Below are 212,157 nucleotides of genomic sequence, written 5' to 3'. Positions count from 1 at the left end.
TTTTAAAATAAATTAAAAACTTTAATATTACTACATAATTCAATACAAATGTGTAATTAAAAAATGACTCAATTACTAAACATAAACAAAATTCTAAAAAATCCGAGTAAAACTTCAGCGATTAAACAATAATAAAAGAGTGGGGGAATTCTTCTCAAACTAAACAAAAATTTACATAAAATCAATAGCCTGAAATTACATAGGAGGTCAGAACAATTTTTCCAATACGTCAATTGAATAAGTTAAAATAATAATGCATAGATTCTACATTGGAGAAAACCAAGTGAGTCCAGTGTCCGTATAAGATTTTCTAAAAAATATATTTATTTAGTTATAGTACTTATGTATATATATTATATGTTAAGGTATTAGGTAATTGTACAATATGTAATTAAATTATTATTATAATGTATGTGTATTGTGTATTTAATAAACTATTTATCCATACATTTATATAATTATCGTACAATATGGATAATATGCAAATTTGAATAAACATAAGCCAAATTTAAACTTATTAGAATATTTTTATTTACTTTTTAATATCTTTAACTTATATTATGGTTACACCTACCTACTTATTTTATAGATTGTAAGGAGATTATTATTTATTTTTTTTCGCTCTCAATAAAAATAATATAATAATATACGAAAACTTGGTATACAGCTGTATTATAGTTCGTATACATATTTTACGTGTACACAGATTTTTTAAATAGCAGAAAAAATAATTATTATTTGTTGCTTTAATGAAACTAGCTATAAAGGATAAATATCGTTTAGAAGTATATTGAAATACATCTAATTTTGTTCATTCTACTTGGCTGAGTGGAGGCTAGCAAATAGTAATATTAATAGTATATAATGAACATTGGCGGTACACCAATATATAACAATATTATAATAAAAAATTTGTTTCGTCAAAATGTTAATATTAAATGGTGGTTGAAGTCAGGTTAATGAAAAACATAAACTCAGGTTGGTTCAACTTTATGTAAAACTTTAGTTAAACTTTTCTAATATAAATATTTCGCATTGAAAATACGAGATTTAAATTTAGGGATCAGTCATAACACAAATAATAACGCTAAACTATAATATTCCAATCAATTTCACTTGTATTGCGAACCGCATATTTTGCTCTTTGGAACATAAGTAATGAGTCATTATGCGAGATCTTTAGAAGCATTTAGGTACGCGCTGAGGAACTTACAAATTACAAATATTTACCACTAATAATTTCCTACGCAAATAATCATCACTTGATTCATTGTTGATGCATATTATAATATTACCAAAAAAAAAAATATGTATCAAAAAAAACCTTTGTTTCTTATATAATATTATATTGGGTTGATTAGCTCATATATATATATATTATAAATATAAGGTACATGATTATTGATAAAAAATATTTAAATAAAGTATTTATATTATCGACGTTTGTTTCACTATTATCGTTACCAGATTGCACAATTCGAATAACTCATTAACCATTTTAATGGAACCCTATATATTAAAACGCTATAGGACTTTTTTTAAAGTAATTAAAAAACACTCATAATTAGAAATAAAATCCTATAACACATAATATAACAATACGAATTTTAAAATTAAAAACATTCTTGAGATGTAACTTATGCTTTTATTTTTAATGCGTACATAATTTTTCCATATGAAAGTTTAGTATATATTTTAATGTTAATAAATAATGGAAATTTAATTTCCCAGCATGAATTGTAATTTCAGTACGAGTATGTACATAAAAAAAATCTAATCCTGTTTAAACAGTTAATTAAAAATGTACTTTGTTTTATAATATTTTAAATTTAAATACTATACAAAAAATAATTATAAAATATTAATATTATGAGTTAAAATCATAATGAATAATTTGCACGATGCTTACAAAGGCAATTTAATTACTTTTAATAAAGTATGAATCATCTATTTGTTGTATACATTTTTACAACTGATGGACTAGGTAACTTATAGAAAACGAGAGAATAATGATAAAAATACATAACAATGTAAGGGGACAAATTATCACTTATAAAATATATTATTATATAAAACAAAGTGAAAGGAATAATTTAATTATTAAAGACTATTGACCGCATATGCATCCAAACTCTGATAGAAATTAAACTTTAACTTAGGAACATTCAAAACTAGTTTAGTTCAAAGTCAAAGTAATAATAATTTATAAATTTGCTTACTACTTGGATGGTTCCATAAAATGTTATGATTATGGTAAATAGAGATTTATGCGATATAATCCATTAAGATTATGGTCTAGAAATATATTATAAATTGAATTTCAAATGCAAAACTTTTAAACGCACAAGTTACTATTGTTAGTAAGTTGTTATAACTTATAATTCAAAACGAATATATTACACAATAGAATTTTTATTTTAAATATAACATTTTAAGTCCCAGTTAATTTTTCTTGGCCGAAGAACATATTTTTATTTATTTTACATACCTCATTGTATTATTTTTTAAATTTAAATTTATTTATATAGGCATTTATAATAATTGTTTGATTGTTGTTTTACGCTAAGCCAAATCGTTATCGGTTAATTTTGAAAGATGCAATGCATATTGGCATATTGCAGCCAATTTAATCACAGACAATGCTGTCTGAATATTTTTACATTTTCATTATTTCAATGTTCAATTAATCGATTTTTACTAAAACACGAATTTTTCCGGTTATACCATGGATGTGATATTTAAAAATATATTCGTTTAATATAATTTCAAGACCTCTTTATGCCATTCACATAGGTAGATAATGCTATATTATTTTCTAATCCTAAGTTTACCTGCACTACGATCAGCTGTAATATTATCTTTAACGATGGGGTATCAATCTGGGATTGATAATTTTATTTTTTGCAACCAATAAAATTAGTGTGGTTCACAATGTTATAATATTATTACTGTTATATTTTGTGTTTATATAAATGGAATTTCGTAGTACACATTAATACCACTATGTACTGTTACTTTTTCGGTAACAAATTTTTGACCATTGTCCAAATATACCTATTTATATAAAATATAATATTTGGTATATCTTATAAGGCGATTGCAGCCGGGACTGTAGCCCTGGGGCCCGGGACTCAGAAAGGGCCTGCAGCTCGGCCAAGTCCAACAGGTTTTATTTTTAATACGACCAGGATTAGTTTGTGGCCCTTGATTTCTCTTCACGGCCCTGTGTGTGACTTTTCGTAAATAAAATTTCGGAGCGCACGTACCATAGGCCACCGCCTTGACGTTGCGCGCGTAAACGGTAAACGATTTATGCTCATTTTTATGCCCTTTTTGTCAATACCTACTGTAGGACCTTATAACGCGATAGGACTTCTAAAAACTGATTTGAAATCGTTCAAATTACGTAGTGTACTTGAGATCCATCAGGCCGCATTTTAAGATATTTAATTTAGTTTCCGTATAACCAGCATTTCAAATTTCATAAATTTTAAATATTCAAACAAAATGTATAGGAGCTTAGGAACAACATTTAAAAAAAAGTAGCATGATCGATCTCAAGTAGACATTTAACGAATTCAAATCAATTTTCAGAAGTCTTACCGCGTTATCAGGTCCATCGGTATGATTGACAATAGTGATAACAGATTGGTATATTTTGGTTGAAATAATTGTCCGTTTGCAATCCTCTTAATAATTAAATAGTTGAAAAAACATATAATTTAAATATTATAAGCTAAAAATCATTTTAGGAGGTCCAATTTCACTCAGCCCCTTTAATAACTACAATTTATTATCCAACAAAAATTAACACAAAAAAAAGAAACATATATTTGCTAAAACTAAAAATCAATTTACTATAATTATTTGCAATTGATTTGGTAAGCATAGGCGCATTTTTTGAATCTATCGGATAATGATAACTGTCCGTATTATATTATCACAATCATCCATGGATGTGCAGTGTGCACACTTCTGCTGTAGTGGCAAGTATTGTTTAGTTTGTGTTTTTAATTTCTTATAGGAAGGTATAATTTAAATACTTTAACGCTTAATTATTAGCCTTATACATTTGCTACAAGTTACTCTTAACTCTTTCGGTTGCTCGCGAGTAATCTCGTAAGCTGTGGCATGGCATAAGCGGCATTTGGGATTTGGAGGGGAGGGCTTAGGCGCCTAACTTCCCCTCCCCACCGCTGGATGCCTGTGACAAATAAAAAGTTTATATCATCACATTTTATATTTTCCTAGTAGGTAACTACTTTTTAAAAATAATTGTCAAAAACTAAGTAAAAACCAGCGGAAAAACATAGGGATACTTACGCAGCACAAGTTTCCAACAATATCGATTTGGTTTTTTTTTGTTTCAATTCAAAAGGAATATTAACCTTATAGAGACTTGAGAATTTCATAAAATATTTATATTGGAATTTTACAGACATGATACCATTCTAAATATTTAGACTTATTATACCAAGAATCTATTCAATGCATTCTACCTGTTTGGTATATTTACAAAGTTAGATAAATTCTGTGTTTTTGACAAAAGTCAGTTTAGACGACCGAGTTCGGAAAATAAAAATTATAATATAAGTATAACAGTATCTACCTACAGTAGTTACCTACAGTATCCGTCGTTCAGAATTGTTTTTTCTTTAGATGCAATGATTAATCATTGAATTATAATTTAACACATCCATTATTGCTCGTGACTAACTCAATGGTGAGAGGTACACTTGTAACCTACTATATAGCATACTAAGTTCCCCGGTTTTTAATATTAAAATGTTATTATTATTAAAGTAAAATATAGAAACTTTACATCATAACAATTACACGTCAAAAAGAAAAGTAATAATAATAAATTTCCATTTACTACTAATATAGAATGATAATCTTCATAAAATAATTACCCATATGGATAATAATATGTTGTGTATTTCTCGGAAATTGGAATAATTAATTATTAAGATATTTTTATTATTCATTAAATATTTTAATTAGAAATTTAAAAATGATGATAAAGATTAATCTGTATATGAAAATAAAAATAAACTCATAATACCACTGCCAGCTATCAAGTGATTTATCTAACGGAGTACACTGTTTCAGTTAAAATAGAAATAAAAATTTAATTACTTGCTCAACTACCGAAATAAAAAAGATACACCGAATGTCGTTTGTCATTAAAAATATTAATTTAGTGCTTTTTAAAATACAACAATTTATTAAGAATTAGAGTGCATCGTGTTAATGTTTAATGTTGTATCCTGTTTTATAACTTTTAACTACTGCAATAACACTATAGAAATGGTTTGATTTTTTTTGTTTAAGAAACTTTTTAATGGAAACTTATGGTATAATTCTAGACTTTTTTACGATATTTGGTCAAACATTCAAACAACGTATATAAAAGTAATCAACAGAAAAACCTAGAGAATTAGATTTTTTGAAATACACTTTTTGTCAGATCCACATTGTATTGTTAAAGGACTCATTTTTGTTTAAGGATAATGTATAGACAAGTTATTGGTTTTATAACAATGGACACAATATGAATTATTATTATTGTTTTTGTTACTATTAAATATTATTGTTATTTAATGATATATTGATTTTAAACTTTATTAGTTTGGTCTAGCTTACTGATTCATTAAATGACACCACTTCAAAAGGTTTGTACACATACCAATTTATACCGTTGACTATTCAAACTTCAAAAACAGAATATCCATAATATAATCATCAACAATAATCATTGCACAATACACAAATACCAAATGCAATAACAATTAATTATAAATATCCTTCTAGGCATACTTTTTGACAAATGATTGGTCTAGGGACCCCTTTATAATATTAGAACATCACAATAGAATTTCGCTAAGCAACGGAAAAGGCTGTTCCTCTATCTTTCGTTCGGGTATCAAAATTCGATATTGTCACCAAACTAAACGCTTGTATAATTATTTTCAAACATTTATACACGGAATTAATTGATTTAAGTATCCAAATATAGAATTCGACAACAAAACCAAAACTTCCGCGTGGGTATCTAAAAGTTTTTCGATCTAAAATTTAACATCTTACCTCGACGACCAACGTCACAAACCGAAAAACACATTTCAATTGAATCGACACAATAATATCGCAATATTCGCAACTGTCAATAATTAATATAGTCGCCCACGCACACCGCATCACAAGCATCGTTATCATACTTGAATTCGAAACCTTCCATTCTTCTTCTCCTGCCCGGGTTGTTTAGCACAGGAGGCCTTGCAAAGGACTGTTTTGTATAATATGAAGATGAAAACACTTTTTAGCTTTCGAAGGATCGGTTGTCGTGGTTGACAACGTCGCGTCGTTGCGGGGAGGCGTCTACGATGGTTACTCATAATATAATGTAGTCATAATATAAAGTCGCGATATTCGCAGAGGCTTTTGCTACCTCCATACCATAATAATATTATGCACGATAGTAATAAATAAACGTGATACAAAGACCGTGTCCAGGCGCATGATTTCAGTCGTCGTTGTCAAAATGCTTGCAGAGTTGCAGGCCATTTTCAAATCATTACTTAGGCCTAATAGTTAGGTAGCTGTAGATTATAGCAGGGTCCGTATATTATTATACCTAGTGTATTGTACATGCCGAAGGCATGTGATAAGATTGAAAATAATATAAACAATTATTAGGAGTGCAATTGTCAGACTTTCCTTTTCTTTTTGACATTTTGATGGGAAATTATCAGTTTGCTAACTACATATAATTGGCAAAATATTGATTTCTTATAAGTTTCAACTCACGATTTAACGATTATAGAGCTCTTAGTTCAGGTCCCGAGATACGAGAACATTGTGAATTTGTGGCATGTAAAAATGTATTGTTATATTACTATCGGTTTTTTATAATATAAAATATATTACCGTTATCAATTTACTATCGGTAATTGTAGGATCACAGCAAAAATGTATTTGAAAAGTAAAAAATACAAAATTCAAAATCCAAAATATTGACTCAATATCATATTTAATTAAATGATTTAATACACATATCGGCTCTAAACAATTGGTGGTAGACCGCATATTAGTGAATATGTAGCCTAATTGCGTATTATATTAATTTGATGCGCCTACACTAAATTTAATCTATTATACATTTATACATAATATAAAAGTATAAATATCATGAATTTCTCGTTGAATATTCTCAAAAAATGTGTTATTATTAAAAACAGATTATAAACCTTATAGTTTTTTAGTTTATAATGGTTCATTAATTATTATCACTTTCTGATTTTTTAAAGCACATACCTAAGCAAACTTTGCTGCACATCACTATATTTTTTTTATTAAAGAAGTTTGAATCTTTTTTAGATTGTACAGTACCTATGCCAATCCCGTTTATAATTGAGTTTTTGTTAGATAATTTCTGTACATTGTTATTTAATAATACAATTTAAGTTTTATTTGTCCAATTAGAAATAAAGGATATCTTATAAAAAATTACTATTGTCACGAAATGGTCATAAAATGTGCAAGAAGATAAAAAGGGACATGTACTTAAAACTTTTTGCTTGAAAACATTTTACGAGCTTACTTGGATTTCTCACAGGAGGTTTATTTAATATCAGACTGACCTTAAAATACGAATCAGGATATAATACAAAATATGAGTAATCTTATTTAGTTTGGAACATTTTTTTTTTTTTTTTTTTGACATTTATTATTATATTACACATTATATTATTATACTCGGTGTATACAGGGTGTAACAGGAAGACCTGAAAGATGAAATACCTTTTTTTCTAATCAATATTTAAATTTTTTTTCTATACATATATAATTTATAGTACATTGCGCTATACACGTATAATATAAAAAAAAATATTTTTATTTTTTAATACTGAAAATAAAAAAAATTAAATTAAATTTATTGGGAAAAATTCAAAATTGCCAATTTGTAAATCTGATTAAACTAAGTCAAGTAGATTTTTTTTTGATTTTCTTAAAATATCAACATTTTTTCATTTTTTTTTTTTTAGTAAATTAATTTAGAATGTAATACCTTTTATCAAAATATTATTTTTGTGTATATTTCTTAAGCTATTTACTGGTCATATAATTTTCACAATTTTTGGCATACGTTCAAGTAGCATAATTTTTTCTTTTGTCGTGTATTATTGTTTCATACTGTATACATTAAGTGTAAGACGTAAGTGTTAGGAATATAACTGGCCAGATAAGCCATAATTACTACGTTGATAATAGCTACCATCCAATTATTTTAGTGCAAATTGTAATTTTTATTATTACTTGTTACTATTTTTACTCTTACTTGGTATTGAGAATAGAGATAGATATGTACTAAAAGGCAAAACAATAAATTAATAATCGCACTATGATTATTCAAATGTAATTAATTACAGACAGTTTGATAAATTAAAAAAAGTAAAATTTATATCACAAGATTTACTATAAGTTTAAAAATATTAATTTTTTTTTAAAATATTATTTTCGATTATAAATTAATATACAACATAAAATGTGTTTAATTTATTTAAATTATACACAATTGTATATATTATAAACTAAACATGCATTCTAAAGTTATAAATAAATGTATACCAAAAAAGTTGTTTAAATTCATAATAATAATATATAACTCTCAACAGTCAAAGTTTTGTTGATTTTGATTTCATTCCTTTAAATAATTTGTATATGAAATAATAAGCTTTTGAATTTAAACTGCACGGGAAAATAAAATTATTCTATGAAAAGAAAGTTTAAATTAAATTATTTTAAACTGATGTATAGAATGAGTGCAGTCCACATTGGACAATCTTATTTTCGTGGTGGAGTTATATAGAATTTATACATTACTTAATTAAAAATAGTCAGATTTTAGATGTACTGAATTTAATCAGAATCACTCTCTAAGTATGCGTAATATTTTTGGTTTTTTTAATATAATATGATAAGAATAAGGCGGTTCAAAATTTTATTAAAATCTTCAAAACGGATATTATTATGTATATTATAAATTATTTGTTTTTGTTTAGTTTATTGATATAAAATACTTCAATTCTTTCAACTATGACTGGATATTATTTTTAATTGAAGTAATCTATAAACATTTTTAATTGATTTAATATTATAATTAAACAAACTAGAAATGATTAATTATAACTGAATCAGTTGAGTCGATATGATTTTTATACTTCAACATATCGTTAAAAGTGTTATTTATTTATTTTATTCAATAAAGCATACAACAGTAGCCCGTGTGCGACAGATAATTTAACAAAGGAACCGTCGAACGGTTAACTTGAACAACATCACTCCAAGCATTAAAAAAATAATAATAATAATACAACTTTACTAACAGGTCAATGCACTAAATAAGTTTAGAGCAACTATTTTATACAATATTATTAATCAATAAAATGACAGTATTTTAGATTTTGAGTGGAGCGATAAATATAATAGTTTCACAATGATTTATAATTTTTAATTTTTTTGTCTCACGTCACATTTAGTAGCTTTAGGAGCAGTAATATTGCATCTATCTTCAACTTTGAGGGTAATTGCAGGTTACTAAAATGGATCTAGTTCATAGGCGTGCGCACAGGAGGTGCGGGGGTCCCCGGGCACCCCCAGACCCTTCACCAAAAACGACAAAGGCCCTAATTGTTAATGAAGTGTAAATTAAATTAATGAAATTATTTACGAATTCAAAAATGTTGATCCTTTGAAACGTTGATTATCATTATAAGGTTGTACATCTATATATTGTTATGTATATAATATTTATTAGAATGAATAAAATAAAATAAATATTTTTAGTGTATTTGATATCTTTAAAACATTTGTCTGTATCGACTGTATCTATAACTGTTTTCAAAATTATTGTGGCCCTAATTTTTAGTGTACACCCCTGGAACCAAAAGTCTGCGCGTGCCTATGATCTATTTGGTATTTTAGTGAGGCAAAAGTAAAATATGCCCATTGTTTTTAAAAATAATCAAGGGAAAAAGAATATACGGAAAACTAGTTTTGACAAAATGTTTGTATTGAAATTAAAAAAAAAAAAAGGTGGATAAGTGGATGTCGCTCTGCTGTACAGTAGGTTACAAGTGGGTCACTGTAATGGATGGTGTTAAATTTGAATTCAATGATATAATATCATTGTATAAGAAAAACGATTCTGAGCGAAAACGGTCAGTCAGCCTATGATTTTACCAAGTATATTTGATGATATTATTGTGAATAAAGTAATTTATATATAACCTATTTACGTGGAGCCTTGTTCTAAATTTTCAATCCTTAGCCATAAAAGTTAAAAATTTATAAATTTATAAATTTTTAACCACAAAATAATTAATAAATTATAAATTTGATAAATGTTGTCAAAATTTTAACTTTAAATGCTTATAAAAAAAAATTGTGCCTATGTATTTTTAATATTTTTCAACTGATATTAGAACGATATATCAGGAGCCTTATATTAAATTTTCACGCTTTTTTACCCAACAAATAAAAATTTATTGATATTTATAGAAAAAAAAACTAAAAAAATCGAAAACTGACAATGTCCGTAAACAGCTCAAAAAGAGTCAAAATATTTTCAACATTTTATGGTGTATAGAAAATGCTAATATAAACATTCAGTCAAAATTTCATGTCCCTACGGTCATTTGTTTTAGAGTTATACCAAAAACCAAAATCGATTTTCTCGAAAACAAATTTTGCGTAAAAATTCCCGTTTTTCCTTAATTTTTCTTTTGTTTTTCACGTCGGTTTTGATAATTACTGGAAAATTTTTACTTTTGACCCCCAAAGTACCAACTAGATTCACTTTCCTATCAGAAAAGTTACTGTTGAAGAAAATCCAAGCACTTTTACTGTCCTAAAAGGTGACGACAGACACAAAAATAAAAAAAAATTAAAAAAATTAAAAAAAAAACACACATCATTGTAAAATCAATACATTCATCGTTTCGCTCAGAATCTAAAATATTGTTGAAACTTGATTTTTTCTTAAAAAATATTTATATTAGTATATTCTGGACATGACATAATTTTTAAAATATTTAAGCTTTTTTTGTGTTCTTAATAGACGTTTACAACTTTTGAATTTTTCGTTTTTTTTCTTCGAATAATAAATGATAACATTTTTGTTTATTTCTTGAAAATTTAATGTAGGGTTATTATATAATAAGGTTGAAAACCACTGGCCTAACCTAACCTAATCGTAATCCTCTTTTAAAATTCTTGCAGTCCCCACAGTTCCCGGTAATTCTCAAAGACGTAAAATACTCAAACGTAAGTGGCGTCGTAGATCCGCTGTAAGTAGTAATTCCAGTTGACAATTTCTAACTAAAAATATACTCGTATTATATGTGAGTTTATGTGGCTTCTTTCTTCAAAGTTTCTCCACTTATTTATGTAGGTATGTGTATTTTTTATGTTTAATGTATCTTACCTGTATTTTCCCACATAGGGGTAACTATGGACTATCCTCCATATACTGATGTCTTAGGGTACATAATATTGTGTATTTCTTGTAAAAAATAAAAATAAAATAATATATCCACGATGAAAATTTTGAATTAACTTCTCAATAAGAAATATTATAATGACCAGAAAGAAAACTATGTTTGTATAATACAATAAGTATTCTGATTAAAATATATCACCCTTTTGAAATTTATTGTATTTTTAATAAAAAAAAATTAATAACCCACTCATCTACTCTTATAAGCAACATTTTATCATCACGAGAAAAATATGTGTGAATGATTGCTTACAAAGTACAGTTAAACTACTTATACTTTATATAAACCGAGTTCAAAATTAAATTATTAGGTACTTATCTCGGAGATATATATATTATATACTTTAAAATGAACAAATTTACATTTATAAATTATATAATATCACATATAATATAGCATGATAAATAATTTCACTCTGTAACTTAATATATTTAGGAATATTATGGTAGGTGCCTAACTGACAACGATATAAATCGTTCCTTTATAAATGATATTAATAATTGTAACTAGGTACCTAATATTAAGTCAAACAATAGATTTTCTAAAACACTACAGATTAAAATATAGGTAATATAATACCAAATAAATATTGCGATTTTCATATCGGATAATATTATTTAATAGGTAATAGGTATATAAGTATTTTAGTACTAACACACTTGTATGTATTTGAAATACGAATCGTCGTTTTGGTATGACTGTGAAAGCAAAAGAGGACTTAATATTCAATCACGTTCCCTTAAAGGATAAGTAAAAATTCAATACCTATAATATCAACTATAAAAAGATAAATAATTTTTATAATACCAATATGATTTTCAGCGACGCTGAAATTTATTCAAACAATATAAAATAGAGCGGATTCTCGGAATGATGAAAAAACAGTGAAAAAATAAACCAAAAATTAATGAAAACCTTTTTTATACGGACATTTCCAAACATAATATAGCTGCGGGATTCAATTAATCCACATTCTCTAAGTTATTTTTTCATTTATATCACAAAACGAATTTAATAATTATCAAAAACAAAATAGGTAGGAACTATCTCATACATTGCGTTCATAGGAACACTGCAGCACTTATCGGTAGATGGTAATTTTAATTAATTTAATTTAGAATATAATTGTTTTATAATATTAACAGAATATACAAAAGTATATGAATCATATTTTTTATTTTATGATTGACATTGTAAAAGATAGTGGCAAACAGTAAAACAAAATACAGAAAGCAACCAAAAAGCAAGACAAAATTATAATGTTTGACGCTTAGGGTTTTTTGAATTTATATTATGAAAAGATTTAAACTTGTGCAAATTTAAATACCTACCTATATATTTTGATTTGGTTTTAAAAAGTATATACCTGATTTTAATATGCACCCATTTGTTCTATTCTTGATATCATCAATCAAGAAATATATTTATAATAATATTGTCAAAAACAATAATAATGACAATTATTATTTATCGATGCCTAAAAAAAATGAGAATTTTTTTCTTTATAATTTTCTTTTTTTTTTTATTCAATTATGTTCAATGTCTTTTAATATTTAACGTATATTAAATGATAATTATAACTAATTGTAAAACCCAATGAGATTTTTTACTCGTGGAGTTAAAACAACAATTATTTTAAGGTTATCCAAAGATGATATAGGTACCTAGAACAAAATAATTATAAAATCAATTTTAAATTCATAAGTTAAAATTTAATTAATATTATAAAAACTATGTTGTGTATGAAACATAAATTTCTCTAAGGAATAATTTTTGATAAAAATAACTTTGGATTAACGTTTATAAAATTAATCGTAATTTAATATTACATTTTAAATTATATTTACTGTTCATAATACGTCCTAACAATCAAAACTTTCTATCCAGATATTAAGTAATAATAAAATAAAATATACCATTCAGATTGCAGACATAAAGCATGATAATATAGTATTATACAAAGCACATGCCTTTACGGATATTATTAAATCAATGGTTAATATATAGTGTTGTAATATCAATTATTAATATTACAGATAATTCACATAATTATGCTGGCTATAGTCGCTTCATTATTTTCAAGACATATTATGCCGATTAATATCAATTTTTTTTAAAAGTAACAATTTATATTATTGGCGTTTGAAGTTTTGAACAATAGTAATCATTCAATTATTTATAAATGGGACTTACGGTTGTTTTTTTTTTTTTGCTATTCAATATTTGTATTCTTTTTCATTATATTTTTTACTGCCTTTCATGTGGTTAGTATACGTCTTTATTAGAAGTAATAACAGCCAATAGGACTATACCTACCTATATCTAATAAAAACAATAATATATCACAATCGTAAAATCGTTGTTATTGCTTTCGTCTTTAAACTATTTTTCCTGGTCGGCTATCCAGACTTTAATATTAAATCAAATTTAATTTAATAAACTATTTTATATAGGTAAACGGAATATACCTAAATCCAAATAAAATCTTAGAGCCCATATTAAGCAAGTTATTAAGTTTGTAGATACGTATACAATAATGTATGAATAGACATAATATTTTCATAATATAATATTTATAAATAAATTTCAGTGTGTAATTGATTTTATTAAAGTTGACACAAACATGTTTGCGTTGCTATTTTATTGTAGCCATATGCATTTTGCAGTGTACACTATACAAATATACGAAATCCTAAGGGAATCGTATACAGTACAAAATACTAAAATTGATTGAGCCTTCTAATAATATTTGATGAACTTTAATAATATTATTATAAATTATTACGGAAAATATGTGCATCGTGTAAGCTATTTTACAATAACTATATGAGAAATTAATAATTATTAAATATTTATTGTTTTTAAGTACCTACCAATTAAACTATATAATATAGAACGCTTTATAACTAATAATTTAATTTGTTTCCTCTAAGAATCGTTTTTCGTATGTAATGATTTATCATTGAATTCAAACTTAACATATCCATTACATACTTACAGTGACCTATCTACTCTATGATGAGGTGCATTCGAAATCTATACTATACACCTAATTATTGACTTCTCCAGTGCTATAAATTAAAATAAAAAACTAACTGTGAAATGTAATAATTTAAAAATATAGTTAAGTACCATCTCATATACATTAAGAGTACTATGACGTCGTATAAAATGTAGTGTAAATTTGATTAAAAAAATTCCTTTAGAAGACACTGTTCCTGGGATGGGAAAGGTTGTTTTAGTAAAATGTAACAAATGCATTTTTCAATTATACATTTTGTAGAAAAATTATTTTATTACTGTATAGAGGTGATGTACACTGATGAATATATTAAAAAAAAAAACTTGTGATCTGGGTTCAATGAGTCATATAAATTGAAATAATTTTAAATACCCACCATTGCAGTTATTTATCAAATTACTTTCAACTAGAATCGATTCCAAACAAGTTAAAGACTTTTAGGAAAGTACGGTAGTTTACTGGGAGGTATAAATTAAATAAAACGTTGCATTACTTGCATTTATAGTAATAAAACGTTTTACAAAAAAAGTCGAACGAAATGATAAAACGCAGTAGCTAGGTGCGTGAACAGTACAATAATAATTATGCTAAAAACGTACACGTTGTTTTATTACCCTGTAATTAAATTTAGTTTTAAATCCATTAATTCCGTTTCAGCATTTCAACAATATTACTGGGGCAGCCGATCGACTTTTCGGTACGATTCGGGGAAAAATCATCGAACGGTCACCTCGTATCGCAGGTATAGAATATAATAAATATAATAAGATGGGGTGTAAATGGGTACCTAAATGTGCAAATGTGTAATTGCGTAAAACGCATTTATATTGTAAATGGACGCAACCCCTTTCGCCAAATAATTGGCTTTTTTTTCCTTTTGCCTACGTCCTCTTTCCGACCAAATGTGATTAAACTGTAGATTCCTCTTTTTGCGAAAAAAAAAAATAATTGCATTCTTTTCGTCCACGGTTCGTCACGTTCAACATTTTAGGAAGCATTGTCTCTAAAATTAGTTTAATAAAGCCATTAAGCACGATCTCTGGAATATAGAACAATTTCTTTGAATATAATGTTTTGTCGGTCTTGGATTGAGAACTTCTAAAGATTTTCGTTTACATTCTGTGTTTACTATCTGTCGGTTAATATTTGATTTATAATAATATTAATTGTGATTATGTTCTCAAACTGCTCAAGTAAATGCATTATTATTTTTATCTTTGTATAATTATTAATTTTCTTCAACGGGTAGAGTTGTCTCTTTGTTAGTCGATTGAAAATTGTACTTGGAATTATTATAAATAACCATACGTACGTTTACCCCTACCGCTTTTTAAGAAATCCAATTTTTTTTTTTATATAAAATGTCACTAGTCACCCTCTTTAGTAAAATTAAACTGATTAGCACAATGAAACAACGTAAAGAAAAATCGCAAGAATGTTATTTGACATGACAAAGTGAACGACATATTAAAATTAATACAACTACTGATAATATTATTAGGTATTTCATATAATATTGATGAGCAGTGACAGTGTAATGACACATTAATGCTAATTTTATATAATAATATTATTTTTACCTATATTATAATAATTGCACTGTCCGGTCCGTCGCATGAAAAAATAAATAATTTTGAGACAGTGCTTCCCAAAACGTGGGCGAGTATAATTCAATTATTATTAGGCGAAAAAAAGTCATTTTTGAACGAAAGGAGTACCCCCCATTATAAAGTGTTTCGATAGTGCCTAAGCGGTCCGTCCAATGGTGATGTCGTTTTCGATAGAAATAATATTGCGTAGGTATGTGGTGTTATTTTCCGCGTACGGAGTACGGACAACAGCAACAACAACAATAGAGCTTCACACTTATCGTGCGAGTTAATTTCGTTCGCGTGTAGGCAAGTGGTAATGACACAATTTATTGTTGTACCTATATAATATTATAGTATTATACTGTCGCTCTAACGTAATCGGGTAGGGTTCGGGATTTACGGGCGCTGTTCGAAGAGGATGGGTGGGCGGCGGTGCACTCACCGATAATAATATTGTACGTTCTGCGTGGTAAATAGAATAAGGGTTGTGGCGGCGAAGCCTGTTGGACACTGTACGGTCGCGGTGTGTCCGACAAGCGTTTGCAGCGTCCAAAACGGTTGCGGGGTGGCGGTCGTCCTCGTCACGTGGGCGGTGGGGTTGGGGAGGTGGTGAGTTTCGAGAGCTTGGCCGTCGGAGGGTGAGGATTGGCGGAGGACGTACAATGAGTCCGCTCGATACTTCTAATTACGGTCGGTATATAGACGAAAGATAACGAGGTAGGCGACGACGGAAGAAGAGAAAAATAACAATATAATAACGATGATGACGGTAATAATAATGATAACGCCACGGCACGATGGCACACGTCCACCGCCACGCTCCAATTTCCCACGTGCTGTGGGATTTGAATTCAGTGGTGAAAATCTTCGGGAGCAGGGGGGCACTTTCACCCCTACGCAAAAAAAAAATTGTCGGTAAGTATATTATGTGTGCATACAGTGGATCCAATAGTAACTGGTAGTTGTTATAATAAAAACTGTATAATTATATTGTTAATGTTATGATATTGTATGATTAACTATAGGTACTCATATAAAGCGCAGTAAATGTTGATAGACATGTTCGGAATATTATTGTAGACGATTAACTACGGAGGGAGGGCGGGTGCATGCCGGTCGGTAAATTATGTCTAGGCTTGCCCCTCCCCCCCACAGTTAACGGTTTTGCGCCACCTGCGTTAATAAAACTATTATGATATTATAATACAATTATACCGAAGCCCCGGAAGCACGACGAGCTGTCGATGACTTGTCACAGGTCCCGTAATGGTCGACGATCTGATAAACCTGCGAATCCTGGCCGACGACGACCAGCGTCTATTTTAATAAAAATATTTCGGTTCGGCCGCGGTCATTTTGGAGGAGGGAATGGTGAGCGGAGGAGGGCTTATACTGCTTACAGTCGGATAAACGAAACCGATTTTCTCATCCGATCTCGGCGCCACTGCCGGACTTGTGCCTAATTTTACTACTACGACCACTGTCCGCCACCACCACCGCCACCACCACCACCACCAACACCACCACCACCACCACCACCACTTACTGGGTACTCGGTATAATAGGTATAATAGGCATTACATACAGACCGCAAGACGTGTATAACAATATAATAATAATTTATAAATCGCCAAACAGTGACTGCCACAGTCGTGTCTCGTCGCGGCGCGGCGGCACACATATTGCACACAAGGCGGTCGCGATGGTGGCGTCGGCGTCGGCGTCGGCGGCGGCTGCCGATTTTCCCTGGGAGCACGACGGCGGCGCCGTGGCCGTAGTAGTAGACGTGAGTATCGCGACCGGCCGGAGGGACGTCCCCCAGCCGTTTACACATCGTCCGTGTTCTCCGCGGCCACCGCGTACGTATACGACCCGTGTTTCGCGCGCGCTCGTCCGCCGTTTCAGACATCAACAAGTGTCGTCGCGCGCGCGACCGTCGCGTCAACGGCTGCTGCAGGAAAACAAGGAAAATCCAAAATAAACGACGAAAACTATTACTATTGCGGAACGCGAAAAATCTTCGTCGTCGTAGATAATATCGTTCATTTATCGTGAGTACATTATTAACGGTTTTTCCACAATAATATATTATAATTTATTGTCGAGGTACATAATAATATAGTAGTAATCATATCGTCGTATATTATTTTATAATAATAAGTAATAACATAATGATGTGTAGCCATATTTAACGCTGTTCATCAGTTGTTGTTTGCCTAGAGCAGCCACGATTTTCTTCAGCATTCGTCAGACAATATTTTGTTTAAGATTTTTCTTCTCGAATATCATGCAATACATATTCGAGAAGAAAAATCCGATACCTATTCGGAGTATAGTTACGCACTGAACTAAAACAACACGGAACGCGTGTACCAACCGAATTCCCGATAGGAAGTCGCCATATGCGTTCCGAGTCATGGCAAATGTTATGTTAGTTATGAAAATCGTACATTTTTACACATTGTATGAGAACTGTACACCACAATATGGATTCAATGTATAATTGTATTCGGTGGTTACTGGTTATACGTCGGCCGAAGTCTGCCGGGTCCGGTCTAGCGTTTCACTGCAGACATGGTATGTAATAATATAATACCGCACGATATGAAACTTCTCGAACGCGCTCGACATGCCCGCACCGATACGCATCGATACACTCCGATTATAATAATAATATTATGACGTTCTTCGTTGAAAATCTTGACGCATCGCGCGCGGTGAATAGGTAGGTATTATGCTTACGTGCGGAATTGATTTCATTCACTGCATTCGGCTGCATAACAATACTATCGCATATGATAATAAGCATATTACATTTTGCCGAGATATCGCGCGTGGCGTTTTCGACAAAGCCACCGTCCCCGTATGACCTGTGGGACCCGCGGTAGATAAAGTCTCTCGGATTTGCATATTATAATATATGTGCAAGGTGCACCTATATACCTATATCGACGACGATGCCTAGGAAACTGCTCGTTATAGGTACGCCAGTATCGCCGATGGCATCGAGCGCACACTATATTAATATTTATTATTAAAATAATAATATTTTTTATTATAAAGTACGACGTGTGCTGTGGGGCTGTAAATGATATGTTGTGTTGCGCGCACCGTCTCGCCGTGTAAATAAAAATATATATTGGTATTATATTTTATATCAATAATGGTAATAATATATTATGTATAGGTAACAGGGGCGTATACAAGGGAGGACGAGGGGGTCAGATCCCCCCCACCCAACAATTGGCTTATCATAACCTTGGTAAAAAGTTTTGAGAGAGTAGGGGATTTTCCGATTTTCCCCTCCCATTTAGGTATTACCTATGTCATTTTTTTTTGATCCCCCCCATTTCAGAAATCATGTCTACGCCACTGGTAGGTAAGTATCCGCTGAAACGGCGTATAACGTCCATACCGATGCCTCGTATATCGCGCGATATTATATAGTAGACATTATAAAGTGTAGATTTCACTCCTACCTCCCCCGATCGCCACACGTAACTTCATGATTTCAATAAGATAGAAAATCTACTTGCTGTTTAGTCGATGTAATTTGCACTGGGTACCTGCACCACCTGTATACATTATATATTTGGTACATAGTACATTATTATAATAATTTAATTACTATGTAGGCACATTATGCATTTTTATTTTTAATATTATAAAAAAAGGACGAATGGGATATCGATCAATGCAAATTTACCTAAATCAAGAGTTGCGAAAAATCTTTTAAAAAGGGATTTTTGAATTTAAAGTCCTAAACCAAAGTTTTTAGAGTCCATACTCAACTCTGTATAAAATATTAAAATATGATAAATAATAAATATGAATGCGAATATATACTGCATATTATATTATTTTATTTGCATATAAATTAACTACGAAACATATACCTACCTAATACCTATCGATATCTACAAGTTATATGGGACCTATTTATTAAGCTAGTATTACCATTATTTTTGTATACAACGTACAATCAATGCTCCTTATTTTTAGTATTTTTACTTTACACTGACAGTTACAAATTGTTACATTGATTTATCGACATTTTAATAAACAGAATATATAATATTATAATATACTCGCTTAAATGATAATATTATACCATACCACCCCATTATGGCATTATCTATTCCCAAAGTGTATTATATTTATTATTATATAACGCAGTACGCCTGTGCCTATGTAATAAGCTAATGCAGTAATACCTAATAATATTAATATTAGGGAGCCAATAGTTGTATTTCAAAGAAAAACGGTTTCCTTTCCAGAGTAGGTATACCTATACATACTATTATAAATTATAATAATTTATGGTCTAATGTCCTGTGAATCGAATATTTTTTTTATTCGTTTCGATTTTATTCTATCTAAAACAAGTAATCCACACTGCATATAATTAATATAATTATATATTTTTTTTATTAACCAATCAATTGTTTCTGGTTAACGGTTTATCAGAATTCGTACTTCAATATAATTGCTTAGTCAAACCAACTACCTACTTATATTGTTGTAGAAATGTAGACTGCAGTATATATAAATAATAAATATATTAATAGGTACTATGGGTACCTATGGGCTATGGCGATTGGTTTTAGTAATTATAATTAAATATTGAACTTTAATAAATATAACAATATACCTACTGTATAGTTTTGTAGAATATTCTTAAACTCTCACGTATTATCAAAGACGACTTCAACGAAGATGAAAACCACAAAAATGATCACCTTTATTTCCAAATGTAATTTACTTAATAAACTTACATTGTAAATATTATTAATTTGTAAAGTTAAATATCTGTAATAGACATCGTTGGCTAATAATCTTAGCTTTCGAAGCCTGTAAATTTATTAATTATTAAAAAAAAAGTAGTCTCATAGATTTTTTTATGGAAATCAAATATTTTTACATTACTTCCTATAGGTATGTAATGTATTATAATATAATATTAATTATACAAACTTATCTTTTTTTTTTATTCTAGAAATTGCACAATCTGTAAAGCAAAAATGTTTACAATAAGCACAAATTATGTTGTGGATTTATAAAAATATTAGTAAATAAAAAATTTTATTTAGGTACAACAATTTAGACAGAGGTCTTGTGTGAATGTACAAACTTTTCCAATTTAATAATATAAACAAGCCATTCATTATACACATTTTTATTAATTTACAGAAATCTTCAAACAACATAAAATACACTTGACTACTTCCAATTTAAAGTAATTAAAAACATTATGAATTCAGAATTATTGAATATACATTATACACAATTTTAATATTAATTCACACCACGGAAACATTTTCCATGAGAACTTGCTCGAACAAAATGCATTTTTATTAATAAAACACTATAATATAATACTTCACTGATATGTTATTTAAATTTTAAAATGTATTGCTGAATATTCTGTACTATCAGAAATTTTGTTGTTACTAATTATTTTTGTTATTGAGTAGAGGTAGGTAACTATTCGAAAAGTATCGAGTTTTATTTATTCATCGTTATTTTGACGAATATTATAGTTAGTAGTATAGAAAATAGTAAGTCTGAAGAGCTATAATATTAGTTGGTTGATAATAGAAAAACAAATCAAATTTTCATTTATCAATATTTTTAATTAATATTAATATATAAATTATTATTATTATTAATTTTATTAATAATACAATCATTAGTATTAATTTCATTAATAATATTACATACATTCATTGGTTGCTGTCAGGTGGTCAATTTGGAATTTGGTATACTCCCATTGATAGGTTTTAGGAATTTGGTATACTCCCATTGACCTATCAAATATTATTATATCAGTCTTCATAAAAAAAATATAAATATAATTTAATATGTTATAAAATATGAGGTTCTGTTAAAGAATGGTCTCCTTCCCAGACAGCAATTTTTGATTAATAATATTATTATAACATTGTAATAACGAATAATATTAGTATAACGTTATTATAATACTATTATAATATTATCATTACAAAATGCTGTCTGGGATTTTAACGTGATTCATGTTTGTATATACTTTTCTATGTTTTCCTTATTACTAGTTGTTTTTATTTTGTAACAGATTTAATATATTTAAATAAATAAAAAAAATATGTGGACAAGTATTATAGTGTTGTAGTAAATAATTGTTAATATTTTAACACATTGTACTTCAACATTGATGGACATAGTACTTAAACGGCTAAGCCATCAATATAGCCCATTAAATGCATTGAGTTACCTATTGAAACTGTTCTAGTCTGTTCAATAGAATAAAGTACAATATAAGCGTTGAACAATAACAATACTAAATAATTAAATAAAGCAACTAGGTACTATTACTAAAAGATTATGTATAATAACTTTATTTGCTAATATTTTTTAAAAGTTGTTGTCATAATATTTTAGTTAGGTATTGAAGTTCTATGAAAAATTAAATTATTTTGTTTCAAAATCAATGTTTGGTCCTAAACTGATCTTTTTTTTTTACCCAAATCACACAGGTACCTGTTTCACCCCGAATAGCCAGTATATAATCAGCTTATTCTTTTTATCGTGGCATATTTTTGATAATTTTAAAACAACAGTTGACAATAGTTAATATTTATACATTTTAGAGTATTATATTTATAGAGTTACCTAGAAAACCACTACAGGAAAGTGAATAATATTTTTAAATTGTAATTAAATTTTTTCGTGATTTTTTTGTGATTATAATTATAATTTCGTGTTATATGTACATTATAATATACGATAAGCGCCAATGGTATTTTTCTGTTTTCTTCACTAAACGACATTTTTTTTTTTTATAAAAGTGACAGTTAAAATTTAATTACGCGTACAATTACTATGTTTTAATCAGCTTTTATAGAAAATTGCAATTTAAAATTTACATTTTTACACAATATTTAGGAACAAAAATTATTACCTTTTATAATTTATTATAAGCACATACTATGTCATATCGTAACAATATAACCCATGAATTGCATGCCCGTAGATGAGCAGATAAACACGTGGATGATAATGGTGAATTCGATGATCAATAAAACTATTAAAGTTTACTAATCGAGTGGTTTATTACATTAAACACGAGTAGGTCCATCTGATAGTCATTTATAAGTAATAATAATAGGAATTCAGTTCAGCAGGAAGGACTAATAATTATTTAATTGTTGCCAAGGCTGTTATCTTAGAGTCTTAGACCCATAATTTTTCTGCAAATATTATCAATAATATGTGTTTTTGGGCGTAATTTCACCAATAGGTGACATGTTGAAATTTATATTTTCACTTCAATTTAAATTTGATTGTTTTCGAATAATATTTTATTTAAAATAATGGATGTGTTTTCAAAGAGTACTGAACTGGATAAAGATATTGATTCGGAGTAAATATAAAAAAATACCATTTTGGTTCAAATAAATACAAGTGATACTCGTTGCTGATGTATGAAACGTAGGTACGTGTTTCACGTTCAGTGCTGTGGTTAGTAGAATGGAAAACTGAAGAAAATACTTTAAATTCCGACTTGCTTTGACATAATCATAAAATTATTATATTCATATTACGTATTAATATAGCGGTTTAGATATTAACAGAAATATGAGATACGTATCAAGCTAACGCAATAGATTCCAATGATCTTAATAATAATATTCACAACTAAAACAAATTATTTTTAAATATCCTAACTTATAAAATATTATTAACGAATAACGATGGTCTAACTTCAAACAATTTCCAGAAAGAATTTAAGAATTTATAAAGATTATCTTGTTATTACAAAATATAAAATATAAAGCCTGAAGCGCATAATATAACTCTAAAGTCCAAATATATTTGAGAGTACCTAATGCTTCAAACAAATAATATAAATATAAAACTGAATAATTAAATATTTTATTCTTTTCATCTTTGGACGAATCACAATTTATTGATTTTAAACAAAGTACAGACCGGTACAAACGTTTTAAATTGGACTAATTTTACAAAACTATTAATAATTAAAAAATTCTAAATATTTTTAAATTATCATTGTATTATAAAATATACCATTAATTATTTAAATTCCCGATAAAAGAATACAATCTTGTTATAATTTTAATACACAAATAAATGTATTATACTTACACTTATTTTAAAAACAATTCAACCTAAATGATAATGACCAGTCAATGAAACTTGATTACAAAATATTTATAAGTAGGTAATATAGGCAAGAGACAAGAGTGTTTATGACAGCCTGAAAAAATAATTCAAGTATTTATAAATTAGTGTATTAAACTTTTCACTTTTGGCTTATCGTTCGAAGACGTATTTGGTGTTTCAATATTTAATGTTAGTATAGTGGCTAAGAATTGTGAATATTTTTCGGTAAGAAAAACTATAAATTTCTGAGGATAGTGCTTTTACTCTCATTCTACGAGCATGCAATTTAATGGGTATTATAACGTTAGGTGCAAAAAATGTGTATACATTTTTAAAATTTTATTTTAAGAAATATTTTTTAGTATATGTTATACTATATTTTGTATGCTTTTATTCATTTTAAACTTATTATTTACCAAGTTACTTAAAAAGTATGCTAGGTAACTTACTCAATCAAAAATTAAAATTAATAAATGTAAAAACTAAAATCATCAAAATATATATGAATAAAATACAAAAGTATAAAACGATAACAAGGGCATTTATAAGTCAATATCTTTAAAATTGATATGAATTATAACTTTTTACAAAAAATTTTATTTAAATATAATTATATTATTATGTAAAATAAGATACCAGGTAAAATAGAAAATTACTGATTAAATAACCTGTGAAAAATAATAGATTGAAAATTGATTCAATACAAAAAAAAATGGCTTAATATATAGTTAATACAGAGCATAAAACACCTAAACAGATATATATTATAAAATCCATCCTTTAAATTCTAATAACTAATATACAAATTAAATCAAACCATTTATGGAGTTATACTGTGTATAGTAAAAAAAAACTACGTAATTTCAAAAAAAAAAAACGTTTTTAAAAGTTTATTGACAACAGGAAAAAAACATATATAAACATTTGCCCATTTAATATTATAATTTAATTTTTAGTTATTTATGTTAAATATAATATTTACTTTTATACTCAGCGTACTTTACTGATTTTTAATTTTAATTTTTCTTTGTGGCTTAAAATATATTAAGCTTAAGATACGAATATTTTCGTAATATAGGTAACATATTTTGTAACTATATCAAACAATATTATTTCTTAAAAACAATACATTTCTGTGACGGGGAAGTGGATTATGTGATGAAAATATTACAAAAATGTCAATAAATTATTTAAATAATTAACATAATAATTATCATTAAACTTCGGTACAAATAATTTTGACACAGTTAAATCATGAGCCCACAACCCCCTGCCAGCGTCACTGTACTTGGTTAATTTTCAATTAACTATTTCTTCAGCCACATTTTCAATTGGATTAATTTTCTCTAGCTATTCTTTATTGAATTAGTTTTTAATGGACTATTTTACTCTGACCATATTTATATGTGTCATTAGCCATTTTTTTCTATTGAATTAATTTTCAACTGGGTAATTTTATTTGGTATTAATTTTTTTTTGTTTATTTTTACCGATCACCGTAAAATATATAGTGTAAAAACGAATGTGAAGTAAATAAATATTACCGACATTATTTAAATTAAATTTAAATTTGAAAACAAATAACGTATAACGTTTGTAAAAAAAAAAAAAAAACAACAAACGTTTGGAGAACAAAGAGTATCGCCTCCCCGTGGTGTTCTCTGGGTTACGCTAAATGATACTCAAATATGTATAACCATTATCAACTGATTTTTAAAATTACCACAAATCCATTACGTTTAGATTCACCGGTTCCATCTTATTTGGGTGAAATGTTGGTATTATGTGTATTTTGTATCGATGTGGGTATACGCGAAGCAAACATTTAGAAGAAATAAAATTGTGAATTTTTGTGAATTTGCATTTATATTTGAAATAAATACATTTTGACAAATAAAGCATTAAAAAGGCAATAGAACGCCTTTCCAATATAAACAATACAATTGTTTTTAATAATAAACCTTTTACTGTGTGTAACTGCATAGAATCATCAGAATGAGATACATAAAGAATCATACACCACATTGACTGTGTACCTATGTCTTACATAACATATTATATATAATAGTAGGTATACTGTACATAGTAGACATTTTTCAATGTAGATAAGTGCCCGAATACGAGTACATACATATTATATAAATGATACATAGACATCTAGTACTATATCTTCGTATGAATATAATATTATGTACAACGAATCTTAGTATAAAAATTGGTAACATATTATAATATAGACAACAAAGTATGGCTTATATTTTAATTGAATGTATTTAAGTTAAGTCTGTTTAAACACCACAATTTAATTGAAAACGGATAACAATTAGAAAAAAAAATATTATAGTTGTTATTAATTATAGATAGGTACCTATAGATTTTAATGCGAAATATATTTAAATTATAAACAAATTTCTAATTGAAATTTGGTTTCAATTAAATGTAATTGATTCATAAATTATATTTAAATTGTATGTATATATTATTATATGGATTCAACTGTTTTAAAAGACAAATTAAATAAATACAAGTTATAAAAGTTTATACAGCGGTTTATATTTTCTTATGTTTTTATATAGATGTTATTATGTATGAATACAAAAAACAGTAACTTCTATTTTCTATAAAAGAAACTGCCGGAGACTAAATTTCTACTTTCTTTTGAATATTTCATTATCTAGTAAATACACAAATCTCGTCAAGAGTTTATAACATTTATACAGAAAATATAATATTATAATATTATTTTAAAAAACTGAATTTTTTGAGAAGAAAAAGTTTTTCCATCAAACAATTATGTAAATTATCTTGAGGACTCCAATATTAAATTTAATTATTTTATAGTACATTGTTAACGATAGTGCGTGATACATACGGAGATGGCAGAAGAACGGATACTGTTTTTATATAAGAAACGTTTTCTATTGAAAGTTTGAAAATGATTCTAAAAAAATAGTAATAACTGTAACCTGGAGTCTTCTAAAAATATTGTTTTATCATACATAATGTAACAGCACCGGCAGTAGGTATTATATGGTTTGTTTAAACTAATAAACATATTATTACTGTTTTTATTAATTTGGAACGGATATTTAAAACGTTCAAGTAAATTAGTTTATACTAATCTATTTGAGTATACCCTCCGTTGGATTCGTTTATCATTACAAACTATATAAGAGATAACTAGTGTTTGTACTACGTAGTCATTAACTATGAATTATTTACTCTATTGTTTTTGTAATGGCAATGGAAACGTCCAGGTACTTCTGACATATGGTCAATGGTCATGTACGCAAGCATTGTTAAACGTAATTAAAAGAATGTCATCTCAAATTAATTGTGTTGAATGAGAGAACACTACACGCTGTTATGACATACTTCCGACTAGGTAAGCACTTGGGTTTTTCTTGAAATTCATTTTTTCTGTTACGTAATTAACCGAGTAAATATTTGTTAAAAAATGTTAAGTACCTAAATGTATACTAATGAGTAGTGTATAGAAATTTGTATATTTCATTATATTTCATTGTATTTTAATATTACAAAATTATATGGTACGTTAAGTTATAAAACGTAATTATAATTCAATATATTATTAGAATATTATATACAACCCCAACATTTATAATACTACTCTATTTGGGTCATTCTACAGCCTAAATATATATTACATAATATTATGTTAATTTATAAGTCATAGCTTAATTTTTCAATAAATGATTTAATCTATTTTATACATTGTAAGATTTTTTCAAAATATGTTTTATTTGTTTTAAGATTCAAAACAATAAAATATAATAGCTCTCATCCGGAATTCACTGAAAACACTATTGTGGATTCCCGATTTCAATATATTTATTAATTGATTTAGGTGTTGTGTAATAATTTTGTCATGTATATATTTTAAATATTTAGTATAAATTATAATTTGCAAACGGTTTTATAGTGACTTCTTCTTTATTTTTGAGTAGGAGAGGTCACACATTTTTGCATAACCTACCGGCTACACTTTATCTAAGCATTTTTTTTAGGTCGTATAAAATGTACACTATTATCTAAAGACAAGCCATTCAATATTCGTGGCGTTTTTGTTTTTAAATTGTATACTAGCAAATTAGCAACTTTTCGCGATTCGCAATATACCTACCTACCAACGGTCGGACATATAATAATAATTTTGTAATAACGGTGCATATACTTTTATTATCTAGTATAATACGGTACACGGTGATCTATATTATTGTATTGTATAATAATAATACGAAGCAACGAAAATGAACAATAGACCTTTTACTGCGGAGTATATAAATGGGAAGCTGACTCGGGTGGCGCGGTCACGATATACAGCCAGTTTTTATCATTAAAATTAAAAATTCCAGCTTGTATTGTATCATCAAGACATCTAGTGCACATGCGCTGTTCGGGTGCACTCGTGTCTGAATGTATCCGATCACTGAAACTCTACACACTCCGACAATAATAATTGTTAGTATAAGTCTTCGTACTTTAGTGAACCTACCTGTTAATTATGCTATAAAGTCAATAAATAATATTTATTATTCATATCATACTGCGAGGTGATATAATAATATTACCTACGTCGTACATAATATTACTGTATACATTACTACACAATAACTGTATATTGTACCTAGCTGGTTTTATTTTGATTTTCCAAATCTATACAACATTGAATACACAGGCGTGCGCACGGGTGCAGCGAATGCTGCTTTCGCTGCACCTGACAATTTATTTTGGATTTAGTGGGCTGGTAGATATTTATTTGAAAGGTATACATAATATGAATAATTTTAAACAAATTGAGTTCAAAATTAAATTAAATTATAAAATATGTTCAATGTTATTGCAATGAAAAATGATAATACTATTTTATCAATACAAGTCTAAAAATAGATGTGTATTATTGGATAAATTCGACGTACACACTAGATTACAGTCTACAGATACACACATATAGCACATTAACCATTTGTGTTTATATACATATATAGTTTATAATGATTAAATGAACTTAAAAAATATTAAATGTTTACACAGTGATGCTAAACAGGGGGGGGGGGAGGCTATATAAAGGAAATAAGTAGGCTGCTTATTGTTCTTTAGGGCCGGTTAAAAATGTATGCTGCACCCGACACAAAACCCTGCGCACGCCTATGATTGAATATATATATCTATAATCATTGGTGCCCCAGGGCAATTATATTTGGCACCCCTAATAAACATACATACTAAAACATTTGCCGCCCTTTAAAATGTTACAAATTTGGCCGCCCTAGGGTTAGGGATGGCAAAAATTTTCCAGACCTCGATATATCGATATATCGTTGCCATCCCTACCTAGGGTACTTGCCCCATTTGCATCCCCCTTAGCACGGCTCTGGTTGGAGCTCTATAAAGATGATATAAATTATGCCATCCCATCGATCCCGCTAACAATTTCCAGATTCCTAATGTGGACCTTCAAAAATATTGATCGTTGACACCTATATATTATATTATATTATGTACTAACTACTTAACACTTAAAACTTCTGGTTCGATTGGCATTTTTTTGATTCCATAGACCATAGGTATAATAAGTTACTGTAGGCATTGTTTAAATATATATTGTATATATTTTAATCAATAGCTATACTAAGGTGATATTATATTATGAAGGATCGTTCAATGATTGTTTAACCTAAAATCACGATGCACAACACTATACCTACATGATATTGTAATATAGTACCAACCATAGATATCGTGTTAACCTGGTAAATCACCGGCGGTAAGCCCGATTGAGCATAATGCGACGTTGCCACGACGTTCAAACCGAAACTTTGAACAGAAACTCGGACTGAAATTAATTCAATCGAACATAATTCCATGAAACAACAAACTGCAGCTAAAGAAATTGAAAAAATAAGATTAAATATAAAAGCTTTCAAAGTTTTAACCAATAGGTAATTCAAATTGTAAAAATATCGAATCTTTACTGTTATATGTTTAAAACGAAATATATACTTAAGTTTAGCAATTTAACAATGTCAATGCCATATGACCACGAAGATCGTGTTATTTTTTAACTCATACTTATATATTTACTCGTATTATTGTAATAATTATTTAAATAAATAATTGAGAATCGCATGGTAAATGGCAACATTGCATTTTTTTTTTAAATGCTCTGTCGAGAAGGTTTTTTTTTTATATTTCTACATCTTTGATGCACCGACAGATTTGCTCAATCGCTATCGCCGGAGCAACTCGTCGCTTTATAGATATTAGTAAGAGCATCCGATATTATGGATGAATAAAAGTATCATAAATGGCATAAACATGAGAGCATGACTACCCATAGATAATGAATTAAACTGTACTAATATTATAATGGTTATTTGAACAGCTGTATATAAATGTAATTATATGTTTTTTAATGAAAATAAAGAAGGCATTATTTCATTTTCACGGGTAACGCCGTGCAGGATCAGCTATAATTAATAAATATTATAATATTATATTATTCATAGAATATTTGTAATACGTATTTATTCCGTTATTATTATAATTATAGGTAAAATCAAAGTCCAAGGACCATTACACAAATCTACAGCTTTTGACAGATTTTCATAACATTTTCGTACATTCAGCTATATCCGTATAGTGTCACAGGTTACTATTTGTCGGTATAGGTACATTGTTTTCCGATAGGTTTTTCTCGGGTTCACTATTTATAATTCTAATTTGGTTGATCTCCAAAAGTTGATTTTAGTAATAGTTGACGACTGTCGTATTTAGAGTAATTTATTGTTTCAATGCTTGCAGTTGTGAATCATTTTACCACGGAAACATCCATTTTAACATTACGACGGCTTAAAATCGGGTTGAGTACACACAAGGCTGTAACTGAAAAAATTTCGTGAGCCTAACATTTATTTAATATGGATACTGGACGCTTATCATTTTTACGTCTCGTTTTGGTCTCGCTCTCGGGCATATCCATCGGGACATTTAGTAATAATATATCAAATCACAAATAATAATAATTTAAATTTAGATTTTGTGTATTTATTGTTATGTAGTTATTCATCTTTTGACTTTTGTATATTCCGTACACTAATTCCTTTTAAAACTTAAACACTTGTAGGCTTAATAAAAAATAATGTTTAGTTTGATCGATGCTCTATAGTTAATAATTTCGTATATATTATTATATTTTTATAATTGTCACATTAAGCAATAATTAATATTAATGGCTAATGTGGCCAAAGGCCAGGCCATGTGGATTAATTATATATGGTATATATGGTACTGATTTTGAACCTTTTGAATATATTTCAATATCACAGGTACTTTATCATCAAATATCAAAAAAATAATTATGTGATATATTCATGCCACCCATCACAAAAAAAAAAATCAAACCCTAGAGCCGCCACAGATATTTTATATTTACAATTTATTTTCAACACATAAATGTCGACTCACGAAAAAATATTATCTTTTTATTTATTTTATATTGTTGTCATTGGTTAAAGAAAATAAAATAGTTAATATTCTTGTGATTGGATTTAATTTTAAGCCCATACTTTTGAAACCGATCAAATCAATCCAAATATCCGTGTTAAAAATCTGTGCAGGGTACATTTAACGGAATTTAAGATGGTGTCAAAGGGTATTCAAGGGCATTTAATTTGTCACGGGAAACGCCGTGCTGGATTGGCTAGTTAACAATACATTTGTTTTTTAATAAAAATAAACGCGCAGCTAGTGCCATAATGGAATTTTTTTTAAGAGGCCCCGAAATATGCTTTTGATCCCAGTGTTCAACTTCCGGCCGATGTTGAATATTATATTATTATGGCTATCATTTGGTTCGTAGCTGTAACTGCCCAGCCGATACGAACGTTGTCGGCGAATACTGACCAACATCTAATTATCGTTACTCAAGTGTGTCCATCTCAAACGAACGTAGCCTAAGAAAATACCACAACCCGCACAGCGCCAAATGGACTATTTAATAATAGTTAATTAATAAAAAAATAAAAAAAATGATATATTTATTTATTAAATATTATATTATATTTAATACAGCTTACCGCCTAAACTATGTCCTATAGTAAACATACATTATAATATGCCTACTATGGCCTAAAAAATACCACAGCGCCAAATAGACGATTTAACAATAATTATTTAATAATAAAAAACAAAAAATGATATTTTTATTTATTAAATATATTATATTTTATTACAGCTTACCACCTAACCTATATTATACATACGTATTATAATATACCTACTATGGGTGACCCGGCATCCAACGTTGTGTTGCCCGCAATATTTATTTTTTTTTTAAATTTTTTGCGGCACTTAAATAATACTAAAACCATTGGGAGCGCAAACTTAACCTAATAATATGTGAAGATGCCTTGAACAGCTTTTGCGTTATCCCGATATTAACGACTACTGAAAAACGTACAGTCATTCTTAAACATTGTATGGATATTATTCATTTTTACCTATAATCTAATAATAATTATACAAAATATGATTCAGATACTTATAACGTATAACCTATTTCCAAGCAAACATTTTTTTAAATATATTATATTTTCAGGTGCGAAGCAATAGCGATAAAATTTCATCATGATTATTCGAATTGTCGAAATGTTATTATAATCATTGGGTTCACGGATTCAAATATACCTACATAACAATGGAATAGTCGTGTCGTATTATAATTCGGTACCTATAAATATTTTCTGATTGACTCGTATCAATTACTTAAATAATAATCTGCAGGCTTAATATCTACAATATAAATTGATTCTCGTCGCTATTTGAAATTAAGTTTTTAGTTGCCTATATATGTAAGTTATTTCCTTAATGTTATCATCTAAATTCTAAACCATTAATACTGTAAATTTATTCGTATTATAATTATTCGAACTTCATTATTAGGTTTTAAAATTAGATTTTTGTGATTAGTGCATCGGGGAATTGGCAAATTATATTATAATATAATAATATTCCATTTATGACATTATGATTGTAGTCACGTAGCGAAAATCTTCTATTAATGACGTTTTCAGTTTAATTATTGGAGTGTATAATAGTGTGTGATTGTACATGAAAGGTTTTACTATTTATTTGTTGTTCTAGAACCATTTATTATAACTCGCTTAACATCCAGACTTAGAGTATTTGTATTAATATTCCATTACTTGTTGAAAGCAGCAAATGCGATTACCATTGCGATAATACAATTATTTATGATCGAAAATACGCTCGCTGTTAGACTTAACTCATTTCTTCTTTTTTAGTTAATTTTAACAATATAACCCTAATTGCTTTTACATACGAAAATAGTATTTTAGACAATTATTTTTAATTATTATAATTTATTTATTATTATGTGTTTTTAATTTTTATATTACATTATGTTGGTTTTTTGTCTTAATTTCTTATTTTTTTTTTTTGTTTATTAAAGAGTATTAAAATATTTTATATTTTGTATACGAAAACATTCTTGAAATTCTCTTTGACCTGGATTTAAGACCTCGTTAGTTTCTTAATTAAAAACAAAATTAATAAACTATAACAAAGAATATATATTTTGAATTAGGTATTGGTAAATGTATTATTATACACAATAATGTATTTTTTACGCAAATAATAATATGTAAAGTACTTTTTAGATTTGATAATTTGTTTTGATTTATAAAATCTGACTGTTAACAGTGAAATTAATTATTATATGAAATTACTATGAATTTGATTTCGTTAAAAATTATTATAATCATATAAACACGGGCTGGGTACCTACCGGGTGTTAGTCATTCATTTCACTCATCACTCATCTCGATATAGTCGGGTATTATTATTGTTGTTATGCATTTGAAATAAATGTTAAATCATCGCATTTATGAAACAATTTTGAGCAAAGATCGGTTTATTATAGTTTTTATAATGTACTCATAAAAATAATTGATTAATATACAATTAAAAATTTACCAACTTAAACATTGATATGAGCTTGTTCAATGCAGTATTCTTTCCAATAAAATAAGTACCGGTAGCTAAGGAAATAAAATTGTCCTACGAGAAATTTCACAAAAGACCGTCCAATCACTACAGCGACCATTATTTAGTTCGTAACTAATTGCTTGTCAGGTTAGGCCTTAGAACCTTTGAAAATACTCGCAGATGATTAAAATGCATCCGGTATAATATAAAATAGTATATTGGTATACAATTATAATTCTTTAAAAATTAAGTCAAGTCGAGTCTTGTGCTTGCAGTGTATTTTTCCTCAGATGATTCGCAAAGTGAAACTTACTTCACAATCTCATGAATTGTTATTTATTTAAATTTAAATATCAGACGCATCAACAACGAGCTGCACGTTATTAGCGTTTTTAATGCGCAATGACCGACTCAAACCTGCAGATTACATAATTTAAATATTATAAAGCAACAGAACTTTTACAGTTTATAATAATACGTCGTTGGTTCAAACATAATGATATATTATATTATAATCAAACGAACGTTGCGATTCCGATAAAAACAGGAACCGATTTCACGAGTTGAGTATTATAGTGGTTTCCGGATCGGGTGCTTGAAGTTCACATTGATTATGAGGAAAGTCGAGCTCCCCTTTGTGTGCTCCTTATGTAGCTTGTCGTGAACGTTCTGTGAGTAGATAATGAATAGGATTTTAACCCTCTACGTGTTAGTGCCGGATGTAATATAGAAGCCACATGTATTTGTACGGTATAAGACTGGCGGAATAATATATAAACGAATCGGAACACTATGTCAACCGTGCAAACATCTATGGAAGCCACTGGTAAAATTACGGTAAATGGGCAGAGCTATTTTTTTTTTTTACCTAAATACGTAAAGTTCAGTAGTCGATTTCTATTCTTCTACTTATTTATAACATTTTTGTTTGCATAACCAAGAAGTATATTCGAACCGTGCGTCGCGGCTCCCGGGGGGCGTCGCGAGAGTTGGCGAGAGAAACCGCGTCAAAGCGCCGGAAACCAAAATTAATGTAGGTCATGACGTATAATAATTAATATAAATATTATTTATAATCATTAAAGCGATTATGGAAACGATAACAAAATACGTCACGCGACCATATTTTCCAGTTTTCTTTCTAGCACTAAAGTCACTGTTATAATCACCGGAACCCATTGGCCATATTGTATCCGTATTGTTTCAATTTCTTCATTATAATGTGGGAGTCTTTAAAATATTGTGAAAACACAAAGGATGAACAAGTTTGAATACCTCTGCACTATAAACAGTAACCATCATTGTAATATCGAAACGATTCAGGCTGAAATATATGCCACCAAACTATAAAGGGTCGTGTGTTTTTACCAACTTAGAATACATTTAAGAATAAATACTACCTTTATATATGTGATTAGAAAATTTAATAACTACAAAACGTTTTCATCAGCAGTTAACTTAGACATATTTTGTTCGGAAACCGTTACAAAAATTGTGTTTATAAAAATTAGAAGGAGTTACAATAATGTATTAGGTATAGGTATAAAGTATAATATAGTTTTCAGTCAATAGTTCTCGAAAATTATCTTTGCACTTATAATGTTAATAAAAATTATATATCATTTAAAACTACATTATGGTTGTATTATAAATGTATCAAATGTTAAAGACATTTAATTTAAAAGTATAAAAATTAACACTTAAAAAAAGATTATTTCTTAGAAAAAATTCTAATACACATTAATTTTGTGAAATACACTTTTTAAAACAATTCTATTGGTTGAGAGTGTTACAAAATATACGTACAATTATGTAAGAGTTTAAATTATGCATTTACTTGATGATAATATCGATGCTAAAATTTCGACAAAAAAAAAAACATGAACATGTCGAATTTCTTGGTAGTTTTATCAAGCAGTTGCCCATATGCCAATACACGCCACTTTACATAAAACAATTATGTTGTTTTACTGCTATAACTTTGTTTTCTAAACAATATAATCACAGAATAGATGAAATCTATTTCTATTCATCATATTTTGTGGTATTACGCTTAGATTCACATGCATTGGTCATATCTAAGGTATAATGTCAACAATATTGTCCCAGAGACATTGTAAGATCGATATAAATAATCATAATCAATACACTGGAATACCCTTAATAAGTACCTGGATAAAAACCCAATTCAAAAACTTCCATGCTAAGTTAAAAGAATCGGACAGCGGCCGTCACTACCAACTAGGAAACAAAACCCAAAATAGGCGGCTAAAACGTCGACTGCCTCAAGACATACCCCCAACGGATAACGAAGAGCCCTCATCAGAAGATGAAGAATAAGCCAATACTGTTAATATTATTATATTATATTGTATAAATTATTATTATTACTATTATTATCACATTAACATAAACTCAAACTTATTACCATGAACTAATATGTTATATCATTACTATCATCAATTTAAATGTAAAGACTAAATTATAATTGTAAATATATTTGTAATAGCACCTGGTGTGCTGAAAAATTTGCAATAAACAAATAAAAAAAAAAAAAATTTAAGTCTGCGTGTTAAAATATTGAAAAGATAAGCCAAAATATATTGTTTGTTAATATATTACAATATTGTATTTGACATTTTAAAAATATGAAGTCTACCTATATAATTTATTTGCTTCAACAGACCAATATAATACTAATTCATAATTTATTATATTAACACATTATGTTTATCTGAAGCCAATATTATTACGACTCACGAATCATGATATATTGTTTAATCAATAATCATCCATTATATGAATTTAGTAGTTATATATTATAAAACAAATCGTAATTTAATAAATTATGTATACTCATCAATATCAATAAATAATAAATAGTCAATTGATCTATATAAACATTACAGTTATTTGAATATTGAATGTAATATTATATTTAGTATAAAATAAATAAGAACTGTCTAATACAGTGGCCCTAAACTTTTTTATGTCACAGAAGACTAATAGAATATTTTCCATGCAAATTTGTGTCACATTAAAAGTTTTTTATTTATTTTATATTCATAGAAGACTTTTTTCAGTACAATTGAAAATATTATAAAATACATGAACTCTGATTTATAGTATGGTTTAAAGGTCTCTTGTATTATTTTTGCTTTATATTTAACTTTGTTATCAGAATTATAACGTCGAATAGGTATCTTTAAATATTTAACTATAAAATTTAATTTTTCTGCTCAATGAAAATAAATTTACTTTTTCAAATCATATTAAAATAACTTGTTTAATATTTTGATCGATCATACATTTTTATTTTCAAATCATCATAATTTTCCAAAGAATTATAATTCTTAATTCCTTGTTTAAATTTGTCCATGTTTTTTAATTAATATTTATGTAGAAGATAAGTTTAAAGTGATATTAAACATATCTGTAAACCTTTGATTGTAATCCATAAAATACACATAGGTAGAAATAAATCTTTATTCTTTTTTTTGTTTTAGTTAAAAAACTATTTTAGTTTTTAAGTTGGAAGTTTTTGAACGATTTCAAATAACAATATACTTATTTTTTATTTCAAACATTTCAAAAATTTCTTTTATTTATAATATATTTAATGGTGAAAAGTTACAAGTCCCTAAAGTTAATTGTTTATTGAATTCCTATGAATAACCTAAAACCATCAGAAGAAAAATCATTTTTTTTTTTATAAATATCCAATTTTGTCGAAGTTTTTGACTACAAACGACCACAATAAAAATTCTGCGTATTTGTAAGTACTATTTATGAGGGATACATTTTCAAGTTTTATGACTTACAAACAAAAATTATGTTATCGTATTATTCATAAATCGAATAAAGACTAAAAAAAGTCAAATATTTTAAATGTAAATAAATAGCAAAATATAGCCATAATATTTTGAAACGTCTATTACGTCTAGAAAATGTGAATCTACACATTTGGTGAAAACTATAAATATCATATAATTTAGTAAAGGTATTCATTTTTATTTACAACAAAATAAAGAAATTAATTTTAAGCCGAAGTTGCCTAAATATTCCCCTTTTTCCCAATTATTTTTAAAAGCACTTGGAAAATGAGGAATCCAAGTTACTTTTTAGCTTGAAAACTGAACCAATAATTTAGAGCCGTTATTTAAGTGTATTTAAATGTAGACCTACCACTACTAAATGGCTTAACATTTTACTCATTAATTAAGATTTAAGTACGATTACGAGTTAAGACCAAAATAAATAAACAAGCATTTGTTTTGTTAAGAATTAGTGTGTAAATACAGTAGTCGTCGATCATCATGAAGAATGAGTTTAACGAAGGGTATCGTTTATCTTCAACTTCTCTTATATAAGTATATAATGTTTTGATTATGTTATTATACCCATTTTTTACTGTTCCTAAATACCCATAATACACCCACTCACAAAACTACTTACAAACTTTTTCTAAAATTTGTTCAGTAGGTTCGTGCGTGCTAAGTATTTAATTCAATTTGTATAGTATATATTGTTAGAAAATACATATTTTGAATTGGGTCTGACCCATCATTTTCCAATAAATAAACAATGAATATAATAGTTGTGTGTGTATTATTGTTATCAATATTATCCACTGCATAGTGCAGGCGGTAAGAACGTATTTGTGTAGACAGTTTTAATTCGAATTGAAGTATTCTATACATTTTCACTCAATACTTATAAAGTTATAAATATATTATAGTCTCGTTGTGTAGTCTGAACTTAGTCTCAAATGAAAATTTAGTTATTATTATAATTTTAACTTGTGTTCATTTGTTTTGTCTCTCGGTTTTTATTCTGTGCCCATAACTGTAACAAATCTTATTTTATTTTACAACTTTCAATTTGTAATTATCGAGTGATTGATTAATATACTTACCCCACATTGGTCCCGTTACTGACGTGGCCGTTGTTTATACGCATATCCAATATCTCACCCAGCGGATATTTTATTATATAAAATACCAATGGGCAGTGGTATTATACGTAAAATATAAATATATTATGATTTTAGTAACAATTCCCATGATAATTTTGCATAGTAATACAATCGTCGGTACAATTGCACCAAACCAAGGCATAGATAATATATAAAATATACAACTGTAAAAATAATCTCAGTTGCGTCTTTCAGCTGTACAGGTATTTATTCACCAATAATTTATATATTTTAGATTCTGAGCAAAGCGATGAATGTATTGATTTTACAATGATGTGTGTGTTTTTTTTTAAATTTTTTTTTGTGTCTGTCATCACCTTTTAGGACTGTAAAAGTGCTTGGATTTTCTTCCAGTAACTTTTCTGATAGGAAAGTGAATCTAGTTGGTACTTTGGGGGGGGGGGGGGGGGGGGGGGGGGTCAAAAGTAAAATTTTCCAGTCATTTTCAAAAGCGATTTGAAAAACAAAAGAAAAATTAAGGAAAAACGGGAATTTTTACGCTAAATCTGTTTTTGAGAAAATCGATTTTGGTTTTTGGTGCAACTCTAAAACAAATGACCGTAGGTACATATTACACAGTAGGTGAATATTTATTTTAGCATTTACTATACACCATAACATTTTCCAAATATTTTGACTTATTTTGAGCTGTTTACGGACATATTCAGTTTCCATTTTTTTTAGTTTTTTTTTCTATAAATATCAATAACATTTTATTTGTTAAAAAGGCTATAGAAGGCTCTTAGGTTATTGTTTCAAAGGCAGATGAAAAAAATTAAAAATCCTTAGTTACAGTTTTTATTTATAAGCATTTAAAGTTCAAATCTTGACAAAATACGGAAAAATCACGAAAATTAACAAATTATTTTGAGTAGAGAATTCATAAAAAATTTTCTTTTTAAATCTAAGATTTGAAAATGTAATACAAGATTATTCATAAGTTTGTATACCTTTATAAAAAAAAAATGTCTACAAGAAAATCAAATTTGATTTTTATGAGCGTTTGAAATCCATATTTTTACAACATTTGATATTTTCTCGATATTTCATGCAACGATTTTCTTATTTTGTAGTAATTAAAAACGTATGACTGTAGATACTTGAAAATTTCACTGAATTTTTATATTAGCATTTTCTATACTCGACTCTTTTTGAGCTGTTTACGGACATTGTCAGTTTTCAATTTTTTTAGTTTTTTTTTCTATAAATATCAATAAAATTTTATTTGTTGAGTAAAAAAGCGTGAAAAATTAATATAAGGCTCCTGATACATCGTTCTAATAGCAGTTGAAAAATATTAAAAATACATAGGCACAATTTTTTTTTTATGAGCATTTAAAGTTCAAATTTTGACAAAATTTATCAAATTTATAATTTAATTATTATTTTGTAGTTAAAAATGTATAAAATGTTCAACTTTTATAGCTAAGGTTTGAAAATTGAAATCAAGGCTCCACGTAAATAGGTTATATATAAATTACTTTATTCACAATAATATCATCAAATATACTTGGTAATATCATAGGCTGACTGACTGTTTTCGCTTAGAATCGTTTTACTTATACAATGATATTATATCATTGAATTCAAATTTAACACCATCCATTACAGTGACCCACTTGTAACCTACTGTACAGCAGAGCGACATCCACTTATCCACCTTTTTTTTTTTTTTAATTTCAATACAAACATTTTGTCAAAACTAGTTTTGCGTTTATTCTTTTTCCCTTGATTATTTTTAAAAACAATGGGCATATTTTACTTTTGCCTCACTAAAATACCAAATAGATCATAGGCACGCGCAGACTTTTGGTATCCCACCAAAAATTGTAAAGTATAATTGACACAATATAATGTACATGTATGGTTAGTATTTGGTTGATATTATGATTAAAGTTGTATTGGTCTGGGTGGATCTAAATCTTGGTGCTGAGGTTATTTTTGGTTGATATATTTTCTGATATTTTCCAAATGGCGAGGTAATTATTCTGTTTTTAAAAATGAGCGAATATTTCTTTCTGAATGGAAAGAATTTTTGAAAAATTCTGAATCGTTGAATTGCTAACGAACCTGTCACTAAATCAACAATTCGTCTTAAAACCCTGGTCTGTATATAGTTCCTAATTATTTCCCATTTGTATTAGAAATGTTGGATGCCCAGATAAGTGTTCCATATTATAGCTGAATTGGTCGAGTATAAAATATTTCGTATTTTAGTCTGTAAGGAAAAAGTTCTTTTGAAATTACTTTTGAAGATTGTACGGCTTTTGATTGTTTGTGATAAATTGATTATGATATGAAAAATGTAGGTTTCTATCTATCTAAAAACCTGTTGGTCCAGAATTCTTCCTAAATATACAACCTGTCCAATGCCTAAGAGGCACCGGATCGTTCCCGGATGTCCATCATGTCAACCATTAACCACATGTTATTGCTATCGTTTGGTATGTTTTACCTCGTCGTTAATGATTTATCAGAAGAACGCCTGTGATGGAATTACGTCATCGTAAATAGGCATCTTGCCCGGTTACAACATCTAAACATTTATAATTTAAAATCCATAAAAAATATTGACCTCCTTGAGTAACTCCAAAGTACCAAGTAAATCGCATTTTCTATCAGAAACCACACTCAATGTTTAATATTGAAGATGTCTTACTATCCCATTGGTGACTTTAGGCACACAAAACAAAAACCATATTATTGTAAAACCATTACATTTATCCCTCCACTCAGAATATAAAATGTATAGGTGATAAGTTATCATTTAAAAATCTATAAAATAATAGTAGTTTCCCCCAAAAAAAATTCGAGTGAAGAAAATAAGAAGAATTCAAATTAATACGATTGCGTGTATTTTAAATGTCTCAATAAGAATATTTTGTAAAACCATGTTTTCCGAAATATTACGGGTGTATATTTTATAAAATAATCCGGACTACGTGGATAAATATTATTCATTAGTTGATTTTTTAAAACGAAAAGTGAAAGCTAAATGCCTATGCTAATATTATACCATCACTTTGATAAATTTGAATATTATTTGATAATAATTTAAAAAGGTAAATAAAATAAGAATATCATTAGCAAACGAAATAACGTTTTGTTATGTTGACTGAATAGTTTAATTTAGTTAAGTGATATAAACGTGTATTTAGACATAATTTACGATCTACTTAGACTTTTGCGCTGAATTATATACATTAAACACTTACGATAAACTATTCCGTCCCTGTGAAGAAAATATTGATGCGATTAAAGGCATTACTCTTCTTTATATAGCCAAAGAAAATAATTTGGAAAATTTGTGTCGTTATTATTATGTATTGTACTATTTTCATCATACGAGAGACAAACCCATTGCATCCATTGTCTGATTGTCGTACTGTTTGTGTATACAACGCCGGTATGCAATTATTAATATCAATGCTCAAAAGGGTTACTATCAGTGTTAGGACTTATCTAGATAAATTATCCAGATAATTATTTTTTTATCTTTTATCTTATCTAGATAAATAAATATAAGTTTTCTAAGTATTTATTTTAGCTAAAAATTTAACTTATCTAGATAAATTTACAAGATAAATTTTTTGGCGAAAATTAGCAAGATCTGTTCGAAAATGTTTCATTTTTATTCTCATTATCTGAGGCACTACTTGTACGAAAATAACATCTAGGGCTAATAATATATGACATTATTCTGAAAAGACTATAAATTATTCCTATTAGGTACTTATTACTTATTAATATTCTGTATTCGGTTAATAATATATAATATAATATACTATTTAATTTATGTAATTAGCCTATATTAGTATATTACTGTTGCAAAAAATATGTCAAATTCCCGGAATTTTATAAATATTTTTAAACTATAATTAAAATACGAATAATAGAACAGATGGCAAGTTATAACCACCGCCGTCCCAAACAAAATTCCATAGAATACATATAATATTATTCATTGAGAAATAAAGATAAACCAGCCGTCTATTCTTTCCGTATTTGCAATGCGTCTGAAATTAATGACAATTGATAAGTCTGACGAGCAATACATGAGATGCTATTTATATATTTCAGGTTTTAGGTTTTATATTATAAATCTATGGACTATAAACAATCTCTAAACCAATTTTAATTGCACATGACGTATAATAATAATCAACATTATTTCGTATACACAAATACACAATACTCGTAAATATCTTTTCAATGTTGTTAATTAATAATAGTACGTGACACGAAAAGTGGCCGGTGACCCCACCACCCACCCGGAAAAAACGGCCGTTAGCCATGGGTTCTCTTGTGGGTGCATTATTTTGTGTACTTGCATGACGGTATATATATTTTTTTAAATTAGTATTTTTAATTTTAATTTCTAAAATTATGTGTTATTTAAATATTTAGATAATTATCTAGATAAAATATTTTTATCTTTTATCTTTTTGTTAGATGAATTTGATTTGTTTATCTTTTATCTGTATCTTAGATAAAATTTAGTGTTGTTATCTTTATCTTTATCTAGATGATTTTTTTGTTATCTGTTCCTAACACTGGTTACTATATATACCTTTTATGTGGGTATATAATAATAGGTATATGGTATTTATATGGACATTTATCTCCTTCTATAAAAGTATTTATTTTTTTTTATTTTTGCCAATTCCTCTTCGATTTATCTCATTCGGGAATGTTTTTATTTTCACACAGTTGACATTTAAGGAACACGAGACTCCTATAAAAGTTTTAAGGTTTGATAAAATATTGTTATATTTATATGTGGGTACATCAAAATAAAAATACGTGATGAATAATTTTATTGAAAATATTTAAATTACATTTTACAACGTTCCGGCTTTTTATTTAAAAAAAAAATTATGTACATTTCTCTGAAAAAAAAATATTAATCTGTGAACATGATATAAGTTTGTTATGTTTGATATGAGTGATTTAAATTTCAGCTCCAATATTTTATAATCATAGGAACATCGGATATGTTTGTTTATAATTTATATCGGGCATGTATCACAATCGTTTGCGTGTTGTTTTTTTATTTTACAACGGTAATACGATAATATAATAATTAAATCTAATCAATATATTGTAATAGGGTGTATCAATTTATTTAAACTCAAACAGCAGTACACTTTACTACCTATTGCTTTTAAGTTTATAAGCATTTTTGCAATACCTTGATGTGATGTGATTGAAAATGTAATATTAATAATTGATTGATAGTCTTGATTTATCAAAAATGATTTGATAATATGATGTAAATTAAACAAAAAGTCCACATAGTAAAAAACGTATGTACATGTAAATTTGTGTACGTGAGAACAACGTCGTTTAAGCGCTAATATCTAAGGTAATATGAAAAACATACCATTTTAATTGTTATTTTGTAAATGTTTTTTTTTTTCAAAAACAATGCGTATAATATAATAAGTGATAACTGATAGAATGACACATGCCTAATAAAACATGTTTTCTTCTCTCATTAACAAAAACGTTTAGTAGCACTAAATAATAATATATTGTGTTAATTTAATGACTAAGACGTCTGAATAAATAATGTGTAATTTTGTATGGTAGATGGAACTTAGTCTTAATTATTGTTAATGTTAATTGATTGAATAATTTAAAATAACGCCTTTTCCAGAATAACACAACCCTAAGTGCGGTAATACAGTGACCGAAACGACAAGCATAAAATATTTAACTAACACAGTAGGTAAGAATCGTAAAACGCTACCAGAGGGATTTATAAAAATGTTTTAAACGCCGTGGATAGTTTCTGGACCATTTATTAGACCATATTTTAAGGATAACATATTATATGGTAGGTATATATACTAATGTGTAAGCCATATAATCCCTCTGCTGTTTTTCTTATTTTCCGGTGTGCCAGTGTTTTAAATTTATATAATAAATCGTAAAATATAAGTAATTTCAAATAAATATGTTTGTTGATGATTTTTAATCCAACCAATTTAGTTTTAAATTAAAGCTATATATATACATAGTTTGTCATTAACTCGTTTTGTTATTTACTACCTTTTGTATTTATTTGTGTATCTGGATATATTATATCATATTGTTGAGACAAAATGTAATATATATTTTGTATTTATAATAGTTAACTCAGATTTAATTGGCCTAATTTTTTCAAAATTATCTTAAAAAATGCGTTTTAAAAACTACAACAAAATATCCTAGAAAAATACACTTGGAGTATATTTATTTATGATTTACTTTTTTTTAAATCGTACAATAATTGTTATTTAATTAATATTAAATAAAAAAAAATAAGGGAGTTCTTATAGTTGGATTAAACATTGGCTTTTAGCATTTTAATTTAGTTTTTTTAATATTTTCAATATTTTATTTAAGTGGGATGAACACGAAACGTATAAAATAATATAAGCGTGCATAAAAATCACAATTTTTGACGAATAAAAGCCACAGAATGACAAAAACAATGTGATCGGTCGATAATTGAAAACTATGTAATCAGTCAGTATGACTAGTATGACAATCCTGTAGTCCTTAAGATAAACTCGTGTTATTTTAAAACAAGATTACGATATGTTTTACTACAAAATTAAAAAAAATATTATATACAGAAGGTTCTAAGCTGAGCATTGTATTGGTTTAACAACGATGATTATAATACAATTACAATGATGAATGTGTGGTTTTTTTTTGTCCGTCATCAGTCATAATTTTTTGGCAATTTTAGATATTTTGAAAAAAATTTAATTTATATAGCTTAAACTTGAACATTTATACGAGGTTTTTCATAAGCCGAACATACAGCGTACTAAAAATATAAAAAGACAATCGCACAATTTTGATGAAACTTGAAAATTAATAATTATTAAAAAGAAAACCGCTAACGATTTTGGCTATTTTGTTGTATTTAAATCGTAGAAACTTGAAACATTCTACTACTTTTAGATAATTAAATTAAAGTTTTCTACACACAATGTAATTTTTAAATTAATCCAGAAAGGAATAACGGCAGAGAATTGAAAATGTCATCAATTATTTAGTTTAGCTTTTTCTATAACACAATTCAATTTTTCAAATATTTAGAATATTCTTAAGGTATTTAATATATTTATACTACGAACCTATTCACACGGTTATACTCAGAATTGACTAAAAAGATTGATGCTGATATTGATCATTAATATAATATCATAAATTGATATAATACGTATTATAATAATTAATAATATAAAATAATATGCGATATAATTTTATTTTGGTTTTGGTTTTTAGCTCTACATACCACCTTTCTAATGGAAAATAAATCACTAGTAATAATATAAATAAAAAGGTACCCAATATAATATCCTTAGAAATATAGGTCGACTAATCGTCTCCGCCCAGAATCGTTGTTTGTGTGCAATGATTTATCATTGAATTCGAGTTTGTTTAACACATCCATTACAGTGATCTACTCAATAACGATGTTACACTCTTAACCTACTAACAGCAGAGTGACTTCCCCAGGTTTATACATTAATCTAAAGTGGTTTATTCTTCGTATTCCTAGAAATAAGTCAAAAATGCCCCATAAAAATTCTTTGTTAGAATAATATGCACGTAAACCCACATCTGTTGGTTGTGTCGAACAATTAAAAAAAAAAATGATGCAAAAACATTGAAATCCGAGCTCTAATACGCATGTACATATAAATAATATCTTTGATAATAGTATATTTATTCTTATTACTGGTATATCACTGAACTGCTGAAGTTTTTGTTCCAATATGAAATAGCTGACCAAACGTTAAATTATTCAATTAACATTAAAGCAATTAAATAAATTCGTTTTATTGATTAATTATACCTACTCGATGAGTCCACTGACAATATTATAATATGTGTATATATATATATATATTAAAAGAAAATCGAGTTCATGTGAACTGTGAAGTGCAATTGTTTTTATACACCAATTAATATTTTCTGTCAAAAAAACGTAATACTCTGTTCTACGGAATTTTGTTTGAGAGAGGATAATCAAAGTTTTTATATAAATTTAAACCACCCGTATGAGCTTTATAATATGCGCTACTGTATGATTTTTATTCTGTAGGAGCTTGCGTCTTTTAGAACTTTGTACATAAAAAAACAAAAATAAATTATATAATTACTATTAACAGTGTTATTAAAGTTGTTATGTAGGTACTTCTTGGAGACTATGCAAAAAACTGGTACAACTGCAAAAACTGGCGAAAAAAATAAAAATGTATTTTGTTTACGGGTCATGTCTTATTTAAAAAAATAAAACGTTTATTTTTTTTTTCAGCGTAAGGTGGTTTTATATAAATCTCCGAGTTATATTATATTAACCGTGTTATATACGAAAACGTAAAATATACTAAAAGGTAACCCACATTATACTTTTGGCCGACCGCAGCATAACATCATCAGCACTCGTATCAGTCTCGTGATACATTCAATTTGTCTATCAAAGTATGATATTTATGTGGGATTTACAATTAACCCTAGTTTAATGTAAATGTAATTTATTTTTTACACGTTACGAGTTTAGTCTTAACGATTACGCGTCACATATTATAATTACTGATATAATATAGCAACGGTGTGAATACAACTCAAGGGGATCAAACATGCTTATAAAAGATTGCTCGTATGAATTATCGTAGAAATAACTCACGGCTGTGGACTTTGAAACAGCCGTCACTATAATATAAGTCCAGCTTTTCCCTATACCACTGGAACAATCATCTGATAAGAAACGGGGCCCGACACAAAGCAAAAAGATAGATGGGTGTTGTAGTTATGGGTGTAGTAGCGTACTTTTAGGAGAAAAAAAGGGTGTATATAGTTTCCATGAACAACATTTTAGAGGGGTGGTTGATTTTAAAGACCATCTACAGTTGGATATTATACCGCTATTAGTGTAATAAATATATGATTGTGTGCGAAGGGTTGGAGTTTTTTCCATGGGGTGAAAACGTCTAAATGTTTCTGGTTGAGATTACTTAGCTATAATGTATTAGGGTTGATGTATACATGCGTGGTTATAAATGTTGAACATTGGTAGAATGTATGTTAACATTATTTAACAATGTTGTACGATGGATGATTTTATACAAAACGGTATATTTCAGAATCTACCAATTAATTATTTTGTATAAGTGAAGTTTGAGATATTTCTAGTTTCTATACTGATATAATTTATATTGTCTATTTGTGTACCGTTATATTGTGGAATATTAAAATAATATTAGATTTATCCTACAAAAACAGAGCTGATATATTTAGATTGTCTATTTTTTCATTATATATTCCAATACTAAGAAAACTCAGTTTTTTTATAGTATTTAGCTATAGGTATCTAGGTACCACGAAAATACAAAATACAAAAATAATTGCTCTCGTCATTTTACTTAGTATGACCTGAATTTGTATGGATTTTTTTTATTTATCTATAATTATCGTTTTTAGGTTCTTCGTTATTATTTGGAATATTAAATATCTATTTCCAAAGGTACCGAGTAAGCTGTGTGGTAATTTTCTAGTTATAGCCCGCATATATTATTGAATGATTTTTTTTAAATATATTATAATATTATAATTTATTAAAATTTCATCACCTCTAAACCTCTTATACCGTTGAAATATTATAATTTTCATTGCATTTAATATAATATGATTTCACCGTTTTCCCCATCAACACTCTGGCTGCCGACTACTCGAACAAAATATTATTACTCGGCTCCTCTAATATTCTCCCAGTATTTACCTCTCAACTTGTTGCCTGTGCCTGGTATCCCATTACCGTATTGTTGTCAGGGAATTTCTCTCAACTTCGTCGCATAATATATTATAACATCCATTGTATGCGACCGCGCATATATTACGTTTGAACGTTTTCAACTACACTACCGTTCCTCCTTCACCGCTCGTTGAACTCGATTCAAAAAGTATTTAAATAAACTATTTTGCTTGTGATTTCCTTTTTAGAATCAGGTAACTCTGTGCGTACGACTCGGTTATTAAAACCCTTGTTGTGAACTATGTGATTAATAAAATGTTAATTGTAATATATATGATACGTTATATTCTAACGTTTAACAATGCGGTAGTTTATTATAAGCTCTCTTGGTAACGCAGTTTCACCATAACATCGCGTAATTCTCAAATATTGATCACCATTCCAGCTGGTTTTATATTTGATTTGTGATATTAATATCCAGCAATTATTGTGTTCATTAGTTTATATCGAAATCATTTAAATTGAATACTTACATTAGTGTGGAGGAATAAATGCATAATTTTTGCTTGTATAATGGTATTGTTGTAGAACGTCTGTTCATTAAGTTAAGTGTGGCCATGTTTGAACTTAATTTTTTTTCTTGGAAAATAATGTTTTCGATAATTTCACATTTTCCCGCGAAAAATTCAAGTTTTCCCGTTTACTTTAGGCTCAGACAGACGTAATATTGATTAAAACCCGTCAAAACAAACGATAAAAATATTTCGTTAATTCTTGACAATCTAGTTTAAACCAGAGTAGGTAGGTACTACACTTTATTATCTGGCCGTTTTCTATTATTATTATTTGTAAGTTATAGCTCGAGTTATATAACTTTACGTCTGACGATTCAATTAGCAATATCATAGTTTTCGTACAAGAAAACGAACGAGGGCGACGGCGGTGGGAGAAAGGGAGTAGGAGTGGAGACGAAAAAGACACAAAAACAATTCATTGCACAGCAGCATCTTCGAAACGATATTTATTTGAAGGGTAGATTGGAAGCTTATACAACTGCTATAAGATCGATCTTTCGACGGAAATACTTATTGCTTCCTGTTATTAGAGTTTTTCTTCCCCAGCCACCATTTTAGTTCTCGTTGTCGTTGTCGTTTTTTTTTTTTTTTTTATCTCGCTTACGCAGAAATTGAAAGCATTGTGAGTGGCAGACTGGGTATTATTTATTGATTTCCTATTTTCATATGTTGTTCGGTTGGTCCATACATCCGATTTTACGACGTGCAAATAAAAAAATCTTCACGATTTTAAATCAAACTCCTTTTTTCGTGTTTTATTTTTTAATTGCGTATCACGAATACAAAGATGATTTAATCGCATTTTAAAAACACTCAAAATAGTTGTTCTTTTGAGAATCGAGGTTTGCTTTGCATAAATGGGGAGTAAAAGCGGAAATGTATTTGGTTAAATGCCTTTTTTTTTATTATTTCTACCTACGGGTTGTTTTTGCACGATTGTCCTCATAAAGATACATCAATGAACCTTTTTTCCTACCTAGGTAACTAACTTTTTTAAAAAAAAAGGTCTTAGAAAGTCAGAATTAGGTAATAAACTATTATTATTACCATTGTTTTTTAGGGTGTGGATTTAAGTGTGAATCGCATTTTTTCTGAATGTCCTAAACATTGTTTTCCAAACACACAATTTGTTTTCTTTTATTTTCTTTTATTTGGAATTTTTTGAATTTTTATGTTTTGAAGACATTTTTAGTACGTTTTCTATGAATGGATAACATTTGGTAAAATATACCATAGACTATTATACAACCAAAACGGAATAGATAGGTTTTATTTATTTTGCTTTTTCATATTATTTTTATAATGTATTTTGTTTTTACCTGTATTGTACCAGACAAAAGCGGCGGTGGATGCACAACGGTCAGGTGAACTATTTATAACGTAAATATTTAAATAATACAAACAGATTTTTTATCTTTTTATTTAACATTACGTTGCATATTATAATTTTAAGGGAATTTTTTTAATTTTGTACTATTATTAGAGCATTAAATCGTATTTTTTAAAGGCATATTTCTACTTTTTTTAGCAAAAATCTGTGCCCTAGTTATATTAATTAATTGAATGTTTAATTTAAAACGTTCACTGTGGATCATAATGTTTTTTAATGAACGATACTGCATGGTTCACCTAATTTTTTTTTATGCATAATAACGCCAATTGGCAAATACATTTGGAGACCGTTAAAAGTTAAAAAAGTTCCTAGCTTAGTGAATACTTTAATGGGAAATATTTGAAAATTCGTTTGTTTATATCTATGTTCATTTAAAACTTTATTTTTGTATCCAACTTGATATACCTAGAAAAAACAAAAGTTTGAATCTTTTTTTTAAAATTATAATTGATTTAATTTTTATTCATTGGTATGAATTATCATTTTTATAATTTATATGGAATAACTCGTATCATTTAAATCTTTATTTTAGTTTTCGATTTTATATTGAAAAAATAAAATAAAATATTCATAGGTACCTAATACAGAATGTCGATTGTGTTCCATATAATTTTAAAATCGGTGCAAATATAAAGCGCATGCCTATTCAAACACAAAAGTAAATGTTAATTCTTCATAAAATTGTTCTGCAGTTAATCACATGGTTTATCAAACATAGGGTAAGCTATAAATGATGTTTGTCTAGATGTATGTTGCTATAGTAAGGCAAATGTTTAATTAAACTTATTTCAGTTAACTCATTAAAAAATGAATACTTTATTTCTAAAGTTTAATTACTGATTGGTGGTTACTTATTTATTAAAAAAAGTACTTTTACTGAAAATAAATACAAGATAGCAAAATTATGTTGAGTAAAATCACAATTTACAATTATAATATTTTAAGCAAACATATTATAAAGTGATGAAATAACATGCAAAGCCAAATAATATCTATTATTTTAGAGTTAAAGCTATATTTATTTAATGTAATAAAAATATAAAAATAATATAATTCAAAACAATTAGGTAAAATAGTTTAATATAATTAATATTGTGTGAAAGCCAAAGCACCAATATATTTACTATGGTTTAGTTCCATTAGTGTTGGATTTAAAACATAGTACTAGCAAAATTTAACTGTTGACGATTATACATGTATACAAATATGTTTTTACCAGTATTTTGATACACCAAAAAATAATTCTTTTCGGGTGCTATTTCTCACTATTGAAATTTAATTTAAACTTTGGAAATGTATAATGTTTTTGAAATAATATGATAATGAGTAGGTAGGAATAAAGTGTAATTAGAATTAGAATTTATAATAATGTATTGTGATGTTTGTGTTGCAAACTAAAATAATTCGTCTTTTGTCCTTTACGATAATTTACATGTTATTTAGTATATGTGTGTGGCATATATTTAAAATAATATTGCATAGGTATTTGTAAGCCTTTAGAATTGTGCACTTTTGAAAAAGCTTCGAAAATGAATGTAAACTTGTGTTTGTTTGTGATGGATATATTATTATATACCTAGAGACATGACTCGTATATGTCGAAGGGTTATTGTTAAGGCGTTTTACTTGTCTGTTGAACAAATTCCCATTGAGTTAATTTTGAATGAAATAACTTAGTATAAGGCTTTCGTGTAGTGTTTTGTAACAATGGATTCAAGCACATATTATAATGTTGAGTTAAACTGATATTATTATTTAGTGATTGTTATTAATTTTTTATGCACATTTTTTTTTATAATTTATTTTGATATTAAAAATGTACAAAACAAAACATAATAATTGGCCAACTTTGACCGATATAGTATTCAAAATCCACAATAGGCTTAATAATTTCGTTGAAATATAAATTAACATATAAACTTGAATAAATTAAAATCATATACGTTTTTGGTTTTAAGCATTTTGAGAAAAAAAATTATTTGTACAGTAAAATAATTGAAAGTATTTTATATCACTAAATACTATATCATTATTAATTTAGGCTTCCAACATAAAGCAATTATTGAACAATTACGGTTATTAAATTTAAATTTATATTTTAGACCTTTGAAGGGAGCTTATATTTAGTTTGCAGTTAAATGCCATGCTAGACTAGCCAACGATCAGTTATTTGAGTTAAGGTCGTTTGAACTTGCTTTGGACGTTGAATTATTTCTTTTATCGTTAAAAACAATATCAAAGAATTTATTATTTTGACATTTGAATCCTGTTTCTTGTTTGGGAATTAATAACTCTCATTAAAAACCCTATTCATAACTCCGAGTATTATAAATAAATGTTTTATCTTTCAACTGACATACTAAGTAGTATATTTTTAGTTTATTTTACATTTCCAGTATTAATAATTTAGAGTTGCAATTTTCATTGTATTATGTAATTTGGATTATTATTCAAAGTTGTAGCTATTAACTATTATACATACCTAGTGATGTTAACATCAACAAATTCCTCATGGTTGGTATCAAATATGTATTTATAAGACCACATCCTTCGTCTATGATACTTTCCAAATAATGTATGATGTTCCATTTAATCTCAAAGTTTACTACATAACTAAAAGGAGTAAAACGTCCATAAATTAGTATAATTATTTATAAGCCAATATTGAAATAGACGTCACGTTGTGTTATGGAAATTCAACATTTCGGTACATTAATAATTTATTGAAATAATTATAATTAATATTTCACGACTTTCTTTTGTATACATATAATAGTTAAATAATAAGAATTTGAAGAGTATAAAGTCATATCAGCCATAAATTTGTTTGTATATTTAAAAAGATAATATTATACACCTGATCGACATTTTTGGAAATATAACATGAGGCGATCTCTTCGTAAAGCATATTTTATGTTGTTTATTTAATTTTTTTCGGTAAATACAAAATTGTGGCTGTAAAAACGTCAAAGCCCTCAACAAGTGTTGTAAAAACAATGTAATTATATAGGTCTGCTATGAGATAATACTGATGAATGCATTTTCCCTCAACAATATTTTATTCATTTGTTTTATGCGTATTATTAATATTCCCCTCATATCACGTCATACAGTTGATTTATTGTTGTAATGCTGTTAACATAAAAATATGTCAATTTCTTATATTCTTGATTTAATATAAGTGTAGGTACTAAACAACAAATTGAAATTATTAGTTGTCTTAACTTTCAAAATTACAATTTATATTAAATATAATTAAAACTGCGGTTCACTAATTAGTGTAATCTACATCTTTGCGAGGTCATAAAATTAATTCAACTTAGTTATTCCTTTGTAACGCTTTGTTGGTTATTGTTGTTAAGAGTGACAAAAATTTGAATTATATAAGTTTATTTTTTAGTTTCCGAGTTTTAGCATAGTTGAAAAATTAGGCTACTGCAGTTGCAGTACAGGCATAAAACTATAATATTATGATCAAAATTCGTAAAGCTGATTTTGTATTTATTGTCATCAATAAATCAAAAAGTCAAAGTACAGTGATTAGATTGGGTCAGTATAGAACTTTGTAATATAATAATCCAATTTTGTTCCGGTGTGACCTAACACTATACATATTACATACTATATATATAGTATACGATTTAAAGTTTTAAGTTTACCATTTAAAGTTTTTTGAGTGAATGACGCCAAGAGTGAACAATCTTTTAAACGTTTAGAAATATCTCAAATTAAATTATTTTATTATTTCAATAATATGGCTAAACGGAAACTCATGGTAGTTAGAGATACCTACTGATCTTCACGGGAAAAAATATCAAATAGATCTATACGCCCAACGAAACTGTTATTACAAATGTTCGGATACTTACTCGTCTGATTTAGCATCAGATGAAATGTATAATTTAAATTGTGTTTTAGTTGCCATGAAGCAATGAGGTGACCAACATCTCTCTAGTAAATAAGTAAATAAATAATGAGTAATTGTAAGCGTCGAATGTTATTTTTTTTTATACCTATATATATTTCTAAAATCGATTAATTGTTGCATCCTAAAAAATTGTGTGGACATAGTAAAGTGGCGTGTATAGTTTTTCACGAAAACCTTCTAAGTTTTTGAAGTTTTCTTTCTTCTTATTGAAAACTAATTACAATTTTGCAATTAAATATCCGGATAGGTAATTTTGAATTTTCGTTTAATTTTACATTATTCTGCGTGAATAAATACAAAGAAGTTCTTCACTATACAAACGTTTCCAAAGATAACTATTAATAATTAACTACTTAATAAAAAAACATACATGTGTTTATAAATTAACCAGGTATACCGTGCTCCATTTATAATCCAAGTATAAAAATATATTTATTGTTATATATGTTCGAGAATTTACATTTTTAATAGAAGTTCACTCATCACTTAATTAAAAAAAAAAATATTGAACATTTTTAATTCATAATACATTAAAGTTGAAAATTATTTTGTTATCGTTTAATGAAGTTGGAACAATAGGTACTTCTTGGGCTCCGTTCAGAATCGTTTTATGAATGCGATAATGTTTTGTTTTTTTTTTTCAATTTAATATAACAACAGGTCCAATAATACTGATTTACATCGAGGTAAGCGAGCGATATAAATACCCTATACTCGGTATCTCTATCTTGTCCATGTTCTATACTTTGTAGAATTTTATAGCTTTTAGTGAAATTAACTTTGATACAGATGAAGCTTTAACTCAAAGCAATATTATTATGTTAGCATTCAGTATAAACCGAGTGAACTACTCGGTTGGTATGCTATAAAACCGGAAACTGCGTAGAATAAGTATACATGTGCAACCGGCTTTGAAGTAAATAAAACAATAATAATGCAGAAAGCTTAAATACACACCGTGAATTCAATAATGCAAACTTTATTTATTTTCTTTGTTATTATTGCCTGAAATAATGAGTCTTTGTAACAATAATAATATAATGTGAGACGGATATTTAATAATGTTTTTTTTTTTTTGCTTTTTTAAACAGGTATTTGAAAGCTGTAATTAAATAATGGGCAAATGATTTTCTTAAAATCAACTATATCGTGACGACTTTTTCTATAAAATATAAGCGCTCATATAACGCATTTCACCGTGTCCAATGAATAGATAACGCCGATGGTCCCATAAAAGCACCCGAAGGCCTTTCCAAGACGTCTTTTTCGCGAACAACGCAGACCCTAAGTCTCGACCGCAACCGTTTCGTGAATATAATATGTAGACGCATAATCACGTCTAATGTCCTTAAAATATGTCGCCCGAAAAAGATAAAAAATGAAATAATAAAATATAATTATTATTGTAATTTGTTTTCGTCGTTTAACGTTCGCTCGCCGTCTGTCTCGTCATCGGACGACATACCGCATAATTTTACTCTTAAACTCCAAAGTTCAACGAAGCTGGCACTCGTTTTGTTTTATTTTGTCGGCTGTCAAATTACCATAACGGAAAAGTTTCAGAATTATAATATTTTGTCAGTGCGTCTTGAAGACGGCGCGGCGGCGTCACACAGCGTACTACAACTATCGGAATATCGGATTGTATAATATAAATTCGTGTGTCTACATTCGTATATTATACTCGTTAATATTAAAACCTTGGCTGGTAGCAATTGGTATATTATTTTTCCATGGTATCGTTCTATTTTCTCCACACGAACGATAGAGGGCGGTGGATGTTATATTTGTATTAATTTTTTTTTTATGCATATCGACGGCTGATGGCTGCAAGCCGTAAATTAAACCGATGTAATATATTAATATTATTATGTCATAATAAACGTGATCCATACAATATGCGGTCAATCGAATGTGTCCGATAAAAAGTTAACGCCGATGGGTCCATAAAAGCACACACTCACGCACACACTTGCCCTTGCCACGACTTTCGGCGAACAATCCAGAACGTTATGTCACGAACCGTTTCGTGTTCTTATATAATACAATAAGGTAGACGCATAATATTATAATAATGTCCTTTTAAATGCCGTCCGATAAAAATAAAATATTATTATTATTATTATTATTATTATTATTATTATTATTGTTACTGTATAATTTGTTTTCGTCTGACGTTCGCCGTCTGTCTCGTCATCGGACAACATACCGCATACTTTTACTCTTAAAAGTTCAACGTCACTGGAACTCGAATTATTTTCCTTTTCCGTCTGTCAAATTATGATATATTTTACCATAACGGAGAAGTTTCAGAATTATTATTTGTCGGCGCGTCTTCAAGACGGCGGCGCCACATATAGTGCTCTACGCTATAAGATTGTATGAACTCGTGCTTTTACGTATATAATATATACACTTATTAATATTAAAACCTTGTCTGGTAGTTTGTGTATTATTTTTCCATGTTATCTGTATCGCGCTATTTTCCGTGCACGAACGAGGGCAGTGGATATTATATTTTTATGAATTTTATAAATCGACGGCTAATGGCTGTAAACCGTAATTAAATCGATATAATCGTATATGATAAACGTAATTAGATTATGTTATGTTGAACGTGACCTATGTGGCTACATTCTGTGCCAATGCCCCGTCCAATCCCTTCACGAAGTTACCAGTATTAATCGTAGATATATAAATACCTAATGTATTATTTTATTGTATTTTAAATCCTCACTAGAAATGCTTTTATGTCGTTATTACGATTTTCTCTCGAGTTTAACTAAAATGATTTTCATTTTATGCACAATATATTATTACATACCCAGTAGGTACCTATATACATATATTGTGTAATTAACAACAATAACACATGCTTTCATTACTACTGCAATTCTCATTTCCACCGTTATCCTAATAATCATTTGACATTTAATAATAGTACAGAATACGGTGAGCTCGGACTTCAAGAGCTGACTTCCGAGACTTGGAGTCCTGTGGAAATTGCACAGAACTCTGTTGTTAAAAATATGTGAAATGTTATTTATTATTATTCTAATAAAAAATATCAAACTATAATATAAATATAGCATCGAAGAATAAGTACACTTTTTGTTATCATTTTAAATATTGATTTTTGTCATTCTTAGAAAATTAGAAATAAAATAAAAGCATAATATCGGTGATATTTAGCTAAAATAATATACAAAATATACATTTATATAAACGCCGTTGTATAATAATATTCAATGCATAAAAATTATCAACACTTAACTTTTAGCAAATATTTATTTAAAACTGATTAAATTAAAATATACCTAGGTAGGTATACCTAATAATAAAAGAATATGTATTTTGTAAAGTTTTTAGATAATTTGTATAAATGCTCAAGACATTTTAACGTTTTAATGGAAAATGTATCCAATCTTGAGGTGTGTTCAAAACCCTTCGCAGTCTTTTTTAAAAAAAAACTTCTTAGGTTATGCAAAAATTATTAGTCTGAAGTAGGTACCACCTGTGTCCATCATTTTCAATCGATTTATGAAAGTTTTAGAGGTATTGTAGACTGTTGTGCTTCATAATGTTTTTATACGATATAAAATCTTCATCGCCACAGTTTTAGATATTAACTTAAAGGGTATTAATTAGGTATTGAAAATAAAGTAATCATAATTTACAATAGTTTTGAATTGAAATTTGGTTTAAAAACATACTTATTATTAAAATCTATTTGAAATTCAATCTGTGACTTAACGGTTGTATTGAAACAAAATGTTGAAATACTTAGTAATCATAATATTTTTTAGGTTTATTGATTCTAAATGAAATTTATGTATTAGTGATATTATTATTATTTTGTTTATAAAACAAAGTTTGATTTGCTCCAAGAATAAATGTTCAAAATATTTGAACAGCATTTTTGGGATTTATGTTATTCATAAACATTATTTTATGTTCTGTTGTAAATATGAGAATACTAAAACGTTTATTTAGGATAAAGATATATTTATCGTACCTACGAAGTAATATTCGTATCCCATAATAATATTTGCTTTGTACTAATAATATAATATGATTATTCACATAATACTCTGTATATGCTTAGTGCCTTTATGCATTTTTGAATATTTGAAACATTTATAAAAGACCATTTTATTTAGAATATTAATATACCATTACGGAGCACTGTGCCTTACCGATAAAGCTCATGTGTAGGCTTTATTTCGTAAACGATGCTACGCAAAATTAGCAGTAACGGGTAACCATCTACTTATGACAATAATCGGTTTACTATTTCACGATGATCGTACAATAACATGGTTTGCCTGCTATAATTTATATTGCACACAACTTCAGCCGACCCACAATATTGTTATAAGTGCTGAAAATCGGCTGTTAAGTATTGATTTATATGTCATAATAATTGTGAAAATAAATTAATTGTGTAAAATAAACTTCAGTATACCACAAGGTGCGTTTCCCAATATATATCCGAAATATTTCCACCTATGAAATTGTTTATTAGTGACCACAATAAAATAATAACCGGTTCCTGTAATATTATTAAAGTATAGGTTAAGTCTAAAGTATAAATACTTCAAAATAATTTTACTTCTTTGTCGAGCTTTTGTAACCACAATATTTTTGGCCGCCATAGTTAATCATTATTTCCCTTCATATCTTCCTATCCTGGAATTATCCATTCGTGTAGGTACTTTATAGTTTTTCCAAAATAATTTATAACATGAAATATTGAAATATCATCAATACAACTCTAACTCAATAAACGAATGTAATAACTGTGATAGTATTTATAATGTTAATATGTAAGTACATTTTTTTAATTGATTCATTGTGCCTACTTTTGAACAAACAATTTATGAATTTACAAGTCACAACGTATTTTAATTAATTTTAGTTTAATTAAATACTCAATTTCAATACAAACAGTATAATATTATACAGAATATACCACAATTATTAACTTTTATGTTAAATGTACCCGATTTAGTCTTATTACATAGAAGTTTTAATTAAACTCGATAATATATATTACATTTAGCGATTATCATTTTATGAGATGAGCATATCATATGGTATAACATATTATTCATTAAAAATGTAATAATAAATAAAATTCACCAAATTGCAATGTCCTTAAGAACCATAGCTAGTATAGATAAAATAAATTCAATAATTTAATAAACTAATACTAGTTTATGGTAATCAATACAACAAATACAATTTTAATTCTACTTTTCTTTTGAATTTTTGAAGTGCATTGTATATTAATTGGATAATTTAAATTAGTAAAATAATATGAAATACAATACCTATATCAGTACAATAAAAATTATTTGTAATTCACAATTATTAATCAATTAAAAAAAGTGAAAACTGAAAACAATGAATATTTTAATAAATAGTATTTGTAAGAAAATTATGCAATCTATTTTGAACAAAATAACCAACATGATAATATTATATATTAATTAACTATGTTTTACGTTTATATTCTTTTTTCCTATACTATACACAATCAGACTTCATGCAACCTGTGATTTTTATCCATCATATTATTATATTCAGAGCTAAGTGAGGAATGTATAAATTGGCTGTAAGCACAGCATAGTGACTTTGTTATTTATCTGTGACTACTTTTTTGTGTTAAATAAAGGCTCGACAACTTTTATACGACACCTTTATGGACAGAAAATTAAGCCTTTGTAGCGCTTTTTCAATTTTTTCCAACAGTGTTTCCAATCGTAATGAAAATCTACAGATTATCGTCGAAAATGTTTTTAAAAAAAATTGACTGCAAGGCTGGATTAACCGGGTAGGTATCGATCAGAATTTTCATTCAATCACATCAATACTCTAAAATTAAATTTCATAATGTCCAATTATTTATTGATATTTTAAGGAAGTTTGCACCTTCCAAAGGTTTCAACGAGTTAGCTTGTACAGCTATGCAAAAGTTCACGCTTTTGAAATAGATCCCAGAATTGTGTTTTAATTTAATTCAGTAATTTGCATTAAAGTGTTGTGTTTAAATATTGTTTCAATTGTTTCAATTATTATAATTTTGAATATATTTTCGTTCATTCTCGACTACAATAAAAAATTTAATTCAAAATAAATAATAACATTTGATTTAAATTGAATAATTTCAAGCCAATGTAGCCAGCTGGCACTGTGTTTTTAACCAAACACAAATATTTATAAGATAAACTCATTTTATCCTAAGGTTTTAAAAATTCAACTAAATTCAACTTGTCAAATAGTTTATATTTTATATTTTGAAACGTAATACAAAAGGCATAAGCAATGATCAATACATATATAATATCTGCTACGACCATAAATTGTAGTATATCATTTTTATAAATTCCAAGTATGCTGAGTAAGAGTTTTTTAAAATGTATATATTATAAGTTTATATTATTATATATACATATATCACCCGTTATTATATTATGATGATTTTTAAAAAGCAAAGACAGTTATCCTAATATTTCAAAAATATATACAGGTAAACTACCCAGGTACGCTAACTCCCTTATTTAGTAATGATTTTGATTTTCAGGATTTTTAAGGTAATATACTTAGTAGTTCAAATTTTGATTCGAATGAATTGACGTTATCGAAAAATTACAGTAAAAAAAGGGAAGTCATCATTTGAAAAACAAAGTTTCTCAAGATACTACTTAAATGGTATAAAAAATATAAATCTGTGAATATATGCCCTTTTAGTCCATATATAAAATAATTCAAAACTCAGAATTTGAATAGTTGCATTATAAAAGCATAAAAGGGGGTGGCATGATTGGTGAATAACACTGTATAATAATATATAATAATATAATATTTTAAAAAACCATTTAAAGTATAAACAAATTTTCTTTCTTTAAAGTCGTTTTCCTTTTTCAACAGTAAATAGTTCATGGAAGGTGGTTCCAAGATAACCGGTAGTTGCTTGAATATTTGCTTGTAAATTTATAAGAAGCCTAAAAAAATAAATACAATAATTATTAATTTACATGAATTTGTAAAATCATATTTTCATGATGAATTATTGTTTTTGATGTATACACAGATAATAAGATGGGATAGGTAAACTACTACCTACCGATTGTATTATATTATATACAAAGAAATAAAAATGCTTCACAGTAATCATTATATTTGATTAGTAAACAGCAGTCAATTCCATGAAAATTCAGAATGTTTTATTTATTTTTATTTGTGTTATATGGCTTAAAAGTTTTAAACTAAAATTTGTAATACAATTATTTCAGTTTACTAGACTTGACATTTTGTTGAATATTATTTTATTTTTCTCATGCTTTATGAACTGTATACGCTTTATAGATTAAAACAAATTATCATAACACAATATTCTCCTTGCACGCCTCAAGGTAACATAATTAAATTCATGAAAATTAACTATACACAGGGTGGTTTTTTTATCGTTATCCAGGTATTTGGTATTTTTTCATATATTTAGATGTTCATACATTTGGAGCATGGAAAAAAATATAAAATAGTTTGTCCGAAAAAGTAATATCATTTTATACCCGGGCAAGATATTGTCTGGTAGACGATAAAAATTACCTCCCGCAGTAAGTTAGCGTAGTTAGTCATACAATGTAAATACAATTAATAATAATTTAATATAAAGAATGTTATGTTACATTAAACTGGATAATAAGAATATTGCAAACGAATAGATGAACTACGATGTCGATACATGGTTGCCATGTTTTGAAAATTTCATTAAGGGGGGGCTGAGGTATGATCCACTCTTTATTTATCTAATTTTTGAATTAAATAGCTTTACTTAATGACATATATTATTTTGAATGCAAAAGAAACCATCTCTTTGGCGAATCTTACCTCTCTTTCGGAATTCCAAGAGTTTGATGCATATAGTCAGTTATAACTTCCATGTGTTTGGGATTCTCTTCTGGTCCCAAACTCCCAATGCTTGTTATTTGAATAAATCCACAGGGATCATTGGACCCACCAAGTGTCATTTTTACACCCGGGTTCACCGTTGCTACGCAATACTATAAATAAGAAATAGTTAATTATTAATTTTATACTTCAACATTTTTAATAAATACATTTATAAACGACTATTGTTACATAACTAATGAAGTAATTATAACATTTTAAAAATAAAATATTAGGAAATTATTATTTTTTTAGTATTGTTTTTTTGTCCAAAGTACAAAAAATCACCAAATATAATTTATTTTCTTCCAAATTATATTGACTTAGTTAAATTAAATCTAATTAGAGACTATTAATTTTAAGTCTATGATAAGATAACTCAATACGTACAACTATTGTCGTGTACTAAAAAATAATCAAAATTTAAAAGGCGGGTAAGTGGATTTTGCTCTGCAGTACAGTAGGTTACAAGTGGTTATAATGGTTGGCTTTAAATTTGAATTCAATGATATAATATCATTGTATAAGAAAAACGATTCTGAGCGGAGACGGATTGTCAGTGTGAATATTGAACATTAAATTTATATTGTCATTACCAATTATTAATATGGTAGCCGGTAAGTAACAAAATAAGAACATCGCTACTTGAGAAATCGAGTGAATATCCAATGTTGTAAAAATTTAAACTTCAAACGCTCATTAAAACTTAATTTGACTTTCTTATAGACTTTTTTAAAGGTATGTAAATTTATAAGGAATCTTGTATTACTATTTAAAATCTTAGATTTAAAAATAACATTTTTTAGGAATTTCTAACTTAAATATTTTGCACATTTTCGTGATTTTTACGTATATTGTCAAAATCCGAACTTTAAATGCTTATAAAAAAAAATTACAACTATGTATTTTTATTATTTTTCAACTGCCATTGTAACATTATATATTATAAGTCTTGTATTAAATGTGCAAACTTTTAGACCCAACGAATAACATTTTATTGATATATTTAGAAAAAACCCTAAGAAAATTGGAAACGGAAAATTGAAAATGCAAATATAAACGATCAGTGAAAATTACATCTATCTACGGACATTTGTGTTACACAAAAAACCAAAATCGATTTTGTCAAAAACTGATGTAAAAATTCCCGTTTTGCTTAATTTTTATTTTGTTTTTCCCTTCGCTTTGATACTGTTGAATAAAATCGAAGCAGTTTTACTACCACAAATGGTGATAATAGACACACACACAAAACAAACATCATTGTAAAATCAATACATTCGATGCTCCGCTCAGAATCTAAAAAGAATTGATTACATTATACTTACTGATTGTCTTTTCCCTAGATTTTTAGAAAGAAGACTAGTGCATGTGCCCAAAAAATCCTCTGGAATTTTTGAGGCTGGTAAATTTGTGTCTAAGCTTAAACGTGGCATTTTGTTATTTTACAGAACGTATATTACTTCACTAACAATTAAAACAAGAATAGATCGTAGTTGGACGGAACGTTCATATTTATGTTATATACCAAAACATTGACATAATTGTTATGTCTTACTCATTTTTTTTTTATCAACTGATAAAATAATATTATATAAATAATAAAACAAAATAAGTGATAAAATCTTAAAGTAACGTAATAAGAACATATTCAATAAAAAAAAATACCACACATTATTTGTAATCTATTATACGTAACCCACTTACCACACATTGATTTTTTATACTTAACGAGGGATATTTATAATTAATAAAGTTATGTTATAATAATTTACAATTGATGATATAACTTTTTTTTGCTACCTATTTGCTATAATATTATTATATCAAGTTGTTGAATTATGCAATGTACATTTTGTGCAACTTGTGACTTAAATGTTGTGTAAAATCGTAGCAATAATTAAAACGTTGAAGAATATAAATATGCTTAGAATTTGTTTGTTAAAAATCGTTTATTTTTATTAATTTACATTTATAAATAAATATTTTTTCAAGTTATTTAGTGCATTCTAGTTGAATCCCTAGCTACATCGATCTACATGGAATAATTTGATTTGTCGATTATTTACTTTTTTTGTCCGACATATCATTTTTACTTCGACTAACTATGTAATATATTATATTTTCGAGGGATCTCCAAAAAGTAAGTTTACCTAGGAAATCAAATAACTGTGTTAATTTACGGCAGGATATAAAATATTTTTCATCATAATCGCCATTCCTCGCTATACGTATTTCATTATGTTGCCTTGTAATGTAAGCCTTTTCGGTAAAGTAAGTGTAATTTTTTAGTACCTATTCGGTAACTTTTGGTGATGACTTCAATTACACTTTCCAATGATATTCCTCTGAGACAGTTCACGAAAAATGAAAAAATGTGCTGCAATCCTGACACGTTTTTTTTTTTAAATGTCGGTGCAATTTTCGATTATTCCTGAGCCCTGACATAGGGAAACTTACTGGTTGGATAACACCTCGTATATCAAATAAATTCATATCCGTGTTTGTTAAATTGAACTAGGTACAAATGTACAGTCAATATTCGTTTATATATTATTTAAAAATAACTTTAATGAATATACATTAATACGTATGAGCAAGAAAGAGAGAGTAATATGAAAAAAAAAAAAATAAAAACAAAAGTTGAAGTAATGCGTTACATATGGTCATAGGTTTCGTAAACATGTCAATTGCATTCTATACTGCTTTTTTTAATCATATTACTACAGTTTTTTTCTAACATCTTTGGTAATCAATGAATGGTTAGCAACTCATACGTTACTGATAGCCGATAGGTTTCTTGGAAGTTAATCAATGTCAAGGACCATTTGAATTAATATCATTCAGATGATTGTGTAATCGTAATGAGTTACTTATAATATGCTTTGTACATACTAATACGCGGTATATTATAATATTAATTCAAACTATTTAAAGTTTATTATCTTAAACAATAGAGTCGCAGCGGAAGTATAACATGCAAACTAATGATCATAGATAAGAAACTTTAGTGCTTATCCGCATCTAGCGTATCTATCTAAACTTGAAAACATTATTATTATCAGTATACTGTCTAATTCAATATTTTATTTATAAAATATATAATATTATCTTTAGAATAGTTTTTGTATCATAATATGAAATATAAAAGTAAAATTAAAATTAAAATTTTAAAACTTTAAGTCGAAGCTGTTTAGGTTGTATTGATTGGACGGAGGTAAATAATATGTAGAATAATCAACTGAACAAAAACTAAAATACAGTGAGTGTGTGTTTAACCGGTAGTCGGTAAAAAATGTTGCGTGGAAAAAAAGCACAAGTAAAATCTAACAGACCGAAAACTTCGAAAAAATAAATATACGACACGAATCGTTCTCCGGTAATAAATCTCGCGCAAATAAACCCACAGATAAATAAAAGCGCACGTGTGTTAAGTACACAGAACTGTACTATACAAGTCTGTACTCTGTAATATAATGTTTAAGTATGAAGTATGCGTACAAATCACTAAATAATATTTTGTCACCACCTGTAAAATCACTCCAAACCACTCGCATAAATCCACCCAACGACAGTTTTTAAACATTAACTTGACTTGGAAAACGTTACTTTTGCCCAAAAATTCAATTGGATGGTCTTATCCAAAATTGTGTATTTGAAAAGCTATAATAGCTTATTATTCAAATCACTTTCACATTTTATACAATAAAACCTCAATATAATTATAGTCCCTGCCGAGTGCTAAGTGAGAAATAAATTGAAAAACCCAAACAGAACTAAAATGACTCACATAAATAAATCAGAAATAACATATATAGAAAATATAGTTAAAAGGTCAAAATCTTTCGAAAGGCCAACTTAAACATGAGAAAAACCAAAATCATATACCCGTTTCCGACTAAATCTATTTCGTTTTTCCACGTCTCAGAATTTTTATTATTTCACAAGGTTATAATACTACCTACAATCTACATATCACTAATTACCATCAACTGTTGGAAAAATGTTGTTATTTTACTGTTGAAACCGGTGATACGGGGGTAATTGTAATTTCAGAACAGAATGATTCATAACTAATAAATTTAAAGACCCAAAACGAGATTCTTAAGATTCTTAATCTCTACAAAAGCATTAAGAGGAAAATATAAAAATGAGTAGGTATCCAAGAAACACAAGAATGACAAATTCTTTTTTAAAGGTTTTTATTTTTTTATTTGAATAATAAACTTATAAATTATTTGTTTTCTATCATAAAATGTATCAAATAAATTGTAATCAAGCTAGTAAAATTAGTAATAACTGAATGTATTCAGTATTTTGACAAACAGTGTTGTCTCAATATTTAAAACCACTTTTTAGTAGGTAAAAGTATTTAAATTTATTTTTAGTGAAGTCAATGTGGGTAGATTCATCAAAATATCGAATGAATTTTGCAAAAACAACTAATATTGTTTTTCGTCAAATATGGTTTTGTTTGTGTGTTTTTATTGCAAGTTTTTTTTTTCAATAATTGACACTGTTCATGCGTCAACTGATATTTTATTGAGTATAGCATTACATGAATAATTTGATTAAATTTATTTTATTTCACCATAACTATAACAAAAAAAACAGACTACCCTGCAGTAGTGATCGAAACTATTTGAATATTTGAATATTCAAGACTCAGGTAGGTACTCGATTAAACAGTAAAATTGTCCGAATTTTAACTTCACAGTGTTGTATGATACCCGCAATTATTAATATATTAATATGATTACCGGGTATATAAGGAAATACTGTGCAAAAACATTATAATTAAAAAATGTATAAAAAAAACATGATTCGATGAAAATAACATTCATTTGATATTCTAGATTATGTTTTCATTCGAGGTAATTTATATAGGTAATATATACTATAGGCGATATAGATATTAATACAAACGAATAATTATAAAATGATAAATCGATAATATAATAATAATAATAATATAGTCGGTAGAAGTATTGATCGACGTGTCTTTGAAATATTATATTTCAAGTGAAAATATTGGGTTTTTATAACACAATTTATTGTACCTGTGTACGAAATATTATGTTGCGAATGTAATTAATATACCTATGGCTAGGTACCCATAATAGTGATTGGCACACACGTGTTCCTAACCAACCGTACCAACCGTCCCAACCCTACCGTTCCAACCCTACAGGCTAATAACCTCAGTCGTGGAAACCTTAAATCTAAAAAAAAAAATAAAAAAATACTGATTGGCAATAAATACTCATCGTGTGTCCGCGTATACGACAGCAGAGTGTTGTGACAGGATCAGGCAGCACACAAGTGGTTTGGATAAAAATATTGTACAAAATCCACGCGGATAACTTGCCTGTGGACTGTGGTAAGTATAATGATATAACACAGTGGTCTGCCGATTAAAAATAGGAACTATAAAACAAACAAAATTGCGGTGTCCTAAAGTTCTGCATGACACACCTCATTAGACTAAAATATTACCGTCTGAAGTGAATTTGAGTTCTCGGTTGACAATTAAAATTCATTCGGCGAGTTTAATTTTTCCTATTAATCACCCAAAACATTATTTTCTGGTTCCGAAGTAATTATTCCTGATTAGAGTATAAGACAAACATTATAATATAATATACAGCCTATCTCTAATATTACCTATTGGAAGTTGAAATTGAATCGTTATCGACTATGGGATGAGGTTAAATTGAAAAGTAGCTTATAATTGTGTTTATAACTGTAACAATTTAAATAAACAATAACTATGTAGGTACACCATATTGTGATTTCATTGTTTTGCAATACCGACGTCGCGACGAGTTTGTAGAATTTTATTAAATTTACCAACTCAAACTATTTCCTTCCAGAGATCACAATAAGGATTATATTAGGTGATAAGAATTTCCATCTATATTTAAAAAAATAAGTTTGTACATAATGAATGAATAGTTTTTCTCTATTTTCCTGGGTACAAAATTTGGTTGAGCAAACTTTATCTTAAAAAACAATTTTAAAAAAGATTTAACATATTTATTGCATGCTTAATACACATAGTTAAGTAAGTTATTTAAAAATATAAAACACATTTTTGTACTTAAAAGTTAAGAAAAAGTAAGTTAAAAAAAATTAATTTAAAATACGGTTCTTATTTATGTTGAACAGTTTGTTAAGAAAATTTAACAATCAAAATATACTTTTATTCCAACACTTTTATAATATTATTTTTTACGAGCTCTGAAAAGTATTAACTCTTGTATTGCTGTTGTTTATTAATTTGATATAAAAAAAAAGAAACATTATGAAACTCAAAATATATAATTTGTTTTAATTATTTGTTAATAATCTAGTTTGAAATAATTACATAAAGAACATTACGATTCCATTAAAATATTCTTGCTGAATTAAAATGTTATATTATTATTTCTTTCTTTTTTTTTTTTACGTTAAATATTTAAATAAAAATTTAAATTAAACACCTAATGTATGGTATTAAATAACTGATTAATAAAAAATGGAAAATTTAATGTGTGTAAAAAAAGTTTTTGCAAACAATATATTAATAAATTAATATGTGAAAAAAAATTATTTTACGTCATATGTATCAAAGAATGATCAGTTGCTTTGAAACCCATTTTTCACATTCAAAGTTCATCTACACAAGACACGTTATATTATTATGTGTAGACATGGCGTAACAACGAAGTAATTAGTATTATATGACTTGATGTGTATTATGCTCATATTTTAAACGTAATTATTACATAATTATCCTTTTACAATCAGTTTTCTCTTATGTAAACTAAAATCTGATATACAGTGAAACCTTTAAACACCGGACACTCTCGGTCACTGAAATTTGTACGGCTGTTAAGAGGTTAGGTTCTCAAAGGGTTCAGTTTGTAGACAATTTGTAGTTTTTTCCCAAAAAACACGTTTGCTATTTTCAGGAAGTAGCTGCTATTTAGAGGTGTCCGTTAGGAGAGGTTTCGCTGTATATTTAACGCATACAAAGTATATTATATACATAGTCACTAAACAAAGCATTATATTACAAAATAATAATATATTTATGATATTTATAGAATTTTATTCATCTAAAAATATCTATAATTTACTTAATATATTATTATAATGCATTCATTGTATCCTATATATTTCTATAATGTTGTATATATGCACAACATTGAGGATAAGTAATCTACAGATACACCACATTCGTGTACTCTGTTTTTCAGATAACTCAAAAATCAATGTCAGTTGAAAGTTAAAATAATAATAATTATGATATGCTGTTTAGTAATGTAATTTAATGATGACCAGTCACATCGTTAAGTCCTATCAGCTGATACACACCACTGTCGTAATACCGTTGGTTTTTTTTTTTTTTTGTATGTTAATTTAAGTATAATATAGTTTTTAAAATAATATTTAATATTTTAATGTATTGTGATATTATATATTGTTAAGTGAATACGTGTAAGAAATATTTAATGTAAGTTTATAACATAATTATAGTAAGGTCGTTATATCCGTATAATGATCGAACTACGTTCTAGGTAACTGAGGAAAGAATATCAATAGTTTTAAATTTTAGTGGCTAATATTAAAATAAAGTTATAATTAATAAATATGCGATACTAAATTTATTTGTTAAAATTAAATAGCTTAGGTACTAAACTCTAGTAGTGGTTACACATGAAAAAAAAAAGGTACTAAACTCTTATTGTACTGAATATTAGCGCGTAAATCGTGTTTCAAAAAAGCAACCCAGATACTGATAAATTATTCTATATTTTGTGGCTCATAATGTGACACATAATTTTAAATCAAATAGTGTATTAACATTTTTTGCTGTTGTATATAATGTAATATTTTCCACCATTACACATAAATACATAATACTCACAAAAGGATACAATATGACTACTTGCAGAAAATATGCTCTTATAATATTTTTTTGAAAATAATTCCTATATACAGGGTATAACAGGAAGACGTGACAGATACAATAACTTTTGTCGTAATCAACTCATGTTCTATAATTTATATGCTCTTGCGTTATTTAATCTGCAGTAGCATTTTTTTTTTTTCCCAGGTCATCCTGTTACACCCTGTATTATATATTATTTAAAAAAAAATTATTCTTATACCTAGTTGAAAATAATAAATATAATCAATGCACCACATTTCCGCGCGAAGAGTTATAGCTATATAGGTAGTTAAATACCGTTTAAACGTTTAGTGTTGACTAGTTGGTAACAAGCAAATATTTTAGATTCTGAGCTGAGCAAGGAATACATCGGTTTTACATTAATGATATTATGTGTTGCGGGTCTTACGTCACGCCTTGGAGTGGACAATTTACCTCAACTTTCGGAACGTGGTTTCTAGACACTAGTAGTACTTTGGATGGTCAAAGGTAGAAAACACCAGGTGTTTCACTTAAAAGTTGTAAGAAACTAACAAAAAAACAGAAATATTTTGATCTTTTATTCACAATGATCTTCGATAAGATAAATGCCTTTATTGTAATTAATAAAAGATTAACCATAGGAATTTTAAATGTTCACCAAACGCATATATCGGTATTTTATAGAAATTATATATAGAATTTCATATATTAAATAATATTTAAATGCGGGTTTTTTACAGTAATAAGTATAAAAATTCTGATTGAATAGCATAAGTTTCGATTTTTTTTAGGCAATTAAGTTTTTTTTAATTTCCAAGATAGCCGTTTTGTTGATCATATTTTTTAAAACAGTTCAAAAAAAAAAAAGCGGGTAAGTGGAAGTCCCGCTTTACTGATACAGTAGATTACAAGTGGGTCCTCTGTATAATGGAATGTATTACATTTGAATTCAATGATATCATATCATCGTATACGAAACGATTCTGAGCGGAGACGGTTCATTGGTGTGGATATTTTATATTGTTATTATATTTTATTGTAGCCTATATGTTGATTTAATATTATAAATTACAACAAAATACTAAAATCGTTATTTTTATTTTAATTCATTTCTATGATGATAAACAAAGCGTTGGAAATTAAAATCCCATTTTTAGCGGTTTTTTGTAATTTGTCCGGTGGTTCTTCCTGTGGCATTAAATAACTATTGAGAAAATCAAAAAATGACCTCTCTAATTTACCATCTTGATCCTATTTTCTAAAAGACAAGATACTATATGTTGAAATCAAAGCACTCCTTCTGGTAGAAATTTCGTATACAGGATATATAAAAAAAAAATAAATAAACACCATTGTATAACCACTAGATCCTTCACTCCGCTCAGAATCTAAAATAACAACTGTACTGCAGTCTTGAAACTTTTTGTCATCAAATTTACTTTACACAATGACATTTTCAAAATATTTAAACTGATTTAAAGTTTATACAAACGAAACAAATTTCAAACCATACTACCCGTCAGTATATTGAAGAAGATTATTCTATTTTTCGGTTAAAATTTGTGTCAACCATGAAATCCTAATAACATAAACTATCCTTAGAAATACATTGATGCTGACCCACTCATCTCTTTCGTTCATAATTGGAACTTTTCTTTAAACGTTGAATTAATATTTATCTTTGAAGTAAAATCAATTCACATAATATGTATATTCCAGTGACCTATATTATGATCAATTACTAGAAACCTACTAGGGGGAGAATTCTCCTTTTTAAATAATCAATATGGTTAAATATAAATTATGTTAAAAATAAAAAATAAAAGCTATAATATCGTGGTTTTAGAAATATGATATTTTAATTTAAATTACTAAACAATGAGATAACGCGTGGAAAATACTGTTTGGTAGAGTGGTTTCATATATTATTTTGCAAAAATTAATTTAAATGTAATCATTTTTTGTAATTAAAAATGAAATCTCAAATGAAAATGTAATAGTTAAATTACTAAATAGTTAGGTAGGTATTAAAATATTTTCAAACATCAAATTGTCGTTTAATGATAAATGTTTACTTTCCGAAAGCTCTTCTGAAAATCCACTTATTCGAAAAAATACAAAACTAAATTAATATTAACTAACCAAATTTATCGGCACTTACTATTACTCGGTTTATTCTTATAAACCATTAGTCATAATTTAATGTGTCTTTGATTATTTTAAAAAATATTTTTACCCGATCATTACTGATGATTGTTGAACTATAATATTTACTTTTAATTGAAATCGTCGATATGCTAATTAATTTTCAAATATTTCATTAAGTAATTAAAAGAATATCGTAACTATCGTTAACTAATAAATTATTATTCTAGTGCATAAATATATTTTTGTAATTTTTTATCCTTCAGCATTTACGATTTCACAAATCTAATGTGAATTAAATAAATAAAAAGGTAAAAAAAAAAACAATGCAGAAAAATATTAGTATTCACTTTTCAGTTATCACTTTTTGATATTCTGTTTCAAATTGTAAGTGCGAGTTTGTGACTATAAAATGATTAAAATTTCGCACGGCCGCTTTCACTTGAAAATTTCGACCGACTTCTCGTTTAACTGTATTATTTTTATGTATATATTATTATATACCATTATATTTAAAATCTTGACAAAATAAATTAAATAATAAAAACAAGATTACGAGTTAGTAACGTTGAAACTAATTATAACTACCAATGAAAAATAAAACCTATGTAACATCAGTGATGTTTATTTGTACATTTTTTTATTTTTTTTCCCCGTCTTTCGGTGTACATTCGGCAACGTTCCCTGAGTTGACTCGGCGTACTAGGTTGGTCCAATTGCGTTAACAATATCTGATACTTGCCCTGGCATTCACTATGGCGTTTTATCAACGACTCCAGTTCACCATGATTGCCGGTCGTACTGTTTAAGTCTTTTATGATCTTTTTGAGGACACCGATGAGCGTTAACAACTCATTGTGGAACTCCAAGTTGGTGGACAGCGGTCCCACACAGCCACCGGTCGTACAAACTACACACGTCTTCCGTTAAGCGATCCGTGTTGGTTTTGATAACCATTTAAGCTTCATACACAGACATGGTTTGATTTTGCAGATTTCGGTGCAATCCTAAAGTAATTCACGAATTAATGATTTATAAATGTATGCATTTATTCCTAATATATAATAATTTACGTTTAAACACATATTTTGATAATGGATCACTTGATAAAAATGTTCGTGTGCGTGCGTGCGTATGCGTGCGTTTTGATCATTGTATAAGCTGTTTAAATGTAAATTAGTTTAAAACTATACATCAATTAACGGATTAACCGAAATTATATTGGTGCACACATATTGCATAATAATAATTCAATCAACCAGTGTTTGTTAAATAATAACACCAATTGTTTGGATAATCTATATGAAATTTGTCGAGTCTAACACGTCATTCATGAATTAACTGCCAATATGTTTGACAAAATATAGTATTACGAAGCAACGTGGAAATTATGATTCATAACTAATTCAACCAACATTTTAATTTACACTTATAAAAATTTTAGTACCTTTAGGTACCTAAACAAATAAATTATATAAATATATTATTATATTATATATTTTGATGAATAATTGGTTACATTTTTATTAATATCTAATAGTTTTATTAACGTTTTCTTGGTATGTTTTGATTTCAAAAAAAATCACGGATATAACACGAATTTTAATTGCTAGCCATTCGTCTTGCTTCGCTCAGGTTATTGTAATATAATAATATATTTAAAAGCTGTAATAGATCATTACTTGTAGTTACAGCCAAAATTATATTTTAAGCATTGTGGTAGAGCTGTTGATAGAACGTTTATCAAAATATTGTAAATGCGAGTAATTATAAAAGAGCAATTTACGATCGAGGTATATCTATACTGTTTTTAAACTTTTTTTTAAAAATTCAAGTAATATTTGCAACATGTTACATCGAAAAACAATAAGGGCGTTTGATAATTTCAGTAAAAAAAGGACATGAACAACTAGTAACAACGCATAAAGGCATGCCTAACAATGACTCATCGCGGTATACCGTCCCTATTTTTTACGATTTTCTTTCTGTTCAAAAGTGTTGTCGAAAATAATTACGGATTTTACCTAACCGGTCTGAGCTAGGTATGCCACTTATATTGTGATCGAATAACATAATATGAATTGTATTCAAAACAATCACAGTTTACGATTTTACATATTGGGTGCTTATTGTAATCAGCTGCAGACTGAGCGTAGGCGAAACTGTTAACGTGACTAAAAATGTTACTAGGCTCATCCTACATAGATGTTGTGTTGTTGCGACCGGCTGACCGAGACAAGTAACACAGTTCATCTTAATTAATCGTGACACAACGTCGGCGACCTCTAAAGTAATTAAAATATCACGGTAATCCATTAGCCCGAAACACGTGTTACCTTTTATGGACTACAAAAGATCGCGTTGGTTACTTAGGAACCAACCACAATTAATTCGCCTGCTAATATTTTTGCGTGGTAGTGTGTGCGTGTTGGGGTGAAGGGGGGGGGGGGGGTAGGAGGGTTACTCTTTTGGAACTGTATGTATGAGATACGTCCCGGTTGTATAGTGTTGTGAACTCGCAGAGACGACAGTCATAATATTATCTGCGCTAATTATTAATGTTTGTAATATAATTTGTGAGTCACCAGAGAAAATAAAAAATTAATTACGTATAAAAGTTTGTGCGTAAAAGTACTAAAGAAAAATAATAAAACGTTGTTGACCTACTAATCAATTATGACGAACAATAGCGCAATACGATCATATTATATTGAATACATATAGGCTGTAACTCAAAAACTGAATGGTGTTAGGGCGAGTTGTTGTGCATGAACTACCCAAGACCGGCTACGCTTGTCTTACCTCGTCGCTTATTTTTTTTATTTTTTTTTTTTTTTTAGAATTCTATAGTGGAGCGAGGGAGATATTGATTTTACAATTATGTGTGTTTTTTTTTCGGTCAACAATTTTCGGAGCTGTAAAAACGATCAACAAGTTTCGTGTGCCTTTACATTATAATAGAGTCTATCTCTTTAGGTTGGAAATTTAACACAGATTGTACTCGGAACTGGTCGTTTTTGCGACTACCTACGCAGTTACATTTCGAAAACACTGCGGAATCCGAAAAAAACGTTGCCTAGGCCTCTTATTAGTTATTTTTTCTTAGTCTTATAATATTATATTTCACTTTTTAACACTATAATTTATTTCGTTTGCCTTACTTAATAATGCTATAACAGTAGCTTAACGTTACGCGTTTATGTAATATGACCACCTGTCATATTAATATAAGCCAGATTTGTAGATTGTTTTAATACTATAGTTTTACAATTTGAGTTATTATTTTTTGTAATAAAAGTGCTGTGGCTCTACTAAACACAAAGGTTAGCGTATTACACTCATCTCAAAATTAGGCTAAAGATACATCGACAAAATATAACAATGAGTCTGGCTAGCATGATTAATTTTATTCGATACTATTATAACGATAACTGTTTTATTATAAAATAGCCAACAGAAATCGCCACACGAGTGATATATACTATAACAAGAAGTAGTGTTGTTTACGAGGCTTGTGTTACAGGGCTTTGTGCTCTACAACGTAGGTTGAAGTAATATTGTCACTTCTGCGTGGTATAAGGGACATTCTGGAATAATATTTTGAGTGGGCCACAAAAGCTATTTTATATTGATATCGTCTCTGCGGGCCTGTTCGTGTTAAAACGACAGCTAAACTATTGAACATTCTAACAACGACAACAATGTTTGGGGGTTTGTAACAATTAGAAATAGAACTTTGATTCCAAAAACCATAAAAACGTGCAATTAATAAAATCATATTATATGTAAGATCAAGGGCGTGAATTAAACAATATAATATACAAAAATGTACCTATTAGAATGAAAGTCATCCAATAGAAAACGATCTAAGTACTAAGTTTCTGTAATAATAAAAAATAATTTATAGAATTATCAATGCTTAGTGCTTTCAAACTACGCATTAACATTATTTTATAAAAATTTAGATAAATACCTAACGTAGACTTTCATAGGGTTAATTAATAATTTGTATAGTAAAGACAACATAGTTACAATATAAAAGAAAACAGTGACCCTTAACACGAGGCTGCTTAACAGTGCACATTAAATATAATCGTTAATTAAATTTAATATCTACTAATCCCATATGTGTAATCATAATATTGTGTTTGCCACTAAAAAGTGAATGGTTTCAAAATTCCATACACACTATATTGTATTATGCATATATTATAATGTTTAGGTACGTTTGTCGTTTATTGATTTTGGAAAAGGTTGTTTTTTAATAATATAAATTTAAAAACTTTAGATACCTAGCCGTATATATAGTTTGTTATGTATTTGTATTATAAGTGTTGGGACTCAGCCATTCTTCATTATTTTCAAGTGTTATACAAAAGGATATTTTAAGGAAATTAAATGTCCATTATTAAAATCTTCAAAATAATATTTATTGACTTTAATATAAACTTTTGACACCTAAAACTGTTTGAAAACAAAATAATACTTTATTTTAATGTTTAACATAAAAAATAATAAACAAATTAATTTTCTTAAAAGTGAGGCTTAAATTATAGCTTTTATTTGACGAATGACTTGCTTTGCCACTTGAAAATATCAACTTAGCGTCAGGTGTGAAAAATTATATAATTTTCAGCGTTTTCAAAAATAGCTCGTTTATATTATTATATTACGTTCAAAACGTGCGTGACGTTTTTGCAAGTTAGAGTAGTAAGATTTCAATGTACTTTCTTTTATACTAGGTAAACATAATTTTGATACGTTGGACCTAATTTAAATAAAGAGAAAATTTTGATCTCGAATAAATATATATATTTCACTTAGGTACTTCAACATAATATAACTTTGTTTTAATATATTATTTTATAAAACAATAATATATTATATTGTTACTCTTTAAAAACGGTGGCTTTTGATTTCTAAAAAAATTTATAATTTCAAAGATATGTTATGAGAGCAAACATCTGTAACTTGTGTATACAAATATTTTATTGAAAGTATAATTTAAAATCACATTACTTTGTACACACGTAAATTATTGTATCCATACAACATCTATATCGTGTGTGATATATATCAGTTAGCATGAAAGGGAATTTCCAAATATGAAAATCGGACTATACAGATGAGTAGATGACACTATAATGCTTTTATTGTTTTCCGCATTTAGGTATTTTATTTCACAATTAACCACCAATATTATAAGTATTGTTATATTTTCCTACACATATTATATTTTACAAATCATACGCTAACGGATATAATACTGTCTGTAGACTGATTTGAATTTCGGTCCTTATTAATAACAATAATTTTATTATTGCTGATCATAAAACGCACCACAAATAAGAAAGTTTAATTTGAACTATGGCGTGGAGTCAATAATTATTATAAAATAAAACGTATAGGTAATATTGTTTTATGTAGCTACAATACGACATTTTTGTGTCCGTTTTACTATGATAGTGGTGATAATATTATTAATTAATTCCTCCCTCAAAACCATGTTGTGTGTTTAACCTACACTAAAGTGAAAACCATAATAATTTGCATATTATCACGATGAAATTCTACTACTTGAAAATTATTCATGGATTCAGTTATAATTTAGTTAATTTTAAAGCATGTTAAATTACAATAATTTGGTTTACCTTATGTTTCACCTCGTATAGAGGTTAGGTTAGGTGGTTTCACTGTATAGAGCTAAATAAATACGCAGCATGTAGGTATACCTCAAGATTAGGTAGTTACATTAATAGAAATTAACAATTTTATTTCTAAAACAAATATTTCCTTAGGTCTTGGTTAAAAAGGTATCACTGCGATTTTGAATGAAACTTTTTCGGGTGGCGCTGCTGAGTGCCTTCCCAATTCATTCTACTACTAATACCGCGGTCATGCAATGAATTAATCATGCAATGAAAATTGCTTATTGTATTATTATATTATTGTATTTATAGATTGTAATTATTGTTTATTTTTAATAATATAAAAAACAATAAACAATAAACCTTATAATAAATATTACAATATACAATCAACTTTTTGTTTTTTATTGTATACATCACTCTGAACAATTTTATCAATAATTAATTATCGCCGTTGAAAAGTAATCATATTTTAATTTAAACTTACATTCAAGTTTAATTGCAATCAGTTATAAACTTTTATCGATTAAAATTTAAAAAACGTTTTAATAGGCCTCGTTGAACTAAATGATGGATGAGTAAATAATAATAACCTTCTCAAGTCAAAATGTTTGAAATCCACATAGGTATATTATAATGGGTGTTAACTTGAACGATCTATATAATTCACTATTTTTATCATCAACTAACTTACTATTCCCGTCTATTTTACTATGAATTTACCACAAAAGATATTACAATAATAAAAATAAGTGAAAATCACGACAAATATAAATTGTACTACTGTTTCAATGGTTAAGTGCCATATTCTGAAAAACAAAAATATTCAAACCGTTTCTTTACACACTTTACATACAATTGCTAATCTATCGATTGGTTCGTATGAAACTTTTAGAGTATTCCCTCTGTACCAATAAAAAGGGTGTAAATGTATATAAAAAAACACACACACCGTAAAACCGTTGTAGGTATCAAATACAAACTAAAATGTTATGTTTATTCACATAACGCGTATGGCGTATTCATATATGAAAATAATGAATCCAAAGTTGTATGGCGGGAGGAAATGAGCTTAAATATAAATGATATTTAAATTTTAAATATATTTCATTTTCGCAAAAATCTAATACAAAGCACATAACTGACGCAATTTTAGCCGGTTTACGTAATAATACTTAGTAACACAACCTTGTAAATAGGTGTAATACAATAAATCTTTATATATTTAAATAATAAAGAAAAAAAAGGTGGGTAAGTGGATGTCGCTCTAATGTACAGTAGGTTACAAGTGGGTCACAGTAATGGATGGTGTTAAATTTGAATTCAATGATATAATATCATTGTATAAGAAAAACGATTCTGAGCGAAAACGGTCAGTCAGCCTATGATATTACCAAGTATATTTGATGATATTATTGTGAATAAAGTAATTTATATATAACCTATATTTACGTGGAGCCTAAGAGCCTTGTTTTTAATTTTCAATCCTTAGCTATAAAAGTTGAACATTTTATAAATTTTTAACTACAAGATAATTATTAAATTGTAAATTTGAACTTTAAATGCTTATAAAAAAAAATTGTGTCTATGTATTTTTAATATTTTTTAACTGTTATTAGAACGATGTATCAGGAGCCTTATATTAAATGTTCACGCTTTTTTACCCGACAAATACAATTTAATTGATATTTATAGAAAAAAAAAACTAAACAAATTGAAAACTGACAAAGTCCGTAAACAGCTCAAAATAAGTCAAAATATTTGGAAAATGTTATGGTGTATAGAAAATGCTAATATTAACATTCAGTCAAAATTACATGTACCTACGGTCATTTATTTTAGAGTTGCATCAAGAACCAAAATCGATTTTCTCAAAAACAAATTTTGCGTATAAATTCGCGTTTTTCTTTTGTTTTTCACGTCGCTTTTGAAAACTACTGGAAAATTTTTACTTTTGACCCCCCAAAGTACCAACTAGATTCACTTTCCTATCAGAAAAGTTACTGTTGAAGAAAATCCAAGCACTTTTACTGTCCTAAGAGGTGATGACAGACACAAAAAAAAAAAAAAACACACACATCATTGTAAAATCAATACATTCATCGCTTTGCTCAAAATCTAAAAGTACGTGAATTCTATTACCTATTCTTTGATTGTCCTATTCATGTATTAAAACATAAAGTGTTAAATAGGTACTTTAGCTGCAACAGTAGAACAACCATAATTTTCCAAAAAAAATATCAAAATATTAGCCATGCATTTTCATTGTTATCGATTAAGAATATAATGTACCTAAATGAAATAAAATGCAGAATTCCTCATAACTAGGTACAGGAATCGCCAAACACGTATTCTGTTTAGTTGAGGTCCATTAATCATCATAATACCGGATGATCCATTTAACACGAGATACTCAATTATTTCAAAACAATTATTACTAACATATTATAATTAAAAATATTTTCTTTTACATAATTTCAAGTCGTTAAAACAATCATTTTTACGATTTTTTAATTTATCAATTTTTTTTAATGATAACATGTTTTTTTTAAGGAAAATATTTAGATTAAATATTAGAGCGAAATATTTTTTTTGGACTACCTCGTGATATCAAATTCGGTAAAAAATTGAAAAAGTGATTTATGGATCACCCCGCGTATATATATTATAATATTACTAAATTGAAAGTAATATTATTATAATATTGAATAATATTTTATATACGATCAAATTATTTTGTTTATTTACCGGTTTCTTGGCAATGGAAACTTTGCGGTTTTTACCACCGGTATTTTCGTTTGGCTGCTGCGAAGATCGAATCCACTGTTTTGTATTTTCTACCGCTTTTGGCGAACTGGTAATTTTTTCCGGCATTTCATCATTTTCATTTTCGGGCGTTTCCCACCAACGGTCCAATGACGGTCGGCGGCCGTCCCATGGATTTCGATTTTTGTCGTTCATATATTAATATGATATTATCATAAAATAGGTATTGATATGTTGCTAAATGTGTGTTACAGTAGTACCTTTGAAGTCGGAATAATGTGCCGCAGGACTATCAATCTATAATCATGACTGTTTCATAATGTGTGTACATTTTTATAAAATGATATAATTCAACATGGTCGTTGATAATCATCGCATGTATAATAATAATAATAATACAAATAATAAACGATGATAACAATATTATATAATGACGACGAAATAAATAATGCGATCTTTATGATATTCTATACCCTAACAACCGATATTTGAACCAGAACTTTAAGTAATCGATAAACGCGCATTGTGTAAACATATTATATTAATTACTTTTTTTTTTTTTTTTTATTGGTCTTGAAATCTATAAAATTTCTGCTTCGACATCTTGGTCATTAGCATGATATATTAATTACTATATACATAATAATATTATAATATAATACTACCGAAGAAAACTCGATAGTAGAAACAATCATCGCCGGTAAACGACTTTGCAGCCTGTATACATATTTATTATTAACATTCAATTTATTAGCCGTGTAATATTGTGTCTGACATACATAATTCAATTTTTAATATTACCTCACTTATTTTTATAATATCTTGGATTAATATTTCGAGGCGGAGTTTTTGATTTTTGCTATACAACAATTTTTTTTTTTAGTTTCTTATATCATCACTTTGTACAGAACGAGTGCTTTAAACGTTTCATACATACCGCTTCTATATAGATTGGAAATCGAACACGGATTGTACTTAACTGCAAACGACATTTTTTTCCGTTTCTCAGTAGCTTAAACCGATGGGGGAAAAAAAAAATGAAAAATGTATGCAAGGCGCTTGTTCTTCCGAACAGCTTAATAGTATTTGGGCGACTAGAGTTTTGTTCAGAATCGTTTTACAAACGGAATGATTAATCATTACTTTCAAATTTAAAATAATAATACTTCGTACACAATACTGGCGCGGCTTCCAAGTCTTTGTGTCCCCCGACGTCATTTTTGCGATTGTTAATCTCGTGTTGTGTATATAAATAATGACGCATAATAGCTTTTCGTGATTATATTTTGTTTTATTGCGAACACAATAATATGGCAATGATATTGTTATGCCGTTAAGAAAATGACCGAGTTGTGGATCAATGTGAATAAACGTAAATTGATAAGTAGGTACCTACCTTAATATGGCGCAACAATAATATGACAATGCAGTACGGATCCCTTTTTAACTTGCACCGTGAGAATATTCGATTATAACAGCTAACATAATTTTACGTCATAACTTTAGATACCTATACTTATACTATTCTGCGTATATTTTAGCGTTTTTAATACTTTTTTGGAATAAGTGCGATGGGTTTTTATTCTTCAGGAACATAAATGTTAACGTATATTTTGGTTTTAAGTAAATATATACATTTTATTTTCAGCGGTCTGTAGTCTGTACCATTATATTATCTGCTGTTTTTTCGTTTTTTTATTTTTATTCGAGCCCTTAAGCCCAACACATTTGATTCAATTGAATATCATTTGTAAACGTTCACTCCAATCAAAATCAGCCCCGTTTAGCTTATTTACAATTTTCTACTAACCTCACTTTTATCGTTTGAAAGAGAAATCTGTTTTCACCGGAATCGCAATGTGGGGGTTTTTCGAAAACTAGAAAACTTTTCTCATTTGATACCATTGTAAGTTTCAAATACCCCAAAGTGTAGTTGCGTACACGTTTAAGACTTATGTGATATCGCGTCTATTTATTATGGTCTATTACAAATGTGAACTGCAGCAGGTGTATTTGATTATTCAGTTTTCTACTTAATTTGTAAATAATGCGAATAGAAGAGTTTAATTTATTATATAAATATGACGTATTTAGCAAAATATACAACTTATCATTGTTTTTAGATTCTGCTCAAAGCCCATGGCTAATGGATTTTTCATTAGTAATGATTTTTTTCTTTCTATTTACGCTTTTTTGGGCAATAAGAAGGTCTAAGCTTCAAAAATGTCTTGTAGTGAAATTAATAATATAGTCTATAGTTGTTAGTTTTTATTTTAACAACTAAAGGAATTATTATAAATCGTTATGTATCAGTGTATCACCCTGTACTATTACTCGAACGTCTCCTGGGAACTAATATTTATGAACGTCAGTTAAACATATGTATAGGACCCTCGGGACCTAATTAACCTCGAAGACAATGAATTATTGCAGCTAAAGAGAGAAATTCAGACATGATCGGGTGAGAGGGAGGTATGAAACTTGTGTTTACACCAATCGTACACAAATCGGTCCATACTCGATCATTAGTATTGATTCCACGTGACATTCACATTCACATTCACAATAATTTTTAAATAATATGTAGTATTATATTATTCACCGCATATTGTATATTATTTTAGTTGTGTCATTGATTTGAGCCATTGAATACTGTTAGCGAAGAAGACACTCGTATATAATATTATAACCATTGCTCTTGCCATTTCGCATCGGAATATTAATAATTAAAAAAAAAAAGAAAGAAGAATAGCGGAGAATATCCGATGAAAGATACAAGTACAATATGCTAGTATAAAATAAAATAATATGATACCAGAGACCAATCGTAGTTTATTATTGTAATTACAGTATTATATTTAGTAGTATTTACGTAGCATTATATTACAACGTATTACAATATTTTGATTGCAACAATAGTTTGATACAGCTCCTCAATACGGGTTCAGATGATGTGAACGTCGAAAGATGTTTTTTTAGAATTTTCTCTCTGCGCTCCGGAAAAGCGTTAACAACCAAACAGAAAAAAGGGGAAAACTCACATTAAAACCATAATAACTCAGTGTCTTGAATGGACTGTATTTAAAGCCTTCTATAACCCAAAGACCGAAGTCATATAATATAGTTCTGACCATTGTAACGAAACTCACGTAGATCGGCCCTGACACGAAAATCTGTACCATTCTTTCTTACACGCGGTCATGCACAAAACAATTTAAGTTTCATTTTCCGAGTTCATTACCGCCCATTCAATATGGACGAATATTTTTCGTATTATATAATATAGAATTGTCATGAATCACGTATTTGCTATTTCGACAAAAGTATTTTTTTTTTAAATTTGGTTTTATTAAAACTTCAAGTGAACTTTTTTTTTATCGATAAATAGAAAGCTAATAACTACAATGATTCCAATCCAAACACACCAAGCAACGTTGAAGAAGTATTCGGAGACGAGCAATTCACCAATATTATACTCAAATTTTTTTTCCCGAACCAAACTGTGTTAAATGAATTGTAAATAACCTTTATTTTATTGTATTTCAATATTATTCTTCTTACTGTATGTTATTAAATAAACTAAAAAAATACGTATAATGCAACCGCTGCTTAAATATACTAAAAAATTATTTTTTTTTAAGCTTACCTCAAACATAAAAATATACATTGGTTAGATTCTAATAATGTGTATGTGTATAATTTTTATTTATATTTATAATAAGTAATAATAATAACAATAATAAATGTTATTTGCTGAACAAAATACAAGTAATTGATTTAAAAACAAATATTTCATAATATGCAACTATGCAACACACCCTGTAAACATAGTTTGTGTTGAGATAGTAGAGTTCTATTTTATAATAACTTCTTGTCAGGCTAATATACTATAAGAATGATACAATTATATAAAATAATATGTAGGTACCTGGTACCTACTAAGAAGCTGTTAACCAAAAATAAAATAAAAACTAAACAAACTTTCAAGCAGTTTCATTTATATTATGCCATACAATAATGAAAACACTACGATACAGGGGGACGGAGTGGCCGAGCGGAATAAGGCGTCGGCTGCGATGCAGTCGACGGTGGTTCGGTACCTTGGCTGCGGGAGGCATTTTTCTTCGGGCAGTCACGGTGTCCGGAGAACAAGTGCCGCCATTCCCCACCCGGGGCATGGCAGAAACCTACGGGTCCCATTAGAAATTCTGCCAAACACAACATACACGTGTAAAAACCGTACCGTTACAAGCCCCACTACCTACAATTATAAAAACCCCACAATCAGCTAATGGCCATAGTCGCCGGGCTTAAATATCAATTAAATAAAAAAAAAAAACTACGATACAATATAAAATGCCCATCTATTGAGAAGCTCCAGAAATACAAAATACAAAATTAAATATCACAAATTATCAAAACCAAAACTATACAAACATTAAAAAGAATTAATGTTGTTGAAATTATATAAATTAATACGAGTTACATTGTTTACAAGGATTAGAGCCTTAAGCCTACAGTTATTGTACATTGTGATCCAAAAGTTGTGGAACTGCGAAAAACCAGTGTTATCATTGCTCTCATTTTATAGTTATATCGAGTGTTATAGCCTATAATATTATATACCCTTATAAATTATTGGTACCTAATGAGTAATAATAATAATAACTAATAATCTTTTACATTGGTCAGTATATCCATATATTTGTATAATAATTACAAAAAAAAAGTTGATTTTAGATTCTGAGCGTACCGATGTACTAATGTATTGTATTTAGTATAAACAATGATATTATGTGTGTGTTTTTTTTTCTGTCTGTCATCGACATTTTGGGTAGTAAAAATGCTTTAACTTTCGAGATCAGCAACTTTTCTGATAGAATAGTGAATCTTATTGGTACTTTTGAGTAGTCAAAATTGAAAATTCCATGTAGTGTTCGAAAGCATCATTTTGTTTGAAAAACAAAAAAAGTGAAAAAAGAGATAATTTTTACGCAAAACCAATTTTTTAAAAATCGATTCAGTGTAACTCAATAACTTATAACCGAAAGCCCTTGAAATTATCACCATATATTTATATTAGCATTTTCCACGAACGGTAACATTTTTGAAATATTTTGACTCTTTTTGAGTTAGTTATAGTCTTGAGAATTTTTTCGTATTTTGTATATTGTTTTAAATTATTCTCGATAAATGAAAATGACATTATCCTTTTTTATTTTTAACAACTCAAAACTATATGGGTATTATTTATACAGTAAATAAAAGTGTACTTTCTGATTTTCATCTTCTGAAAAATTTAACCTAATATGCAGTATATTCATTAAAATCCATAAAAATGTATCAAGAAATTTTTTTTGTGTGTTCAATAGTTTCCTCATGAAAAATACAATAACATACCATCTCCTTAATTTTAAAAAAGTTATCATTTTTACTCTATGGACTAATTTAGTGTTGAGAACGGTTTTATTGTTTCCTGAACGTATTTTGGAGTTACTGATTTGTGGATTATGACGTCATTTTACTGCCGGCTTCACAAAGGTATATCGTATATTATAACAAAAGAATAAGTACGTAACAATAATTATGGTAGGTACACTGTGAATTCAGCGTATTTGTTGACGCCACACCGGTCCTAATTTAAAACACTTGTGGTTAGTGACAACGACTTGCGTTTTCGAAGTGATGGTGACGGGAGAAGGTTACCACGGTATATAGATACAACAAATCAATTACAATTCGTGGTATATTACAATAGGTATACAAAACATGGTTGATACAAAATTTTACCACGTACAAAACAATTATTATATAATATTATTATAACGGCACGGGGATCAGTCACTCTGACTGTTTCTCGCTGGAAAAGCCGACGGCATACCTCACAGTGGCAAAATGAGGCGGCACACATGACTGAGATGAACTGGCTATTCGCTGCAACGGCTTGACAAAACGCGAGTAGGTATCATAGATACCTATTAACAGATTAATCTGTTAATAGGTCCATTGTAGGTACCTACGCAAATGTAACGGGGATAGTACGGACGTCTGGAAAAAACAAAACGGCGCCGGACAAAACACGCGGCGACAAGCCGACGGCGGTATAGGGTACACGCAATTTACGCGAGCGGCAAACGGCGCACGCCGACTGTCACGGCTGACATAACAATATTATTAAACGTTTAAAAAACATGACGCGTCGTCTGTGACACTACATATCGTCATCAGAACTACGATTTAAAAAAACATGACCTTAAACGGATACAACATATATATAATATTAATATGGAACGACGACTTAACAAAACGGAACGCGACGAGGGACGGATAAATTTATTTATATTTATTCAATTTACTATTGAACATAACCATAATTTATGAATCTAATTTCAAATTATAAAATATTATTTATTAAACATACTAATTTCTAATGAATGTATATTTTGCTACTTATAATTACTTATTGTTATACCGGTCCTCCGCCCAGAACCGTTTTTTATCGAAGCAATCATTGCATTCAAATCAAATCACTATCCTGTCCAAGGATCAAAGAGACGATGGACAAACTTCACACACATATAGTTCACGCACAGCTGACATACTTCACTCCGCTGCACTTACCCGCTTTTTTTTAAGTATACAATACGTGAATATTTTTGTTATTATAACAATATGTGGTGAATAATATATATAGTAATATATATTATAATATAGACATGATCAGGCATCATGAATAGAAGTACTCCGGTGGTGAAACTTTGTCTTTAATTTTTTTCAAACATTTTCAATTAAAATTTTGGAAATTGGTTGCAACCTTTTCCGTATAGAGGTTCGTGTCTATGGTTTAATAAACCATTTACATTCCACCAGAATGTGGCAAGAACTATGAAGTAAATGATCTATTTGACATAATTGGACTGTCGATGACAGTAATGAGAATTTGATAACTGATAACAATGAATTTATGAGGGCTACTTTGGATTGAAGGAGGAGCTGATATTTGAGTAGAGGTGAAATGGGCCATGCTCATCAATGAAGAGTATTCGGTATTAAGTGTTTGTGGCTGGGAGTTAACAGTATTATTATTATTTACATTATTTATTATATTAGCCTAGGCCTTTTTATTATTTTGTTGAGATTACCTATTGCGATGGCTTATTGTACCTATGGATTGTATATAGTTTACAAAATGTATACTTATTGTATTACTATACATATAGTAATTTATACTATTTATTTACGTATTTGTTCAATTTGTCTAAAGTTAGGTTACGTTTTAAATTGTTTTTTTTTTATGTTTCAGACAGCCTGAAGTCAGTTTTGTCCATTTCTACGGAAGAATTAAAGACGTCTCTAAAGTCACTCTGTATGCAGTAGCTATGTAATGTATTTTGATTGCGAGCATTTGTCGTATTTTTCTTGGATCGTATTAGTTTGTTTTTGTTGACTCCGTTGAATTCAAACCTAGATAGTATCTATTTTAAATCGTGGTTGAACTGAACCATTTCGTTATTGTAGGACGGATAAAATGTCGATAGTCATCCTTTGCGGGCATGCCGAGTTGCTCGATATATTTTATTATAACTGATGATCAAACTAAAATGTCTAGAGATTTTTACTTGTTACGTTACGTTGCGTTCGTTTTTTTTTTAACAGACCACGCAACCAATCAATTTAAATATGTTTAAATTACGCATTCGGCTGTGTGAAAAACTTTAAACTTTAATTGTAGGAAAATAAGAAATAAACATTTAACACATCAACGCGACGCACAGATGAACATGATGTAACGCTATTTCGATTTGCGACTTTTTATAAAATTACAATTTTTAAGTGTTCAAAAATTCCAGTACGTATTTTACCCAAAGAACTATCACAGACATTTATAAGCTAAATAAATTACCTAATAAAAAGGATCACATAACCGTTGAGGGTACGAGTGTACGACCAATTGCTTTTCTCTACTACACCGGTTAGTGTTTTCTAAACGCATTATTGTAAGACCAATATACATTCCTTACGCCTCTCTTCAAAAACTAAAATGTCTTACACAATATAGTTAAGGATATGGTTATAATAGTCTCATTGTTAGTCTCGAACCACAGTTTTTTAGACCTTATAACTATGAACGATCGTACCTATACCTACAACAAATTAAAGTGTAATATTATTAAGTTATTCGATTGAGCACAAATTATGTTAGATGTCTGTCTCGTGAATATTTATACGACATGAGTAAATAAGTTTGCATTTCTGTTCAAACACCAATTAAATATTGATCTATTATAAAGGTTAAATAATTTATTATTTATAATTTAATGGTATATTATATATAGAGTTAAATGCTTGAAGCGGTGCACTTTAAATCTATAGCTTTAGAAAATGTCGCCTTCCCCTTATAATTCTCGTGAAATCTGTCTAAGCTAATTCTATACACTTAATTATATTAAGTATTAGCTTAATTAAAATACGTCTACACGTCATAATAAACCATTGTCACACAGGTGGTTTCATACAGTTTTAAAATTGTCACTTGTCATTTATAATTTTTATCTCTGTATTGATTATTCAATATTATAATTATTATTAATACAGAGCCATTTTTAACTGATATTTTTTATACGGTACTTAAACTTGTTGGTTTTTTTCAAAAAAAAATATTTCAAAACAATTTGTTTGTTGTGTTATTTTTTTTTTTAACCGTGGTTAAAATCGTAGTCTGTACCGATAAGTTTTATAAATGATGGTAATAAATAAAAATTAAAAACGATTTCATCGTTTTTTCCTACTTACAAAAAGTATATTAATATTATGTCGGAAAACTGTTTTTTTAATTAAATTAAATACCTATAGGTATTAAAATCAATAATCATTAATTTTAATATTTTTAACCACCCACTAAATATATGAAATAACTCTGAAAAAAATCCATACGTAGTAAACATCCTTATTTTTTTTATCGTATAGTTGTTTAAGCTGAACTTTTATTAGTTGTTATGTAATAATTAATAAATTATTACTGTAGGCCATTATTATGCTAATTTAAAAATTTTGTTGGCCCTTCTTGCGCTGGTTATCAGTAAATATCTTTACCAATCGATCAACTAAACAAAACCACTTAGATTATACACAAAAATGGATAAATGGTCGAAATTTGTAAATTAATTATTTGAAAATAATCACGTAAAGAAATTACACGGGTTTATTATATTATTAATTATTATAATATGATACTCTAATATTAGGTACCTACAGTTAAATAGAACAATATACACGAATAGAAAAATTAATTTACTGATAATTCTTATAACAGTTTAACACAATATAAATAATGTTTATTTCACCCAAACATTGGTACCAACAAAATATAATTGTTTGGCTTATGAAAACACGGCTTATATATTATAATTTATAACAATTATAACTATCCACGTGAGCAATAATAATGTATCCACTCGTTGGGACAAACCGCTGCAAAACAACTGCGGTGAAGACTTAGTGTAGATCAACATCAAAGCAATTAAATCAAATGTTTGAAAATTAACTTTCATAGAGATAACCGTAATCATCGAAATTAGTTTTAAAAATCATTGGGGAATTACAGAAAATTGTTAAATGTGAAAAAAAATGTGTTTCATATTATATTAGGTACTTCCGTACTAAAATCTGGTAAAATTACCGGTTTCAATTAAGTTTTTATATGACATTAAAAATGTCCGTTTCTTATTACAAGACCTGCAATGGAATTTCACAAAAGAATATATTAATTCTTAGTAAACGAATAAGTTTTTCCAATTAACAAGTTTTTATGTTGAATGCTGTGACTATGTAATATTTTAGATAGGTATAAACCGCTATAAATTAAAATCCTACGCGGTAAAAAACAAAATGCACGTTTTTCCCGATGAAAATAATAGTTATAAAATGCCTATGACTTATGAACATTCTCTTTTTTCTAATAACAATCGATAAATATATATAACTCAATTATTTAGACACTAGATTGTAATATTATATGTACACTTAAATAACAAATTATTTTTGTAAGCTAATATAGATAGAAGTTGTAGTTGAAGCAGTAACGTGAAGAAAAAAAATTAAAATACCTATGGTTCTGACTTCTGAATTATCAATATTGGTAGGCCTCATAATATTATATTAAATCTAATACATTTTTGCAATTATCATGCATTTGAGTCAAATTTATTTTAAGTTCAAAGTTACGAATAATATGTGATGCATGACTTGATTTAACGATTGAATCACGCTCCTCGTGACTATAGTTGTGAGTATGTATTTTATTTCATTTTCATCTTAAATATGAATTGTTCGAAATACAATCATTCAAGCTGAACGATAAAGAATATTTTTATCTGTTCTTCGTCGATATTTCCCTTTGCCAGTTGGTATTTTGTAACGATTTTTCGTAGTCATGGGCGATTAATGTGCACTGACGTAAACGAAATTGTCAACTGAATTTATGACACTTCACACACCCTCAGACACGTACATTCTATCTCCTAGAGTCCTAGAACTTATTTGATTGACGATTTTGACAAACAATTTTTATCAAAATACATATATTATATTGTATTTTATTTGTTCGCGCCATGTGAAATAACATATAGGTACATAATAATATTATCTTACCTCAAGTCGTATACCGATTTGTAAAGTCTTGGCGCAATAAATCCAAATATTGTATTACTGACACTAATATTCCAAATGTAATATTAATGTATTATTCATACATCGAACCAACTATGAATATAGGTGTGAATAATCGTACCAATAGAATATCATTTATCTGCTACATTATCCGACAGCATGAACGATTATTTTTGCCACAGCTATATGGCAAAGGAATAGCGTTCAAAAATGAATATTAAAAAAAAAAAGGTTGCAGTGGTATTATGTTTACACGGCTGTATAATATATATACCATTAGAGAGTAAAGCATATATACAGAGTGAGATTTTTTTCATAAGTAAACACGCGCACCAGCTCGAGATACGGTGGTAATTTTAAAGAATATTTCTTGATGAGAATTTTGAGACACATAAAATTCTATAGAAAATTGTTTTTTGTATTTTTATATTTTGAGCAGTTAAAATTCGTTACTCATTTAAATTACAACATACTTTACTAAAACGGTTTTTATTACATTTTTTGGAATGTTTACGTGTAAAACATTAAACTATTAAGAATAGTTATTCAGACACAACAATGTTCAAAATTTCGTTGAGAAGAGAATGGACTGAGGTCGGTGATAGCCTCCAAATTTTGGTGCATTACTCCATTCGTTTAAAATGCAAACACTATTCACAGGAAACTACATTAAATATTTTGAACGAAAAAAAATATCATGATAGGTAAAAACGGTTGGGAGGGAGTGCTTAAAATAATACTATAAATAAAAAATTAATTAATTTTACAATATATTTTTTATTATTGATGTACAATAATAAATCTATTTTCAGTTTTCTATTGGACTTATCAAAATCATTTAACACCGATAACATATTATCTATGTTATTTGCAATGCTAATATGAACCATAAACTACTAAATTTAATTTTTAGCAATGTCGATCTCATCCATGTTTTCATCCCTCGCATCAATATATCACCTTTCAAAGCATTTTTTATAACCATCATTTCTGATTTTATGTACCTCTTTACAAGCATTGAATAAATCATAAAAGTTATTAATCACACGTCTCTTTTCAGAATAACCTAGAAGATATTTTTTAAGCAGATTGAATACAATTGATCACTAACCATAATTACAATTAAGTACAAATAACAATAAATAAATTAAGTGAGTGTACCTGTCATATAAATTATAGTATTTAAACTAAAATGTCATACTTTCATTCAAATTTACTTTCAGAAAGTGGTCTACAGACTGTGTATTGCAAAATTACTGGTAAAAATAATTGTTCCACCTACTCACAATAATTATAACAGTATATCAAGTATTGGATAAAAATAATGACATTTTCAATAAATTTTGTTTTTGAAATTTTCGGCTCCTTAATCACGGGTATAATTGCGACGGATGTATAAATATTAGACACTTAAAAGATCTTTACTATTTTAGGTTTATAATAACACAATAATAACATGATGATGGTACTATATTATTCAAAAACAGACCCTTTTCATGTTCATTTAGCATAATGCATAATATTATACATATTAATAATAATGAGAATCACCAATTGAATGCTAGGATATTAAAGCTGTTGCTTATTTGTATTGTTCGTCTTTATTATCATACGAAACATTACAAAAACAATATCATATGAATGTTTGAATTTTATAAAAATGTGAGTATTGGCCATTCAGCCATTCAGCAATAATGTTATTGACCTATCATTTATATTAGCCACGTATGTATAAGAAACTAAAAAAAAAATGTTGTAGTATTTCTATAGTAAAATTATTAAATGTACCAACTTTTTTAAAATTAACCTTGTACCTAGGTACCTAATATCATTCAAATTGTATTATTATTTATGTATATTATTTAATGATATTTGAACAATAATATTTATTTCATAATTATTTATGATATTTAATAATATTATAGTGGGTATTTAAGACGCTGTGGTTTTGTCCAAATGGTTCGGTCACAACTACGTTTACCTGGGAGAAAGTCGAAGTATAACAAGTATTGCGGGCAGTATACGCGTTTTTCCCGGGCACTCCCGAGGTTTGTCAGATTTCGACTTTTGCCCTTAATATAAGGTAATACTAATGAGTTCAAGATTTTCTTACAATATTTAAAAACACTACCTACCGCCTGATTGGAAAATCAAATACCTAACTACAGTTATATTTTATTATTTTATCACGTGGTTCATATTTTTTACGACACTGAGCATATTTTATTTTATTTTTTAAATCACCATGATGATGCGTACCCGGTACCCTACGTATGACAGTTTCAAATATAGTCTATTCACCGGTGTCGAATTGACTTTGATGGGTACTTTCACGTGCGGTGGTGTGAAAATTTTCAAAAACACATTAAACACACAGAAACGCAGTCGAATACACCACAACTGCGTTTAATCCATGTGCATGCACAGGCACAGGTGAATTATTGGATTTCTGTGAATACCTGTCACCATTGGGAACGTGGTCGGTATACCCCGGGATTATGTAATTTAAAGTGCATGTACATATGTATAATATACTTTGTATAATATCATCCCCGAAACGAATAATGACAACCTGTGATTTACGGCCGATGATAATATAGCGAACGTAAACAAATCCGACGAGTGACGTTATATTATATAATATTTTGCTTTTCGCATTTGCGGAGATTCGGTGGAATCCAATCATCATCATGTAAGTGTGATATTTCGTCAATCGATTTGATGGACACTATGATTATGGAAGCATCGCTGAAATTATATTGATTGATTCAAATTGAGAATTGTATCATTGGCGTATACATTCCAGGCGTGTGTAACGTATAATAGACAATAGTATACCAATGTATACAGCTTAGGGTGGTGTCCCGCCAGGATTTACCCATTTCGATATCTCCTGAGATAGTAAATATATCATAAATCTGTTTTTTTTTATTACACTCACAGAGACAAGGACTACACATTTTTTTTTTTGATTTAATTATACTGTTTGGTAAAAAAGTTATTTTTTTATTTTTGAAACAATTGGAAACAGCCATTTAATAGAGTTTATTTTTAATAATTTTTTTAGATTATAGGTAAAATTGCAAGAAACCGGTTTTTGTCAGGGCGGCGAGTCCCCCTCTACGGCTAATGGGTATATCCTCACGGGACACTATAAATATATCATGCATAGGGTATTTAGGTATTTTTTTTAATTTGTTTATTAATTTAATTCTTTGACATTGATACATTTCTGCACTCGTAATTCGGTTAAGTGTTGATAATATCTTATACGGTTAAGGGCCGTTCTTGCAATGTCCAATAAAGTGTCGGTTAACGCCAACCAACTGATAACAGATTTTATTACTGGCAGAATTCTACCGGGTGAGTGTCGGTTAACTTTAACCGGACATTGTAAGAATGCCCGTTAATTGGTTGAATTTGATTTGATTGTAACCAGCATTTGTTTTGTAAAATACACCTAAAATATCTATATAAATAGCTCAAATCAAAATATTATGAACAATTTTATCGTTTACAGAAAATACTAATACAAACATTTGGGGAAAATTTTGAGTATCAACGATATCATTCGTTATATTGAGTTACACCAAAAAAACAAAATCAATTTTATCAATAACTGGTTTTGCGTAAACATTCCGTTTTGCTTTAATTTTTTAAGCTTTTGTTGCTATTGGTGCAACTTTGCACACCATATTTTCAAAAACCGTTTATTATAAAATGTGTTAATAATGGAATAAGGTTTCTTATTATGTCGATACTGTGTTTTTGTTTTTCATGTTAAGAAATACATTTTTAGTTTTATTTATTTCAACAGAATAATGTCCCTCACTGAACATGCCCGTGTGAGTTAAGTGTTAACCAACAGTGTTTTTGTTAAAATATTACAAATCTCAATAAAATATATTGAGGTTTTGGTCACATGGACGTCTAGTAGTTTACCGGTGTGGTAGTGACCCTTATGAAAATGAACTGAGGTTAGAGTTACCTGTATACTCACTATAATAATAATAATTCTATTTTTATTGGCCGAGCCGACCGGCGTTTTCTGCCGCGGCGTATTACGCCCGTCGTGTATATCTGCTCCGATTTCAACCAATGCATTTTTAATTCGACGGAAACGCTGCGGAAAAACGTTGCGGAATACGCGGCATTCGAAACGCGGTGGAATATCTAAACGCACCTATAGTATACGATATATATATATATACATTATTAATGATGAAATTAGCCATAAATCGGAGTTGTCGACTTGTTTACGAGTTGATCGGTCCGACTCGAAATTTTGTTGACAATCTGTAATTCGCTTTAGTTCTATGATAATTTTTTTTACGCGCGTGCCGCGTATACATTTAATTTATTACCTATTTATAAGCTCCGAGGGCCTCTGTCAGAATGTCTGAATGTATACCTATATCGTCGCTGATACTGCAACAACACGTATCTCAGTTTTTGTGATTTTACAGTAGAGCCATAAATACGTTGTGTTATTATTACACAGTGTTCGATACAATATTATGCTGCGTTATGCACTTTTTTTTTATTTACAGTCTAACCAGTTGTCTAAGCGAAAAAGTCTCAAATAAAATATTTCCGTACGGTGTTTATCTACAGTTATCAACAAAAAAAAACTCATTTTGTCATTTTCTTTTCGATCATCGTGCTCAAAAAGCGTAACTTGAATCAATATCGTACGAAAATAATTAGTTATAATTACATGATACGTAGCTACAAAATTGCTATGCAATAGCTTTACCGCGGCAGTCCCCGATTGCTTCATGACTTTTTTTTTTTGTTTTTCCTGATTATTTTAAAAAGTACCGAGAACTTCTTTTCACCGCTCAAAAGTATAAACTAGATCCAAGTCGCTATCAGAAATCACAACTCAAAGTGGAAAATCAAAAGCATTTTTTCTGCAACTTTTCAGGTACACAAAAAATAAATAAAATTGTTTAATAAAAACACACACACACACACATACATCATTGCAAAATCAATACATATTCGTCAGCGAAAATATATTTTCCGTTTAACTGCTGTATCCATCTAAATTCTATGACAACAATTCAGAGTAAAAATGATGATGTATCTCGGTACTCGATGGTATAATTATATGACTAGTCATTGCTTGAAGGATATGTAACACATGTGTATGATGATCCCGTTAATAAATGTCAGCGTTTTTCACGACTGAATCAGATTTAATTAATCACCGTCAAAGGTCATAATATAATCTGAATTCAGCTATATTTTCAAAGTAATCATAATCTAATTACAATCTCTTTACTCCCAAGTGCACGCATTATAATATAATATTATTATTATAATGTTAAGCAAATCTATTCATTCAATTATATAGAATAACAATGTTAATAAACGTAATGACTATATCTAGTATTTCAATTTCAATCTAGCTTCGAATTTCTAATAAGAGAAAAATTATATTCTTGATGAATTCGATTGAACATTTCTTTTTGAACGAACTTCTGAACTTAAAATCATTTAAAACAATAACAGCTTTGTACTAGATATCAATATAATTATAATATTAGTCATATTTTTAACAATTCTAATTATATTTCATCAAATATGACAGTTGATAATCTAAAGTAAAATTATTTGTTGTATTATAATATTATTTAATTATTATATTGTATTATATGTATTATATTCATCATGTACATCGCACACAATTCGCCTTACTTTTAAGTTGCTCTATGAGTAATCGTTACTGTTTTTTTTCAGATTATAAATTATTTAACATTAATATATTCATAATGTATTATGTAGGTAATATGTAAATTGTATATTGTAACCTACTAGAAATATCAACCATGACTTAAATTAAATTGTATAACTAATGACAGAAATAACCATTTTATTATTGAATGAAGAAAAATGAATTCGAAACAATTCCCGACTTAACATTTTACTGTTTTCCTTACATTTATCACCATCATCATAACTCTTGATTTATGGTTTCAACTAAACATTTTTATTTCAATTTTTCAAAATTAAATTTGTGTACGTTAGTTTTTTTTAAGTCGTAGTTTTTAAAACCACTGTATAATTTACTTTACTTAATAACTGAGTAAAAAAATTAATTAAAGGCGACATTGCAAACCTATTGCATTGTCAATCTTGACAGCCTTTGCAATTTTAAAACCTTTGTCATATTAAAATATTTCAAAATTAATCTTCTATTCAATGCTTCTTATTTTAAGTTTTGGTTTGAAGATTATAAATACGGGTAAAGTTGTACAGAAATAACCTAATGTTTTAAGGGAAATTATGTATATTTTAATGGCAAATAAAACGAAATTTAAAGGCTATAACTAATCAAAAAGTTATTTATCTCAATTTATTTCTAATCAGCAGCTTCGCACTTTTATGGACAAACATTTCGTAAATTTATATTAAAAAATTTAAATTAGAATAACATACACTACGTGGCTTAATATCTAAATGTAATAAACGCTCATTAAATTTTAAATCATAAAATATGAATATCAGGTTTCTTGCAAATAAAAAATGCAGAATTACTAAACTGCGTAATTTTATTTTATAATGCAACACTATAGTTAATTTAAAAAATTGATACTTCCTAAACACGCTTTTTAATCATTAGTCATTGTAAAAATTATAATTTAAAAAACTTTTGAATAAATTACGTTTATCATTAAAAGTACCTATGTTAGTGAAATAATAATAGCCTGATGTGCGAGTGAAGAAGTAATATCTCTTCTTTGAGCTTAACTCAAATTACTATAATATTCAAACTGTATGGCCTTCATTATTTTCATAGTAATCCACGTTCTCGTGTTCACGTTGTGTTATATGATATGAATACAGGTTGATGGTGACTTCATGAGATTACGGCACTAGCTTATAGCATCGTGACCACTAAATCCAAACTGTAAAAAAATAAAAACCTCTTATGTGTGAATTTAATTTAATAGAAATATGTACATTGGTTAGAGAAAACCATATATGCAACCGATTAACTTGTTCAAATAACTCAATAGCATTTTCCTAAACACAGTTAAAAATATTGCAATTCACAGCACTACTACAGCTGCTCTATTTTTTTTTAATTCCACATTTTATACCTATGTAATTTGTAAAACAATATAAATAATAATGGTTCGTTTTTTCGACAGTACCTTTTTTACATTATCAGTATGTAAATATAAATTTGCGTACATCCTTGTAATGAAATAAATGCATTGTCATTTGTAGTACCGAAAAAAATATTGTATACTAATTTTAAAACATTTTCGAAATAATTTATGTAACGGCGCTGAAATAAAAAGGTTTTTTTTCAGTAACTTAATGGGTAAACTTATTAGGCGATGAGAGGCGGGTGTGGGAGTATTTGGCGTGATGGGGAGGATCAGTGAGGTTGAAGCGATTTGTCAAAAGAAGTAGCCCTATGCTCTGTGTGTGTATTGTATACATATAAAACATATATACAATACACTTATATATGTGTTCATAATAAATGAACAAAACTATGTTGAAATTTTAACTAATTAATCACAGAGGTGCCCTCGGATGGTTTATATCATTTTTCTTCTTGATTTAATGAATAGAAGTAATGTTGGTGTACATATTTTTTTTAAAGTTAATATAAGCAATATATTTATATTTTGTTTTCAATTCACTCGAAGCATATCTAATTGGACCGTTTCATGATTTATATTCTTTCTGCAAAAAACTAACTTATTCGTCTATGTTTTTTTTTTTTTTTTTTATTGGATAACCCGCGGCAACATAGGGTGTTACATGTAATAACATGTAGGCCATTGGGTGTGGGGAGGGAACTGTAGGTTTTTTTTAGATTGGGTAGGTTGGTACACGTGTGTGGTCTATGTTTTATACTGATAGTTGTAACAATATAATATATAATTTACTTTTCGACGAATTTGTCTTCAAGTTTCGAAATGCATTTCGTTTTTAGCTGAGACTACACGATATGTATATCGAAAATAACGAATGAAATGTTAACAATAATAGGTAATAATTTAACAAAAACATAGGCCATTTTTAAAACGGTCCAATGCATGTATGAAATCACATAATCAGATTAGTTTCCCATGGTGCTTCGGTACACAAACTACAGGATACGATATAGTGTAAAATCTATTCAGAGTCGAAATAAATTGTAAATATCTAACATGTTCCACGTGATTTCAAGGGGACAAAGACCACACAAACGAGTGACAATAAACCTTCATAATATGAAAAATAAATGTGCCAACGTAGAATGTATGATTGTACGTATTTTATATGTCTTAAAAAACGAATTAGTCGAAAATACACATCAATATTACCATTGTGGAATAGTATATTATATTGTATCGATATCGCATACTGTCAATAATAATTGTCTACGGTGAGAAACGATTTTCACTCAAACGTATAATCATGCGCGAATAATACGTCATAATATTTTTTATTCAAATCGGTGAAACATTAAATCCATCAGTGTTAATCACGATTTAAAATCTACGTATTGCACCCATATAATAATGTGTTAATGATCTATAAGAATTGAAAACGGTAAACCTCGGCCAAACAGACGCGTCTGTATAGTTTCGATTTTAAGAGTATGATATTTTATGAGTTTTTAATGACTCGAATGATGTTTACACTGATTCGAAACAATCATCATTGAATAAAACCAATACATCGCCGTCGCAACATCCGAAATAATTTGACGCGCTCGAGAAAATAAATGATAAAAACTAATATTATATCATTATATGCGTAGTGGGTTGAAAACAAAGTATAGCTCAGCGCTGTTAAAATGGTAGAATTAAGTCGTCCAGAGAGGCCAATACACGACCGCCGTTATTAATATTGGTCTGCCGCCGCTGTCGTATCCATATAATAATATCAAATGGTGTGCGGGCGTCTTGTGTATGCAATTTCGCTATTAGCGTTTGACTATTTAAAACAACAGTTTTTTTTTACTCGTTACCCTAAAACGGCAAAAAAATTAACATATTAGCAACGTTTCAGTTTCACACGTGTGCAGGAAAATTATTGATTTTATGTTCGGTCCACACACGCCATAAACGCACTGTTTCTAACGTGCGGAAAAACAAACGGGCCTTAAAAATTATCCGTTTTTTTTTTTATAGTAACGATTTATAGAGACACTTATAATGTTATTTTTAAGGCTGGATCAACACGTGTTTTTTTCATGTTACCTGTAATATCATTAACAACGGTAGTTTTTCGGAATGTCAGTCGTCGACTTAGAATGTTTGCGAAAATAATAAAACGAGAATAAATGTCCATAACAACGAATCTTCGATGGTGTTTATAGCATTATAATATGACACACAGTCGCCAAATGGGATTTACATAATATTATTATTATACGCATCGTTTTAAAAGATCGAACACGGCATTAATATTTACGTGTACAAATACACAGTGTCTCGCCGAGATATCCCCGCAAAAAACTTAAATTCATCACTATTTTTTATATTATTATATTATATTATTATTATATTTTCTTTGAGTTCTTCCATCGTGTTTAAAAAAGATTGGCAAGTGGATTCCGTTCTGCTGTACATTAAGTGTCGTGTGAGTCACTGTAATGGGTGTGTTGAATTTGAATTCAATGATATAAAACCATTGTATTCCAAAAAAACGATTCTGAACGAATACGGTCTGTCAGCCTATGTCTACCACTAAGAACATTAAAATATTTTAAGATAATATTGTTGCTATTAAAGTAATTCATTTAACTATTATAGTAGGTTGAATTAATTTTTGCCAAAACCATTACATTTAAAAATGTTATCGTGTATGTACAACATAATAGATGTGCTTTAAAAGTATCAAGTATAGTGTATACACGAAAAATATTTTTAAATTACAACAACATAACTAAAATGTATTCTTTGAAATGTTTTAAATTTTCAATCTTTGTAGTAAAAATTGAACATTTTATAAATTTTAATTACAGAATATTTTGTACAATTTCGGAATTTTTATGAATTTTGTCGAAATTCAAATGCTTATAAAAAAATACTGCCTAGAAATACGAGTCTTTAATAATTTTCAACTGCCAAACAAACACCACTATATAAGTACTCTATGGAAATCATAATATTGGACAAGAAGTTAATTAGTGTAATGCTTAAACTAATAAAAAAAAACAAATTATAAAGAAAATTGCATACCATAACGTTTTTTCTTGGCATGATAAATTAAACAATTTTAAATTTGATACTCAACTTAATAAATTAATTATATATTTAGTTAAAATAATATTATACTCAATCTTATACATTTTGTAATAACTTAATTTAAAATATAATTTTTCCCTAATTGATTACTATGAAAACCCATCATTTTTACCAACAAGTAAACTTATTCCAAAACCATTGTGGGTCACATCGAGCAATTAATACCAATTAACTTTCTCCTTTAATAAATACATCTGTTGTGTGAATTTCAACTATATAATATGATAATATAGACTTGAAGACCTTAATTCCAAATTCCAATGTTCTCGCAATGAAACTCTAACTATAGTGTGATAAACAAAGAAATAATATTAAATTGTATTGGCGGAGGAAAAATGATGATACAATCCCAGCCCTTTGATAGTCCTCTAGTAATGTATGCTCGAGTGAGTATTGATTTTCTATTATCTGGATATTTTGTGAATTAATGCAAATATTTTCATGAATAAAACACAAATAATCGTGAAATGATGCAATTTTCTGTGTATTGGACTTATGTCCACGGCTCATTGGCCTGAATTCGTAATATTCTTTGATATTTTAATTTTACGATATTCTGCTAGAGTATAACTTACAAATATATTATTTTTTTAGAAGTTATCATAATTACATCAATCATAACACATTGTGAATATAATGAAAACTAAAAATTAAGAATTATTTTACTACACCAGTCTTGTGTAAAATACAAAAATACCAAAAATGTATCATCAAGCCCAATGCTTCCCTACACTAAAATACTCTAACTATTTTCAAATACATACATATTTAGGAGCCATCCACTTTTATTGTAAATTGATAATTAGATTATTTTACTTTATAACTATGAAACACCTGATTCCCACACCTCAGTGAGTAGTTTTTGGGTTACCTACCAAATAAACTTTATGCACCTACTAAATATAATAGTCGTTTATAATGTGATGTACAAAATATTAAACCAATTTAATATTTAGTCTAGTACAACATCATACTGAGACACTATTTATAAATTATAAAATTACATTAATTACTATAATCTTCAAATCATCATGGCTGTCTCCCTATCTACTGAACCTAGTATTGTAGACTAATCCTTATCCGCGATTCAAGGACTTAAACTTAAGACTCAAAGCTTAATAATCAGAAAATAATACTGTTTAAAATTACGATTTGTGTACATATTATCATCTCCTTAACAATTTTATAATTTAAAAAAATAAAAATATGTTTGTACAGCCACAGTAAATTTCTTTAATTGCATAAAAATCCAAGCATTAGAAATTATGGTCCTTATTAAGTATACCTTTAAATTCCAAACATAATTTGAATAAATGTATTATTAATTGAGGGTAAACATGTTTGATGAATCACTCTGTATATAACATAATACTATGCTCAATTAATAATTGTTAGTGTACGTTCAGACACAATTCTTTTAAGTTGAATAGAACACATTTATTCAGAAATAAATAATGGTATTGATGAAAAATAATAATGCGTAAACTATAATATTAAATATTATGAAAATAATATTATTTTATCTTTGATATACCTATTTATTAGTTGTTATTATTCAGTGAGGCTATTAAAAAACACTTTTATAGTATGTGTAACATTATAGTATTACATTTACAGCGTATACTATTGTTTGTTCCACTAAATAAAATATTATGTAATATTTTAAATAGGATGCAGTGTGTGCATATACAGAGTGTAACAGAAAGACCTGACAAATAAAAATAAAAATTGATACTAGTTAAACGTATTACAACAATTCTAAAAATAATATGGATGATAAATAATTTAAGAAATATCCTTAGTCAGATTATTCCCAAAAAGAATATTATGATAAAAGTGATTACGTTTCAAATTAATTTACTTCCAAAAAATATTGATTTTTATAAAAATTGTAAGAAATAAGCTACTTGACTTAAATAAACGTTTTTAACATAAAAATTTGTTTAAAAATAAGATTTACAAATTGGGTGTTTTGATTTTACTTTTTATTTTCAAAATTAAAAAAGCAGAAAAGCGGAAGTCACTGCTGTACAGTAGGTTACAAGTGGGCCACTGTAATGGATGGTGTTATATTTGAATTCAATGGTATAAAATCATTGTATGCTTACCTATAATATTACTAAATATATTTTAAGATATTATTGTGGTTAAAGTAATTTGTTTTACTATAAGCATTAGTACAACAGCAAATTTATTTTTGCCATAAATATTAAATTTAAAAATGCCATTGTGTGTATTATATATAATAATATACCTACTCTAAAAGTTTCATATACCCACAAAAAATATTTTTTAATTACAGAAATATAACAAAAATCGTTATTTTTGATTTCAAAATCTAATTTCGTCCAAATTTGAACTTTGTGATGTCTGTAAAAAATAACTGTGTTTATATATTTTTAGATTTTTTGGTTACAGTATTAACTATTTATAATAGTTGATAACCCTAGGCTTGTTTTAGTTTGTCAATTCTTAGCTATAAAAGTTGAACATTTAATACATTTTTAGTTACTACCTAAGTAATTTATAAATTTTCAATTTGAGAAATTTTGTCCATATTTGATCTTTCCATACTTTCAATACTCCTATTATAACTACTTATTAGTGACCTTATATTAAATTTTCATATCTAAGGTATAAAAAACATTTTTAATGAATATCTGACTACAAAATAATTTGCAAATTGTCAAGGTTATGATGAATTTTGTAAAAATTTTCGCTTTAAATGTCAATTTTTCAACTACTATTATATAAACTTGTGAGGAACTTAGTATTAAATTACCAATCTTTTTGACCAAAAGAATAACATTTTAACGACATTTATAAAATAAAAAACTAAAAAATTACAAATTCCGAACGTCTATATGTAACTCAAAACAAGTCAAAATATTTAAGTACCTACGGTTAATGGTTTTTGAATAACAACAAAATAATAAAACCATTGCATGATAATTTGTAATTTACTGATGTATACCCAAGCCTAACTACAAACGCTCATGAATAATTAATTTAAATCCGTGAAACATTTTTAGATTCTGAGCGAAGCGATGAATATATTGATTTTACAATGGTGTGTTTTTTTTTAAAATTTTTTTTATTATTTTTTATTTATTTTTGTGTCTGTTATCACATTTTAGGACAGTAAAATTGCTTGAATTTTCTTCAACAGTAATTTTTTTTCATAGGAAAATGAATCTAGTTGGTACTTAGGGGGAGTCAAAAGTAAAAATTTCTCAGTAGTTTTCAAACGCGACGTGAAAAACAAAAGAAAAATTAAGGGAAAACGGGAATTTTTACGCAAAATCTGTATTTGAGAAAACGATTTTGGTTTTTGGTGCAACTCTAAAACAAATGAACATAGGTACATGAAATTTTAACTGAATGTTTATATTAACATTTTCTATACAACATAATATTTTGACTTATTTTGAGCTGTTTACGGACATTTTCAGTTTCCATTTTTTTCAGTTTTTTTTTCTATAAATATCAATAAAATTTTATCTGTCGGGTAAAAAAGCTTGAAAATTTAACAGAAGGCTCCTAGATGATTGTTTCAAAAGCAGATGAAAAAAATTTAAAATCCTTAGTCACAGTTTTTATTTATAAGCATTTTAAGTTCAAATCTTGACAAAATACGGAAAAATCACAAAAATTAGCAAATTATTGTGAGTTGAGAATTCATAAAAAATTTTCTTTTTAAATCTAAGATTTGAAAATGTAATACAAGATTATCCATAAGTTTGTCTACCTTTATCAAAAAACAAAATGTCTACAAGAAAGTCAATTAAATTTTTATGAGCGTTTGAAATTCATATTTTTACAACATTTGATATTTACTCGATATCTCAGGTAACGATTTTCTTATTTTGTTGTAATTAAAAAACGTATGACTGTAGATAATTCAAAATTTCACTGAATGTTTGTATCAGCATTTTCTATACACGATAAAATTTTGAAAATAATTTGACTCTTTTTGATCTGTTTACGGACATTGTCAGTTTTCAATTTTTTTATTTTTTTTTCTATAAATATCAATAAAATTTTATTTGTTGGGTAAAAAAACGTGAAAATGTAATATAAGGCTCCTGATACATCGTTCTATAGCAGTTGAAAAATATTAAAAATACATGGGCACAATTTTTTTTATAAGCATTTAAAGTTCAAATTTTGACAACATTTATCAAATTTATAATTTATTAATTTTTTTATAGTTAACACCATCCATTACAGTGACCCACTTGTAACCTACTGTACAGCGGAGCGACATCCACTTACCCACCTTTTTTTATTCATCTAGTAGACAATCTCTCTCAAATGCCAAAATTAATAATCGTTCTTATCCCGTTTTCCTATACAGCATCATCTTTGATCTTACCCTGTCATTTAATCTAATTATTATATTCTTCATTAACTTACAGGCTTTGTAACATAATTTTTAATGATCTTCTTTTTTAGCATCTTTTTTTTCATTTTATCTTTTATAATATCGTCTAAACAAACTATTTTTAATTACTTATCGTAATATGTATAGATCGTAATAGCCATTCTCAAAATTGTCAATAATTATATTAAAAAATTAAATTAAATTAATTTTTTAATTTAAGTATTGTAAAAAGGAATATGATTTTATGGAACAGTTAAAAATTATGCATAATACATAACTTAAATTGAACTATTAATATACACAAAAAATGTGCCCAAATAATGTGTTTTACTGAAGTTCTACTAGACAGTGTCAACTGTCAAGTGACTAGAGACTAGAGTGTGCACAAAACATCGAAAACAGATTATTTATACGTAGTATAAAATATTTATTGTGAAAAATAATTACTAAAAATTATGAAGATAAAATTGATAAGAAGTTGACTAAAAAAATATATTAGATATTATATCATTTAAAGTAGATTACACTGTATTACGTGAATGAATTGATACGTAATAATTTATAATAATATTTTTATATAATCCCTACACCGAAACGATGAGTACGGCGAATGAACTAAACTATATTCTTTTTTAGGAAAGCTGTTAACGATCTTGTAGAATCTATAAGTTTATCTATAATATAGATAATTATAATATAAAAATCGTAAATCATTAAAGTATGATGAATAATATGATCAAAAAAATATATATACAAATGTGCAAAACCTACGAACACTAGTAAAATTAAATTTATAATTTCATTTCTTTGTATCAGAACATAAATGTGTGCTTTCTTTATATTTCTGTCGTAGTATTTTATGAAAAAAAAAATGCAAGTACTAAAATGTTGTTAGAAAATTAAAAATGTTTATTAACCACTGGATTCAATGTATACCGCGCTTTATTAATAATTATCATGCAGTTTATAACAATATTATCGTAATGACAATTATTATATAAAAAATTAAATATATTATTTGAAGACAAAGTTAACTCTAAACATCAGTTAGGTCATCACCAACGGATAATATTTTTTTGTAATCATTACGGTTAAATGTTTAAGAGCATAATCAGTAATTTTTAGCACGTAGATATTTTGTCGTCAGGTCGTGTAACTGAAAATCACGTAGGTTGTAGGTGTATCACAAAGTTTCACAAACTCTGTCTCTTATAATAACATCATCTGTTATAACCTTCAAGTGGCATGATTTCCTTGCATGATTATGCACAAGTTAAATAGTAGCCAGTTAGTTTACATTAACCCATTAACCGTACAATATTATAAGTATTTCAGTAAAATAATTATATTATATACTACATTATACTCTTACTCTTATACAATAGTTGAATATAATAGTGATAAATGTATATTACGTTGAAAACACGCGCTGCAGCCAAATAAAATAATAATATGTTCGTAATAATATAATATTTATTGTAAGTCTGTATGTGTATAATAATATTATATATGTACTCACGAATTTATACAAAAAAAGTTAGGAAAGCTCGGTCTGCGAGCTTGCTAAATTCCCGGTTTCCAAACGTAATTTTAATGCAACGCAATAAACTACAATAAATTCCATACACAATTTAAAAATAATTATTTGGTAACCTTTATATTTTGTTACCCAGTTTTTTTTAATACATATTAGCTACTATAAATCTGTATTAAATAATCATAAATTTACTCCGAATAGCATAACTGCGTGGTCATAAATTGTTAATACAAACAATCGTAACTATGTACAACTGGTAACTAACGGACGGACGGACACAACGGGGATATCTATAGGCTATAGCTGCAGTGTTCGAAAAATTTTTTTTGGAAACAACTAAAATTGAGAGGCACTTAAAATTATTCTACCATTGAACTTCATGTGACATATTTTGCGAACATAAAAATCAGGTTGCTACATTAATTAAAATTACATATTATAATTATATATATTATATACCTATATATTATATTTCTAAACATAAGTTTAGAACACCGCTTATATCCTCGTTGTGTTCGTCCGTCCATTGTGATTGTTTGAAGTATATTTATTCATCGTCCAAAGTTACTGTACACATTTACGATTGTTTGTATTAGAATTGTATAGATAACGGTTCTATTCAAAGTAAATTCATACCATTATAGCCAGTATTAAGGGTCCCGGTGCCAGTTTTTCAAATTTTCCACAATTCTATAAAATTTGAAAATTATAGTTTATATTTTAGTTGCCACCTCAATTATAAGACTTTTCCACTAATCTACTACCCGATACCTATTTAGGGGGGGGGGGATTGATAGGGTGTATTATATCGAAAAAATGACTTTACGGGAATAACTCTCAAGCTTTGTAGAATTGTTGGATTTTGATGACTATTTTTTTATCTGAAAGAAGAAGACTTCTTACAGCCTGCATCGATCTCTGATTTTGTATTTTATTTCATATAATTGTATTAAAAAATTTATGAAAAAATGCTTTTTATCTTGTATTTTCTTAGACATATTATTAAGTTTGAGAATAAAATATTGAAAAACAGAGATCGATGCGGGCTGTAGAATATTTCCCTCTAGCAATTAAAAAAAAAAATTATGAAATTTGGTTGTTTCTACAAGGTGGTTTTGTTATTCCCGCAAAGGGTATTTTTGAGGACAAAATGGTATCGGCACCGGGCGCCTTAATAAATATCAAAATGTGAGTCATTGATATAGATTCATATTTCATCATACTAGTCAATAAAAGAAGAGATATATAAATATAAAGGTTTCTCTTTTTTAATTGTTATATGGAACTATAGTTTATTGCGTTGTATTAAATATTTAATTAATTTCAATATTCAAACTGTTTTTTTTATGTATATTATTTCAGTTACTTTATAAGTAACTACTATACAATATTTTTATTTTTACTGTAGATACTGAGCGTTGAATATATTGATTTTTTTTGCGTCTGTTTCACCTTTTGGGACAGTAAAAATGCTTTAATATTTTCTTTGACAGCAATTTTTCTAGTAGAAAAGTAAATCTAGATAATACTTGTGGAGGGGGGGGGGGTCAAAGGTAAAAAGTGTCAAACCAACAAAAAATTAAGGAAAAATTGAAATTTTTACGCAAAACCAGGTTTTGAAAAAAAAAACGATTTGATTTTTGTGTAACATTAAAAAAATAACCGAATATAGATAAATTTTAACCCTATATTTGAATTACTTATTTCTATGCACTATAACATTTTTGAAATATTGTGACTCTTTTTGACAAATTTATAGGTATAAAAATTGACGAATTTTTCTTAACTTTTGTTGATACAACATTTTTTGGTCAGTAAAAACTTGAAAATATAATACAACGTTCCTCATAAATCGATGTAAATGAAATTAAAAAAAAAAGTTGAGCATAAATCCACAATTATTTTTTATGAGCGTATGAAGTCAATACTTTGAAAAAAATCATCAAAAATACGAAAATTGGAAAATTATTTCAATTTAGAAATTCCTAAAATATTTTCTATTTTTATTTAAGATTTAGAATTTTCATAGAAGATTTCCCTTAAGCTTTTCTACATTTAACAAAAAAAAGGTGGGTAAGTGGATGTCGCTCTGCTGTACAGTAGGTTACAAGTGGGTCACTGTAATGGATGGTGTTAAATTTGAATTCAATGATATAATATCATTGTATAAGAAAAACGATTCTGAGCGAAAACTGTCATTCAGCCTATGATATTACCAAGTATATTTGATGATATTATTGTGAATAAAGTAATTTAAATATAACCTATTTACGTGGAGCCTAAGAGCCTTGTTTTCAATTTTCAATCCTTAGCTATAAAAGTTGAACATTTTATACATTTTTAACTACAAAAAAATTAATAAATTATAAATTTGATAAATGTTGTCAAAATTTGAACTTTAAATGCTTATAAAAAAAATTGTGCCCATGTATTTTTAATATTTTTCAACTGCTATAGAACGATGTATCAGGAGCCTTATATTACATTTTCACGTTTTTTTACCCAACAAATAAAATTTTATTGATATTTATAGAAAAAAAAAATAAAAAAATTGAAAACTGACAATGTCCGTAAACAGATCAAAAAGAGTCAAATTATTTTCAAAATTTTATCGTGTATAGAAAATGCTGATACAAATATTCAGTGAAATTTTGAATTATCTACAGTAATACGTTTTTTAATTACAACAAAATAAGAAAATCGTTACCTGAGATATCGAGTGAATATCAAATGTTGTAAAAATATGAATTTCAAACGCTCATAAAAATTTAATTTGACTTTCTTGTAGACATTTTGTTTTTTGATAAAGGTAGACAAACTTATTGATAATCTTGTATTACATTTTCAAATCTTAGATTTAAAAAGAAAATTTTTTATGATTTCGCAACTCACAATAATTTGCTAATTTTCGTGATTTTTCCGTATTTTGTCAAAATATTTAAACTTCAAATGCTTATAAATAAAAACTGTGACTAAGGATTTTAAATTTTTTTCATCTGCCTTTGAAACAATAACCTAGGAGCCTTTTATTAAATTTTCAAGCTTTTTTACTCAACAGATAAATTTTTTTTGATAATTATAGAAAAAAAAACTAAAAAAAAATGGAAATTGACAATGTTCGTAAACAATTCAAAATAAGTCAAAATATTGAAGGAAATGCAATTATAAACATTCAGTCAAAATGTCATGTCCCTACAGTCATTTCTTATAGAGTTACACCAAAAACCAAAATCGATTTTCTCAAAAACAGATTTTGCGTGAAAATTCCCGTTTTTCCTTAATTTTTCTTTTGTTTTTCACGTCGCTTGTGAAAACTACTGGGAAATTTTTACTTTTGACCCCCAAAGTACCAACTAGATTTACTTTCCTATCAGAAAAGTTACTGTTGAAGAAAATCCAAGCACTTTTACTGTCCTAAAAAGTGATGACAGACACAAAAATAAAAAAAAAAAATAAAAAAAAAAACATACATCATTGTAAAATCAATACATTCATCGCTGTGCTCAGAATCTAAAATTTGTTTTCGAGTTAATATTGGTATAGTAAACACATTATGCATAGTATAACTTCACTATTAATTTCTGCATATATTTCAGTCACCATAGGTTATACGCTTTTATATTTGGATCAAGTCCTCGCCCTACATTTTATCTAAAATGTTGACTTTATTTTATATATTATATATTAGATTTATCGGTTTATGTCAAATAGAAAATAGAAGTCTATAATATAATTGTTAACATTTTTTTGACGTTTTAATCTTTAATAAACAGATTTTGTCAGAGTCGATTATTTGTTATTTACTGAGTGCTAACAAACACAAAGTTAAAGTACACACAAATCCACATGCGCGCTCAATACATGTATATTATTATTTTCAATATTCATAAAGAGGATCTGAGAATACGCTTATATGGTTTATGTATATATTGTAATATATATATTGTATACTTATAGAGGTAGGTGTATGTAATAATACTTCCACACAAAAAGAAACAAATCGGTAGATATATACGTATTCTGCACATTTTTCAACTCCCAAATATTTATTAATGATCAACATCCTCTTAACAGCTGACAATACCCTGATTTTTGTAGACGGCTATGATATTGCTATTATAATAACACAAGGGTTTAGTTAAGTGTTGAGTGTATACACCAATGACTGTGCGTGATATGCAACGTAATGATTTTTCGGAAAACGACACAACTTTACCACATCAGCGATGTCGGCATAATTTAATATCCGACTACCGCCAACGAAACGCAATTAAATAACACTCAGAATTATCCACGACGTCAGACAGCCACTGTTTTCGCCCTTTTCGTATATTAAATTAGTTGATGATCCTTTTAACCTTTTGGATTATACCAGGATAAATCCTTATATTTTATCAGTTTTCTCGTTACATTTCATTTCGTCGCTAATTAAAAATTGTATCCGGCTGAGAACTTGTACAACAACAACAACAACTATCGCCAACAGATTACGGTCATTCAAAATATAAGCCAGCTCTTTTGAGAAGCTTAAATCAATTTAAAAAAAAATATTATATTATATTTAATATTTATGAATAAGATCGTGGATTGCCGAATTGTTTTATTCGTAAATTTGAAGAAACACAATGCCAGCTATATTGATAAAAAAAATAAACTTCAATAGTATGAGTACAGATGTCAGTTATGATACACTTCAATTCACTCGAGTTATAATATTTGAATTGCCATGACTAGAGCGAGATTCCCCCCAAAAGTAAATCATAAATGTACAACCCCTATTAGTTATAACAGAATATTTGTTTTTCCGAACAAGTAATATGGTGGACACATAATTTTTCTTTGTAAGTCACCATAAAAGTTATTTTTAAAATTACAATTTACAGCGTGTTAGCGGTATTTCCTTATCCAATATTTGGATTTTATCCACACCAGTGAATTATCTATCCCTACTAAACCGACAGACGATTAAATTGAATCCATCTGATAAAAAATTTGGATTTATATTTTTTCTCAATAAATATTCATACATTATCTTTCATGGTCATCCAGTAAAAATATTAGTATAGTAAATTTAATTTAAAAAAAAATTGGATCGTTTTGATCTAAACTTTACGGCGCACTTATACGAAATATTTCATTTTTAAAAATAAAAATCTATGAATTAGCAAAAACTGATTGCCTAGTAAAATTACCATGACCACAACAATTATTATAATATTTAGATCATTTTCTATTTAATGATTTAACGCCAAGAATATTGATTAAACAGGATAATATTAAGGACAGCAATAATAACAATAATAATTATGGTAATGTTTTATAAATAAAAATTGAGTAAGACATTTGTATTTTACCATGCAGCGAATAATTTCGACTTTATTCGCTTGATATTATTATAGTTTAGGTAACAATTTCTAGTCGTCATGCAATGTAAGTATGTAACACTTCTGTATATACGTCAAAACCAACATGTTGATAAAGTACCTCTAGCTAGGATGCCTTTATTATTATACCACAGTTTTCCAACGCACCTAGAGTAATACAAATAACACTGTTTAATCGTAACAAACGTGTCGTTTTACTCGGCCATGCATCCTGAAGGGATATTTCAAAAACGTTATTATAATAATATTGCACAGTATGATAAATGGTCTTTTTTTTAAAAAAAAAAACTAGTATGAAGTTTGTGAATATAAATCGGTCAGCCGTTACACAGTCACAAACGTGATTAATAAATCGAATGAAATAGCATTGTACAACACTATAACAATATTGTTACTTAAAAGTAAAAAAAAAAAAAAAATGTATTAAAAGTACGATTTACTGCGATCATGCCATTTACGACGGTACATGTTTTATATTAAATATTTATCAAGTCCATAGAAGTAATTATTTAAGTAAATATTATATTAAACACTTATGAGTTATAAGTGTTACCTAATAAGTAATTTTAAAATGGAAAACTTATTTAATTTATAACATTGTAAATTTGTTTTAACACTTTCAATAATCATAAAAAAAAAATATTTCTTTCATACTAGGATTACTTTTTGACAACAACTACTGATGAAAATAATTGGAAATATCGTTATTCTATTAAATATATTACTATACAACTACTATATTTGAAGGATTTTTTAAAACATAAATTAAATTATAGATTGAATTAATTGTAAAAATAAATATATGCTAAATTAGCTTCCTGAGTAGATTCTATAACTATTGAACTATTTCCTTTCGTAAATAAACTGTTTACAAGAAATTGGCTGGCTATGTATTTATTGGATCGTCTAAAATCTACAAAATCTCTTTAAACCCATAAATACCCCCAGCCGAGTGCCAAGCGCATTTTAAATTTAACTGATTTTATATTTACATTATAAGCTATATGAACATTATAACGTAGGTACATGTAAGTCAGTTATTAAATTTTATAATTTCCTTTTCATTTTCATTTTCAGAGAACCTCAATACCAAAATGGAATCTGAGCCGGTAATTGTGGTGGATCAAGAAAACTGTTTTAATGAAGAAGACGAAGATATAGATGATGTGGCCGGATATGGACAAGGATGTCCCGATACTCCTCCGCAGGACCCTTTTTTCCTGTCTCCTTTTAGAGACATGCGGAAACGCTCATTACCGACACCGCAATGCACATCTGGAATAACTGCTAGTCAAGTAATTTATAAAAATGATTAAATAATTCAATTTTTCTTTCATAATCACCAACATTTTTTTCGCACAAACCATAATATACTAAACGAAATTAACAATAACATAAGTACAGATATAACAGTTAATAAGTATATTATAACTTATAAGATATATCTATAGAATATTACATTCATGGTAATCAGATTTTTGTTTGTTTTATTTTTAATTATGGACTTAATTTACAGCGGTTAATCGTGAAAAATGTAATTGGACTTGCAGAATGGTTTTATCATTAAATCTGACTTAAAGACATAATATTATTTGCATTATATTACAATGTTGTAATCAGTTATTTAAGTGTTAAACTTTGAATTAAATTGAGTTTTCCTAGAGTTGTTAGTAAATTCACAAATGTACGATGTCCAGGTACCAACTACCAAGTAATAAGTAAGGCGGTACGCCGGTGCACACAACCCATCCCAAAAATATATTTATGTAAAAAAAAATCTGCCTCTAAGACGAATTATTTTTTTATGAACTTTCGAAGTTCAAATTTTTTGACATTGGATATTCACCCGATTTCTCATGAAATGATTTTCTTATTGTAAAATTTTTTTTGTTGGGTCGAAAAGCTTAAAACTATAATACGATAAGGTTCCTCATACAATTTCACAATAGTAGTTTAAAAATATTAAAAATACATAATATGCTTATTGTGCATGATTTGGTTTTATATGAATTTAATGTTCAAATATTGAAAACATTTATGAAATTAAAAATTTGCAAATTAATTTCTAGTTTAAAGTCTAAATATTCAACTATTATAGTTAAGGATTGTAAATTTAAAATAACAGCCTTCATCAATATTTCGTAATATAACCAAAAAATCTAAAAATTATATACACACAGTTTTTTAAATACATATTTTAAATTTACATTTGGGCGAAATTAGATATTTAAACGGAGAATAATGATTTCAGTCATTGTTTTGTATTTTAAAAGTATTATTCGTGGATGCTTGAAACTTTTTAAGTATACTCACTTATCATTATATTATATTGTAAATACATAATGATATTTTCCAATGCAACGTTCGCGAAAAAAAATTATTTCAATCTACTGTATTTACTAATAGGTAGAAAAATAAATTACTTTAATAGTGATAATATTATAAAAATATTATATACTTAGTAGTATAGGCTGACAAACCGTCTCTACTCAGAATCGTTTTATGTATACAATGATTTTATATCATTGAATTAAAATTGAACACATAATCCACTCGACAATACTAATATATAGCAGAGAGGTGCCCACTTGCTTATAGGTACACTCAACACACTCAATACATAGCAGACCTACTTCCCCGGTTTTTATATATTAATACTTAATATAATGCCAATTTAAATTTTAAATTCCTTCCTTTCTCCCCCTGTTATGATTATAGATTATATGTTACAAAATCGGTGAAAATGGAGCAATATGCTTTTTTCACTTTAAATGATTTTCAGTTAAACTGTAATACATTTTCATATAGGTAGGTAAAAAAAATAGATGACAAACGTATCCCATGTTTAAAATAAAAGGGATGCGTGTCTTCGCCCTTTTCCGTCGATACCTATATAGGAGTGCTTTATTTTTATTAGCGTAGAGGTAAAATATGGGAAAATCCTATCCTGAAAATGGGTATTGTGAGGAATTGACAGTCTATAATATTGATACAAATATTATGCATAATATGAAAAAATTACCTAGTTCATTTCACTAAATCATTTCTCAAAATCACGTTTGAGTAATAATATAACTAATGGCTATTTGACAAAACGGTATTTGAAGAGTGAAACTTAAATTAGTTTTAAAAAAGTCAATATTCATCATTGATAAACAAAAATATTTTTTAAACACCTACTATTATAAACATTAATTTAAAATTATATCAAATATTCAAATATCAAATACTATTCCGATTTTTACTTTTTTTTCGAATCGAATTAAACAACCATGGTTGTGGGGCAGTTCAATTCTTTTACATATGAATAATATTACAATATGTACCTACACTATTGTATTTGTATTAGATTTAGCTTCGTAATCCGAAACACTCCATGCTTACAATTAATAATTCCACTATCGTTAAATAAATACTTGAGTAGTTGTGTGGTACAAACCAACCGCGGCCCGCGTAACTGTTTTACTGTGGATCTCCAAATGATTTAAAATCATAATTTCCTATCTCTCTAATCGTGACATTAACTATATCATCCATTTAATTATATCTATTTTTATTTCAAGTTCGTAAAACTATAAATGTAAATATTGTTAACTACGACGACGTAGTATATAATGCTACTCATATTCGATATGGCATCAACACCAATTCTAATACAAAACTGGTATAAATAATGATTTATTATCATTATTATTGTTATTCGAGTTTAACGTAATTTTGGTTACCTTGTAACTGTTATCGTTTAAAATATAATTAAAAATAATAATACAATGATTAAAAAAGTTGCTGTTTTTCAAGGAATTGTTTACAACAATTATATTCTTCGACTCTCGCATGCAGTTATATTATTACATTTCGATTATTGTTGTAATACTAATTAATCGTGCAGATTAGGGAAAGTATTAATTGCATTTTATTGACTTTAACTCAACAGTACGTCTCATGATACTTTGAAATTGTATTTATTCGTTGTTTAAAAAAAAAGTTTCTTCACTTTTACAAACCCTTAAGTAGTTGTTCCCTTTCCCTTGCCATCACGACAATGCAGCTAATACTATTGATTGATTGTTGTTTTATTTTATATATTTATAATAGTTTATATATTTTCAACAACAAAAAATGTTGTTTAAGTTGTGCTCCGGATATTATCTTGGTATTTATTTTTAACAAAGCTTTATCCTTGAAATAAATACACCAAAATACGAATATTTGCATAAAATACCTATATAGTATATACATTATACATTTATGAACTATATATATGTATATAATATTTTTATAATAAATGTGGTACCTAACGAGTAATGACCATCAAACAATTATAATTATTTTATAATATATTTCCATATTTCTATACTCAGTGGTATTGGCCAATAACACTAAATTGCGTGTAATACATTGATGAACTAATTAAATTCAAATTTATGTATTTAGTTTTCAAAACTTCGACACGTTTTATGTAAAACGTATAAGTTATTATAATATATTATTATAATTTTAAAATATATAACGTCAAACTGTGAATAATAATATATTTATTTACACACAGATTACGCATAATAATTTTCCGTTGACAAATACATATGGGTGTTACATGATATAAACAACTCGTTAAAAGATAGGTGCAATAAAGTATATTGTGTATAAATTATCAATGCCAATAAACTTAAGATTAGGTTAAGGCAGAGCCCAAAGTCCCGATTGAACGATACGGCCAATGATTCCGGAAGCTTTTAAATTTTCCGTGTCCTGAGCGTATCGAACGGTTTGTCTGCTGTGAAAAATGTGTAGAGAATACGTCAAGTTTGCTTGTGCAATATGATCCCCACAGGAGGTGCACCTTGGGGCGTCCTTATTCGGCCATTAAGAAACAATGTGATACGTTTGTGTGACCAACCCTAAGTTTTTTGATAATCACTTCAGACTTTCTGGACAACTCGAGACGAGAGGAGAACCAGAGATTGATCATTTGCAGGATTTCATAAATTTTAGTGAAATGATGCAACCATAGTTATATTGGTTGTATAATGTATTGCAGGTTCCGTTTACTTACGCATGCATTTATTATTATTAAATCAAATATTATTATTATCAATTAAGTATGTTATCTCCGAGCGTGACGATTTAAGGAGTAGACAATAATATTGTATATGGAATATGGATACAAATTAGACTTTTAACACTGCTTTATCGCACAAAATCGTTCGATTTTGTTTGTTCTAAATAATATCACATAAGACAGTAATACAGTATGCGTAACATCAATAATTTTTTGTTCAATTCGTAAATAAAACTATATACCTACCAACCGACGTACCTAGAGTAGTGTGCACTGTGCATCTATAAAAATAGTACACGAATCCATTTCAGTAATCCGACACATTCTTATAAGATAATAATATATTGTTGGACCGGAGTACTGTCGGATTAACTTGCCGGAATACACTGCAGAGTATTACGTTTTATAAAAACAAAATATGTATACCTATTTAATATTTTGAATATAATATTATTATAATTATTGAACTATCTACCCATATTATTATAAGAGATTGTATTAATCGATTAATCTTAAATAATATACGTAATAGTGTCGTACAGGGCTGGGCAGTATCTTAGATACTAGTATTTAAGATACGTATCTTAGATACAATTGTATCTTGTATCTTGTATCGGGTATTTAAATACTTTATTGACTTGTATCTAGTATCTTTTTATGATTAAGATACTAGATACCTACATTCAAAAAATATGTTTCATATTTCATTTATATAACAATTTTCCTAAGTCCAATAAGTAATAATACGTTAGATAATAATATATTAGATTAAAGTAACTTTGGTGGTCTGGTGATAATATTATCCTTGTCTAATAGATTTGATTTTTTTTTAAATTTAACACATGAAGCTAATCATGCTATTTTAGCTACATGTTTTCACCCTACATTTAAATTACATTGGCTCCCAGAAATAACAATTGATCGAGAGAAAAAAAGAATTCAAAATTTATGTATTAATGAAATTGATTGTAGTGCAAAACAAAGTAGTTCAGAAATTGAATCTCATTCAGGTGCAGAGTCAGAGTCAGAATCTTTTATTATTTTTTCTTCTGAACCAGACCAGTTCAGACAACAGTCAAGTAACGAGCTTGAATTTATAAGTTTTTAAATTATAAAAATAAATCACTCAGTTGCTTAGATAATTATCCAAAAATAAAAAAATAATTTATAAAATATAATACAAGCCTAACCTCTTCAGCAGCTGTTGAACGACTATTTTCTTTTGCTGGGCTTATTCATTCTCCATGTAGATCTAGTATGTCAGATTATACTTTAAAAAAATTAGTCTCTTTAAAAGGTAACCAGGAATTTATTTCAAAACATGGGATATAAATAATATAATTAAATATTTATATAAATCATCTACATTCAAACATTTAATAAATAATAAGTCAACATTGCTAATTTATAAATATATTTATTATTTTTATATCGTTTTCTTATTGTGTACGTAATTTTTTTTATAGACTGTAAATCTTTTTCCTATTATTTCGTTTGTCTATTATTAGTATTATTATTTTAGGCGTATCTAATGTTATTTGAAATTATATTGTTAATGATCAATGCATACCGTATTATTATACATTTATAAGCTATAATATAATATAAATTATATATGATAAAATTGTATCCAAGGTAAATTAAGAAATTAATAAAAATAAATAAATATATTAAGTATCTTGTATCTTGTATCTTATATTTAGATACTTTTTTTTTAGGTATCCTGCCCAGCACTGCAGGTGTCGTTATATATAAAAGCTAGCATGCACTCTATTTTTTTATCCGTCTTGTGAATTTCTCGATGTCTTATGTCATAAAGGTTTTTAAAAATTAATAGTTTGTTAGCCGATATCCCGACAAATTGTCCTGTTTGATAAGGTTATTGTAACATGGGCCGGATTTTCGCAGCATGTATGTCGAACCACAATCGCGAACTCCACCGCATTCATTAAATTATTTTAATACGTCACATAAAATACTTACATTCATGTAATAAACTTCCTCGCAGTTAGTTTTGATAAATTATCATTAACATAAAACTAGTATACTTAACAGAGAGATTGTTTTAACAGTGAACACTTGATATTTCGAAAAATGTTGACTTTATTCGAAGCTTTCTGTTTGGAAAATTTATTGTCCTCACAACTCTAACTTTTATATTGTATTCCTTATTTTGTTAGCTCATATATTATATTTACTAACTAAGAACTTTTGATTTTTAAATTGTAACCAAAACATTCTGAAAATATTATTTAGCTCCAGATTTATGAAATTAAATGTGTAACTCTAAAAGTTGCCGCTTGAAACTTAGAAAACTTAGAAATCGATAGTAGTTTACCAACGGACATGTTATAATATACGAGGATGGAAAAATAAAAATAAAGGCAGTAAAATATTTCCCCAAAGAATTATAAAAAATATCTTTAAAAAAATCGTGAATATACTCTCTGCTAGAACCTGCAAGCGTTCGGTTATCATGCACTAGCCTATATATATATATATATATAAATGATTATAAAATCAGCTATAAAAATCGGTCACGTACTTGTGGGTAACGGGTGACAGGGGTGGATCCCCCGTAGGAGTTTAGTTCTGGTTTTTTTGAGTATTTATAATTGTGTCTCTGTAACATTAAAACTGTCAAAATAGCGGCAGGCTAAAATAAACAATAAAATATCACTGGGAAATCCTTCTACCAAGTGTGTTGTGCACTTGAAGAAAAATAATGAACCACGTCCTACCCCGTCACGTGCAAGCCTTGACGGATAGGTACACCTTCGGATAAGCTATTTCTGGCTATATTTTACCCGTTTTTTGTGTGGCTGTTCTGCTGCAGGTGCGGAGGTTGAGCGATCAGGGAGCGGCCGGTGCGGCTGCCAGGGAACAGGCGTTCTTGGCCACGTTGACCAAGGCACCGGGGCCCTACACACCGGGTCGCCGACATTCGGTCATCACGATATCCAAGGCGCCCATGCCGTTGTTCGGCCGCAACAGGCGCGAATCGATTGCAGCGTTTCCCAGCAAGGGTCCGAGGGTGAACCGCAGGGACTCGGCCGGTGGCGCCACGCCGTCTCCCACCGGTAGTCAGTTCAACTTGCAGCTGGACATCATGGACGACATAGCGGACATCAAGGCGGCACGGAAGGTCAGGATGAAGATGTGGCAAACCGAGGACAAGGAAAAGATGTGCGAGCTCCAGTCGATGGACGGCGAAAACAAGCAAATGTCCAGGTACAGGATTTCGCAGTATAATTATATGCCTAATATTATAAGTTTTGTGGAAATATTGTGAGCCAGTTGAACCATTATTTTCAGGGATACACAAGTTGATAAAGGAGATAACAATAATGATAACATTATGTGCATAGTGCATAACATGGATACAGGTGTGAAAAGTTTTAAAAATGTCACTTCACACTCAATCCACTAATCCACTAAACCATTCACTTATAATTTATTATATACTAAATGATCCGTCTAAGTGTCTAAATCTTTTTTTTATTATCAACCAGTCTATACCTAAAATTATACTGTTTTTTTTTTTATTATCTCTTTAGGTAATAATAATGTTTTAATGACAAACTAATTTTTTTATTTTTGTAACCCGAAGAACAAAACTAATCAAAAATGTCGATGTATTAAATCATTATTATTAAGTACAAAATATAGTTTTTTTATGTATGAGCCATGGCGGTTTCTTTAAGTGGGGTGAAGTGGCAAGGGGTACCTCGTAAATTGTATAAAATACTTTAAACTATATAAAATCTTTTATTTTTCAAGTCGCCAAAAATAATTACTGTAGACAGTTAAATGGATCATTCCTTATATACATATTTAATATATTTTACCGTATTGTATACAATTGTGTTTCAAACCCGCGAAGTTTCGAAACGTCAATTGAATTCATTAACAACCAATGAGAAAAATGACATACCCACAGCGTTATCGTGGGTTTATATTTACGAAAGCATATAAACTTTATGAATAACATTATATTGTTAATATATAGTCGGCATTACGCGATCGTATTGAAAACTTTTTCGGAGTTCTATGTATATTATATTACTCATCAACGTTTTCATTGAAATAATTGTGTATTTTCAAGAACACTTGTGAACGTAGCTATTAAACACCGGCTCTGTCTGTCTTTCTCTCAAATGTAATATTTATTTACGATACATATTATTTACAAATCTGAAATCTATTACTAAAGAACTCCTAACATAATTAGTAAAAATATATTCCCTAAATATTATTTGTATTTTTACTAGATGTAAATTTACGGTTCTCGTAGATTGTGATTTTCATTATCTCAGTCAATTATTCTGTTTTCGTATAATCAATTCAAAATTATTTTGCTGTTAATTAAGTATAATTTTGAGCTGCATATACTAGATGCGTTCCAAAGATAACTACGAGCAAACGTGTAATCCGAATTGCAGCCTTGCAGATTTTTGTACGCTATATTCAAGTTATATATTATAAGTACCAGATAATTTCTATCAATTTCAGATATTATTATGCATATCATATTTTATTATCATTCATTGGTTAATAATGACGATTAAAAATAAACATAATTCGAATTTACAAAAAAAAAAATATCAAAAAAGTATTTAGCGGTGCATTGTGCATTAATATTAATTTTAAAAAAAAACCTATCACAAAAATTTAAAAAATATACCAATACAAAAATGATTTTAAAAAAAACAATAAACCGTAGTAAATAATGATGATGCTACAGTACACGATCTGTATAAAATATTTAATATAAAAAGGAAAATTAAGTTCCATAATAATAGGTATATAATATTTATTTTTATATTTTATATTTTTAATCATTTAATACCCTAAAAACACTTAGGTCAAAATTCGTATTTATGCTAAAAAAACCCTGGCCCACAATTAGTATATACCCATAGTAAGCAATTATAGAACTATAGTATCCACCCAATTATTTACGATTTTTTATCGTTATTTTATTTTTACTTTTACTTATTTAAATAACAACCCTGTAGTTTTTAAATTCAACCAATATAATGAGCTTTTTGTTTCAAATGAATTATCAATTATGTATAGCACATTAATAACCCAACTGTAAAAACAAGAATAAAAAAAATACATTTATTCTACTGAACACAACCGAATTACCTTACTAATACTTTTTTTGACGTTGTAATATTATTTTAAACTTTGTTAGACATTATAATAATGTTTCATATGTAAACGCTTGAAAAACTTTAAAATAGAACTAAGTTTTTAAATCATTGTATTTTAACAAACTTACTTATATCTTACCAACATAAGACATTGTTTTTATGTCTCCGGAATTAATAATATACACATAATATACAGTATACTCTATTCAAATTTCAATATTAAAAAACTTTTTCAAGATTATCATTAATCATTATACTAAATTTTTATAGCCTATTAAGAACATAAAATAAAAAAAGGAAAACCGTAAATACAATATTTTTTAAATCAAAGAGGAGCATTTTATTGATTTTGATTGAATTTAGCCAATTAAGATATGTAAACAGAATCATATTTTGGAAGCGAAATATAAAACTAATTTTACTGTAAAAACAATATTTAAAAAATGTCTAGAACGTACCTAATTTAATCATGCCTAGAGCGTTTAAAAATCAAACAGAAATGCAATTTTATTTTATTTAAACATCTCTTTTGTTAGTAAAACTTTAAAAACAAAACATAAAGTTATATACACGTGTATAATATAGTTAATATCAAATCGACGGATTACTAATAACAATAGTTATAACTAATAACTTATATTTATAATAAGACGTATACTTGGATGTGTAATATATATATATATGTATGTATTACTATTTGCGGTTAAAAACTTAGATATCCTTAATATTATTTTATGATTTTAAGTTTTGCGCACAAAAACATTCCGAGTATAATTGTCATTAAAAGTTTTTCCACATAAAAATATTACTAACAAATTTATAATAAACGCAAAAAGTGCGGTGTTGGGTTATATATAAATGTAAAATGAGTTTTTCAACGTTTTCTATTCAAAGTTTCTATACACGGAATGGAATATACACATTACACATATATACATTATACATGGAATTCATTTCAAAATTTCGGAAGAGAAATAATATTTTTATTTCTTTTTATCAAGTTAGATTCCTAACATTCTATCGTATAGTATAATACAGCGTGTGAGATATATATGTATGTTTTCGTTTTTATGGGAAAAACTGTCAAAAATACATTTAACAATGAAAAATAATTTAAAATCATCACATAGTTACGGTGAATAAACAGAATTATCGTTGGAAATATAATTTAGGTGAAATGAAAAAAATGACAGAATCGATAATATTATACCATCGAGTATTACCAATTGTAGTGTAAGACTCTCAATAAAATAATTAATAAATATATTCCACGAGTACCGTAAGATATAAATGCGGCACGAAAGTAAATATTATTATATCTCTCGCGATAGTATCAACCCTTTATTTATAAAAATATAAAAATTTAAAATGTTTCGTATTTTATCCCCTCTGCACTAGGTAGGTTAGCTACCTACTACACATATACATGTATGGCGGTGGCGGGATATAAATCTGTAATCTAGTGGAAAATATATACCGTTTTGTCAACACGCAAAAAAAAACCAAAGCAAAACGTACCGCAATCTCTTTGATATGCGGTTGCATGCGATAAAATAATAGCATGGTATTTTTCACCCGTAACTTTTCAACGGAAAAAAAATATTTCTGTTAAGAAAACCATTTTTTTTTTTTTACTTTCGGTTTAAACTTCGAACGAACAAAGAGGAGATGAACGCAGATATTTTTATTTCTTCCGAACAATTGAACACAAAGCAAGACAAAAAAAATAAAATAAAAAACGGAGAGTATAAACTTGCCGAGAAATATTTCACTTCGACGGACAGCGTGTTTGCTATGGCAATATTTTGTGATGTACCACACGCGTACCTATATAGTTGTAGCTGCTATGGTATCGTAATAATAATCATTAAATCCGCCCTAAACCGAACTCTACAAATCCGTTTGTGGGTGGTGAGGGGATGATGATGGCTGCGGGGGTCGGTTAATGGCCGCGATAAGACGGCAATAATGTGTAAACGATTGTGGTGGTGGCTCAGAGGCAGAGCGATGCTTTATAATGTATTATATTCACTCTATATATATATATTATAATAATATATTTATCATGTACACTGCGGTCGATTATCGCTCGGAGGCGATCTGTATAGGCTCGTGCGAATCCTTACCATCGGCGGCGGTACCGAGCGTGGTATATACTTTAATAGTATAATTATACGAAAGACGAAATATATATCGCTGGTACACGGATTATGTTACACGCGGTACTATTGCGGTTGATGCGGTTAGGTTATTACCTATATGGGTTTAGATACCCACCGATATAGTCGTACGCGTGGCGTTTTCTTAAAACGAAAAATGCGAATTTCGAAGGAAAAACACGCGTATATTATGACGACGTTTATTTCGCGTAATAATTACCATTTTCAATTTTCATCGTTGCCTTGCGTTGTTTCTATTACGATCCGCAACTGTCCAGTCACGCGCTGCACAAAATTTGGTCAACGTTCGTAAATCACTACTTTAGATTCTGAGCGCTCCGCTGAACGTATTGATTTTACAGTGGTATGTTTTTTTTTGTCCGTCATCGCCTTTTGAAGCAACAAAAATACTCAGATTTTCGACTCGGATGGCTTTTCTGATAAGAAAATGAATCCAGTTGTTTACTTTTGGAGGTTAAAAGTAATATTCCCAGTATTTTTTTTCATTTTTATTATTTACGAATGCTTGACTAAATCGATTTTCTTGTTTGAAATTGTCACTAAATGTTTATTTTTTATATGTATAAGAAACTTCAATTTACGGAATAATTTTCAAAATATTTTGAATCATTATGACTTATGAGTTATGAGTGACTTATTATAGACTTGTGCAGTTTTCGATTTTTTTTTTTTTAGTTTTTATCAATAATCGTAGTCAAAAAAATGTCGGCACAGTTAAAAACCGTAAAAATGTAGTACAAAGTTCCTCGTGAGTCGAGTTGTTATTAAATTTAGCGTAATTCCACAAATATTTTATAGGAGCGACTGAATAGCATATACATTTTGACGAAATTGAATATTCATGCGTAAAATAATGATTACTCGTCATCAAACGAGTTTAATTTCTTTGTTCTGATTCAAAAAGTATTAATCGTAGAAACTTGAAGAAACATTCCATAGTTACTTAAATTATCATGATATTTTCAAAATATTTTGACTCTCTTTTTGAACTATTTATAAACATTTTACATTATTTTTTTTTCTTTAAATGTCAGTAAAAAAATGTTCACCCAGTAAAAAAGTTTGAATATTTAATACAAGGTTCCTCTACTGAAATTAAAAATATTATGAAAAATGTTTATACACAATTTTTTTTTATAAAGACATTTTAAATTAAAATTAAGACGAAATAGATAATATATTACAACAAAGAAAAACATTACTGTAGTTTTTTGTTGTAATTTAAAAATATTATTCGTGAGAACTTGAAACTGTTACGTTGATTATTATATTTTATGTACCTACACAATAACTATATGTTCAAAACATTTTGAATTAGGATTAATTTTTACTATTGATTGTATTTTATACCACGTGAACCTATTCATACCGATCTACGGAACTTATTATTATTAATATAATAAATGCAATGTTTTCGGCAAAAATTAATTCAACCTACCGTATAACTAATCGTAAAATAAATTACTACAGTAGCGATATAAATACATCATGAACTGCACTTAGTAATATAGGCCGTCAGACCGTATTCGCTCAGAATCCTTTTTCGTATGAAAAATGTATCATTGAATTTAAAATTAACACATCATTACGACAGTGACTTACTCAATGACGGTGTACACTCGACACCTACAACCAGTTATCTACTTTCCCCTTTTTTAAATTAGATCTTTTTAGTGTTGTCCATTATTATCAGTAGCCTACAGCATACAATGGTGCCCAGAAAAAATAGCGTCCGATACAATTATTTAAGGCGTACAACTGTTGTAGCAGCCAATGTTTTTTAGTTCTATTTCAAACACTCCATTGGTGAAATAAACTGTTTTTTTGACTCCAGTAATACACACTATTTGTCTGAATTATAAAAATCATTAGAAATCACTTACATTTTAATATATGGTTTTATATTTGTACATAGAAAATCTGTATAATCTGTGTATGTAAATTTGTTCGATGAATTAATGATATGAATAATTGATAAGGCGCACGTTACGCGTGACGAAGGGGGCATTCCATTGACGGGACCTAAGTTAATACCATTACGCCGGCCATTAAAGAGGTCTCCGCGCCATGTTTTACGCGACGTGGAGTATTTTCTAAAAGGCTAATGGATGCTGGTCAGAGATAAGGGGATTAGGACGGCGTTATGGATACGGTGTCGGCAACCTTTTTGAAATGAGCTCGGCTACTTCGTCTGCTATTTAAAATCAGTAGTTAAGTAGCTTATATAATTTCATACCAAGAAATGACAATTCGATTACGAAACAATAATCAATAACTACGGTGTAACATAAATAATAGTCTTAAACCGTTCACCAAAACCGCAATGTACCTAAATTGCCTACACAGTGCGCCGTCCAACACATTTGTATAAAATAGAATAAACCCGAAACGTGACTTTTACCCATAACTATACAACTATAATGGATCGGCATTGATAAACATATTGGTTCACATCAATCATCAACGTCGCCAAAACAATTATTTGCAGAATCCGAAATGCTCGAGTAAACAAAATATGCGAGCCGTCCGGAATAACGAAACGATAATGCCACGCTGCTGTTTACAATTCAAACGAAAAACAATGTTTAGAGCTAAACGACGGCCGCGATGGAATACGACTCTATGTTTCTATAAATATTGTTATTTAAATTTCCAAATAATTCCCTAGTACTGTAGTCTGTAGCTCAATTACGTACAACGATATGGTTTTTGATAATATATTATAGTTGTGTCTGCGTTCTGTGAAAACATAATATTATTTCTGTTACATATATTATATAAAGCCGTGTATATTCACACTCTGCACATATTTTATATTTCCTACGCATTATTATTATTATTATAAATTACTATTTACTCAAATTTCAAGATCAAAGCTCACCTCCCCCCCCCCCTCTGTCTTTCCGGGAGGGTGGGGGCCCGGTCGGCGCGCCCCCTAGCCATAATATAATATATAAAAAAACAATATAATATATTATGAACACTTCCGTCATTTTTTTTTCAGGTTCAAAGAGGCCAGGAGGTATTCCAACATCGACGTGTGCGAAAAAATCGCTCCGCCCATACCGGCCCGGCGACGCGCATCAGAGCTGCCTCCCAACTTGACGCCGCAGGCCGGTAAACCATCGTCGGCGTCGACGGCTGCGGCCCAATCGTCCGGGATCGTGTGCACGAACACGGATCTACTGTCGATAATGAACTCGTTGAAGTCGACGGCCACCAAAGCGTTGCAGTCGACCAAAGGCAGCGGCCCGCGGCAACGGGGCAGCAGCAAGACTACGGACAGCCTTCCGACCGGCGTGGTCGGCGACGTCAGCGGCAGCGACCGTCGGCGAGACGTGCTCCGGACAGGCCGGTCCAATAGTGTGGACGTGGCCAACATAGGCGCGGCGGCGGCCATGGCGGCTGCCGCTGCGGGAAACAGCACCAGAAATTGGTTCAGGAAAATGTCCACCCGGACGGCGACCGCTGTGTCGATGGCGGCGGGGCGCACCGACGCCGAGTGCGCGGAACAGCGTCTGGCCACCGGCGGTGTCGAGTACGTGGTGCAAAAGTCGCCCGTCGTCGTGACGTTTGCCGACGAACGGCCAAAGGTGTCGCTGTTGATCGATCCGTCATCCGGTTGCAAACCGGAAAAGCACTGCACGACACCATTGTCCCCGCCGCCGCCACCACCGCCACCGCCGTCGTCGTCCGTCGAAAAGAAACCGGCGCCCAACGGTGGTGACGTAGTGGTGTGGGACCGGCCCACCGGTTCGGTGGTGAACGCCGAGGTGTTGGGCACGGCCATTGAGGGCTTCTTGGCCGCGAAGAAGTCGGGCGATAGCGCCGACGCGTCGCCGACCGGTGACGGCGAGCACAACGATCACCCGTCGCAGCAGCAGCAGCCGTCCGGAGGCAAGCCCGTCGCCAAAACGTCCACCGACCCGAGCACGCCCGCCCGCACGTGCGACACGTCCATCTGTTCGTCGCTCAAAGATCTGTTCGTCAAATAGCTATAAGACCGCTCGTGCCGGTCGATTCACCTGTGTAATTAACTCTATATTACGATTAATTACGACATATTGTTATCGTGTTGACAATGTGGACTACAATGTTATGCATATACATAATGTTATATTAATATTATATACCCAAACAATAATATTATCTACCCGGTAAGCGATCCCCACCCACACATATTATACCAGGCATCGTCCACCCACACACACACACACACACGTCCCTGGCATCGTTCACTCCACCCTGGCCTGCAGACTTTAGTAATTATCTCAAACGGTCTTGTTTTTGTCATCGCAATTGTTTCGAAACGTTTCATGATTTATGCAAGTATGCCCATATAATTTATGTCGACGACAAGAATAATTGATTTCATTGTATTATAGGTAGATGGCATTTATAATATTACTGGTATGGTGGTATACAGATTTATATATGCAAAAAGCACAAAGCACGTTGAAATTCATGCGTACTATTATTGGTTATAAATAGTTTAATACCTGTTTATACTCAATGGTATTATATTATGTGGGTGTAGGTTTTCAAAGAACCTATTTAATAAAAATATTTTTAAAACATTAAAAATCACACTGCTTGTATAGATTATTATTATTATTAATAATATTAATATAAGAATCTGCACAATAACTCGAATCTCCCATAATTTTTCGACTCTTTAACGTTTCTTTTTGACTCTAAAATAATTTTTACCAGATTCAAAAAGTGTACTAAGTGTTACACGATCATATAACCAAAAATTCCACCACCTAGGTGCGATAAGAGTTCGATACTTTGTGTATGAGAACCGTATAATATTTCAATTATAAGAATTTATTAATATCGAATATAAATAATAATATAATATCACACCTATGATGCGTTTAAATCTGGTGACTGTGCATCGTACGAATAGGGCTTCTCGTGAGGTAATAACTGACGTCTAATTTCTCGATACCCGCATAATATTGTGTAAAATATATTCATATTTATGCATACGATTACTTACGTCGTCCCTCGGTGTGATGTACTGATGTATAATGTATAAACTATGAGGTGTGTGTTCGACGAGGACGAGAGATTTGAAATGGGGAAATCGTTGAAATCGATTCGCCGACTATAGGTACACGCGCGCCGAATATATTTTATGGTCGACGATATCCCATAATATCGTAATAATATACTGCGTCATACATCAGCCCGTCAATGTACAGAGCGATTCACCAAGCGTGTTCGTCCAAAATTAAAAATTGATACAATATTGGATCTTGTATTCATTATACATGGACAACAATATTTATAAATTTTAAGCTTTGATGGATTAATATACATTAACACAATTTACAAATTACCATAGCCCTTCGTATTATCTTGTAAACCCATTACGATAATGGGTCCACGGTGGGCCTATTGTCCTTAGTAAACACAAAGTTAGATAACTCAAAAGCTATAATCAATTATATTTATAACATAACTATGATTGATTTTCAATTATGATACGTTGACGTTTTCAAAAAAAATATCAGCTAAATAATTTACAGTAGAATAGGAGGGGGGAGTTGTCGTTTGAAAAAGTGCAGGAGTTTTGATCTTTTTGATTAGTTGATACGAATAACTGCATCGTCTGAGAAGACAAATTGGGTGAACTCATGCTCGGCAAATCGCCCCGTATATCATATAATATTACAATACAAACCGCACATAATCTTCTCGTATAGGTGTCGTCCTGTGGTAATTATACTCACACCAGACGTGCGCGTTGTACTTGTGCGCACTTGTCATCGTGTCTATATAACAATATGATTCTTATAATAATATTATATTGCGGTGTGCCCGCTCAAGATTATAATTCAAATAATAATAATAATAATATAATACGCCTTATTGCGACCGTATAATCGCACGCGCGTGCTGGCGGTGGTGAGCGGTGGTGCTGTTAACAGGTAGGTGAACGCGTACAGGCGGTTATTATAATATTATCCGCAATAATCGTTTCGCCGGCGATTAATAACCATATATTTTAGTACAATATATAATAATTATTGCACATTGACGGGCCCCGCCGCTAATCGTTACTGCGTTGTACGTCATCATGGATAGGTATTTCGTATTCATGTTATTTTACCAACAATTATTGACCGTATAATACGCAATGTACATTTTACATATAATAATATAATATACTATAATATAGCCATATAGGTACACATAGCACATAATAGATATTATATGGGAACGATGATTTCACGCGGCGATGGTTGTATATCTGAACCTACCTGTGCATAATATTAGTAGGTAGGTACTATCTCAAAAATTGTCGAGGTATATATTTCTTAGATAATTTAATAACACGACGAAACAACGTTTTTCAAAAAAACAAAAAAGTTCACTGTTTTTTTTTTTTATCGGTATAGTTTTTTTAAGATTTGCGCTTTTTTTGCATGAGACCACATACATTTTTATTATACAAAATAAAATTGTTAATCGTTATTTCTAAATTTGGCTGGCGTAGTTAATTAATTATAGGACGGTATTTAATATTGTGATGAGTGCAGTGGTGGGTCGTGTGGAGTGGTACAGATGAGGTACTCTGCGAAATAATGTTCATTTGTTCGACTTATCTACCTACCTTTTATATACTCATAACTAATTAGATATTAGTTTTGACCTTGAAAATATAAGTGCATAAAAATCATTTGAAAAATATTCCACATAGGAATATGAAGTTAAAAATATATGTGCTCATTAAAAAAGTAAAAACTTAAAAAAAAATACAGCGATAAAATTTAGTGAAACTGTTGATTTGTAATAGCTTCAAACAATCTAATAAATATATTATTAAATACTTTAATACTTTTCTAAAAAATTAAAAGAAACAGTAATCAAAAGGTAAACCTATATTACAAACATAGTGATTCGTTTTCATTGCACCAATGGGTTTTTGTGAGGCGGTTATCGTTCAAACAGAGCAATATAAAATAAAATAAAAAAATTACCAGGATAATAATAATAAGACTCTTTCGGAAAAATACGGGACAGCGTTACCTATAGATATAGCTAGTGTACTTCAGACTGTTGAATAAAATATTTAAAAATATTGTTTTAAAAAAGCGACAGCCGACTTGGGTGATAACGAGTGTCCCGAGTTAAAATATAATTGACATGTGGCACATAATCATGAATATAATATATTATTTACTGCAGCAATGGTATCCAAACTACGGCCTGCGGACAAGTTTTTACTATAGGAGGTATATTATATTGTATTGTAGGCGCTCCATGCGAACTATATTTTCGTACTTTAGAATTTTCCGTACGCCAATACAACGCGATACGGCAATTATTTGAGTTTTTCCCGTGCACAAAAGTCGTTTGTGCGGCGCACAAAATAGACCCCCAGGCCAGTAGATATAACTGCCGCGAAAAATCCAAAAATAAACTATTCGTATATTATCTTTCTTTTGTTTGTGAAATAGGTAGGTACAACGTGGATACACATATATTATAATGGTCCTGCGATCAATACCTTTAGCTAAACTTCGATAAATTCGTTTCAATAGGGGGAAAATACACGTCTGGTATACACTATGCGCGAAATTTAAATGTCTTTTGACACACTGTTGTTAACAACCGGTAAATACTTGCAGCTATAGTGTCATTGAAATGTCTATAAAACTATAAAAATTATAAACGTGATTAGGTATAAAATGCTTTGGCCCGCAAAGATTTTTTAGTTTATTATAATTCTCTGGTGAAAAAATGTCTGGAGACCCCCAGCTGTATTATTTATAAATTATAATATGTATAATACCGTGTATATAGTACACGCTATATCCATTGTGTGTGTGTGTATATTATAATATATTAGAACATAATATGCGTGTACACAAATCTCGTTTGACGACCTCGACAATCTCTTTGCGAGATTTTTTTTAATCATTTTACTACACATACTCATCGTGGCACATTAAAAATATATATAATATTATGTACTTGAATATCAACCCTTCACATTGCGCGGAACACGGTAGACGACATCGGCGCATATAAGTCTAATATAATATATATATATATTATATATACGAGGTATAGGCACTCGGATGGAAAATATATATTATGCATATATATTATTGTTGCGTAAAAACTCATCATTCATAATTTAATAGATGGAAACGCTATCAAACATTCGGTGTGCGTATAGCTATACAATATAGAGGTATATTATATATTATTATATTTACCCGAACGAACGACACATAATCGATTTACTGCAGCTTATACGCTCTTCTTCGAGAACCATCTGTTTAACGGGATAAATGTGATGAGATTTTTCTCCTTCTTTATATTTATATTTCCTTTTTAATCGGTAAATACGCCGCCGTGTAACTATACGGATGTTTTCCTCTTTGGATTCATTCATTTTTAACTTTGTAAGCCGATCCGTCTTCCCACGCGTCTTCTATACCTATAATAACCTGCAGTCATCGCCGCCACCGTGAATTTCTATCGTATACAATAATATTATTTGTGGTGTTCGCATATGAAGGCGTACGGATAATGCGTATTTAAAATATATATAATATCATATTCAGCTGCTAGATTTCCACTGGCTTTTACTTCTGCAGATCCGCTGCCGTTTCGTCTTCAAAGAACAACAACAATTTAATAACTGCTGCCCCGCGCGCAGTGTGTGTGTGTGTGTGTGTGTGTGTGTGTGTGTGTGTGTGTGTGGAGCTCTTTCTCTTTTGTGCAAATCGTACGAGTCATATAATATTATATTATACGAGTATATATATTGTGTACCGGATGGATTTGATTTAAACACGCGTGTACATTAGAAGTACCTGCCTATATATAATGTATATCATAATGTGTATTGTTTTATGTAATATGTATATACATAAAAGTGTATATAAACTATAAAGTGAGACACCAAAAGATGCTGTCTGAACGCATATAATTTGCATGCATAAAAAACAAACGGTTGTCAACAACTATAAAACGTGTGTAGTTAGACACAATACGCATAGTGATTCGCCAAGTATATATACCCCTCGTGTCGTGGTCTTTGTTAAACGAGCATTTACCCACTCGAATTATTTTTGATTTTTTTACGAAGACGCGTCTAAATTGATACCAACACACGAAATTCCTCCTTGAATAATAAACGAAGTGAAAAATATCTAAATACTTGAAAATAGGTCTATAACTATGAATAGCCACCAACTAATAAACTAAATAAATTTCAATTGAAATTGATTCATATTATAATAAAACGGGGCTCGCGTGCTTAGCAAATCACCCTGTATATTATATTGTGATAATGCCATAAACCCCGTTGGATATATTATTATAATATAATTATGCATTATTCCATTATCGTCGGTAGTTCCTAATCAAAAGAGAATAAAAAAAATGAAAATCGTTTGACTTCCCATTATTATGTATATAATAATATATTATATACATGCGGACAATCAATAGCCCTTTTGTGTAATATATTGTATTATATTATATACATGCGTAACTATATACATATATAATGTATAAAAGTATGTATGATGTACCTAAACCTAATACATAATAATATGTCAATTCGAAATTACTCGTTATCGTTTTATTGATTTATTCGTCATAATAGTTTGAAAATCGACGTCGTATATAAATAAATGTATGGGCGGTCTCTCGTTAGTCGTTATGTATTATATAAATGCGTATTGTTAACTCCATCGTAAGCCTGTAAAGAATAAGTACTTTTACCTATATGTATAAATGTGTTGAGTAAAAATATACATTCAATTCCAATTCCCTGTAAATATTTACATAATTTTCAAACGTGTTTCGTCTTGTTAAAAAATTATCGGTGTTATGTATATTTTGATAGTCCTCATTGTTAATGCAAATGTGGTTGACCAACACGAGTTTTTAATATTTGTATGTAATTATTATTATTATTATTATTATTATTATTATTAAAATACGCACATTTTTAATATGTATAAAAATTAAAAGACTAATGCTTTAGCCGTTATAGGTAGGTATCTATAATTGCATGGTTCGTAAATAGGTACCTACAATATCTTTTAACGAAGATTTTGTGACATTCTATATTTAAAATCCTTGAAAACCATTTTACATAATAGAACATTAAGTCGAAAGACTCGTTTACCTATGATACTTTAAATTAATACAATTAGTACCTACATAACTATAAATATTTAGTAGTACATTTTTCCAAATTTAGAAAATTTAGAAAATTAGTTTAAACTTTGAGAAAAATTTTAGTTATAATATCGATGAAGACAAAACTGATAAATGATTTTATCATGATACACAGATGTGACAATAAAAATTAATTTTTAATTTTAATTTAAATAAGTATTATTTGTAATGTTTGAAAATAATTTATAGATAATTAATTCATTAAACCATTTAAATAAAACACAGAAGAAATATAAAACATCAATACATTTTGTGCACATAATTATTATAAATTGCATTATTTAAAACTAAAATAAAATACCTAAAAAACCTAAAAAACGATTAGCCTTTTAGTTTTTACGTACATAAGTATTTAAGTTGTACAAATAACTAATGTCAAATAAACTAAAAATATCAAATATTCATTATTTAAATTAATTAATTTGTTTATTTATTTATTTATATATAATATAATCACCCACTAGAATAATTTATTTTTAATAATCCTTGTTAAATATATAATAATTTTAAAGTTGTTGGTAGGAATCACGGCTGTATATATCTATTATACACCTCAGCCCTGTGGTAGAAATATCTAGGTAAAATTGTAAAAAATAGATCAAACTTTTACTTTATATATATTATTATTTATTAAATAATTATACTATATAAATAGGTAAATATACTATGTTAACTTTTGGATATACTAAATAGTTACAGTTGGTAGTTAATTTATTTTAGTTCTTGTTGATTGTTAAGATAAGATGAGACTCATATTATGGATTTAAAATTATATATAGGTATATTTCGTAGTTATAATGTACTCAATTAATAAACAGATAATTTTATCGAATAATATTGAAAATTTTTCATGATTTGCTTACAATTTATGGCACGAAATAATTAATAATAAATAAAAGGCGTGTAATTACAAAATTAAATATACAGATACCAAAATATATTTCTACGATTTAGTAGGTATAAATTAGATGGATAAAATAAAATATGCGATAGGAATAAAATAAGTTTGTTCCATTACTATTCATACCTACATTGTTATACTAACTCGTATACAATTTTAGCGCATCTAGATAGTATAGTATAAATGTATAATGTATAGTTTCTAAGAATTTTCGTTTTAAGAACAATAATCATTGTTTACTACTGTTTTCATTCACTACAACAGTTATATGTAATTATTATTGTTAAATGAACAATATAATGCGATGAACTTTCATTATTGTATAACCGATCTGGATTCGTATCTACAGTGATATACTTATTTTGTTTTTTTAAATAAATTAAATACGAGTCGGCTTAGGATAGAGTTGTAGCCAATAAACTGTTTTGTGTTAGTGTGCCGGCAGGTATTATTATAATACTTGATATAGATATTAAGATTTATTACATACGTATATATTATAAAGCCGTATAGGCGCCTTGTAATAAATTATAATAGTTTAACGCTTATTATACTGCTTGCAGCCTTATCGGTACCTACCTACACATACCTAAAAGTATGATAGTCAGGTGAACGATGGTAATTTTGTAATAGGTTTCTAAATAGCTATGTATAATATAGCCGGAGGTGAACTGCGAGAATAAAACTTTTTATTTGTTTATTTCGTTGATATTATACTTAATAATGGACATTAATTATTATTTTTTTTGTTTTAATCATAGATATATAATATAACTATATAATTGTAAGCAGCATAATTAATTACAAAGGAATGACAACAATTAATTTACAATGTTTACTTCTGTTTTTGTTATAACTTATAACTATATTATAGATTATACCTCTTAAATTCCTGCCTAATACAAATATTTAAGATTTTCAGATTTAGTTTATTATGTATCATATTATACAAATGTTTTAAAAGTATCATTCATTTTGGTCAATTATTTTAATTTATATAAACGAAAAAACGGCAAAAACTGACGAAGACGGTTGTAACGTTTAATAGGTAGGTATTAAGTCATCGCGTTTGATTATTTTTAAATAAATCATTGTTTAAATATTTATTATATTATTAAGTAATAATACAAATTAAACCACAGTATACAAATTAATATAACTGTATACGATTGGATTACAGTTTATAAAATATCTTGTTGTATACCTACCTTACTAGGTATAGGTGTAGGTTCATATTAAACTGTTTTCAATTATTATAATATTAAACAATATACCTATCACGCGCGTGTTTTTTATAATTTGTGTTGATACTTTGATACTCGGTAATATTTTAAAATTGTTCTAACTATGAAAAAATATCTCTCTATAATATTTGTCTACATAGAAATATTTAACTGAATATTTTAAAACATATTCGTATAAACTATAAACTATAAACTTATATTATTAAAAACAAAATTCTCTATTAAAAGTTATTAATATATCGATCTAGGTACTTAAATTTATAATGCAATTTTTCTCAAATTACATTTTATTCATGTTGTAATAATAAAAACTACCATTGTTAAAATAATATAATATGATATATTAATTTCACTACCTATATAAATTGTAGATATTTATTTAAATTCAATATTGTTTGTTTATATTCTATTATTTTAAGAATTTCAGATATATAATAGGCTAAGGCTTCAAATATATATATATATATATATACCTATTATAAAAAAAAATCATAAAATATATACCTATATAGGTATGTATACAATAAATTGTAATTATTATTTTAAATTTTAAAAGTTACCTATATTTTAATTTTTAAATATTATTGTAATTATTTTAAATATATTTATGTGTGTTTTTAATAAACAGAGTAACTAACTATGAAAAGCTATGTATTATATTAATTATACATTATATTTAAATAATAATAGTTCAAAAAATATATAATATATATATTTATATATTTGCTAATGGTATATTAGTATACCTATATAATATTTATATTTCAAATACTTGCAAACAAAGTGGAGTCGTAACAAAGACATTTTAAATTATAACATATTAAGTAGGTAATAAATATAATGCAATATTTATTTTATTTTTGATGGATAAGTACCTACATACATTTAAAATGCTTGTGTATTGTGTCGTACATAATATTAAAATACATGACACATAGTTAAATAGGTAAATATAAAATATTTGCCTAGAAAAAGCATAGGTAAATTTTATTAATTTACTGAATCTGCCTATGAATAATTATGGGTTAAATTTATAATAATCAATATTAATTTCAACCTTGGCGTGCGGGTAAAAGAGAATAAGCCAAAAATCACTGCTTTACAGGAAACGAGAAGAACGTCTAATTTTGTTATTGATTTTTCATTTCTTTGTTAAGATAAGATACCTATCGGTTACAGTACAAATATAATTTATTTATAGTTAGTAAATATGACGTTGTTTTATAAAATTTATTTTTCGTTTACTTTTACCACCTATTATATTTTAGGTATTCAACATAAATACATCGAATAATTTTTCTTATAAAAATTTTGAATTTTGAAAAGTGTGATGAAAATCTGCCAATTGCCAGTCTATTTCAATTCAAAATCGTTTGTTGTAAGAATGTAAGAATGTGTCATAATATAATCAATGATACAATAATATTGTATGCCACACAGCATTGAAGGACCTACCTAAAGTACCTGTAATATATTTAACATTTAAAATTGTCTCACGCCTTGCCACGGCTAAAATATAGTGGTGGGTACCTAGTGGATACTGAAAAAGTGTTGTGTATAATATTATATTTTATAGTTATTGCATTGTCCTAGTGTCCTTATAAACAACAGTGTATAATAAATGTAATTGTATTTTATTTTTATTTTTTTGAAAACATTCTTTTTTTTATTATTATTTATTTTCCGTGTTTAAATTGTTCATATATATTTTATGATTCAGCCTTATGTATTTTTTAATATTAACACAGTCGTAGGTACAACACTGTTAGGTACCTACAACATAATGTTTTTCCACCATATTGAATGAACCATCACTACAGTTTTACGTATTATATATTATATTATTTATATACTGTATACCCATAATACAAATAACACATTTTTTGAGAAATAGGTGCTAAAATAGAGCGATTACTTTTTTTTAGGATTTTATATCTAATATCTGGTTAGGGTACTTCACCTAAAATTCTATATTTTGTTTTATTTCACTCACACTAATAATACTATTTAAAACTAACACAGATCCCAGGCGGCTAAAACGAGATTAGAAATTACCTAAATGTTATCCCATAAAATATAATAAATATATGTATTGGATATAGAAAAAAACTATAACACACAAGAGTGTAAAGTTATAGCATGCGGGAAATTATAAAGAAATATCGTCAATATATAAACTGTTGTAAATTGAACAACATATTAAGACTAACGGCTATTAATTATAATAGCATTTAAGCTAGATGAAGACATAAGGTATATGAGACTATCAGAAGTGTTAAACGGCAGAGAATACCCCATGGCATGTTGCTGTTCAACTCTGTTTATCTGAACTTATTAATAATTAGTAAAAATAAAAAATTATTCGTTACCTATTCAATTTATAGATTACCTAATAAACTTAATTATAGATTGTTAAAATTTGAAAAAATATGGATGTAAATCAAGCGCGCCTCATTATTTAGTACCCACCTTATATTATCTATTCAATTTTTTTGAATATTAAATATTTTTTTTTTTTTTATTAAAAGAATATTTACAATCTATTCAAACATTTTATACAATAAGTAATTTTTTTGATGGAGAATAGCGTTGATATAACAGAGAGGGAAGGTACTCAGTAGTACCACCCGACTGAGCCTGGGAAAGTTACATATATGTTTCTTAAAGTTAGGTGTACATTTATGAAATAATAGTTTTTTAACAATTGTTATTTACAGAGTTTACAATTTTTTAATAATATTGGTAATGTTTAGGAATTTAGTGATTTTTGACGTGTTGTGTTCATCGAGTGCATCTGCAACATTGGGTGGCATCTTCAGTTCGGTGTGTATTAAAGTGTATAGTGCGCATTCCTCCACTATGTGTTTAATAGTTAGTATTTGGTTGCATGTGTTGCATATTGGTTGGGGCTCTTTACTGATAAAGTATCAATGTGGGGGTGCGGAATGTCCGATTCTGATACAGGTGATTGCGGTGTCTTGGCGTCTGTTAAATTGAGGGGAGGTGTGCCACCTTTTGATATCTTTTTTTATGTTTTTGAGTTTGTTAGTTGTTAGTATTAAATTCCATTGGTTTTGTCAAATTGAGAGTATTTTTTCATTGATAGAGTTTATTTTGTCCATGGAAGATATGTTATTTAAAGTAGGGGTTGAAATATTTTTTGTTGCAAGGTCAGCATATTTGTCGGCTCTTTCATTTCCTGCAATGCCAGTGTGGGAAGGGACCCACATGAATTCTATATTTTTTTTTGTTTCGATTATTTTTGATTGGATATTTAGAGTTATTTCATTTTTGGTGGATAGGTTTTTAAGAGCTAGTAGGGTACTAAGAGAGTCACTGATTATGAGTATGTCATTAGATTCTAGCGTGTTTGCTAGTATTACCCCTTCGTAGATGGCATAGTTTTCGGCAGAGAAAATACTGGTTATTATTGGAAGCTTATGTTGGATAATTGTGTTATCTTTTATTACGGCAAAGCCTACTCCATGCTCGGATTTTGATGCATCGGTGTATATTTTTGTGTGGTTGGAGAATGAGTGCTGGATCGTATTTATAAAAATGGAGGTGATTATTGTATTATTTGTTGCTTTTTTATGAAGGTCAAGAAGTTCCGTATTTAGTTTCAGTTCCCATTTCCAGGGTGGTGTGGCTTGGAACGTAATTTTATTTACGACTGAGGTGTGAATATTAACTGATTGTTGTAATCTGTTAAATATGTCCGGGTATCGTGGAAGATTTATTGTGTTCTGTATTTATTGGTGATGTGATGTGGTTGTTGAAAATAGTCTTGTGTCCAATGTGGTTGGGTATGCTTTTTCTTTTAATGATATATTTTAATGTATCTTGGTCTCTTTGGAGTTGTAGGGGGATTTCTCCTGCGTAGTTGAGGATACTGTCAATTGGGATTGTTCTGAAAGCTCCAATTGCCAAACGGATTCCTTCGTTGTGAATAGGGTCCAGAATATTGAGGAGGTTGGGCTTAGTTGAATTGTATATTTGTGAACCATATTTAATTTTGGATAGAATAAGAGATTTGTATATGGTGAGTAATGACTTTTGGTTTGCTCCCCAGGTGTGGTGAGATAGAGTTTTGATTATATTCATTTTATTTTTGCAGGAGCTTTTGAGTTGTTTCAAGTACGTTGTCCATTTAAGCTTGACATCAAAAATTATTCCTAGTATTTTAATAGTTTTGTATATCAGAATTGGTGTATTGTATAAGGTGGGGCAAAATTTAAAGCCGGTTTCTTTGGACCAATTTTGGAGGATATGTAGCGATGATTTTAGGATCTTGAATGTAGTTTTTATGTTATTTCCAAATAAATATTTTTATAATACAATTTAATACATTTTCAATGCAATGTAGGTATTATGTAATTGTATTACTCTAAATTCTAAAACACTATAAACCGGACTCTAAACACTTGTCTATATAACGGACAATTTAATGATACATTAAATTCCGTTATTCAGCAGAGAACAATTATCTGTTTCAATTATGTTATACATGAACTTAGAAGCAAATTCAATTAATAAACTGATTGTATACGTGCATAATATGAAGTAAATAATTTCCGTACTTTTATTGAATAATATTTTTTATTTTAACTACCTACATTAAATTATTGTTTTAATTACATTAAATTAAGTTAGAACAATGTAAATGTTATCTAAATCCAAATTGCAATTAATTTGCAAAATATTAACACTGGTTTTGAGTCGATCGGACGAGTCGGTGGGGTTAACTTCATAAACGATAATAACAGACTACCAGACACCATACACCGATTATTAAATAACGAATTGAACAAAGTTTGAGTCATATTGTGTTGATACATTAAACGGGCAACGAAGTGCACGGGATCAGCTAGTATATTATAATATATAATATTTATACTAAAAGCGCAGCGCCAATATATCAGCAATTAATGTACTTATTTGGCAAAGGACGGGCTGGTCTATAATAGTAAAAAAGATCTGTGACCTAACAATGAAATATTATGTATTTCATTTTATTTTGTTGAAGTACCTACCTATTAATTAAAAACTGTTTTTAACACGACGTATTGACTTATTATTTTTGTCTTTCAGTTTATCTGATTTTGTATGATTAAAATATGTTTCCTTTGTACCCGAATAATTATAAAGTACAAATAATATAGAAATCAATTTTATTTTAACAACAAATACATTTCATTAATACAGTGTTAGATGGGTATCAATAAATTGTAAATTATATTAAGTAGGTAATATTATGATTACAAGCATTTAGGTGAATAATTATAATATTGCAATGATAGATGATAGATGATAGATGATATATGATAGAAGATAGATGATAGATGATATATGATAAATGATAGATGATAGATGATAGATGATAGAAGATATGATGATGGTGGGTGGGACTTGAGGACTTGCGACCGGCGTCGGGTGGACCATGATCAGCGACCGGCGTCGACTCGTTTTGTGGCGCAGCGAAAACTTCTTACAGCAGACTGTTCGACTGCCGACTGTAATATTATTTGAAAATATTATTTCTACTTAATCGTAATTATATTATACTATAATAAATATTAAGTATTTATATTATTAGTTACCTAACGATTGGGATGTAATTTTTGTAGATATTGACGCCGAAAAGATAGTTATGGCCAAGCAAAATGCCACGATTTATGGCGTACCTATCCGACGAAATTGTTGGAGACTCTTTCAAACTGGCAAATCAGATAAACGGTGACGTGTTCGTTACTTCGCCATCATGGGGTGGACCAAAAACACAAAAATGTAGGTCATCGGGCTGTCAGCTGTATGTATATGATAAAGTTCCAGGAAGTGGGAATTACAATAGCCCCTAAAATTCTGTTACACCTCAACCTTAACAAAAATAAAGAATGATTAGAAAATGGCAACGGAATTGGCCTACAAAACTGAAAATGCGTTGATAGACAGATAGCTTCTCAACGTAATATTATGGCTGGTCCAATAATAATTTTTCCGTATGCACATCAGACCGATGCACGACGGCTGCTCACCAACGTATCAACATCCACAAGATAACTCTGGTACGTTTTTAAACAGTACCGCTCATTCTTGCGGAATGCTATAAAGAAAATTAATTTATTAGATAAATATTATACTATAACAGTTTTTAAATATAGACGTTTTCAACTTACAGTTATACAAGTGGATGTCGACCGGTTTGGGAGCGACGTCTGGTACGGAATTGTTCTAATGAATTCAAACATAAATAATACATTATTATAATATTGTTATGTATATGTATATACGGTTAAGTATATTAAATTCATTAAGTAAGTATTGTATTAAATATTAAATACACAGTGACTTATAACTTACATTATTGGACCGGACATACATCAACGTTGAGTTGAGGTATCTGTCTATAAAGACATTTTCAATTTTTCTAAGGCTGGCCCCAACACCGTTGCACATTTTCCAACACTATAGACATTTAAAATATAAATTATAGTTCCACATAATTAATAATAATATAATTATATTTAAGCTAAATAATGTACAAACCTCATTTTTATCAAGGTTTTTGGGAAGGTGTAACAGTATTTTTGGGGCAATCGTTTTCCCCACTTCCAGAATCTTATCCATGCACAAAGCTAACGGTCCGATAACATCCAGTTTGTTGTATTCTGGACCTCCCCATGGCGGCGATGTGACTATAACATCACCCTTTATCTGATTAGCCAATTTGAAGAAGTCTCCGACAACGAATTCGATCTTTTCCAGTACGCCATAAATAGCAGCATTTTCCTTGGCCATAACTATTTTGTCGGCGTCAATATCTACTGCAATGACTATTACAAACAGAAAATATTACAATTATTAGAATCCGCAGATAATAGGTACCTACTTAATATATTATTATAATATATAAGTAGGTACATTATAGACAATTATTACATTTCGGTAATTACCAATTAAGTAGAAATAATATGTTCACATTTTATTTCCACGAAAACGGTTTTATTTATTTTTAATGCAAAAAATATTACAGTACCTTTGTCGAACAGTCGGGCAAGCTGAATTATGTTTCCGCCGGCGCCGCAAAACGGGTCCACAGCCACTTTCACCTGGCCACACTTTTCCGCCATGTACAAGCTAAGTGACTCGGGACAGACCGAGTAAAAGCTCTCTATTAAACCAAACATACGATTATAATATATATCATTTTTATTTTTAATATGGTATGATACGTATATAATATATAAAGGTTTTTTTTTTACATACCCTCGTCCAACAGAATGCCTTGGTCGAACTTAGAGAACAAGGCATGTCTTTTCTTCCAATATTTAAAAGTCATTGGTCTACACAAAAAAAAACATTATTTAATTTCTGATTATTAAGTAAATGCACGTACGTGGTATCGACCCGCGCTGCTGACGCTTTTTTCACGGTGTCAACATGAGGACCGTTTTCCGTGGTGACGGAACTGCCCGGTATCAGAGTGACGTCCGCAATCGTGGTGTCTATGACGATCGGACCTCCAGCGGCAGACTTAAGCGGCGTCTGCTCTTCGGGTCGGCTGGAGGGTCCGATCAACTCCACTGCCACAAACATAACGGTGCCGATAGAGTCAGCGATGAGCCAAATGACAAAGGCCAGCGTCGCAGTCGCCAGTCTTGCGGTATCTATCCCGATGGACACGCAACGCGACGCTATTTCCCCGTCTGCCAAAACGGCGGCCCCTGGCACACGCCTTCTCCATGCCCGTTGCACTGCAGGACTCCAAACGATGTTGGCGATGAACGCAGTCATCGCGAGTCCTGCGTACAACAGGCAGAGCAGCAACGCCAAGATACTCATTGACAAAGTGCCCACCACGGTGACGACCAGCATTGACGTCACTCTTAGAACACCTGCCGTGAGATTGTCGTCCTGCAATAAAATAAACATTAAAGTCAATAATTATTCCTAGATAATTCGTGACACACGCACGAGAGGCTTGCAGCAGCGTTTTTTCTATATAATATCAAATTATACTTACGTTTTCTTCCATGCACCACGCGGCTAACATTGTCTGCACCCGCATGTACCGTACCTTAAAGTTTTCTAGTCCATGCGTCATTACTACCTATTGAAAACTTTAAGCAAATAAACAAACAAGAAAAAACAGAAAAAAAACTAAGTGATATAAACTAAATAAAAAAAAAAACAAATCTAATATATCTTAAATTAACACAAAAAATTACAATTACAAAAAAAAAAAAAAAGAATACTTTTGCACAAGAGAGAGAAAGCGCGATGAGAGTTTTCAAAGAGCAAGCTCGGCGTTATAATATGAGATGTATAAGCGGCTTGGCGTCTAAGAAACGAATGTCATATTTTATGGTGTGTTTACGCCTTTTATAGGAAAATTTTGGCCCAACACACCATTGGTAACAAACGTGACTGTTTATATACAGCCAGCATGGGCATTTTTCACGAGAAAAAAAGCATTATTTTATATTAGCCAACAAATTTACTATAATCTTACGACAAAAAATACGCGAGTACATTATATGAAACCTATACCCTATATTATTGTGTCACTGTGCAGGTCCTATGTTTCAATGTTTGTAAAATAACAAACAAATCGTATTCGAATATTTGCGAATTATTTTTCTATCGTATTTTAAAAATACAGAATAAATCCTTATCAATGTAGCCTGTTGCACTTTTGCGATTCACGTGATACTACATAATAATATTACCGCGTTCCGTTGGCCGTGCTTATCAACTTATTGTGAGACCCACCCGGGCAGACTCACGTCATAGTTAAGCACGGACCGGACGTTAAAGTTCTTATACTCGCGTATAAATGACATTGCGACCGACGGCTATAGGCTGCCACTCACTCATCTGTGCTGTAGTAAGACCCACCCGTGCAGACTTACGCGACACAGGTTTTGAGACATCCCACACGAACTCAAGCGAACGGTTATAAGCCGATCAATGGTACAATAGTTGAAGGATTCTGGCATTGTATCGATCGGATTTTGCGTCGCATTCCATGGGGCAATAGTTGGAGTATTCTAGCATTACACCGTTTGCCAACCTTCGCTTGAGTATTCTCACCCCTGCCCGTCGACAATACGTATGTCGCCGTGGCCGTTCTATGTTTTCGTCGTTAAAAATCAATGTTTACACCTCATCCGGCTCCCTGTAATAATCGTCTCGGAACTCCCAAATGCATGCGGCCACTTGGGGACGTACGCACCACGCGTACTGTTTGTTTGGCTTCTGGTCTGACAGAACGTGTAGCTGCGGTGACAATACCCTTCACGCTCGGACACCCACCGAATTCGACAATAATTCGTCGTTAGATTTACACCCACATGCAGCCGACAGCTATAAAGGTCCACAGTTATTCGGGTATCCTCAACATTGGCACCGCGGATGTTACCAACGCTCCACCAACTACTTGGTAGCGGTCTACTTAGATATTAATTTATTTCAGAAGGTGGGCATAATGCACCGCTCCTCGACTGCGGGTGGGAGTTCATGTTATCGGTGCGAGTAAACAGTTGCAGAGTGTCATCCTGGACTAGAGGCTTACGGCGTTTGCCAAACACATATTATGTACCTATTAATGTATTATCCGTACATTATTAATTGTAATTAAAATATCTAAGCAGATTCTGGTTGAGACCGTTTTTGGAACTTTGATCCGGCTGAAACCACAACGAGTAGTGCAGAGCAAATTGTTTAATCGATATCCAACAGAAATTCCGAATTCGTGATCATTATAATAATAATTGGATTCGCCAGCCATCCGATTGTGCGCCTCACACAGTATGTATAGTTAAATTGCCATTATAAAATATCAATTTGCGATAATTCACAATATCTATGCTTACTCTCTGCTTATTGACCATCTGCAATCTGCACAGCTGTCATTACGACGTATTTTGTGACAGTATGATTTATATTATGTATCTTATTTATTTGCAGGTTGTATTTATTGTCAATTATTTTCCAATTGTATGCAACATTTATGTGTTTTGTAAGTCGTTTACTCGTTTATAATTTATTAATATATTGTTTAAATGTTCGTATTTATAAATGTATAATTTATCCATTATTATACGACCATATTCTGTTTCAAAGTTGGCGTAGATCATGGCAAAAAAAACACCTTAGTCTGTAAGTATACACCTATTGTATAAAATACGAAAAAATGACCAATTTATGGTTTACATGACACGTAATCAACAAAATCATTTAAAATAATGTTTTTTCAGCACCATATTATATTACGATTAGACATCATGGTCCAAACAACTTACTCAAACTTCCTGGTTGTCAAAAACCTTTGAAATTATGTGAAAACAGTCTAGTAATTAATTGTTGAATATATAACAAGAAACGAAAATATCATTTAAATTATGTCGAATAAGTATTTTCGTTGTTCAGTTATTGCTCTATTTTAGCTAAAATGCCAAACTGTAAAAATACGTACACAAAAATCCCTTACACTATTATATTAATATATCATTAAAAATTTAATATTTATTTTTTTTATTACCTAGGTGTATAGAGTATTGACAAACGATGAAACTTCGGTAATATTGAATACCAACATTAAGAAATTAACTACTCAGTTGTCAAATATATTACGGAGGACGCTCAACTGTAATATTATTTCCACGCGGTAATAATAATATGTTTTAAGGTCACCTAATTATAACCGTTATATTTTAATATTTTTTAACTATTATAGGTAGTAAAATCTATTAATGGGAAAAGAACTATTAAATGGCAAATTATTTCAAGTAGGTAATTGTGTATTTGTAATTATTTTATTATTATAATTATCTATTCTTAAAATAGTATATTCGTAACCATATTTAAACATTTTTTAATTAAATTTAATAGTTTGGTTTTGGTTCATACTGTATTTTAGTGAATGGCCCATTGAGTTGTATATGGAGTGTATACTGTGTCACCAAACTCATGTCTCATACTGATTGTGATCACGATTCGCGATCCAAAGTGTTGATCAATTTTATTTTATCTCATCTTGTAAAGTATATTTTCTGGTTTATTTATATCGTTCAAAGTATTAGCGATCGATTTTTTTCAATTTTTTTTCACCGTACAAAACGTCTGCGGTATGCAACTTAAACAATAGATAGTACAAAGTGTCTGTTTACCATTATTTGTTGGTTGCTCTAGGATAGTGCATTCCAAATACATAAGTTTCATCACAGTTTGTATTCAATTAAAACATAATTTTTAAATTCTTCTAAATATTTTTAATAAAATAGGTACTTCATAAAATTAATTTTACATTTACAGAATTATATCTATTATACAGGTCCCCAAGTGGCAACTTATATTAAATGTATTGAGGAACTAGATACAATAATTACTAATATTATAAAATATCTAAAATATAAAAAATATGCTCCGACCGATGCAAAGTAGACTTGTTGACCAATTAAAACATCTTTACATTTTTTAAATCGAACCACTTTAATTACTTTAACTTTTGTCAGTTGCTAAGGTCGTTTTGATGAAAAATTAATAGGGTTTGCAGGGGCATTAACAATAAAATACATGACTCTAACTTAGACGCTACTTTAATTGCCAACACATTCAACTCATACTTTATCTCAATTAGTAATCCAAAAAACGTCAATTCTAGTAAAAAGCACTACCCTTCTGTCAATAATAATCTTACTCAATCACTATACATTAGAATGACCACGAAAAAAAGAAATTAACTACACTATTAATAACATGAAAGGGAATTCGGCCCCGGGTAAAGACGGAAATACTATAAACATTATAAAACTTATTAAAGAATCCTAGAACATATATTTAATACAATCTTAGTGGAATGCAATATACAGAATTCATTCAAAACAGCTTTAGTATATTATAAAATCAATGACATAGCCCAAGTGTCCATGTCATGTGAATTGCCTTAATATTACTCCTTAAAACATGATACGCTGTAGCCCCCTAAATGGTATGCATACTGACAGTTTCTAAGGAGTTCAATATAGGCAATTTTTATTTGTATGCATGTGGGTCGTGTAAATGTGTACGTAGTAAGTGATCATTAGTGTGAGTGACTGTGTGTAAATAAATAGCGAAGCGCACCCGCACCCGCACGCACATGTCAGAAACGCAGCATTTTACACGCTATGTTAAATATGTGAATTTTAGTGAAACACTGAAATTTAGTTTCGTATTTCCAATAATATATATTACTGAGTGACATTACAGTACGAACACCTATTATACAAATTGAAGAGAAGAAGTTTATCTAGGCTTGTATAGGAGTCGATTTTCGATATTTTATTTTCAAAGTCCAATATTTAACTCTAAAACTTGTGATATTTTACTTATTCAATTTGAATTATTGAGTTTAGTAATTAAAATATTTAAAATTGACTTTTCTACAGACATAAATTAACTTCTCTTCTACAATAGGTGTCGTACGCGGACAGGTGTATTTACTCTCAACCCCTCAATAAACCATATTACTGGAAATACAAAAGTACATTTTTATAGAATTTTTCAATGCTATTCATACCCCTTAAATAGATCATTCAAAACGTAAAATGTGTACAAATTATTATGTTCTGCGTTTGTAAGACAAATTATGTTTGATGTGTCTTATGTCCGTAATCCGTATGCATAGTCAATTTGTGTGTCACATAACATATAGTTTAAAATGTATTATGAGATACATCACATAAATTGACTATGCATTATAGTTTATTTATTGATACAATTAAAAAAAATATTCTTATTGTACTAAATGTTATCATCACAAAAAACTGATGAAAATGTTGTTTTAAACTTAAATAATATAACATTTTTGGATTAATTATATTAAGTAGAATAAATATTACATCACAAAATATATTGTTTTCAATGTGGTATGTAATTTTTTCTCCCAATATTTTATAAAAAAAATCGCATATTACAGACTTTTAAAAAATTTGATGTGTCGTCCTGTTCTGTGGTTTGAATAAGTTGTTTGCATCTTACGACCGGTAGATAGCGCATACAGACCGATCGGTTCCTTACGCACTACAATGATCGCGATTTCCACTCGACAAAACGCAAAAAAAAGTACCAAGTTATTGGGTTGGCCTGGAGTTGCACTACTTCCAGGATCGACCCACATATTTTATAACTTAATCACTTTTTATTACAATAAGTATTGATATTTTAATGTGAGATTTATTTCTTATTTTGAATTATTAAATACACTTTAATTTTAACACTTTTAACAACTTAAATTACGTTTAATGTTGGGCACCCGTAGGAAATATCATTAGTTTATATTTAAAACAAAAAATAAAAAGTATATTACGGTCTACGGACATATGTAGTCTTAAACTGTTACTGCAAGTGCTGAAATTCGTAACATACCTACAAAATAGTAGCTAGTTCACGTTTGATTTTGTTAATTAAAAAATTGGAGTGAATCTCGATCTATTATGAAACTGGATGGTAAAAGACATTACTTGCATTTGCTTTTGTTGTTTGGGGTTTGTTTTTTACGTATTTCAGTTATCAAGCAAGTTATGAGTCTTTTTACTCTACGCAAAATTATAGACGACAAACTTGCCAAAAAATGTAACCATCGTAAAAATCACAGGTATAATGTTCTTACTATCAAGTTTCATTCTGGTTTTTAAACGAAGCTAAACGTGATCTGCTGTCTGCTGAGAGCGTAAATTTGCTATGTTAATATGTTACGCCCTTGTAAGACAGAGATAACACAAAATGTCTGTGTAACGCAGCCTCTACGACTCGTCTTGGCACAGAATAGATAATATAAAAGGTGGATAAGTGGATGTCGCACTGCTGTACAGTAGGTTACAAGTGGGTCACTGTAATGGATGGTGTTAAATTTGAATTCAATGATATAATATCATTGTATAAGAAAAACGATTCTGAGCGAAAACGGTCAGTCAGCCTATGATATTACCAAGTATATTTGATGATATTATTGTGAATAAAGTAATTTATATATAACCTATTTACGCGGAGCCTTGTTTTAAATTTTCAATCCTTAGCCATAAAAGTTAAACATTTTATACATTTTTAACTACAAAATAATTAATAAATTATAAATTCGATAAATGTTGTCAAAATTTAAACTTTAAATGCTTATAAAAAAAAAATTGTGCCTATGTATTTTTAATATTTTTCAACTGCTATTAGAACGATATATCAGGAGCCTTATATTAAATTTTCACGCTTTTTTACCCAACAAAAAATTTTTATTGATATTTATAAATCTTAGATTTAAAAAAAAAAATTTTATGAATTCTCAACTCAAAATAATTTGCTAATTTTCGTGATTTTTCCGTATTTTGTCAAAATTTGAACTTTAAATGCTTATAAATAAAAACTGTGACTAAGGATTTTTTATGGCGTATAGAAAATGCTAATATAAACATTCAGTCAAAATTTCATGTCCCTACAGTCATTTGTTTTAGAGTTACACCAAAAACCAAAATCGATTTTCTCGAAAACAGATTTTGCGTAAAAATTCCCGTTTTTCCTTAATTTTTCTTTTGTTTTTCACATCGTTTTTGAAAACTACTGAGAAATTTTTCCTTTTGACCCCCCAAAGTACCAACTAGATTCACTTTCCTACCAGAAAAGTTACTGTTGAAGGAAATCCAAGCACTTTTAGTGTCCTAAAAGGTAATGACAGACACAAAAATAAAAAAATAAAAAAAATAAAAAAAAATAAAATAAAAAAAAAACACACATCATGTAAAATCAATACATTCATCGCTTCGCTCAGAATCTAATGTAGGTATCTATACCGTTATAGTTATCGATCAAATTTAAAGGCATGAATATCATGGTCTATTTATCTCATAAGACATAATATAATCCCCTTTATGTCTTTTATTGATATTTTATTTTTATTTTAAAGTGAGTTATAACTTATTACTTATCATATACTATACACTATACCGTGATTATAAAGTTATATAGGTGACTACAGATAGGATGTTAATAACTTAAAAACGTATCAAAAATGACCAAAAAATATGCTTAAATGCCCAAAAAAATATAGAAATTACCTAAACTAAAATAAAAAATGTTCGTAAACAACATTTAGTAAACATTTAAATTTTAAGTTTAATTTACAGTAAAAAAATATATAGTTATTAAAAATGAATTAAAATGTAAAATATAAATAAAAAATGTCAGTTTTCATTGTTTGTCAAACACTCAGTTCAAACTTATACCAATAATAAAAATATATTTTTGAACAAATTTTTTTTTTAAATTTATTATTCTAGAAAATACCCCACATCGTATAAAAACTAGAAAAAAGGACCTAAAAGTATAAGAATCTATGGAGCATGAAACAAAGTTTTTGCATTTTATAGGATTAAAGGGAAAAAAATGCAAAAGTTATCAACTTTCTATATATAACTATATAAGATAGATGAATCCCGGAAAAAAAATCCCCAGACTACAATATTACTCACAACCACATGCAACATGAACAAATATTTTAGATTCTGAGCGAAGCGATGAATGTATTGATTTTACAATGATGTGTGTTTTTTTTTTTTGTGTCTGTCATCACCTTTTAGGACAGTAAAAGTGCTTGGATTTTCTTCAATAGTAACTTTTCTGATAGGAAAGTGAATCTAGTTGGTACTTTGGGGGGTCAAAAGTAAAAATTTCCCAGTAGTTTACAAAAGCGATGTGAAAAACAAAAGAAAAATTAAGGAAAAACGGGAATTTTTACGCAAAATCGTAATAATATAAAATTTAATAGCAGTTGAAAAATATTAAAAATACATAGGCACAATTTTTTTTTTATAAGCATTTAAATGCATTTAAATGACAACATTTATCAAATTTATAATTTATTAATTATTTTCTAGTTAAAAATGTATAAAATGTTTAACTTTTATGGCTAAGGATTGAAAATTTAAAACAAGGCTCCACGTAAATAGGTTATAATAATATATAAATTACTTTATTCACAATAATATCATCAAATATACTTGGTAATATCATAGGCTGACTGACCGTTTTCACTCAGAATCGTTTTTCTTATACAATGATATTATATCATTGAATTCACATTTAACACATTTTTTAACACAGTGACCCACTTGTAACCCACTGTACAGCAGAGCGACATCCACTTATCCACCTTTTTTTAAACGTTAATTAGCATCTATAATTATCATTTACCACATTATTAATATTCAATTACAAATACAAATATTATATTATATTATTAAAAAAATTATACATTAAAATAATATTTTGTTTTAAAAATTATGTGTAATTCAACTTAATTAATTTAACAACCTCACAAATATAGCATACAAAAATATTTCGAATGATCGATACGTCAAATAATTAAGTTAAAAACATAGTATACAAAATATAGGTAATAACAATAATAATTATCAAACAATAATTTATTAAATGTAGGCACGAGGCATATTACATTATTACACATAATATATTATTATATTATAATATAATATACGTTTTTGTAATTATATATTAATAATATGGTAAATTTTAATTATAGATACTAATTAACGTTTAAAAAATATTTGTTCATGTTGCATGTGGACTGTGGTTGTGAGTAATATTCTAGTTTTTATTCCGGGGTTGTTCGTCGGGGGATTTTTTTTCCGATTACCAAGATAGATAATACAATTTTAAAATGCTCATAAATCACATTTAAGTATTTGATTTGAGTTTAACTACCAACAATAACCTAGAGACGCAGTAGAAAATATAAAATTATTTTTCAAATTTGACGGTAAAAATGACAGAAACAATTCATTTGGATTATGAGTAAATAAAAAAATCATTTAACACTTAACGATTGTCAACGGGTTAGGCATCGGACATTGGACGGTAATGGAAGTGTCGCCGTCATTTTTAACTTTTAAAACTGAATCTGTGATGAAACCACAGAATAGATTATTATTTAAATATAATATATAAATTATAATAATATAATAAATAATGTAATCATAGTGAAAGGAATCTATTCTGTGATATTGGATTTCCTCCGCACTCCGGCTGATAACCTAATGTTTATCAGTTGTTATCAATTCTGGTAAGCTGACGACCACACCAGCGGTATTCACCACAGGCCAATGGTATAACCTGAAAAATCGTATTTTGTTGTGATTAATTATTAAGGGTCTGTGATCCGTCTGGTGTCCAATATTTATATTACTTTTTGTATTAACATCGTTCGCAGACTTTATCCGTATACATCCGACTTAAGGTAAGACTAATAATTAATTTAAATATCAAATCGTAATCTCTATTCACCGTTTCATTATATTTTTCTGTACATATTTACGTTTTTCATAGACGGACAATTTTACGTTGCTGTCACTTACAGTTTTTAGTATTGTTGTCGTTTGTGTTTGTTGATCAATATTTTGAACTTTTATTACAGATTCTGAACAATGGCTCCTCGTTATGAGCTTGCGGTTGGTATGAAACGTGGTCACAAGACCACAAAAATCGAGAGGGTCGGTAGAGTCAGTGGTAAAGAACTGTCAGCCAAAAGCGAAAAGCTCAGACAATCCCGCACTAAAGGCGTAAGTAACATAGTATAAATTGTACTGTATACTAAAATAAGTTAGTATTTTCTTTTTACCATCTTGACTACTTAGTTTAATAAGTATATCCACGGATTCACATAATTGATGATTAATTCACATTTGTAATTGACAAATGAAACTGGAGCGGAAACTAATGATAAACAACGATTCATTTTTTTTATCAAGAAGTGTAATTAGTGTCTATGATGTACTATGATACATTTGGCTAAACTACATAATGTCTTAAATTCAGATATTGGTTTGCGTAAAATCAATTGTAATCTGATTAAATTTAATACTTCCTAATTGTACTCTACAAATTAAAAATGTATAACAATGCATCCTGTTTAAGATCAATTTTTACTAAACATATTATATTTAATGTACCTAATATTGGTCTAGATTCTATATAAACTAAAAAAAAAACCTTTAGCAAATAGTTTTGTTATTATCTTTATTTTTAGTTTCATACTTCATTGCATTTGTTATGTTGAAATCCAATGGCTTACAGAATAATTAGATAAGTAGTGCACTGATAAAAGTGTAAATTAATTTGGCAATTTTTTGATTATTACACTACTTATTTTATTGAAGACAATACTCTGACTTCGTAATATTTATGTTATCAAAATATGAATGATTGATGTTTGAAAAATATCTGTAGAATCCATTCATCCATTAGTCAATACAGAATTCATCTTACCATTATACTAAATTAATTTGTTTCTGCTAACATCTCAAACTACAAAGCATAATAAGTAGCTACAAGTCTTAAATAAAATTCATTTTTATCTTTTCACTAAGACAAATTAATTTAATTATTTTATTAAATATTGACATAAAAAATAGGTAAATGCCATGTTGCACATTTTTAACTTCCTATATCATCCAAAGTAGAATATAATTTTATTTCAATTATGATCTAGTCTTATATTAAATTTATTGATAGTTTAAGCTGTATATTTAAATCTGTTTTTCTTTGCATAGCGTTTGACTAAGCACAACAAATTCATCAGAGATGTTGTAAGGGAAGTTATGGGTCATGCACCATTTGAAAAGAGAGCCATGGAATTGTTGAAGGTATCCAAAGACAAGCGTGCATTGAAATTCTTGAAACGACGAGTAAGCTTATATTTCATCTATTTACCTACTTATTTAATTATTTTTAATTTACTGAATATACCTAATACACTTATATTTTTATTTTTAGTTGGGAACACACATTCGCGCCAAGAGGAAGCGTGAAGAACTCAGCAACATTTTATTGCAAATGAGAAAGGCACAAGCTACCCACACAAAATAATTTCAAAGCTTTATAATATCTTTGTTTGATATGTAATAAAAATGTTGACTGCTAAGAAATCTGCATTTTCGATGAATTCTTAATTTTGTTTTTAATTGTATTAAACACCAAGCAATTGTATGAAACGAATATATATCTCAAGTATAGAATACATCTATGAGTATATTATTCTTGCTATATTTTACTTGGTTATATTAATGTCAACTTCAGGGGGGGCTTATGAGTGCTCAGGGTACCCCCTGTCGTCGCCACTAATAACATTAATTTGTATTCAAAATGACATAATCTAACATAGAAAGGTGTAATCGTGTTTTTTAAATTGTGAGAGGAGCAATGTGTGGATAATGTGTTTTTTTTTAATTTTATTTTTTGTTTCTGTCTACTGTATTTGGGACAGTAAAACTGCTTTGATATTCTTCAACAGTATCTCGATCGATGGGAAAGTGAATCTAGTTTGTTCATTTGGTAGGTAAAAATTTAAAAGCATCGGGAAAAACAATACAAATTAAGGACAAATGGGAATTTTTAAGCAAAATTGGTTTTCAACAAAATGTTTGGGTAACGGTCCAATATGCGACCTACCGATAAGATTGAGTTGATCTACAGGTTTCTTTATCGCGATAATTGTCATTATGGGCATTTTATTCTATTTCATTTTATTTTTGTTCTCCGATAGGTATCTACTTACAATCACTTATAATACTTTACTCTCCTCAGTCAGTACAGTTCCGATTTCATTCGTATGTGTCGTGCGCTCGTTTTGTGATTTTTTATTTGAGTTTTATTTTGTGCGTGTGAATTTTTATGTTCTAACTCAACATGACATCTACTATTGGTCACCTATATAGGAACATTATTAAAGATGAAGTGGTATGTGTTCAATATTTAAAAGACCAAGGGTTATTACTGGCCGATAATCCGATGACATGTATAAAGGTGAAAGACGGTGTTGTATGTAATGGCCAACTTGTGGAATATTTAAGAAGTAGTAAAAAACGAAATTCTGATGGCACTATGAAAAAAGTTGTAACATTACGATGTACAAAACGGGGTTGCCAAACTTACCAATCGATTCGTAGGTTAGATAATGACTTTTTTACCTACACGGATCTTAACGGCCGTTGTAATAGTCAGCTATCATTATGTGAAATAATGGAAATAGTTTGGTTCTGGGTTAATTAGTTCCAATAAATCAAGCTGTAAATTGGACTGGAAGAAGCAAAAACACCATCGTTGATTGGTATATTAAAATTATTTGTAAGTATTACATGTATTGAACCATAAATCAGTGTGTAGGTCGCATATTGGACCGTTACCTTAATTTGTGCTATAAACTGACTGTTTATAATAGCATTTTATATACACGATAAAATTTTCAAAATAGAATTGTTTTAAGTGGTTTATTTAAGTTTTTTTTTCTATAAATTTGAATAACATTTTAAAGCTAGAACATTTAATATATGGTTACAATGACAGTTAAAAAATACATAAAAATCACAAAAATTATTTTGAGTTGGATGTTCATAAAAAATTTTATTTTTATTCTAACATTAGAAAATTTAATACAAGTTTCCTCATAAGTATATCTACTTTTATCAACAAAAAAAATATCTACCGGAATGTCCAATTAAATTTTTACATCATTGGATCTTAGATCATATACAATGGATAGAGCCATACGAACTATTTGTGAAGCCAACATCACTGTAGGACCTCGATGATATGCGCATGCGCGTAGTCTCTTATCATTAATGCTTGGCGCAGAGTGTCGGCATTATAATAATATGAACAGATTGAAATATTATGATAAGCAGTTGCGCATGCGCAGATGTCACAGGTCCTATAGTAATGTTGGCATCAACTCTTTTTATGCCCGTAGTATGCTATGACTCCATCCATTGTATATGATCTAAGCATTGGATATTCTCTTGATTTCTCATGATAGCATGTAGCAGTTTTCTTATTTTGTTGAAATTTATACCATATAACATCTTATCAATTCCCATACTTCATAAAATACGCAAAATGTTTTGATCTGTTTACTGACACTTTAAAATTTTTTTTTTGCTTAAACTCAATAAAATTTCATTTGTTGGGTCAAAAAGCGAAAAAATTTAATACAAGCTAGACTCCTGCTATATTTTTACTATAGCAATTAAAAAGTTTTTAAAATACCTTTAGGCACAATTCTTTTTATAAGCATTCAAAGTTCGAACTATAACAAAATTTATCAAATTTTAAATTTTAAAAGGTTGGTAAGTAGATATCGCTCTGCTGAACAGTAAGTTACAAGTGGGTCACTGTAATAGATGGTGTTAAATTTGAGTAAAATGATATAATATCTATGTATAAGAAAAACGATTCTGAGCAAAAATGGTCAGTCAGCTTATGATATTATTAAGTTTATTTGATGATATTACTGTGAATAATATAATTTTTATATTTACCTATTTACGTGGACCCTTGTTTTAAATTTTTAATTCTTAGCTATAAAAGTTGAACATTTTATACATTTTTAACTACAAAATAATTATAAAATTATAAATTTGATAAATTTTGTCAAAATTTGAACTTTAAATGCTTATAAAAAAAAATTGCGCCTATGTATTTTTAATATTTTTCAACTACTATTAGAACGATATATCAAGAGCCTTATATTAAATTTTTTACCCAACAAATAAAATTTTATTGATATTTATAGAAAAAAAAAACTAAAAAAATTGAAAACTGTCAATGTCCATAAACAGCTCAAAAAGAGTCAAATATAATCAAAATTTTATGGTACACAATGAAATAAGAAAATTGTTTCTTGAGAAATTGAGTGAATATCAAATGTTGTAAAAATATGAAAATAGATAGTCATTTAGTGGCTACAAAATATATAATTATATTTTCCTTGGCAAGATGTTCTTTTATACATTTTTTTTTTTAATTTTTGGTCAATATGCAATACATAATTTTAATGAGTTTTGTCAAAATATGCAGAAACTATTAAATATGAAGTTATATGCAAAAAATCTCCATTAGTCTTAAACTTATAGAATTTGTAAAGATTACTGACGAAAATCCCAAAAATATGTGATTGCATAAGAATCCGGTTATGATGAATTTTTACAACAACCGTGCATTGCAACTTCATAACATATTCTTTAAAAGTACCTATAATTAACATTCACCATACAACAGTTTAGATGAATTAATATTTAAAATAAAAGAAACTTTTTTTTTTTTAAAAAAATGCATTTAATAAAAATTATCAAAACATTGTAATCACATAGTAAAATGTATATAAAAATATTTTTAAAAAAATTGGTAGTTCCAAATTAATGAAAAAAAATGTTAAAAATATGAAACTTTATCTGCTAGTTTCATTTTAAATACAGTACAAAACTATAAAAATACAAAAATAAGTTATAATAATGGATAATAATTAATTAGTTACAAATAAATAGTTTCACAGCATAGAATATAATTAATTTATATAACATTATATATATATATATATATATATATTATAGTTAAATCTAGTTATTATTATATATTAAAAATAATTCGTTTTTTTTTAATACTGAAATATCACAATTGATAAACAAAAAACAATGCATACAATTACCTATTACTCATTTAACATAAATAATAATTGAATGATCACATTTTTTAGCATTTTAAACTAATATTACTTCAAATAGTTTTAAATTACATTTAAATGCAATCTAATTATAAAAAACAGAATAATCCATTTTAAACTGCATAATGATTGGCCCAACTAACAGATCTGAATATGCGCAATTATAATTGACTTAGTAAAATTATATAAATAAATTAATACATACATTTGATTTGTCTTTTTTCAGCGGCTATGTACCTTGTAAATGTTTAAATGTTCATTATGTATTATTACATAAAATAAATAAATTTAGCATAGATTAAATATATTTAATATTAGCATAGATTATATATTTAATCTATGATACTAGTAACTAAAATATTAAAGAAATTTCTTCAACATTGTTATATACATGTAAATATGTTAAAATATTTTATACATTTATAGATATTAATGTTATGTCATATATCAGAGTTGTTTATCAGCAGATTACTAGTATCCAGAGCAGAATCTGGGACTTGGAATGTAGATCCTTGAAACCCGAGTGAAGCTTCAAATAACTACAAATATTATTACATTTTAAATAAATGATTAGGTTATCAAGGTAAAAATAAAATATTTGATCCTAATAAAAATAAAAAGGGTTAATAAAGAGTTTTAAAAACAGTCATAATAGGTAATTATAATTAAAATTAAAATTAAATCAATTTGCTAACAGTTTGCCTGTTAGCCGTTAATAATGAACAAGTGTTCTACTAGAAGTTTGACCGGGAGTGATTAAAATATAACTTGGGGCTCAAAGACTGGCCTCGTGGACGACTGGCGAGGTTTCATGAATTTTTTTATTTTATTTAATGTTAACTTGATAATTGTATTGTTAATGATAATAGCATGAAGAAAAAACATAGCACAAAATCCATGGTAGGGGGGGAGAGAATGGGTCCAAATCAAATACACCACTATACTATCCCTGTTTAGACATTTTTGAAATAGCCCATTGATAATAATGTACAGGGACACATGTACCAATCTGAAAGGAACATCGGGACATGATCTACCAGGACCATTGGTCGAAGGCTCATTTATTGTCACTGTATATTATTATAGATTAAATAACACTAATGTTACGTAATTTATGATGTTATAAAGTTGAGTTTAAATCTGTGAGTTGAGGACACTTTAGACCAAACTATTTGTGTATTAAAAAGTGTGATATAAGATAACTGTCAAACGCATAATAAACAAATGCTTATCAGAATACGTCCTAAACTCTAGAGGGAATGATAAAAACACTGAACCAATCTATTTAAATTAGTCCAGATTCAATGTTGTAAGAACTGAATATTAATATATGAATATATTACTTGTTGACTATGAGAAGTTCCCCCATCAGGAGGCAACGGTAAGACGGATCCTCCCAAAGTAGCATATTCGCCTGGCGTCATCGTCAATAAAGTATTTATAGAGCCACGGCGAGAAGGACGCCGTATTGTTGCATAAGTATTATCTCCCTACAATAATATTTATAGTAATTAATAACATCAATCAATGTTGAATATAAAAAAAAGTCTAATATACCACAATATTATCTTGGCTTATCGGCATTTCTTTATTTTCTAGATCACAAAAAACTTGCATAGTTAATTCTTGTTCTTCATATAACTTTAATTTTCTGAAATAATATTAATAAATAAACTAGTTAATAACAGTAGTTATGCATTAAATTTAGATACTGAGCTGAGGTTTCACAGTCATATATTTCTTTTTCTGTAACACTTTTTGGGGTAAAAATATATCAAAGAATTGCGTTTACCACCTCTAAAATATTAATCGAACACCAAATGTACAGGTTAAATGTTACTTAGTACACCCTGATAAATAATAATTTTTAATAAAATCATGAACAATTTAATAGAATGCTACACAGGAGTTTGTTGTCTCTGTCTTACAAGTGCGTAACATACCAAATTTACGCACAGCAGATCACGTTTAGCTCCTTTAGCTTAAAAATTAGAGTGAATCGACCAAACAAGAACATTATCTGTGGTTTTATGTGATTTTTTTTTAGATAGTTCAATTTTTTAGCAAACTGGGTGTATATAGCATAAATTAAAAATACCCATACAAACACAGATAATATTCTTACTATCAAATTTCTTAATAGGTCAATTCACTTCCATTTTTAAGCTAACAAAGCTAAAAGTGATCTGCTGAGCGCAAATTGGCTATGTTACGCTCTTGTAAGGGAGAGCAATGGAGATATAAATGCCTGCGTAACGTCACTGAATGGATAAATAGTAACGTCCTTTTAAAATAAAACTGTATTAAATGACTTTTTAATTGTAATACTTTATCATTGCTTTCAAGTTTGAGATACCTGCCTACTTATCAAATTCTTATATTTCTCTTTTTTATTTATGGACTTATTGTATTTAATTTAAAATATAATAAATTATTATTTTTAATCAATACTATCTTACTGTTCAATCCAAAGAGGATTTTCGGTAGTACTGAGATCATCAATCACAGCTTTTTTTATCAATATATCATTCTTTATTGAATTATTGTCCAAATCCGAAAACATCCTGATGAAATATATATATATATAATTAAAATTAATTATTATAATGATGTGCTTAATGTTATAAAATAATTTTTAAAATTGATTTACCAATGTCTGAAGCAGCAACAAATTATTAATACACCAATACATCCAACAGTCAATACCACTAATAAAGCTACCAAAGCAGCTATAGTAGGTTCAAAAGATTCATTTTGGGTAACGACCAAGGCAGGCTACAACAAAATAAATATTTCATAATTTTAATACAATGTATTATGAGGTTTAAGATATCAATCAATCACTACTATTTTAAGTTAAGATTTACAGAGTAATTATTAATGAATTAAATAGATTAAATAAAATTCTTTGATGATTATTAAAACATTTTTTTATTAAGAGAATTATGATTGCAAAATTAAAATATTCAACTCAATTTATGCACTGATTAATAATAATGGTTAGCTGTATACAACATATTTCATACATACCACAACATTTTCAATAGCAAAATTATGATAATAGTCTTTCAAATAGTCATATTTTTCATCAATGATAGTAAGGACATCCCAACTAGACATTATATAATTTCTTGTTGGATCAACTAAGTGTAAGTACACATCACTCCAATCCGGTTGAATATAACCATACTGGTTAACATGGTAACGAACATCGTCCAATACAACAATCATATTAGTCACATTTGCTAAACTAGAGAGTATTTGTTCTCGACCTTCATTAACAGTTTGTGGGGCGCGTGACACTATTAACTTTACTAATTGGTGGGTTTCATACACCCATACCTAAAAAATTGTAATTTCCATTTAGAATAGTCATTCAGATTTGACAAGTGTTGTTAAATTACAGTGGCTATTGTTGATGCAACTCTATGGGGAGGTGCGCTTTCTTTGGCAGCTATTTGTAAGTCAAAACGTCCTTGATTATACTCCGCTAAGAATGCAGCTGTAGAAATACGGCCGGATTGATCAATTGAAAAAGGATCTTTCAGTGAAGATGACCATGTTAAATTATTTAATCCCGGTCTAAATAATTGTGTATTCTCTATAGAGTAAACAACTGTACTGTTTTCTTCGTAGTCCAGATCAATTGATGTTACTTGAAGAACAACATCTCCAACTTTGGCCATAGTATTTACTCCTGAATATTAAATATTATTAAAATATTATTATAATATTTATATTTTATGTATCCTCATACATACATATTTTGACCAATTAATTTAGTAATTGTTTAAATTTAAAATATTCAATAAAAATTGCTGATACACAGTAGAAGTTATTTAAACATGAATTAATGCATTTAAAATTTTAAAATAAAAATCTTTTTAGTAAACAAATTAACTAGATTTACATACATATTTATTATATTATTATAAATTATAATGCAATGTAATATAGTAAATTTAAATGTAAAAAATTGAACATAGTGAAAAGGATTCATTATTTTCCTTATTGATGTCAAAGCTTAACCTTGTATATCTATAACTAAAAAAAAAAAACTAAAATGTTTTGAAATCTAAATAAATACATGAAAAATAAAAATAAAAATTTGATAAAAAAATAACAACGTAAAGGAATGATGTTCAAATATTATGTTAATTATAACTCAATAAGTATTTGAGAACAATAAGGTAAAATCAACATTTACTAACCTGCAAAATAATGACTAGTTTGAAATACTGGGGCATTGTCATTTTCATCTGTTACCAAAATTAATACTTTAGCCACACTATAATCCTCTTCTTCTCCAACCTGTTAAGGAAATAATATAATGAATAGATTAATAATATTATTTATATAATTAATAGATTTACTTATATAGATACACAGTAAAATTGGTTGAAATAATATAGGCCAAGACCCCAAATAATGGGGTCCTAATTAAAATATAAATACATAATATAGTTACATTTTTTTGTTGATAACTGATATCATTTGAAGCTTTGACAATAATTTGATATGAACTCTGTTTTTCTCGATCTAATGTATCGTTTGCATAAATAGTTCCATCAAGACGGTCAACAATAAATGGAACTGGTATATTTGATACTAAATAATAATAAATACGTGCATTTTCACCTTGATCTAAATCAGTTGCTTTAACTTGACCTAAAAAATATTTGAACAATACAATTTAATAATATTACCTATTGCTATTAATGAACAACTATTGTAGTTTATTTTAATATTTTAAAAGTGAACTTTTATATAATAATACATTTTTAATATCAATGTAAACATATTACCAATCTTGTATTGAGGTCTATTATTTTCTTTGATATAAAACGTATACAGTGGTTTATGATCATTGTACACAGGAAATCGAGGCATATTATCATTAACATCAATTAAATTGACTGTGAGAAGCTTCAAAGATTCATGCCATGTTGGTGATCCTTGATCACGTGCTACTAATACCAACTAAATAAATAAGTTTTATTATAAATATTGACATTTTTTTTTTAAATTTAAGATAGAAAGAGATATATTAATTAATAATTATAATTTAATAAATGTATTATGTACTTGATAAGATGATTTAGTTTCATAATCGAGTAAAATTTGAGTTTTTATCTGTCCTGTTTCTGTATTTATAGTAAATGCATCAGTTTGTTGTGCATTTGAATTGGCAACTTTGAAAAAATAAGTCACCCTGCCATTTTCTCCAAAATCTTTATCTTCAGCACAAACTGTTAAAATTGAGGTCCCAACACTAACATCCTTAAATTAACAGTGACCATTTTAAATTTTTGAAACAGTGTTAAATTATAATACTATACAATGAGTCCCGTGAAGAAGTGATCGGCCAGTGCTGTATGATAGTATAGCTTAAATTATTAAAAAAACCCTCTTTAAAGGGAAGTTCTAACTTTTTATTTTTTTTAGTTATGTGCAATTTAACTTTTTTGAAAACAAAATCAATCCTACCGCTCATTTGCTGATGTATCTTCAAAACTTTTCAACTTTTTATTGTAATTTTATTTTTATTTGAAAGCTATTGTGTTGTGCTAAAACTAACATACAAAAACAAACAAGAAATGCATAAACTATTTTTATGAAAATAAAAAAGTAAAAAAGTTGGCAAAATTTAACATTTTTAAAAGGAAACAGAGTAGAATTCTAAATAAGGCCGCATTTACTTTTTATTTTATTCTACAGAATTCTACTTTTTTTAGTTCAATAAAAATAATTCGAACATTTCTGGTTTGATTGTATATGTTAGTTGATAGCACAGTAATAGCTTTAAAATAAAAATAAAATTATTATAAAAAGTTGAAAAGTTTTGAAGATACATCAGAAAATGTGTGATAGGTTCGGTTTATTTAAAAAAAAATTGAATTGACCATAACTAAAAAAGTTAGACCCACCCTTTAAAGGGTTTTTTTTATAGCTTAAGGTATATACTATCTTATGATGCCAGCCAGTCACTTCTTCACAAGACACATGTATAGCGGCGAAAAAATATACTTCAATGTTATATAATCAGATGAACTTACTTCTGGGATAGATAGTGTGGAATTATTGGTTGACGGATGAACAAATGTTGGTTGATTCTGATTAACATCTAATACAGTAATGTTAATATTTGCTTGATCCCGAAAGACACCATCAAAAACATCAACTTTGATCAAATATATACCTTTTTTACCATTCAAGGGCATAGCTGAATATAAAAATCCAGAGTCCTTATCAAGGGTAAATAAATCTAAAATCAATTCATAAATAGGGTAATTAGTAATTACATTCATAAATATTGTTTATTACATTTCTACAAACCTTTATTGCCTGATATAATAGAGTATTTCAATTTTGAATTCAGATCTTTGTCAATGGCTTTCAATTGCATAAGAGGTGTTGTAGGAGTTGAGACAATAATAGACAATGAATAATCTTTTGGGTCGAATTGTGGTGGATTATCATTCACATCAATTAGTTTAATAAATAGCTAAAAATAAAATGATCAGCATATACATAATTTGTATTTATCAATTTTACTAGATTTTTAATATCCCAAGTTAGAAGCAATTAGTAATACAAATTGTGAGGTTTATCATTAAAGAAGACTTTACTATATTTAATTGTTTTTATTATTTTACTATAAAACTATTTACCAATGCTACTGCAGTTTTTGTCAAACCAGGAGGAGCTTCATCTTTAGCTTGAATTGTTAACATAAATTCTGATGTTACTTCACGATCAAGAAAACTAGAATCATTAACTTTTACAATTCCTGTGTCTTGATCAATAATAAAACCATATTTATTGCCAATGATGGAGTAACGAACTAGTCCAAACAATCCTTTATCAGCATCAGTAGCGATTACAATTGTCACAAAAGTTCCAACTGGTGCATTTTCTTCTATTTCTGCTTTATACTCAGTCTGAAAAAGTAGTACATTAATAAAATATTACATCAATATTTTTTACAATAAATAATTAAATTTATTTTGCTGTAGTATACTAATTAAGAATTAGTAATCACTAGCGTTTGAAAACTTATATTAAACTAAATATTATGCTATAATTTATATAAATCGAATTTGGCTAGCTATGGATTTGAACACTGCTTATAAGTTATAACAATTTATAATATATTTTGAAAATATAAGCAAACTATAAAGAGTTAAGATACAAATTAATGTATTTGAACAACGCAAACAAAATAATTAGAAAACTCGTAAATTGTAAGTGCTATTGAAAATAAAATTATCTACAACAACTTGTTTAATTATCAGAACATTTCCTCAATTTCATAAACTATAGCCTGGAAATCTATTTATAATCTGAAGTAGAATAATATTAAAAAATTATGATCACAAATATTATCTTATATAAAGAATTAAGAAATTATTATTGAGTACAAATGCAAAATATATAATATAAAATAATACCTGATTAAAAACGGGAGTATTATCATTTATGTTAGTAATTTTTATAAATATAGTAGCGGTAGTTGAAAGTTGAGGATGACCAGTGTCATAAACAATCAAATTAATATTAATATTTTCAATGGTTTCAAAGTCAAGCTTTTGTTTAGTGAACAAAACTCCTGAAATAAAAATTACTTATATTATAACAAAATAGTGAAAATTATGACCATATTAATATATTATAGACTAATGTCTAATATATTATATTTATATATTTTACAATTTTTTTATAATTAGATTTTATTTACCTGATGTCCGATTAACATCAACATATGGATTATTTGGTATAATATCATAATAATCAATTCCTGAGTCATCAGTTGCAATAAATTTCTCAATAACAGTACCGATTGGCTGTTCTTCTGAACATGATACAGTATAATACGGGTTTTCTTTAGTCCAAGGTGGCTTAAATACAGGAGGTGTATCGTTTATATCTATAATAGTCACCATTAGTGTTCCTAGGAATATCATTCAAACATATATCATTAATGAAATATAACATATTGTTTCAAGCTTAAATGAATACTTAATTTAAGAAATAATACAATAAAACATTTTAAAAAGCATAATACACATTTTTTAGAACATTGATACTAATAGAACATAAAAAAAATTTGAACATTTCTGAAAATTCAAGTTTTTTTTATATTTAATATCCTATATAACTTTTACAAAATATATTTTATTAAGTAATATTATATTTTATAAAATAACCTGTAGACTGCTGAACTTCTGGAGCTGATGTATCAGTGACTACGACTGATAGACTAACAATAGCTGCAATGTTTCTGTCAATAGGTTTGGCTATTATAACATCACCATTAGATGCTCTAATTTTGAACCAATTTTTAATATCTACATTATTATCCAATTGATTTCCATTGCTGCTAACCCCAGTGATCTCTGATGAATCCAAAGAGTAATTTAATGCATTTTCGTCACTAGTATCTGGATCATGAGCAATAAGGCGGTATATAACTGTACCAACAGGAACATCTTCAGACACCTAAACATTTTTTCATAATATACAATTAAATTTATTTAACTATTATCAAAATACAGCAGACCCAACAATAAACATTAATTCAAATCTGTACCTCTGTTCGCTGTATTGTTGGAGTGAATTCTGGACTCTTGTTATTCACATTTATTATATTTATGAATACTGTAGTACTTCCAGTTAATGCAGGCGTACCTTTATCAATTGATAATGTTTTAATGGCATAATTTGAATGTTGATCGAAATCAAGTTTTGATGAAGTATAAATAAGTCCAGTAATATGGTCAATAGCAAAATGATTAAAAGAACCTTCCTGTATGTGATATGTAAGATTTGCATTCATATCTAAATCCTCATCTATCGCCTCAACTCTAATAACACTAAAACCAATGGGTTCATTTTCATGAATAGAAACATTATAAGATTCCAATAAAAATTGTGGACTATTGTTATTGACATCTAACACAACAATGTTCACAGTTGCTTCATCACTATAAACCCCATCACTTGCCTAGATTAAACAATTTACCAACTTTTAGCTAAGCAATTATGAGTTCAAATACACATACGCAATATAGGTACTTACAATTATTAAGAGTGTTATATTATTTTTTGATCTTTGAAGTCCATTAGGAGATAAAATTAATATTTCTCCACTACTTTGATCAATTTTAAATAAATTTCTTTCATTTCCAGAAATGATAGAATATATGATTGACGATGATTTATCTGCATCAATTGCCTATAAACAAATTATTTTGATTAATTAATTTTTAGAAACCTCAAGCCTGTCTCCGTCCTACAAATGTATAACACAGCAAATTGTACATTCTGAATAATCCATTTAACTCTGTTATGGTTAATACTAAAGTGAATTAACCTATTATCAAATTTAGAATTAATATCATCTAGTGAATTGCATAGTATCATTTTATAGTTAACATAAAAAAAAAAAACCTTTGACTATTTCATTATAATATTATTAGTTAATGTAATCATTTAATTTATTTAGATTAATGGAAATAAAATGTATATATAAATACATTACTTATTGTGTAGCTTACTTGAACAATAAGAGGAGGTTCAAATGTTGTTACTCCTTCATCGATGAGACTTGTATATGAGTGTTGAATGAAAATAGGTGGATTATCATTACTGTCAGTTACGATAACCATTATTGTTACTGAATTTGACTGTCCGTTACCATTGTCATCAGTTGCTATATAAGTTAAGTAATAATTTGATTGTGTTTCATAATCTAGACATGGTGCTTTTCCGACATTTGAACAAAGTGCAACAGATATTATACCAGTGTTCTTGTCTACATTAAATCTAAAATAAATACAGTTTATAATAAGAAATTAAAAAAAAATATTTTTATTGAAGCATAATAATTCAATTAGTCTTAAAATAGAAATGGTAAAAATTCTTTGAATAAAATTAATAGAAGATCCAAAATATTTCATAAAATATTTACTTATCAGCCGAAGGTCCACTTAATTTATAAACAATATTTGGATTACTATCTCTATCAGTTGCTTTAACTACTCCTATTATGGTTCCAGGTGTAGCTGTTTCATTTACTGTAAGAGTATAGGCGTTGTTGTCAAATTCTGGAGGGTTATCGTTAACATCCGTCACTTGAATTGTAAGTGTAGCTGTTGAAGTTAAATCATATTTTTCACTTGGTTCACTTGCTATTACCTATTTTATCATAAGAAACAAAATAGATTTAAAAATTCTTGAATTGATATTTATTTAATTTATTAATATAAAACTCTATTACCAAAACAATAAACTTCCTCTGATTAGGATCTTCATAGTCTAATTTTACATTATTTGCTAATTTTATTCCAACATCTATTGAACCAATAGCTTTGGTTGGTTCTATTACAAATAATTTTGATTCGTCGTGCAATCGCAATGAAAATTCTGAATTTGCACCCTAGGGAAAAAATGTCTTGAAATACTTGAATGTTTTACAAATATTAGGTATGTTCTTACTATATCCGAGTCCGTAACACTCATGTTTAGGTTGGGTAAAGGAGTGCCGGGAGCTATATTCTCAGGTATTAATATAAAATAGTCACGCTTATTAAAAACTGGTGGTTCATCATTAACATCTTGAACAGTTATTGTAATAATAGCAGTGGATGAACTTAATTTGTCATCTAAAGCTGAGCCATTAAAGACTTCTCTGGCCTAAATAAAAAACATTAATGAATTTATAACCGTGTTAATGTATAGTGATAAATAATGTAATATTCATATTATGTATACTTACTCGAACCGTTAATGTAATAATACCATTATTATTAGATAGAGTTTCTCGGTCTATTGGCTTAGCAGTACTTAAATCACCAGATAAACCATCTAAAGAAAAATAATCCATAGGATCTGCAAATAAACAATTTGTTATAATTTTAAATATTAATTAGACAATATTATGCCCAAGGTAGAATTAATTCTAGATTGAAAGAATAATTTAGTTTATTTACTTTGTATTAAGTCATAAACAATACTTCTTGGATCTCCTCTATCACCATCTTTTGCATTTACTGTTAAAATATGAGTTCCTACTGATATATCTTCACTAATGACAGTAGTTAAAGATCCATGAAAAATAGGAGGCATGTTTTGAATATCTTTAACATGTATATCTACATTTATTTTGGTTTCATGTACACCATCCTAAAAATTACAAAATGTATTATAAAGAAGTATTAAAATTAAGTAACACAAAAATGAATACAGTACCTATAATATAATATATTATATTATTTAACATTTTTTAATTTAAATATTTGTTTTTATTTAAATTTATACATATGATCCATTGAAATACATTTGATTAATCAATAGTATACTGAACAGTGAACATAGTATATTAATTAACAAAGAAATAAAAATGTCATAGTATATAACAAAACGTAAATAAAAAATGTATAGCTAAAGCCTAAAATAACAAAAGCTCCATAACTTTTATATTATCAGTAATTACTTACAGTAGCAACTAGTAACAGTTTATAAAACTGAGTTTCTGAGTACTGTATATCTCCATTTACAACTAGAACACCCAAATAGTAACTTTCGCTGACATTCAAGGATTGTATTTTAAATTTCAAACATCCATCATCATTCTGAAAATTATATTGCACATTAAATATCTTCATTTAAAATATTAATAAAGTGGATTTTATTTATCAAACATGTAATTTTTACATTAAAAAAAGTTACCTCAAATATTATACCTAACTTATGATAACGTGTAGCATAAGTATTTAATCATTTTATTATGCTCATTTAAACCGATTTTATTTCATTAAAAATAAAAATATATAGAATCACCACTTTATGTAATAAACTATCAATTTGTAAAGCTCATGTGGATGATGGAAATTGTAGCTGCAGTTAGGATGACAATTTTGTAGTGTATCTACGATGGGGGGATATGGGGGGTCATAACCCCCCTTCCCGCAGAGGCCAAATTTTATACACAATACAACATGTATATAATAATATAAATATATATGTATACTGAATGCCTATTAAAAATTGTATATCCCCCCTTGAAAAAATCCTAGTTACGCTACTGGATAGACACAACACCAAATAATATAAGGGTTAATACTTAAGGGGATTCCATACCATGATTTTCTGTTTTTGTCTAACACACGCACGACATAGGATTTTAGACGGATTCTTTGCCAAACATATCAATTGATATAATGAAGTGATAAGAATTATGAAAAAAGATTTGAATTTGTCGTCAAGTCTGCTTGAAATCGACTTTCCCACAATTTTTATTCTTTGATTTTAGCTTCTCCAAAAATTGAAATACAAAAAAGTTTAAATACTCTTTTTTTTTTTGACGTTTTCTGGAATTTGGGGGGATAATATCAAAAATGTGGGGAAGTTGATTAAAAGTAGACTTGACGCCGAATTCAAATCTGTTTTCAGAATTCTTATCGCTTCAATAGATCAATTGGAATGTCGCGAGTGTGTTAGACAAAAACAGAAAATCACGGTATCGAATCCCCTTTAATACACAAAAGTAATTTATTACTGAGAACTAATCGGAACAATGTCGTTTGATATGGTTTAGTTGGTGTCAGATTAAGTTGCCATACAAATGTAATTAATGCAATTGTGTAAATGCATGACAATAAAAAGAACAAAATATAACAATGTTATTGACAGTGGAATGGTGGTAATTGACATCCACAAAAATGATGAAAATGTGTACAGGTTTGGGCAAATTATGTGATTGGTAGACTTGTTTGAAAAAAACAATAAAAAAATAATGATGTTTGCTCGGACGTGATGTCTTTGCGTTTGTGTCACAGAGTAGTGTCCCATCCTACCTCTTCAGTGATTGAGTAAGACGGGGGAATTCAATTAATTCGCATTGTTTGAGTACTGTAGTGGCGGTTGAAAGAAACAAGCATCGGCAGTGTGCTACAATGCTTGTTCTTTGTACTTGCGACTGCTGCAGACCCCATCAGAGTGTATCTTAGTATGTGGTATTATTTGTATCATATGTTATTATATTTATTTTAAAATAAATAACCTGGAAAATTGATTCACATCTAACTTCAAGTGGTTCACCAACTTTGTCTAAATCTTCAACATGGATCCATTTAAATACTGTAGTGCCAATTTTTGATTCTTCACTCACCATACCTTCGTAAGGGGTATGTACAAATATAGGTACATTATCATTTTCGTCTAATATAATTACAGATATAGGAAGTCTAACAACATCAACAGAGTTTTTCTGTTGAAGAGTTACAGTAAATTTTAATGTATCACTTTCCTAAAACACAAAAATAAAGAATATTTTAAATAAATTACAGTTTTTATCTTGATCATGTCATTATGTATGTATACGTAAAATGTGTAACTCTCAATAAGTCAAAATAATCTATTACAATATCTACCTCATGGTCTAAAGGTTTTGCTACAGTTACAACTCCTGTATTAGAATCAACAACTAAATGATCAGTTCCTTCTATACCATATAGTAGATCATTTTCATTTCCAAAAGAATCAACACCTTCAAGTTTGTAAATAGATTGACCAACTGGAATGTTTTCAGAAAGAGCTTCATTGTCCATATATTTATTGAATACTGGCAAATCTATAATATTTGTATTAACTATTAAGTAATCAAATATATTTTATTAAACAAATGTCAAAAGCCATATGTAACAAATAGGGGGGGGACACTTTATATCCCATTCCCAATTCCATTTTATATTTTGATTTGCAATTAATAAAATAGGAACTTTCAACGATCAGTTTAACTACTGAAAATGTTTAATAATTTCAAATGAACCAACTGGTTTTATAAAATTTGTGATCATATAAAGGAACAAATAACCAATATTCATAATCATAATTAACATTTAAATGCAATAAAGTAATGTTCACAATTAATATGACAACACGCTTGTCATCTATGTAGGTGTATCATGTACATTATAAGGTCATATTTATATTCGTATCTATATTCAAATAAATATACCTAATGAAAGATAATTGTTCAATTCTATTGTATTTAATGTGAATATAAAATGTTCATTTACACATTGTTATTATTTATTAATTTTATATTATCACTTATAAGGTACCTAGTGACCTAAAATATTTTAAGATTGTACTGTACAATGGAATCAATTAGAAATGAAGTAAAATCAAAATAAGTGATACAACCCGCAGTTTAGTTTATGGATTATGAACTCAATTAAGTACAGACATCTCAAATAATTCTTAGTAAGTAAATTTTATAAAAGTACCTAAATTTAATTATTTATTTTAAATGCAAGTGGATGTACAATTACAATCCACAGTACGCAAAATTAAAAGTTAAGCTAATTAAATAATACGTATATCTCTCCTAAAACTAATCTAAATGTAGAGGTAGGTTAATGAACATTCAAAAGTATTACCATCAGCATAGGAAGAAGATATAAGTAAAAAAGTCCATAATATGTGTTTCATTTTAATTGTAAAAAAACCACAGATTAAATAAGTCAATACCGATTTAACTTAATTAAGTACGTTAATGTTTGAAACAAAAAACTTTGGTCGTCGAACATTTTAAAACCAAACGATTGGACGAAAGCTTGAATAAAATGAAAACGAAACCCAGTACATTTTCTCGTAGACCGAAAACGATAGATTAAATTTAAATAAACACTGTGACTAGACGTCTATACTACACCGATGTCCAGTACGGCTGTACATCGAAATGAAACGACGATGTACACTCGGGTACATTATACTAATAGTTAAATAGTAACGAAAGACGATGATGATGTTGGACAACAAACAGTAATAGTAGTAGTAATAATAATAATAATAATAATAATAATAGGTGAAAGAACAGGTTGAAATACACTTTGCTGCACTACGGGTGCATACAGTGTGCACTATCGTGAATCGAGATATCGCCAGACGGCGTCTTATTGGTGACAAGATAGCGGCGTACAGGTGGTTAACCGCGGCGGGCTGACAAAGATCGTTCCTCATAAATTAATAACAGAAGACGCAGACCCGTAGAAAGTTCAAAATAAACCTAGACGTTTTTAAATAGAACCGGATGGTCTATTTATAATTACCGCAGCGCGTTTAAAAATACTGTGTCGGGCGCAAGTCCAAAGTACAGCAGCTCAAGTCCAAAGCTGCTAGTACAGTATGGTCTGACCGCACGAATCGTTCCGACCGGTTGGACACACTGTGTTTTCGCGATAGCAGAAAGATAGCTCCATTCATTCATTTGACATCTTTTATTTTTCTCTTCCTGGGTCCTGCCAAGAATATGTAGCCACGGTCCTCGACTGCCACGACGATCGTCGTACAGTAAATTTAACTGAATTACAATAATCTTTATCCTACAAACTACAAGTTACAACGCAATCACGAACTCTTGCCCCCGACATAATAATACATAATACTATGTACTAGTACACATACTAATACTAGTCATTAAAATTACGATAATTATTATTGCCGTCTGTTCTCGTGTACCTCGGCGATAGAAAAATATAAGCTGCTACAGTCTGACAGACCGCAGACATAAGACAGTGCAGACTATAGAGCTGGACCGTCCACGACTGTCCAACCCGGATGGTGCCGATACCGACATGCACATTGCACATTCGCCGGCAGCGAAGAGCATAATATAATTAATATCACAGAATAAATAATTAATAATTAATAAATTTATTCTGTGATAATATTATTACACGGACCAAGATAATTTATCTTAGTCCCTGTATTATTATTATCTTTATCAACTGTTATCATTATTATTATAACTGTTATTAAATATTTACTAATTGGAGTTGTTATTATTGTTGGCTGTTGACCTCGTCGAGTGTCGACCATGAACACTATTATAGTAGTTGTATAGTAACTGTTTACACTCTACTAGTCATAATGACCTCGACCTACGGGCGACCAGATACGGAAACCAACATAGTAACATATAACTATATAAGTTCGCTAGATATTTATAAGAAGATACATCATAGAAAGTATGATGATTCAGATGATATTTAGATTTTATTCGTATCGTGGTTAGTACGAAATAGTACGACAAGGGCGGGAAGTGAGCAATTTCACTCATGGGTGACGTTTGAGGCACGAGGCACCGCACCCTTAGGCATGGGCAGCATACGCCCAAGCAAGGTGGATTTTTCTTAATCCAACTTGCGCCCAAGACTAATATTGCCACAGATATATAAAAATACATTTTTTTATATCTGTGGATGTTGCCTTCCAACACGAGCCACTTATTGCCTAACCTACTATTTTTTTTGGTACTTAGGTTACTAAGGTTTCTAGTAACAAGTTGTATCTAAATGGAAGTCGCGGGGAAATTCTCAGTATTATACATAATATTATACAAAAAAAAACGGGAAAATTATAATTTTTAAGCAAAACCAGTTTTTGACATAATATTGTCTTTTTTCATTATTAGGAAAATTTACAATCTAAGTAAAACAGAATAGGTGAGTAAAAAATAAGACTGCCGACTGGTACATATAATATAAATAATATAAAACAACATAAAGACGAGGAAAGTCATCAAACGATGGAACCCTCCGAGTTGTAATTTAAAAATGAATAACTGTAGGCGAGTTTTCACATAATATAAATGTTTATTGTATCATTTTCTAAACATACTATAAATTGTTATAAAACGTTTTGGATATTTTGAGGTATTTATAGATATTTGAAATTGCAGTTGACTGTTTTTACTTTTTCTATATTTCATATTTTTATGTACGACAAAACAATTTTGGGAGTAAAATGTAAAAATTTAAAATACTAGAAAATGTAGGTAGATAAATCAAAATTTCTCTTAACTTATTTTTATTGGAATTTATAAAACAGCTTATTGTGGCAATGGACCTATACATTAATTAGTTAAAATAGATTTTTCTATATTGTCTATAACTGACCCGATGTCATAAAATCTTAAAGCCAGTCATATATTTAAATTATTTAGATATTGATACGTGTACATGGATCCAACACAGCAGATCAAATTACAATATTTGTTATTATATAATAAAAGCGGGGTTTCACTATACTATACCCACGTACGAGTGACGAGTGTACTTGGATGAAAATCCTTTACTGTGATTGGTTGGTTAGGTTAAGTTACCCCAAGGTTTATAGATATTATAATATGTTGGACATGCCTACCTGAAAATTTATTGTTCTTGTACACGGCACACGACGTGCATACAGTATACCCGTCTTAATAGATAATAGAGTTTTTATCCATAGTATGGGCATATTGGCATATTATGGCCTACGGGCTACGACCATCAAAATATGTCTTAACACCAGCAAAAATTGCAAACTGCACTATCAAGTAACAACTTTCAAAATGTAAATAACAGACCTACTTTTTTAATTGCGTACCTGGTATAAAACAGAATATAGTTCACAAAAAACAATAAAAATTAGTTACTGTTATTTTTATTACAATGACGGCCACGGATGCATAACAGAAACACTAATGTAGATATTTTATGAATTGTGAACATGATCAGAACAACGATTCATTACGTTAATAAAACAAATATGTAATAATAACATTTTGCGATTAATTAAATAGACAATAGACAATAGTACTATAAGCAGTAGGTATAATTAAAAGATAAGTCACATAATACGGGGATACCATGCAGGGCCAAGGTCGGCTCCAAAGACATGGTTAGGGAGGGGGGGAAGAGGCAAGTCATAATTTTCAGAAAATGTCGATACCTATATGGTTCAAATTTCAAGTTTATCCCACTACGAGAAGAGCAACACAAAACATTGCACAATTTTTTTAACCTCTATAGGTACATACCTAAGACAATTTCAACAATCGAATACCATTTACGAATTTACCATTATTACTTTAGGCACCTAATAAAGAATCCAAATTTATGATATTGTAAGAAAAGTAACTGTAATCTGTAAGTAATTAATTACGATTACCTATATATAATAACAAATTAAAATAATAATACTGATTTTGAATTTTTGATGATTGTATGTTAAAATAAAAATAATCAACTATGTTTGCCAACAATTTTGTTTCTTTTTTTTTTGAGTGTCATTAGATTACCGATTAAACTACTTATGTGTATGAAAAGGTAGTTATAAGAAAAAATGATTTAACTCTTGTAAATTAAACCTATACCAATTATTTCAATTAAAAGTATAAATGCATATTTTACAAAAACTTTAGAGGACCATAGTGTTAAAAATAAAGAAACGGTTCTTTTTTCATTTTAACGAAATTCTATGTCATCGATCCATAATCGTTAAAAAAAACCAATGACATAAGATCTCTGATAGACTCTGTCCGTGGTTACAACTAATGAAGTTGGTACTTTAGTATTCAATGGTTGTTATTTTTGTTATTCTTTTTTTTTTATATAGTTAATATTCAAAGGTTTTTAATGATCACAATTCACAGATATAATATAATAACATTTTTTAAAGTACCTACTTTTATATAATATCTGTGTTAATAATGGTCTTTATCCATATCATTCGGAAATCGGTGGTTAAGGGGCCTTATCACCTATCACCTTATCACCTATTCGTCCTTAAAGATATCTTTAATCATAGAACAATTTAAAATCGTGCTTATAGTCATGGTTGTAGATCTTAAACCGTGTTATAGTTAATATACAATGATTGTATATGATAAGGATTTGTCACGTGCAAAATAATTAATAATTATTATTTATTAATCAAGTGACAAGTAGGTAAGTAATAAACTAATAACTCAAAATCACAAATGTTATTTTGTAATTACTAATTAAGTATTTTTTAAAGTTTAGCAACGGTCCGACACACCGCATCCTGTATCAAACCATGAGCGATTGTGAATCGTTAGTGTCGTTCGACTCGGCTCCTAGAATTCGGAAAAAAGGTATAGTGTACCTGTCGTCAATACCGAAGTACATGAACGTAACTAAACTACGCGAGCTGTTGGGTCAGCATGGCGAAATAGGCAGAGTGTTTCTACAGCCGGCTTCCAATCGTAATGCATGGTCATTATTATTTATGGTGCATTTTTAATAGTTTTTAATTTTCATCGACTTGTGTACCGTTTTTAGCGAACCTGAAAAAAAGACCGGCCAAACATTTCACCGAGGGTTGGATAGAATTCGAACGAAAAAAGGTCGCCAAAATGGTCGCGGAAATACTCAATGGCAAGCGAATAGATTCCCGAAAGAGTAGCAAATATTTCGACAGTGTGTGGAATTTAAAATACTTACCCAGGTAAATGGTAGTTCATCGATATCATGTGTAATCGTGTATTATATCAAATATAAATTTCCTCAACATTATCATATTTCATATTATACTGACGATGAATTTCAGATTCAAATGGGTCCATTTAAATGAACGCTTAGCTTATGAAAAAGCTGTACGCAAACATCGTCTACGAGCCGAAGTATCACAAGTAAAAAGGGAAGCAAATCACTTCTCCTCTAATATCGTTAGAAGTGAAAAGAATAAATTATATCAACAATCAAATGTAAATTTTAATGTTCAACAAAGATTACCAGAAGAAGAATTTTTACAAAACAAAAACTGTGTATCAGATATGGAATCAAGAACAGACTTTTTATCAAAGCTTTTTGATAGTTAATAATTTAATAGAGATACATAATCAATAAATGTAAATAAATTTAATTTAACATATTAGTTAATTTTTAAAACTAATGCAGCCACCTAATTTGCCATTAAACATTTTGCTTCTTTTTTTCTATATCTTTTTGCCATTGAAACAATTCTCCCATTTCGTCGATGGACTTAAATAATATGAAATATTATTTTGAAAGTCGAATACAAAGTAAAATATTATCCTCTTTAATTTTTGTAATAGGTGATTTTAGATTTATCTATGTTGTGCGTGGGTCTGAGAGACAGCCATATCAATGTTCATTAGCGCTTCTAGCCATTTAACATATTTATATCATTGTACATTTTTTAACCCCCCAGACCATTTTTTTGAAGTAAATATTACTTATTATACTTTAATTGAACTCCACTTTAAATGATAAATATTTTTCTTAGTATAAATATAATAAAACAATATAAATACTTAATATTTAATTTAAGAAATAAATTTACATTTTCTCTATGATAACATATTTTTTAGAAAATTAAATTTCCCCAAATGAGTGATCCGATTACCAGACTCATCCGGCGAGACGTGCCTTTCCGTCCTACTCCACCCCTTTGTAGCGTGATGGGAGTCACTTATGTTGTGTAATTGATGATGGTTGGTAAAGAGTAGACTGTACGTTACGATGTTTGTACTTAGTACTTGCTGCCGTAGTGCACTGTGTAAAAGATTAAGTTCAATTAACAATCAAATGTCACAGAATTTTTATAAAACAAAAACTGTGATAATTAATTATTTAATATACATACATACTACATAGTTAATAATATAATATACATACATAATTAATAATTTAATATACATACATACAATTTAGGTACATGTAAATAAATTTAATCTTACATTTTAGTTGATTTTTAGAGCTAATGCAGCCAACTTCTTAGCCATTAAAAATGTTTTTTCTTTTTTTTTATATCTTTTTGCCATTGGAACAATTCTCCCATTTCGTTGATGGACTTTCATGTGATTTTCTAAACGACTTTTGAACGTAAACACCCAATCACATCCAATGACACTGCATTCGTATCTTCTTTCTTTATGAGACATTTGAATATGATTGTACATATACCTAGACTCGGCAAATGTTTTACCACATCCCAACTGTGTACAAACAAATTTGGGCATGTGTTGTGTAACATGCTGCCTTATTTGAGCCTTACGAATAAATTGTTCATTACAATGATGACACACATAAGGTTCAGAGGGGTGAGTGGCTAAGTGTTGTTGATAAAACGACCAACTGAATTTGTGTTCAGACAGTGGACATGATGGCATGTCACATTTGAAACGTTCGTGTCTAAGAGAATGGATTTTGAGATGATCAGCTTGGAAAAACCTTCGGCCACAAGTTTCACAACGGTGCGTTCTGTCACGTAATTTAGGCGCCTTAATTTTGTCTTGATGTCTGCGGAGGCCCCATGCTGTGTTAAATGGTCGGTCACAGTGATCACAAAACAATGGTTCTTCTAATCTCGAATGATTTTGATGAGCCTCGGCAAAGTGTCTCTGCAAGTGCTGTCGTCGATGGTAACCGCGATCGCATTGGGTGCATTGGAATTGTTTAATGCCTTGATGTCGTTGAATATGAATTTGCAAACGGTATGGACGACTGAACGTAGAAGTGCAATCTTCATACGGACATGGATGTATGGCCATGGTCCAAATGATCATTAACTGTTTGTGAATGTTAAATTAGGTATCACTTTAAACAAGGATCCAGTCATAGTGGCAAAAATAATGTTTTAATTACCAAAATAACATTTATGTATTCAAAATATTAATAACTCGTTTTACATAATTAATATGGCTATGACTGAAATAATTATCGTTTCAACCATAGTTTAATCGAATAAATTAATAAAATAAACACTATAAAAAAAAATAGATAAAATAAAATACTAATAAGTAATAACTAAAACTAAATACCTATATAGTATTTGAATACAAATCATATTATAATTCAAAGTACGGACTAAGAGTCTAAGACAGAATGCACAAAATTGAAATTTATAATGAAAATTAACAACGGCCCAGAGAGTTGTAGAGTGCCGTGGACTCCATCACTTTTTATCTTTTATCAATAGTCACTGTCTACAGTCGAGTACGGAGTAAACCAACTATTGTTCTATGCTACTAGACCATGACAAAATTATGAACTAATTTGTCATGGAATAGAACACGATTAAAGATAGTATGGTTCATATTATCAGCTATGGTATGGTCACAGAATATGTTATTCTGTGGTATGGTTGCCAAACGAGCTATGATAAGACGGCATAGGATTTGATCACGGCAAGGTATAATTGATACACCTTTATCACGGACCACGAATTATATCTTATATCTTAGTCCGTGGTTTCCCGTAAAAAATGACAGCTCTTATAAAAATTGTGATTGTCCAACTCCTTTTGGGTGTAACTCGCTGCAGCAAGTGCGACTCAGCCACCCTTGTAGGTAATCCGACTACATCGGATCGCGGACAATGTGTAACACCATATCAAGTAGGCAATCCCCCTGCTATGCAACTCAGCCACCCAGTGGCGGATCCAGGGCTTAATTATGGGAGGGGCAAAAGTATAAAAAGTTCCAAAATTAGCTAAACACGGTGTAAAACAAAGGAAAGCTACGGTGATTGGGGGGGGGGGGGGAATGCCCCCTTTTCTCTCCCCCTGGATCCGCCACTGCAGCCACCTTGGTAGGCAATGTGCGAAAATTCGATTTGATTCATGCTTGTACTTGATCTGCCCGAATAACCAATGACAACCAATAATAAATAAATACTACTTTCTACTAATTATTTCTCCTATGACCAATAGCGACCAATTATAAACAAACATTTCCATACTGAATCTCAAAATCCCTGTTTGAGCACCTCCCCGGGTTGGGCCTACCGTGTCCAATTGTGAATGTATACCATTATCAAGGATCCGCTCAACCACACACAAAAAATTTCATCAAAATCGGTGCAGCCGTTCTCAATTGATGAATTACTTAGCTTTTTTATATAGGTATATTGTATACAGATAGAGATAATATAATACGATTATTATACATACATTTTAATATTTATATTAGGTATAATATTAAATTTAACACAACAATTTTTATTATATAAAAATAGTTTTCTTTTTAACTGATATGAGCGTTATATGCGAAAACAGCATAGATAATAAAGATCTTTACAAATACTATATATTATATATACTATAATATAGTATTCGATCTTTATTATCTATGTACTCTACAAACTTCTATTATATTATTATAGCATATTTACATAATAATAAAAATATACTATAAGGGACTTGTAATAGTTCGCATAGTTATAACTTATAAATATATATATGATCTAAGCTAGCAATACAATATACGACGTATTAAGTATTTGCCATTTGGTAATTGGTATAATTGTAGTATCATAGAACAATATATAGCGTGTTATAGTATGGACACTAGAAAGTTGTATAGTAACAGTTTAGTCGTATAGAAATCTGTGGGTGTAAGTGCGTAACGCAGCCGAATTTTACCGCCACCGCTGCAGTGTGTGCAGTGTGGGTAGTTGGCACACACATAGAAATCAGTTGTTAATTTAACTTTTTCATAAATTGTTGAATAACTAAATTTTAAATTATGTGTTTAGGATAGTTAAGGTAACACTAGTGTGTAACTGAATTAACATTTTAGTTCAACAATACATATTGTTAAAATAGTAAAAAAATGATATTGGTTTATTAATTTATATTATGTAGTTGAAACAACATTTATTTGCAGTCAAATTGAACATAAAAAGTTTTACATACTGCATTTATTTAAAACAACACCAGTTGTATTTACGACTTGGTGTTAAAATCATACCTATACAAATATTCGTGTGCTTAATTATGGTTAAAACAACACCAATACATTGTTGGATAAAGATACAATGACATCACTTTAACACCACGAATCTTAATTTAACCACTATAACTTTTAATTTCACCAAATTATAGGTACTTAGATCTCCATTTAAATAACAACGTTTTCCCATTATTCACAATGTTAGATAGAGGTTCGGTAGATTAGGCGTTAGGTTAGGAATCTCACAATGGATGACCGGTATGCAGATCAAAACTGAAGCCCGCAGGAATAAATTTTTGAAAAAAAACTTTTTTGATATTATTATTTATTATTAGTAAGTTATTTTAGGTTCCCATTTTAAAGGTACATTTTTCCTACAATGTCTAGCATCAACTACCAGATCCGGGGCCATATTTTCACTTTTTGCGCCATGGGTCAACAATATTTGTGCACCCCCCTCTAAAAAAAGAAAAAAATTAATCCGTTTTTTAATTGTTTGTTTATAGTTATTTATTATGAAAATTTTGTTAAAAACACAGATCACGATGATGCATCATTTTAATTACTGTCAAAATAACAAATAAATAACACGTAACAACATACAAAATGAGTAAATGACGCCAAATGGCCGTATCATAGTTATGCAAAGCAAAAAGTCCAAGTATAGATACTCAAACAAATTCTTACTAAAAAAAAATTTTATCTATATAATATATACACCGGCGCTTGGCCGCCTCCCTAAATGTGTCAAAAATCGGCCGCCCGGGGCAAATGTCCCCGCTGCCCCCCTTAAATACGGCCCTGGCCGGATCGGTTATGTCCATGCATAGCGTGATGTAAATTGTCATTAAGTTTATAATTTCTCACATTAATTTTTTATTAAATAAATCCCTTGATATTACCTATATAGTTCTAGTCGACTTTTAGTATATTTAACCTACGTAATCATATTTAAAACTGTGTAGATATTTATATTACCCATTTAAATATTATTTTATTTTATTTACGCCAAACGGCAATTACAAAAAGTATCCGAACAATAACAGAATAGTAACAGTATCACAATAAATAGCTTAAATTAGAATAGTTTACAAAATGCATTATTAAAATAGTAGTTTACAGACAATTAAAAGGGGCAAATAAATATAGACTAGATTACATAGCATTATTGGCATAACGAAGCATACGGTGCAGTGGATGGTTATTCCTATTCGTAGGAGGTGGAGTGAGTGGGAATATGAAAGGGTGTGTGATGTCTTGAGGGGTAGGATGGGACACGGAAATTAATGGAGGAAAGAAGATCTGGGGCATCTATTGATCCATCTAGTATTCTAGTAGGCTTTGAATAAAGCATCAAAACGCCGAGAAGAAAGCGTAGGAATGTTTAATTTTAAAAGCACGGACGAGTAGTCATGCTGAGGATGCTCGATTTTGAGTAGGAAAGATACATAACATAAAAACCTATTTTGGACTCTTTCGAGTCTTAGCTGGTCTTTTACTAGGTAGGGGTGCCAAACTATCATACCATATTCAAGAATAAGGCGCACAAGAGATAGGTAAAGTGTACGCAGACAACGGACAGATCTAAACATTTTAATATTGCACTTTATAAAACCCAAGACTTTCAGCGCTTTACAGGTGGTAACATTAATATGGTGGCTGAAATCGATAGATGGGCTGAAATGTATACCTAGGTCTTTAATAGTAAAAACACGATTGAGAGGGGAGCCATTGTGTAGTAAGAGTAAAGTGCTGAGTTGTGACGTCTAGAAAATGTCATAATATGACATTTGGCTAAGTTCAAACTCATATTAAGACGTTGAGCCCACAGAGCGAATTCGTCCACAGTTGATGTTGCAGAGTCAGGGAACAAGAGATATAATTAAAATTCAAATACATTTTGATATCATCAGCAAAGAGCAGGAATTTAGCCTAGGTAATCGACTAACTGATTGAGTTAATGAATAAGATAAAGAGTAAAGGACTTAGATGGCCTCCTTGTGGGACACTAGAAGGTATGTTAACTACGGTTCCTATATTATTATATAATAATATATTATATATAATAATATAGGAAATCCAAAATCTAAATAAATTTATCTCTGTAGTAAATGTTCATTATTATCTACTATTATAAAAATTGTATTTATACTTCAGTTTAAAGTATATTATAATATATATAATGACTTGTCCTGAGTGATGCATCATCGCCTAGCCGGAACCGCTGAAGCTATGAGTATGTAATTTGGACAGTAGTTTTCAGTGCCGCAACTAGAGATAAAATGGCCCAAGTGCGAGTCACATTTTGGGGCCCCTATTTTAAACTTTTGTGTGACAAAAGTGCATAGCACCAAAAGCGCAATTAAGGGCGTGCTTACAACTCCCTGATTTTGAGTGGAGCGAATATCATCCATTCAGTGATAGTATAAATGTGGTGCAATGCAAACAGCTCCCATCAATTTATTGTTTATTGGTTAATTGGTTCTCAAATGGTTCCAGTCGTAAAAGGTTTCACGAATACGTAATTTCCAAAACAGCTCCATTATTGGACAACAATTTTTTAAAGTTTACTTTGCATATAACATTTTAAAAACACTTCATTTTAACCATACCTATTTTGAGACAGTCCTAAGTATACATGAAGTGGGAAGGAATGTGTATTCGAAAATAGGCTATAACCCATAAATGTTGTTATTCTCTATCAATTTTGTAATAGCCTTTAGGTGATTTTACTCCAAGGTTACTCAAAAATCATTAAAAAAATAATTTTACATGAATGTGTTGTATCTATGAAGCACATCGGTCTGAAAAAAAACAAATATTGATCTGATGATCTTAATATTTTAGCGCTTTTCATGGTTCTTGAACAGTTGAACGAAGAAGTTTTTGAAGAACCACCGTTTTTAACTGAATTTAGCGTCACTGCGTGTAAGATGTAACAATATAGATTGTTTATCAATACTGTTAAAAATATGGTATAAACTATAAAGTAGTAGTAATTCGTCTATAAAACTTAAATATTTTCTTTTTGTTTGCAGGAATTATACCATTCTGGGGGGAAATAAATTGAATTAGAATAAGAATAAGAATTTTGTATATTTTTACTATAGTAAAAACAGTTTAGTACTGCTTGAAAGATATTACCTAAATAGTTTTCTACAAATAAATAGAGTGGCTTGGGAAGACTTTTTCCCCTCAAGACCCAATCAAGTATGTGCTTTACTTATGATTAATATCTGAAATTTAGAAAATAAAGACAATAATATATAATCTACTCATTTAATACGCCAATTTAAGTAAATTATATAAGTAATATAATTATTAGTTAAACCTACAGGCTTTTTTTTTTATCTTCTTTGTTTAAATAATATTCAATACTTAGATCCAAGATATAATATAATCTATTGTAAAACTATAATAACTATAACTCAACTCTTTAACCCTCTGGGACGGTGTGTTTAAACTTTAAATAAATAAATCTAATAAGACTTTTAACGATACAAATTTTGATTCTGTTTTAAAATACAGAATATCATGTATAAATATTACAGGATTCCCAACTTAGTTTAAAAATTGAGAACAGTTCATGGTTTACAATTATAGTTTTTAATCAAAGTAAAAATGTCTAATAAATAAAATTAAAAATAGATAAATAGTAAATACAATATTAATATATACAATTAACGATGACATACACTCATAGAATTTATAAGGCTGAATGGTCGTAATTCTGTAGGGGTAGGATTTATTTTATTATTTTCCATATTTTCTCTAAGTACTAACACTTTTGCTGTCCGTTCAGAGATCTGTAAAATAAAATATAATTAAAATATACTATTTTATCCATTTAATGTAAGACACTCATTCTTTCAGAAAACAAACAGTTTTGAAAATATTTAATTTACATAATTTAAAGTCATAAACAAAACAATATTTTTACTGTTAGTTGTATACTATAGGAAGGTTTTTTTACTCTTTTGAATAAAATATACATTTTTAATTTCATATTCCAAATCATAATATTATCCAGGGTATTATGATCTATAAAAATTAAATTTCAAACCAGCAGTTTGTTCATTATAACTTATAAGTATTTAAAGTTTAAATTAGGTATCTCTGTCTCTGACATTTAAAATTAGAAGTAAAAACAGTAAGATCACTAGACCAGAATTTTTTTTTTTTTTTTAGATAAGGGGACCGAACCACATAAAATTACTTTACACAAAAACTGGACCAGTCTAGACCAGATCGTGTAGAACTCTATAGCCTGTAAGGATGTCACGCTCCACTTACGTTAATTTAAGTTTTAATATTAGATTAATAAACTATTTGTTATAATAAAATTCAATTGTAATATATCTAAGTACTCTAAAAATCATTCAACTTTAAAATATGGAGATAAAAATGAAAGTTATCATAAAAAAGTTAACAATTTAAAAATAATGATAAGCAATAGTAAATAATATATTATTTTGTTACAAAGATGTAATATGACTTAAAATGATGGAAAAAAAATTATTAATAATTTTTATAATAATGAGTGTTTTATGTTAGGATTTAGAAACATCCAGCAAACTCACTTTTTGTTCAAGAATTTCAGTAGTTTTAGTTTGAGATTCAGTCATTTTGCGCAATTCTTGAAATTTCTTTTGACAGGTAGAACACGAAATAACATCTTCTGTTATTTTGTCATAATAACCTATACAATTGTCATCGATAACTAAATCAAAACCATTACATTTTTCTACATTATCTATTCTGTCTAAAAGATTTTGTAATTCATTCTTTGATTTAATAGCCCTATTAAATTTGAATTTCTTTCCAAATGTTTGTATTGTTGGCATAAGGCTATTATTAAAACTAATGTTTTTTACAGTTTCATACAAATCGTCTTCTTGATAAAAATCAGTTGAATTTCGTGATCTATCATGTTCACTCTTCCAAAATACAGTAGGAAGTTCAACACATTTAGAAATTTCATAAATGAATCCGTTATCTTTCTCTATAAATTCTTCAGTATCGTCATCATCATCAATTACTATACATGAATCAGAATCATCGGTATCTGATTGTACGGCTAATGAAACACATTCTGAAATTACTGGCATCTTTATTTCAACAGTATTAGAAGACAATTTATCTGGCATTTTTAAGGTTGAGGTCGCATTTTGTTTATACTGCAACAAACTTTGTTGTGATACATTATACTCAGAACTACTCGCAGTGGATGGAAGACAAGGTATTATGCTAACAGATGGAGAACTATTATTTGTGGTCAAGGAGAGGTTATGTTTTGGTCGTAAAGTAATAGATAAAGCATTTTTAGGAGACACTTTTGAAAATAAATCTGCTGGTGGTTCTGTTATTTTAGAATTCTCTTTTGGTTCCAAGGTAATGGACAACGAACTATTAGCTGAAATGGTTTTTAGTGTTTTTAATGATATTGATAAAGAATCATCAATTGAAGATAATGGAAGTAAATCATCATCTTCAACTAGTTCTGTTCCTAAAGTTGGTAGTAGCTGTTCTGGTTCTGTTTCCAAATTTGTTTCTAAATCCACATCATCAAGTGGCTCAATTTTCACAATTGACAAATCAACTGAGTTTTCAGTATTTGATTTTAATGTTGGATCTAAATCAGGAGTTGTATTGTATTCATGTGTGTCATTATCGGTAGTGGATAATGATTTATCTATAAAATATAGAAATATAATAACTTTTGGATAATTGATCACATACATATCAACTAATTTTTGTAAGTATATTTTACATACCTAGTACATGGTTTTTGATTCTTTTTGTACACAACAGTTCATCAGGTTTAGGTCTTTTGAATTTAACATCATATGTCCTCAATACAGGCACATCATTAGTTTCTAATTGTTTTATAAATGGTGTAGCATTCATTGGCAATGGCAAAGAAAAAGGCACTAATGATTTGACATTTTGACAAACACCATCGATCATTACTAGGGGTTGAAGCATGTCGTGGGGTCTAAAATGCCTTTCACACACAACACTGTCTACAGTCAGTTCCAAACCTAAAATTGAACTCCACTTATCTACCATTTCCTGAAAATAAGCAATAAAAACAACAATGAACGGACATCAATAATTATTTTAAAACAATATTTATGAATGGTTATAAAAATTACTATTCGTGGTGCGAAAAGAGAAATATCTTCATCCTCTACAATAGTATTAGTTATGCATTCAGGTACAGAACAATATGTTTTCAATGGTTTGTCTACCATTGTCGCTATTGTAACTGGCACAGCAAAAGGTGCTAATGACTTTCCTTTTGAATTTAAACCATTTGACAATAAATTGGGATGAACTATGTCCTCAGATCTGAAATGCTTTTCACACACAGTACTGTTTATAGTAAAATCGAAACCTACACTTAATTTCCATTCATTTATAGCATCCTCCTACAAAATAAGCAATAAAAACAACAATGAACAGACATCAATAATTAATTTAAAATAATATTTATGAATGGTTATAAAAATTACATTTTGTGGTGTGAAAAAGGAAATATCTTCAACCTCTTCAAAAGTATTAGTTGCGCATCCAGGTATAGAACAATAAGTTCTTGATTCAGGCACAGCATTCATTACTGGTACTGGCAAAGCATGAGGTGCTAATATCTTTAATTGTGAATTTACACCATTTACCAATAAGTTGGGACGAAGTATGTCCTGGGGTCTGAAATGCCTTTCACACACAATACTATTTATAGTTAAATCAAAACCTAAAATTGAACTCCACTCATTTACAATTTCCTAAAACATAAGCAATAAAAACTACAATGAGCGGACATCAAAAATTATTTTAAAACAATATTTATGAATGGTTAAAAAAATTACTATTCGTGGTGCGAAAAGGGAAATATCTTCAACTTCTTCAATAGTATTAGTTATGCATCCGGGTATAGAACAGTGACTATTAAAATCCTAAAATAACAAAATCAAATAAATTACTTTTATGTTTGTATAAAATATATAATGTAATACTAAAATAAGTTCTAATCCAACCTCAATTGTGTACGGACAGCTATATAGTATAGCTTGCATTATCGCTTATCAGTTTTATGACCGGTATTTATCTTCTATGCAATAGTGTTTTTAAAATTCAAGGTATCCCTACTACAAATAACGAAAATGTATTCAAAATACTTGAAAACATTGCAAAATCATTGAATATCGAATTTTTAAAACAAAATATTTCATTAGGCTTTCATAGAACTACCAAAATGGGATCGTATCCAATTATAATTGTACAATTTAATGATTTTATAGAAAAACAAAAATGGATAATCTACAATAAAAACATCTACATCAATGAATCCCTGACTGCTGTTAGAAAAAACTTTTCTTTGAAACCAGAACGTTTGTTAAATCCTCAAAACATTACAAATTCGAGTGGTGTACCGAAGGAAAATTTTTTGTTAAGCAAGATGAAAGTAGCAATTTTAAATTTTAATGATTTACTAAAATTAATGAGTAACTAGTAAACAAATAGTACAAAAAAATGGCTAGGATTTTGTACATTACATTCCAATTGGCAAATCAGTACTGAAAAAGTAATAAATGAATTGACTAAATAAAAATTAAATTAAATTTTGTACTATAATTGTATGTGGTTTTGAAATAAAATGTATTAAATACATAATATTATTTTCTGTTATTTAATATTTAATATTTTGATGTGCAGGTACCTAGGTAATAGGTGTATTGTTACCATTAGTTTTTTTTTATTTTAAATAAAAACAAAATATTTTGGATAGCATAAATTATTTTTTGTTGCAAGGTTAACAAGAAAAAAGACAACTAGGGATGACTATTTTAAATAAGTAACTCAAGATAGAGGGAAATGAAGGAAGTTTGTTTCATAGCTAAGGGCCTCCCGTGGCCTTGAAAGCTGATAAAAGAAAAGAAGAAAATTATTATTCTTATACCTAGTTAAATATAATATATTATACTTTAAACCTTAGCAGAACGAGTAGTTGAGTCAATATAAACAAATAACGGAGTTTCGTTAGAATTCATATGTGCAACATAATTTGTAGACGAACAAGATGGTTTATTTGCACGAATAAACCCATTACTGACAGGTGATCGTTTATTGAAACGATAAATCTCACTTTCAATAGGCGATGGTTTATTTACACGAATAAACTCGCTATTGACAGCCAAACTTGTTGATGGAATATTTCTTGCGTCTATTACATCTGTTAAAATTATAAATCATATTTTAGAAATTGAACTATTTATTTTCATTAGGTATAAACCAGGCATGAGGCGACTAAAGACCCAAAATAATTATGCATATGTATTTAATAAAAGGAACTAAAAAATAAATAAGTAATCAGTTTTTATTATTTTTTTTAGGTATAAATATACATTATATATTATTATAATCATTTATACATAGTGGTTTTGTAATCATGCTCAACCCTCCTTTTTCCTTTAGCACGTTTATAAAGACCATATTTTAAAATTTCTGATATATTTTATCTTCCTACGGAGTGTCCTATGGTGGTACAAGATTCTTTTTTTTTCAAATGAGAACCACCTTTTCCCTTTTTACTACAAATTATATAGCAGATGATTTTTTTTGAAAATGATGATGTATCTAAATCAAAATTCTAATGAGTGGTTCCGAGTTATTATATTATATATTTTAAGAATAATAACCAAATTAAAAATGGTTTTATAAAAATATAAATTACAATATTACTTACATGTAATATTTATTATACTTGGATCATTTTTACAAATTATTTATATTGATAGTCACTTACTTATTCAAATTGTCTAAGCCCCCATATCCACTTAACCCATAACCATAGTCATATTATCTTTAGTACACAAAGTTATTTAACTTAAGAACTACTCACTTGAATTTTTATTTTAAAATTTAAATACATTAAAATTCTTAGTTGAAAAACAGAAGTTTGTTTTGTCACAAGATAATCCTTAAGGGGTACAAAAAAATCTCAAGGATTTAAAATAAGTCATTTAACTGAATTTAAATATTTCAAAAATTAGAATTTGAATATAATATGAATAATTTAAACATAGAAATAGAGTGGCCTAACCTTATCTTTTTTCTTATATTAATGCATGGAAGCTTATAGTATAATATTGTTTATATTATTAATTTGTTTCTTACCATTGGCCAAAAATAATGTAGGAACAGCGTCAGTTTTTAATCTATTTTTTCTTTGAGTATTCATGAAGCAATCATTGTCAAAATGAACACGACATACTCTTATATTACTTTTTACTTTTTCAGTTGGATCATCAACTTTTAATCCGCATCTTTCAATCCACTTTTTCCGGAGTGTTAAATTACTTGGGTAGCCAAAGAAACTAAGATCTTTCGAATAGCGGTTGAGACAATTTTTAACAGAACAGCGAGGTCCATTTCCCAAAGTATGATCCTTAAAATTTAAACATATGATTCATTGAAAAAAATTTGAATATTAGAAACAGCTAGTTATTGACAATTTTAAAGTACAAATTAAAATATAATATGAGGTAAATAAATATTTTAGTGATATAAGTATTTACAAATTGTATGTACATATTTATTCGTATATTATGATACAATTAAGTATTAATAGCCTCGGATGTTATTAGTTGGCCATTTTGATTTTAAATGATTCTATATTTAAAAAAAATTTGGTTTATAGTATCATTATACAGGAGCTACACATTAAAGTATATCAATGAGGAAAAAAATTCTCCTTGTTAATGTAAAATGTTCAGTTGTCATGAAAGAATAATTATGTAATATTATTGTAACCATTACATACTAACAAATATTTACAGCTACAGTTCTATTTATAAAAAAAAAAAAATACTTTAAATAATATATATATTTAAATATAGTATATAGGTACCTTAATAAAACTCCTAAAATAATACCACTGATAAGGTTTGATTGCAGTGGTGAAATGGAACTTCAGGAAAGAAGATTGGCTTTCATTTACAAAGGACCTTGACACTAAATAGTTTGTGACATAAAACCTGGCCCATAACCCCTGAAACCCGCACACCATACCTTGGCAGGAATCTGTGGGTTCTTAAACTAATATTTAGGGAGTTTTCCAAAAAAAAAAAAGAGTAAACAGAGTATAAAAAAGAGTATACTACTCTACACTACAAATATTGTAGTTCTTCATAAAAAGTTAGAATACCTTGGAATAAGAAGTACTCCTCTAAAACTTCTTTAAATCGAATAAATTTATTAATCAAATACAGATAAAAAAATCAGAATAAAATAAACTTTTAGTGATGAATATTTTTAAGAACCCCTGATTATAATAGTGTATAATATAATATTGTACGACAGCGACTGTCTGGAAGGAATTGCTGTGACAGCAATTCCAGGTAAGCGCTGGCTATAGGCACGGCTCGTATAGCAAGCCGTGGCAGTTGGATTTTAGAGTAGTAGACAGAACATTTTTATTCTCGCCGGAACATTATTACTGTCAGACCATTTTATAAAACATTATATAATTTGTTAAATGTATTGTTAGTTTTCTTTTCAAGTTTAAATATAGAAAGTAATAATTAGTTCGCAAGTGTTCATATTTTATTTGTGCACAGATCTCCTTGGATATCCGTAACAATATTGTTCTGTAAGAAAATTCTTGTGTAAGAAAGCAAAAAAGATTGTAAGTTAAACATTTAGCCTTATACTCAATGAGCGAATAAAATGGAACATTCACATTAAAAAATTAATAAAACTTTAGTAGTCATTTATTAACTATGGTATATACCCTTTCAGAAGTACTTACCATTCTCATACTGTAAAATTAGAGAGTACAATTAATACTTCATTAAAATATCTCCTCTGCTAGCCAATACTCCTCTCATCAAAACTTATTTATGATCATCTCAACATTTATAATTTTAAAACTAATTATATATTGAATGTTTGTAAAATTGTCTTTCGATATAATAATAGTAGTGTTACTTCTGTCCATAATATTATAATACACATTTTAGGAGTAATATTAATTTAATTCTACCAAGTCAGTACCAAGGTATAGAACATGGACCGCACTATGTTTTTAGTAAGTTTTGTATTGAATTTAGAATAAATGTAAATTAAATCAATCATATTATTATTGCTTCAAAAAATATAATGTATACTATATGTTTAATATCAGGCATGAACCAAGAACATTTAAACAGGGGGAGCTCAAAAGAAAAAATTGGTTATACCTATCTATTTTAGATTAAGTTATTAATAATACAAATTAATTTGATTGGTGGCTTTAGACGAGGCCTGAGCCCTCATAGCCACCTGAATCCATGCCTATTTAATATCATTTGTTTATCAGTTTGTTAATTTATATTATTCTGTATAAATTGTTATGCTTTTTAGTAAGCTGAATTAATTTTTGATTTTTAATAATTAATGGCCCACGGCCATTGGGTGTTTGGGTTATCGGAAACTAAATGATTTTAACGCCAATGAACTTTTATAATATATTTAAAAAACTTTTTGTTTACTAGTCATAGAGATATCAATAATTTGGAATATCAAGACATAAGTTTTTTTTCAATTTCACACAAAATAAAACTATATTGCAGAAGAAACCAACTTATTAGTATTTAAAAATATATTTAAAGTCAATAAACGCATTTATCTTATCAGTTATCATTACAATACTGTTTTTTTGACTATTAATGAAAGACAAAATATTAACATTAATAATAGAAATTCAATGCTGGGATAATTGGCTGCCCCAAAATACTATTGGGATGGTATATTCAAAATCGATACACTTCTGACCAAACCAAAAACATATATCAACCCTAACATAGTTAAAAATTATAAGTTATAATAATCACCAAACCTTGAGGCACCTATTTAAAAGCTTGTTTGTACTTGAAACAATATTTTACAAATAAGCTACTGCAGTACCCTTTAAAATATTTGTAATACATTTTAGGAACTCAAAAGAAAATTGACTATAAGACTCTTTTATATTATTATTACCTTAGTAGTTGTTAACACTGGTACTACAACCATGTCACTGACTGTTTGAATTTTCTCATTGGCAATGAACGTAGGAACATGCCTCTCAAATCGTTCAGTTTGGAGCCTCGGCATGTTTTCATAGCTCATATCTTCATTAGTCGTCGTAAGTTTGATTTTTCTACATGAACGTCTTGGTGATTCAAAATTGTTTATAACAGCATTTTGTACCTCTCTGTAAAATTCTGATTCTATGTAATCATTTTCATCATAACAAGCCAATTTTCTAAATCTTTAATTTGCACAAACAAATTCTTGTTTAATACAATTTTCAATAACTCACCTTAAACAACTTTGTTCCCTCGGTAAAAATTCATTAGTACTAGTTTCAACATCATTACTTTGAGTGGTATAACTAAATAGTAAAAAAATATATATTATTAAAATTGAAAAATTTAACTATAGAGATCAAGAAGCATTATTTATAGGCAAACCATTTTCATCATAAGGCTGGGAAATAATATTTTTAAATAACTGTAAAAACAAAATCTTGTTTAGTAAAATTTTAATTAACTCGCCTTAAACAATTTTGTTCCCTCGGTAAAAGTTCATTAGTACTCGTTTCAACATCAATACTTTGAGTTGTATAACTATGTATAAAAAATATATATACATATATTATTGAAATTGAAAATTTAAATTATAGAGATCAAGAAGCATTATTTATAGGGAAAACCATTTTTATCATAAGGCTGGGGAAATGTATTTTTAAATAATTGTAAAAACAAAATCTTGTTTAGTAAAATTTTAATTAACTCGCCTTAAACAATTTTGTTCCCTCGGTAAAAGTTCATTAGTACTCGTTTCAACATCAATACTTTGAGTTGTATAACTATGTATAAAAAATATATATACATATATTATTGAAATTGAAAATTTAAATTATAGAGATCAAGAAGCATTATTTATAGGGAAAACCATTTTTATCATAAGGCTGGGGAAATGTATTTTTAAATAATTGTAAAAACAAAATCTTGTTTAATACAATTTTCAATAACTCGCCTTAAACAACTTTGTTCACTTGGTAAAAATTCATTAGTGCTCGTTTCAACATCAATACTTTGAGTTGTATAACTATGTATAAAAAATATATATACATATATTATTGAAATTGAAAATTTAAATTATAGAGATCAAGAAGCATTATTTATAGGGAAAACCATTTTCATCATAAGGCTGGGAAATAATATTTTTAAATAACTGTAAAAACAAAATCTTGTTTAGTAAAATTTTCATTAACTTACCTTAAACAACTTTGTTCCCTCGGTAAAAGTTCATTAGTACTCGTTTCAACATCAATACTTTGAGTTGTATAACTATGTATAAAAAAAATATAAACATATATTATTGAAATTTAAAATTTAAATTATAGAGATCAAGAAGCATTATTTATAGGGCAAATCATTTTTATCATAAGGCTGGGGAATTGTATTTTTAAATAATTGTAAAAAAAAAATCTTGTTTAATACAATTTTCAATAACTCACCTTAAACAACTTTGTTCACTTGGTAAAAATTCATTAGAACTCGTTTCAACATCATTACTTTGAGTTGTATAACTATGTATAAAAAAAATATAAACATATATTATTGAAATTTAAAATTTAAATTATAGAGATCAAGAAGCATTATTTATAGGGAAAATCATTTTTATCATAGGGCTGGGGAATTGTATTTTTAAATAATTGTAAAAAAAAAATCTTGTTTAATACAATTTTCAATAACTCACCTTAAACAACTTTGTTCACTTGGTAAAAATTCATTAGTACTCGTTTCAACATCATTACTTTGAGTGGTATAACTAAATATTAAAAAGATATATATTATTAAAATTGAAAAATTTAACTATAGAGATCAAGAAGCATTATTTATAGGGAAACCATTTTCATCATAAGGCTGGAAAATAATATTTTTAAATAACTGTAAAAACAAAATCTTGTTTAGTAAAATTTTCATTAACTCACTTTAAACAACTTTGTTCCCTCGGTAAAAGTTCATTAGTACTAGTTTCAACATCATTACTTTGAGTGGTATAACTAAATATTAAAAAGATATATATTATTGAAATTGAAAAATTTAACTATAGAGATCAAGAAGCATTATTTATAGGCAAAACCATTTTCATCATAAGGCTGGAATCGTATTTTTAAATAATTGTAAAAACAAAATCTTTTTAAATACAATTTTTATCAACTTACCTTAAATGATTTTGTTCTGTTGGTAAAAATTCATTATTGTCCATTTCAACATCATTACTTTGCGTAGTACTAGTATAGCTATATAAAAATAAAAAAAATATTAAAAATTAAAAATTTAACTAGAGATAACGAAGAATTACTTAGAAGGAAAACCATTTTCTTCATTATTTTTGTTATAGGGTTGGGGAATAGTATTTTTGTTTAAAAATCGCTTTGGTCCTGGTCTATAGTTTTCTTCTAAAAAATGATCACTACATATACGATGCCAATCGTAACAACGACCAATGCCATACATTTTAAGCCATTTTCTTTTTCTGTATTCATTCTTAGGAAATCTATATTAAATCAAATATCGAATACAATAATTACTAATTTACAAAAAAAATAAATATAAAGTGGAAATTCGCTAGGCTAAACCAGTTTAAAATTATCACACAAGTGCAAAAATTCAGGTGCATATTTCTCAAACCGGTTTGAGCGAGTGAATTTCTAAAAAAAATAGATACTCACGTATGATAAATAACTTCAGGACGAGTGTACCTGGTCCTCAAAGAAGAATTTCTGCACACTACACACTTATGCATTATTAAAGCTTATTCTTACATATTATCAAAAATAAGGTAAAACTAATTAATATAAAAGAGCAGCCAACAATAAATTAGACAAGTCTGTTATTTGTTAGCTGCTCAATATCTGTATTCGAAGCAGTTGGAGCTTAGATGAGAGAACTCGTTCAATGGACGTTGTCACATGTCAACATCGATTACTCGGACACTTGGTCTCGGAATGTAAACGACATGTCCTGCATTCCAATAATTGTGTTTTGGGGTGTAATTTTTCTTGTAGAGGGCGTGGTAGTTAATTCATCAATAGAATCGTTATGTGGTTGGGTCTCCCGTGTCGCGGTGTCGTCCTTTATGATGGTATGCTGTATATATATATGTTCACTACAATATCGCTGAGCACTGTACAAATGACATGAATGAAACCAAGAAAACTTTGAATATTATTATTAATAAATTGATTTCACATTCACAAATTTGATGATATGATATTTTTAATATAAAAATGAAAGTTTAAATGTCGCAAAAAACTTATTTATTAATAAGTCAAACAAAAAAAAAATTATTCCATACCGAAAAAGTAAGCAACAAAACAAAGCACTAGACACGCCACTCAGTGCACACAAATCACAACCGGCGCCAGGTGGCGTTGGAAGCATTCGACCGCCAGTGCCGCAGCTAGCAGTGCTGCCACGACGAAAAAATTTATTAGTCACGTGACTCGCGTATATTGTATGGACTATTGTTCTATGGTACTATTTTACTGTCTGACCTCTGACAGTCTGACTATATAGTCGAAATGCTTGCCCATGATGGTAAGACAACCGTGAGCACGATTAAAGATATAATGAATGGCTTTTGGCGAGAGGGACAAAAGTATGACCGGCCGATGTCAGGTGTCCGGGCCTCGTTATGTATCACGGTGATATGCGGTTGTCTTGACTGGGCAGACAGTTGTAGTAGTGTAGCGGTGCACTTCGCCAGCTTAGTCGTTGGTACACAGGTCACGGAGCCTGTTGAGGCGAAACACCAGAGTGCGCGGGTGGGTGGGTGGGTAGGTGCTTTATGTACGTGGTCAGTCGCCACTCGCCACAGACTTTCAGATTGGTTTACAAGTTACTTCATTAAACAGCTGATAAAATTAACCACAGATTAGATGAACATTTTCATTTAATCTGTGACAACCATATTTGTCGACATTTATAACTAATTTTACTCCTATATTTCTATAATCGGTTAATTGCTAGGGCTACGGCTACTGGTTAATTTTTGCTACATAGTCATTTCATATTTTCATTCACGGCTTATAGACATATTATTCTTTAATCTATGGTTATAGATGCCGATGTACCAGCTTGCTGTATATCTTTAATCATGGTCGTGAGTCATGGAGGAACTGCTTATATTGTTACCACGGTCTTAGATGATTGTCTTTGGAATAGCAAACCATGTCCCAGTGTGACCGTTTTGAATGCATTTCCTACACAGTCACTGTGCACAATGCACATCACAGACAACAGTTTGATCACACGGCAGTAAAGTTCATTATATAATAGTTATAAGTTCATTATAGTGATGGGCGGTAACGAATAATTATACTATCGAATAATCATCCAAAATCCAAATCATAAAATTCATGACTGAATAACAAATTGTATTAATATTTAATCTAATAATTTGTAGTAATCTGTACTACCGAATCATTTTTCGAATTTTTTTACCATCTTCTACAATTGCTTATAACTTGTCAGTTATTAATTATTACTAATTTTATGTTTTATAAATCAGTACCTATATTTTTTTAAAAGAACAAATTGTTCGTTAATTAAACAATATTAAATATTAATGGTTGGTAGTTTATCTCCCAAGCAATTTTTTGAAATTTTTTTTTCAATATATGTGTTTTTGCATGCATAATCAGATAAAAGTCAATAAAAGACAAAAGTACTAAAAGCCATTCAAATTTAAGGGGATCGCAGCACACGTATTTTTCACATGTTTTAGACCAATAAGCGGTGGTAAATTACAATATTATATACTTAGGAATTTCCGATTTTAATTTTTCAAACATGAATGAACTCTGACAACATTTCTAGGGTTTTAGGCAGTCGATTTTCAATTTTAAAAGACCTTAATATAATGATTTTTTTTCAAAAATCTCATGAAATAATTGCTTTACTTTTGTTTTTATTTTAGGCACTTAAACTAGCATTATAACTATAAAAAAAAAAACCGTGATTTATATTTTTGAGATTTTTTGGTGACAGAATAACCTATTAACGTGGAACCTTGTAAGTTTTCAATCCTTAGCCATAAAAGTTGAATAGTTCATACATTTTTAACTACAAGTCTACAAAATACTTTTTAAATTTGATAAATGTAATCAAAATTTGAACTTTAAATGCTTATAAAAAAAATTGTGCCTATGTATTTTTCTACTGCTATTTAAGCAGTATATCAGGAGTCTTCTAATTAATGTTCAGGTCATGTGAATTGTCTAAACATTACTCCTTAAACATGATACGCTGGAGCCCCCTTAAGTTGGAAATATTTTATGGTCAAAAACTTCAAAATGCTCAATTTTTTAAAAAATCGTGATTTTGAGTTTAAATTTTTAGAAATGTTGGTATATCTATTCTTAACATTTTGGTGAAATCAGAATTTAGTATTTACCTAATTTAGTACTTACTTTTTATGTTATTGTTAGTAAATAAATAAACCACTTAAAAAAGTTAAAACTAAATTCTAAAGTTATTAAAATATTTTTATAATTAAGTACTTCAAAATTGTTTTTTGGACTTTTTTTTCATTTGGTGTGTAATTACATAATTAATAAGTTTTTAGTGCAATCAGAACCAACTTTTAATTTTTTTGGTTTGGAAGAAATATTATGTTAAAATATAGGCAAAAAACCAGACATGAATCTAGTTCAGTGCTCAGGCGAATTTTTCGATTTTTTTTTTCGAAAACCTAAGTATGCACTCTACACAACATGTATAATGTATACCTACTTTACAGTAGGATGGGGTCATTTCTAAAAAAAATTGGTTCCAAAAGAGAAAAATTGATAAGTCATTTTTCCTTAACTCTGAAACGCTAGAAACGCTGCCCTAAACAATAGACTGAAGAAAAAATTCACTTTAGCTACCCAGCATTTTTTTAATATTATTTTCAAAATAAATGTGCCTAATATTTTAACCTTAAAAAATTTACTATTTAATATGGCATAAATTCACTTTAGCTACCTGCATTTTTTTTTAAACATACGTATATTTTAACGAGGAGAACGATGGTGAAAAAATAATTGCGGGAATCATCATTTTGGAAGTATAATAATTTATAATATTATCCTTGAATCCTTCCAAAGTTTACGATTTTACATTTATACGCATTCGCACAACACTGTACCTATACTTTACTGCTGCGCGCAGCGCCTATATCAAATTATGATTTTTCGACAAATTTCTGATTTCATAAAAATATCATTTATTAAACTATATAGACACACATCGTAATAAGTAGGTACTGTGACTATCTTGTTTTAACGTGCCTATGTAGATAAGCATGTGAAAACGATTGTGAAGTACCTAAGAATTTGGCAGTCAGACTTAAGTTTTACAGGTATACCTACTACCTAGGGCCGAAATTATATAATTTTATTATAATATAATTTATTATCTATATCTGAGAGTAGTCGTGTAGTCCACGATTATGAATTATAGTATTGTTTTCTATAATACAGTGGTGAACTCCTTCGAATCTCGATGCGACGATGCCTTGTTGTACTAATAATAATAATAATAATAACTCGAGTGGCGACCACGGCTTTTGATAGAATTCTGGCAATTCATTAGTGTTCTATGCCTCAGCTATGGTAATTGTCATGGTATTTAATATTTATGTGGCAACTGGCGTCTGGAAATAATTATAATAATACCTCACTCTTAACATTATGTAAGGCTGGCAATATTGCCGTTCTATCAAATTTTTCAATTTGGGCTTTGAAGGCGGTGCTTATTTTAGATAAACAGATTACAGATTACAGAATAATTGCATTAATATTCGTGTGCGTCGTCGTCGTGCGACGCGATAATAACGATATCGGCTTTAATTTATATATTTGACAAGACCACAAAAGTCAACTCACTCGGCTATAGGTTGTAATTAAACGCGTTTTGCACTATCGCATTTATAATAGCTGTGCGTTCACCAAAACATGACGACCATTAACGAATAATGATTAATAGCGTCCAACGCGGAACAATATGGTGAGTATACGTGCGACACGTACCTATATAAATATAAATCATAAATCGTAGTACTGAGTGGGTAATTTAATGTGAGACGCGCACCCAGGCCTGACCGTAAAACATAATGTAATATTAATAAACTAACAAATATCCAATGGGTATAACAATATTATGTTCTATGGGCTTTATTACCCTTAAGAATTATTCAACCATCGCGTTCGATCCAATTCGGATGAGTGTGATGAAAAATGTTACACGAACACGCTGTTCCTCTGGGGCTGGGCCGCACCGATCGCAATGTAGAGGAGATGACTCGTTATGTGTGTGATCTACGCTGTTATAACTGTGAGAAATAGTTTTATGACATTCTGACCTTAGATATGCAAACTTTAGATATTCCATTAACATTTGACTTGTGATTTGTTTTTCGTAACGTGCATATTGTTTTAGATACTGAGGTTTCTGCACCGCCCTTTAATAGTTATTTTATATTTAATCAGCCTTATTGGATTGTAGCTTATGATATAATTAATAAATATTAATCAATACTTTGTATCACCGTTATTTTATTATGATCGGTAATTCAAACTAAAAACAAGGTTATCGTTACTAGTATTTTTGTAAACAAGAAAATATTTTCGGTATGTTGACTGCTGTTAGTTCGAAATAAAAATTATTAAAAGACAATTTTATATTATTTAGCAACTGTCAGTTATCATATATAATACTTATACCATATTAGGTGCATGTACAAAATATGTATTACATATTTCTGGTGTTCTATTTGTATAATTTTTATATGTAATTTTATCATGTTTTAAAATTATTGTTTAGATGCATTTCATGTTACTATTCAGTCGTCAAGGCAAGCTTCGGCTTCAAAAATGGTATGTAGCTCATCCCGACAAGGTAAAAAAGAAAATTACCAGAGAACTTATAACCACAATTTTAGCCAGGAAGCCTAAAATGTGTAGTTTTCTTGAATGGAAAGAATTAAAAATTGTTTATAAAAGGTATGTTGATGAATAAATAAAATGAAAATATATTATTCTAAAATTAATTTTCAGGTACGCAAGTCTGTATTTTTGTTGTGCTATTGAACAGAATGACAATGAACTTCTTACTTTGGAAATCATTCACCGCTATGTTGAATTATTGGACAAGTATTTTGGCAGCGTAAGTTTCATGGTCCTATTTATTTTTATTGAAATTTTCCCAGTGTCAATAATTCAACTACTTTTTGCAGGTCTGTGAGCTGGATATAATATTCAACTTCGAAAAGGCATATTTTATACTGGATGAGTTATTATTGGGTGGGGAAATACAGGAGACTAGTAAGAAAAATGTACTCAAGGCTATTTCAGCTCAGGATCTCTTGCAAGAGGTTAGTTATGGAAATACTCCATTAGAACTTTAATTAATTTCACTACCTACAATTATTTAAGTCAATTTTGTCATTAGACAAAAAATAGTACATATTTTATTTAACATTGGTACAAAATAGGACTATAATATTATTATAAACGATAATGAAATATCTTGCCAATTCATTAGAAAACTAATTTGCTCATATTATTTAAAAATTATTATTATTATTCCGTCATAATTTGTAATTTAACTGTAAAATTCATCACATAATCTATAACTTGTATAGGTTACATTTTCATTAAGAACACCGATGTATTTAAAAGTTTTATACATATTTTTTATGAGGAATATAAATATATTTATAAAGTTCAGTCTAGTCAACTAAAATGATAGTCAATTTTGAATATATGCTTTAATGTTTAAACTATATACAATTTATTTAAATACCAAAATATGTTTTGCCAAATTCATTATTTAGATAATTCAATCTATATTTTTGTATTAACCTGTAGAGTACAACATTTTGAACATTATTTTAATTATACCTATATTGTAAAATATATTTGTTTATCCTAAGAACTTGCCTTCCATAATGCCTTTATTATGCTGCTAATGATTAACACTCTTTAATTTATTATAATATTTTGTAGAAACCTATATCTTACCATTATTATTAAACTAATTAAACCTATATTTTTTTTATTGTTATAACCCAATGCTGTTATTTTAGTTATATTTTTAGCTAACTATTTTAACATACTAAAAGTTTTGCTTGTTTATGTATTCAATTGTTTATCTCCTATGGTTAGCAATTTAACTCTTAACAATTTATAATATTGATGTGTTAAACTAATTGTTTTATAGTTTAATTTTTAAATTTATTATAATTATGTTAATGCTATTTCTTCTGCTTTTATAATATTAAACATACTAAACATAACTCCACTGTTTACATGGATATAAATTATATAAAAAGTATTATCTAATGTTATATCAACAATAAAAACATTAAACAGTTAAATTAATCAAACAGTAAACACTTTTCAGTCAATTTTAAATACAATTAAAAAAAATAATGGAATTTAAATGTTAAATATTATAATATAATTTATAATTAAATAAATTTAAAAAATAAATATATAATATTAGTAACTGTTTTTTACCATTAAATTAAGAAAAAGGGTAGCAAAAAGTAACAAATATTAATTAATTGTTCAAACACTACCTTAACTAGATTTCTATCAACGTTTAAGAATTTATAATGTTTTAATCTATTCAACTGTTATTTTATTTTTATTTTTATTCACAATCACTAAGATGATGATACTTGCATAGTATAATATACTAAATTATGTGTTTGTCATTTTCAATACAGTTTTTTATATAAATAACAGTAAGTTTACATATTATCCAACTTAAAGACAATAATATCATCCATGCAATCTTGACTGTTTTCCTGACATTTTAATTTTAATGAAAGTTTTTAATAGATGAAATATAACTATTTCTAAAAACTTATAAATTGCTTTTATATTATAATATTGAAGAATACCAGCAAGAAAATATGTGAAATGTTAAGAGGATGTCACATCCACATGTGTTGTCTCCGTCTTACAAATGTACAACATAGCAAAAACTGTTTTGCATGGGACAACTTTTCTCGCACCATATTGTTGTAGAACTACCAAATTTTCACAACATGTAAAGAAGAACTTTATCTGTGCATCAGCGTGTTTTTTTTTAATAGCACTATCCAATCATTTTTAATAAGCAAAACAAAAAAACAAAATGTTTAGAAGCAAATAACTTTTATTGTATTTATGTTATCTAAAATATGGGCACGCTGTTGCATAGATAATTTTCCACCCTATATGCTCAGAAATTTTGGAGCTCCTACTACAAACACAGAAACAAAAAAGTTGTCTCGCGCAAAACTGTTTTTGCTATGTTGTCTAATTAGAGTGAATCGACCTATTATTAAACTTGATGGTAAGAACATTATCATTATTAGTGTTTTGTTGGGAGTTTTTTTTTTACGATAATTCAGTTTTTAAGTGAGTCATAGCGTGTATAATAAATGTAAATTAAAAATGCTCATAACTCACTTGAAAACTGAATTATTGTAAAAAAACTTCCAACAAAACACAGATAATGTTTTTACCATCAAGTTTCTTAATCGATTCGCTCTAAATTTTAAGCTAACGGCATTAAACTTGAATTTTTGAGCGTAAATTTGGTATGTTACTCGTTTGTAGACGGAGACAACATATGCGGGTGTGGCGTCCTCTTAATGTTTTTTAAGTTTGATAATAGATAAATATATTTTAATAATAAAAATAACCAAACTGTACTGGAAATGATATATATATATTATTTAGAAATCTTATGCATGTGTCAGACAGAAAAAACAAATGTGCATAGTTTCTTTTTAAAAGGATGTTACCCATGCATTTGTTGTCTCCATCTTACACACGTAAGACATACCAAATTTTCGTTCATTAGTTTCAATAGTGTGCTGTTAGTTTTGATATTAGTAATTTGACATATTATCAATTTTTAGATAATAACATTATCTGTGTTTAAGCGTTGGCTTTTATTCAATATTTTAATTTTCAAGTGAGATATGAGCATTTTTAATTTTTGATATTTCTCATACCCATATCTTGTTTAAAAAAGAAAATTTCGAAAAATCGGCAACGCTTAAGCACAGACAATGTTCTTACCTAAAAGTTTTATAATTAGTCCATTCACTCTAGTATCAAAACTAGTATCAAAACAGCACACTATTGAAATTAGTGAACGACAATTTGGTATGTCTTGCGTGTGTAAGACAAAGAAAAAAAGTGAATGGGTAGCGTCCTCTTAAAAAAAAAATACATGTTGTTGGAACATTTTTATAATTTCTTTTAAATCACCTATTTGTTTATGAAATTAGGTTAATCGTACTTTCTAAACTTTTTTTCAAAATTGTATTTTTTTAATTTACTTATAATATTTCAATACATTTTTTATGCTATTCTTATCAAAAATACTGTTATTTTAATTGATTATATCATAGAGTTAGCATCACAGAGTTAAATTGCTAAGTTTAACCAAAGAAAATTATAGTTAATGTAAACGTTGCACGTCTTGTCTAATACTCATTGTAACAACTATCTAGTCCAATATTTAAATATCAATCTTTAATATTATCATATTTATATGTTTTATCATTATTCATTACAATATTCATATTATTTATTAGAAGGAAATGCAATTTTAATATAAAATTATTCATACATTCATTCATTAAAATTAAAAAATGTTGTTATAGTAATTAAGAAAACCAAAATAAGTTAATATTTATATTACTCGTCATCACATTTTATGTTAATAATAAGTAATAACCAATTTTTATTTGTGATATGTTTATTATTTTTTTTTAATATTATTATTAAAGTTACTAAAAATGTTTTACTTAATAAATAATTAAAATAAACTTTTTTTTTTCTTTAAAACAAAATTATTATTATAATTATATGATTAACAGCACATTTTATTTTTGGTTATTATACATTTTTAAACATACATTTTATAATTATATAATTTTTTAACTAAACTTCATTTATACCACTTATATAATATTTTAAAAATTGATGTTAAAAATTAATGATTTTGAAAGTGTTTTTCTTTTGTGTTTATATATTACAATTTAACCTCGAAAATAATTTAATCAAAATATATATATAATATATTATATTATTTAAGTACAACGGGGTTCATGTATTTAGTATTTTAAGTATCTTTTATTAGCCAACATTGTTTGAATTCCTTGGGTTTATTTGTAGTACAATGGGTTTTTTTTTTGTTTTGTTTTGTTTTTATATGATTGATTAATATAAATAAATACATATAGTAAACTTTTATTATTTTATTTTTGTAGCTTTAATTTTGAAAAAAAAATTTAATAGCTATCTATATTTGATTACTTTACTTGATTTCTGTAATAAATATATTACCTGCATGATTATCAGTTATTAGATGCTTTTCAATTTTTCAATTTTGGGATATTAATATTAATATGTTTGTATGTAGGAGGAGGCAGTCGAAGGCGCTCTGAAAGAGATTGGCCTGTTATGAGAGCATCCAATATAATTAATATTTCATACAATTTTATTACTTGCAATTATAATTGTAATGTTTTTTTTTACATATATATTTATATAATTCAAACAATGTGTCTTTCATAAAATGTTAGTCTTGGATTTGATGTAAAGAGATGTTGCTGAATACAATGTTATTAATAAATAACTTATCAAAATATCAGGTTTCTATCATTGACGTCCTAATATGATATTAAAAAAATAATACCCATCTTTTTATCTGTAAACATTCGTGTATTCTATTAGTTTTTTTTAATTCTAATAAACTTTTTTATATTGTTGCGTTTTCTCATAAAATAAACTTCTATTAATGTATTAACTAACATGATGTTGAAAAAATAAAAAATAAAATTTTCATGCTTAGCTGTATGCGCTTTTTACTGACTCGGTTTTAAGTGATATTAGTTATTTTTTTTTACCAAAAAGTGTTTGATCATAACATGGATGTTATGTTTGTCGAAAGGTTTGAGGGTTAATTGTTTTTTTTTTAACAGTTCTGTTCTTATTTAAATTTATGTTAATACAATAAAATATGTGGCGTTACAAGAAATGTCAGCAAACATTTCAACGGTATGTTTATAAGAGCACACAGTGTTTATAATATATTAAAACTATTGCCCTATCCATTACCTCTTCAGTTATTTACTAATTGTTTTGTTTATAAAATCCTTTTCTACGTATTTTTATTTTTGCACCCTGTTTTATCTAACTTTACATTTTATGGTCACATTTTATAATTATTTGTTCCTTTATTTTTCAGGAAGAAACACCTCAAACCTTTTTTGAAGACCATGGCCTCGGTTAACAATTATTGATTGAACACATTCCATAGACATTCCAAACTAATTGATAAATAAATATAACAAAAAAGAAACAAGTATTAGACACAATTTATTATACTTACGCCTTATTATTATTATCACTTATTATTATAATATGTATATTGTAATGTATGTATACAACACTATAGGTGACAGTGCTACATGTCCGTCCAATTTTATTACAATTTATTTTTTGTCCATAGGCAATAAAAATAAAAATTAAACTTTTTTTTTTCGTTTTATGCTCCTATATTACACTAGTATTCGTCTAAAAATAACATTCAGTCCGAACGTGTGCCAAGCGACAGTTCACAGTGGTCACTGTATAATAATATGTATGTGTGTACAGAAACCACACGACAAATGTGTTTGTTACAACGATTCGGCGAAGAGTACCGTTAAAAATATGGTCCACATTATAACGGCGTCGAGCAGCTTGACGTTGATTTACGATTGTGTCCAGTTTGTTGTGTGTCTGTGTGTCGGATATAGTAGTTATATAATAATGCCATGAACAAACACCGCGATATATTTCGTTAACGCGTATTCGTATATTATATAATTTAAACGTTTATTCATCTAAAAATGCACAATATCATAGTAGGTACCGTAAAAATAATGTACCTACAGTAGGTATAAATGTTTAATAATAATATATTATAGAGGCTTGTCGTCACGACTCGCGTCTATAATAATATAGGTAATATAGAGTAGGGACTAAGGTACCTTAGTACCTGAATACATGGAGATTATTATATTATTATTATGTTGATAGGTATCTTCAAAATCAAACGTCGCAACAATATTATTCTGCTTTATATAGTATCTTATATCTAAGACAGTAAGTCGGTACATGTATTGTATATTATATCTACATCTATAAGACAAATTATTAAAATAAATTTAAAAAAAAAAAAACATTCACTTTTAATTTTATGAAATTAGTAACTCTTTGAATATGCTTATATTATAATAATATTTATAAATTACAATAACTTATGACGATCTATAATAGTGTATACGATGTATATGAATAATATATTTATTAGGTATTAATGTATTATATAATATTACGGTTGGACGAGATGAGCTATATTATGATAACAGTATCTAATATAGCTGGTCAGAGCACATCCCAAAAATGTAACGATGGAGCGTACTTCAGTGTTTATTATATTATTATTATAACTTTAAATTGGACGGGTTTCGACAGCCCACGTGAGTGGCGTGTGGCGTCGAGGCGGAAATAAATCGCTCGCATACGCGCTGACCAGTCGGTATATAGGTACCTACTTAACATTTGCGTCGAGTGTGTAAAAATAGCGAACGGTAAATGGCAAACGGAAAACGTCGTTGTCGTCTTATACAGATTTTGTTGCCAGATATTAAAATTAAAATCTAGTTCACGCGCACGCCATTCCTCCAGTCGAATATTTTCGGTCGAGTACGACAACGATGATTATAATATAACAATAATTATATTATACGCATTGTGTAGTACAACTGTAGTGCGTGTACTTGTGTGACAAGGGCGGAGAGGAACCATCGAAACTCGTATACTATACAGCGGTTGTTGAGAGGGAGGGGGGAGAAGGATTTTTTCAGTTTTGTTTTCACGACGTTATAGTAACCGAATAATATAAATGTAAGGGTCGGTGGGGACGTATGTATAAGGGATGAGGGTGGTGAGGTAACCTTAATAATAATATAATACACCGTATAATAGTAATAATGATAATAATAATAATAATACGAGACCGCAAACTATGATATTATAATACGCGTATAATATGCATGCAGGACAGATCGGCGCTTTGGTCGTCGGTTATATAATATATGTACAGGCGGGTAAAATTTATGTATTTGTATATATTTAAAAACGCACACATTCACACACGATAATCGTTTTTAAACGAGGGGAAGTAATAAAGTTTATTTCTTATTTACATTTACGTAGGTACCTATATATTATTGTGGCGGTGGGTCAAATATAATATATAGAGAGACTACAGCGATAATAGTAATAATTATTTATAATATGTAGGTTCTATAATATATTTATATGTTTATATACTTATATACCTAAAACGGGCTTAACGAGTAGTAACATAAACCACATATATTTCTAACTATATTATATCTAATTACCTATACGTGTAATAATAACGATGATAATGTATTATGCGCCTAATGATGAGAATAATGCAAAATATAGGTATAATATTATGTACGTCATACAAGTGAATA

At 28.6% G+C, this 212,157-nt stretch overlaps 10 protein-coding genes and 1 pseudogene across 33 annotated transcripts; 4 read left to right on the top strand and 7 right to left on the bottom strand.

Moving 5' to 3' along the window:
* The first annotated feature begins 17,903 nt into the window (after nucleotides 1-17,903).
* On the top strand, nucleotides 17,904-138,867 carry LOC132946434 (uncharacterized). 6 transcript variants are annotated; one of them, XM_061016435.1, is made up of 5 exons: nucleotides 17,904-18,226; nucleotides 88,729-88,791; nucleotides 114,741-114,958; nucleotides 121,559-121,953; nucleotides 129,066-138,867. In XM_061016435.1, the coding sequence occupies exons 3-5, from the start codon at nucleotides 114,758-114,760 to the stop codon at nucleotides 130,054-130,056; spliced, it is 1,587 nt and encodes a 528-aa protein (XP_060872418.1). In that variant the 5' UTR covers nucleotides 17,904-18,226; nucleotides 88,729-88,791; nucleotides 114,741-114,757; the 3' UTR covers nucleotides 130,057-138,867. The 6 variants fall into 6 exon arrangements, with proteins under 6 accessions (XP_060872418.1, XP_060872416.1, XP_060872419.1 ...); XM_061016433.1 differs by having other exon boundaries at nucleotides 88,729-88,806; XM_061016436.1 differs by having other exon boundaries at nucleotides 88,729-88,811.
* LOC132947445 (macrophage migration inhibitory factor homolog) lies at nucleotides 61,260-64,449 on the bottom strand. Its single transcript, XM_061017734.1, has 3 exons — nucleotides 64,277-64,449; nucleotides 62,889-63,061; nucleotides 61,260-61,999 (listed from the first exon to the last, which is right to left on the bottom strand). Exons 1-3 carry the CDS (start codon nucleotides 64,382-64,384, stop codon nucleotides 61,900-61,902), a joined length of 381 nt encoding a protein of 126 aa, XP_060873717.1. The 5' UTR covers nucleotides 64,385-64,449; the 3' UTR covers nucleotides 61,260-61,899.
* LOC132946435 (uncharacterized) lies at nucleotides 73,652-81,714 on the bottom strand (annotated as a pseudogene).
* Nucleotides 138,868-144,757: 5,890 nt separating the features above from the next.
* On the bottom strand, nucleotides 144,758-145,820 carry LOC132947451 (trimethylguanosine synthase-like). Its single transcript, XM_061017742.1, has 4 exons — nucleotides 145,691-145,820; nucleotides 145,461-145,595; nucleotides 144,971-145,257; nucleotides 144,758-144,889 (listed from the first exon to the last, which is right to left on the bottom strand). The coding sequence occupies exons 1-4, from the start codon at nucleotides 145,761-145,763 to the stop codon at nucleotides 144,758-144,760; spliced, it is 627 nt and encodes a 208-aa protein (XP_060873725.1). The 5' UTR covers nucleotides 145,764-145,820.
* On the bottom strand, nucleotides 145,814-147,104 carry LOC132947541 (uncharacterized; the record flags this gene model as incomplete). The annotated part of the gene is made up of 1 exon (XM_061017847.1): nucleotides 145,814-147,104. A coding segment is annotated over exon 1 (543 nt), but the record flags the coding sequence as incomplete, so codon positions are not given.
* Nucleotides 147,105-155,550: 8,446 nt separating this feature from the next.
* Nucleotides 155,551-157,395, top strand: LOC132946669 (large ribosomal subunit protein eL36). Its single transcript, XM_061016712.1, has 4 exons — nucleotides 155,551-155,708; nucleotides 155,886-156,030; nucleotides 157,021-157,155; nucleotides 157,244-157,395. Exons 2-4 carry the CDS (start codon nucleotides 155,896-155,898, stop codon nucleotides 157,334-157,336), a joined length of 363 nt encoding a protein of 120 aa, XP_060872695.1. The 5' UTR covers nucleotides 155,551-155,708; nucleotides 155,886-155,895; the 3' UTR covers nucleotides 157,337-157,395.
* A 3,548-nt stretch (nucleotides 157,396-160,943) lies between these two features.
* LOC132946671 (cadherin-87A) lies at nucleotides 160,944-175,879 on the bottom strand. Its single transcript, XM_061016715.1, has 29 exons — nucleotides 175,409-175,879; nucleotides 174,398-174,597; nucleotides 174,028-174,273; nucleotides 172,463-172,597; nucleotides 171,956-172,148; nucleotides 171,742-171,854; nucleotides 171,462-171,659; nucleotides 171,244-171,402; nucleotides 170,935-171,161; nucleotides 170,522-170,789; nucleotides 170,044-170,199; nucleotides 169,555-169,968; nucleotides 169,172-169,463; nucleotides 168,703-168,915; nucleotides 168,416-168,573; nucleotides 167,636-167,905; nucleotides 167,301-167,469; nucleotides 167,021-167,229; nucleotides 166,050-166,244; nucleotides 165,770-165,944; nucleotides 165,433-165,632; nucleotides 165,176-165,275; nucleotides 164,369-164,661; nucleotides 163,995-164,306; nucleotides 163,615-163,739; nucleotides 163,424-163,528; nucleotides 162,522-162,615; nucleotides 162,308-162,454; nucleotides 160,944-161,503 (listed from the first exon to the last, which is right to left on the bottom strand). Exons 1-29 carry the CDS (start codon nucleotides 175,458-175,460, stop codon nucleotides 161,405-161,407), a joined length of 5,517 nt encoding a protein of 1,838 aa, XP_060872698.1. The 5' UTR covers nucleotides 175,461-175,879; the 3' UTR covers nucleotides 160,944-161,404.
* Nucleotides 175,880-179,583: 3,704 nt separating this feature from the next.
* LOC132946667 (uncharacterized) lies at nucleotides 179,584-180,682 on the top strand. 2 transcript variants are annotated; one of them, XM_061016710.1, is made up of 4 exons: nucleotides 179,584-179,740; nucleotides 179,811-180,018; nucleotides 180,095-180,260; nucleotides 180,363-180,682. In XM_061016710.1, exons 2-4 carry the CDS (start codon nucleotides 179,850-179,852, stop codon nucleotides 180,631-180,633), a joined length of 606 nt encoding a protein of 201 aa, XP_060872693.1. In that variant the 5' UTR covers nucleotides 179,584-179,740; nucleotides 179,811-179,849; the 3' UTR covers nucleotides 180,634-180,682. The 2 variants fall into 2 exon arrangements, with proteins under 2 accessions (XP_060872693.1, XP_060872694.1); XM_061016711.1 differs by having other exon boundaries at nucleotides 179,601-179,740; nucleotides 179,816-180,018.
* Nucleotides 180,683-181,082: 400 nt separating this feature from the next.
* LOC132946666 (zinc finger protein 112-like) lies at nucleotides 181,083-182,789 on the bottom strand. Its single transcript, XM_061016709.1, has 2 exons — nucleotides 181,516-182,789; nucleotides 181,083-181,330 (listed from the first exon to the last, which is right to left on the bottom strand). The coding sequence occupies exon 1, from the start codon at nucleotides 182,341-182,343 to the stop codon at nucleotides 181,519-181,521; it is 825 nt and encodes a 274-aa protein (XP_060872692.1). The 5' UTR covers nucleotides 182,344-182,789; the 3' UTR covers nucleotides 181,083-181,330; nucleotides 181,516-181,518.
* Nucleotides 182,790-188,096: 5,307 nt separating this feature from the next.
* Nucleotides 188,097-199,964, bottom strand: LOC132946323 (uncharacterized). 16 transcript variants are annotated; one of them, XM_061016256.1, is made up of 19 exons: nucleotides 199,277-199,964; nucleotides 198,907-199,101; nucleotides 198,767-198,844; nucleotides 198,533-198,604; nucleotides 198,298-198,369; nucleotides 198,056-198,127; nucleotides 197,814-197,885; nucleotides 197,572-197,643; nucleotides 197,330-197,401; nucleotides 196,853-196,924; nucleotides 196,531-196,744; nucleotides 193,687-193,957; nucleotides 192,501-192,742; nucleotides 191,379-191,465; nucleotides 191,025-191,294; nucleotides 190,665-190,940; nucleotides 190,284-190,581; nucleotides 189,090-190,201; nucleotides 188,097-188,315 (listed from the first exon to the last, which is right to left on the bottom strand). In XM_061016256.1, exons 1-19 carry the CDS (start codon nucleotides 199,348-199,350, stop codon nucleotides 188,190-188,192), a joined length of 3,747 nt encoding a protein of 1,248 aa, XP_060872239.1. In that variant the 5' UTR covers nucleotides 199,351-199,964; the 3' UTR covers nucleotides 188,097-188,189. The 16 variants fall into 16 exon arrangements, with proteins under 16 accessions (XP_060872239.1, XP_060872245.1, XP_060872242.1 ...); XM_061016262.1 differs by lacking the exon at nucleotides 196,853-196,924 and having other exon boundaries at nucleotides 199,277-199,963; XM_061016259.1 differs by lacking the exon at nucleotides 197,330-197,401 and having other exon boundaries at nucleotides 199,277-199,963.
* A 3,194-nt stretch (nucleotides 199,965-203,158) lies between these two features.
* Nucleotides 203,159-210,139, top strand: LOC132947276 (AP-1 complex subunit sigma-2). Of its 3 annotated transcripts, none has more exons than XM_061017538.1 (5): nucleotides 203,159-203,597; nucleotides 204,414-204,592; nucleotides 204,647-204,755; nucleotides 204,826-204,963; nucleotides 209,022-209,452. In XM_061017538.1, exons 1-5 carry the CDS (start codon nucleotides 203,595-203,597, stop codon nucleotides 209,064-209,066), a joined length of 474 nt encoding a protein of 157 aa, XP_060873521.1. In that variant the 5' UTR covers nucleotides 203,159-203,594; the 3' UTR covers nucleotides 209,067-209,452. The 3 variants fall into 3 exon arrangements, with proteins under 3 accessions (XP_060873521.1, XP_060873519.1, XP_060873522.1); XM_061017536.1 differs by lacking the exon at nucleotides 209,022-209,452 and adding an exon at nucleotides 209,850-210,139 and having other exon boundaries at nucleotides 203,173-203,597; XM_061017539.1 differs by lacking the exons at nucleotides 203,159-203,597; nucleotides 209,022-209,452 and adding exons at nucleotides 204,091-204,220; nucleotides 209,850-210,139.
* Nucleotides 210,140-212,157: the final 2,018 nt, after the last annotated feature.

This window comes from Metopolophium dirhodum, chromosome 6, assembly GCF_019925205.1.
Source record: "Metopolophium dirhodum isolate CAU chromosome 6, ASM1992520v1, whole genome shotgun sequence".
Lineage (NCBI taxonomy): Eukaryota > Metazoa > Arthropoda > Insecta > Hemiptera > Aphididae > Metopolophium > Metopolophium dirhodum.
Note: the sequence above shows the minus strand (reverse complement) of the source record. Positions and strands in the feature narration are given on the sequence as shown.

Bases quoted from the DNA above. Each gene is read 5' to 3' on its own strand.
- LOC132946669 (XM_061016712.1), top strand. From the start codon at position 155,896: ATGGCTCCTCGTTATGAGCTTGCGGTTGGTATGAAACGTGGTCACAAG. The intron at 156,031-157,020 runs GTAAGTAACATA...TTCTTTGCATAG, and splicing joins GACAATCCCGCACTAAAGGC to CGTTTGACTAAGCACAACAA. The intron at 157,156-157,243 runs GTAAGCTTATAT...TTTTATTTTTAG, and splicing joins TGAAATTCTTGAAACGACGA to TTGGGAACACACATTCGCGC.
- LOC132946671 (XM_061016715.1), bottom strand. From the start codon at position 175,460: ATGAAACACATATTATGGACTTTTTTACTTATATCTTCTTCCTATGCT. The intron at 169,969-170,043 runs GTAAGTACCTAT...TGTTTAATCTAG, and splicing joins ATATAACACTCTTAATAATT to GCAAGTGATGGGGTTTATAG. The intron at 163,529-163,614 runs GTAAATCAATTT...ATATTTCATCAG, and splicing joins TGTTGCTGCTTCAGACATTG to GATGTTTTCGGATTTGGACA.
- LOC132946434 (XM_061016438.1), top strand. From the start codon at position 114,758: ATGGAATCTGAGCCGGTAATTGTGGTGGATCAAGAAAACTGTTTTAAT. The intron at 114,959-121,558 runs GTAATTTATAAA...GTTCTGCTGCAG, and splicing joins CTGGAATAACTGCTAGTCAA to GTGCGGAGGTTGAGCGATCA. The intron at 121,954-129,065 runs GTACAGGATTTC...TTTTTTTTTCAG, and splicing joins GAAAACAAGCAAATGTCCAG to GTTCAAAGAGGCCAGGAGGT.
- LOC132946323 (XM_061016256.1), bottom strand. From the start codon at position 199,350: ATGCATAAGTGTGTAGTGTGCAGAAATTCTTCTTTGAGGACCAGGTAC. The intron at 198,605-198,766 runs GTAAGTTGATAA...TTTAATATTTAG, and splicing joins ACAGAACAAAATCATTTAAG to TTATACCACTCAAAGTAATG. The intron at 196,745-196,852 runs GTGAGTTATTGA...AGAATTTTACAG, and splicing joins AGGGAACAAAGTTGTTTAAG to AGAGGTACAAAATGCTGTTA.
- LOC132946666 (XM_061016709.1), bottom strand. From the start codon at position 182,343: ATGATCATTTGGACCATGGCCATACATCCATGTCCGTATGAAGATTGC.
- LOC132947451 (XM_061017742.1), bottom strand. From the start codon at position 145,763: ATGACTTTTAAATATTGGAAGAAAAGACATGCCTTGTTCTCTAAGTTC. The intron at 145,596-145,690 runs GTATGTAAAAAA...TTGGTTTAATAG, and splicing joins AGGCATTCTGTTGGACGAGG to AGAGCTTTTACTCGGTCTGT. The intron at 145,258-145,460 runs GTACTGTAATAT...TGTTTGTAATAG, and splicing joins TGCCCGACTGTTCGACAAAG to TCATTGCAGTAGATATTGAC.
- LOC132946667 (XM_061016710.1), top strand. From the start codon at position 179,850: ATGAGCGATTGTGAATCGTTAGTGTCGTTCGACTCGGCTCCTAGAATT. The intron at 180,019-180,094 runs GTAATGCATGGT...TACCGTTTTTAG, and splicing joins TCTACAGCCGGCTTCCAATC to CGAACCTGAAAAAAAGACCG. The intron at 180,261-180,362 runs GTAAATGGTAGT...GATGAATTTCAG, and splicing joins AATTTAAAATACTTACCCAG to ATTCAAATGGGTCCATTTAA.
- LOC132947276 (XM_061017536.1), top strand. The intron at 204,593-204,646 runs GTATGTTGATGA...ATTAATTTTCAG, and splicing joins TTAAAAATTGTTTATAAAAG to GTACGCAAGTCTGTATTTTT. The intron at 204,756-204,825 runs GTAAGTTTCATG...TACTTTTTGCAG, and splicing joins TGGACAAGTATTTTGGCAGC to GTCTGTGAGCTGGATATAAT.
- LOC132947445 (XM_061017734.1), bottom strand. From the start codon at position 64,384: ATGCCACGTTTAAGCTTAGACACAAATTTACCAGCCTCAAAAATTCCA. The intron at 63,062-64,276 runs GTAAGTATAATG...TCTTATTTATAG, and splicing joins ATCTAGGGAAAAGACAATCA to TATTGCGTAGCAACGGTGAA. The intron at 62,000-62,888 runs GTAAGATTCGCC...TTATTTTTTTAG, and splicing joins CTTGGAATTCCGAAAGAGAG to GCTTCTTATAAATTTACAAG.